This window comes from Cupressus sempervirens, chromosome 11, assembly GCF_028749045.1.
Source record: "Cupressus sempervirens isolate cs-2001-9-10 chromosome 11, ASM2874904v1, whole genome shotgun sequence".
Classification (NCBI taxonomy): Eukaryota; Viridiplantae; Streptophyta; class Pinopsida; order Cupressales; family Cupressaceae; genus Cupressus; species Cupressus sempervirens.
The window spans coordinates 334,876,161-335,164,518 of NC_143128.1; the positions used below are offsets into that span (position 1 = coordinate 334,876,161).

At 36.0% G+C, this 288,358-nt stretch overlaps 2 protein-coding genes across 4 annotated transcripts; both read right to left on the bottom strand.

Annotated features, from left to right (window-relative positions):
* Window positions 1–3,141: 3,141 nt before the first annotated feature.
* On the bottom strand, window positions 3,142–206,933 carry MST1 (mercaptopyruvate sulfurtransferase 1). Of its 2 annotated transcripts, none has more exons than XM_089811480.1 (12): window positions 206,713–206,933; window positions 206,377–206,586; window positions 155,600–155,659; window positions 142,763–142,825; window positions 86,245–86,369; window positions 85,976–86,138; window positions 56,254–56,310; window positions 35,415–35,473; window positions 34,427–34,508; window positions 4,402–4,465; window positions 3,786–3,853; window positions 3,142–3,704 (listed from the first exon to the last, which is right to left on the bottom strand). In XM_089811480.1, the coding sequence occupies exons 1-12, from the start codon at window positions 206,863–206,865 to the stop codon at window positions 3,597–3,599; spliced, it is 1,212 nt and encodes a 403-aa protein (XP_089667606.1). In that variant the 5' UTR covers window positions 206,866–206,933; the 3' UTR covers window positions 3,142–3,596. The 2 variants fall into 2 exon arrangements, with proteins under 2 accessions (XP_089667606.1, XP_089667604.1); XM_089811478.1 differs by having other exon boundaries at window positions 206,377–206,619.
* Window positions 206,934–287,058: 80,125 nt separating this feature from the next.
* On the bottom strand, window positions 287,059–287,821 carry LOC149529452 (uncharacterized). Of its 2 annotated transcripts, none has more exons than XM_089810163.1 (2): window positions 287,446–287,821; window positions 287,059–287,352 (listed from the first exon to the last, which is right to left on the bottom strand). In XM_089810163.1, the coding sequence occupies exons 1-2, from the start codon at window positions 287,596–287,598 to the stop codon at window positions 287,080–287,082; spliced, it is 426 nt and encodes a 141-aa protein (XP_089666289.1). In that variant the 5' UTR covers window positions 287,599–287,821; the 3' UTR covers window positions 287,059–287,079. The 2 variants fall into 2 exon arrangements, with proteins under 2 accessions (XP_089666289.1, XP_089666290.1); XM_089810164.1 differs by having other exon boundaries at window positions 287,059–287,319; window positions 287,446–287,815.
* Between the last annotated feature and the right edge of the window lie 537 nt (window positions 287,822–288,358).

The following is a 288,358-nucleotide window of genomic DNA, read 5'->3' on the forward strand; positions in this document are numbered from 1 at the left end:
TGCAATTAAAGATGTCCTATCTAACAAATAGAGGACATGAAACATTATACATCTTGTAATGAAGCTACACCTATTGAATGCATTAGTGCACATGCTCCAAAGTTGGCATCACAGTTTCACAGAACTGTAGTGCGTAACACATCATCAATTGGTCCAAAAACTTAACTAATTGAATTTGATCAAAGTGGATCACAATAAGGGATAACATGATTTAAATGCCACTCAACACATTCTCTAAAACTTGTAAAAACTCCTTGAAATGAAAAACACAAGCATGAACAAGGACCTCTCCGACTAGACATCCACATGTAACCCTACAAATCAACTTTGGAGTTGATACAAAACCAAAACAAACAATCACTACCACACAAAATCCATAGAGACGTTTGAACATTGAATGACACTCCTAAATACATATGTCATGTTTCCAACTTAATCCAAGATGTGACAACCATTCATACAAACTTCTTCAAAATGAGGAAGCCAGAAAATATAGTTACAAAACACATCACTACAAGCACACTTATGGTACACATAGATACACTAAATTTCAATTGAAATACTACACAAACATTACAAGCCTTCCCTTCAATCCAGAACATTGAAAACACCAATGCAAGAAATGTGAAACATTTTGTTGATAATTTCTAATAGGCACTCAAATTGCCAAAAAACTACATAGATTAAAGACTTTTGCAACAGAGACTTGATAAGATGGGAGTGCAACATCCACAACATGTATGATATACATTCCAAACCACAATTACATTGCATTTGATGTAGAGGAATATAGACATCCTTCCAAGCAACCAATTAGACTCTTCTTTGCAAATTCAAACTTCCAACATTTTTCAATAACCAAAATACCTCACTAGCAACAATCACTCATCCATCAACAACATGAGAGATACTACAACTTGTAGCATCACACAACCATTAGCACCAAAGCTATGCTTCTAATCTTCATCTTAACACTTCTAGCCCTCATCTCAGAACTCCTTTTCTCAATGGTTCTAATCCTTCTCAAAGCTTCTAATCCCCATCTTGATATGAGACCATCATTATATCATCTCTATCACCAAACAAGAGACTTCTCCAACGTTGATTTTCAATAATTCATTGCAAAAGATAAAAAGGTTGACATCTAATGCTAGATCAACAACCCCCCTTGCACCACATTAACCCATAGAGCAAGACTGTTGAGGGAAAGACATTATACAACATACCAAAGCCACATCAGCAAAACATAACACCTTTACTACATCTCAACATACTTGAGCATAGACATCAAAACTCTGTAGGTGGACAACCACAATAGAGAATACCACCAACCATTAACCTTAGGCACAAGCTTCTTCCTTTTGCATCTTATGGCAACATATTAAAATACCATTGCATCTTGCCTTCAACAATCTCTCCATACTAACGATGACACAAATAAGAGGGTTGACAATACTAACAACACAACACATATTAGTACTTACACTACTATCACCATTAAACAGTTGACATCAATGACAACACCATCGACACATTTTTACTTGCATTCAAAATGAAGTGTAGATTAAAGACCAATATTTTTTTGGCCTTTAGTGACATCAGCTAGAATTAATTAATTTGATTAAATAAATGCATGTATACTATTTTATTGATTAGCTGGAGAAACCTTTGATTAAGGTCAACTAAGTCTATTTAATTATTACGGATTCGAAGGAGGTTGTTTGTGACATGAAATGATTGACTTAGTTGAACTAGTTATCTGCAAATTAAATATTCCATAATGAATGATAGTTTGTCTGAGAAAAAATAGCCAAATTAGCTATACAATTAGTTGATTTGAAAAGAAAATTGATGTGAAGAAAAGTGGATTTGGGGTTACTATAAGATATACCATTTTCCATGTCTACGATTCACCACCACACCAATTTTTAACACTTTGGCAAGAGGTACAACCCATGTGAGCTATTTTTCTATTAGATTTTATCGTCTCCTTATCTTATGAACCATCACATACCTCCTTGAGGTTGTTGTGACACTTATATTACAATGTGTCTTGATAGGTATATCGACACATTCCTTTGATTGCTTGAATAGTTTCGATTTGTTGTTGGGATATCCTCTTGTTTGTTGCACATTTTTTAGTTAGTCGTCGATGCACAAGACACCATCAATATGAATATGGTTATTATACCACGTTGTGTAACATTCAATACTATATCAAATCTATGCTACCACCATTTGCCAACATCCACTTCTATGACTCGAATCACAATCCTAACAAAATCCATGATCATTCTAATTCCATCCATCATGGTTATACTTGTGTTATTCACTTGCCAACATCATTTCTAACAAAAAATTATATTTGCTAGAATTCAATTCATTCATGTGAAATAATCAAAAGCATACAAATGAAACACACACATTTGTAACACATCAACCCCATGTCATACATCATCACACATTCATCCATTAATCAAATAAATATGTTAGCACAATTTTTCACCCTTTAGTGGCCTTGTTGAAGGCCCAATTGAAGCAACCATGTAATTTGAACACCAAATAGTTTATGCATGCACATCAATTCAACCACCTTTTTTCCCCTTGTGACCATGCCCTTTTACACAATCCATTGTAAGCAGTTTTTTTTTTTTTTTTTTTTTTCCCTTTTTTTCCTGTTGCTTAAAGAAATTCAAGAAATAGGTAAAAGCCTACAACTCAATGGTAAATTGTGGGTCTCTTATATCATAGATCTTGGGTTCGAATCTACTAGAACTTAATAAATAATAATAATTAATCACAACACATAATTACCAATCTTGAATTTTCCAATGTGTGTATTAATATCAGAGTTCCCCTTAGATTCAAGAAGGCCAACTTAGACTTAGCAATAGCAAAATAATAATAAACTCTTAAAATTATTTACATTTATAATTATATGTATGGAAATTATATATCATATTCCATGACTAGGGTTGACTCATAAAAACTCACAAGGTCTGCTCGGACTTTTCTATTAATTAATTTATTTTTAACTCTAACAATGTTAATGAATTCTATGCGTTCAAAAGAACTGATATAACAAACTCGAAATACATTCAAACTTTATCTGAATGCAATTGTTCATCCTTGCTTCTACACTTGTTTTAAAAGAACTATGCTGAGATAATATAACCATAATTAGGTGCCGTTTAAGCAATGTTTTCACTACAATTTTTTTGTATGTTAACTATTCAAGTGTTAGATCAATTGTAAATTCTTTGTGAGGAATATAGATTTACCAAAAAAAAAAGTCTCAATTTTGTTTAGTTGTTTTGACTTATGATCCCCAGACAGATTTGATTCGATGTCATTTCCACTGCCTTTCTTCATAAATTAAGGAAAACAAAAGCGGTATTGCCATCCGACTGACCTGGGGAGGTTAGCAATCTCTTGAAGAATGATGAAAATTGATGAAGATATGAACAATGTTGGACCCAGATGAAATCAATCACTAATTTATGTTTCCGTCACTCAAATTATTATTTTGTGACTTCAAGTTGAACTGTACAATTTCTCATAGCCAAAGCATATTGTAAACTATTTTTCAATCAGCACTAAGTTTTAGATTCAGCAGTCTCCACTGGAGTGTCAGGATGTGCACCCCATTCTGTCCAAGAGCCATCATAGACAGCAACATCGGCTTTGCCAAGGCGATGAAGACCCTACAAAACCCAATCAAAATGAGTTATGCATAAACTCATGAAAATAAGATTTTCACATTATTCTCAAGATGAATGATTTACCAGTGCAAGGACACAAGCAGTAACGCCAGTTCCACATGATGCAACTATTGGACTATCGAGTGAAACACCTGCACATATGACCACGAACTTGAAATATTAAAATCAAGTGGCTATTAAAATAAAATTTTAAGATATTAAAACATGACTATCAAGTGTGTTAGAATGGTAAATTAATCGTTAGGTCCAATAACAACTGGTCGGCACAGACCAACAGATCAACTGACTACCACAACACACTCAGCCGTCTTCTGCCACCCATCTCAACTGTCCACCGTTAATTCTCCAGCTAACATTATACTGTAGTCTAAGTCGAATTTATTATCTATTTTCTTTTAAATAGAATAAGCTGGGCCTGTGATGAGCAAAGCCCATATTTGGGTTTCTCCTTGGTTTCTCTTTATCTCTCAGCCTGGTTATCAACTTGGTATCAGAGCAATTGCTGTATTTTTTCCTACTAAGTGAAGCACCTTCATGGGTAAATATGACCTTATTGATATTTTTCAATATTACAAGATTAAAATATATCATGCTTGCCACCTTAAGTTATGCTTTTCATACAATTGTGTGTTGTGACAAAAAGCTCGATATAAAATAGAGAGAGTAATGAAACAATTACCTTCTTTCTCAAATCTTTTCGCAAGGTCAGTTGATTCCAAAAGTTCCTGCTTATCATTCAAGACCTAAGAAGAATCAACAACAATCATGTAAGTCCAAAATAAGTAAGGGCATTGTTTGTTCAGAAATCGTAACATCGTATTACAAACATAAGCATTAGTAACAATATATATTTTCTTTCTATAAATATCTTTGTTCCTTGATGATAATGATGATTTTTTTCTAAGCCCCTTAGGTCAACGTAGTCAATGACCAAAAGCATCATCTATGTTAAGATACAAATGGAATCTCAAAAATGATACTTAGAAAGACAAGAAACAACTTAAGAAACGATTATATCATTATAGCATGTAAATTATCTTATGTTAAAATTTAATAAATGTGCCAATAAATGTTAGTCTCACCTTAAGAGTCTACAATATCATTATGAATGAAATGCTGATAAGCAAATAATCCACCGATTTGAGATAAAAAAGCCTCTTGCAAAGAGATGCAATTTTGAACTAAAAGAAAACAGCTAACGTAATTAAATCTAGCATAGTATTTATCAATCATAATTTATAACCATGCAGGGAATGTGTTCCGTTTACCCAGTGAAGATTGTTTCACAACAATCTCTCTTATAGTCCTGAATGGACCTTTACTTCATCAGGAAGCCCCACAAATAGATCTTCCAAAACCAAGTATATGTGCAGGCAAATGCTAGGAGGAAAAACAGGCTGAAGTGGAGAAACCTCTGAAACCTCGTGATATCATTATCATAGGATATTTATATCATTGCAGCAAAAAATGTTTGGGAAAAAAACAGAAAACCAAAAGTATAAGATTTTTTTTGGAAAAATGGGGAAGCTCTGGAAAAACTTGGATTCAATAAACATGTAAAAGAGACCAGACCAGAACTCTTTTTAAAAGTTTAGGGCACTTCCATAGCATAGAGATATAGAGAGAGAAAATGAAATAGTGCTTGACCCATGAACTGCATAAAATAGATTTTTGTTCATATTTATATTTGTTATTACATAGGCAAATATTGAGTTAAAATTTGAAGAGGGCAGTCGCCAAATACACCAAATAGTTTCTGATTGAGAAAACAGGTTTTGAAGGGGCCCTGAAACCCTATAAAAAAAGATCTAGAGATTAAACATCACAGCCCAAAAAACTACAACCTTCAAACAACAGAGCCAGCAACAAAAGGTCAGGAAACAAAAGACGGCACCAAAAAAGCAGCAAACAAAAAAGTCACAGGAAGAGCCAGGAGCCAGCAGGACATTAACCCATTCTTTTCATCATTTCCGCTGCTTGTTCCTACAGCACATCCATCTTCTCAGTGGCAGCTTTGATTTGTTTGATCTCAGAGGAAGCCCCAGCCGTCATCTTCTTAGTAGTAGCCCTGGCCCTTCTACCCATTCTTTACTTGTTGTCAGCAGCCGGTCCAACATCCTCAGTCACAGCAACAATAACTTTCTCCCCCAGACTTCCCTCAAGCTTATTAATAAATACACCAAATAATTGTCTCTATGATGTAAATGAGATCAAATTTTACTAGACATTGATCTAGCTACTTAAGGAATTCAGTAGAAGTGCAAGCCGTTTTGAGGTGATTCAAGTCTTTCATTGTGATTGAAACAAAGTTTTGTAGGGTAGTTCAATATTTGAGAAAGCTTATCAAATCATACTCCATAATTGCAATGCTTTATAATCCATACTGGTAATTGGTGGGTCCTTTATATGGGGTAGAATTGGGTATGGGGTAGAATTCAATAAAAGGCATTTGTTTAGCTGAAATAAAAGATTAGGAAGTCACTGGTTTTGGCAATTCCTAGCATGCAACCACTATTTTAGGAGACAAATGTTAATGATGAGTGTTAGATGCGGTTAACATGTAAGCTTGTTTGTTGTCATTCAAATTTATTTTATGGAGCACTTTCAATATGTTGCTCACATAATGAGTTGTATGTCTGTCTGAACAAAAATTATATATATATATATTAAATATAAAAATTAAATGCATACATTATATATTTTACATTATATGTAATTTATTGCATAACTAATAATATAAATTAATAGTCAATAATAGTTTAAATTTTAAAAACTACTTTATAATATTTATCATAAACTATAGGGGCTCACTCCTTCCTGTACTAAGTGACATCTATTCAATATAACATAGTAGTTAATAATTTTAAAAATAGTTTTCAAAATAAAAAATTATATACTTGTTCTTCTCATAAGAATCCATGGGGTGGGCTGTATAGAGAGCTCAGGTCATATCAAAGCTGCAATTGGAGCAGATTCATCTACTGATTTGACACTATCTCACATGCCCCCCAAAATTGAGGATGATTGAGGTCCTTTCAAATTTAGTTGATGATTGTCATTGCTCCTACAACTATTTAGGGTTTTTGAAAGGTCAGAAATAAAACTAAGAGACAAAATAACAATTTGTTTCCATGTCGACTCAACACTGACTTTGATTTGGTTCCCAAATGAACTTCTATTTCTAAGTGTTTTGGTGATTTCGTGAAATTTTCTAGGGTGTTCTGGGTTTCTACAACAATTTCTTTATTATTTTATCATTTTTAGGGATTTTAACAGTGTTTGAACATAAAAATAATTGAAAATTGGGTCAACGATTTTTTCATGTCAGCATTTCCTCAGGAAAAAAATGGCCGATTCCATAATTTACAATTAACTGTATATGATTTGCTTGTTTTGTTTTGTAATGTCCCCTTTTTGGGACATTAGGAACCCTAAAGTGAAATTCATAAAATATTAAACATGACGTTTGCGAGCTTAAGGCAATTTATAAAATGGGTCAATTTAATACTAAAAGGGTGTTAAAAAGTGAAAAAGAAGGAAAAGATGAAAGGAGACGAAGGAAGCGCAAGAGTTACATGTTGGGCTCTAAAAAGGAGTTTATTTCAGCTATGCTTGGATTTGAGATTTATTTTCTAGTTTCTCTTTGGAGAACTTTGGGAAGCTGCTAGCTTTCTCTTGTTGAGACCTTGAGGACGGAAACCTTCGGGCTCTTCTTGGGTGGATTGGACGTAGCCCCTATTCATCTTTGTAGTGGATTGATATTAAAATTCACACTTGGGATTACAGGTACTTTTTATTGTTATTTCCAATTTGATTGTATTTTATGTATTTAAGATTGGACCTAATATCTGGTTATTGTATTGCTGATGTATAATGCAATAACATATTCTGAGACATTTTAATGAGAATTTACTGGTTATATTGCTGGTTTACATTACGTCATTTATCTATTCATGTTATAAAATTTATTTTGAGAAAATTTGGAGATAATATCTAACTGGGATATTACAATGGTATCAGAGCAGTGTATCCCGCTAACCTATAGGGTTATCAATTTGTGTAAATTAAATATTTCAGGTGTGAGATAAATTCTCCGTGAATCATGGAAATATTTAATTTTTGAAAAACAATCTATGAATATCAAAACCTTGAAAGTAAATACTGTTGGTAAAGATTTGAGAGTAAGAAGGCTTTTGTGTTAGAATCTGATAAGATTAATAACCCAGAAAACTAGTGCAAAGAGAAAATATCTAAACTATGAATGCAAATGATACAAAATCAAAATAGTATCATAGAGTTAGTCTCCAAGAGAGTAATGCAAATGCTGGAAGCAAAATAGCATTAAGAGGATGCAAATACAAGCCAGGTAGCATGCTTATATAGGCTAGGAAGAGGGAGGAGGTGGCAACACCAACCAATGAGGAGCAACCATCTATCGGACTAAAGATAGCAAAGTATCTTCCCAAGATAGCTAATGGATGCTCACATGCTTTATTAACCTAAGCGAGATTATTAAAAGTGTAGGAAAAACCTAGCAAAATAGGAAAAATAAAAAACTACACTAACACCCTCCCATAAGCGAAGCTTAGGTGGATGTAGAAATGGGTCCCGGCAAGTCAAGCCTGATGAGGTACCCATGTACATAAAATTCCCCCAAAAGAGAGAGAAAAGGGACTCCCCAAAGAAAATTAGGACTCCAAGTGAGAGGAAGAGGCCCCCCCAAAAGATGAAGCATCCCACACCCCCAGCAAAGCTTGCAAATTTTGTCCGGTAGATCCACTTACATCGAACAAGTTTTCTTCCCTTAGGAAAATGGACAACATCCCAAGTGTGGTTCCTCATCAAGGAACTATACTCTTCCTGCATAGCTATATCCCACTCAGAAATACCAGAAGCCTCATGAAAGGATTGTGGATTTGAGGCAGTAGCAATGAAGATATGTAGAGCATCCTTGAATTGTGAACGAGTCTGCTTGGTGTTTGATGGATCCCCAACCCAATCACCTACAAACTGCAAGGTCTGTCTAAACTATACTCTCCCTGCATAGCTATATCCCACTCAGAAATACCAGAAGCCTCATGAAAGGATTGTGGATTTGAGGCAGTAGCAATGAAGATATGTAGAGCATCCTTGAATTGTGAACGAGTCTGCTTGGTGTTTGATGGATCCCCAACCCAATCACCTGCAAACTGCAAGGTCTGTCTAGCCCAAAGTGGACCAGAAGATGGAGAATCTAGAGGAGAATCATCAACCTGTAAATGATGACTAGGAGAGGAAGGAGGTGAGTCCTCTGAATCACTCTCTGCATCAAAAGTGGAGGTAGAAGACTGCTCAAGTGAATCTGACCCATCAGAAGATCTATCATGTATTCCAAGTGACTCCAATGTCAAAGTAGAAGGCAACCCTGTGACCATGCTCTGCTGGTTAAGCTGATGCAAGTAGTGGAAGTTAAGATGGCCAAACCGCTCATGCCATAATCTGCTCACATCATTAAAGTGAGTGAGTGAAACAGTCAAAGGAGGATTAGGAACAAAGTGAGAAAACATATAGAGTCGTGACTGATGATCTGCTCTCCCAACTGCAACTATAGAATCATTGTGCAACTCACATATCTCCACTGAACTAGGAGTGAACTCAACCCGCTTGCCTAAACCTATGTGAGTGATCTGGTGTACCGATTGGAGATTAGTTGATAATGAGGGTACATAAGGAACATCATGGAATGTACCATCCCCCACATCAACAGACCCTCTCCCACACACCTCAACAAGAGTGTTATCACCCATCAAAATAGAAGGCATAGTACACAGCTCCAAGGATGCAAGTTCTTCCTTAGATGAAGCCATTTGGTGTAAAGCACCCAAATCAAGAACCCAAGTGGATGGTGAGGAAGCAACTACAAAAAGGGCTTTGCCCTTTCCTTTCCCCTTGCCGTTTTATTTTTCCTTGTTAGACCCTTCATTAGAACTTTGTTTGATAGACTCAGGAACACTGATATTATTCTTCTCAAGAATGTATGTCAAGTGATCAAGTTGTTTCTGCAAACATTTATGTTCATCATGACCAGGTCTTTTACAATAAGCACATTTGACCTTTTCTTTCTTAGGCTTATCGCCCTTGGAAGATGGTGTATCAATAGTTGCTTTTGAAAAAACCGGCATTTGATCCTTCTTCTCCTCGCTATTCTTTTGTTTCTTGTCCTTACTATTGTTGTTACTACTTTGTCCTTGTTGTTCTTTTGTGCCTTGGTTGGCAGCCAAGGCATGTGACTTAGAGGACTTAAGAATGCCCATCTGGATTAGCTTGTCCTGTTCTCGAGTGAGATTGACAGCAAAATCATCTAAAGATGGCATGGTGAATTGAGTACCAAGTGCACCCCTAGTAGCATAGAAGGTAGAGACAAACACAGAATATTCTGAACTTAGCTTAGAGAGAATACTAAGAATCAGTTGTTCATCTTTCTTTTCAATTCCACATTGTTTTAACTGCAGCCTTGTGATTTCAATTTGGTGAAGAAATCTTGGATTGTGTTGAAATTGCCTGGACTCAAACTAATTAATTCATTTTCCAACATATGACCCCTCATTGAATCTTGTGTGCCAAATAGTGTTTCTAGCTTTGTCCATACTTCATTTGGTGTATCCAAAGACTCAATGTGAAATAGCAAGTCAGGAGAAACAAACAAACACAATGTTCCAAATGCCTCATCACATTTGTTAAATCACTTAGGCTTATCTTCATCTTTAGTAGGTTCAGTTTCAAGTCCCATAGTTATCCTATTTAATCCAGCTTTCCTTAAGTGAATTATCATGCATGATTTCCACTCAAAGTAATTGTATGGAGTTAGGATGGGCATATTTGTTTGATCCATGATGAAGAAATGCAAAGAAATGCTAAAAAGAAGAGAACCCAGCCACGACAATGCCCCCCCCCCCCCTTTTTACTCAATTAAAGAACCCCCTCCCAAAGAAATATGATTTGGCACTTTATTTTAGTGCATTTACAACTACCACTAGAAAGAGATACTTAGTGGTCTTGATTTCAATGCATTACAAACCCTCATGAAGAGCATATGCTAAAAGTGAAACTTGGGCACAATAATCAAGGAAACAAATAGCACCACTGCGATCTACTCAAAAAATCATGCACTTTCAAAAAAAGAATCGCCTCGATACAAGGTCGTATGAGAAAGTTATGATCCTTCGAAGTTTCCAAAACGAGAACTGTGCACAATCACGGCTGAGAATCTGCAATTTCTGAAGAATTCATGCATGAAAATCAAAAAACAACTCCACCAGTGGATAGAGCACAAAAAAATAGCCAATTTTATAACAAGAATCATCAAAATCGGAGTCCGTATGAGCAAGAACGAGACATTTGAAAACTGCATTCAAATCTGCGACTGCCAACGGAGAGGGGTATGGCTGTAGCTTTGCATGCTCGATTCTGAAAAATATACAGCTTGCATGCAAAATCTAAAAGATACCCAGATGGTTTTTCGGGGCTGCGAACAAAACCCAGAAAGCGTTTTTCTTGCTGATGTACAGAAGATGTTGCTGTAGTGTAAATCAGACGCCTTTAACAGTAAAAAACGGCTCCAAAAATCAAAAAACGACCCCAGCAACCAAAATATGACATGCAAATGCTGGATCAGCTTCTTAAGTCCATCAATGGCATGCTGGAACCTGCAAAACTGATTGAAAACTCCAAATATGCAAGTTGGTTGTCAGATTTGAGATTGAAACCCCAGAAAAAAACTGTTTTTGTCAAAACTTTTCTGATTCTCAGGATCATCCAAAGATGCAAGAGAAGAGCATATTTCGTTTTTCAAAAAACTACAATAAAGTTTATTTGCCCCCCCCGAATCTCTCCAATAAGGAAACTAAAATCTACTCTTGCACATAGAAAAGCTCTGATACCATGTTAGAATCTGATAAGATTAATAACCCAGAAAACTAGTGCAAAGAGTAAATATCTAAACTATGAATGCAAATGATACAAAATCAAAATAGCATCATAGAGTTAGTCTCCAAGAGAGTAATGCAAATGCTGGAAGCAAAATAGCATTAAGAGGATGCAAAAACAAGAGATGCAAATACAAGCCAGGTAGCATGCTTATATAGGCTAGGAAGAGGGAGGAGGTGGCAACACCAACCAATGAGGAGCAACCATCTATCGGACTAAAGATAGCAAAGTATCTTCCCAAGATAGTTAATGGATGCTCACATGTAGGAAGGTGACACCTCACAACCATTCACCTAATAAGACATGCTTTATTAACCTAAGCGAGATTATTAAAAGTGTAGGAAAAACCTATCAAAATAGGAAAAATAAAAAACTACACTAACATTTTGCTGGTGAATTAAAGATTATTTTAAGCTATGGAGCATTGGGACATTGGTGGACATGGAAAAGATGTAATCACAGAAAAGATTTTTTATCGATGGTAGGTGGAAATATTTAAGGAACAATATTTCTTGAATGCTGTTATAGTGATGGTCTAAAGAACCTTATATCCAATATGTGAAATCTCAAAAAAATATTGTTAAAGGGCATTTCATGGGTTTCGATTGTATTAGGGAAGCATATATATCTAAGGGATAGTGTTGTGAATATATTGGAAATTATAAAGCTGGCCAATGACGATTCCTTGTTGCTGAAGTATCTTCAAAAATTATTAGAGGAGATTCATATTTGTAATGGGTCTGTGGCTGAGAAAAAAAAACCATGTCAACTTTGTGGAAGATTTTGGTGAATTATATTTTGAAAAAGACAGAGGACAAGGGGCAAATATTTATAAAACCAAACACTCTAATTCGTTGGTTTTTGGCCATCAAAGAAATCTTATAGGCTTGTTTGGTGATTAGATATTTGCTTGCCCACCATGTTGAAGCTTAGAAAAAGACGAGCTTCATTCTTGGTAGACAAATTCAATACTGAAGAGATTGTACGCATTCATTAATCGGGGTATTCATATTGTTCGTGAATGAGTATAATCATCCCAGCTTTGTCATCTGTGTAGAACATTGTGGGGCTGTTCACCTTTAGTGTGAGAAGCATAACCGAAGGTTAAAAATTTGTCGATTTGAGTGTATTAAATTGTAATTGGGACTCTTGAAACAATTATATTTTATTAGAGCTACCAATTGAATATGAGAATTTAAACGCTAAATATTGCTTTGATCTGAGGCAAATAATCAAAAAAAGTCTGGCGCCTAAGATTGGACAATACATTAACAAGACAACTATAGCTTTTGTGATGATCTATGAATGTTGAGTCGTGGGTTTTGGTCTGAGAAGGAGCACCTATTCTATGGTACACAGTAGTTGACAAAACTTCAAATTCCTACAGTTGTTGTTCTATCTCCTTCTCAGTCATTCCAAGCCATTGTTGTGAGGTAACAAGAACAATGTCTAGGATTTGTGGAGTAAAAATGGAGTGGTACTTATCGTATACGAGAGTGTTGCCGCGTACTTGAGTGTTGGGTGTAATACTTGACAATTGAGCTTTCATCTAGGAAGCCAAACAACATTGTGGAAACAAGTAACGCAATAGAGAATATTTGGAAGCCATTTCTGGAGAAAATATGCAAGAGTTACGTTATAGGGTAATGAATGTGTGAAGAACGTTATCAAGCTATGGATAACAACAAAGATAATATTGTCTTAGCTGGAGTTACATGACATGTTATACAAGAAAACATCTAGAGTCGTGTTTTGTCATTGAGGAAGCCTTGATATTAAAATTTTGGCTATTGGGCACTATATTTCATACCAAAGAAGACAAGAAGCTTATGTAGAAAAGTGACGGGCTTGTACTAAGATTACTGTCTGCCTTTTGTAACATACAATGAGTTTCCATGGAAAGCACTTGATATACATATGAACAAGTGTACCAAATGGTGAACGGTTATATTCTAAGCTAGAACACTACAGCCGCAATCATTAGTGGGAAATGTTGGTGCAAGTGGCAATCAAGACCATGAAGGAAGTATTTGCTTGTTGTTTAGTAATATTGGCATGTGAAATATTTACGGAGGCAGAAGAAGTGTTCATTGTGTGAATTGATTATGACTATGAGAGTTATGCTAGCTAGAAGATTGCAGTTTGAAGTAATTCTTCCAAGAGCCCATAAGTGTTAAGGATAGTTTTGGTGCGAGATGCCGCAAGTCAATCCGCAATATAATGTAAGCTCATTTGTTTTCAGAGTGGTTGTTCGAGAAGTTGTGGTAGATAATACAGTTGTTCGTGGAAAATATTACTTGAGTTTATGAAGAGGGCTCCACCGTATTTACAACAGAAATTACTTGTCATGAAAGATAGACAAGGGGGCATTCCTATGCAAGCTACTCTGAGTTTGGCATTTTAAGCCAACTGTTGTGTTGTATTGGATGGTACACATATTGAGTGCCAAAATTTATATAGGTCATTCTTGTGCATTGATGTATATCCACTTTGACAGAAATCTTGTCATGGTCTAGCAATATCTCCAATTCAATTAAGCAAATCTATCAATGATTTTGGATAGCTAAGCCAACCTACAAATAGTGTCTTTTTCCATCTGGAAAGGTTCTGAATATTTTGTGCATCATTATCAGTATTTTTGGGTCCAAGGAACAATATTGTCAATAAAAAATCATACATTAGATTGTATACAAATTGTTTGACATAATCGCCTACAAATTTAGAAGTTAGAATAGTGTGACCGTTTGGGTTTAGATACAAAATAGTACGGGCTGCTAGATCAGGTTTCAATTTGTTGTTCACCATTGTTGTAATTAAGTATTACTGGACTTAGTATACAGCAAGTGATCAAGGAAGGAGCAAAGGTTAGTTATTGAGTTTTAGTTGAAATGGCATCAAAGGACATGTCAAAATTGGCCAAAATGCTTAATGAGATAGGTAGCAAAATCAAGTTGAAATCACTGAATAACGAAAAGGCTCTTGTCACCTTACTTAGTTTAGTTGGAAGGATGCTTGACCATTGTAGAGCAAACACCCAATGACTTGCTACAAATTGCTCTTGTTCCTATAATAACAACTTTGAATCAACACAGGTGGCTGAAACATTCAAATAGCGAGATTAAACTGTTGATTGCTTCTTGTTTGATGGAGGTCATAAGAATTTTAGCACCACAAGAACCTTATGAAGAAGATATCATGAAGGAGGTAGTACAACTTATTGTTTATAGTTTCCAAAACCTTGGGGAGAGCAGTAGTTGTCATTTCCCTAAAGGGGCTGCTATACTAAAATTATTCACAAATATCAAGTTGTCCTGCCTACTACTTGACTTGAGATTGTATGATATAATACATACAATGTTTCAAAATCTCTTAGGCACAGTCAGGGAAGAACACAATGCAGAGGTTATTGCAGCCATAGAAAACATCATGGTTATCACAATAAATGAGAGTGATGCTCATTTCCAGCAACTTCTACAAATGTTGTTAGCAGTTTCAAACAGAGAACAAAGGCTTCACAAAGTGTTTATAAGCTGGTCAACAAGGTGCTCAAACAATGTGAACCAAAAACTGAGAAGTACAAACAACAAAGGGCTAAACAAGAACCAAAGGCAAAGGAATTACAGGTTGTAGAATCTCATAAAATGAGCAAGGATAAAATGAGGAATGAGCAGCTCTGTTTTAATTGCAAGCAATCTTGGTCTCATGGTCACTCTTGCAAGGATAACAAGGAGGAAGAGTCAGCTCAAGAAGTACAAATCAACGTTGAGGAAGTTGAGGATTCATTAGTCCAGTCTCTACATGATGAAGACCATGAGAGGGAACCCACCATGGATGATGGTAAGGATTATGCAAGTATCTTATTCAGTTATTTGATGAATTGGAGGTTATAATTGACAAACATTATGGTGATCACAAGGTTGAAAACGAATCTCTCCTTGAGGATGGAATAAGTGAAAACAATGATGTCATAGTTGATGAAGTAAAACATTTTGAGATGGAGGAAAATCATAAAATGAGCACAGTTGAAAATGATGTCAATCTAGGGGCTGGTTTGAAGAACCAATCAGAAATTCTATTTCTAGTTGATGAATTCAGAGCATATAATTTGAAGGATAAGCTGAATGTATCAGATCATATGGTTATTGCAGCCTTAGTACACCTTGATAACACCCATAAGAGCATTGAAGAGGTGTTGTGGGAACTTTAAAAGGAGGAAAGGAGAAAGAGATAGTGAATAGAATTATTAGTGGTTTTTTGCATACACTTAAAAGGCATTGGAAATGACCAAATCAGATCACTTGAAGGTGCTGAAAGACAAGGGCATGGCTATCAATCATGTTGAAGATAAAGAGAAGGAGATAGATGAGTTATGTCTCCAAGTATGACACATCACTCTTTATTCCAAGCTGAAAATCAGATTTCTATGCCAGCTACTCCCATGGAAGATGATCATAGAACCAAGTATATCTTAGAAGGGATCAATATCCTTGGTAAGAATGAAGGTGAACATAGTACCCCCACATCACCGTACCTACATGAGGCTTATTATGATGAACAAAGCTTGAAGGACCGACAAGAAGTCAATCACATGGGTTTTGATTTTTACAACAGCAGTTACATGATCTCACCATATCATGAGGAAGAAGATGAGCCTAGTGATTTTACTTCAAAAACTGTGTGTGATGGTGATCATTTCATTGATGGGGATGTCGAGTTGAGTGATAATACTCATCGTGATGCTGAAAATTCAAAATTGTCCTTATTGTATTCTAATAGTTGCAACCGATTATCTAGAGACATATCGCTAAGTCTTCATTAGATGGCAGCTATTTATTTGTTAGTTGGTGATTTTATCTTTAGGCATACTCCAACTATTAGTGGTTGTTATGTTGGGTCTACTATTATTTTTTCAGATTTGGTCTAGCCTCTTGAGGTTAGCGAGTTGCAATTTGATTCATGGAGATTCACCATCTTAAGACACAAACCTTATGAGATGGTTACCCTTCTATTATAGGGGCATAGCAAAAACATCGTCATCTTCCATATTGTTGGTCCGGTTTATAACACTGATATGTGGTGGACTTATAAGACGAACTTCATGCATTTTTGTGGTTTTGGTGGGGTGATTTGTTGGTTCAGATGGTTCATGCATTTTTGTGGTTTTGGTGGGTTGATTTGTTGGTTCTGAGATGAGAGGTTGTTAGACATCCATTCCTCCTAGGATTGTATTGATAGAATGATTTGGGATCCAGGTGTTGATCAAATGTATGCGTGGCATTTTGAGGATTTTGTTGTAATACTATACAGTTTGAAATTTGATGCATTTCTAATTAGAGTCGTGCCTCCCACAGACACAACAATACTTCACAAAGTGACATGGGATCCAAGGATCTAGTTGAGAGATGAGTTGCATTTGAACAAGCTTCGCAATATGATAGGATGTGTTTTCCAATTGGGCTATAAAGCTACTTGAAGATTCATTTGGGATTCTGGCACTATAGTTGGGAAACTCGCCAAGCCCCCCAAAAGTTTAATCGAGAAAAACTCAACCATTTTTTTAAAAAACTCAGGAAAACTCGGGAACTTAAAAAAACTGCTAAAATTTAATTCAAAATACATTTTTTTGCAGATTTCAATGAGAAGATGCACCTAATGAGTTCATTATAGAGAACGCAAAAAAACAAGCAGGAGTTTTATATATATATATATATATATATATATATATATATATATATATATATATATATAGTGGGTACAAAATAAATACATAGTGGGTACAAAATAGCATTCTCATGCCGAATGCTGATGGCGGGAAGCATAATAGTAAATAGTTTGTGTCAAACTAGAAGTACAAACATCATTATAATCACATTTTCCTCTTCCTAGCTCTATTAGCATACTGTAACTCTCTATCTTACATAATATATATAGGCTTTTTGCCTTTTTTTTTTAACAAAAAATAAAATAAAAATAAATTTAAATTTTTAAAAAAAAAAAAAAAATTGTAAAAAGAGATTTTTTGAAAAACTTGCCGATTTTTTGCAAAAACTCGACGATTAATCAGCAATTTTTTCTCACGATTAAATTTGGAAAAAACTCGGCAATTAGTAGAAACTCGCCGATTATTTGGCAATTATGCCAACTATGCCTAGCACTGATTGCTTGAGGACAAGCAATCTTGAGGAGGGACTGTAATGTCCCCTTGTTGAGACATTAGGAATCCTAAAGTTAAATTCATAAAATATTAAACTTGACTTATGAGAGTTCAAAGCAATTTATAAAATGGGTCAAATTAATATTATAAGGGTGTTAAAAAGCAAGGTTGCATGGGCATTGGGATACTTGGGGTACTTAGGGCACGGGTACAATATTTTTGAAAATAGGGGACGGGGGCGCTTGGGTATGTCAAACTTTACTTTTAATTATACTTTTATATTTATAGAGAATCTGAAATTATGAGTCATGACAAAAGATTTTTCAAAACAAGAACACTGATAAAGGTTGCAAATGTAATGTATTGTTTTGAGGAAACAAAATTTCTATATGTTTGTAATATGTGATAGATGTTTATATACACAACAAAGAGGCGGATTTTAAACATGAACAAGAAGATCATAAATCATATGACAATGACATATTGCAAATGATAAGCTTTTGATTTGAATAGTGATAAAGTTATTGTTAATCAATATCGTATCAAAGTTTCAAACTGATTAGGTATTGAATTAAGCTTGATAACAACAAGCTGATACACAAACAAAAAACTGAAAAAAAAACCAGAAATCTTAATCAAGGTCCTTAGCTATGAAGCTATCCACCGGGTACTCGATACTTGGGATATGTGTACTTGGCACTCGGGTAAGTGGTTACGTGTACCAAGGGTGTGGGTACAAGTACCCATGCGGCCTTGTTAAAAAGTGATAAAGAAGGAAAATACGAAAGGAGATGAAGGAAGCTCAAGAGTCACATGTTGGGCTCTAAAAAGGAGTTTATTTCAGCTATGCTTGGATTTGAGACTTATTTTCTGGTTTCTCTTTGGAAAACTTTGGGAAGCTGCTAGCTTTCTCTTGTTGACGATCCTGAGGATGGAAACCTTCGGGCTCTTCCTGGGTGGATTGGATGTAAACCCTATTCATTTGTGTGGTGGATTCATATCAAAATTCACACTTGGGATTACAGGTATTGTTATTTCCAATCTGACTATATTTTCTGTATTTAAGATTGGACATGATATCTAGTTATTGTATTGCTGATATATAATGCAATAACATAGTCTAAGGCATTTTAATGAGAATTTACTGGTTATATTGCTGGTTTACATTATAGCATTTATCTATTTATGTTCTGAAATTTATTTTTGAGAAAATTTGGAGATAATATCCGTCTAGGATATTACATGTTTATATCATCATCCTACATATTGTTTTCTTGCCATGATACTATGTTAAAGATTGTGTTGTCGGCAAAAGTGTGTTATGCCATCAGGATTAGTAAAACATGTGTTAAGGGTGTTAGCAACCAAAGGGTATTTTGTTATGACACGATGGTTCAGTCGCACCCCTTTGGGATCTATACGTATACTTTCTGTTGGGAGAGAGGATTCACTCAATATTGGTCATTGATATCTATCTTGTGTTCTAGCATACGATGTACTTGAAGCATTACATATTTTTGTGTTACATTTTATATCTTGTTATTGTAGCATGTGTTAATCCAGTTTACCCTAACCGGTAAACATTTAGCGTTGTTGCCCACTTGAATCCGAAAAGAGCAACACAGTGAACGACATATGTAGAATAAATGGGAATACCTATACCGGAGAATGTTGAAACTATTGAGGATGGAGTGACTGAGTTGTTCGAACACGAGCATGCCCTCACAGAAAACTTCCAAATATTTTTTCAAGCAACGATTGAAACATTCATGCAGAGAGAAGCCATTCGTGCAGAAGTTCTAGAGGACATCATTTGGGACATCTTGATGTAAGTGTTGCGACAAACTAGCTTTTGCACTAGTTTCCTTGACTCTTTGTGCAGGCATTCTTTGGACATACAAGGCGAAGGGAGGAAACTGAGAGGGAGCAATGTCAACAATAAACTCTGAGAAACTTTGCCGAACATAACCATCGGGAAGAAGAGGAATGAGATGAGACCCGACGAAGGTCCAACCCATGAGCCTTAGGCCTTGGGAATATTGAAGGAAAAGAGCACTTTTAACTCTATAACGCTCACATAGAGGACGCATGATGTATGGAGATTATAGATAAATAAAATGTGTTCTTTGTTATTTATGATGTTTTGAATCAATGCCAAACCAATTAAAAAAGGATAGAGAGAGAAAAGTGCTAAATGATGGTGTATACATTGCACATTAGGCTTTAATCCTCACACAACAAGCCGAACAAATGAAAAGGCTTAGGCAACTTGTCGAAGGGGACCACATTGGTGTCATAGAGGGTGACCATGGTGCCATGAGAGGTGCATTGATTGATGGAGAACATGGTTCGCTTGACCGTCGATGGGTGAGAAGTAGTGAGGAGTTAGTAGAAAAGACACAACAAAGACTATGTTGGATCAAGGAAATGAGGGAGGATTTCATCAACTTGTCTCACACACCACGGGTGGAGCAAAGAGGGGAGCAGCGCAGTTAGAGGTGTCGAAGCAGCATGAGCGCAGGTCAACCGAGACACTCCATTTGTTCCTCATACACTGAGCGAACAAGTACAGTTTGGTAACTGAACCCTATTTTCAGAACCTATTACACCACAATGCAACGAGGGTGTGCAAGCATAGGCACAAATACAGACCTTGCATGGAATACAACAAAACAACCAACACAACCATCTATAACAACATAGTAGCCACCAGCTATGGCAAGACAAAAGCAAAAACTGCCTAAATTCACGGATGGTGATATAGAAGACCCGTTGCGACACTGTAAAACATGCGAGACCATATGGATGGTCTATGACGTAATGGATCAAGATGATTGGGTGCAACAGTTTCCGACCACTCTAAGGGGAGTACCGATCAATTGGTTCTTTGATATCAATTGGGCGAAGGTAGCAAAATGGTCGGACCCAAAGGAGTTTGGGGTAGAGTTTTGGCTATTAAGAGATAATAATGAAATTGCAGTGAAAATCTACAACACCAAACAAACAAAGGATGAGACTGTTTGTGGATATGGGGGGAGACTAAAGGAGTTGGTGGGGAAGATGGAAAGCCCACCAGCCAACGACTTGAAGAAATGTTGGTTTATCGAAGGATTAAAGCCAACACTTTAGAGAAAAGTGAAAATGGTACCCCTGACATCATACCTTGATGCTTATAACAAAGCAATGAACCTCGAAAGAGAAAGCAAGATGGGGAAGAATAGATCATTTGACAAGGAAGACGATTTTTTTGGAGAGAACAGCGATGAAGAATCAAATAGGAAGATCTAGTCACTACAAAAAGACATGTTGCGCATGGAATTTAAGAACATGAAGAAAAACCCTGGCCAAAGCACCGATGGGGACCTATAGTGTACGAATTGTAAAGAGGAAGGCCACACGAAGGGCTCTTGCCCCAAAAATTAGTTCTGTGACATTTGCCAAATAATTGGGCATTCTACTAAAGAATGTTCATTCAACATGAAAACTAAAGGCCATTATGAAGTTTTAATGACACAAGAAGTAGCTACCTCAAGCACTGCGAGAATGAGGAATGCAAACACCAATGCGGCATCGTCAGGAGGATATAGGAATAACCGACGAAGAAGAGGCAGAAACAACAACAGAAGTCCTAGCCACATACAGTATGACCCAAGTGGGCAGCCAATGATACAATGTCACGCCTATAATCAATGGGGCCACTTTGCTAGAGACTGTATGAAGAGTAAAGCACTACAGTTTCTATGCAGATGGTGTGGTCCTAGAGACCATAACAAGTCAAAATGCCTGAAGCCAGGGGTGAACCTACTAAACACCAACGGGAACGATGAAGACGTGTTAGCGATCAGCTGAGCACAAGGGAAGAAAGTCGTGTACCCAAATCTTGAAGAAGAAAAACGAAGGGTGCGTAAAGAAAAAGTTGAAATAGAGAAGGAAATGATGACAAACAGAAGGGAAACAAATGATATTGTGGGTACCTCAATGAGGACTTAGGCGCAACAAACTATCATAAGGCAGGTGATGCAAGCTAAGATCCCTATAAAACTAAATGACCTTCTTGTAATGCCACAACTAAGAACAACTATATTAAACATGACACCATCCTTGAAGACATTGGATGGGCCAGTGAATAGTACTGATGGTGAAAGGGAAAACTCCATTGGAAAGAATATTCCTCTCAGGATGGAAAAGGACCCAATGTTGTGGTCAATACGGGAAGACACCCTGTAGTGGTGGAGATGGGCATCCTTGGGACCATCCTGTTGGAGACCATTATAGATGGAGGTTATGGTGTTTGTTGGGTGAATATTTTGCAACCGACAGTTTTGGGTAAAAATCTAGTCACAAAATAGGATGACCAGCCACAGCGTGTGAGACAGAGTCTCTCCTACCTTAAAGGGAAGGCTCCCCCTTCTCATGGTTCTTTGGATCAACTCAAGGTAAGTAAGAAGTCGAGAGATTTCATAAACAGGGTGTTACTAATATCCTTTCTTCTTAACTTTCAAGAAAGGATCCACTTACTCGTAGAGTGAATAATGGGCAAGGTAAATCTCTAACTACACTTCTATCAAGAGCTGGAAACAGTGATACTAATAAACCTTCACTAACTCAAAGGCTAGCTGAAAATGTACCGATTTGGCTCTAAGTCCGATTGTACTTCTATATGGAATAACTTTACAATTAGGGCCCAAAGACTCCTAAAAGTAAAAATACTACTATTTTGCGAATTAAGAAGAAAATATAAGCTATAGACAAAGCTTCTAGCTATACGCTTTCACATTGCTCCTGCTCAAAGCTCTGGCTTCAATTGTTTCTTAACTCTTTTCAATTCAATTTACTAAAACAATTACCAATAACACAAGACAATATGAATCAAAGACAACTTGGATGAATCATAGACAAAGCTTAAACCTCACTCAAATAACAATTTCACTTAATCAAAGTTAAGTCTCAAATGCTCCTTTGTATTCACTTTTTCTCAAAATAGTGTTTACATGAACAAAGTTCTGTTGGCACAATTTCTCTAGAGTTCTCTTGCATAAAAGATAATGATAATTTTACAATGAGGGGGCACTCCTTTATACAGGCACAGAAGTTGAGAAAAAGGTGGAGGAAAAAGTGGGAGCAACTCAACCAACTTTGACCTAGTCTAACTACAGGAGAAAATATAGGGTTACATGCAACTTGCATTACATCTTTTACATAGACATGTAACTCGCATTACATGTAATTACACATCTTCATGCAATGCATCCTCTCCAACTACAATCATGAAAGAAGAAGACAGAAGAGAAGGAAACAATCCTAAAGGGCCTTGTACTTGACGATGCAATCTTGAATGATCACCGAATTAGAAGTTTCTGTACTTTGTACCGCTACATTCACCTTGATAACCATCGTGTTGCATCTTTTGATAACCTCTAACTCTCTTTGATGAATTGTCCATTGTCATGTGGAAACTTGATGTGATCTAGCTTTTCTCGCTCAAGTTGTCATGAATTCTCCTTTGTAGATCAGCACAAACTAGATTCTTTGACACTTTGAAAACCTTCTTGACGATGTCCGGATGTACACTCGGAACAACTTTCCATTAGAACCTTTAATTTTTATTTTTTATTTTTTTTGAGGTAAAGGGTTTGACGCATGGGAATGCGTGCAAATGGAGATTGCTGATTTCAAAAGTGACTTAGGCTTTCAAGATGTCATTGCACAGAAAATGGATTACATGTAAATGCAACATATAATGAGGAATAAAAAGTGAGATGACATGCAAATGTGGATGGTGGACGAGCTTTTACATGTAAGTGCAAATGGAAGAGATGCAAAGCATGTAATAACATGGGAAGTGGAAAAACATGTATTTTCTCATGTAAACGCAAATGCATATCAAGAGATAGAAATGAAAAATGGAGATGAGAAAATGAGTTTTATAGTCACTTTTGATGTAGTTACATGTAAAACATTTCGTGTATGTGAAAATGGAAGAAGAAAATGGGATTACATGTATGTGTTAATGGCGAATGAGATGGAAAACATGTAATTGCATTTTGTTGAGTGAAAGATGACGATCTTTCGCATGAAATGAAACGAAAACAAGTTTTTGGAAAAAAACTTGTAACTTCTCCAAGTGGAGAAAAACCGGCAAGCAAGCACAAAAAACAAAATGCAAAAGAAACAACGTACCTTTGGAAAATAACTAAACATGCGAAGATGCAATGCACTTCAAAGCTCAAATTCGAAATTGGGACTTGGGAAAGAACCAAAAACATGAAAATGAAAGAAAACTTCATATTTAAAGAGAAAATGCACTTTCCATGGCAAAGATCTTCACAAATGGCAACCATCTAATAATTTCATGCATAAAATTAGCAAGGATAAGCATGAATTAAATTACAAGAAGGAAAAAATCCACTTACATGCCAAACATGAAGGAAAAAGATGCTCTTTGTTTGAAAAATTCTTCAAAAATGGTGAGACCTTTTCCAATCTTACAAATTTGAATGAGAGAGGGCAGCAAACAAGGAGAATAAGTTGCAAGAAGCCAAAACGTGCCCTAAAACCTCTCCAACTTCCAACATTTTTGAAAATTGATGCTCATGAGACATTTTTAGAAAAAACATGTTTCACCATGGATTGCAAGTAAAATGTTTTGGTGTTTAAACACCAAAATATGAATAAAAATGCAATGTGATCATTCAATAAGGGCAAAATGATTCATCTCCATGCAAAAACATTGGGTAAAAATGAAGATTTTTGGAGTTTTTCACAAAAACGTGCCCTAGATTTGGACTCCCAAAAACGGTTTTCAGCACATTAAACTCATTTTTGATGGAAGCAAAATGATCACCAAACAAAAACACCTTGAATGCAAAAGATTTCATTCAAATCCATGAAGAAAATCTTGAGTTATGGCCAAAATCGGATTCTTGGAGAGTAAGAACACATTTTCTTCTTAAATCGGACTTTTCAATGAGCATAACACATTTTTAAAAATGTCTCTCTCCAAAATTGGACCTTTTGAGGTCACTTACACATTTAAAATGTCTCCATGCAAAATCGCACTTTTTGGAGTGCATTACATGTTTTAAGACATGCTCATGGAAAAATCTTTTGAGGTCATATGCATGTTTTAAAATGTGTGTCACCTTTTTGATGCTTAAGTACAAAAACTCTATTTTTCATGTCATTGAATCAAAAAGGTCCACTTTCATGAGCTTTTGATGTAATGACATGAAAAGTATCCTCAAAAATGAGTTTTATATGTAATGACATGAAAAGTTTCCACTTTTCATAGTTTTTACATGCAATTGCACATAAAAAGTCCACTTTTGAAGCCTTTTAGTCATGTATTTCACTTAAAATTATAAAAATGTCATTAAATGGGTCAAAAATAATATTCATTTATCATATTATTCAATATAAGACATACACATCACTTTAAAGTGACATTTAAATAAGTATTTGATTTTAAAACCAAAAATTTAAAATGTAACTATATAGTTATATAGTTACTTTAAGTGAAAAATTTAAAAGTAACTCAACTTAAAATTATAACATAAAGTGCACTATAGTCACTTTGAGTTATAAATTTAAAGTAAAAGTAACTCAAAAACATAACAAAAAGTGAATATAATGTTATATTTTCAAAAAGTGAATGTCAAAATGAAAATATAATGTCATATTTTTAATTCATGATGTTGCACCTAAAATGTCCACTTTTGAGGCACTAAAACGGGCATAACTCTTGAGTGGCAACTCCAATTGACCTCTAGGTTAGACTGAATCGAAGGGAAAATCGAAAAACATGACATGAGCAAAACCAAAGGACTAAAAACAAACAAACACAAACTCATAAGCAAAGAACGGACTGTGAAGGATTCAAAAATCAAGCAAAGACTTGACAGAAAGCAAAACGAAAAGGACTTGATGATGGCCTTCAGTAAAACAATTCATTATATCAATTGGTACTGATTGGTTGATCAATACTAACCAATTAAAAAATGAACTAAACTTAGAGAAATGTGAAACTAAGCTTGAAAATGTTTCGTATTGTTACCTATATTTTGTGGTGACAAAATGCAGGACAACAGTGTTAACGACGAACGTATTGCCGGAGGAAACATGGAGGAAATTAGGACGGCCAACACTGTAGCTGCCGACATTTCAACTGCTAGGTGCTAACCAACATGGTATTAAACCTATTGGGACTCTAATGGCACAAAGAATGATGATCAAGACGCAACCCTTCGTCCTAGACTTCGTAGTGATCCTACAGAAGAGGAAAGGATATGACGCGATCCTCAGAAGGGGTTGGTTAGTGCAAGAAAAAGTGAAGCACAATTGAAAGAGGAATACTCTTTTGATGAAGAGAGGGGGCTGCAAGTTCACAATCAACCTACGAACGCATCCTGCAGTGGTGATGGGTATCCTTGAGACCATCTTGATGGACATCATTGTAGATGGAGGTTATGGTGCTAACATATTGCTAGAGTAAACATGGACGAAATTAGGACAACATTGTGGCTGTCGACATTTCAACTGTTAGGCATTGACAAACATAGTATTAAACCTATTGGGACTCTAATGGCACAGAGAGTGATGATCGAGATGCAACCCTTCATCCTGGACTTCGTAGTGATCCTACAGAAGAGGAAAGGATATGACGTGATCCTCAGAAGGGGTTGGTTAGTGCAAGCACAAGTGAAGCACGATTGAAAGAGGAATACTCTTTTGATGGAGAGAGGGGAGCATAATTTCACAATCGACCTACGAACGTAGATGGTGAGTGAAGATCTGGCATCCTCGTCCAATTTTGAAGTTGAGGATGAAGGAAAGAGAAGCATGGAACCTAATGGAGAGGGAATTGTAGAAATGGAGGGATGTTTTGATGATGACCTCGATTCATTAAATGAATACTTCCATTGGAAAATGTAAGACTTTGAGCTATTTTGGAGTTGCAACATATTAGGGGTAGATGAAGGGGATGAAAAGAACTCATTCCCAACGAAATTTGGGGAATATAAACAAGAGGAGATGCAGATGGACGAAATACTAGCACATGCATTCGACAAGGAAAAACACACCAAATACGAAGAACCTTTGGTGAAGGCAATGAACCTAGGAGATGAAGCCAACCGGAAGAACATTTTTGTTAGCGATGACTAGAACCCTATGTTGAAAGCAACAACATTCAAGATATTTATGGAGTATAAGGATGTATTCGACTGGACTTATAAGGTTCCAAAAGGGGTCTTGCCTGAACTGTGTGTCCATCAGATTTCGCTTATGCAAGGGGTTGTACCTATGAGGAAGCGACCGTACCAAATGAACAAAAATTATGTGGCACGAGTTAATGACGAGATTGAAAGAATGATTGATGTAGGTATCATATTTTGTGTACAAATAAGGAAATGGGTGCCTTCAATAGTAATTGTACTGAAGGAGGCCAACCAGATAAGGTTATGTTTGGACTTTCGCTGCCTGAATGCAGTAACCATTAATTTCCCATTCCTAATACCATTCACAAATAGCATTCTAGAGTCAGTTGTTGGACATGAGATCTACTCATTCATGGAGGAATTCTCTCGCTACAACTAGATATCCATTGTAGAAGACAAGTAAAAAAGAACTTTGGTAGTAGAAGATGGAGTCTATGCATACAACTACATCCTTTGGACTCTACAACGCTCCAACAACATTCTAGAGAATAATTTTGAACATCTTCGACAAGATGTTAGTTGGGAACTTTAAGGCTTTCCCGAACGATTAGACAATTTTCAATGCAGAGGACACACACTTGGTAGCCTTCAGGGAGTATATGGAGAGATGCCAATAGGCGAGATCAATATTAAACCCCAAAAGGTGCAGATTTATGGTACTCCAAGGGAAACTACTAGGACAGATTGTGTGCAAAATAGGCTTGAAGATAGACCCAAGCCACATCTGCATAATAGTGGAGATGCAACCTCCCACAGACTTGACCGAAGTGAAGTCATTTTCAGGACACAACGGGTACTATAGAAGATTTATTAAAAAATTTGTTCAAGTGTCCTACCCACTAGATAGGATGACTTGGAAGGGAAAGCCCTACACATGGGGAACAAAACAAGATGAGGCATTCGGAGAACTGAAGACAAGATTGGTAGGAGCACCTATCCTCACATACCCAAATTGGGATAAGTAGTTTCATGTGCACGTGGATACATCAAACTTTGCAATCAGGGGCAACACTAGCACAAACAGGTGACCATAAATTAGATCACCCTGTTTATTTTGAAAGCAGATTGTTGTCAAAAGCCAAAAAGAACTATAGTACAACAAAGAGGGAAGCCCTAGGCATGGAGTATGGCGTACAAAGATTTCGGTTTTACTTATTGGCAACTCTGTTCATAGTCTATGTGGATCACCAAGCTTTGATATACCTGGTGAATAAACCGATTATCCAAGGGTGAGTGAGTAGATGTTTGCTCCTCCTACAAGAGTTTACATTTAGTATTGTTCTACGTCCCAGAAAAAAGTCACGTGAGTGTAGACTACCTGTGAAGGATCAAGTCAGGGGAACCACTTTGAAGGAGTGAATGATGACTTTCTAGATGCACACTTGTTTTGGATTGTTGTACTCCCATCTTGGTATACAAGCATTGGAGAATAGCTTTAAATAGGGCAGTTTCTGAGGGAAATGCAACCGAGCAAGAGGAGGAAGGTCATGCTCAGGAGCCAAACATTTCAATTGATTAACGAGTTGCTATATAAGATGGGACCCGACCAAGTCCTTTGATGATGTGTTATGGAAGAGGAAGTATAGAGTGTACTAAGAGAAGCACATGAAGGTCCGGCGAGCAGAGACATGGGGCCTGAAACAATAGCATAGAAGATACTTTTGGCAGGGTTGTGGTGGCTTACCTTGTATAACAACGCTAGGGAATGGGTTGTGGGCTGTGATACTTGCCAGAGGGAGGGAAAGCCTCTAAAGAGAGACTTTATGCTGCTTAACCCCTTGTACGCACAAGAACTTTTTGAATGATGGGGGCTAGAATTTGTTGGACCCCTGAAGGCAAGTAGAGCTCGACGGTGTTGATATATCATCGTAGCCACAAAAAATATCAAGAAGTGGGTAGAGGCACGAGCCCTACTTGACAACTCAACAATTAGTACAGCAAGGTTTATTTATGAACAAATCATGACTAGGTATGGCATTCCAATACAGCTAACAAGTGACCGGGGAGGACACTTTGTAAATCATGTCATCCGACTGCTCACAACGGAGTTCAAAATCTGTCATTCCTTTTCGAGCCCGTACTACACAAGAGCAAATGGGTAGGCTAAATCAACGAATAATATATTGGTTTCACTGATCTATAAGTCCTACGTTGTCGAAGGAGAGGACTGGGAGGAAAAGTTGCCATCTGCGTTATGGGCCTACTGCACCACTTATAAGGTTACAACAGGACAAACTCCATTCCAATTAATGTATGATCAGGAATTTGTGGTGCCGGTCGAGTTCATGGTACTGAGCTTGAGGATAGCAGTCGAGAATAGGTTGGGTGACATGGAGAGTCTTGGAGAAAGGCTATACAATCTGAACAAGCTTGACGGATAGAGATTAATGGTGCAGTGGGCAACTTAAGTATTTCAGCTCAAGCTTAAGGCATGGCATGATAAACACTTGAAGCTCACTAAGTTCACACTAGGTCAACTTGTGCTAAAGTATAGCAGGCGCAATGAGATTAAACTAGGTAAGTTCAAGGTGAAGTGGGTTGGATTGTACAAGGTACGCAAAGGCGGTGATAATGGAGCAATGAAGTTGTGGACCTTGGATGGGAAAGAGATAGATGACCTGCTTAATGGCTCAAAACTCAAGATTTACCATCAAAGGCATGAAGGATGGAGGGATGATTGCAAGGTAGATGAATAATTTAAACTAAGGAAATAAATTTAAAAATAAAAATAAAATAAATTGAAAAAGTAAAATGAAAAAATAAATAAATAAACAAAGCAGAGGTTGTATGGCCATTTTGCCAAGGGGACCAATATCGTACAACCAAGGGAAAACATTGCATGAGAAAACCAGCACTAAAGTACCATACGGAAAGAGAAAAACCGAGGACCATACAACAATATCAAAAAAAAAAACCGAGGTCATATAGTACCGTATGATCGTCTAGAGGAGGCCATTCGGGGAACACAATAACTCTAAGAAATCGGGGAAGAACCAAGAGGCCAAGACACGGGTAGTATCGTATGGCCTATGGTACCATGCATTACCTAAACTGTACGAGCTATTGGTGTGGAAAATCACCATACATAATCAGTATAAAGAAGGAAGTCAGATGATTCAGTACCATGCATTGTACGGTAAAAAGCCAAAGACACCGATTGTTGTCATATGACTTCAAAAACAAAACAAAAAAAGCACTTGCACACCACACCGTACGGTGTTTATCACAAGACAACTTCTGAAGCCCATAAATATCATGCGATCTATGAAAACAAATGGAGGGGATAGTGTACGGGTATTGTGTCCTACAAATAAATCGAGTTAACTACCATACGAATGGTTGGAAATGCAATACAAGTGCGTAAGACAAAATCCATCATATGTGGAAGAGATAGAAGGGTTCTATAAGAAGAGGCATAAAGTAGGAAAGAAGCAATGAGAAAGGGAACACTACAACAATCAGAGGGATAAGACCACCATCGGACAACCAAGGCAAGACCACCAAAACATTGCGCAATAAAGGGTATGGAGCATAAGTGACATACTGTAGTTTGATTGATTGGGAGCGGTCTAAGGGCATCACATGGCCACAGAGGGTATCAATACACGTTTCCTCACGGCAATAATTCCGCAATTAAGAACAAATTGGAGTCGTATGGCTTAGGGAAACGGGCATAGGAGGACAAGATCAGACCCACATGTTGGGAAAAGCCCTAACTATTTCTCTTCATTGGAAAGCCAAGAAGTCATTATGGACAAATGACCTTGGAGAGCAAAACTGCAGACACAAGCCGGTGGTTCAAGTTTGAACAACACCACATCCAAGAATACCCAAGTACTACCTTCAAGAGTGAATGTTGCAGGATGGATAGACATAGGAAAAAAGAAGGTACGACCAAAAGTGCCTATGCCTGCAAGATCTCATGTAATTCCTCAGAACATAAAGTTTGAAGGGTCGAATGGCTTAGAGTGCTGGAAATGGTGGCAAGAAACTCCAGACAATGATCTAGTGAAGGGAAGCATATGGAGAGCGCAGGTAGAATGGGCGATAAAAGATTTTGAGGGTTCCTTAAGGATAATGATAGATACCTATGACAGGCACTCGAAAACAAGCACCTTCTCCTATCTTGACCAGGATGTAGAAATCTCCTTCAAGGCGCAAGATTTTACCACAGTATTTGGCATACTAGGATATGTGGAAGGGGGCAAAAAGATAGTTTTAAAAGAAAAGAAAATGAAATAGGAGGCAAATGAGCAACTCGTAACCATGGTGTGCAGAGATCTATCTGATGCAAAAAAAAAACTCTGATGCGGACTTCCAAAGGAAAAGGGCTGAGGAAATCAGACATTAGAGAGGGATCGTGGCGTTGCATTATGGACTTGGTGAAGAGCATATTTACAGGGTCGAGTCGTGCTTCAGACATCTCATTCCCGTAGGTGGCATTGATGAAAAAGATTATGACAGGAAGGGTATATGATTGGGAGGCTCTACTTTCAGACAATATGTATGAATTTATGATGTTGCAACATAAAACAATCTATATGTCGCACTATGCTATTGGACTATTTATGGATGCCACTACGAGATTAATCCCAGTTGATAGGCTTGAGATCAAGCCAGGACCCTTAGCTCTAGGAGAACCTTCCATTATGCAATGGTGCCATTAGGACACAACAAGTTGCTCCCTTCCCTCTTAGTTTCCTCAGTTTCCTCCCTTCGCCTCACCTAAGAGAGAAATGCTTGTGCAAAAAGATGGGGAAACTGATGCAGAAGTTGATTTGCTGCGAGATTCATGTTCAAGGCATCCCAAACAGTGTCCTTAGGAATTTCTGCGCATATGGCTTCTCTCCATAAGAATGTTTTAATTGTCACTCAAAATAGTATTTGGAAGTTTTCCATGAGATCGTGCTCGCCTTCAAACAACTCAGTCACTCCATCTTCATTAGTTCTGACACTCTCCAGTATTGGTATTCCCATTTATTCTGCGTGTGCCATTCACTGTGTCGCCCTTCCCAGATTAAGTTGGCAGCGACACCAAATTTTTCCACCTACAATAAACTAGATTAATGCATACTACAATAACAAGATATGAGACATAACATGGAAAGACATGTAATGCTTTAGGAACCAAATATATATTTCATTAATGCTTCAATGCTTCTAGTACATCATACTTGACACACAAGATAGATAGCAACGATTAACACTAAATGAATCCTATCTCTGAACGGAGAGTGTACATAAAGATCTGGAAGGGGTGTGACCCAACTGTCACGTCATAACAGAACGACCTTCATCACTAACACCCTTAACACATGTTTTACTAATCGCGAAGGCATAACATACTTTTGCCGACAACAACCATTGATAATCAAAGTTATTGATAAGCTCATAATGATGGCAGAAATTAACTAATCTTTAGACTTTTATCCATCGCAAATCAATAAACAAGGAATTGTATAAGTGTCAGCAATTTAGACAAATGACAGTAGTTTGTAATATCAGTGATTACAAAATCGTAAGATACAATGTGATTAAGTAAACTAATGGTTACGAAGAGAATGATCAAGAAAATGGCTCATCAAACTCAAGGGCTGCCATTTTTTTGGTTTGGGAGGGGTATAAGGGAGAGTTCAAAATTTCAAACACAATCCATCAATTATCATTGGAAACTCGTCTCATAGCACCATCATTGCAAGGGTTAATTGATAACTCAACGGATGCCATCTTTTTGGTTTGGGAGGGGGATAAGAGAAAATTCAAACACAGTCCATCAATTATCATTGAAAACTTGTCTCTTCTGCTTATCCATTCTTGGTCTGCTGGATTGAGCATCTGCTATTCATTATTAACCAGTCGCATACATACAAAGCAAGATCAGAGATAGCAGCATTGTTGCAATGGTTAATTGATTATATCAGACATAGCAGCTTATTCAGAATTGCACAAGCATATCAACATATCAGAGACAACTAGTGCTGCTATAAGCAATGAGAGGAAATCAATTGCATAATTTGAAAGATAACAGATTGTACCAGAGACAGAAATTCAATCACTATAGATTACAGGACAAGGTCATAGCATATCTCCCCATTGTCAAACAGTGAAATCTATTGAACATCAATATAATCTCACATATTCAATCAGTCGCATCAGATAATAGCAGAAATCATCTTATTGCACTAAGTGCAAATATATAAGATCAATTCCCTTGGAATATATCTAGCTGACCAATCAGAGATAGCAGCGATAGTGATAAGAACAACCATACTGAGTATAGAGCAGTATAGAGTAGTTTTGAAGAATGATTTTCACATTTGGTGCAAACTGCAACTGCACAGAAGAGAGCCCTGAGTATCAATGAAAAACACCTTTTCAAAGCAAGAATAATGAGGTAGACAGGCAGTATTGCTGGTGATAAGATGTTTTTCTGCAAGCATTCATGTTCATGATGTTATACAGATATTTTTTCATACCAATAGCTCAAACTGTCAGTTTGAAAGATTGGGCAAGAGAGGTGGGCAGTAGGCCGGTTATTGACAACAACTGGCCTCCAGCACCTAATGCTTTGGATGAGATTAATTTGGGAGTTATATCAGGATTCTTAGGAGCCACATTTAACATGAAAAAAAGGGGTAAGAATGGAAAAGGAGGCTTGGTCTACCTTCAAGCATTGTGTCAAGTATGATGATTTTGCACCCATCAATGTGCTTCACCCAACAAATCTAGATGTATTCACTGATGCTGAGACAACATATCTATGATATTGGTGCAGGAATCTGCTTCTTCCTGCATTATTTTAACTAATGTAATATTTTTTATATTCAATGAAAGAGAGTCACCCCCATACTGATAACACTAATCTATCAAATAAAAACCATCAAATAAAGTTAGCATGGGTATATCATTTATCTCATGTTAAGTCACAATTATAAAACTTTGTTGTTAGATGAACTTATGAAAGGAAAGCTGCGACTTCGATAATCTCAAGAATCCCAAAGCATTAATGGTATGCATGTAGTTTTTTCTCCTTAAGATTTTCACTGTACAAATGTTTTACTTTCTCACTTCACTATTTTCATTTACCTTTGAATGCACGTGAGATAAAAAAAAAACATAAATAGGAATGTTTGGTCTCTCTTGTAATATCATTTGAACATTGATCTATGGAAATATTATTTTATATCATTGTATGTTTTCATTTTGCACATTACTTTTTAGTAGTGGGTAAACAATTAAGATGGAATAATGAGCCATACGAATACGTTTATGATACAAAACCCTTATCATCTTACAAGTATTCCTTAATGCCCCCATTACTCATTTACAATTCCTTACAGTACACTTGAGAAGAAGAAAAAGTTTCTTACATCAGTGAAAGGTATGCATTTACTTCCTGGCACATGACCACTTCTGATGCCTTTGCGAGGCTCCGCAGCTATGCCATCAAATCTGAATCAAGTTCACAATTAAATTGAGGCAAATCATCACCCCCCTAACAATCTAACATGGTGATGTGAATATCAGGATTTAACATGGTGATAAAGGTGAATAAAAATTATACATATCAGTAAATCTGTTCCAAACTTATATCATCCATGTCATTCTCATATACCAAGGCAAATGATAGACTAAGAAATTGATAAATCTGTCTCTATGATGATTATGGACATGATTGAAACGATAGAATAGTGACTGTTTCAGATGTTCCAAACATGCATGTTTCTGATGGTGTGCTTTTGGGACAGCTGTGAGAATTTAAACTTACAAATAGAACTTCTCAAAGTACATCATCAACATAATGCATTAGATATTAGTCTAAATTTTCTAATAATCATATGACATTTTTTAAAAACATATCCTAAAATTTCAAATTTGGCATTCAATTACAACACAATGTGCCTATCTTTATCCAAAGAACTCTAAGAGGGCATTCCACGACATCTATTACAATTTCTATTAGGCTTTTGAAGATTGTTTAAAATCACCTTATTAACATCATAGAATCACATAATACCCTCAACGAAGCCATGATCATGCATGCCAAGCATGATTCTAAAATTCCCTTTTCATTTGTTCTTACTCCAAATAACTTGAGAAGAAAAATAAATAGTACAAAGAATAAAGGAATTTCCAGGAATAATGCTTCAACTATCCCATGTCATGAATGCTCTTATTCAGAAAATGAACCTTGTATCTCCTAACTCAAACAACTGTAGGGAAGAAACAACAGGGAGATGTTGACATCTGAGATTATTAATTAGTCCAACACGATAAACATTGAAGATGATAGTCACTCTATTATCTCGAGGAAGCAAAATATGCCAGAGAATACATACCAAGGATAAAAAATAGTACCTGGGTTTGCCACGTGCATCAATGTGTTGGTATTTTCTTTCTTCTATATTCTGTCTTACCTATATTTAATTATGAATTGTTAGATTTAATGCACGAGGAACCAAACAACAAATATAGGCAAATATACAACACTCATAGCTAATAGCAGCTAAATTAGTTTACTAAATGAAAATCCACAGGTATGTATCTCAAATATTTAAACCAACTAGGATTCCACCATCTTTTTAATTGATTGAAAATAAATATGCATGGTGCAATAGTTTCCACAGAACTAAATAAATTAGAATCCAAATCAGTAATTTATTTGCTCTTATAATTTGAGGCATTTAAGGTGACCATAGACAATTCCTTACTACATAAATTTGCTTTAAATTAAAATAGTAGAGTATAATACATCTCAAGGAAGGATTGATTAAATCCTAACAACTTAACAGGAGTCAGATTAAAATATTTTCTCTCTCAAATCTCATGTTCGTCTTTCACATGTTTGGGCACATGCCCACACATATATTGTCACATACAGATATAAAGGTACAAACCAATCACTTTTAAAACACAGAATAATGCAACGAAAAGGAAGTGCAAGGAGGGAGAACGATGAGGTCTGATTTACAAACAACCATTTGTAAAACATGGAAAAATAAAATTAACCCTATTGAGGAAGGTGAGAAAGTGCAAGGAGATGGAACGGTCAGCCCTCACTAGGTACACCACCTCATGAGGTCGGTTAAGGACTGCATGAGGCCAAGTGGGATGAGATTCTACATTTGGGCCTATGGTGAAGGGCACCTGGCTGTAATCTTCCCTCAAGACCTTTACAGGTTAGTTAATGAGGCAACTAAGGGATCTTCAAGAGTAGAGAATAGGGGAGAAGGATAGCATGATGGAGGGGAATAGTATATAGGCCTCGCTAGGCACACCAGCTCATGAGTATGATTATGGCCACATTAGGCCAAGTGGGCCACAGTTTTTGTCCTTGGGCCTAGAGCCAAGTATAATTAGGGCACCTCACCATGTCCTTACCATCTAACTAGGATCTTTTTGTGAGCTTTTTGCACCATTGCTCCATTGCAAATGAGGACCCCCTCTTTTTGCTTGGCAGTAGGGTAATTATTCAAGGTAGTCTTAGTTTAGTGGCAATTTATAGGTCTCCAAACTTAAGAGATGAGTTTGAGAAACTTTAACCTGCTAGGGAGCCAAGCTAATCAAAAAGGTGGAATTGGAGTCAAGAAATTTCTGATGAAGTTAATTTGAATTCTTTAAAAATCTTTGTTCCAGTATCAAATTTATTATGGAAAGTCAAGAGAAGCTGTAACAGATAAGATTGATGGAGGTGTGTTGGTGTTGAGAGAAACAATCTCTGCAAATGTAATAACACTTCCTATTATTTCTCTTTGTTCCAAGTGCATATTTGAATGTATATAAATATGAGTAGAGGAGACATGTCTCTTGAAGATATATATATATTGAAGTTTGTTTAATTGAGTTTGAAGATATTTAAAGTTTCATTTATCAAAAGTATTAGTGTTTAGTGAAAAAAACGAAAGTTGGGTCTGCAACTAGGGTGCATTGGCAACATTGTACCCTTCTTTCAGGCCCTATTTGCAAGATCCCAAGTGGCTGGTGTACTATCTAGCATTATATGATTTGTATTTCCCTTGTTGGTCATGTGTGATTTTGGTTTTCGAGTAGCCTTGTTTCTTGCTTGCTTTTGGGTCATTATTTTTTGAATGGTTTCTTCTGGTTATGTTTTTCTCCTTTTCGTTGTCATGGTAAGGGGTTCGCATGTTTGTGCCCTTTTTGCTCTTTCGTACTTTACAGTCTATTGTTGTCGTTCCTTGCCCTAGATCGGATTGATTATGGAAGTCAATTGAGAAAATGATGATTCGGTGAAGGAGAGTACAAAAGGTGAGGGTTTATCTTCGCATGATGAGGGAAAATCTGCTCTAAATGATGAGTTGGTCAAGGAGAACAAGAATGTTGAGGGTTCAGATACTCATGTCGTAAATAAAATTTATGAAGGAAATAAACCTTCATATAGTTATGTGGTGGCAGATTCTTCTATTTCGGCCTTACTAGCTTTTGCATTGATTACTGGAACCTTTTCTTGTAGAGACAAGGAGAATGGAGGAGGATGGACCAACCCCAATGAAGATTGACGAGGAGATGAAAGAAATGGAGATAGGAACCATAGGGATGGCAACGAAGGTAAGGTCTCGTTTCCCTCAGTGAAGACACTCAATTTGGAGCCGAATGATGACATGGTAAAAGCCTTAGGGATGAGCAAACTAGATTAAAAAACATTGCTATTTTCCTTGTTTGCATGGATGAAAAGTCATTACCAGCTAGAAAAATTTTAGATGACTAGATTAATAATGCATTGGGAAAAAAACTTGGAATTGCGGTTAGTGTCAGTAGAATGATTCAAAGAGGTATATTTGTTATTTTCCTTAAGACTCATGCCATGCAGGAAAAAGTTTTAAAAGAGGTTCGTGGAATGTTGGGTAAACACTATTTCAGGCTATTCCCTAGGCTCCAAGTAGTAAGCCAGACCAAATTCCCTCCAATTCATCTCTGTTTTGGGTGGAATTATAGAATATTAAACCACAGTTTTGGCTTTTCTTCCTCATATGTTAAAACCATTGGGTTCAGTTATCCAAATTGAAGATTCTAAGATCGCTCTTGTACATTTGAAATGCCCATACCCTAATTTCTCTTAACCCTAATATTACCTTTCCCGAAGAAATTTCAGTTGAAATTGAAGATGAAACTTTTTGTTGGAAAATTCATAAACTTAGTGATGTGGGTGCTTGCTTTCATTGTAAGTTAAATGGGCATAATCGAAAAGATTTTCCTTTGGTAAAAAACATTCAAAGAGATTTTAATCCCCCATCTCAGAGTGATGTGGCTACTCAAGGAAGTAAGGATAAACTAGACTATAGAAAACAACCTAACAATGTTAGTTCGAATGGTAAAGATGATAATCAAGACAAATCTAGTAAACCCTCAAATGGGAATTCTATATATGGCAGTTTTATTACTTTGAATAATCCCTTGTATGGTGATGATTAGGTGGTTTTTCATGTTACTACAAATAAGAAGATGGATTCTAACAGCCCATTCGATTCTAAACCTCAATATATTCTTGTTATCAGAGAAAAGGTTAGTGAAGTAATGCGCAACAAGTAACATTAATATGGATTTGGTATCGAAGCAACCTCCCTTGGATAAGATCAATGGTTCCCCTGGGTCATATAGTCTAGTGCATAGTGAGCCACCCTCTACCCTTGATACCCCATGTTTCACCACTCCTAATGGTCATATTGATGAAGGATTTACAAAAATTACTAGTAAAAGAAAGAGGAAAACTTATGAAAGGACCAATAGTGCTAAACTAAGTGAAAGAAATCATAAAGCCAAGAGCAGTGAGACTACAGATTGTTTTAATAGGCTATTTAAAAATTCCAAAAATCTCAATTGTTAACCATGAATTTACACATCTATAGTTGGAATATTAGAGGACTGGAAATGCCTGATAGAAAGTAAATGGTGAGAAACTGGTGCAATAAACTTCACAATAAGGATATCACTTGCCTTCAAGAGATTAAAGTCTCAGGGTATCATGCCTTTAACACCCTAAATATAGTTGGAATATTAGAGGACTGGAAATGCCTAATAGAAAGTAAATGGTGAGAAACTAGTGCAAGAAACTTCACAATAAGGATATCATTTGCCTTCAAGTGATTAAAGTCTCAAGGTATCATGCTTTTAACACCCTAAAATTTATTTAGGATAAGGCAAAATGCCTTTTTTCTAGCCACCAAAGAGGGAAAGGTGGTGTTGCTCTGCTGATTGGTCCTCAGTGGTGCAAAATCTTCTCTCATTGTGTAATGTTCCCAATTTTAATTAATTTGGGCCCAAGTTATTTAATGTTTGTATTTAGGGGTTCCGATTGATTTAGTATATCTTGGACCTATTTTTATTTTATTGTTTTGTAGGTGTTGGTCGTCGGCTATTTTTGTAAACCCTTGGGATGTTTATCCAAAGGGTATTTAGGCATAGCTTGTAGGTAGTCGTAGGTATGCTTTTGGATTATTTTCTATGTACTGCAAATTCCTGTTGGGATTCTTTGTTGTTTGCCATTTCGGAAGTGAAAGATCTTCCCTATTTGGCTTATTTGCGGTTTCAGTGGGAATCAACCCTCATCCTATTCTGCCTGTGTATTACTCAGCTCAGAGCTAGCAAATTGGAGTGCCATTATTGTTTGCAAATATTTACATCTATATCAATCGGTAATTCCTATTCTATACATTTACTGGTTTTATTGATATCTTTGGCAAAGGCGATCACTTGTATTCTGTTGTGTATGGCTTAACTTGGGATCTAGCAAATTGGAGCAACATCTTTCGACACATATTAATTAAAGGATTGCTCGTGTTCAAGTTTTCTATTATCGTGTCTGAATCTATTTATGCAGGAATAAGTTCGCATCCTTCGTGTGGCGTAGTTAAGTCATCATTTGGTGTTTGGACATTTCCATACGACCTCCTCATCACCCATACGATATTCATTCTGACCATCTCCCACACACCACCGTACTTTCCCTCATCCACCATATGGCCAACTTAGCACTCACATCATACAATTAAACTTCCATCACTATCGTATGTCATCATTAGCCACCGTACGGCCTCACCCTTCTACCATACGACTATCTTGCTCCCCACCGTACAGTCACTACTTTCTACCGTACGACCAGCTGACATACTGTACAGCGTCTCTATTGCTATTGTACAGCCACTCAGTCTCTCAAGTCTCTCACTCTCAGTCTCTTGGCCTCTCAGATCGATTACCTTCAGGTCAAGATCCCCTTCGGACCGAGATTGCCTTCAGGTCGAGATCCTCTTTAGGCTGAGATTACCTTTGGGTCAAGATCCCCTTCGGGCCGAGATTACCTTTGGGTCAAGGTCCCCTTCGGGCCAAGTTTGCCTTCGAAACATTACAGAAATAGGTTCGAGATATACTAAATCAATCGGAACCCCTAAATACAAACATTAAATAACTTGGGCCCAAATGAATTAAAATTGGGAACATTACACATTGCTCTTCCCCTTGCCATAGGGCTATTCAGGCAATTTTTAACATTAACAACAACATTGTGGGGATTTGTAATATCTATGCTCTGAATGACTATAGAGAAAGAGCAATCCTCTAGGACTAGTTGGCAAAAAAAATACTAGAATCCAATTGGATTTTCATAGGGGATTTCAACATGATTGAGAATATGTAGGATAAAGTGGGGGGCTTGTAATATTACCTGCTGTTCTGATTTTTAAATTTTTAGTATTAGATTCAATGGTATTATGTCAAACAGTCAATGCACCAAATCTGATTTAAGTTGTTGAGGCACAATGCCTAATGTAATCCCAATTCGATGCCAAAGTTTCAAACCATGTATTCAAGATTTCAAATGTTTTGACAAAAACATGAAACAATATATATATTCGGGAATGTAATTCAAATACCACAACCATACATCCAAATGCTCAAGCTATAATAGCTCAAGACCATGCTACCAACTGATTGACTAAACTAATTAGAGTTTATGCAAGGGCAAATTACAGACAACTCCACGGAAAATAGAGGGAACCTATTATTTTCACTAAGACTCCTGCGATTTCCAACCCATATGGACTTTACAATAACCTTGCAATAACATTGGAGAAGAGGTGTTGTCCAAGGTGTTCTCCCTTGCCATGAATGACTAGATCTTTGGAATAGCTTACTGTGCAGCTTCCTTCATCTGTTACGTGGTCGTGTTTGACTGCTACCGTAACCACCCACACTCTCCAAAACTATGATTGGTTCAAGTCACAACCCACAATATCCGCAATGCTCCCTACGAATGATAAGAGTCACTATGTGACTGCACACAGATTTGTTTGTCCCACACACGTTTCCAACTAACTCAGTCACCGTGGTGAGAGGAAATGGAAATTTTAGAGTCACTTAGACATACGGCACGTCTTTGCCGAGACTAGAGCATTCAATGCCCACGTTTCCCAACAAGGAACTTTATTGAAAAAAATACTCATTCAAATGTCCATTATCCTTCCTAACCTGTCTATAGTAATTTGATGTAAACAACAATCAGAATGTTCTCCCATTGTTTGAACATTCAACTACTTGCATCAACACTTATTATTTTTCCAGCTAAATAAATGGAGAACTTACTTCAGACATAAAGTGTGATTCTAGATATGCTCCAACATGCTAACTCCAGTTCTAAATCTGAATGTAGTATAAATGAGGTGTTGGGGATACGTCCAACCTCTCAACTCTTCTCAAGGGGTTTTGTCCTTAACAAAACCAATCACATTTAAGCAACCAATGTCAATTTCTGAATAATATTATATCTCATGGTCCAAATCCCAAGAAGGTCTATTGCTTTTATAACCTCGATATGAGGGAGAGCACAAACAACTAAGCAATGTGGGATCAAAACCATTTTCGTCTTTCAATCACTTAAGTTACTTTTGTTGTAAAATGACTTTAAGTCATAAAGTAACTTTATAAATCCACTTTATAAAATAAAGTGACTAACCTATAGAAAAGCTCCCCAAAATTTAATATTTCCCCAAACGAAACCAAATAAATTCATGTAACTAGTTAGCATCCTCTAGATTAATGTCGTTAGCCTATTCAAATGGAAAGATAGACCAACAAGGCATTAGAAAGACCTAGCATGGAGAAGGGGACATTACAGTCCTCCCTTTCCAGGATTGTTTGCCCTCAACCAATCTTAGTGTCAGAAACTGCAGGATTGATTCACCCTCATAGATGGCATCCTCATATGGAAAATCCTTCCAGCAAACCAAATACTCCCTGATGGATTTGTTACGCAGCTTCCTCTCTTTGATCTCAATGACCTCGGATGGGACTAAAACCAATTTCCCTTCCACATCAAGCGGGGGCAATCCAACTAAAGGCACTATATGCTGACCAATCGCCTTCTTGAGGCACAATACCTAAAAAGCATTATGTATCTTGCTATCACCTGACAATTCCAGCTCATAAGCAACCTCACCAATCCTTGTAGTTATGCAATAGAGACCATAAAATCTAGGCTGAAGGTTTTCAAATCCACTCTTCTTCAAGAAGTTCTACTTGTAAGGTTGGAGGAGAAGATAAACCATGTCTCCTAACTCAAAGCTCCACACTGTCTAGTGGTGATCAGCGTACATCTTCTGTTGATTCTGAGCCTGTAGGATGTTTTCCCTAAGAGATCTGAGAATGTCCTATTGGTCTTGTATCCAATCTGTAGCTAGTGATGCCCTATTGTCCTACAAGGCCAAATCTATGAATGCTAGTGGATTGCTGCCATAGAGAGCTCGAAATGGTGTCATCTGAATGGACATGTGATAGAAGAAGTTGTAGCAATACTCCCCTTAATTCAACCATTAAACATAGGCTCTCTATTGCCCCATTAAATTGTTCCGGAGATAACCCTCCACCCATTTATTTACTATCTCAGTCTGCCCATCCGTCTGAGGGTGGTAACTCGTGTTGGGTGTCAACTCAGTACATGCCAATCTGAATAATTCCTACCAAAAGATGCTGAGAAATTTTCTATCCCTGTCCCTCACAATGGTCCGAGGTAGGCCATGTAGATAAAAAACCTCTCCGAAAAAAAACTCGGCTACTTGAGAGGCCGACCAGTCTATTGCTATAGCATAGAAATGAGAAAACTTAGTCAATTTGTCCACAACCACAAATATGGAATCCCTACCCTGAACCCTCAGCAACCTTGTAATAAAGTCCATAGAGATACCCTCCCATTTCTGTGCTGTAATAATCCAGCTAGAAACTTGTTCTTCTAACAAGTCTAGCACTCTCTTATATGCTGAAGGACATTGTCCTTGAGGCCCTTCCATGAAAACCTTTCTTTGACCTGTCTATAGGTTTTGAAAAAACCTGGGTGTCCGACTGATGGCACATCATGAAGGGCATTCATAATTTTTATCTTGAGCTTAGACTCGGGCACGAGGTAGATCCTATCCTTATAAAAAATCATATCATTGATCACCTTCTACAAGCTGTCCTAGAGTTTCCTATCCACGATTTGACAAGCTTGAGTATTCTTAGAATACTCAACCAATAACTGGAACTTCCAATCTATTGATATTTCTGAAATGGCACAACACTCTACTACTGGAGGTCTTGGAAAGTGCATCAGCAACTATATTGTTCTTACCCTTGACATACTCGATGTCAAAATCATATACCTAAATCTCACTAACCCACTTTTGTTGTCTTTCATTTAGATCCTTTTGTTCTAAGAAATATCGCAAGCTGTTGTGGTCCATCTTAATCGTGAATTTGCCACCCACCAAGTACTGTCTAAACTTGGTTAAGGCGTGCATAATGGCTAGCATCTCCTTGTCATAGGAGTATAAAACCTCACTGTCCTTGAGCTTCCAATTCTCATAAGCTATTGGATGCCTGTCTTGCATTAGAACTGTGCCAATTTTGTTTTTTGAAGCATCGTACTCTAAGATTAAGGGGCCAGAGAAGTCGGAAAGTGTCAAAACCGGGCATGTGCTCATCACCTTCTTGAGCCTATCAAAGACTACCTCTACATCATTTGTCCACTTGAATGCCCCTTTCTGCATGAGATCGGTGAGGGCAGCTATTGTCTAAGAGAAGCCTCTAACGAACCTCCTATAATAAGAACAAAGACCGAGGAAACCTCTCAAATCTAATACATTCCTCAAAGGCGACCAATCTAGGATTGCTTGTATCTTTTCCTAGTGTACCTTTACCCCATCTACACCAATCACGTGTCCAAGGTAAAGAATCTCAGTCAATCTAAACTCACACTTTGATTCCTTTACAAACAATGAACGCTCCCCCATAATGCTAAGTACCTCATCTAATTGCTGCAAATGTTCCTTCCAAGTCCTGCTAAAAATTAGGATATCATCAAAGAATACCAACACGCTCTTGCATAACTGCTTTTTAAAAATATGGTTCATGCATGATTAAAATGTGGCAAGCGCATTAGTGAGCCCAAATGGCATTACCAAAAACTCATAGTCTCTGTAGTGGCATTTGAAAGCTGTCTTATGCACGTCTTCCTCACGAACTTGTATTTGATGGTATCTAGATTGAAGATCTATCTTCGAGAAATAGATTGGCCCATGTAGCTCATCTAATAACTCATCAATGCGAGGAATAGGGTACCTATTCTTAATGGTCTTCTTGTTGAAAGCATAGTAATCAATACACATGCGAAGAGTCTCGTCCTTCTTCACCAAAACTATCGAAGAGGTAAAGGGGCTCGAGCTGGGTCTGATGTGTCCCATGTCTAAAAGTTCCTTAATCGTCCTTTCTATTTCCTCTTTATAGTGCCTAGGGTGACGATAAGGGGTAGTAATGATGGGCCTGGTGCCCTCCTCTATCTTGATGATATGCTTAAACCTTCTATCTAGGGGAATACCCGGGGGTATGTCCTCAAAAACCCTCTTGTGCTTATCAAGCACAAGCTGAATGTCACAGTGAAACTGTTGTCCTAAGCCTTATATAGCCTTAGAGAAGATGATACAATGTATCACCCACTTAGTGTCATCATGCCTCATAATAGCCTCCATCTAATGAGCTGAAATCACTCTGGGTTCACCCTCTGGCATGGCCTTGAGAATCATCTGCTGACCCTCCTATAAGAGTTCTAGCTACATCTTACCATGATCAACTGTCTACCTACTGATGGTCTATAACCACTTTCTTCTCAACATGGCATCTAACCCATCCAAATCAACAACATAAAAACATGCCTCTAGAAGGTAGTCATCAAAGTGAATCGAAAACCTGGCACTTTTCCAGTGCACCTCAATCTATCACCCCCTGCTACCTTAACTTCAAACTCCAGTATATCATCAACTTGTACCCTTCTCTTTGATACCCATCGTGTGCTTATGAAATTATGTGACGTACCTGTATCCAAGAGACACACAATACACTACCCTCTAACTACACCCTTCAAACAAAAGGGATGACTAGTGAGATCACTAGAAAGGGAAGCTATAATAGGGGGCAATCTAGTAGTGGATTTCTTCTTCCTCTCTTTAAGAGGTTGCTCTTCACTTCTTTCCTCATCGCTGCCATCAATATCGCTGCCTCCCTACTGCTCATCCTCCTCTTCCGAAAGTACTTTGACATAATGTATCTTACCCTTGCCAAGGCACTTGTGATCCAATGTCCATGGCTCCCTACAAATGAAGCATAGCTTCTTCCTCAACTCATTTCGTGTCTCAAAGTTCAACCTTAGGGGGAAAGTCTTATTCTGATTCTTGTTCTTCTGGATCGAAGTAGACCCCTTCTAAGGTATCTTAGGTGGTTGTAGCATAGAAGAAGGTGAGTCGAGATCATGTGCAACCTTAATAACATCATCCAATGTGTCTGGTTTAAGGACCTTGACCAAACCCCTAAATCTGTCCTATAAGCCCTCTATGAACAACATTACCTTACGCTTTTCTGACATATCCAGAACCATAACAGAGATCTGTTGAAACTTATCAATGAAGTCATCTAAAGATCCACCTTCTTACAACTGCGCCAAATCCTTGTAGTAGACCTCAATGTCCTTCTTGTCAAAATGGGTGATCAGCTTAGAGCTGAAAGTCTTGTAAGATGTAATTAGACCATGATCCTGGGTGACTAGCCCATGATGCCACCAATCATATGCTACTCCCACTAAATACATTGTGGCAAATTTAATAGCTTATGTTTCAGACATGGGTTTAAGTGTCAGGTAAGTGTCTAACTTGTGAATCCAATCTCTAGCAGACGTCTTACTACTGCCATCAAAAATGAGGAGGGATAACTTGTTCATAGTGTGCCTCAAGTCCCTATTTTGTGCCTTAGGCCTCCTGTCTTACTGTGTACTCTCTGACTCCCTTTTTTTATTCATGTATTAAATAAAGGTTAGATTTTGCTTAACCATTTCAGGAAATAGATCCCACTCATCGTACATAGCCATAACATTATCTAGGAGTAAGCCTATTGCCGTAGGTAGGGCAACCTCTTCCTCAGTATTCCATGTGGGGGCACTAGCAGCCAAGGGGATCATGCCACACTACCACCTCCACTATATGACTCGGTGCTTTCCTAGGTATCAGGGCTAGCTGCTGCATATTACCTGTAAGTTGTTGAAGTGTGTTAGCGATATTATTTTGTCCATCTCTAATAGCACACAAGGTTTCCCTCACTTCTTGTTCCTGATCATCAGCCTCTCGAGCCATTTGAGTGACCTGTACCTGTTCAACCTATTCAACCTCGTATGTTTGGCTCAAGGATTAGCTCCTCATCAACTGTATAACTGCCCTCAACATCAATCTAGTCTTAAGATCCTGTCTATTCAGGTCGGATGTGTCTAAAATTATAGGGCTCCCTATTCATGCCTAGTCAGACATTTTTTTGTTTTATCTAGCCTGAAATCCCAACTGTTACCCACGAGCTTGGCAAGTCTTGTGGCTCTAATACCACTATAATATTCCTTGCTGTTCTGATTTTTAAATTTTCAGTATTGGATTCAATGGTATTATGTCAAACAGTGGGTGCACCAAATCTGATTTAAGTTGTTGAGGTACAATGACTAACATAATCCCAATTCAATGCCAAAGTTTCAAACCATGTATTCAAGCTTTCAAAGATTTTGACAACAGAAACATGCAACAATATATATGTTCAGAAATGTAATTCAACTACCACAACAATACATCCAAATGCTCAAGTTATATTGCTCAAGACCATGCTACCAACTGATTTACTAAACTAATTAGAGTTTATGTAAGGGCAGATTATAGATGACCACAGAAAATAGAGGGAACTTGTTATTTTCGTTGAGACTCCCGTGATTTGCAACCCACATGGACTTCACAATAATCTTGCAATAACATTGGAGAAGATGTGTCGTCCAAGGTGTTCTTGCTTTCCATGAATGATCAAATCTTTGGAATAGCTTATGGAGCTCCTTCCTTCAATTGTTACGTGGTCGTGTCTGACTACTACCATTACCACCCACACTCTCCACAACTATGACTAGTTCCAATCACACCCGCAATATCCGCTATGCTCCTCGTGGATGCTAAGAGTCACTACATGACTGCACAAAGATTTGTTTCTCCCACACGCACCTCCAACTGACTCAGTCACCGTGGTGAGAGGATATGGAAATTTCAGAGTCACTTAGACATCCATTTCTACCGAGAACAAAGTATTTGATGCCCACGTTTCATAAGGAACTTAATTTTAAAAAGTACTCATTTGAATGTCCATTATCCTTCCTGACTTGCTTGTAGTAATCTGATGTAAATAACAATCACAATGTTCTCCCACTGTTTGAACATTCAACTGCTTGGAATGATGTGTTTGCAACAACACTTATAATATTATTTTTTCAGCTAAATAAATGCAGAACTTACTTCAGACGTAAAGTGTGATTCCAGATATGCTCCAACATGCTAACTCCAATTCTAAATCTGAATGTAGTATAAATGAGGTGTTGGGGCTATGTCCAACCTCTCAACTCTTCTCAAGGGGTTTCGTCCTTAACAAAACCAGTCACATTTAAGAAACCAATGTCATTTTTTATTTAATGGTCCAAATCCCAAGAATGCCTATTGCTTTTATAACCTTGATATGAGGGAGAGCACAAACAACTAAGCAATGTGGATTCAAAACCTTTTTTGTCTTTTAGTCACTTAAGTTACTTTTGTTATAAAATGACTTTTAAGTCATAAAGTAACTTTATAAATCCACTTTATAAAATAAAGTGACTTAACTATAGAAAAGCTCCCCAAACTTTTAATATTTTCCCAAACAAAACCAAATAAATTCTTGTGACTAGCTGGCATTCTCTAGATTAATGTCGTTAGCCTATCCGGATGGAAAGATACAACAACAAGGCGCTAGAAAGGCCTAGACAGAGAAGGTTAAGAAATTATATTTCTGGTCTAAATTCAAAAGAAGGTTTAAAGTTAAAGACCCAATTGATAAGAACAAGAATGATTTTGATGGTATCTGGTTTACCTAGTGTAATAATCAAGCCAATAATAGGAGGATCTATTGTAGGCTTGATAGAGTTTATTTGAGTCCCTTCTTTTTTGAGTTGAAGCGTCAGGCTAATATTTCTCTTGTAGTGGTTACTCCAACTAGCATGTTTGACAACTCTCCTATCGACTTCTAGGAATGATACCCGCATTAGAAAAGGTCTTTTCAAGCTCAATGTTTCTTTACTCCAAGAGGAGGATTTTGATAATACCATGAACATGGTCTCTATTATGAAAAACTTTTGTAAAAATGATATTTCAGTGAGGGCAAGATGGAAGCTCAAGGTGGAAAATTGGAGGAAGGTCTTCCAAATCATGGGGAGTAAGGAAGCTGAAGATGGAAGAAAAGAAGAAAATTTGTATCAAAAGAAGCTTAATAGAATTGAGAAGGATTTGCAAGACAAAGGTAGGGACTTGAATTTAGAAAAAGAGTTGATTAATACTAGTATGCAACTTAGAAGAATTCAGAATTTCAATATTCAAGGTCAAAAAATTAGAGCCAAAGTTAATTGGCTTAAGGATGGGGATAGGGGTTCCAAGTATTTCTTCAATTTGATTAGAGCAAAACAAAATAGAGAGAATATTGAAGGTATACTTACCAATGGGGGATTCTCTAATGATAGTAAGGATATCTTGATGCCTTGTATCAATTCTATAAACATCTTTTCAATTTTGAATAGGGGGCTTGTAATATTGAAGCACTTAATAAGTGTGTTAAATTTGTTCCTAAAAAAGTGTCCAAGGAGCAAGCCAAGATCTTGAGTCTTCCCATTAGCATTCAAGAAATTGATGGCACTATCACCTCCCTTTCCAATGGAAAATCCCCAGGGGTGGATGGGCTCCCTACTGAAGTTTACAAGAACAACGAATGGATCTCAGAGGAACAATATTTGGTTTATAAGGAGGCTTTTGAATTTGGTACCCTTGGTGATGATATTAATAAAGGTATTATTAAGTTGCTCCCTAAAGGAGGTGATAGATCCCAGGTCAAAAACTAGAGGCTTGTTACTCTTTTAAATCTGTCTTGCAGAATCATTGCCAAATTGTTGGCTAGAAGGATTGTAAGGATGCTTGATAGCATTGTCTCTATCACCCAAACAAGCTTCATTAGAGAAAGATACATTTTCAAAAACCTTGTCACTAGTTGGGAGGCTATGCAGTGGGCCAAAGATAGTGGGCAGAATGTTGGCATGGTTCTCTTAGATTTTGAGAAAACATATCATAGAATTGAGTGGAAATTTGTGATTGAAGTCTTGAGAAGGCTAGGGTTCCCTCCCTCCTTTTGCAAATGGGTTGACATCTTGTTCAAAGATACCTCCACAGTTATTGATGTTAATGGGGAATTATTTGAGACTATCCCTTTGGGCAGATCCATCAGGCAAGGATGCCCTTTGGCCCCTTCTCTATTTGTTCTTGTTATTGATGCCTTGACTTATATTCTCAATGCCAATGATTTGGGCCCCTCAGTTAAAGGTATCTCCTTACCTAATTATGAAGAGCTTCTCCTTGAGCAGTTTGCAGATGATACAGCCCTCTTTGTAGAATTGTCTTAATCTAATTTTGGTAATTTGATGGACAGGTTATAGTTGTTTTATAAAGCCTTTAGGGCTAAGATCTCCCCTATGAAATCTTTTATTATTGGATGGGATAGTTCCTCTCTTGATTGGACAAAAAATCAAGAGCGGCAATGGGTTGGTCCTACAAGCATTGTGAGGTATCTTGGTATTCCCTTCTCTATTGCTATTGAGCCCTCTCTGAAGGATAAGTGGACTTGGTTCTACAGTAAAATTGAAAATAAACATTTGAAGTGGCAAACCCACATGAAATCTTTTATTAATTGTCTTAATCTAATTTTGGTAATTTGATGGACAGGTTATAGTTGTTTTATAAAGCCTTTAGGGCTAAGATCTCCCCTATGAAATCTTTTATTATTGGATGGGATAGTTCCTCTCTTGATTGGACAAAAAATCAAGAGCGGCAATGGGTTGGTCCTACAAGCATTGTGAGGTATCTTGGTATTCCCTTCTCTATTGCTATTGAGCCCTCTCTGAAGGATAAGTGGACTTGGTTCTACAGTAAAATTGAAAATAAACATTTGAAGTGGCAAACCCACATGCTTTCACTTGTTGGGAGAGCCCAAGCTGCTCAAAAGATCCTCTCCTCCCATATTGCTTATTATGCTTTGGCTTGGTTGTTTGCTAAGTATCAAAGTAATAGAATTGAGAAAACTTTGAGTAATTTTCTTTGGTTTGATGGTATGGGGAATCATATGAGGCACTGTGTAAAATGGGAGTGGTGTTGTTAACCTAAAGATTTGGGGAGATTGGGCACGAGAGATATCAAGAAGCAAGGAATTGCTCTTGCCTCTAAATGGATCCTCAATTCTCTTGTTGGCAATGAACCATGGAAATTTTTAGCATGAAAAATTCTGGTCAGGTCTATAATCAAGAAAGACAAACAACGGGCTGATATTCCACTAGTGGACCTTGTCCTTGGGGACGTTGATGTTAGAGTGGCACACTAAAAAATCTTCCCGTCCATTTGGAAAGCCTGGAACCAAGTGAGGCATTTGATTTATCCAAGGTATGATGTGGGTAAGGATCTATACTACTATTCTATTAAGGATAGATCTATTTGGTGGGGCATGCATCTTAGTAATAAACCTTTAGCCTTAATTCAATGCCACTCAACCAAAATTTGGAACATGAAACACATATCTCTACTTCAGGATATTGATGTTGATAACCGAATGGGTACTTGTGATGATATTAGGTGCAAATTCAATATTCCTAATTCTCAAAAGAAGACTTATTCCTTAATTAGTAAGGCGCTTGGCTCTTTCCTTCCTCATAAAAGCTTCAATACTAAGCATTTTTTGGAGCAGATTTGAGGGAAAGATTGTAAGCCTCTTAGTGATTTTTCTAGCAGGCCAATTTATAAGCTTTTGAATCATGGTCTAGATATCATTGACATAATCAATCAGGTTTGGGATGTGGAATGGTCATATTCTAGGTGGCAAATTTTTTTTTATCTTTTTTTGGCATTCCCATGTTGAGCTAGAAAAAATCTTGTTTCAGGTGGCTTCCCATTCTTAAAATGCTTTTTGTTGGGTCTTTTCTTCCTAATTGGTAAACAGTTTCTCACTTGCTCTATTTGTTAGTGTAATGAGTCCTTTGAACACCTTTTTTTTAGTGTGAGTTTGCAAGCAAAGTCTAGTCAATTTCTTTGGTAACTCTTTAAAATGGAAAAAAAAAACTTGGTCTTTCTTGGCATGAAATTCTTGCTGGTTTTGTGGAGGTTTTTAACTTAAAGTTGAACACTCTTTGGTTTGCTCTTACTAATGAAATTTTGTGGTTCATTTGGAAGCAAAGGAATGAGGAGCTTTTTCAAGGAAGACAACAGGACTTTACTAGGTTATTTATGACACTCACCCAATCTCTTATCACCTCATAGGTCATTGCCATCATTGAAGTTCCAAGAGAAAGGTTTATGGAGATGCTTAGAGAAGGGCAACATGATGTTGTTTCAAGAAGACATCCAGATGTAAAATTGTGTACCCAATGAATAGGATGTTGCTAACTACAATCACAATACCGCCAATTTTCCACCTCTTCAGGATGATCACCACAGTTTGGTAGAACTTGAGGAAGTCTAGTAGGAGGCTACCCATTTCATTGAAAGCAACATTCACAAGTAAGATGCTAACAGTAATCAAGTTGAAGATGCTTTCTATGGAGATAGTTGGAATTTGAGCAACTAAGTTTCAAAAGCAATTTTAATGATGGATGGAATTGATCTATTTGGTCTAATTTTTAGTCTCTTTTTGAATAGAAGCTCGGGCCTATATATTTGATTGTTATGTCAAAGTACGTTGAATCAAAGTCCCATGTAATTGAAGCAATGTCTGTTGTAATTGGTATTTAGTATACTCAGCTTAGGATGCTACCACAGTAGTGGCAATACAATTCTGACATTTTTTGCTTTTGTATTCAGTTGATCAACTATCTCTAATAGAAAAGTTTGTTTAATTGATGACTAACCAAAAACTGTAAAAGGATTATCTCTAGGTCAATTCAATCCAACTAAAGCTACAACATTAACACTCCCTCTTAGCTAGGGAGGATTGTTATAGAACACATTATGCTCTCAAGCATATAGAGGGATATCATCTCAATATGATATTCTTGGAATCACATATTAAAAAATATCAACATATATCCATCAAAATAGATGTTATCTTTTGATATCATCCAACTATGATTAAACAAGGAATATCAACCATATGATATTCATCATACTTATATTCTCTTGGTATGTGCACTGGAATCATGTCCATGATGCCAACCAAGAGAATATGTCATATCCTAAAGGGATATGTGTTATCTAATCTCCAGGACAGCAACTTAATGTAATCTATCAGAATAACAAGTGGCTATCATGATCTGAGGGACAACAATTGAATATTAAATAGTAAATAGGTTGTTATGGCCTCTAGAACAACTTAATGTAGTCCATCATGACAAGTATTATGATCTCCAGGACAGCAACTGAATGTAGTCCATTATGAATAGCAAATAGGTTGTCATGACCTCTTGGATAACTTAATGTAGTCTATCATGACAAGTATCATGATCTTTGGGACAGAAACTTAATGTAGTCCACCATGATACGAATGTTATCATGACCTCCACGACAACATAATGTAGTCCATCATGATAACAGGTCAAGCCATTGTGATGATCACCACCTTGCAAAAACGGCCATAATCAAACATCGATGAAAGATCGTCGTCTCTCATGATATTTTTCAACAAATTCATGTAGTAATTCACATGATATCCACCATGACTCATGTTATAGGGTGGATCCACCATAGCTTCTCCTAGAGGGTGGAATAAGGATTTTCACCTCAAACTTATCTCTCATAGAGAAGAAAGTATTATGAGGGAATGCATTTGGAACTTCTTTTTTTCACAAAAAAACACTAACCTTTTGACCTCCTTGTCAAGGTTACTTCTAATCAAGTGTCAAAAATCCCTCTAAATTTGATATCAGCTTTTGAGCTTCTTGTTCAAAATTGCCTTTCAAGAAGTGTCAGATGTCAAAATCTCTCAAGTTAACTGGAACATGTCCTCTATCTGCTCCCTCTCTTTGCCCAAAGTTGCCTCTAATGAACTATCACACTCTCTCTTGATATCGAAAGATACTTCATAATCTCAACCATCAAAGATATTTGCTTCAAGAGTCTCACTCGATCAAAGCATGGTTAGTAGATTTCTAGTGAATTCTAGACCAAAACTTCTTTGGCGCCACTATATAAGATTGAGTTTTGCACAATATTTGGTAGCATGTGTAAAGTAACAACCTTCTTTTCCTGCAAGAAATACAATTCATAGAGAGAATACAAAGAGTAGATAAATGTAATACTTCTAGATAACAAATACTTATCTACACATGAATGGAACATCTCCCCTCTAGAGAATGGTTTTAAGTGGGAATGGAACATCGTTTATCATCCCCCCCCCCTCCCCAACACCCCCCCAACAATGTAAAATTCCAACTTATTAAAAAATATTTTGATTATAACACATTGGGATTATTTCCAAAGGATTTTAGTTATGAAGTGTTGTGACTTTTCGAAAAGATTAGAACTATGAGGTGTTGTGACATTTCAAAGGATTTGTATTATGAAAGGTTGCGACTCTTGGAAAACAAGAAACAAAAAAAGTATATTTTGTCCTTTCCTTATAATTAGAAAGGAAGAATTTTGGAAAGTAAATATAGAGTTGAGATAATCTAGAAGGAATAATTCATTGTAAAAGTCGACTAATGATAGAGCCACATGGACTAAGAAAAGAAGAAGGTAAGAAAGGTATGTTTATGGATTATATTTGTTTAATTATATTTATGAATTTATTTATATTGATGAATCATACTTGTGGATAATATTGTGTTAACCTATGGGGTTAGCACCATGGATATTAATGAGACTCAAAGCATGGAGCATGTGAGATATTAAGATCTCCATTGTCCACCATGGCCGAGAATCAATGTGCCAGAATATTCTGATGATGTTAACATATGCATATGTGATTGGCCTTGGATGGACGAGGCCTGTCCAAGAAGAATCTTAAGGGGTGAGATCCTAAGAAGACGGCGAGGTAACTATGAGCTAGGAAGCCTGATCTGGAGATGTCGTTAAGACTGGGGTTAAATTAGAGGGTAGAGTAATATAGTTAGTTTGTTATTGTTGTGATTTTAACCATTATTTTGCAAGTATTACTTGTCCCAAACTAACCCTAATAGTGGGGACGTTACATTGGTTGTGGATACAATCAAAAGTAAGGTAACGAGATCATTCTTCAATTAATTTACGATAACAAAAAGATTTTGCAATCCACAAGGTCCCAAAAGGCTTCCTTGGTAAATACTTCTATGTACTTGAAAAGATGATAGAACAAGGGTTGTAGTGGTAAGGACTACATAGTAGTTAAAAAAATACGGCTAATAGAAAGAAAAGTGAGGATGAATAGTGGAGAAAGACAAACAAAAGGTTAAGGAACTACTGAAATCCCTCAAACATGGTAAGATTTAGTAGCCAACAAGTCTCTATAGCTTGATGTCACTAAAACTTTAGGAGATCATGAAAGTAATTGAGTTGGTTAAGTGGGATGAAAGTACACCTACCCTAATTCTAGCAGAAAGGGTTATGATAAGCATCATGGAATGCTAATTGTGGTAGGCTTTTTGATGGTCAAACTCTAGATGATAGTTTGCATTCCCAAAATTAATTTGGGATTGGAAAACCCAAAATTTATAACTTCGCAAAATTTGATACTTTAAAAAGACAAATCAATTCCCAACTACTCACATACACAAAAGAAATAATCTCTCAACACATAAAAATCATAGGAATCAATAACATAACAAAGGAGACATCTAGTCAATGACTCGAATCAAACTATATGACTCAGTTGACTGCCACCAACTAATGATGGGATTTCATTCAGTAGAGCCTATTGAGGGTTGGTAATTTTTTCAACATATCTCCTAATTTTCAAAAACACCACAAGCTAGAACCAGAAAAGAAACCTTACAAAATAATGAATTCAAAAACAATAAGTGCTTTGAGTTATAGTCATCACACATCAATTTATAGTCATCTTGGGTCGATTTACAATCATCTTGTATTTAATTGTTAATTCACTCAATAAGATAAAATTCAATGTCAAAGGGTCCCACCCCTCACAAGTTGCAATTTAGAACTCAAGTTACCCATTTTGCAAAAAAAGCTTGAGTACTTAGCAAGTATGTAAATTATGCTTTGGACTGTTCCTAGCAAATCCAGAGGAAATTCCCTCCACATGTATCCAATCCCAATGAAGTTAGTAACATTATTGTTAATTTCTCTGTCCTATCAAATACTAATTGTATACATTTTTTTTGTTGTTGGTTGCAAAGATAAAGAAAGACAACCCATGTGATTATAAAACAAAAAATACACCCACAACCAATGAAAATAGTGAAATCTGCATATTATATCAATTTATTAGCAGTTATGAGCAGGCTATGAAAAAAACATTGCAGATTCCTAATCACCAAGCTGCATAACTTCATCATTAAATCAAAAGGAGCAAGAAAACAAAAGGTGATCTCTAAGATTCTAACTTGTAACACATGTATTATAAATACAAACTCCTTGAAAAGAAATGTAGGAAAGTTGAAACTAACCTCCTCTAAAGACAAAACTAGATGAGGTCGAAAATTTGTGATAAAACTTGGAGCAACCTGCATGCAGGATCAATATTTATGTCATTAACATTATGAAGCCATAACCATCGCTTGTAATTAGACACGATTTAATGACTCTTATCAACTTCCAACTACACATACAATATGTTAAGCATATTTTAAAAGTCATGCTCATGCTTGGGTAAAAAACTTATAAGAATTTGCCTAAATAAAAATAAAGTAAATGGTGGCTCCAAACACATTTGAACACATTAAAAAAAACATTGAGAGGGTTCAAATTATGATGTAAATCACTAAAGCCTACTATCACTTCACAATACAATTAGTCTAAGTATGACTTAGTGATTAAAAATGAGAGAGATCCTCTATGCTATTCTTCAAGACTATGATCACCGACACCATGTCATTCCTTACCCTTGCGATTTTCTTTTCAAACCTCCATATTGATCATTGTCTTCTATCCATTATTCGTCTTTATGTTTGATCTGATGTTCATATTGATGGAAATATTGTCACTAATGTCAAAGATCTGCGGGATGATATTGTTAGGATTTGTCATTGATGTCATAGAAGTTATACTTTTTTTTTAATGAGATACAATGAGAATGCTAGATATGGATGTTAAAAGAACCTCCCAAAATCCATGGGCTAGAAATATAAGTCAAGTTTATATTGTTGATTATGCACTCTTGAAGATTTAAAGATAGAGGGATCAACAACTAAGCGTGAATAAAGAAGAATGAATACACAACTCGATAACAGGAATTTATATTTGCAGATGGTACTATAAGTTGAATGTGACCAGTATTTGCAGAAAATATTTATCACAAGACTATGATCAACGTCTGTCAAAGATTGGCATCAAGAATATAAAATCAAGTTGAATATTGTAAAGATGATAGAAAAGTGTAGTTGGAATAAAGTAACTATTATGTTAGTACTTGTTAAAGCTAGTCGGGTTGAGTAGTTAGGTGGTGAGGAAATGCGTCAGTTGGTTTCCAACAAACTGACCCTTCTATAAATGTCCGGAACATTGGTATTGTACGGGTGTGGTTTTTTGGTATTAATAAAGAAATCATTTCCTTGCCTACTTGTAGCGTGGTATGAACGGTATGTTTAGTTTTTACTTCATATGCATCAATTGGACCATTCTATGTACCTGTGAAATAATATAATATTTCCACTCTACATTTTTGGCGTCGTTGCCTAAGTCCGAACCTAGAGGTTGGCAGGACGGAGTAATGGGAAGGCCTTTGTATCACTCATCCAAGTAATAAATAGTGACGGTAAGAGGAGGAAATAACTAGGGAAAATCAGTTGACATGTGATTTGATGTTGGCATGGGAAGTTGCGGTCGATCAGTACGTACGAAGGGAAGCCTAAGAGAACGGTCCCTAAAGGTACGGTACGTGACGAATTTTTGATGCCACCAACGGTATATGATCTCCTGGGAGAGATTCCTTGCCTATTAGCAAGTAGTTTGTTAGGAGTAAAAGAGAAAGACAATAAAATTGATTCATGCCCCTAATTCCAAATATATATCCCAAGGAGGTACAAGGAGAAGAAATTGAGGAAGAAGTCGCCTTGAGGGTACTACATCTCCAGCAACAGTAGGAGAGACATCATAACTTGAAGGGAGGACAAGGGGATTCCACAAGAATCCAAGAAGGATTGATCAAGCATACAATCAGAGGTATAGCAAATTTGGTCATCTTGGAGACACCAGCAAGGAAGTTGGAAGACAGAAATCCAAAGATGCCTACGGGGAAAGATCTCCAACAGGAGCAAAGTCAAGAAGAAGAAGATACTTTTTGTAGTTCCTCCGCGAGAGCGAACTTCTAGTCCGGAGGAAGTGTTCCATCCGGAGGAAGTGTTTCATCGAGAGGTGTCCCATTGGGAGAAAGTGTTGGGGGAAGTGTTCCATTAGGAGGAAGTGTTCAAAGAAGTGTTCCCACAAGAGGGAAAAAACCTCACATAATGGCTATAGACAAACAAAAATTGCCAAGGTTCACAGGGGACGACTCAGAGGATCCCGCTCGGCACTGTAAGACATGCATAATAATATGGCAAGCGAATGGAGAAAATGACCTAGCAGAATGGTTAAAAGCCTTCCCCGCCACACTAAGGGGTATTGCCATTGATTGGTATACTGACATGGACGTAGCAAAGAAAAACACCTGTAGTAATATCTGTACAACTTTTGAAGAGGAATTTAGACTGTTGAGAGACAACGATGAAATTGGAACAGAGATTTATAACACAAGACAAGGGAAAAGTGAATATGTCAAAGCCTATACTAGATGATTGAAAGAGCTCATAGGGAAACTGGACAACAAGCTAGCAGATGGACTAAAGAAACGATGGTTCATTAAAGGACTAACATCGTCCCATAGGAAAAAAATGAAGATAGTTCCACCATCAACCTTTGGGGATGTGTGTACTCACACCATGGACATAGAAAGTGAAAGTAAAACCTCTAAGGCGAGAAGGCATGGAAGCTCTAATGAAAGTTCGGAAGAGAGCGAAGAAGAATCCAAAACTATTCAAGCCTTAAGAAAAGATCTAAGACGATTGTGGCAGGGAGTAAAGAAGATAAGCAAGAAGGGAAAGAACTCTAGTGTACTGACTGTGAAAAGGAAGGGCATACAAAAGGATCTTGACTGAAGAAAGCATTTTGCAAGATTTGTCAAATAACAGGGCACATAATTAAAGATTGTCCTTACAATTTAAAAACACGGAGTGCTCAACTATTCCTAACCCAAGGGGAACAATCCACAACACCCTCTACTCCTTAGAAGAATACAAATACAGAAGCCTCATAGGAGGACATAGAAACAACAGGAGAAAAAGTAACAATAATAGCAATCACAATAGCATTAACAACACACCCCGGCATCCACTTTAGTATGATTCCAAAGGGAGACCAATGATCCAGTGTAGGAGATGCAATGAATGGGGACACTTTGCACGAGATTGCCAAAGCGAAGGAGGAAAAAATGGATGGATGCTATGTAAATGGTGTGGGCCAAGTAATCATGAAGATGCAAATTGCTCGAGACAAAAGGGAGTGACTATGTTAGACATTAAAGATGTAGAAGACGAAATTCTTGCGGTGACCAAGATGCAAGCTAGAAAATTAACCTACCCAGATGCTAGTACGAAGGCGGAAAGATTTCATGAAGCAAAGAAAGACATTCAAGATAGCATGGGGGAGCAAGGAAAGACAACAACGGAAAACCCTACTTCCAGTAGGGGTATAACAAATATTGTGAGGCAAGTACTAGAAACTGCTATCCCAGTAAAACTAGCTGATTTATTAGAAACTTTACCCTAATTGCAGGTGGCACTAACACAAGGGGCAAAACCGAGAGAGAATCTCAAAGAAAGAGAAGGAAGAAGAAGTACACATAGAAGACCGTACATTGTTCACCATAGGGATGGGGAGAACACCAGCGATAGTAGAGATGGAGATACTAGGGTGCAAACTCTCAAATACTATTGTGGATGGAGGTTCCAGTGTAAATGTCTTATCAGAAGAAACATGGAAGGAATTAGGGAAACATAAACTCTAGCCTCCAACATTTCAACTAGTACGAGTGGACCAACATGGAATCAAGAGTATAGGAACGCTGATGGGACAAAAAGTCATTGTTGGTATGCAACAATTTTTTATTGATTTTGTGGTTATCCCTTTAGAAAAGAAAGTGTACAATGCTTTAGTAGGCAAGGGATGGTTGGTCGCAGCAAAAGCTACCCATAATTGGAAATGGAAGACGCTATCTATTGAGACTGAAGGAAGAAAGTACATCATAGATCTCAGAAACCAATCAGTAAGTCAAGACTTGGCATCAAACTCTAAAGGAGAAAACTATGAAGGGATAGAACCAGATGAGGAAGGGGTGCTCAGACTAGGGGAATGCTCAGACGACAACACAAATTCCCTTAATGGATTATTCCACTAGCAAAATGGAATAATCCATTATGAAGTTTTCCATGCATAATGTAATATGTTACAAATACAGGACTCTCAATCGGAAGGAAGGTACTTGGAGGAGTACATGGAGTATGGGGCAGTAAAGTCATCTACTCTGGATAACAAACCTATCAAAGACCTAGTAAACGGGTCTAAGTTAAAAGCATTTAAGGATAGAAATAAATTAGCAAGTACCCATTTTTTGGGTACAGAAAAAGAACAAGTACACGAAACAAGGAGTACAAGTATTGAAGGAGAACGATTTGAACCAAGTCTATATGAAGAGGAATTACAGAACATACTTACCATAACAATGGAGAAAGCACGAGCCACAGGAACAAAGAAAGGAACAACTGTACGGACGTCTATACCGAAGGAGAGAAGCAGTGAAGGGCATACAGTGTTAGAAAGAAAGGTAGGGAAGCCCCTCATATGGAAACATCCCGTATGGCAAGATCCTGCAAGGAAAAATCTCGTACGGCAAGGTCCTTCCATACAGCAACATCCTCCAAGGCACATTTTCATACAGTAGCAACACCCTATACAACCACATCTTGCAAGGCAACCTCTCACATGACAAAAGCATCCCGTACGGTAATAGCTTGTTAGACAAAATTCCGTACGGCACCATCACTTCTAGCATCATTCTGTACTATAGCATAATCCCATACGGCAGCTTCTTGTACAATATCCTATATGGAAACATCACTTCCAGCAGCATCCTTACGTATGGCAGAATTTTGTACTATGACATCATTCCAAGCAAGAGACTATATAGTAGACTTTCGTACTGCAGACCTCTGTACAGCAGACTTCCGTACTAAAGAATTTTGTACTATAGAAACAAGTCGTACGTTAGAAGACGGTGCAAGCAATGGTACCTGTCAATTTGGAGAACAAGGAAGGGCTTTGTGGCAAACAGTTACATTGTAAGAATGGGTGGTACAGTTGGTACAGGTGGCATATACAACTAGTTAAAAAGATCTAAGAACTAAAACAACATCACACAATGGTGAACTTAAGCGTAGGAAACCCAAGCAGAGGGAGCATTAGTGACTCCAAAAAGTAGACGCCTGCGGCACTGAAAGAAAAGAAAGAGATAAAGGAGATGGCAAAGGGCAGCGGAAGCATTGGCGGGTTATGGCTGCCACCTCTCATTAGTGGGAAGCAAAAAAAGTGGCCACGGAGGAAGCCTAGAAGATAGAGAAAGCAAATCCGAGCATAGAGATGTCCTCCCATCCCTCTTCTTGAAGCCAAAGTTATTTTTATCATGTTGAGCAGTCGTCTCGAAGACATTTTTTTTGGGGGGGGGGGGGATAGATGTAATCAGAATAAAATAACTATTACGTTAGTACTTGTTAAAGCTAGTCAGGTTGGGCAGTTAGGTGGTGAGGAAATGCATTGGTTGGTTTCCAACCAACCAACCCTTCTATAAATGTTTGGAACATTGGTATTGTACGAGTGTGGTTTCTTGGTATTAATAAAGAAATCATTTCCTTGCCTACTTGTATCGTGGTATGAACGGTATGTTTAGTTTTTACTTCATATGCATCAATTGGACCATTCTGTGTACCTATGAAATTGTATGATATTTTCACTCTGCAAAAAGCTAATGATGAAGTTGCCAATAATATTAAGGAGACATGCCAACAGAATACAAAGGAAGAATATCCAATACATTACTGTGTGGGTGCATCGTTACTAAAATCTGTGATAAATTTACACAAGGAAGAATCAAACATGTTCGAACTGAAAAGAGAAACAGGGGAGCCATGACAAAGGCAATGCCCCTAAGGAAAAAATTATTAAAGCATCCAATAAAGTGCGAGGGGATTGACGATATCAAGAATAGACAGTGTAAGGAACAGTAATGACATTTTAAAGTAACAGTCTGCAGCGGCAAAACCAAAGCTGGAAAATAATACATGCAATTTTTAATATGAACAAAATTCATCTCTCCGTGAGTATTATGTAAAAACAATAGCATGAAAATATTGATCATAATTTCCTAACATCGGTTATATAAGCAAATAATCCTCAATACAATAACACTTGAAGCCCGACAATCCAAAAAGCATAAGAATGAGCAAACCAGTGATGTTGGATTAGAGTTTTGCAGACCACAGGAGAAGTGGTAAGAAACAGAAAGTACCGTCAAAGACTTATGTGTTTGTCATATATAGGTTGAAAGAAAGTGGAAAAGTAATACAACGATCAAATTGATTGAATATGTAAGGCAGTGCTAAGTATTAAACAGAGACAAACGATTGTCATAGCAATGTAAAAAGGATTCAAATAGAGACAAATTTGTAAACACATCTGTAATAAATTCTGATGAAGTTTATATCAACAGCAGCGAACAGTAGTAAAGACAATCACTGGCAGCATTCAAATTTTTGTTGAAGTTGATTCCCAAACATGGAAATCTCAGAATATTCAAAACGATGATATAAGATGGTGTCTTCAGGAATATTTAATAGCAGACAAAGCATACAGATATCCTCATCAAATAATGGTGAAATCAGTCTTATATGTTCAAACAAATATACGTATGATAATGCTTGGAGACTAATGTGTTTGGGATTCATACGGCAATGAAAAGAATATCAAAGGCACAATCAGGTATGTCAGCAAGAAAAAAAGCAATGGAAAATATGAAAATTAACAAACAGTGCTAAAATGAACATACATATCAATCTATAGTTATGAAGAAATAAAGTTGTGATAAAGTTCAGTGTGATAATATTTGACAAAATGATAACAGCGATGATATGAAGCAATTATATATATGCAAATATTAAAATAACATTGCCAGATATGTGCGAATGGGAGTCAGCCAGCAATAAGACAAATGAAATGGTCTGAGATGAATTAGAGATGGTCCCATGACAATTCAGAATAATATCTACTATGATAGTTATTATGGATATAATAAACTATCAAAACAACCGGTGGTTTCTAATTAATAAAGGGACATAAGTAAAACAAATCCAATTAGTTAATAAGGTATATGATATTGAGATATGACTTTTCACTTTGAAAAGTCACACCTTCAAATGAGAATATTATAAATAAAGACTTATTGTATTTGCAAAAAAAAGAAGAGAAGAATATTTCAAAGAGTGAAACAAAGGAGAGTGTGTGATAAGTGATGTGGAGTGATTAAAAAGAAAAATATATATGTAGACAAAAATATCAGAGTTGAGAAAAGCTATAAGGTAGTAAAAATATGAAGAATACTTCAAGTTCAATTTGAATATATATATATATAGTATGAGAATTTATGCAGAAATAAATGAAATATATATCAAACATATGCATATGAATGAAGGAAGGATATACAAGCTTAAATCAGGGGTAGAATAAAGGAGTGATTTAATTGCCCATCATCAGTTGAAGATAGCAACATTGCCAAGGTGGAAAAGGAGATTGTGTGTAGTGGGTTGGTGCTCACGAAGACAAGTAGTCAGGGTTGTTGCTTCTAGTAGGTCGAAGCTTGCAAAGAAAGAGAGTTAGAGCTTCCAGTGGGTCGGTGCTCATAAACATAGGGGTTGGAGCCTACAAAACATTGTAAAAGAACAAGTTTATACATATAAATCAATTATTTGTCATGGTTTTCTCCCCCATTGGGTTTCCACATAAGTCTCATGTCATTGTGTTCATGTGCATAATCATTGATTTCAGCATATAAAGTTATTAAGGCAATTGTTTAGATAAAAAGTTTTCAAATTGGGAAAGTTGTTATTGTATTGATTCACCCCCCCAACCTCTCAATATAATCATGTGTTCTTCACATATGTTTGTAATGTCCCCACTATTAAGGTTAGTTTGGGACAAGTAATACCTATTAGAATCACAACAATAACAAAACTAACTATATTATTCTAGCCTCTAATTTAACCCCAATCTTAAGGATGTCTCCAGATCAGGCTTCCTAGCTCATAGCTACCTTGTCGTCTTCCCGAGAGCACACCCCTTAAGATTCTTCTTGGACGGGCATCCTCTATCCAAGGCCAATCACATATGCATATGTTGACATCATCAAGATATTCTAGCACATTGATTCTCAGCCATGACGGACAATGGAGATCTTAATATCTCACATGCTCCATGCTTTGAGTCTCATTAATATCCATGGTGCTAACCCCATAGGTTAACACAATATTATCCACAAATATGATTCATTAATATAAATAAATTCATAAATATAATTAAACAAATATAATCCATAAACATACCTTTCTCATTGATGTAAGGAGGTAATAATTATGTTTCACTTACTAATTATGATTACTAGGCTTCTTCCAAGCCTACTAAGCATATCATATGGTATCCCTTAGGATTCTCCAAGGTTGGAGACCGAATGATTGCCCTATCCCTTATGCCACCTCACCTATTCCAAATGTCTCTACCTATACCTTCACCAAAACCCCAACAACTAACTCTCACACCTCACAACACCCCCACCACATTACTCTCCAGGATCTTTATCAACACTATATTACTATAAGCTTCCATAAGACTTAACTCATTGTCAACTAAGTGATTTCAAAACATTCACAAGGTTCTACACACCTTGGTGGGCTTCAAAACACCGATTCTCACAAACTCTTCCTACGTAGATTCTTCCTTCTAGCCCTACCTTAGGATTAGGGTAAGAAGTCCAACTCTTCTAAACACCTACCAAAACTAAAGGTAGATTCAAACATCCATTATTGAGATTAACTTAATTCCAAAATTATAGATTCCAACTTGTTCATTCAAACATATAACTTGAAGGCCCTAGTTAAGGCTATTAGGCATACAACTCTCACTCAAGCTATAACTCTCAACAATCTCAAATAACCTTACCAAATGAACTTGAATACTCCATTACCTTACTAAGACCTTTCAAACTACTGATGTTCAGGCTCCTAATGATCGAGGAGATCATTAAACTGTCAAACCCTTGTATTGTTGAGGGTTTCCTTGCCGACTACCATGATTGGTTCCTAAACTCCAATATCTCACCTTTTCTTCACTTCCAAATAGTTCTTCAGCCTCCTATGAATGAACACAATCTTCTAAACATGCATGCAGATCATACACCAACTTCTGTCACATTTTCTTTATTTTCAAATTGCTGATTCATTGTTAATGCATGCAGCAGCAACTTGCTGATTCATGGGCTTCTCCATTACAAGACACCAGGATATGGTTTTCGACTCATAAGATGGAAAACCAAACAATCAAAAGGAACCTCTCAATCTTCCCAACTTTCTACAATGAGAATATGCAGTGACTGTGATCAAATAACCTGAGAGTACATGAAGATTACTGTTCAAACAATATATGTGCAGATTTTTACCAAAATGCTGATTTATTATACAAAAACCATTCACATGCTCTTCACTTTTCTTCACCACATATCCTCTCCACATGAGATTACAATATTTTATACACAAACATGACCTTTCACCTCCTCTAAGAGATCATCCAAGATGGATGACTGCCCATCTTCTACAATTTGTCAATTTTGCAAGAAATTGCTGACAACTACTTTTTTTGGCAATTTTACACTTTTTGCATATTTTTGCATTTTATGGTTTAATATACTTTCTTGGCACCTTAAATAGGTCCAGAGGTTTATCATGACACCTTAACACTACAGTAGACTCCTATTTATACCCTTGCATGGTATTTTCCACATTTTGCCTTACTTTGACCCACATTTCCTAACATATGAACTTGGTCAACATGACCTTAATTGAACATCTAAATAACATAAAATGAAACAATTAATACCGTAATCTAACATGACTTAAACACATGCTAATTAAACTTCAAAATTCCATGGGTATGGTCAGGATGCTCCTGCACCACTCACCTTCTTCTTTTCTTGGTCCATGTGGCTCTATCCTTAGTTGGCCTTTTAATGAATTATTCCTTATAAAATTATCTCAACTCTATATTTACTTTCTAAAATTCTTCATTTTCTAAATATAAGGAAAGGACAAAATATATTTTTTGTTTCTTCTTTTCCAAGAGTCACAACCTTTCATAATACAAATCCTTTTGAAAGTCACGACACTTCATAGTTATAATCCTTTTGAAAAGTCACAACACTTTATAAATAAAATTCTTTGGAAAAGTCTCAATACTTTATAATCACAATATTTTTGAAGAGTTGCAACTATTCATAATTATGACCTTATCAAAGGTTCACATCCTTTCAATATCATTGATACCTTTTCAGAAAGTCACTTCCTTATTTTCTTCATGTTACTTTCCTCTTCTATTTTTCCTTCTTGAACTCCTCTTTTCTTTTCTTTTTCCCCCCCTCTAAAATAAACTCTCCTCCCTTTTATATCTTAATTTTAAGGAGTCATGTCTATTTGTTAAGCATATGTTGACTTTTAATTAGATTTAGTTAATTCATATTATTCTATTTTATATTATTTATTTACTTACTTATTTGTGTTTATTATTATTTGTTATTAAATTCTATTTAGAAAGTTAACATACTTTCTACAATATTGTCTCTTGTATTTTATTTTATTTCTTTATTTATTCATTGAAAATTTATTATTTATTAATTATTTAAAATATCATACTAAATATTATTTCATTGATAATATAGATTAAATAATCTGGGGGTTCCAGAAGCACCATAACTCAGTAAAGGGTTCATCTAGCTTTGGTCACAGAATAGTAGGGGCCTAGCCCTCCCCTTTACCCCCAGTCCCCTACATCTAATTGAGGTAGATTATTGTGGGGCCCTTACCTGGCCTGTAGGGGCCCCTAAAATAGATTATTGTAGGGGTCCCCTTCTATATTATTGGGCCTCCTACAATTTGGTCGGGGCACTACCCTAGTGTCTTATTTTTTATATTTTAGTATTAGTTTTAATATAACTTTATTATCATTATTTATTTAATAACATTGTATTATCTAATTATTATTATTAAAATTCTATCTTAAAATGGGGATATGAAAATGGTTGCATAGGAGTGTCAGATTTGTGTCTACCTCTAGGGATATCATGTATGCTTTGTATATCAGCGTCTTTAAGTATTAGCCGTCATTCCTCCAATTGGATGCAGTTTCCCCTTATGCTTGGTGATTCTTGCACACTCTATATGCACACTGGACTAAACTTGTTCTTGCTTTTTGTTCATCACCTTTGCCTAGTCAGATATATGTGATTTGTATGGCTACTAATGTCTCCAGATTCTAATGTTTATTTGTTGTGTCTATGTCAGCGATATCTTATTTCCAGTATCGGTAGTGTCAGTAAGGCTATATAAAATTAAATAGTGTATATCTCCATCCCTTCATCAATGGTTGCCTTCCTTCATTAGGCTAACAGGTTGCCTCTAAGAAACTAATATATGGAGTGTGAACATGTGGATATTGTGCTTTGTTAACATACGAATAGACTTTCAATCATCTCCATTCCACGATAAGATGATTCAGAAATTATTGTTGCCGGAAAATACTATAATTTTTTGTTTGATAGCAACACACTGGTGTCATCTTATCTTTATTCTTCCCATCAAAGTTTCTTTACTTGATTTCTTCCATTTTTCGTAGGAATCTCTTTCCGTATTCTCCTTCGTGTTTGCTTCCCTTACTCTCATTTGTTGATTATTATTTTTTCTTTCTGATTGATGTTATTCTCTAATATTGATTCCCCCTTATATCTGCTCGTATGTATTGTTGCCTTCTTAAATATGTTCTTGAGTGAAATGGGAAGGGTCGTGACCCAATCCTTGGGTTGCAACTATTAATAATAGTTGTTTATGTTAATTAAATCTTATTGTAATATTTTAAATATTATATTTAATATATTTTACAGATATATTTGAGGGTAATTGATGGTATTTTATATACTATTCATGAATAATATAATTATATGTTAAACATATATGACATATATTATTATTTATTATTGAATATATTTTAGATTCATGTAATAATGTTGGATGTATCAATATTACCTCTATACTAATGTATTAATATTTGATATTTTATTAATTAGCTCATATTCTAGCAATTAAAGATTATTTATTATTATGTTTTATTTTGAAATGAGGATGTTACATTAGATTATTATATATAATAGTATTCACAATATTTTCTTTTATTATAATCATAATTTGGACAATAAAATATTTTGGGATATTGTTATTATTTTTAAATTGAATTAACATAGTTATTAGTAAACTATAATTATATTTTATTTATTTAATCTTATATAACTCTGCTATTATTATATTCCTCCTTGAAAATGGGGACATTAGACTCAAGTAAAGAAGAACAAACATATTAAGAGACTCAATATTTAGAAAGCGGCTAGCTCATGAGAAGTAATGGCAGCAAGAATTTTTCAGCACAAAGTCCTCGGTAGACCATTTTGACACTATTCCATATTCTTGAACATCAGATCCAGAATTTAGGAGTCAAAATTGGACTAGGAGAACTTTAGTGAGTCTAAACAAAGACATAACCATTATGGAAGTCAACAGGAGATTGTGCCAATTGCCTATGAGGATGAGATGATGATTATTGTCTCTAAATTCTCAACATTTAAGAAAAAGAATCAAATTTATGCTATTATGGGTGAGTGTACATTTAATGCTAAAAGGAATATTTCCTCTATTATGGATCTACTTTAACCACTCCCTACTGAGTAGGTAGCCTTCTTATTAATCCTTGTGGACTTGCTTATTTATGATAGATTCTTTCCACATGCCCTAAACCATAATTAGGGTTGGGGTGGCCAAATTCAGGCCACTCATTCTAAATTGAGAAGCTATAGAAGGGGCTCGCCCCCTATATGTAACGAAGCTAACTTTGGAGATTGTTGCTAAGGGCTAGGGGAGAGGACCCAGTACCTAAGCAAGTTCCAATGGTTGTGATAGGAGTTGTTAACACCCACACTTGCTGATTTAATATCCAACATTTTTGATAAGATTGTACCAATAGTTGTGACTTCAAAACCATTCTTGCTAATGATGACTACCCATAATTGAATGAAATGTGTCCCTTTTCCCCAAAAAACAACCAATAGTGTGATGCCACATCAGCTGCATAAGTATGGGGTCTCTAGTGCACTATGATTGGTCTCACTTTTTTTTTGGGTTGTTTTGGACACCTAGGCAAAAAGCATGCTAATGTGGCATCGTATTTGATGGCATGGCTTTGAAACCTTAGTTATTAGTAGGGGACTTGCCAAGTAAGCTACTGTAAAAAAATGGGAGTGATTTGAAATTTCCACATAGGATTTTGAGAGGCGCGAAGTTAGGTTGCTCAACTACGGGGTCCTCTCCCCTACCACAATAATAGAATTTTCGTTGATGTTAAGTGATTACTTGAAGTGTTTTGGAGCAAGCATGGTTTCTTTGATCCTTTACATAGATTAGATTTTCTTTCAAGTTTTTAGATGAATGAGACTAGTAACCTTGTGATGGTGAAATCATTTGCTCATACCTTTCGCAATTAGATGAATTTTGTGTGCAATGTAAGGTCGGTCCAAAGCTTTTATGTGGATGCTTGATTAACTTCCATCATTGAATTTGCATTATTCCATGATGGTTTTATTTGTATTATCAAAATTTCTTGCATAACCCTTGAAGAGTGCAACATAGCATTGATGGTTTTATTTGTGTTACACATAGCATTCTTAGGTTTTTGTAGATTTGGTAAGCCTCTCACTCTTTTCTTTCTATTGACCTTCACTATGTTCTCAAAGTTTACATGACATGACCTTTTATGCCATAACCATACATCCTCAACTTTAGCAAACAAGCATGTCTCTACAGTAGGATCAAGATAAAATAAGTTACCTCTTGTTTGCATCCCAGTTCCAATAAGATTTCCTTCATCATCATAGATCTTGACTTTTCTATTTTTAAATTCCAATTCATGACCTGAATTATTCAACTAAGCAACACTCAAAAGATTATACTTTAGTCTTTGTACCCAATATGCGTCATCACATTTGATCTTATCATTCAACATTAGTAATCCTCTACGTTTCATTGGACATGGAACATCATTACCTAACTCAACAATTCCACCATCATTAATTTCTTCAAATTTATCAAACTTACTTAGATCACCAGTCACGTGATGTGAGCATTCACTATCTATTATCCATGAATCATTCTTGCTAACATGTCAAATAAGAGTAGTTTCACTTTCATACCTTTCTCCATTGGGATCTTCCTTTATTGCAACATATACCATCTCAACTACTTCCTTCTCTTAATCAAGATAGGACTCGATGTGCTCTTCTTCAGCAATGCAGCATAATTTCTTCCCTTTGTCTTTGTAATCCTTGTTCTTCCTAGACTTGTAATCTTTCTTGTCATTTTTGTCACTCTTACGTCTGTTAGGACACTTAGCAGCAAAATGACCAACTTCATTGCACTTGAAAGAAATCAGGGACAACTTACCTTTGTATCTACCTTCACCTCTTGATAACCTTCTTGCAAACAATGCTTCAAGTTCATCCAAATCATCTTCAGATTTAGATTCACTTTCTTCCCTACTTTTCTTTTCTTTCTCGAAACTTGCAATGGTTAGTGAAGATTTAAAAGCATTTCCAAGTGTAACCATACTGTTATCATAATAGCTCAATTCAAATGCAATCAACCGGCCAACTAAACTGTCAAGTGTCAAAACATAACCAGGCATAGCTCTCACTTCTTGAATTGTAGAAACTTTGATAGTATAAACAAGCAGAAGAGTTCTAAGAACTTTACTTACAATTTCAGTGTCATTGATAACTCCTCCAGCAACTTTAATTGCACTCACAACTTCTTTGATTCAGTTTACATATTGTATAGCATTTTCAGCGTCTTTCATTCTCATGTCATCATACTTGCCTCTAAGACTTTCATCTTTAGCTCTTCATACATTTGGATGTCCACCATGTACAAGCGCAAATTTGTGCCAAATTTGTTTAGCATTTGTGTGGTTTTTGATATCATCAAACTCGACATCAATAAGTATAGATGCATTCTCAATCATCAGGCTATTGTGATTCCTCTTTTCAGTCATTTGTTCCACTATTATAGGAGCATGGCGTGCAACATATTCATTGTCCAATTCTAGATAAATGTAACATTATTTTGTCTTGCCATGATGAGAAGTTTTCCTTGTTCCGCTTTGGTAGCTCTCTTATACATCTTGTGATCTTTAGCTCAAGTTCCTTTGAACTTCTTTCTCCAAGCACTGGGCTCTGATACCAATTGTTAGATAACTGATAGAGGGGGTGAATCAATTATGTTCAATTATCCTATAGTCCCTTCAAACAATTTCAGTACCAAACAAACTTCATATACATCATAAGCATTCACTTGGTATCCTCATTCAACTTGACAATTAACTGACATAATTGATTTACTCCAAAATTATATCTCATTACTCACTACTTGACCAACCATCAACAATAAAACTTAGTTATTACCAAACATTAACCTAGTTGTTACCGAGTTGCAGTAAAATGTAAATAACATGAAAACTAACATACAACATAACAACATTCACACATTTGACATCAAGATTTTTCAAGTTGAAACCCTGTAAAGGGAAACCCACCTGGGACTGACAACCCAAAATTTTCACTTTTCCAAAGTGAGCTCTGCTAAGAGCTCACCTTGTTAAAGGTTTGCATACACATTGTTAATGTGACATTGTTAGAGGATTTATATCAAAAGATCATCTAGACCTTATCACTCCTTGATCCTATCTAAAGAGTGGCCTTCTCTAAAGGATTTATAAACACCGCTAATTGATGTTACCATATAGGATTTCGCGGGCTTGTTAGGTGCACTCGTTTAAGAGAGTTTTTTTGCTACAATGATTAGATGTAATAGTACAAGTGATATGTTAGGTTTAGCACTACATTGCTTTATCAAATCTCTTTTCTACTTGGTCTCTTTTTTATCTCTATCCTCTCATCTTTTTACTGGCTTATTCACACCTTCACTCTTTCACTTATTTTCAACTCTGCTTGATCTTCACTCTTCTCTGCTTGGTTCACCTTTTCTTCTTTCAGCTTCAACAACTTCGCACTTTGATCTTCTCCTTTGATCACCTTAAGCATCCAACCAACAACCAAAAACTTGATTCGACTCCTCCTTAAATAGTAGTCTATGTGCTTCTAGATTCTTCCAATTATTGCCGCTTAATCACAATTATCGATCTCAGACTCATACCAAATACAATGAATCTAGACACTTGGGAAATAGAATTTTGTGGTCATCCTGATCCTTCTTCAATGGCCATCATCATATCTTCATTGTATTTTTCCAATCATTGATCTTGTCGCAAACTTTGACTCGTGTCTTTGAACATCTTGAACATTCTTTATTTCCACCAAGAGTCAACCTTAGATTCCGTCTTTACAATCTTGTTCTTCTTGTTGTTACTCGGTGAACATAACATTTCACTCAAGTAATATATCACTCAGTCAATCCTAAACTTACTTGGTTAATACTGAATTTCCAACTTTACTTTGCTAATTGTTCAGTGAACAATGTAGTCACTCGGCAAACATTGTATTCCTTCTTTAACCTTGTCACTCGGTGTAACTTGTGTAGCACATTGCATTACAATATTACATGATTGTAAAACAATCAAACCAACATTACATTATCACTTTCCAACTCATTTAAGTGCCCATTGAATACCATACTTATCAACTCTGTCACCAACATACTTTCTTCATATCCTCTTCATCAATCAAATGATATTGCACTCTACTAAATTAGCATAGTGTCTAGCCAACTAAGACTTGACATCAATGACAACATAACAACTCATATGACTCTTTTAAATACATTCATAGCATCATCAATTAGATTATCCTTTAGGGCTAACAATCAGTCCTATATTGTATAGCACGTTTCCTATAGTTGGAGAATGTGAACTCAAAGCCAACCTATGTGTCGAGATGGCCATATATGTAATCTAGATGAGTCCTATAGGGGATCGTGGTTGATATAGAGAAGGAAGTGGCAGCTAAGGCTCAAAGTATTGAAGTTTCTCTATAATCTGGAATGTATTGGCCGTAATTGGGAAGGCCTTACAGCCCAACATGCCTGTTGTTCGTTTGATGTAATTCAAGATCTGTTGTTAATAAAAAGAGGTTGGTTTCAATTGTATCTTGTACTTCTACTCTGTTATCTTGCTGGGGGTTTTGGTCATCTACTTTGGGGATACACCAACCTTGTATTTCATCATATCTCTTGACTTTTCATTAGATTTAGTTAATTTATATTATTCCATATTATATTATCTATTTACTTATTTCTTTTATGTTTATTATCATTTATTATTAAACCTTATTTAGGAAGGTAACATACTTTCTACAATATTCTCTCTTGTATTTAATTTTATTTATTTATGTATTCATTGTAATTTTATTGTTATTTAATTATTTTAAATCTTATTTTGAATATATATGATTTTATTATCATTATTTATTTAATATTGTACTATATAAAATTATCAAAAGCCTATCTTAAAATGGGAACATGACAAAGTTGACTTTAAGGAGTATCTTATTACAATGGTGTTCAATCTATTATGAAATCTATGGGTCATATTGTCGTCTCTAAAGTGATATTGGAGATGTTGTATCCACTTCTTTCATTCCTTGGTTAAAGATTCTTAGCATTATTTCTTGGTGAGATAACCACATTCAAAAATATATTTCTTTATGATGATTCAAGATTTCCCGAATTGATTGCTTTGTTGTTTCAACTCAACACAAATGATGGAGACATTCGCCTTTTGGATAATATTGATTTGAATTTAGTTTGAGATGAATGGGTGACACATTACACATCCCTCAAATCTACTATAGCTAAGACTCCTCAACCCCTTTGTTCTCATTCTACTATTATGGATAGGACCCTCTAACAACCCTCTCTCACAAAAGAGATCCCAAGGGTGGGCTCACATTACCAATCAATTTACTAACCCCAAAATTTATGACTTTGAGGGTTGAGAGAGATTCTGTGTTGCGACTATTATCTCCTAGAACATCTATTATAGCCCCCTTAGCCCTACACTTTGTTGCTGACCATTTTCAAACTCTACAATGGTACTCCTATAAATATCAATGATAGTATTGTTTAATCCTACAATGCATCCAAAAATATTAGTACCTAGGTTTTCAGTACCACACCTAGGTGATCATCATTTGCTTCAACTACTTTGTTGGATCAAATATTTGGAGCAAGGGTAGCAGGTGTATGAGACTCCAATCAATAGAAGACAACAATTTGACAAAAAATGAAGCACAAGGGAAAGAGAATGTCCAATAACTAGGATGATACACAAGGGGATTAATGCGTCCAATCTCCTCAACGAGTTGGCACTGGTTAAATAAAGTTTTTTGTTTCCCCAAAGTAAGGCCTAACACACTCCACGTCAAGCTTAATGCATATATTTTGGCTTAGCATACAAAGAGATAGCCTTGAGGCATCTTGTCTATAGTGGAATGCGAAGAGGGATTCCTGATAGCCATCGCATAAGAATAAGATTTTTCAGAGATATTAATATTTCATAAACACTTAATGTGGTACGGGAAAGTGGTTTTCTGTAGAAGAACCATACAATATCAATACAGGCATAGTAGCACAAGAATTCAAATAATTTTATAAAACAGTGATAGTGCTGGAATAAATACCAAGTGTAGAAATAAACAAATAAAGGGATACACACCTTGATTTGGCAAAACGGTGCTAATGACTCAAACTAAACATGCTAGAAAAGTCCTTGAAGAAACATAGTAAGGAGTTATGATCGACTATGGCAGTAGTTGGTCTCAAAAAGGATCAAATGTCAATACTTAAACAAGGCAGGTGCATTACAAAAGCCAGATAAGCAACCATGGTGTTATCAAAAGTTGGCACATAGCATGGCTGGCACGAGAACGGGAAATATATTACCTAAAGATCAACTTTGTAATCATTGTTGTAATATTGATGTCTCAAGTTTAATTAATATAAGCGATTCCTATTGTAGTTGGAGTTGGATTATTGTCATAAACGAAAGTTGATATTAAGCGTTAAGCACTATTGGGAGCCCTTATGGAGAATAAAATAAAAATCTAAAACACTGTAGTTATCATTGCAAAATATTTCCAATTGAGCGCGAGACCCCTCTATAATAAGGTTGAACAAATGATTATTGTAGGCGATGAATGTCAATTATAGCAATACTAAGGAACAACACTTAAATTTATCATCTTAGCACTAATATTCATATTTAATACTCAACGCAATTAAATATGGTAGAGGGAAACTTCGATTCGTAGGGCATTGCAAGGAATCAGATATAGAAAAGGATTCGACTATTGCAAAACTTTCTTGAGTTGTGGGGGATTTCTATTGACATACTCCAAGAATTACTTGAAGTCACTAAAAGATGGAAGTAAAACTTTCTTCCATTATGGAAGGTTGAAGGCATTTCTTAATTCAAGTCGACAATTGAGTATCGACTATCTATACAACTTGAGAAATAATTCCATGGTGGAGATGTTATATCATTGTCGACTTATGGAAATAAGTCAATTTCCAAAACGATGTCGTGCCAGAAGATCGTGGGAAAATTAAAGCTCACTGTACAACTTGAGACTCAAATTTAACTTGGTCCAAATTGCTTGGCTTTGAAATTGTTGACTTCGTTAATTCAAACTTCAAAGAACAAGCCTTGTGAGGACTTTAACAAGGCATTAAAATTGCATTTAGGTCATAGCATACCTATACTGATTTAAAAATATGTACGGAATACACAGACGCGAAGGATGCTGAAAATTTTGATTAGGGATGACCGGAAGATCACAATGAAATGCACAAATCATGAAGAGGAAATCCAAGGGTGGCAAGGAAGGGGGATAAATTCAAAGAGAGTAGCAGCAATGGAGGTTAGAAGGGGTGAAGTGAGGTGCATAGGTCATGAAGCATGAAGACAAAGCCATGCATCGATGCAGTGGACATGCAAGACGTGAAGACATTCAGGCAACATACACAAAATCTCTGATTGTTTATAATCACTCATGCAAATGGAGCACAAAGCGTCCTCAACAGGCAACCGCTTCTCTGAAAATGTCATAGCAGATACGAATTCAAGGTCACCTAATCGAGTCGTGCCACAGCCACCACCCTTGGTTCTCTCTGCACTGCCTCCAGCAAGCTAACAATTGTTATGAACCCAAACACAAACATACGAAGCCAACATTACAATTGATTACTATCAGTGGATTTTAAATAGATTATCGATAAATTGTTACATTAGAGAAAGGACACCCCATCATTAGAGTCAATATAAAATGGTTGGCCATGATATCTAGACCTTGGTGTCGAGATTATAAGTGTTGGAGGTTTATACTTTAGTGTCACTTTTAAAAGAGAATAGATATTAATTATTGTAGACCAGCGCATTGGGCATCTAATGTATGCAAATCCTTTGGTCTAGTAGAACTAGCGACTTGAAGTGAATTTGTCAAGTTATGACGTGTTTTACTCCAGCTACAAATACACTATTCCTTACACATGAGGTACTATAGCATGCACTCCCAAATTTTTTATGATATTCCATCCTTGCAGCAACCTATTATCGCTTACCTCTATATATTGAAGATATGGGTATGCAAATGACCTTTTGCTAGAGAAGAGTGGAATTTATCCTTTGTCAAATTTGGACATGTTGTTACGACTAATGGAGCTCAAAAATTTTGGCCTCCATTTGACAAAGAATGTTGGATGATCCTAAATTCATAAAAGCATCTCATATCTTTTCACTAGACCAACTACATCCCAGCCAAGCCTTTGGTACGTTTTCCCATTTAATCCTACATTTGTTTATTACACTTCCATCACTTATTTAATGTGCCTTTGTATCCTACATATCTCATCTCTTACATAATATGTGTACACTTTCTTTGTACGTTTTACATTATTCATTATTCCTCCCACCTTTGTTAAGAGACTTCTCATATTTCTACACTCTCTTTTCTACCTTCTACTACATATATATCATTGTACTACACCTGCAATGGGCATATTTCATTCCTTTGTTGATATGAATTTATTCTCAAATCTTTCTTAGGAACAGCAAGCTTGTAATCAACAAACACATCAGATACATAGCAGCATTAATGAGGAGTGATGCCTAATTTTGATGACCTGAGCAATGAGAAAAATATAGTGCATATGAAGTCATAATGGAATAACTGCTCGCAAACAATGAAGGTGCTAGTAAAAATAAATATTTCAGAAGCATCAAACATTTAGAACAGATTAAAAGCATCGGGTATATGCAATAATCAAAGCAGCAAACATTTGGAGTCAAAGCTCGATTTGACTATCTAAATAAAATCTGAATCGAAGAGTGGTGTTTTTGGGTCTCACAAAGTTAGAGGATGAGGCTCATCATTCATAATCAGAATAAAGATGCAGGGCGTAGACATTTAGCAAAGGACAAAACTAACTTTTTCAGTCACCCTTGACTCAGTGAAAGGAGTCATCGTGACTCATGTTATATGCAGTGAGAGGTGCGATTGATAAATTTGCAAAGAGAGAATTCGCCAAAGTTGAAGGCGGGGGCTCTTGAGCCTTATATTGGATGCCTATCCAAGTGTTCCCCAAAATCAAACTTGACCTTCAGCTACGCAAAAGAGACACAACACCTGTAGAAGTCATGAACAAAGATGAAGCAATATGTTTACTACATGAGAAACACGCAGTATGAAGCATTTTCGAAATTTAATTATCCAACAAGGGCAGAGAATTGGCGGGCATGTTATTCAAAGGCCTAAAGATTAAAGTGACGGCAAAGTATTATATCTAAGGTCTATCTCCCGCGATTAAATGAATGTCATGATGCATTGAAATACAATTAAAGATTAATTAAAAGGTGCGAACTATATTTGAATAATAATTAAGAGGCTGCAATTAAGATGAAGAAAGGTTATAAAGATTTGCATTAATACAAATAGTGATTTGTTAAAATCAAAGGTGTATTATTATTGAGAAGACAACTTTATAGTTGAAAAGTCATATCATCTCATGCAAAGATATAAATACAAGTTAGAAGTGGATGAAAGAGAAGACATCTTCGACAAAGAACATTCATATTCTCAAGGAGTATTTTATATTATTTTCTATGTAGGGATAAGGAGCTTAATATGACTTTATAATGTAAATGCAAATATTTTACTTTAATAATAAAATAAAAGGTCCTCTGTTTATTTTTAATGGCATAGAGATTTAAACTGAAGATGATTCGTCCTTTGTAACTATTTTTTGAATTATGTGTACAATTTAAATATCAGGTAAGTGGACATGGTCATTTAGCATCTTAAACTCGATCATCGCATATCTTGTGAACTATCAAATTTTTTCCATATCTATGTCCAGTTTGTCTCCCTACAGGAGGAGTTAAAGTTCAATTTGGACTAATTTAAGATTGCATATATATTTGATCTATTGCATCTTGATTATATAATTGTTGGTAGTATAAGTGCATAGAACATTATAAAGTTGTACATGAAAATCTTCACTGAAGTTGACTCTATTGCCCGAATGAGCAGAGGTACTGGTCTTTTTATTATTGAAGTCAAAAAATCTATAACTTCCTTCCTACAAGCATTAAATTCATTATAAACAAACCTTATACAATTCATACGATTCAAACACTCAACATTTACTTTCATATTAATCGAGTTCAAGGACCTTGCCAGTTGGAGAAGTCCAAAGCCTAAATTCACTTTAGAGAAGCTCTGAACCAAGTGATCAGGTTCAAGGAGAAGGTCTACCTGCCTAGGTATAGCAGAGCTTGAAGTGTAGGGGAATCAAGGTGATTCTCGTTCATTGGCCAAAACTGATTGAGAGATCCTATTGGAGAACTAGCGAATCTTCGATTTCCAATCTGCAGTTTTGGGAACCAACAGATTTGTGACTCTATGGGGAGAGTTGCTTGCAACAAGTGTTGTGCAGTTACCCAAGGTTTCAGATTTCATAAGACCATAATCAAAAAATAGTTATATCAATTTGCTTGGAAGCGTACTCTATTGGAAGTAAAGACCCCGGAAGATCACAAATCAGAACATTCCTCGAAAGAGGTGGTGACTCTATTCAATGCAATTTCAGTTGGTAGCTCTACTGAAGAAAGAGACTCAGAATGAAATAATTCAATTGCCTAACATGGAGAGTATGTACGATGACCAAGAAGCGGATCTATGTTTCACCATGGAGGAAGCACACATACACCCCTTAGATGCCTTTTCAATCTAGAAAGATATGAAGGCAAAACATCAGCACATTTGTTTATAGGGATGGTGAATATTTTTTGGGAGGTACCTTCAGAGATTATGCCTTCACACAAAGAACTGATAAGAAGATTTTGTGAGTTGGGAATCTAACCAGATGACCCTAATTTGAAGCTTCTCTTCCAAATATTGGATGAAATTCAAAATTATGTATCTCCTTTGGATGCATATTTGAACTTTGAAAAGCAAGAAGAAGAATCTATGGTACAATTCTTCATGATGATGTTTAATGCCTATCAAGAAATACCTTCGGAATGCAAACCTCCATCATCTGATCTTCTCAATAGTATGCAGAAATTAGGTCTCTTATATGATCATCAATTTCTTAACTTTTTTAAAACTTATGGATAATGAACTAATTGCAGAGGAGAATGAATGCAGGACTCAAATAACATATGAGTCAAGTGATGTTTCAGACTTGAAAGGAGAAGAAACTTATGGACATTCAGAGGAGGAATCCGATTCTGATGAAAACTCTATTATATCAAATGACAATAAATGTGAAAGTGAGGAAGAGGATTCTTTGAGTGTGGAGGAGATTTCAGCCTTGTTAGATCTAGAATTTCAGAAACATGTTGAAAGAAATGATCCAAATGTTTTCTCAATCCACCAAAATAAACAAGTTGATGGATTAGTGCATTCTAAAGGGATACTGGATGAAGGAGATAGTAATTCACAAGAATCATATAGTAAGGATGAAGTAGAACATCATACGGTGTATGAACAAGAGGAAATTTCATAACATAATGTTGATGAAGACATTAGTCTAGTTGATGACGCACTTGATGATCCAAATAAAAGCTCTCATGAGGATATGCTTGAATTATCTATGTTCCTAAATCCCTTGTTTGATAAGGAAACAAATGGAGATGTGCCTGAGTTTTCTATCTTCTCTAATCCATTATTTGAGGAAGATTTTATATGTAATCAAATCCATCAGCACCATGATGAAGATAGCAGGCCTAATGAAGTTGATAAAATTTGTGATATGCATTCAAAAGATGAGCCTTCTTTCAATTCATCCTATGAGCAGCAACTGTATCAAACATAAGGTGATGTGAAAGCATATGAGCATGGTTCTGAAAGTTTCCAAAGTGTACTAGCTGATAAAACTATTGGTGGAAGAAAGCTTGTATTTCTCGAAGCTAAGCTAATTCTCAAAACCGTTATGTGAGGAGAAACAATATCTACAATATGAAGATAGGGCAGATTGTGTGCAAATGGAAAATCAAACAAAGGAGACTCGTCCTGATGCTGATACCAAAATTTGCATTGATGAGGTAGCAGCAGTAAGTGCTATCAAAGAGACAGATACACCAAACGCAAGTTTGAAGTATGGGCAACAAACCAAGGAGATGAAAGAAAGGCACATGTCATATGATGGTAGTCTTTTGAAATTTGCTAATGGATCAGATTGTACTAAGGAACGATGTCATATCATACACAGGAGTTTGAAGAGTTACATGATCAGAATTAAGTGTTTGATAGGGGAAAGAGTTGATGTTCACTTTTTGGGGCACTTGGGGCCACCCTATTTCACCTTGCATCTAGTTAAGCATGGATGCTAGGTCTACTCCTCCATAGACAGCTGGAATCTCATTATGCCCATAGGGGGCATATGTCCCCAATAAGGGCCACTGATGGAGCTCAAAAAATTTGGCCTCCATTTGACAAAGAATGTTGGATGATCCTAAATTCATAAAAGCATCTCATATCTTTTCACTAGATCAACTACATCCCAGCCAAGCCTCTAGTTTTTTTTCCCATTAAATCCTACATTTATTTATTACACTTCCTTCACTTATTTAATGTGCCTCTGTATCCTACATATCTCATCTCTTACATAATATGTATACACTTTCCTTGTATGTTCTGCATATTCATTATTCCTCCCACCTCTGTCAAGAAACTTCTCATATGTCTACACTCGCTTTGCTACCTTCTACTACATATATATCATTGTACTACACCTGCAATGGGCATATTTCATTCCTTTGTTGATATGAATTTATTCTCAAAGCTTTCTCAGGAACAGCAAGCTTGTAATCACAAACACATTAGATACGTAGCAGCATTAATGAGGAGTGATGCCTGATTTTGATGACCTGAGTAATGAGCAAAATACAGTGCATATGAAGTCATACTGTAATAACTGCTCACAAACAATGGTCATTATCGTGCCAATAAAAATAAATATTTCAGGAATATCAAACATTTAGAACAGATTAAAAGCATCGGGTATATACAATAATCAAAGCAGCAAACATCTGGAGTCAAAGGTCAATTTGAATATCTAAATATAATCTGAATCGACGTGTGGTGTTGTCAAGTCTCACAAAGTCAAAGGATGAGTCTCATCATTCATCATCAGAATAAAGATGCACAGCGTAGACATTTAGCAAAGGACGGGACTAACTTTTTCAGTCACCCTCGACTTAGTGAAAGGAGCCATCATGACTCACGTTATATGCAGTGAGAGGTGCGATTGATAAATTTGCAAAGAGAGAATTCGCCAAAGTTGAAGGTGGGCGCTCTTGAGCCTTATGCTGGATGCCTATCCAAGTGTTCCCCAAAGTCAAACTTGACATTCACCTATGCAAAGGAGACACGACGCCTATAGAAGTCACAAACAAAGATGGGGCAATATGTTTACTACATGAGAAATGCGTAGTATGAAGCATTTTCGAAATTTAATTATCCAACCCAAGCAAACAATGGGCGGGCATGTTATTCAAAGGCCTGAAGATTAAAGTGACAACAAAATATTATATCTAAGGTCTATCTCCCATGGTTAAATGAATGCCATGATGCATTGAAATAAAATTAAAGATTAAAATTAAAAGGTGTGAACTACATTTGAATAGTAATTAAGAGGCTGCAATTAAGATGAAGAAAGGTTATAAAGATGTGCATTAATACAAATAGTGATTTGTTAAAATCAAAGGTGTATTATTATTGAGAAGACACAACTTTATATTTTGAAAAGTCATATCATCTCACGCAAAGATATAAATACAAGTTAGAAGTGGAAGAAAGAGAAGACATATTCGACAAAGAACATTCATATTCTCAAGGAGTATTTTATATTATTTTCTATGGAGGGATAAGGAGCTTGATATGACATTATAATGTAAATTCAAATATTTTATTTTAATAATAAAATAAAAGGTCCTTTGTTTATTTTTAATGGCATGGAGATTTAAACTGCAGATGATTCGTCCTTTGTAATTATTTTTTGAATTTTGTGTACAATTTAAATATCAGATAAGTGGACATGGTCATTTAGCATCTGAAACTCGATCATCACATATCTTGTGAAATATCAAATTGTTTCGATATCTATGTCCAGTTTGTCTCCCTACCAAAGCAGTTAAAGTTCAATCTGGACTAATTTAAGATTGCATATATATTTAATCTGTTGCATCTTGATTATTTAATTGTTGGCAGTATAAGTGCATAGAACATTATAAAGTTGTAAATGAAAATCTTCACTGAAGTTGACTCGATTGCTCGAATGAGCAGAGGCACTAGTCTTTTTATTATTGAAGTCAAAAAATCTATAACATCCTTCCTACAAGCATTAAATTCATTATAAACAAACCTTATACAATTCATACAATTCAAACACTCAACATTCAATTTCATTTTAATCGATTTCAAGGACATTGCCAATCAAAGAACTCCAAAGCTTAAATTCGCTTTAGAAAAGCTCTGAACCAAGTGATCAGGTTCAAGGAGAAGGTCTACCAGCCTAGGTGTAGCAGAGCCTGAAGTGTAGGGGAATCAAGGTGATTCTCGTTCGTTGGCCAAAACTGATTGAGAGATCTTATCGGAGAACTGACTAGCTCTTGGATTTCCAATCTACGGTTTTGGCAACCAACAACAACCATGATTGCTTAAAGCATCTCTTCTAGATGAAATTTTGGGTGTCAACATATTTGATGGTAGAGTAGTACCTTGTAATCAAAGTTCAAATTACACTTGGGTATCATGAAATGGAGGATACTACATTTAGAATTTCTTGTAGAAGAGAGGAGTGGACCTCTAAAGATCGTTGAAATACAATAGTTAATATTGGCAATGATTTGAAACATGGCAACGCTGCAATAGAAAATCCATATGATCATCATGGCATATGTGAGAAGGTCCAAACAAGAACTTGAACTCGAAAAGAAGAATGATACATTAAGAATGTTACCAAGGCATTTGTGTGGGTGATGGTAGCATCTGGAATTATGAATAGTGGTCGAGACAAAGGGGATCTTCCAATGAGAAGAAGAAAATTGCAAGGGGATTTTGTTCAATTCTCAAGATGGACATATAATTATCTAGTCTCAAACTTAATCTTACTACAGTAAGTCTAAGATCTAGCACCTTCAGTCGCATGTGAATCATATTATCTAATGAGAGTCTCTTGGAGTAAGACATCTTCCATGATTGGGACTATGTGAGCAGAGTATCCTTCCGTGACAAAGGGAACAACTAGAGGATTTTCTTAAATTGATTGTCTAGATCTTGATCATATTGATTTAGACAGGGCAAACCATGTCGAGTTGGTCTCTCAAGTGATTGGGAAATTGTAGAAGGAAAATACTATGATTCATGGGATGAAATTCCATTAATGTAGGCTGCAAGGCTTTTTATGTAGATATCTACACTATAACATTCCTAGATAGATGGATACTTGTTGAACCAAAGAGCAAGACATGAATTACTGCCAAAAGGTCAAAAGGTTGATATCGGATTTGGAGGGAGTACGACACTTCATTGGAGGCAACCTTGGACAAGGATGTCAATAGATTGATAATTGCTTAATACATTCTTTGATAATTGCTTAATACATTCTTTTCTATGAGAGAGAAGTTTGAGGTGAATATCATGTAAGCCTAGTTCATGGTGGATATCATGTGATTTACTACATGATTCTGTGGAAACATCATGAAATGTGACAATCTTAACAATAGTTGAACCTGCTATCATGATGGATATCATTTGGTTGATGTCCTTGGAGATCATGATAGTGCATATCTCATAGATAACATTAAGTTATTAAACTAAGATATGGCATGGTGTATACTACGAGAGATTGTATTGGAGACACCATGTGCATATATTTTCTTGGTAGGCATCATGAGACTTGATGCCAGTGCACATACCAAGAAAATATAAGTATGATGAATATCATGTGGTTTATATTCCTCATTGAACCATACTTCTAATGATATCGAAAGATAACATCTAATTGGCAGATATATCTTGGTATCCTTAAATATGCCATTTTTGAGGATCATATTGAGATGATATCTCTTTGTACTGATTGAGAGCATAGTGCATTTCTATAACAATCCTCCCTGGATAAGAGGGAGTCTTTAAGTTGTAGCTTCAGTCAGATTGAATTGATCCAGAGATAATCCTTCGATGGTTTTTATATATATATGTTTGTGTAATATTTTTAAATTGTCGGATAATTATTAAACCTGCAGTTACATAATAATCAATAACCAATGATTGATCAATATTAATCTGAATGAATCAAACACTATCAATATGTGCAATATAATTGTCGATTGCTTTGATGCAGATCACTTGTGTTAAGAGATTACCCTTGATGCAGAACACTTGTGTTAAGTAATTCATATTAATGCAAATCACTTGTGATTAAGAAAGTAACTAATGCAGATTGCACATGATAGGAACAGCAATCATATTGAAATGGTGTTTATTCATTTGTGTTAAGGATTGTAAAAGGACATGCCACATGTAGGGGCATGACCCTACGTGGCTTATATTGAAACGGTGTTTATTCATTTGTGTGAAGGATTGTAAAAGGACATGCCACATGTAGGGGCATGACCCTACGTGGCTTAAGCCACATAAAGACATGTCCCAACATGGGACATGTCTTTTCCACAACATATAATATATAAAGATTGCTGCTACTGGAAAACACAGATTTTGAAATACAGTGCCATTACATTACAGTGATTTTGTTCTCTTGCATAAAAATTACATTCCTTACCTTCTATTTACAGAAGTCACTATCATACTTGCCAATTACATTGGAAGGAGAAATTAAAAAAGGTACTAAATCCTATCCTATATTCCTCAACAACAATGCCAGAAATGTCATACCAATGAAGTACACAACAGTAATTATAGAATGACAAACATGGCTATCAAATTAAGGAATTGAGCCAATCACAATTTTCTTCATATTATGCTGTAAATTTCTACATTGCTTCTGGTGACCACAACAATTTTTTACTTAATCCACTTAAAATTGAAATCCAATACAAAGCTATGGACTTGCGTGAGTATGTCTAAAAGAATGTAAGTAACTTTGCTTGCATATGAAAATAAGAAGAAATTGAAAAGGCTATTTACAATTGTTACATTACCATCTGCCCTTGGTAAACTTTCTCAATAACTTCACAAGCTTCCATAACCTTCAAAATGGCATCACCAGAGGCACATGACTCCACTTCATATCCTGAATCACGCCATCTTGGTAAGCCTCCATCCAAAACCCAAACTCTATCATGACCAAACACTCTGAACATCCTGCAGAAGAAGACAGGAAGCTGCAGTAAACCCCACCTAAAACAACAAATAAGTTTAAATGCTAATGTTAAGAATCTTCTCACAAAATATTGTTGGTGCAACATACCACCACACACGAGCTGCACTGAAAATTCCCTTGCCATCATAAATAATTACTGAATCTTTGTTTTCAATTCCAAGTGCAGATACTACAGCAGCAAATGCTTTCTCTGATGGTAGCATATGTGGCAACTGAGAACAAAACATCTTCTTACATAAGTTGAATTGATGCAAAAATATTCATAGACAATGTTAAGCTTTGAAGTTTTCATGTCAAAACAAACATATTTATTGCAGATCACAAAAGATAACACATTGTCCATGTATAAATTATCATATCATCTTTGCAGAACCACAGTACTCTATTCCTAGATTACTTTGAATAAAGATTCATTATATTGTTTGTGCTCTCATTAGTTGTGTTCTGACACTAAACAATATAGTGTATGCTCATTTCTGTAGACCAATATGAGCAAAGCGTAAAAGTTGCTCCTTTGCAATTGGAGACAAAAATTTGAATATGTGAATTTGTGATGAATATTAATAAATTTCTCTCATATCTTAGTCAGCTATTCTGATCATTGACAAACTTGCACACTTCCTTCAACAAAATCATTTTTAAGCCCTGGTTCATCTTGTAAAAAATTACTTGAGACATCCTATGATATGGTGCAATCTTAAATTTTCACCATTTAACAATTTCTATTGCTTCAGTCCGACCTATAAGAAATAATGCTGTTACAATAAGCATGCAGTTATGGTTTGATAACTAAGTTCAATAGATCAAATGTAAAATAAGAAAAATATGAATTCTAATTTGTAAAGATGGCTTCACAGAGCGCTGGAAACATTTAATTTGATAGAATCTTTTCCCTGGATCAACTAATGCCAATAAAAAAGCATGTACCAAAGATGCCACTTTTATTTTCTCTACACTCTTTTGAACTACCTACACTTTTTAGAATTACCAAAGGTAAAGATGCACTTTCAAAAGATATCAATTGCATTTTCTATATATCCTTTTGAACTCTCCGCTTTTTAAAATTATCTAAAGGCAAGTACTCTTCTCAAAGAACTGATAATGTTGTAGGTAAGGTTTCATTTGCACTACTTACTGCTAATAAATGCCATTAAAGATGTCTGTGCCAAAGATTAAAATTGTCTTTTCTAGATATTCTTTCTAACTATCTCCACTTTTCATAATTTAAAGGCACTGACAATGCTGCAGCTAAGGTTTCATATGTAAAATATATTACTAACTACTGCCATTAAAGATGCCCATGCCAAAGATACCACTTGTATTTTCTAGACATTCTTTTGAACGGTCTCCAGTTTTTTAAAATTGCGTAAGGGCCCATTTGTTTGCTAGAATTAAACCAGAATTGGTAGGGAAAAATTCTAAAAAATTTAATCCTTGGTTTGGATGCGTCAAATCGGAATTGGAATGAGTTTCGAATTACCATTTTGGTCCAAAATGAGGATTTGTTAATTCCACCTCAAGAGGTGGAATTGATGTTGGAATTAAATCAAATTTTTATTTTTATTTTTCCCGCTCGACAAAACCCAATTCCAAATTACCAAAACCAGCATCTGACAAATTCCAGATATAAGACAAATGTAGCATTAGCTAATGCCAAAAGCCAAACAGGACCTTAACGTAATGGTTCTTTTCATTAGAACTCACAATGTTGCAGGTAGGGTTTCATCTGTGCTGTTTACTCCGGTATAAATTCTAGTAATAATATAGAATTGCTGTGTAGTGTTCCTCAACAACAAATACAAATACAGAAGTGCTAATTAAAATTTTAATATACTATTCATACTAAATTATTGAGAGAGTAACCGGCTATAAATTAAGTCTATGCAAAAGAAATGGCAACCCAACCCATAAGAAATATTTGAGCGTGGCCATCAACCATCCTATCATAAGTAGGCATTTCTTTACATGCACTAGAGTCAATAACTGCAACTCAGACTCAACAAATGGAACTCTAGCCATTTTTATTGTATACAACCACCCCCACTAATCTCAGCAATATACCAAGAAGTCACATATGATAGTGTGATATTCATGGAGTACTTCAATGCTAGCATCGGTGTATACCTGTGCCTGCAGAATATAAGAGATGCATTGCCAACAAATATGGGCATGTGCTTTGAGCAACTCATAACTGAAACATACGAATGCAGATGCAAAGAGACGAAGCTACATAACATAGTTATACAACTCAGCAAGGTCCTTCATTCAGGGGTTGCACTATCCATTGGAACCTTAACTCTAGATTTGTTTCAAGCAAAAGTAAGTTTTTAAGTGTTCCACTTGATCTGTAAATTATTGCAGTTATACTCAAAGCCATCACCAACTTACAAGTATGCAATGTTGACTCAGTACACCTTCTATAATAACCTTCTCTATAATAATTATGGAATTTAATACACACGTATATTTAATGTATCCATTTAGCATGGTATAGAGTCATACAAATAAGTAACAAGCAATAAAACAAGTATTAAACCCAAAGGGAAATGACTTTAAATGCACCATGTACAATGGGAACCCCAAACTAGGTAAAAGCTATTAGAACGTAGGTGTGCTATTCATTTACAAATAGTTCTTGAAAAGAATTTACTTCTGGACTCTCAAAATGTCTTTGTTGGTCTATACAGCAAGATGCAGTGAGTTTGAAGCATTGTTAGCTTGTGGTTCAACCTGGAGGCCTATCTCATGCAATGACATTGTGGTAGCAATTACAAGTGATTTGTAGAAGAACTCATTGTCATCAGGAAACAATTTATTGGGATGTTCTCGACGGGGTATCGGGAGGTTCCCAACGGTGTATCAGGATGTTTCCGACGGGGTATCGGGAGGTTCCCGATGGTGTATTAGGATGTTCCCGACGAGGTATCGGGAGGTTCCCGACGATGTATCGGGAGGTTTCTGTCAGTGTATCGGGATGAATGTCGTCAGGCCGACATGTATCGAGATGTATCCGGTTCTATTATTGTAGTAAACATGTTGTATGTGGCCGACGGATACCTTCGAGAAGGTTCCTCAGACAATATTTATATCTCCCTTCGGGATCATTGTAATGATCATCATATCAAAACCTAATGTAATATCTTGGTATATGTGAATATAATCAAAGGAGTTCTGCTATTCTTATCTGTTGTTCTGTTCTATTAGCTGTATGCATGATTTCTTTACCCAGTACGGTAAAAACTCACAACCACACATTGTTCTAAGTGTTGCTGGAAAAATGTAGGGATCTGCAGTGTACCTTTGGCAAATTTCGAGTACATGTGGCAACAGTTAAGAGCTTTATCATATCATAAAGTATGTTTTAAGATACCATAAACATGCAAGAACAATGAGGGATATGTCCTTGCTACAAGAACCTTAGTGCTTGTTGGGATTATTACATCATTCCCATAATTATTAGCTTAATATTTATCAATTGAGAGTGTTTGTTTGTCTACTTGTCTAGAGTTGTTAAAACAACTCAATATATTTGAGGAAGCGGTTATTAGAATTTAGAGGTATAACAATCCTGTATGTATGTAGTATATATTATTCAATGTTGAGAGAGAAATAGAATATTATTTGTGTGCTATATCTGCTCTTGAATTTCTCTCATGATATCAGAGCAGAAAATGTCTAAGGATCAACTCAAGCATTCATGTCTTCTTTTCAATCATGATTGATTAAATTATTTGCTAGGTATATGAACCTCAAGTTTGAGCATTTGATTTTAGTTTTGGGTGTGCAAAAGTTAAAAAAACAACCAGCCTGCAATTTGTGAGATCATAAATCATCAGAGGTTCATTGGACCAGCAACAAGAAGGCCACATGGGAAGGTCTATGGCGTTAATAAGGATCTTTCTGAGCGATGGATTCAGTTCGGGTGTTTCATACTTTTACCATTGCAAAAAATTGTCAAGCTTTTCTCTTAAAAGGGAGTATCCAATTCCAATCAGAGGTGATGGAGGCAGCAATAGATCAAATGCAAAGAATGTTGCACAGATGTCATCATGTGCTTGAATTTTTTGTAGCTCACCTCTCCACCTCTAAGCCGGCTTGAGAGATAATGAATATTCAGCATCTGTAACAATCTAGCACTTTGCAAAATAATGCCACTAAAAGGATCAGCCTTGGCCATTCTCCTTCTTCACCAATATATATGTCTGAAGAGTTTTTGGCTTATAGGTATTGGAATGATAATGCTGTTGATCATGGTGAAAAAGGTCTCTTCCATTGTTGGACCATCCATCGGCTTTGCCTCTAATCAAAGCACACATAGAATACGATGTGGATTAGAAAGCTTACATGGTCGTGATCGAAAGGTTTGTTAACTAATATTCTTATATTCAGCTTATAATGGTTATTTAAGTCATTTAGTTAGTTTTTAGTGTCTTTCTATTCTGTAAGTCGTTTGGTTAGTTTTAATTTCTTCTCTCATTAATTATCAATTGTTTCTATTATGGAAAAATCTTCCGCAATTTCTTATTTAAGTATTCATGATTGGGGTAGATAATTACCTTACACATCCATATGAAGTTTTCTGGTCAATTTTTTATAATTTAAAATCGTGGTCTTTTTACATAGAAATTTTTAAAAGATTATTATTGATATTTTTATAATAAAGGTCATGGGCTTTTATGGCAGAGTTTATTATTAATAAAGATTGTGGCTTCTCGTGAGAATTTCATGAGAAATTTCAGGATTTTTTTTGATCAATTAAAAAAACAACCATGGGATTTTTTCACTATTAAAATCATGTCGTTTTCTTTGTGGATTTGTATCAGAACAGTGGAACATCATGGCAATAGTTTTTCGAACGAATTTTTTAGCAAAAACCAAGTTTTTTTTCTGCTGGAGATAAAGGGCTTTTACCAAAAAGTTTTTGAACAATTATTTTTGATACAATATGTGGAAAGGTTCAAGGGCTTTTTGCAAATTGTTTTTGTTCTGAACTGCAGACTAAATTTCTGCAGGATTTTTTGACAAAATTGTGGGTTTTTTCTGTTTTTCTCCAAAGCAGTGGAAGGCTATTAACTTGCTTTCTTGGTATTTTTCTGCAAAATTATGGATTCTCAGAACTGTGAAGATTTCGAGCTTTTTTTTTTCAGAAAATTGTGGGTAGTCAATTTTTTTGCGCAATTTTCTTAAACAAATTGTGAGTTCCAATTTTTTTGCTGATTTTTCTCTCGTTTTTTGGTGGTGCAGGAGCACCCCATAAAGCACATGGAGATCCATTCAGACTAAACATTGGCTTTTAGTTGCTTGTGTTGCAATAAGGTCCAATGGACCATTTCATTTCATTTTGTAAGGTCTTGGGACCAAATTGAAAGGGGTAATATTCCACTAGGTTCTGAGTAGGCATGTAATGGTTAACATGATCAAACTTGGTCAAAGACCCAAGAAAAGTAGCAAAATGATAAATTTGGTGTTTTGTCATGTTGAGGGTCATGTTAACAAACAATGAAATTTGACAAGTAGATGAAGAAATGTTGTCAAAGTTGTCAAAATGTTGCAAATGCAACGTTTGAGCAACTTTTGCCAAAAAGTGCAACTCGCCTATCCAACAGCCATATGGCTCAAATTTCAGTTCAAGTATTCCTCAAGAGGTTGAGGCATCAAGATGATGTTGAAGATTTGGTGAAACAATAAAACTGCTCTATTTCCCTTTCAAATTTGGTCTTGTTTTGCATTTGTACAGTCTGTATGGATTGAATGAAGGTTCTTAAGTATATTGATATCTGAAGAATTGAGTTAACTCTTCATTGCAATTGGTTTAAGGTTGTTTCATTCTATTTTGTAGAAGTTATTGAAGATTTACTAAAGCTGGTTACAAACTCTCACCTAAACTAGGGTTTGAATCAAATATGCAAATAATTTGCCATTCTACCATAAGAAAATTGTGGCCCTTGGAGGAAAGTTAGGACATTATATGTACTTTAAGATGCATTTGGTTTTAGACTGAGAGATGGAGGCATTTGTGAGAAAGACCAACCCCTAGGCCTGACATTCACTATGTGACAGGTAGGAAAAAAGTGAAAATTGGTGAGCAGTGGTATCAAACGATTGAACAGACCCTAAAGTTGATTGATTTGATTTTTTCTACCATAGACAAGAATGTCCCAAGTGTTGATTGTGTAAAGAAAGTGCTAGTTTAGACGCTTAATTTGAAAATCAGACCTACGTAGCCCTTTTAGGTTCACTGTTCTGCAATCAGTCGTAGTTTACCAGTCAAAGAAGGAACCCAGATCTAATTGTAAGATATGCTTTGTATCCCCGAAAAGGGTATTTGAAAACTTAATTTGCTTATGTCCTTGTAAGGAAAGTTTGAGAGTGGAGTCAGACTTGTCTGAAAATAGGGCTACTAGAGTCGGGGCCCCTTTACCAAGCATCACATGAACTGGTTGTGGATTTGTTCAAAGTGTCGCTTTTGTGTTGTCTTGAGTGCAATAAGACATTTTTGGGGTTAAATAACCATTGTGCAAAGTTCTCCATAAACTATGTGTTGGTAACCCTGTATAGCAAGGTTGGAATAATGCATTGTCAAGTTGTCAATAATGGGTTATTGATGTAAGAAGTATCAACCATGGTTGATTGTTCTTGTATTATAAGAAGGTCAAATGTATTGCACAAAACACGTTCACATGTCTGTCAAGGGGTTGTGAAGTCCACATGAACTTGGGTTGCTAGGGGTATGTTTGTGTTAGGGTTTGATCAAAGGAGTTTAAGGAGTTTGTAGACCATTGGTGTACCTCTGCATCATTTGGTCTCCTCATAGCAGGACAAATGGCTTCAATACAACATCGTGTTGGAGGGCAACCAATGCATGCTCGCCATTTTTGTATCTTAAGATATTGCATTGGATGCAAAGAGTACATCTATCAATACTATATGGCACAAATTTGCAAAATTTTAGGACAAACATGGTTTAGAATGACCATTAAGGAAGGGCATTAAAGTAAAATTGTTGCATTTAGCTTATAATGGTCATTTGAGTCATTTAGTTAGTTTTTAGTAACTTTCAATCCTGTAAGCCATTCAATTAATTTTAGTAGCTTTCTATTCTGTCTTTAGTTCTCGATCATTTCCATTGTGGAAAGAACCTCTATAATCTCTTATTTATGGAGTATTCTTCTCCTTTATAATGAATCAATTATCTCAATCATTTCAAAGGCAACATTTTTAACAAGGGAGTCATCTCAACACGAATTTATATCAACTTGAAAAAATTCATTCCAGTTACTTTCTTTTCTTTTCCAAAAGCTATTTTAACTGCAGCAGCTTTAGAAACTTTCTACATGTTTAACAAGGGAGTCATCTCAACACAAATTTATATCGACTTCTTGAGAAAATTCATTCCAGTTACTTTCTTTTCTTTTCCAAAAGTTTTTTTTAACTGCAGCAGCTTTAGGAACTAATAGAAAGCAGGGGTTTACGAGCATTGCAAAGAAGGTAGATAGGTTCTTTGTGGCTAGAGCTAGGGATGCACCTGATGTTGTTTTTGAATCAGCAGTTGTTCCATTCATAGGATCGGATCATTACCCAATGGTTCTGAATATCGAAAGGGATGTTGTTCCTATTAGATGCCCGTTTAAAATGGAGATGTGGTTCAGATAGAAAGGTTTCATGCAAATGGTATCTGACTGGTGGAAGACTACTCCATAGTGAAGAGGTAATTAGAGTTTTAAATTTTTTTTTAAGTTACAGCATGTAAAGAATAATCTCAAGACCTAGAAGAGGCATCATTTTGAGGACCTTTGCAAGGAGAAGAAAGCCTTAGAAGGTCAGTTGGAAGTCCTTAGCAACGAGGTCATTAAGGATGGTATGGATTCGATCAATTTTGAAAATAAAAGAGATCTGCAGGCTAAATACACTAGATTTTATGAAGAGGAGAGATATTTTGGAAGCAAAAGTCCATGGAGAACTGGCCCAATGGTGGAGATCAAAATACCAAATTTTTTCATTCCTCAATGAAAACAAGAAGCTTTATTAACAGAATTTCAACAATTGTGGATGACCGAGCACAGAACCTTATAGCTTTGGAAGATATTAATAAGAAAGCAGTGCTTTTTCAGAACACTATAGTCTGCGGAACCAAGATCTGATTGGAAGGGGATAAGATACGAGATGTTATTCCGAGCCTTGTTTCTGATGAAGACAATATTCGATTAAAGGAACTAGTGAGCTTAAAAGAAATTAAAGCAGTTGTCTTTGGATTGGAAGATGTTAAAGTTTTTTTAACTGCAGCAGCTTTAGGAACTTTCTACATTTTTAACAAGGGAGTCATCTCAACACGAATTTCTATCGACTTCTTCAAAAAATTCATTCCAGTTACTTTGTTTTCTTTTCCAAAAGTTTTTTTAACTGCAGCAGCTTTAGGAACTAATAGAAAGCAGGGGTTTACGAGCATTGCAAAGAAGGTAGATAGGTTCTTTGTGGCTAGAGCTAGGGATGCACCTGATGTTGTTTTTGAATCAGTAGTTGTTCCATTCATAGGATCGGATCATTACCCAATGGTTCTGAATATCCAAAAGGATGTTGTTCCTATTAGATGCCCGTTTAAAATGGAGATGTGGTTCAGATATAAAGGTTTCATGCAAATGGTATCTGACTGGTGGAAGACTACTCCATAGTGAAGAGGTGATTAGAGTTCTAAATTTTATTTTAAGTTACAACATGTAAAGAATAATCTCAAGACCTAGAAGAGGCATCATTTTGAGGACATTTTCCAGGAGAAGAAAGCCTTAGAAGGTCAGTTGGAAGTCCTTAGCAACGAGGTCATTAAGGATGGTATGGGTTCGATCAATTTTGAAAATAAAAGAGATCTGCAGGCTAAATACACTAGATTTTATGAAGAGGGGAGATATTTTGGAAGCAAAAGTCCATGGAGAACTGGCTCAATGGTGGAGATCAAAATACCAAACTTTTTCATCCCTCAATGAAAACAAGAAGCTTTATTAACAGAATTTCAACAATTGTCGATGACCGAGCACAGAACCTTATGGCTTTGGAAGATATTAATAAGAAAGCAGTGCTTTTTCAGAACACTATAGTCTGCAGAACCAAGAGCAGATTGGAAGGCGATAAGATACTAGATGTTATTCCGAGCCTTGTTTCTAATGAAGACAATATTCGATTGAAAGGAACTAGTAAGCTTAAAAGAAATTAAAGCAGTTGTCTTTGGATTGGAAGATGTTAAAGTTTTTTTAACTGCAGCAGCTTTAGGAACTTTCTACATTTTTAACAAGGGAGTCATCTCAACACGAATTTATATCGACTTCTTGAAAAAATTCATTCCAGTTACTTTCTTTTCTTTTCCAAAAGTTTTTTTAACTGCAGCAGCTTTAGGAACTAATAGAAAGCAGGGGTTTACGAGCATTGCAAAGAAGGTAGATAGGTTCTTTGTGGCTAGAGCTAGGGATGCACCTGATGTTGTTTTTGAATCAGCAGTTGTTCCATTCATAGGATCGGATTATTACCCAATGGTTCTGAATATCCAAAAGGATGTTGTTCCTATTAGATGCCCGATTAAAATGGAGATGTGGTTCAGATAGAAAGGTTTCATGCAAATGGTATCTGACTGGTGGAAGACTACTCCATAGTGAAGAGGTAATTAGAGTTTTATATTTTTTTTAAAGTTACAACATTTAAAGAATAATCTCAAGACCTAGAAGAGGCATCATTTTGAGGACATTTTCCAGGAGAAGAAAGCCTTAGAAGGTCAGCTGGAAGTCCTTAGCAACAAGGTCATTAAGGATGGTATGGGTTCGATCAATTTTGAAAATAAAAGAGATCTGCAGGCTAAATACACTAGATTTTATGAAGAGGGGAGATATTTTGGAAGCAAAAGTCCATGGAGAACTGGCTCAATGGCGGAGATCAAAATACCAAATTTTTTCATCCCTCAATGAAAACAAGAAGCTTTATTAACAGAATTTCAACAATTGTGGATGACCGAGCACAGAACCTTATGGCTTTGGAAGATATTAATAAGAAAGCAGTGCTTTTTCAGAACACTATAGTCTGCGGAACCAAGATCTGATTGGAAGGGGATAAGATACTAGATGTTATTCCGAGCCTTGTTTCTGATGAAGACAATATTCGATTGAAAGGAACTAGTAAGCTTAAAAGAAATTAAAGCCGTTGTCTTTGGATTGGAAGATGAGAAGGCCATAGGCCCAGATAGGTTTAAGTCATTCTATTAGAAATTTTGGGTAGTTATTATACAGTAGCTATGGGAGGTTGTGAAGGAGACAAGACAACAAGGCTTTCTGCTCAAGGATTTCAATTTTCAATAATACATTGATTGCATTGGTGCCGAAGAAAGAGAATGTGGAATCCTTTTAAGACTATAGACCCAATTCTATGTGATTCTATATACAAGATTATTTCTAAAGTCATTGTCAATAGATTGAAGAGTGTATTGGGGAAAATTATTTCAGAGGAGCAAAGTGGGTCCACTCCTAAGAGGTCAATTTCCGGCACAGATTTCCCAAATGATATGACAGAAGGAACAAAACCCAAAGATCATTCGTCCAAAAAAGCCGTAAGGACTAGGTCGACTTGGAAGGACTAGTTTTCACAGTGTTGTTGGTCAATGACACTGTAACAAAGTTGAACTAACTTCTCCAAAAACTCCCGAGGAGTTATTTCCAGATATGCATGCAAAATTTTGCTATCCTGCCCCTACACACAGAAAATGAAGGGTTTTTGTCGTTTGTTGGATGAGGGCTTTCCTTGGTCAAGCACTAGATTGAAGAATCAACCTTGAATTGAAATGAAATTGATAAAGAAAATGCTTGCATGTAGTAAGATTTGAATAATATCAAATGAAAGATACAATTACCTTTGAAGATGCAAATGCATTTGATATGTGATTAAGTATGTAAGTGTAATAGCCTTGACTCAAAGAAACTGAAGAGGAAATCAAAGAAGCCAAAAACTTCATGTATGGAAATGTATGTAACATGCCATGCTGAATAATAGAAGAGCTTGAATGAATTAGAATGGTAGATCTTCTCCTTAGAGCCAAACTCCACTACCACCTTGAAGGAAGAAGCTTGATGCAAGGAGATGCCTAGACTTGAATGCTTGAAGATGCTTGCTTGAAGAAGAACGCCTTCATTGTTTGGTTTTGGATGCCTTAGCTTGTGAAGGTGAAATATGAAAATGAAGCCCACAAGCCTCCTTTTATACTAGTTTTCAAGTGGGAGAACAACTCAATCTGACAGGGGAGTAAATTAAGTTAATTGGAAAACTTGACACATTTTGGGCCTTGAACCTTGTAACCACTAAGGACAAGGTCGACCTTGACCTGAAGTAGGTTGACCAAGTCCCAAGGAAGGGGATAGGAAGGCCTTAGAAAGGCCCAGAAGGAGGTGCAAGTGAAGTTGGAAGATAAAAGGTTGATCAGTAGATATGGTCAAAAGTGTGACAAATCAACACTTAGAAGACCGTGTCGGAAGGCAAGAGATGATGAAGCATGAGATGGAAGAAGAGTGGAGAAAAAGAGACAGAAACCACAATAAGGAGGGCTAAAAGGCCTCAAAATAAAGTGCGTCCAGTTTAAGATGGTACAATGAAGGTGCTTGGGAGATTAATATCTAACTTAAAAGGTATCAGAAATTGTGTAGGGGCCAAATTGCTCAAGGGGTTACACCTTCTACTCATCAACAATAAACAGACTACACTTTCTTAATAGGGAAAGCTGCCTTAAGAGAAGCAGGGGTGATGAAAAAAGTCTTGGATAATATAAAGTCACTTTAGGACATGATTTAAACTGATGGAAGTCCAAAATCTTTTTCTTTAACACAAACGAATATGCGGAGGGAGATAACAAATATTAGTGGTGTTAAACTGGTTTTTTCTTGGGAAGTTTCTAGGCCTTCCACTTTGTTGTGAGATTTTCACACCATCGCCCCAAAATTTTTGGGGACCCCCTTTTTTCTAATCGCCTTGGCAAATTTTTGGATTGTCCAACAATTTTGAGTTTTGAAAATTTTGAGCCTTGGACACTTTCAGGCCAGTAGGAGAAAGGTTAGATTTATTTTCACCCGGTTTCAACTTGATTTTCTAGAGCTATCAATTTTATCCCTACGCCGAATAATTTTCTAAGTTAACTTCAACTTGGCAGGATAAAGTTGTGAATTTTGTACTTAGGCATTTTCTTTTGAAAATTTGGTCTTAACTCTGTAAATTTGGATAATTCTCAAAAGAGAAATTTTAATTAGACTTAAGTTTTTGGAAAATCTCAAATTTTTCTTTGGTGAAAATTTTTAATTTTGTTGAAATGAGGAAAAATGCAAAAAATCAATTTTTGGTTCTAAATGCAATTTTAATTTTTTAATTTTTAGCTTGCCAAAATTGATTTGGTAGAAAATTGCAAAAAATTGGCTTTAATTGGATTAATTGCCTTGAAAACTTTTAAGTTTTTAATGAATTTAGTAATTTAATATTGAAAAAATGACTTTTGGTTAGCCAAAATACAATTTTAATGATGTATTAATTACTAAATCCTCATTAAATGGAAATATTTAACACCCTCAAGGCCATTTAATTTCGTTTTGCAATTGGAGCTAATTGGTAAATTTAAAAGTGCAATTTTCTTTTAGCAAAATTAATTTTTTTAAGCTAAGTATTTAATTGTGGGCCTTAACTTGAATTTAATTTTTGTTCTAGACCATGTAGGCCAGCTTTATGGAGAAAGAAAATTGGCTCTAAAAGGAGTCTCCTCCCCATCTCATTTTCACAAATCATTTCTTCCTCTCCATGTCGGCGAATTTTGTGGAGCAGATTTTTTCCAGACTCGGGCGAATTTTGTGGAGGCAAATTTAGTGGAAGGCAGTTTTTTGCATGCTTGGGCAATTTTTGCTTGCATTTCTTCATATTCAGACCTTGGCAATTTTTTTGTGGGCAGAACTCTTGCATATTTTTGTGGTTTTTTCCTCCATTTGTGGGCTGCGATTTGTGCCCTAAGTAGATTTGTGGGCAGATTTCAGACTTCATGCTTGGGCAAATTTGAGACAAAGGCAAAATTTTCCATCTTTGGCATTTTATTGAGGCAGATTTGATTCTGATTTTTGAGCAATTCATGGTGAAGGTCTGATTTTTTCCTACTTAGGACTACATTTTTTATATCAGATTTTGGCAATTTTGTTGGGAGAAGAGATACATATGAAAATTTGATTTTTGCATAGAAGGCAAGTGTTGCATAGTTTTAGGAGTGTAAATTTCTAATTTGGAACGGGGTTTGAACTTCTTGAAAGTCATATCCTAGGTTCCGAAAAGTCGCTGTAAGTTTATCAGTTAAGGTGAATTTTCATCATCTAGAGTTGCAAGGAGTGCTTAAGCTGATATATCCATCTTTCGTTCTAGGCTAAAGATTGTTCCGTTTGGTTCTTTTTGCCTTTTGGTCCACCACTCTACCATCCCGTAATAGGGCGACGAGCATGGAGGATGATAGTGCAAGTAAGAATCCCAAGCGGGCGAACACTAAGAAAGACAAAGAGGATATGACACCCAATACTTCCTTCTTCTCGAAAATGAAGAGAATAACTGACACCAATATCTGTACAGTGGACATGATATGGATGAGGGACAGACTGAAGGAAGGACAATCCCCCTTGGCAAAAAGGATTTACAAGAGTGGAATTGTACACGCAGCGGCCTTTCCTCCCACATTGCCTTGTCCAGAATTGATTATGGAATGTGCATCCAGATTTGATCTAAACAGTAATTCCATCATTTTTGATGGAGGGAAGAGAGTGTTGGCCAGCATTGGCGAACAAGCGATTGAAGAAACATTTAACATTCCCCAGTACAAGGGCATGACAATTGTAATGATGGATCAAGCAACTAAGTCATTTCAAGATAACCAAGGGGCCTATTACACTCATCTAAAGCAGAATTGGATACGCAAGGGAAGGAAAGCAGTTAACAGATCATCGAGGTTTATAGTGGCACTTGATTTTAAGAATATTAGAGAAGAGGATGTCAATGAAACAGATTTTGGATCGAGGTTGGATGAGTTGGGATAGGTTGCCATCAGGAAAAAGCATTTGGGCACCCGTTTCCTCCAGCGCTTTTATTGGATTTGCAAAAGAATATGAGAAAGATCACGAAAAAAATACTACAAGCAGCGAACAGCGTGGCAAAGATAGCGGTACTCAAGGCGAAGCACACACCTTGTCCTCCTATGGAAGAAGTTAACGAAAGGCTAGCTAAGTTCATTTTCTTAGCTAAGAAAATGAAAGAAAAGGGAAGATTTATATTAGAAGATCATCTGATGTAAGCCCAAGTGGCAAATTTCCCCTTTCTTCTAGAATAGGACAAGTGTCTATTTCTGATTGGCCACCATTTTGGTGCCTTCTCATTGGTTGCCACTTTTTGCACTTTTTTCATTGGTCCATTGATGAGGTGGCAGCTTCTCATTGGCCGATGGGGTGGCAACCCTAATTAGGGTTTTGAGGATCCAATTTGGATCATTGATCTTGTCTTGATCTCCACCGTCCATTGTATTTTTGGCCTCTATAAAAGGCCATTTGCTCTCATTTATAAAGTGTCGGAGAAATTGTTGCGAAAATAATACCAAAATTGCTCTCTTTTTCATTGTTGCGATTGGCATGTTGATCAAGAACATTGGGTGTTATTGCATGTTTTCTACTTCCACTTAGTCAGATTTCCTTTCAAGTTGTTAAAGTTGGTTTTATTTCAAGTTGCTAAGTAGTAGTGAAGTAGACGGATAGTTGTATGGTAGCATTGGTAAATGTTTGATAGGGATCAATGCTAGACCACTAGCATCCTAGCGGCTGGTTGGGAAGCTTTGTGTGGTAAGCTAGTTTATTATTCCTTTGAATCATTGCACCTGTGGAAGTGAGGCCGCTGGTCAGCTCTCATTAGGTTCGATCCCCGTCCATTTGCTAACCTTCCATTCATAGGAGTAGGAGTAGAATAGTAAGTAGCTGGGTAGTCGAAGCTTAGAGAAGCAAGTTAGAGTAGATCAAGTGATAGAACTCATCCATTCACCTTCCACAACCATCGCTTTCCCATCAACATCATCATCGGCAAACACACCCTCCATCATCGTGACCATCAACATTATCTGCCTCCGCACATTTCACAAACCGAGTCACCATCACTTTCATTCCACCAAAGTCCAAGTCATCCTTGAATGAATAGTGTAAGGCCACCTACGTGATTACCAAAAAATCACATCGATAAAACTGAGCGAGTATCCAACGGTGTAAGGAACATTGGAGTTATACTCATGTCTCATGAGCATTAACTTTTCAAGAGAGGAGTTGTATGTTTGATATCCTGTATCAAATATTCAAATCCTAATATGTTATGTAAGTGTTACAAAACTCGCATCAACACACTTTTAGAGGGGCAAACAAATCAAAGCAATGACATGGGCCGATAGGTAATTGCTTCAACAAGTCGAAAGGCTAGAAAAGAAAGTAGCTTGATTTGGTAGGCAAAATTTTGTTGGTCAAAACTATAATCTCAACTATCGCGTTATTCTTTATGGCTTGCCTTAAGATAGCTCAGAAGGCCACTAGGTAATTAACAGAAGAGGTGAAGATTCACGTGGAATGGAAAGCAAGATTATGACAAAATCCCTCTATTGGCTTGGGAACATGTTTGTAAGCCAAAGGACTCATAAGGGGTGGGGCTTTGTGGATGGAAGTTTATGAAAGGAGCAATGGGTGCAAAATTGGTATGGATGATGGTTACTATCCCCAATCATAAAGAGGTTAAAATATTAAGCGCTAAGTATTTGGATGAAGACAATTTTTTGTATTTTGATGACTGAAGATCCTACAAGGGGCTCAGCTTTATGGAATTTCATTTTAGAATACAAGTCGGTGATCCTAAATCATATTTCATGTGATTGGCAATGGTAGCATAGCTAAGTTTTTGGTTGATCCATGGGATGGGAGAGAAGTATTGGGGGGAAGTGAGGAAATGGTAGAAATTAGAAGGATCACCAAACAATAATGGGACATTTCGGTTAGAAATTACATGGAGTGCAATGATGGATAGGGTTTGTGTTGGAAGTGAAAAGTGTAGATGGGCTGAAGATCAAAAAGAACCGAATACATGGGGTTTTTGCACCAAGACGATTGGTTGTAACAGGTGAGGAGGATGATATAATATAGTGTAGCTCAAAAATGGTGAGTACACATTGAAGTTGGGTTATAGTGTGATTGAAAGGGAAGAAAGACTAGACAATTGGCTAGGATAGATTTGCTGGAACAAACACACTCCCAAAAGCTAGAGCAACATCATGGTTGGCCCTTAGAGGTAGGGCATTAACAATTGACCAAATGATGAAGAATGGCTTTTTAGGGCCCTTCATATGTTGTTTATGCAATAAGGAGGAAACTATAGACCATCTTTTCTTAAATTGTGAATTTGCTTTAAAAAGTTGGAAGTTTGTGATGAGAAAACTAAGTTCCCAATGTTCGTTACCAAAAACATTAAGGGAATGGGGACAATCATGGCATTTTCCTAGAGTAAATCAGGTTCAGTGGCATATGTGCCCTTCCAAAATAATTTGGGAATTGTGGAAGGAGTGCAACAAGGGGATTTTTCAAGATAAGTATGAGGAAGAAGGCCAATCCTTGGTGAGATTAGAAAGAGCTATATCAGAATTGGTAAGGAATTTTGCAGCTCAATCAAATCCTACAAAGACTTTCTATACAATAGTGGACAAAGATTTATAGGTTAAATGGCCTTTCTTTTGTAGTACTCTTTCTTAAGAACTGAAGAAAAAGTAAACTTCTAACCCAGGAATTTTAACAAATGGTTGGCATGCATAATACTGTTGTTAGTTTAATTGGTTCCATAATACTAGGTTTAACACTCTTAATTCCCACTACTCAACAACTTAGATTTAATGGTTATAAGAGACATGATTTTGATACATAGGATCACTGAAAGTTGCATTTAAGATGATGAAATCACAGACTGAAAATAGAGTCGGCTCACTACATGTATGGACTATCCAAACATTTAGAAATATATATAATTTCAATCTGGTTTTACATTGAAATACAGTTTCCTTTCCTAAGTTTAGGAAAACAGAATACAATATGTAGGAGCGGCAAGAATAAGGAAGTTACAAACCCGTGATGAGACTGTCGATTATGGGAGTCAAGAATGCAGTGCAACCCATCCAATGTCCCACTCCAAATGCTATGTCAGAAGTTGTCTTCCCCTATATGAATGCAACATCTCACTATTGTCCACTACTCATTAGATAGTCGTATGTCTTCATGCAGTCATAACCTGACTAGCCACCACAGCCTGGAAATAATAAAACGTTTTTCTCTCCAGTTGGTGCAACCCGTGAGCTAACACCTATAACCGACTACCTGGGTGTCACGTTACAACTGTAGATACCACTGTCGATTGTATTATCCTAGCCTCTCCCACCTGTCATTTTGATGAGAATGTCCTCTGCTATTGTTCTCTAACTCCCATGCATAAATACAAGTCTGTGACGATTACTCAGGCCCAATAACCAATGTGTGTAGTCAGACTGTGCTCAAAAGAAAACCTGTGGAGTTCACTATCAATCACCAATTACTACTGTCTATCCAAGAAAATGAAGTCACTCACTGTTACTCCAAAATAACCTGTACTTGAATACTAGGTTGACATCTAGTATCCCACTTCTTAAGGGATTTCGTCCTTAAGAACAATCCAATCACACTTTTAAGCAACCATTAGGATTTAAAGAATTACCTTACATTCATTCATTGTGCTTTTCCCAAGATTGAGCCTCCTTTTTATAACCTTGAAGTGAGGAAAAAGTGTTGGAATAAGAGATGTGGGATAAAATTCCAATTTCGTCCTATAGTCACTTAAGTCACTTTATAAAGTAAATGACTTTTAAAACAAAAAGTAACTTTATTAAAGCACTTTAATACATTAAGTGACAACTTAAGATAAATCTCCTTTGTGACTGGTAGGCATCCTTACTGTTAATGCCGTTGATCTATCCGGATGTGGAGATAGATTAACTAGGCGCCAAAAGAACTAGTGCAAAAGAGGGGACATGACATCTTCAAATTTAGGCCTATTTAGGGGCTTGGGATGGATAATCTTCCTATGGTAGAAAAAGATGTGAAATGGGATCTACCTAAGTGAGGTTGGGTGAAGGCCAACTTCAATGAGACTTCAAAAGGGAACCCCAGATAGAGTGGAGCCAGATGTATTCTAAGGGATAGTGACGTAAATACCTTGACAATTGGAGCAAAGAGGCTTCAAGGAGGGACAAAAAATCAGGTGGAAGTGCCGGAAGCATCATAAACAATCCAAAAAGCAAGGCAGCTTGCAGTAACAAAGCTAGACTTAGAAGGTGATTTCTGATCATAGTCATGGAAATTGTTAAATGGTACATCCCAAGTGTGGTATTGTTTTAAATACATTAATATCATCCGTAATTTAAAAATAGGAGTTAGGTTGCTTGATGGGGACAAGGATGAAGTTGTGGAAGACTTTCAAAGTATTGTTCATGAATGATTAGATAGATAGAAAGTGGTGGGGCTAAGACAAAGCAATATAGTGATTAACAGTAGTTAAAGCTACAAAAGACACGAGATATATTACATTTGGCTAGTACTGGGCTTATTAATGTGCATTCATATAGCTGATCGAGGAATGATGAAAATGATAATGTGTCGGCATGGGATGTTTCCAACTTGATCAAATGGCATGTGTGCAAGTACCAATGTCATAATGGAATGGACAAGATAGGCAGATGAATTTTAAAACTAACAAAAAGCTAGTTGTATAATTTTCTAGATTGGAAACGCCATTGCAATTCAAAAAGAGTAGGAATAATGGAATAGGAAAGGGATTGCTAATGGAGGTGAACTTCTCTCTTAAGACTCTTAGAACCCAGCAGCCTTTCTGTGGGAAAAATCTCTAGGTGAAGGCTGAAAGACATTTTTCGATACAAGGAAACCAGGTTTATGAAGATAATGGAGTCGTTGTTAGGAGTCAAATTTCTAGAAACAGATTATAGATACAGAGTTAATGTTGATAAGCAGCAGTTATGGCTTGGGCAATGCAGTTGGGAAGCCTAGAGAAAACAATGTGGATCATGCGGGTTGGTTTCAGGGAAAAATGGATGGGGATATGGTTCCTGTACTTGCATATGCAAAGCCAGTGCTCATCTTCATGGTGGCCAAGGAGGATCGGCAACATCTCAAGGATTCTAGAGATACTCAGCAACCATTTCTTCTGTGGAGTATGTCTGGGTGTAAGGAGATCAGGATTGTTTCAACACAGACTGCATGGAAAGAAAGCTCGTAGGAGGGAGTTTGGTAGGAGAACTATGAGGAAGTCAGTGGGTGTGCGTACCACACTGCATTGTGGAAGGAAACACAATGTCAAAGGGGGGATGAAGGTACTAGAAGACTCGACCTTGAAGGCTGAGATCAGAAAGGAAAAGAAGGCGGAGACCCTGTGTGCTGAGGTACAGGGGTTTGTGTGACATCTTTCATTTTAATGCATATGTCTCAGTCTCTGTAATTTGGGTTATCTGTAGTTGTGTATGTCTGTTGATGGCCTACCCAAATTCTGTTAATTGGACATTTTGTGAAAATGTAAGTGTCATTTATAGCATAATAGGCAGGTAAGAGATGTCAATTATATGTATATTTTTAGGGGATGGAGTAGATAATGGTGTTTATGGTGCTGCCTGCAAGAGTATCTCTGCGAATATGAATTTTGAATGCAATATCAAAATTAATTAATAATAAAATATCTTTATTACTGATCAAAAAGATCATTCAAAGAATTAATAATAATTAACAAAAACCTTAAAGGGTAGAATTTCAATTTGAGTCAATCTTTTTCTAAATTGATGTGAAAATTCATAATACATGCACAATGTCATCTCTACAAGAGTTTACCAACATTAGGGCTTCCTATAGCTTTCATAACAAGTCATTTGAGGGGTGGTTCTCTTGGACAAATGGGCTGATGTCATCAGTTTCTCCTACAACATGACCTTCCCTTGAAATGTGGAAGAAATCATATGCTAAGATTTAATGTTCCCCCAGGTGCCATCTCAGCCATCAGTGCTTGCAGCTAGGGTTTCCCACTATGAATTTGCACACATGGCTTTTGGAGGCCTGTATGCTAAGCACCAACCTCCATTTTAGACAGAAATGGGCAAAAGAAGTGTTTGGCCTTCCTCTAGGCTGGTTGGGAAGGTTGTAAAGGAAGACATGGTGATAAATAGCATCCCTCATTCAATGGTCTTTGTGTCTCCTTTGGGACCTCAATCAATCCAATCTGATAGTGCCTCTGACATAGTGGAGATGGGTAAGGATATTATGAGCAATGTATCAGTAACAATGCCTTCTTTTGCAAAGCATGGCGTAATTGGTAGATCCAAAGGATATTGGCTGAGCCTTTTTAAACTTCACCAATGGATTTCAGGCACATGGCACCCAATTTTTTAAGGGGATTCAAATTTACCCGTGTGCACGGGTTTTATGGTAGCCTTTGACAACATCTGAAACTACTATTCTATTCTTTATGACTACCAATGGAATCGAGTGCAACATTTGCTAATGTTGAAACCTTAGACCCCTGCTTTGATCCAGCTACCAACTTTGCAATCCTAGGAGGTAAGACTCTTGAATCTTCCAGTTCCATTTTGGTTCGATTCATTTTTTGAAGTCATCAGCAAATTGTTAGGGAAACTTTTGGGGGTTAATGGGGGCTCCTTAAATTATCTACATACCACATATGCTTGCATGTTGGAGATAGACTTTGTTGGACAGAGGTGTCACTGATGTCAAGGATATTTGTAGAGATACTTTACTCAACATACCTGGGTCAAATGGCGATAGCATGTGATCAGCAGCCAGTGTTTTATCTTTGTATACAAGTTGCGTGATTCAAACACAATGAAGACTTTTTGAAATACAGCTTTTACTGATTTCAGTTTGGTGCTTGATCATTGTTCTTCATTAGACGTATTTGACAGAGATCATATTCTGATACACCAACCATCCTTCTGTATATTTTGATTCACATACCCCACAAGGAAAGTGGTGATCGTCGAGCAATGAGGAACTTGAAAACTTATATCATTTGTGAAGCATATTAACACAGTGAAAACAACGATGGCAGTTCATAGTTATCAGGTTTCAGATTAATTGATACTTATCAGAGGTTATCGGGCTTTATGAAAGACAGACATGCTAATATCCAGCCAATAACAAAGGTTCAAACATTTTATAGTCTGTTTGGTTGCCGAAGATCAATGAACACTGTATTGAAAAATAGATACTAATCGGGACTTTGATTTTGTTATCAACGTCAATATCGTACACAGAGTTGTCAGTGTGGGAAGACAAAATGGCATTTCATGGTGTTTGACGATGAAGCAACGAAACAATAAGAATTACTCCAGTGTCTATTTTTTAGTCATCTTAAGTTTGTGGAGGTATATTTTAATGTTTCACGACACATATTTGTTAGTCTGAATTGTAATTTCCTTTGTGTGCACTACAGAAACAAACCAAGTTTAAACATTTGCTCAGTTATAACTGATGATCATGAAGAAGTGTGATGGTCCATTGTTAGTTGAGTCACATGGTGGTTACATCTCTATCTGCCGATCATTGAGTATATAAGCATGTGATTTGGTGTTGTTGAAAACAGGTGTGTCAGCATATTCATATAAATCTGAAAAGTGAATGAAAAGACATATCTGGACAATGATCGTATGAGAACTGAAAACATTGTCTGTAGTATGAAAAATAAACTTATCTTCTGAGGCCACTAGACAATCTATCTCAATCTGTTATTAAAGAATCTCTGTTTAGTTAGAAATCTGTGCAAAGAAAATTGATTGGAAGAGGTGATATTGCAGAGCTGTAGAAGAGGCAGCAAGAATTTGTCAACGCAGTTGTCTTCAAGTTTGGAACAGGTATATTTGTTTTAAAGATTGCAAGTGTTTTTAATGTAAGTTCAGATTTGTTATACTTTGTCTTCAGATTGATACCAGTTGTCATTTCAATATCAGAGATCCTAAGAGATGTTCAGATTGATTATAATTTTGTTACATAATCAGAGACAGAGAAATATTAAGGTTGAATTGAATTTGCAGACAGATCTATGTTATTTGTGCTTGAATTTACAATTGAAAAATATTGAACTATGTCTATAGGTGGAAATCATTTTGTAGAGAGGTCTGCAGTTTTGTTCAGGCTCTCCATTCATCTATGTTTGGTCTAAAAGGAGGATTGTAAATGGCAAGTGAGTTGATGTAATGTTCTGAAATGTCGTAACTGAGTTGATCCTTAGTTTGGATGACTAGGTGCTCATATTGTGACAATGTTGAAGCTCTTAAGATTGAGAAGTTTGGTGATTCTTTGGGGTTAAAGCCCTTAAATTGTCATTAGACTGAAGATATATGAGACTGAATTAGGACAGTAGCTCCTACCAGTCATTATCTTGGTGGTTTTCTCCTGCACTAGGTTTTCACGTCATATTTTGTGTATTGCCTCTTATGTATTGTCTTCTCAATCTGCTGATATTGGTGTTGTGTTTAAATGAGATGCTCATGAAAAGATATTTGTCAGCAAATTGAAACTAGGGCTAAAAATTGTTCTACACTCCTAATTCACTCCCCCTCCCTCTTAGTAATGTAATTGTGTTCAACAGCTTTCCAAAGATCTCAATGCTGACATCTCCCTTAAAATCACAATTAGGTGCTATAATTAGATGATAGAATATTAGGACGTTCTCTTCTGTTGTCGCAGATGTTATCAAATTGGGCATTCGGTCGCTCATGTTAAATTTAAACAGAAGACTGATAGTCGAGCTACTTGGCAGATGGTAGCTTTCCCCACCACTATTCATTGGAGAAGCAAAAATCTTGACAGGATGGTGTACTTTTATTAATATGTCTAGTGAGGATGTGTTTCAAAACAACACAATAAGTTAAATGCAAGCCACGCCAAAGGCTACATTTGTATTCCATCTTGATGGGAGAGAGAGATTTGAGGCTACAAAGAATAAAAATATGGTGATTGGAGATCTGCCAAGGGGCTCAATAATTGTCAAATGAGGATGGGGGAAAATAAAGAAGAAGCAAGTGCAGAATCAGATTTTTGTAGATTTAGAGGAAAAATGGACAACGATGGAAAGCAAAAAGAAGAAAAATGAAGACGAGATCAACATGCTTCTTTCCTCTCACAACAAGGGCAGAGTGATGTTAACGATTTTAGCTTTGGTCGGATGATTCCAATCAATGAAATCAAATGTTCAAATGGCCTATCAGCCTTAAACATTCGATATCTATATTTTTCTATTATTATCATGGAACATTATTATTGATAATAAATTATTAAGTGTGAACATATATGTGTGTGTGTGTGTGTAGAAATATATATATATGTATGTATGTATATTATATATATGAGATTATTTTTTATAGATATATTCTATATATATAAATTATTATTATCATCATGATAATACATTGGGCAAATACCATTTGTCATAAGTAATATGAGTAAAGAAGAGACATATCTCTACAGAAGACATGCCTCTTCATATCATATACATATTCATTGAAAGAGTAACTTGAAACACACAGAAATAAAATAAGTGCTATTACAAGTTACAGCAGTGAATTAAAATATTCATAGAATGAGATCCTTTAGAATGGTACCAAAGCAAAGCTTGGGAAGAAGATCTCATTTTTTTAAAAAGCAAACAATATTATCGTTCGGAAATTTATGTCTTCCCTTATCAGCATCAATATACTTCCTCCTCTAAGTTTAACAAAGGTATTGATGAGAATCCTTGATGCTTCCTTGAAGCCGGAGGCATGATGAACCATCCATTCAAACATTGGATCCAAAAAAGGTTTTGGATCACCATACCTCAAACCTTCCTTACCACAATGATTGTTCTTTGGCTCAACTTGAAGGTCCGCATTGTTGACGTGAATTTCACTGGCACAATAGGCTCTGATTTATGCACCATTTAGATAGGCACCCCAAATGATGCCTCATTGTCAACTGGTTTTTGTAGCTAACCTGAATCATTTTACACTACAACTGATAAGCTATTGGCTTCAATAATCAGAGAATCACTTTGGTCTTAACCAAAGACATCAATCCTTCCAATCGACTAGAGATTCACTCAGACAGATGTACCTTAAGAGTGGATACAAATCCGAAGAGGCATCTTCAAATATGTTGTCAATGTAACACCAAGTGGTTTCCAATACAATGAAGATAGACATTTCTACTTCCCAGCTGAACTCCTGCATGCACAAGTGGTGGCTCGACTAGACCACTACCTTGTAAATGTTCAGGATACAACCTAGCAACAAGGGCAAAGCTTACGTGGCGGTGCTACTCCAATGGTTGTCGACACTCAACTTGTAAAGCATCCATGCATAGACCGTAGTGGAGCTTAGACTCAACAAGAACTATGCCCAACTCTGACTTCAAAAGTCCAAACTAGCTATGTTGGTTTTTACTGTGTTGCTATTGAAGACATCAATAAAGTGACTAGTTCACAAAATTGTTTAAGAGCCAACAACCGAATTTGGTGGCTCCATTTGGAATCAATACCAAACCCATTCAAATGCAATTTGTTGGCAAAAGAGTGACATTGAAGATATCAAGAGCTATTGTGATTGTTCTTGGTGTGATTTATTGTGTATTTGTTGCCAGTTGAATACAATGGCTATAACCAATAGGTGTTTGAGGAACACATTACCTCTTCTATGTGACAGGCTGAAGCAAAGTTAGGCAGAAAGAAGATGACATATTGAGACAAAGATTCTTTTCTCAAACAAGAAAAAAGCCGGATTGGGTCAACTACTAATGAATCAGTGTCCTACAATTTTCTATCTTCAATACTAGAAGCCACACTCAAGATAGTTACTCACCAACCAATAAACTTTAGTTTAGACTGTTTTTCTGGAAAAAAGACAACTCTTGGAGAAGGGAGAGTTCGTAGTTTAAATGCAAGAAATTGTTGGGAAGTGGTGGCCATGCATTACGGTGAACAATAGTTGTTCGGTGTTACCTAGAGGATTCCTTTTATCATGACTTTCAGCACTCTGGGACAACAACTTAATGAAGTTTGTCATGACAACAAGTCTACCATTTATAAGATCGTCACCTTACAATGGTTACCTTCTGTTTATATATGTCAATGAAAGATCGTCACCTTTCATTACATATCATATGCGAAATAGTAACCACCATGAACCAAGTCATAGGGTGGTACAAGATCTTTCACCTCAATTCTCTCTCAAAGAGAAGAATGCATTACAATGAATTTCACTTCGAACTTTTCCCTTATAGAGAAGAGATCACACTTCAATTTCTCCCTCTAAACAACAATCCTAGGAGGTCAAGTCCTCTAGTTACTCCCTTGGACCTCTCTTAGCCTAAAGATGCCTGTCGAACTCCCTCTCTTTGAATCTGATATCAATCTTCTTGACTTTTTGGTGATAAGTCATTACTTCCTCACGATGTACATAGGAGTAGGGTCATAATCTTTAACCAGCCACACACATGTACTTCTAGACTCCCTTTGAGTATCAATCTTCTAAGCTATTGCGTTGCCTTTATAGAAGTGTCATACTCCCTCTTAATGTAGAAGAATACTCATAATCTCAATCATCAAGAATATTCGCTTCAAGAGCCTCATATTATCCAATCTGGTCATCAAATGACTAATGAATTCTAGATCACAGCTTCTTTCAAGCTACTGTCAAAAGATTAAGTCTGACAATATTATGGTAGCATGTGTAAAGTACCAGCCTTCTTTTCCTGCAAGAACATCCTCAGACATAAGGGAAAAGATCAAGGCAAATAGCTCTTAATAGTATGTATAAAAACACAAATAGATAAATGTAATACTCAAAGATATGAAATACTTATCTGCACATGCATGAAACATCTCCCCTCTAAAGATGGTTCAAGTGGGAATGGAACATTGTTTCTCATTTTCCCTCCTCACAATGTAAAGTTCCCACTCTAGATTTCCATGTGGCTATAAGAATGTTTTCTTTTATGTTATGTGCCGAACAAATCTTATAATAATATCTATCCAGATTTTCTTGTGGAGTTTGATCAACAACAGCCCATGCAATATTATGGATCTATATAAGTGCTTTTCTTAATGATTATTGATTGTTTATTCCCTATGGCATATATTAACAAACCAGCTCCAATTTCTCAATCATGGCACTAGAATGGAGTTTCTTGATCAATCCATAAAAAGGCTTCATCCCAATAGGAATCCAAAATAGATTGTGAAATCTGGACTTCATCAAAGCTCTAATATGTTGACCAGATCCCTATTTACTATTGTTGATGATTGTATCCTATTGTTGCTTCTTATATCTAGAATTTACCTCCAATATTACTTATTAGAGTGGTGGTGTTTGTATGTCTGACCTGGACATAATAATATACAATGTATGTATTTCTCTTACAACAACTCTGAGTTGTATGTCCTTAATTTGTGGCCAGGGAGTAATTGTTTCCAGAGTATAATCCGAACTAAATTTTGTTTACTAAACTCCTCCTTTATTTGATATTTATATTAGTGCTAATGTATTTTGTTTCGCAGACCCATCCATTTCTTTACCGATATAAGTCCCAATGCTGCTGCTATTTTGTTTCAGGGATATATGTTTGCTTAATGCAGTTATAAATAGTTTTGGCAATAAGCATTTACTTCAATAAAGAATAGAGATGGCAAGCATTAATGCAGAGGTAAACAATATAGAATGACCTTAAACTGTAGGAATAGATTGCACCAGATTATGATAGATCTCAGGATACAATCTATATAGAAACCTTTAATGCCAACAGCTAAATAGCAAATAGTTTCCAGAGGTTGCACAGAGAGTACTTATATTTTACCACGGCTACAAGTTGGATCCACCATGCTCCTCATGCACATAAGATATATCTTTCAACATCAAAACAGAAACGATGACTGTTCTATGTTTTCCAATGAATCACACCCACCAAGTACAGAAGTGTTGAACATAGAAATCTTTGCTGATAATTGTAGACCCATCTGTAGATGATCCATTCCAATGTCTACATGCAACCCATCCTTTTGTCGATGAAGAAAATTTCTGCTTCCCCAAAGATACTTTTCTCAAAAATGTCAATATAGAGTGTTGGAGACAAGCGACATGTTCTATCAAATACTCTTTATACATGTTGAATGCCTAATCTTCTATCAAAATTCTCACTATGCATTCAATGATGTTTTATTCAGTCTGGCATACCATCAACATAGATTGGTGCTAGACACTCTCGCTTTGGACTCTGTATGTATGTGAATCTATCCTTTCGATATCTCCATGCGATGTTCCATCACATTACAGCTTATCCAGATTTTTTTATTTTGCACCTCTGTCCTAGTCTTTATACAGGTCATCTTACCCCATGATGCTCTTGTATCATATGAATTTATGTAATGTTCATACATTCATAGTTGGTATGCTCACCTTTATTACCAATCCTTATAGTGGTGGGTCCCTCTCCACGTGTCATATGTTGAAGTTAAGGTGGACTTCTTTAGTTTTGATGATGTCATCATATGTGGACATTCCTTTCCTTATTCAGTGGTCTTATTGACTTAACAATGCCCATTAATAATATAGCAGACCACATTGATCCACGTAGAATGTGTGTGACTCACTCTTTCATACATTTCGGGTTTTTATTTATTTATTTGTATTATGACCTCTTTGTGCTTCCTGTCAGTATGTATCCGCTATCATCGCTTTCCCAACAGTTTCGATATATGTGATTATTTCTTATCCACCTACATTCCTTGTCCCTCACTCACCAAGTACCTGTCATCCTTCTCTAATTCTACCTTGTTACCCATGTAAGAGGTGGCACTGCCCATGAGAGAATGCATGTTCAATCCTACTATGCTCTAAACAAGGTTGCATGGGTACTCGTACCCACACCCCTGGTACTCGTACCCACCGAGTACCCACGTACCCAAGTACCGGGTACACGTATCCCACGTACCGGGTACTCGGTGGAGAGCATCATAGCTAAGGACCTTGATTAAGATTCTGATTTTTTTTTTTGGTTTTTTATTTTTGCATTAGCTTGTTGTTTATCAAACTTAATTCAATACCAAATCAGTTTGAAACTTTGATACTCATTAAAAATAAACTTTATCACTGTTCAAGTCATAAGTTTATCATTTGCAATATGTCATTGTTATACGATTTAGGATCCTCTTGTTCATTTTTAAAGTCTGCCTTCTTTGTTATGCATCTAAGCATTTATCATGTATTATTATTTCAAACATATAGCAAATCTGAAACTGAAAATAATACATTACATTTGCAAACTTTATCACTGTTCTTGTTTTGAAAAACCATTGTCATGACTCATAATTTCAGATTTTTTATAAATATAAAGGTATAATTTTTAAATAAGTTTGACATACCCAAGTACCTCCGTCCCCTATTATGAAAAATACTTTAAACATTAAACATTCAGCAATAGCATATATATATATTTCAAATTTCTTGTTTTGAATGCTCAATGTCATGACTCATGACATATATTTTGATTTTTATATTTTCTATAAAATATTAATAATATAGAAAAAATAGGCATACACACGTACCCCCGTCCCCTATTTTGAAAAATATGCGTACCCGTACCCGTTCCCGTACCCGTCCCCGTTCCCGTACCCACGTACCCGTGCAACCTTGGCTCTAAAAGATATTGTTCCTACGTGGCATCTACCTTCTATCCACTTTGACATATGTTTTCTTTCATAATATTGATGTTGCCTTTTGACTTTTGCAGGAAAGAAGCAACAGAGAAATATATTTTCGAAGAAGAAACGAATTGCCAGAATTTAAAGGCCACTAATTGCACAATTCCTGATTGGAAGGAATGGAAACAAACAGCATATACTCTGTCACTCATGCATATCGCGTTGAATTGGTAAAGCATAAGCAGTGACTATATAGAAGATTCAAGAGGGAGAAAAACATCTCGGGCTCAAACACCACTACCAACATAATTTCTCTTTGGCTTACAAGATTTGACTGTGTTTCATTTTGATCATTGTTAGTAAGACATATCATTGTTCATAGACTTCGCAGACTAAATGCAGACTGAAAAATGGTTTTCATTTGCCAAGGTCTGAACTTTGATTTTCCCGCTTCCTAAGCAATGTAAATTAAGAAGGATGCCAAGATAGTTTATAGTTTATATTGTATTTCCTCACGTTCATTCTTTTCTCACATTTGCAACTTGGCTTTGATACCATGTTAATGTTTTTAAATCGTATTCTGCAAATGTACTGGCATTGCCATCATATTGATATGTTCCAAATGCAGAATTGAATCTCATATAAATATGAGAGGAGACATGTCTCTAAGGTTTAATCCTCACTTAATTAATATATTAAAAATAATAATTTGTATAATATATATATATATACTATAATATATATAATGATATATATTAATATAACATGAATAAGTATATATAGGAAATGATGATTTACCAATAACAACAATGTATCTCAGATCGAATTAATCTGACTGAAGCAACTTTAACATTGGTTAGATTTAGAGTTTTACATTTATTTATATTTGTTTTTCTTACTAAATGATTTATTACTATAGGGCATTGATCATCGCATTGTTGTCTAATATAAAAGAGAAGTGACAATAAGTGTATAGAAAAGCGAAAATCTCTTATGTAAAATCATGACACTATTCTTAAAATAACTCCAGGTGGTGGAAATTACAAATCGACATGTCATGAAAGCCTAAAGGACTTAAAGGTTCCTAGAATAAGGTTCATGGGAACCTTTGCCACTAAACAAAGATAGGGTGTGTTGCATGTCCCAATCCAAATGTTGATGGCTCACAAGAAATGAGGTTGTACTCAACAAAAGTTGTAAAATATCAAAAGAACAAGTTGAAGATAATAATGTTGTTAAGGTATGGAAACAAAATTAATACTAAATAGGCCCCCTTTGTGCCCACAATCAAGATTAGAGAAAACTACAAGTGATGAGCAATTTAGCACCTCTTGAGAAAACATTTAATTTGCTAAGTCAAGAGGATACGAATTACAATAGTGTCTATAGCTTATATAAAAATGTAAATGCATTTAATGTGGTGCACTCCCCATAATGGCAATAGATGAGTATATCAATCAATGAGACACCAAAGGATACAAATGCCCAAGATATGAGAAGGTCCATTCCACACTTCTGGAAAAGGAAACATACATTATTGACAAAGAATTGTAGGTGCTAAAAACTTACTAAAAAATTCTGAAGGTACCACAACTAAACAATTGCAAAGAATGGCTATCAAACCTCTATCAGAAGTTTAATGTTCTATGAATTATATTCCAATTTAAATAATTTTTTATTTTACTTTTCATATAATTCTTTTTTTTTATCAATAATGGGCCGAAGCCTAGATTAATTATCAGTTGTTGTAATTAATTATAATTATGTGTTATGTATTAAGCTCAAGTAGACTCGAACCCAAGACCTCCCACATGAGAGGCCCACAAATTACCATTGTATAGTCAGCCGCATCTTAGGACCACACCTCTGACCAGCTCATCACCACCTTTTTCTCCCCCTTGTCTCCATCACAAGGTGTGAAAAGGCCTTCCAGATTGGTCAGACGTTGTACTAGTCTTTCTAGGCAATGGCACTCCTTCAGTGGATCTCGGCAACGTTCTATGACTTTGAATCATCGACGGTTATATCCTTCTGTGACTAACTACTTTGTACCAAGGAAGGATTCTTAGTCCTTGCCTTGTTTTGGTCTTCTGTCTTGTTTTGTTTCTTTTCTGTCACCGTTTAGTGATCCTGTTGTTGCTGGCTCTTCCGTTTGTATGCTCAGTCCCATAAACCTTTTTGGTTTTCTGTTGGACATTAATATTATTATCTTATCTTATGTAGGCTCTTGCCTACTTTTCATATAATTTATTGCCTCTTTGTAAATTGTAATATGTGTTTTACCAATCAAAAAAAAAAATTAATGTTTTTTACAAGTTTCAATTTGTTTTGCCCCACATGCTTTTGTCCATTCTATCCAGCAAAGAAAAGGACCTTGAATATCTATTTGTGTGCAACATCTGAAAATCATATTTAGTTTCTTATCAATTAAAACACATAATTATACTACATATAAATATTTTTTCAAAGTTTAGGCAAAAGCCTACAACACGCCAGTAACTTGTGAGCCTCTCCTATGGGAATTCCTAGGTTTGACTTTACCCAAGCTTAACATATTATAATAATTAACCCCAACAAATAATAATGAATCTAGGCAAAACAAAATCTTTATATGTGAATTTTTCATGAAAAAAAGGTTTTTGCAAAGTTCTATATCTGATTTGAGTTCATTGTATTTTTTTGTGTAGAGCTCTAGAAATTGTGTCCATGTTATATTTTTGCAATAAAAATTTTGTCATTATATTTTGTTTCTTAAACAATGCAGATTTAAATTTTAAAACAATTATTTATTATTTAAAAAGTATTTACATTTATAAAATCTAACATATTTATTAATTATTATTTTTATAATTATTATTTATATATTAGTAATCTAATTTTTAAGCATATTTACCATAGAAGCAAAATCTGCAAAAAAATGTGATTATAGCCGATTAATCAAGGATTGCCAATGGTGCCAATTTATTTGCCAAAAAATTACAATTTTTCGGTCAACAATTTTTTCATATTTTTTGGGTGATTTATTGACAAAAAAATAGGGGCATCCAACATTATGGTCAAGAAAGGGAGCACATTAAAGGTAGGGTACCATGCATATTCATAAAACCGTACTCTACAAGGATACTTTTCAGTCTCCTCTGTAATGTCCCCTTTTTGACAGGCACCAGCTACTTATTTTATTTTAGCCTTTATTTTCCTCGGAGGCTAAAAAGGAAGAAATAAGGGGGAAAAGATATATTAAATTAATTACTTATAAGATTACTAAACAATGAAATATTTAAAAGTAACTTTATATTTAATTGATTTAATATTAAAGTGACTAACATAATAAAATATCAAAAAGTCACTTAAAAGAATAAAGTGTTGGATTCCTCTAGAAGCTTCTTGGAATTGCTTGTGAAATCTTTATAAGGAGCCTTTGGGAGGTCATTTTACACATCTTGAGTTGCATATTCATCTATTGTGCTGAGAGCCTTAGTGCTTGCATACTTGCCAGAGGGTTTGAAGACTCTAAGGTGCCAATTTCGGTTGTGAGATATCAACCTTAGTTGGGAGTGGAGGGATTGGTATTCAGCCAATTCATTTGTGATTAATTGGGAGATAATATTCAGTCATTTTTGTTTAGCCCGTGCATCTAACTTTTGACATCAGTTGGCAAAGAGAAAGGTTTCAGTTTTCGCAACGGATCCAAAAAAGAAAAGCGAAAAAGCAGATCCGAAAAAGCAAAGCAAAAAAAGCAAAGCCGAAAAAGCAGTCTGAAAAAAGCAAAGCCAAAAAGCATGTAATCTCAATTACTTATTCCAGGTTCTTTTGGTATTTACATTTGGCAATTGTAGATGGATACATTTGACAAGTAATATATGTCTTTTTGTTACCAAAGTATTCAGTCATTGTGAACATTGAAGTATTGAAGGGAAATCAACTTAATTCAGCTGTTCAGTTTGTATGCCAAATGTTTGTAAAAATGTCTCATTGCATAGTCAAAGGATGCATACCAAGTGTTTGTGAAAATACCTCTTGGCTGTAGGTGTGCATTTTACATCAGAATTTCATGTACTTGCATTTGGAAAATAACAAAAAGAAGTTGCATATCACTTTGATTTCCAATTAGTTATTTTGCAATCATTTGTATTCATCAATTTTATTGGCATTCAAAAATCATAGCAAAACAACAAACATCAGCAAATTGAGGCTGCAAGGGAAGTGTTTGACAAAATTCCTAAGGCGGAAAAACAGGGATAAAACTTCAAAAATTGTCAAGGCACTTTACAGTGCTATCAGAGCTAAAGTTCCTGCCATCCTGTATGGGTTATGAGTGAAGAGTTTCCAAATGTTCCATTCATAAATCCTTTGGATAAATTCTATAACAGGGCAAGAAAGGGCTTAAGTCCTTTAAAACTCATGGAAGAAAGCAGTACCCAGCAAATGCTTAATGCTCTTGCAAGACGGCAACAGGGGTTGAGAGATGAAATGGCAAGAGGAAGAGAAGAACTGTCACTTATCCTTGGACAGTAGATAACAGAAACAATGGAAATGATAGGAACCATAACAGGACTAATGGGCAGAATGGACACAATGGGGTTCAAGAAAACAATGGCATAGCTCAAAGCAGTACTAGAACAGCAAGTAGAGCTACTCCTAGGCCTCTTATGCCTACATTTTTGAGAGAACAGGGTGCTGCAAATCACGACCAGCAAGTAAGAGAAGAGGGATATGGTGATTATTTGAGGGAGTACAACTCTCTAGGTGATGATTTCAAAGCTGCCATGTCACTAGTAGACTTTTGTGGTATTAAATTGAGAAATAGACCAAGAAACAATCAACGGGGATTGCAAAATCAAGACTTGCAGTGTAAGGTGGGAAAACTAACCTTACCATCATTTGATGGAAGTAACAAAGGTACAACTAGAGCTTGGGTTCAGAAGCTCGACACATATTTGCAGCTCAATCCTATGATGGAAACAGAGGCTATCCAGTACGCCACACTCCATTTGGAAGGTGAAGCACATGAATGGCGGTACCATGGACTTGTCACCTTGGGGCATGCCATCATTACTTCATATTTGGAATTCACCCAGAAGCTCATTGACAGGTTTGATCGTAAGGATCCTGAACTCCACTTTAGGGAGTTAGCACAACTCAGGCAGACTAATTCAGTGGATGCTTACATCACAGAGTTCCAACGGTTGGCAGTTATGGTGATAGATATTTCAGAATAGTGGTTGGTTATGCTCTTCATTGAGGGATTGACAAAGCCTCTTCGTGGTTGGGTTAAGGCTTTCAAACCAGATTCTCTCCAGGATGCTATCATGAAGACTAGAGACATGGAATATTCTACATCTGGCATTAGGGCTCCTAGCAAGCCTTTCACATCCCATAAGGATAAGGGGAAGAAGCCATTCCAAAAAAAAAGTAATAAGGAGAACTTTGATGAAGCCTATAGACAGGAGTGTCGGCTTAAGGGGATTTGCTATCACTGCAAGGAGAAATGGTCTAGTGGACACCGTTGCCTAGGGAAAGGCAAGGCTCACTTAATTGAGGTGATATCATATGATGAGAGCAGTTCTGAGGAAGAGGAACCTCAAAAGGAAGACAACAACGGTTCAGATGGGGAAAATCATGATGAGATCATTGCTTCTATCTCCAGTGCTCCTAACTTCAACTCTTTCAAAGTTCGTGGGGTCCTACAAGGTCATCAGATAGCAGTATTGATTGACAGTGGAGCTACTCATAACTTCATTGATGCATCATTGGTGAACGAGCGACAAATTTCTCTAGAGGATTTCGAGGGATTCAGTGTAATGGTGATTGATGGGCGTAAGATAGCTTGTACTCAGTGGATTCCACAATTGTCTATTATGATGGGCAACCACACAATTACAGATGATTTCTATGTGGTTGACTTGGGTGATATACATGCCATACTTGGGGTCCAATGGTTGCAATCATTAGGGAAGTACTCACAGAACTTCCAAACCATGGAACTCAAGTTCAGAGATGCTGATGGGCGTAGAGTGGTGCTTAGAGGTATGGCATCTAAAGCACCTAAGATTGTTTCAGCTAGACGTATGGAGAGTATTTTCAGGCATGATGACATAGTTTGGGCAGCAGAGTGTGTGATCACTCCTAAGGAATCTACAGATTCAGGACAGCCAGTCCACATTGACATCAAGGAGCTATTGGGAAAACATGACAAGGTTTTTGGTGAGATACCCCCAGGGAGGCCACCGGACAGAGGCTTCGAGCATACTATTGAGTTGGAAGAAGGGGCCAAGCTAGTGATTACTACCCCTTATTGCCATCCTAAGAAATTTAAGGATGAGATTGAGAAAGCAATCAAGGAATTGCTTGATATGGGACACATTCGTCCTAGCTCCAGCCCTTTCGCTTCTTTAGTGGTTCTGGTGAAGAAGAAAGATGGGACCATGAGAATGTGTATAGATTACCAAGCCCTCAATAAGAAAACAATCAAGAACAGGTACTCGATACCCAGGATCGATGAGTTATTGGATGAGTTACATGGGGCAGTATATTTTTCAAAGATTGATCTTCGATTGGGTTACCATCAGATTAGAGTAAGGGAACAAGATGTGCACAAGACTGCTTTCCGATGCCACTATGGGCATTATGAGTTCTTGGTGATGCCATTTGGATTAACTAACGCACTTGCCACATTCCAGTCTTGTATGAATCATATCTTCAACAAACAGTTACGTAAGTTCCTCTTGGTATTCTTTGCTGATTTGCTCATATACAGTAAAACTTGGAAAGAACACTTGCAGCAACTTGATGAGATCCTTACCATCATGGAGGAGCAGTCCTTGTATGCTAAGGCTTCGAAATGTGAGTTCGGCCTTAGAGAGATTCTTTATTTGGGTCACGTGATCAATGCAGAGGGTGTCCAAGTGCACCAAGAGAAAATACAGGCTATTCTAGATTGGCCCACACCACGGTCACTTACAGAGCTATGGGGCTTCTTCGAACTGTGTAGTTACTATAGGCATTTTGTTAAGGGGTTCTCACAGTTGGGGGCACCTTTGACAGATTTGACCAAGAAGGGTGCATTTTGTTGGACAGCTGAGGCGCAGCGAGCTCTTGATAAGCTCAACGAGGTGATGAGCAATTGTCCAATGTTGGCACTTCCTGATTTCACGCAACCTTTCATTCTAGAGTGTGATGCTTCAAGGGAAGATATTGGTGCAGTATTGATGTAGAATCAACACCCTATCGCCTTTGAGAGTCGTAAGTTGAGGGGAGCTGAGAGACTATACTCCATCTATGATAAGGAGATGCTCGTCATCATGCATGCCTTGGCGAAGTTCAGACAGTATCTAGTTGGGGGAAAATTTGTGGTGAGGACAGATCATAACAGTCTCAGATACTTCTTAGAGCAGAAGGACTTGAACGAGAGACAGTAGAAGTGGGTTAGCAGGATACAGGCATATGATTTCAACATAGAGTATGTTAAGGGGAAGAAGAACATTGTTGTAGATGTCCTCTCCAGGAGGCCTTCAGCTTGCTCACTCTCTGAGATTTCGGCAAGTTGGAAATCCATCTTACTGGTGGAGTACTCCAAGAATACATTTGCTTGTGAGTTGATGGACGGATTGATTCGGGATGACAGGTACAGGATAGTTGATGATGTGATTTACTACAAGGATAAGATCTACCTGGTACCAGAATCAAAATTGAAGGAGAAAATACTACAATCTTGCCATGATACACCCCTAGCAAGCCATCAGGGCTACTTCAAAACTTATAGACAGATTAGAGAGAGGTTTTCATGGAAAGGCCTCAAGGATGATGTGTTGAAGCATGTGAAGGAGTGCGTGACTTGCCAGTAAAATAAGTCTAAGCATACACATCCAGTTAGGTTACTTCAGCCTTTGCCCATTCTTGAGCGGAAGTGGGAGAGCATTTCAATGGACTTCATCACAAGCCTACCCAAGGTACAGGGGAGAGATAGCATCTTTGTTATGGTAGACCGGCTCACAAAATACGCACATTTCTTTGCTATTCCGATAGAGTACAAGGCTTCACAGGTGGCTGAGCTATTTTTCAAGGAGATCTTTAGATTGCATGGGCTACCTAAGAACATAGTCAGCGACAGGGATAGCAAGTTTATGAGTGCTTTTTGGCAGGAGTTGTTTAGACTAACAGGTACTGATTTGACACCCAGTACCAGTTATCACCCTCAAACTGATGGGCAAACAGAAATTGTTAATAAGTGGGTTGAGGGGTACTTGCATAATTATGTGGCAGGACAACAGCGGGCTTGGATCAAGTGGTTACATTTAGGAGAGTATTGTTACAATACCACACACCATATTTCCATTGGAATGAGTCCTTTCAGAGCCTTGTACGAGTATGATGCACCTTCATTCATGGAGATAGCTTTTGGTGAGAGTAGGGCACCTAAAGCAAAAGATTGGATTTAGGAAAGCCAAGATATATTGAAGGCACTCAAGGATAATCTGGTAATGGCACAAAATCAACAAAAGACTTATGCAGATAAACACAGGGTTGAGCGTAGCTTTGAGATTGGTGATATGGTATATCTACGATTGCAGTCCTATAGACAGTCCTCTCTTAAAAAGAGTGGAGCAAAGAAACTAAGACCAAGGTTCTACGGTCCATACAGGGTTACCAGGAGGATTGGGGAGGTAGCATATGAGTTAGAGCTGCCTGCGAGCAACAAGATTCATAATGTATTTCATGTTTCATGCCTCAAGAAGGCATTAGGTCAATAGGTTATCTCTTCCAAGATCTTCCACCACTTGATGAGGAGGGACATTTGGTCTTGGTGCCTGAAGAGATCATTGATGTCAGAGAGAGGAAATTGCGGAACAGAGTGATTAAGGAATACTTGGTGAGATGGAAGGATCTGCCTGCAGAGGACGCCACATGGGAGAATGAGCAGATTTTACAGAACCCAAGTTTGCAATTGCTTGAGGACAAGCAATTTCAGGAAGGGAGGACTGTAGTGTCCCCTTTTTGACAGGCACCAGCTACTTATTTTATTTTAGCCTTTATTTTCCCCGTAGGCTAAAAAGGAAGAAATAAGGGGGAAAAGATATATTAAATTAATTACTTATAATGTTACTAAACAATAAAATATTAAAAAGTAACTTTATATTTAATTGATTTAATATTAAAGTGACTAACATAATAAAATATCAAAAAGTCACTTAAAAGAATAAAGTGTTGGATTCCTCTAGAAGCTTCTTGGAGTTGCTTGTGAAATCTTTATAAGGAGCCTTTGGGGGGTCATTTTACACATCTTGAGTTGCATATTCATCTATTGTGCTGAGAGCCTTAGTGCTTGCATACTTGCCTGAGGGTTTGAAGACTCTAAGGTGCCAATTTCAGTTGTGAGATATCAACCCTAGTTGGGAGTGGAGGAATTGGTATTCAGCCAATTCATTTGTAATTAATTGGGAGATAATATTTAGTGATTTTTGTTCAGCCCGTGCATCTAATTTTTAACATCAGTTGGCAAGGAGAAAGGTTTCAGTTTTCGTAGCGGATCCGAAAAAGCAAAGCGAAAAAGCAGAGCTGAAAAAGCAGTCCGAAAAAGCAAATCCGAAAAAAGCAAAGCCAAAAAGCATGTCATCTCAACTACTTATTCCAGGTTCTTCTGATATTTACATTTGGCAATTGTAGATAGATACATACATTTGACAAGTAATATATGTCTTTTTGTTACCAAAGTATTCAGTCATTGTGAACATTGAAGTATTGAAGGGAAATCAACTTAATTCAGCTGTTCAGTTTGTATACCAAATGTTTGTAAAAATGTCTCATTGCATAGTCATAGGATGCATACCAAGTGTTTGTGAAAATACCTCTTGGCTGTAGGTGTGCATTTTACATCAGAATTTCATGTACTTGCATTTGGAAAATAATAAAAAGAAGTTGCACATCACTTTGATTTCCAATTAGTTATTTTGCAATCATTTGTATTCATCAATATCATTGGCATTCAAAAATCATAGCAAAACAACAAACATCAGCAAACTGAGGCTGCAAGGGAAGTGTTTGACAAAATTCCTAAGGCAGAAAAACAGGGATAAAACTTCAAAAATTGTCAAGGCACTTTACATCCTCACTCAAGATTTGTGAGAGAAAATTCACATTGAATACGACATGTCTTCCAATGTTTGAAAGGTTCCACAATTTCTTTAAAGCATTGATGAAATCAAAGAACAGTGAAGGGGTTTTCTTTTATGTGTTTGTTGCATTTGATTAGGCATTGAAAATGCTCTTAGATTGATGGGGCAGATCCATTCACTGATTCTTGAGGGCCAGAGATGTCACAGTTCTATTCATACAGAGTATCCACTATTTTAAAAGTTTATTACACCGCTATAGATAACGTTTTCATGCTTCTTTCAAAGTTTTCATACTCTGTTTCGAGAGATATTTATGTGTTGAAGGTCTATCATATCAATGATCAAATGATTGTTTTTAAGATCAAAAGACTGTCCCATAGTTGAATGATTGTTCTATGAAAAGAGTGTTTAACTGTACAAAACGAGGTATTAATTGTTCTTGAAGAGGTTTTCTCCTTGTTTGAAGGTAATATTCACCGTCAAGAGATAAGATGTATTCACCGTTAGAAGAAAATAGAGATTTGAACATATATTAGCAAAGAATAGACATAGTCATTAGAGTTCCTTTAGCAATATGCAGAAAAATACATGTTATCATGAAAAAAAAGAAGCGAATATGCAAGACAGTTGTAATATCCCAAATGGACATTTTCCTGAATTTATCTCAAACAGATTTTGAAAAGAGCAGATGTTCATATAATTTAAAATCAGCAAATGACCAGTCAAATACTCATTTAAAATGCCATAAAATCCGTTATTGCCTTGTAAAACAGCAATACAATAACATGCAAAGAAATCCAATCTTACAAACAGCATTAACAGTCAGATTGGAAATACATAGAAAAGAACTTGTAACTCGAATTTGAATTCTGATGTGAATTCACCACCAATGCTGAACTGGCTTGACATTTGAACTGGCAAGAAGACCCTGAAGGCTTCTGTCCTCAAGTCCTAAAACTGAAAGCCAAGCTTTCCCTTTTCTCAGAGAAATCTGAAAATAACTCCAAAATCTAGGCATACTAAAAGTGGACTAGCTTCCTCCTTTTAAAGCTTAACAATGTGACAATTCTACTTCCCTCACCTGTCTTTCTTCTTATTCCCCTTTTGTCACCTTTTTAGCTCACTTTAATAATATTAAATTTGCCCTTTTAAATTCTACATTAAGAAATCAAAAACCGAATTTAATATTACATATGTTTTGTCTTATTTTTCTCAATGTTTCATAAAGGGGATTGCTTCCCCTCAAGCAATCATGAGTCCATAACCCAATACCAGGATCCCATATCCATCTATTGTTGTGGTGCCAAAAATGAGGATGTGACCCAACTATCATTATGATCCCTAGATCCCATGTCAATCTTTCAATCTCTAATGCAACTGTGGGTTCCACGACTCTGATCATAAATCTCCAAATGTGTAGCATCACAACATAATTGACAAAATGCAAAATATACCCAAAGCAATTTGTTAGAATGATCTTGGGTATAGAAATAGATGATCGGTTAATCTTCAACCTCTTGAACCAGCCAGCCAAATAAATAGATGCCCAACACACTGCTGATATGTAAAGAAACCAACTCGCCATGGCTCAAGATGTCGTTGCCATAACTCGGATCAGCATCAAGAATGCCAACATTTACCAATATATTGAATATACTGCAACATGTGTGGTTCTCACTCATCTGCATACAACTCACTAACCTTGTAGGCCAAGTGAAATCAAAAAATGTACTAATAGTCCAAGTAGAGAAGCCACGGATAACTAGCGTATGCAGAAAGATAAAATCACCAACCAATAAGTATGTAGCTGCCATATCATAAGGACTTGATGATAAATCTTTAGATAACCTATCGTAACTATCAGTACATCTTAATGACAATTCTAAATTTTTAATTCCACCATCAGTATCATCACCCGAATCAACATCTCCATCAACAAAATGATAATCATCACACATAGTTTCAAAGTAAAATCACTTGGTTCATCTTCTACCTCATGATATGGTGAGATCATATAACTGTTGTTGTATAAATCAGAACTCATTTGCTGTCCCTTGAAGCTTTCTTCAGCATAATGAGCCTCATCTAGATACAGTGAAGTGGGGAAACTAAGTTCGCCTTCATTCTCACCACGGGTATTGATCCCTTCTACAATGTGTATGATATCCTTGGTTCTATGATCATGCTCATCATCTATGCGAGTGGTTGTTATAGAATTCTGGTATTTCACTTGATATAAGGAATAGTGTGTCATACTTAGCTAAAGACAAAGTTCAACTGCTTCTTTTTCCATGTCTTCACCAAATTTGATAGCCAACTCCCTATCCACTAAGAGCTGCAAGTAATCTAATTTCATCACTTCAAATGCTTCTTTGATTGTTTGTAGATGTACACTAGTTAATGCTCATACTAGCTTTTCTTTTGAACTAGTCATCTGTCCAAATCTTGTAGCAATACGGGCTTGTGTTCAATTTCACCTATGGAGTAAGGGTTGTCTGTGACACATTTTTTGATTTATCCTCAGCTGTAGGAGCAATATCATCATCATGCTTAAATGTTTCTACAATGGATGTCAAGCACTCATCTTCAGGTGTTAATGGAATAGCATAGTGTCCATCTATGAATTCATCACAGCAGTTTTCCTCTTCACTGGTTTTGTCAATAGCAATCAGCACTTCATCAATTAAGAGGTGACTATACCTCTCATTAGTAGCAGTGGGTTCTTTCCTAATTTCATTCTCAGCTCGTTGGAAGTCAGCTTCTAATTCGTTTTCAGATGTATTTGTTTCAGCTTGTACCTCAGGAATCAAGTTTCCACTTATATGTGTATGTGTCCTTATCAATGTGGGGCTGCATTAGTTCTTCTTTATCCTACTGTTGTTTGTATTTCTTAGCTTTTAGCTCACGTTGTTTGAGCACCTTGTTGACCAATTTATAAGCACTTTGTGAAGCCTTTTGTTCTTTATTTGAAATTGCTAACAACATTTGTAGAAGTGGCTGGAAATTAGCATCTCTCATTAATTGTAATAATCATAATGTTTTCTATGGCTGCAATAACATCTGCATCATGTTCTTCCTTGACTATGCCTAATAAACTGTGAAACGTGGTATGTATCACATCATACAATCCCAAGTCAAGTAGGAGGTTGCACAATCTGATATCTGGAAATGATTTTAGTATAGCAACCCTTCTAGGGAAATGATGACTACTGCTCTCCCCAAGGTTTTGAAAACTATCAACAATAAGTTGTACTACCTCTTTTAGTTTGTCTTCTTCATAAGGTCCTTGTGGTGCTAAAATTATGATGATCTCCATCAAACAAAAAGCAACCAACAGTTTAACCTCAACCTGTGTTGATTCAATGTTGTAATTATTGGGACAAGCAATCTACAGCAAGTCATGGGGTGATTTCTCTACAATGGTCAAGCATCCTTCCAATTGGATCAATATATTGAGGACCCTTTTCTCTATTTTTAAATTCTATCCTGAGTTTGCTACCTATTTCATAAAGCACAGTAGCTAAACTCTTGTTATTTGTCGCCATTTTGAAGCTAAAAATCTTTTGGTCTATCCCACTCCTCTTCCAAGGATTTGGTCAAAATTTTTAAAAAGTTCTTAATATGAAAGCCCAAAAGAACTGCAATCACACATAAGTACTTTTTGCACCTCCCACTCTCTTAATTTCTCTATGAAGAAATGTTGCAATTTCATCTAAAACTCATTTAATAACACTATAGTGACTTTCCCTTCTTGTGGTTCTAATTCAAATGAACATTTGTTATTGTGTTCGCACAGCTATCTCGGAATAAACAAGATCTGTCCAATTAATGAGTCGTCAACATTCTTCCCTTAAACTCTACAGAGTAGATGAACCTATATTCTGGGAAATGGAGCTATTGAGTTTTTCCTTCAAAAACTGATAATGATGGGATTCTTCCACAGATTACTCCCAACATAGGCCTGAGATGATGTCTCCTCCTTTGGACAATACTCAATAACCACCTGCAACTTCTACCTGTCTCTAACGATTAGTGTGACTATCACCGCGATGGAGGAGAGCTCGAGTTGCAACTTTAATCAGTATGATAACAGGAGCATGTCAGTTCCTCAGTTATCTTTCCCACACACCTCACTGCTATAAGAGGATGCATTTGTAAATACCGTTCACTTTTCTTAACAATCCAACTGACTATTGCCCACTTCATGAACTCCTGAAGTTGGCGGCTATTGTTCTTCCTCTAGAGCTACTGGATTCCTCCGAGGTTGTATGCTGCCTTATTGAAACAATTAACTCCAAATATGATTCATGTTCCTCTTCCTGATTACTTCTTCATGTTCATCTTGCTGCGGTTCCAATGATGGATGTATGCCTTCAACCGGTGCTATGTCCAGTCTCAAACTCTCACAAGGATTATCGTCCCCTTAGTTGCATCAGAATGAACTTATTCTCTACAAAAATTCTCATATATTTTCATTCATGCTAACAACACCACACCAGAAAATTTGACAACTCGATGTGTGAATACCAACAAGGAAGAATCAACAATGATGCTAACTGCTTCAGATAGTTTCTTGTTTCATTGTTTCTCTAAAGCACATTCAAATCGTGACTAGACAATCTCTTTTTTTGTGACCGATGATTATCATCCTCTGTAATCGTTTTGTTATTACTACTATTTCTAGTTGACATTCTCAGTCCTTCCAAAGGAGAATATTGAGCACTACAAAGTGCAGAAATTCACACCATCGTTGTAGTTATGCACCCAAGTGATACAAGATATTGTAATTTTTTCACGACAAGATTTGCTTCCAATGAATATTTCCCTAACCTCAACAAATTTCATGTGTTACTTCAGTGCCACATTGGCCCAACTGCACTAAATGAAACGGAAACCAAGGAATTGACAGCTAATGGTTTTCGATCATTAATTTTAGAACTTCCCCAATAATGCTCAGTATATCAAGAACAATTAAGGAAATTTGCTTCTATGTTTGATGCATACACCAAATGGTTTGAAGCTTTCCACTATCGCTTCGGAAGATAATTAATCAAACTCATTCAAGATATACTAATATCTGAGTTACAAACTTAGGCCATTATCAGGGCCCATTTTTGACATTACAAACAGTCCCTTCGCAAATTAATTTCCTCCTTTCTCGCTGCAAATATTCTTTCCCAACCATGTATTGGCAAATTCCACACTTAAGAATGTAGTCAATTTTATTACATTTTCAGACTCCGATCATGTGTTCACACTAATCTCCTCATCATTTATAACATATGCATGCCACAAGTTCTTTTTCTATGAGTACTCTGCAATTACTTTCATAACTTGCCCAAAAAAATGACCCTTCCAACCTGCAGTCAATTCTTGGTATCTATAGTTCTTTAGTTCATGAGAAATGTTGAATCACAGAACCTTCCTTTGGACATCAATACTGAACAACAACCAATAAATATTCTTCTCCAATCTTACACATTCACAGGTTCCACAGTCTACACCCTGTTTTGGCAATGTTGTAGGACCATGTTGTGTTAGCTATGAAGCCTAAATTCTAGAACCATTTGTACCTAGCTCTATAAATGTCATTATGCCTAAACCTCAAGGATGAACCGCATAGACCATTTGATAGATCAAATCATTCATACCATGCTCGGTTATAGAGGGTTGCATCAAGCCATAATTCTTAGACTAGCCGCTACCTTTGAAGGGACCCACATCAAATGTAATATACATGACATAGTATGAACAAGTGTAAATCTTCCCACATCCATGACACCACTTTTCCTTGGTGATACTTGAATAATATAGTTCAAAAATAATAAACAGGGGCCCACCAAAGGACATATTAACCAATTCCAAAATTCAATTTCCAGCTTTCAATATTTCAAACTAAAACTATATATATATATATATATATATATATATATATATATATATATATATATATATATATATATATATATATATATATATATATATATATATAATGGTTCACATTGTTGGCAGTAAAATCTATATTGTAGCCGACGAGTAGAATAGTATTCAAACGGGCACATGATGGTTGAGTCACTCTTTCGGGAAGGTATATGTACACTGTCCAGAATGGACTTTGTATTCATTATAATCATATCAAATATTGTAGTATCTTCTGCATACATGCGAATAATAAAAGGAATACTTCTGTGTTACATGTTCTTGTCTAGTGTCTGAATGCAGTAATAAACCGTTCACCCTGTACGGTAAACATTTGGCGTCGTTGCCTATAAGGATCGAGTGCTATGAATCCCGAACACATTGAATAAAGATAGAAATAAGAATCTAGAAGATGATAGCATAAGGGTGGCATGGGAAGTATTAAACCACACACAGCAAAACAATCGGAGGCACAAACTCCAACAACTCGCCAAAGGGTACAGCAGTGGTGTCACAGGAGGTGACCACAGTACCATGGGAGCAGTGACGAACGGAGTGCAGTCGCCAAATCGATCAAGGGAAAGGTTGATAGAAGAAGCCCAAGAAAGGCAAAGGGTGATCAAAGGAACAACGGAAGAATTGGCAAACTGGTGTATGCCGAAGGGGAATCCGGACGGAAGGGAAAGGACCAGCGCAGCTCGGAGTGTCGAAAGAACTCGAGTGTGGGGTTAACTCTTCGTCCCTGATACACTTGATGAGCAAATACAATTTGGTCGAAACAACCAAGTCCTTGAGGAAGCCTTCACACCACTTGAGAATGTAGGTGTCCATAACGTGGGTGTTTAGAGTGGTACGGAAATACAGAACAACGCGGGTACCGACAGCAACGCACAACAAAAGAAAGAGAGGGTACCAATGGCCAGTCCAAATGAAAAGTTACCAAAGTTCGATGGGGATCGCACGGCTGACCCAATCAGACACTGCAAAACTTGCGAGACGATTTGGATAGTGAATGGAGAAAATGACTAGGACGAATGGGCAAAACTATTTCCAGCCACTTTACGAGGTGTAGCAATCAATCGGTTTTCTGACACCGATTCAGTAAAGCTAACGACATGGGAAAACATAAAGAAGGAATTTATTATAGAGTTTCAACTGCTATGAGACGACAATGAGATAGTAGCAAAAATCTACACCACAAAACAATGGAAAAATGAAACTGTCTGTGTATATGCTAGAAAGTTAAAAGAATTAGTAAATAAGATGGAAAGTAAGCCAACAAATAGGTTGAAAAAAAGATGGTTCATAGAAAGACTACACCCAAAGTTAAAAAGGAAAATGAAGATTGTATCGCCATTGTCGTATACTAAAGCATACAATCGAGCAATGGACTTAGAAAGTGAACAGAAAACAAAAAAGAAGAAGAAAAGCAGATCATCCGACTTGGATGAATCCTCTTCTGAAGATAGCAGTGGTGATGAAAAGGACAGTAAGAAGGTTCGTGCTCTCTAGAAGGATATGATCAGGATGATGAAAGAGTTTAAGAATATGCAGAAAGGGAATAGCTAGACCAAAGAAAATGAGCTATGGTGCACAAAATGCAAGACGGAAGGTCGCACTAAGGGATCCTGTCTGAAGAATCAATTCTGTGACAATTGCCAAATCACGAGACATTCCACAAAGGAATGCCCGTTCAATATGAAAACAAGAGGGCATTAGTAAGTGCTCCTGACATAGGAAGCATCCATGTCGGGAGGAAACAGAAACACAAACAATGATGGTGCCACCTCGGGTGGGTACAGAAATAGTATGATGCGAACAGCCGACCGATGGTTCAGTGTCAAGCATGCAACTTATGGGGCCACTTTGCACGAAATTGTACAACAACGAACACACTGAAGTTGTTATGCAGATGGTGTGGTCCCGGAGATCATGAAGACACCAAGCGCCCGAAATCGAAATCCGGAGTGAATTTGATCAGCATCAAAGCAGGAACAAACGAAGAGGAAGTTCTGGCAATCACACGTAAACAGGCAAAGCTGTACCAGACCCAGTAGAAGAAAAGAAGAGACTGGAAGAAGCTCGGGCAGAAATTGAGAAAGGGATGCAGTTAGAGAAATCACAAACAAAGAAGAGGGATACTGTGGGTATCTCAATGAGGAACTACGCAAAACAGAACATCATAAGACAGATATTACAAACTGAAGTGCTAGTAAAATTAAATGATTTGATCCTCACAATGCCCCAACTACGAACGGCACTCACAAACATGGCTCTAGCTGCTAAACAACCAGAAGAACCTAGGGAGGAGACGGAAAGTGGAACAAGTGTAGCAAACCCAATGCTGCTAGCCCTCACCTCAGGAAGGCATCTGGCAGTCGTAGAAATGGGTATATTGGGAACAATCCTCTCAGCCACAATTGTGGATGGAGGTTTAGATGTAAATGTCCTACCAGAAGATACCAAGAAGAAGTTGGGACAGCCGACGTTGTGGTCACCTATGTTCCAATTGCTAACTGCAGACTAACATGGCATTAAGCCTCCAGGGATCCTAATGGCACAACCAATGACTATTGGAACACAATCGTTCCTGCTCAACTTTGTAGTCATTCCACTAAAAAGAAGGGGATATGATGCCATTTTTGGATGAGGATGGCTCGTATAGGCAAAGGTTAAACATGACTGGAAGAAGAATACACTATCAATAGAGAGCAAAGGATGGAGATTCATTATTGATTTACACACACAAATGGTGGGAGAAGAAGCCGGATCATCCGATTCAGAAGGAGAGGATGAAGGTAAGAAGCAAATGGAACCAAATGAGGAAGGAGTCCTACGATTGGAAGGTGGATCGAAGGACGACGATCTGGATTCGGTAAATGGTCTATTTCACTAGCAAATGGAGGATTATGAACTCTTCCAAAGCTACAACATACTAATGATAGAGGAAGAATGCAATGGGGATGGATTTTCAAAAGAATTTAGGGAAATAAAAGAAGGGAACACATAGCTGGATGAAACCCCTGCACATGTATTCAATAAGGAAAAGCTAATAAAATATGAAGAGGCCACAGTACAAACCATGAATCTGGGAGATGATATCGAACCAAAGAACATACTGGTGGGAGATAACTGGAATCCAATACTAAAAGCAACTGCACTTAAAATAGTACGGCATTTTAGGAGAGCAAGGCAAGTACACCGTACGTACAAGCGTCAAAAGGAATCTTGGTCGTACGGGCACACGTGGAGGAGAGTAGAAGGAAGTACATTTGCCATAAAACAAGGCCGTATGGCCTATTAGGAGCATAAGCAAGAAAGGAAGGCAATGAAGAAAAACAAAACGTTGTACGACCTAGGAAGGAAGTCGTACGGCCAGGCAAAAGATGGCAAGAAATCACAAGTGATCCACCAGATAGCCAGACAGGAGAAGATATTGTACATGACACACCGTACAGCTCAAGAGAGGAATAAGTATCACCGTACGGGTAATAACCAGCTAGTAAATTGGACCATACGGACTCAAGGAGAACACAAGTTAATGCATTGTACAGCCTTAAGGAAATCACAAAGACCGTACAGCAATTTGCATGTTCAGGAAAGATTGTACCAAAATCCAGAGAGAGCTTTGACCCACGCGGAGAAGAGAAGAATACACCGTACAGCTGAAAATTTGCATGAAGAGACCTGGAGGTGCATTGTACGGTTGAAGAGAGTAACACAATTGACATACAGAAGTTCGTACGGCTTGGGAAGAGCACAGTACGACTAACTATAAAAGACAAACATTGTCATATGGCTTGGTACGGTGAGCATAAACCAAGCGTGAGCATATTGTATGGCTTGTATGGACAAGCAAGAAGAAAAGGTCAATTTGAAGGAGAGGTTAATAGTGTTGTATGGTCTGGTAGGATATTGTACACCATACAACATAAAAGCAGGGCAAGAGGATAAGCAGGTAAGCCGTACGGCCAGCAGAGGAAAAGGTATGGCCATCAATCGAAGGTTGAAGTCACCATACGGACATACGGACGTGAGGCAATAGAGTGTACCGTACGGCCTTGAGGAAAGCACAAATCGAACAACCACACCGTACGGTACGGTCGAGTAGGAAGTGGAAAGCAAATTAGGTCGTACGGCCAAAGGAGAACACATACAGAGGTGTCATACGGATGTACGGGTTTAAGGAGTGAATCGTACAGCCAAGAAAAGGAGTACAAATCAAACAACTAGTGCATTGACATACCGTACAGCACAAGGACAGTGACATACTTTGTTGTATGGAAGACACTACAGAAGCATTGCATCATGTAGCCGTATGTCGTACGGAGTTAAGTGGTGATATAATAAAAGGGATCAAAGAAGAACAGAGGTACAGTGATAAAGTTACCCTTCGGAGGCCGTACCAGAGCATTCAAGGAGGAAGGAGCCGTACTCTTTAGGAAGCAAGAGGTTCTAAAAAGAAACGACAACAAATCAAAACAGTTCAGAATGAGTAATGTATGATACCGAAGGGAAGGGAAAGGCATAAAAAGGTAGTAAAACATAAGCCGTTGATAGAAAGAGTATCAGATCGGAAGAAAATCACAAAGAAGGTGTGTTCCATGGAGTTTTGTGTGGGTTTGAGAGTGCTAATTTGGTCTTGATGGCGGGGGCGATGCCCCCTACACCCCCAGTCAGTTCAGTTATCAATCGTGGGAAGTGTGACCAATTAATTAGACCTGGAGCTGCTACAAGCATGGCGTGTCTGTGTGCAAAGGCTACAGATGCAACGTGTTTTGAAGACCAGTTTGGTGCAAGTACAGGATGATTGTGAAAGTGGTGTGACAGAAACAAATTTATCTTGTTATAGTTAGTCAATTAATGTATTTCATTTTGTTAATCTATTTCAGATATTTTGTAATTGTCATCTAGAGACGACTTTTCTTTTTGGGGGGGATATGTTGGCAGTAAAATCTATATTGTAGCCTACAGGTAGAATAGTATCGGAACGGGCGCATGACAGTTGAGTCACCCTTTCAGGAAGGTATATGTACATCGTCTAGAATAGACTTTGTATTCATTGTAATCATCATTGTAATCAATCATATCAAATATTGTAGTATCTTCTGCATACATGCGAATAATAAAAGGAACACTTCCATGTTACATGTTCTTGTCTACTGTCCGAATGCATTAATAAACCATTTACCCTGTACGATAAACACACACACATCATTTTTTCAGCTTCAACAGAAATCTCATGAAACCTTTGAAGAACTAATATTATCAATGATGCACAGATAAGCTCACATTCCTTTGCAAATAGTCTGAACTTTCATCCAAGATAATAAGTCACTATAAATTAAGCTTCCACACTTTTGCTGACAATTTTGAAATCTGTTTGATGTTACTTTTGTAATTTTTCAAAAAAACTTCACAATTAGCTCTAATACCACTGTAATATCCCAAATCGATATCCTCACAAATTTATCTCATAAACAGATTTTGAATATAGCAGATGATTCATATAATTCAAAACCAGAATATAACCAGTAAAGTACTAATTTAAAATGCCACAAAATCTGTTATTGCATTATAAACAGCAATACAATAACATGCAAAGAAATTCAATCTTACAAACAACATTGACTTTCACATTGGAAATACATAGAAAAGAACATGTAAATCCAAGGTGAATTCTGATGTGAATTCACCACCAATGCTAAACCAAGTTGACATCCAATCTAGTGAGAAGACCCTGAAGCTTTTTGTCCTTGGGTTCTGAAACTGAAAGCCAAGCTTTCCTTTTTCCCAAAGAGAAATCTGAAAATAACTCCAAAATCCAAGCATACTGAAAGTGGACTAGCTTCCTCCTTTCAAAGGTCAACAATGTGACTCTTCAACTTCCCTCTCGTCTTTCGTCTTATTTCCCTTTTATCACCTTCTTAGCTCACTTTAATAATATTAAGCTCTCAAAAACTGAATTTAATATTATATATGTTTGGTCTTACTTTTCTCAATGTCCCATAAAGGGGACATTACAACAGTCCTATTGATAGTCATAAAACAGTGAAAGGAAGCCTTACTACCTATGTTATTGTAGAATTTGCTTTTGGATTCATTTGTGTTTTATTTTTTGCATCAATATTAAAAGGTCACACTCTGTGATCCATCATTAGGTAAAGACAAATATGCAATCTAAGGAGTATAAGTGATACAAGATCAATGAGCTTCAAAGAGAAGTGATGGGGAAACTAAATGACCAGAAAATTTGTAGTCAAGAGAAGAAATATCCAATCAAATGCATAATGATGCAACGATACACAATATTCCAATACAACATAAGGTAAAGACAAATGTACAATCTGAGTATTAGTAATACAAGATCAATGAAGCTTCCAAGAACAGTGATGAGAAAATTAAATGACTGGCAAGTTTTTATTCAAGAGAAGAGTATCCAATCAAATGCATGATGATGCAATGATACACAATAACTCCAGTAAAACAAAAGCTTGTGTGACCAATAATATTTTGGAAAGATGGCTGATAAATCTCAGCATTAGAGAGCAGCCATCCCTTCACAAAAAGACTCTCAGCTTAGAAAGATCAGAGAAAGGAGAACATGTATAACACCAAGATCCAAGATTTTCTAGTACATGCTTTTATGCTTTCATGCAGTGAGAAACCAGTCAATGGCAGTTTAGACCTTATATAAAATTTTAAGTTCCTCCAATTGGATTGTGATGATCAGAGAGGGTTACAAGGCCACCTAGGAAATGCACTAAGTGCAGGTTTAGAGCTACTGCTACAAGGAAATAGCAAAACCATTATGGAGAATTCAATGGCTTTTGTAAATCCTTTTATTTTCTACAATTAATGGGTTGAACTCTATATTTTATTCTCAGGCAGCGACAGTCCTACAGTGGTTCTTCACGGCATTCTAAGACTATGGATTGTTCACAGGTTTATAATCCCTCTATTACCGATTTCTTTGTCGCAAGGAAGGACTCTTAGTCTTTAGCTTGTCTTCTTTCTTGTTTTGTCTCTTGTTTTTATATCTTCTCAGTCACTGTTTGGTGCTTTTGCTTTGGCCGGCTCTTCTGTTTGTATGCTCAGTCCCATAAACCATGTTAGTTTTTCGTGAACATTAATAATATTATCTTATCTTATCTTATCTCTCAATATATCTAGGAATGGAAATGCCCATTAATTTTTAAGAAAGTGGTTTTAAATTGTTTTGCTCTCAGCTTAGGAAGATCAGAGAAAAAAGAATATGTAATACACCAAGATCCAAGATTTTCTAGTACATGATTTTATGCTTTCATGCAGTAAGAAACCAGTCAATGGCAGTTTAGATCTTATAAGAAAGTTTAGGTTCCTCCAATTGGATTGTGATGGTCAGAGAGCCACAAGGTCGCCTAGGAAATGCATTTAGTGCAGGTTTAGAGCGACTGCTGCAAGGAAATAGTAAAACCATTATAGAGAATTCAATGGCTTTTGTACAATCCCTTTTATTTTCTACAATTAATGGGTTGAACTGTATATTTTATTTTCTCTCAATATATCTATGTATGGAAACGCCCTTTAATTTTTAAGAAAGTAGTTTTAAATCGTTTTCTCCAACTTTTTAATTTTTGTTGTAAATTTGATTTTTCACCAAAATTCTTTCAAAAAAACCTACACTTATGGATTGCCAATTAATTCCCCAAACAATTATGGTTTGCCAATTTATTCCCCAAACTATTAGAGCTTCTATGATATTTGTGTTGTAATGTTTATTTTATATGCCATGGTCCATAATGTATTCAGTATAAAACAATTTTTTTTGCGGATCTATTACTTAGACATTTTTTAAATTAAATTTATATAAGGGAAATGTAATGAAAAAAAAAATCAGTTAATTTCTTTTGTATATTAATTCAAACAAGAGCTCTAGAGGATAATGAATAACTGGAAAAATCTGAGAAATCTTTTTTAAATTAATTTTATAACCGAAATTCAAAGTCTAAAAAAGTGCTCAAAGCATTTTTGTGATTGAGGTTTAGATTCATGAAATAATGTTTTATTTGTTTTCCAACATTGTCTTGAGCTGCAAAGGGAAATGACAAATAATACAGATGCAAACTTTGGGTTGAAAAGCCATTTGCAATGATCATGAACTTTCTGAACATTTGACTTAGACTTCAAACTTTAGAATCCATTTGCAAACCGCAAATGGAAATCAATAGCACAAGGATAGTAAGGCATAAGGCTTTTCAATCCAAACTTTATCATTAATGTGAGAGTTGCAAACAAAAAAACAATATGTAAAAATGATGCACATGATAGATCTTACAAACCAGGATTGCTCCCAGAATGCAAATTACATATAAAATTACAACGTATGAAAATATAGTCTGCAAACAGAATGGTAAATGATAGGGCAACACTGGGACAAATAATAAGAAAGAATAAACAATTTTTTATGAAATTCAGTTTGGTCTATACGTGTCAATCCGGGGACGTAAGCTTGTGAGAAGTGTTGTGGTTGTATGCCAATCGAAGGGATGAAAGTCATGAGATGAGTGGGGAAGAATGCAGCTATGAAAACAAACCTATTCGAAATTGAAATAAAACTAGCGACAGGAATTGTCACTTCCTGATAGCAGGATCTGCACACAACAAATTCTAAAACAGAACACAAATTACCAAATTCATAAAACACCAAAGAAAAAGAATAGAACTCGAATCAATAACATATTTAAACAAATAATTTAATCTAAATTAATAGATAGCTAAGAATTAATTAAAATTATTTATACAAATTAAGTACAGAAAAATGAAAAACTAGAATAATGAATAATGCAAAATAGAATTGAAAACATACACCTTATAAAATCAACAATATATATATGTCTATTCAAATAATGCAAATAGAATTGAAATCACTCACTTTGCAAGAGTAAATAAAATATATACATTCCTTAGACTAATTCAAATAGAATTGAAATTACACACCTTACAAACTAAATAAAATATATACATTCAATCGGTAGTTGCATAGTGGGAGCCCTTCCTCCCAGCAAACCAATTGAAGAAAGAATTACAGGGTTCTCACAACTAAATCAAATGATAGTATTATATATGATACCAAGTTTCATTGATAAGAATAATAATGTCAATCTTCTCACAACTCATATTTATAATAGATATGAGTGCAAGTATTTCCTATCTTTATGCCACGTTACTATTTTATGGCTTACATTAGGTTGTTTTATTTTTTGAATACAAACATTGAGTTGTTTTATTTGTTTTAAAACAACCCACCTTAAAATATACAAACTTTAATAGCTCACCCTAAAATATAGGAGCTTAAATAGCTCACCCTAAAGTGTAGGAACTTAAAAAGCTCACCCTAAATTGTAGGAGCTTAAATTGCTCATAAGTACAAGAAATATAAATATTTTTGTTGACGTGAGGACATATCCTCCATTAAATTCGAACTAAAAATAAAATGATTATAACTAGATAACCATAATATTTCGTGAGCAAATAAATTAATGGTTGGAATTGATTTTACAATTGAATAAATTTGTCAACAAACTTAAATCAAGAAATGTTTTCTTTGAAAAACCACCCATATCTTTTTGCTCCTTCATTTGTTGAGGATTTTTCCCTAAGGAAATTGAAATGGGCCCATTCTGGACAAAACCCATTTCATAGATTTTTTATTTTCATTATCATTTGCCCACAATATTGGCTATTCTTGAAGCTGCATGTGAGAGATTTATTTTGTTGACATAATGAAAGATACATTAAGAAACACAATCTAATATTATTTATTCACATATTTTATCTAAAAACTACAAATAATATCACTTATATGTATATTGAATCACATGCAACAAGAAATGATAAAATCAAATACAAATGATATGGAAATGGAATGTTGGAATGGTTATGATATGAAATTGGATAAAATATGACATAAAATAGAACATTATTATCTCTCATCAGTAACTACCTAAGTTATTGATGTTGGTTCTGATGTCGATGCGGATGCGGATGCGGGTGCGGGGTGCTGATGTGTGGATGTGCAGATTTTCTTTTTTGGGGGATTTTGAATGCATTTGGGTGCATCCATATATAAATATATATTTGTTTTTTAATATATATATATATATGTATGTATGTATGTATGTATGTATGTATGTATGTATGTATGTACTATATTTAACTTAATATACAAACATTATGATGATCCCACTGATTGAGAGTTGTTGATGTGTGGGACACGACATGAGGAATCTAGTAACCTGCCCTATGAAATTAGTCAAATGCATTGGAGGCAAAAGGCCCCACGTTAACATAAATCGTTTTCAATGACAATTTCAACACTAATGGGTGTGTTAGCCAAGACTTATACAAGCTCTTCCCTGTCGACTGATCAATTTAAATTAGTGGGGTATATCCCTTTTTTCTGCAGAAGAAGCAATGATAACAGCACATAGCCTGATTGCTTGTATTGCATGGATTTTGTTAAGTTTGAGTAAAGTGAAGGGGCAGCTCGATTCGACCTTTTACGATAGTACATGTGTCCAAACGTATCATTGACAGTCCAAGCTACAATGCAAGCCACAGTAACCAATGAATCAAGAATGGGTGCCTCTTTATTCCGTCTTCACTTCCACTACTGTTGCGTTAATATATTATTTCTAATTTAAACAGCACCCTCATTTTTATTTAACTTCAGTTGAATCCGTTTTCAAATGATGATTGCCAGCACCTGTGCAGCTTCTTAACACATCTGTGCATCAGAAAGCATCCACACCCACATCCGGCCTTTTCCCAAGTGCATCAGTATCTTAGATAAATACCATGCAAAGATGTGTATAATTCATGGGTAAACCATTAATCTTAGTAGCACTATATGTCTCTATGCCATGTAAATGCTTTTAAATTTGAAAAACCCATGAAGTTTATGTCTGATTTTCTCGAGTTTTTTTACCCTTTTTTTTGAAATTCTACTTTTCTTCCTTTTCCCATTTAAACACTGATTTATTCATAAAATATTATACTTTTGGATAGCCAATTTTTTCCCCAATATTTTGATGCTATAATTCGCACTTTGGAGGAAGCCTTAACAGATTCAAAACATTTTTAATTACTTTTAAAATTATAATGCTACGCCTTGACAGGTGGCAACCAGACATGAATCCATGGACATTTTGTGTTAAGAATTTTTCATGATGGTTGTGGATGTGGTCTCCTATCTAAACTCATTTGGAAATTGTTTGCCTCAATATATGGAAAGGGTTCTTGGACCAAATTTTCTGTAAAGTACAAGAAGATGATCAAGATATATTAAACAATTCAAGGAGATTTTCAAATATGATGTTCTCTGACTTTCCAATCAATAGCATTCTAAAACATTGCTTGAAAGCATCATTTACTAAATATCGTGCCAGGCTCCAGAAAAATGACAAAAAATGCAATGGATCAAACAAGACAACAAAAAAGAAAGAACTACTGCCATATTAATGTCAGAAGAAGCCATTCTGAAAGACTCAAAAGCATCCGGAATAGAAAAATTAGTGACAATGAATATAGGATTATTAATTACAATATTTCACAATCCCTCACACTTCTTCTTAAGTCAAGTTTTTTGTCATCCAAGATAGAAACATAACTTATTTAAGGCATCAATGGGGAACATTGAAATACTAAAGACCTGGGAAAAAAGAAATTTAGCAAAAAGTAAGGATTAACAAGTAGAAAGTAGAAAGAGTTCAACTTACATTTGAAGTCTGGTCAGATATTTTGTCCACATCAAAGAAGACTGCACCAGGGATATGGGCACTCTATAAAACCATCAGAAAACCCACATATTCATATCATACTAATTATATTAATCCTACCAGAATCGTAACTTGTGCAAAAATACCAGATTCATAGCATGCAACTGTTGACTCCTGTTAGAATTTTCAAGTGAATAATTGCAAAAAAATAATATATAGCTGATTAAGAAAGCAAAAAATATAGAGTGCAACTGTGAATACTGCAATGATCAATACCTCTGCATGGGCTAAGAAATCACAGATCAAAAAGTTAACATGGAAAGGCATGGATTTCTGTTTATGCTTGTGTTGCATGAAGTGACTGTCCACTTATCTAATGATGGCATGGCCTTGGGTTCCTCCTCAGATCAATTCATTAATCTGAAATCTGATGTGACCAATAACAGTGAAAACAGCTTCAGAAAGTCTGAATCTTGACTGATTAGACAGCAGAAGTCTCCAGTTATATATCTGCCCCCTCACTGTCCAGTTCAAGAAACTTATCTAAGGCTATTAGATTTTTCCCAACCTGGAAGATTTAATAGCAATATGACTGATTTTCACAAGTTTGAATTTAGAAAAACTTGGAGGTCAAAGGTAATGGCCCCTATCAGAATTCACTCCTACAGAAAGGGGATTTACTTTCCTCCCTCTTCAATTCGGACAAGAAAATGATAGTTTTAAGAGCAGATCCCATTTAGCTAGACATCTCTAAAGACTTTAAGGTTTGATCTCTTAATGAATTAATCCCACCACTAATCCAGCTCGAGATCATTTTCCTTAAACTGGGCAATTTTCAAAATTGAAAACTAAACAGATCCCTTGGAATAATTCTTTTACAAAGATTTCTTAAGTAGATCTAGATAGAAAGCTTCCATGAGCAATTACAATCAAATTGTGTGTCAATATCCAGTTTTGCCTCATTATTAACAAGGTAGGAGTCAAGCAGGTAGCTAGGGAGCAAGCTTGATGAACTAAACCACCTACTGATATCCTCATATTAAAATTTCATGGTAATTTGAAAGGGACTCCTGGTTCAGCAATTGCAGGTGTAGTTTTGAGAAATGACCAAAGGTGTTTTGCTGAAGGTGGCTATTATTTTTGTAGGTGTCCATTCTAATATTTCTAGTTCATAAAGTAACTTTTGCATAGGTTTGATGTGATTTTGAAAAGCAGTTCAAGTGCTTCACTTATTCTATTTCATATTTTACTTTTAACTTTTTAAGGATTACAGTGGAAGTCTTTTATTTAACTCCTCAAGTATAGATAAACATCAATGATTCGACTTTATCTTCCAACTCATCTAAGGGTGCTTATTGGAAGACTTAATTTTAATAAATAGTACAAAGATAGGAGTAAGAAAGAAGAATATCATATACAATGAATTCCAATGTAGCTATGAGTTGAACAGCTTGTTGAGGTTTGCTTATAAATTTTCCTAAGCAGTGAAAAGACTGTGTGATAATCTGTTTATATGCTCTAAGATTCTGCATTTAAGGCTCAAAATTTTTTAAAAATTTGTTTAATAAACATCAAGATCGCATCCACATGTTTGAAGATTTACATGGTAGCAAAGCTTGAAGTTGGAAGAAATTCACATGTCAGTTTTGGAAGAAATCCTGTAGGGTTTTGAAGGAAAATCACAAGTTAATTTTTATATATGTTGACTAACATTTTGTATAAAATTGCACAAGTGGTTTTTTCTTTAAAATCTCAGATTCTTTTAAAGGTGAAAACCGCAACAAGCTAAGAATTGCATTGAGTTTTCCTGCTGAAACAATGGGAGCTTTTTTTTGATAAATCATGTCATATGTTTTAAATTCATGCTAGGGTTTTTTTTTAAGTTGACATCAAATTTCTCACATTTTGCGAAGTGTTAAGCCATTTTTTTGCTCTACAGTGACTTTTTGTAGACCTAAAAGGCAAACAGCCACACACCTAAGTGCAGATTTTCAAGGGAAAACTATTCCAAGTTTGACGATATTTTATGCAAATCTAAGTGCGATTACTTGCAGACCTGTGAGCAGAACTGTGAAGGGCTTCAGATCTGATAAGAGAATCGGGTCTAACATTCACCATTTCATTATTTTGGAGGTTGGTGCCTCATTTGCAAAAAGATTGGTGTCTCTTAAGTTGGTGCTCAGTTGTAAAGTTGTAGGGATTGGTGTCTCTAGTGGGTTGGTGCTCGTGAAATCATCTGAAGGGGATTGTCTCCTAAGGGTACATTAATGCCTATGAAATTTGTATGAGGTTTTTATACAAAAGCAATATTTTGCAGTGGTTTACTCCCACAAGGGTTTCCACAGAAAATCATGTGTGCATCTTGCATTCCTTTTGTTAGATCTTAATTGTGTGGATGCTTTGTTCATTGCTTTAAGATTTCTAAAATTATAAAATTATAAATTTGAATTATGTTGATTCACCCCCTCCCTCCACACCCCACCCCTTAATATAAAATTGTGTGCTTTCTTCATCACAATAATGAGGATGAACAGATACCTATAGTTGCACTCATCTACAAAGCTCCATAGTTAGGTTGCCAAATGTTGCATATAGAAAGAGGCTCTTCAATTGTCATTCAAGCTTTTTGACTGAATGAGTCATCCTGTCTTAAGGAAAAATCACATCTAGCTCAAGTTATTGGGATTTGTTGGAATGCTCATGTTTTTTCCACCCTCATTGTTATAGTGAACATAACAAACTGATGGATTTTATAACTAATACAAGCATCCACCTATCTGCATTTCAAGTTTGGTGTCAAAGCATGTAGAGGCTTGGAATGATTTGGCTGATATTATTAAATTAGACCACCCTCTGTGAGCCTTCTGTTTTCTCTAGAGGGTATGTTTTATGAGGACCCCCATCTCCACCTATGTTATGACATCATTACCTTTGTGTCCTTATTTAATGGTCTTGCATTCCCATGCTCTCAAGCTTATGTGATGATTGTTTAAATATGCACGAAACTTATTACTATTTGACATAAGAGGGGAAGGCTATGATGTTTCCAAGGACGGACTTTTATAAATCCAAACAATGAAACTGTTCCAAGATAGGGTAGGGTCAATGTTTTGGAAGCCTTGAGGGCAAGACCCAATATGGGATATGGACTTGGACCTATCAACTTTGAAGGAATCCATTGCAAGTTGGTATCTAGGCAACTTGGATAACACCTACACCTTCCATCATTAAGCTGAATAGTAATATGATTGGATATGTGGGAATTAATAGATAATTTATCCTAATTAAACTATTATTGTTTATGAATACTTTAGATTGATATTATTGTATCTTAGGACATACAATGCAAGTATTTGAATTAAATATGTAATAATTAGGCCTAACCTAGCACAAGAAATTACAAATGGTATCAAAGCATGATCCTGCCATCATGCACGGTAAAAGATAATTAATGAATCTAAACATATGTATACACGTTAAATAATAATGACTATAAACAAGTTGTTGTGATTGCATTGCTTATGTATGGAATAACTAGGAGTGAACAAAGTAATAGGAATTTATTAAGTCATTCAATCCCAACAATTTGATAACCTTGAGTTTTGCCTCTAAAGAAATGAGAGAAAACTTGTTACCAAAGATTACAATCAAATAATAGGGAGAAAATTGTAAGTGCTTAAGGGCAAGCAATTTTGGGAAGGCGGGATTGTAATATCCCCCTCTAGTAATAAAATTTAATATTACATCACAATAGAATTGAAATACAAATTAAATAAGTAATAAATAAATAACAGATATTAAAATATATATTGAGCAATTACTATCACATTCACCCTTTTAACAAATACAATTATGAATTTGCTGAGCATGACAGAGCCTCTTGACAGAAATAGGGAATAATATGGGTCAGATGTACCCTAGGTCTAAATTAGATTGATCTATAGAAATCATCATATAGATGTTTCACACCCCGGAAAATAGTAAGCTCGTGTAACCATACACACTGACAATAATATATGAAACATTTGTTACGTAGCAGATGTTCATTGATTCTTATTTATATCACTATCAATAGATTTACAGTCCAATCCAACATGCAGATCAAATTCCATGTCATGGCAAGAATGACGCTAAGTAGCAAGGATATTTATTGAAATATCAAATCCAGTAAAAACATTGACATAGTAAGACTACGAGATGGAATCCATATTGGAGAATTCAAATGTCTCTTAAACCCAACATTCAGAGATCTCAATATCGAGAATTAAGTCAAAGGTCAGCAACCGGGTAAGACATGACCACGTTACCAAAATCAAAGGATGATAATATAGAAGATTACTTGTATGGAGTCATGTGATGGTTTAAGTGGGATAAATGACATGAATATTTAATTGAGAGTGATTAATATGAAGCGATGTGTGTAATAATTAAGAAGATTACAAAAGAATCAATAGACACGGTTTGTTATGAAGGGACATCTCTCTATTTTATGCAAGAGCTGAAGTCATTCAGTTGGCCAGATATAAGAAAATCTCAGATATCAGTCAATCAAAAAAAAAGGGAACATAAGTATAGGAAATGATAAAATATATCTGTCACTCTTCATAAGAAAGAGATAAGGAAAACAATAAATTATTTGCAATTCTGATAATCATCAGATTGTGTGCAAACAATGCTGTAACACATCTATGAGTTAATATTGATTTACAGAAGGATATAATCGTATATCTTAATCCTAATCATGATAAGGGAACCGTTAGAGGGTCTAGTATATAGCATACATATCCATTAATAAGAACAATATTTGAATTATATATCAGTTATATTACACATACATCCAAGGAGGGCTTTTATAAATCCAAGCAATGGCTATCTGTCCAAAGATAGGGTAGGGATCAGCATCCTTCAGTGCCTTGCGGGCATAGTCCCAAGATAGGTTAAGGGCTTGGATCTGTAAATATTGAGAGAGCCCATTGCAGCTGGTCTCTAGGAACCTTAGATAATGTCTAATCCCTCCTTCATGGAGTTAAAATAGTAATAAGATTAGGGGTCTTATTGTTCCAATGTAGAATTTGAATTAGATAACCAAGTCTAAACCCTAATAGGGGACATTACAGATTTTCAATGTTTTCTGCAACATCTCTTGATTACTCATTTTAAGGGAAGACTTACGTCACCAAGCTGTCACTTCTCCATTGCTGGTTGGAACCCTTTCCTGTTTAGTTCAAAATAAGGAGGTTACTCGTGGAATTTGTTTCTCTCAATTGGCAGATTATGGTTCTCTAGATTTAAAAGGTAAAATGTCCTAATTTTTATTAGAATATTCTAATGTTTCTTTAATGGTCATCTTAGTTAAGTCTTTAGTTTATTAAGTAGTTTCTACTTTTGTCTTTAGTTCACAATTGTTTCTTTTAGAAACATAATCTTTGTAAATCTATATATAAGGAGTTTGCATCTCCTTTGTTTAATAAAGCTACAACAACATTGATTTACCATAAAATGGCATCAAAGCAGGTCAATGGGATTTCATAAAATTTGGCCACTTTTTTAAAAAAAATTCAAGCCTCTTTTGATCTAGAATTTTTTTTCAAAAATTTGTTTTTCGATTTTTAAAAATAAAAATTGTTAGAGGTATTTCATGAAACATTTGTGGTTCTTCTTCGAGAATTTTTGTTGGACGAAGCAAGTCTGGTTAAGGGTTTTGATCCCACGATTTCTTGGTTGTAGCAAAAGTTTCTACTTTTTTAGGGTTGCATGTACTTGCATGTGTTGGTTTACCATGCGAAACCTCATGTTATGCCACCCTTAAAAAAATTTGATGGGTTTTCACAATTTTTTCCTTTAAAAGAATTTCTGATGGGTTTCTATAATTTTCCCTTAAAGAATTTTGATTCTGTAATTCGCAAAGTTGTGTGGGATTCCTTGGCGGGTTTATAATTTTTTCTTAAAATTATTTGTTGGGTTTTACCATTTTCCCTCAAAAACGAAGCTTTGTATTGTCTGGTTTTTATTGATTTTTTCCCTCAAAAATCATGTTGGGTTTTGATCAAGTTTTCACCTCAAAATTTGTGTTGGGTTTTCATCAATTTTTCTCCTAAAAAATCATGGCTTTTTACAATTTTCTAGGGCATCATGCTCATCTGCAAAGTTTGGAGGGTTAGTCGAATTTTCCTCAAAATTGTACTAGTTCTCAGTGTTTGTCTCTATCTCCAAGGAAGAGCAACTTCGCTATCCAACATCAGGTTGGATGTTTTGTGATGATTTTTGGTTAGATGTCTTGCTGATTCTAGGAGGGGTAGTGGTGGACTCATCTCAATGGTAGAGTCAATGGCAGGCTCTTGTCTCATTTTGGAGAGCATTCTAAAGAAGGGGGCACCCTTCTCTGTTATATTTTGGACAGATTTTGGCTTTTTGGCCATTAACATTTTGCAGATCTAGGTAGGGTCTCAGCAGCAGCAAAATGATTTGAAGAATTTTGTGACCAAAAGACATCAATTAAACAATGACCATTAAGGGAGGGTATTAGAACATTCTAATGTTTCTTTAATGGTCATCTTAGTTAAGTCTTTAGTTTAGTAAGTAGTTTCTATTTCTGTCTTTAGTTCATGATTGTTTCTTTTAAAAACATCGACTTTGTAAATCTATATAAGGAGTTTGCCTCTCCTCTATTTAATACAACTACAACAGCATTGATTTACCATAACGATTTTATCGGTTCCCTGAATGAGTTCTTTTGCAAATAGAAGTGAAGGTGTAGATGGGTGGGGTGCTTCATCCCTGCCATAAGCTCCTGTTCTTGATAGTCTTCCTAGGTGCTTCGTCTTTTTTTCTTGTTGAGGATCATGAATTGTTTGCTAGGGTGAAGGCCTTGGTAATGGTTTTTTCTTTTTATATGTTCAATGGCCTTATTCCCCTCTTCTACTAGGATTTTGAACTTAAATCATTTTGCAACAGCAAGAGGGCCCTTATTTATTCCCTCCATAAAATACCAAAAAAAAAATTTAAGAAATACCTAAACACAGCTATTGATATAAAGACTAATACGAAATGGAATCAGATTCATTATTTTGAAAAGAATTGTGTCTAGCCTAGGACACAGAGAACTCCGCAAAAGATGGAGGCACATCCTCAACAAATGAGAATGAAAGCCCTCCCACGAGTGATAAAAATTGTGCAACTATAGTTTGAAGAGAAAAGAAAACCAAAAAATTAGAAATTAATTTGTTTTACATAGTGGAAAATCCCCTCTGCAAGGAGCCAACTTCACCTTGTGAAGAAATAGAAGAATTAAATCAAAACCAGCAAATCACAGGGCAATCAAAAGAAGTCGAAGGTACTCTACAACAAGACAGATGTTGAAGAGGAAGAGATCTATGGCAGTTCCTTGCCATTTCTCTTCAAGAACTTTTATGGTCCATATGATAAAAACACACTTAAATATACTCTATTGCACTCACACTCTAAATGATAAAGACTTAAAAGAACACAAAACCACTGTGTCACAGGTTTAACATGGTACAATGAAGTCCTAAGGAGGAAACACCTTGAGGATGGTCTGAAACCTTCGAGGCAGATTCATCCCTTCCCATTCTGAAAAGATGGGAAACAAAACTAAAAAAGTGATTTTTTGGCTTAAGCAAAATATTTCAATTGTGCATTAAGTGGCCAATTCTAGTTCGAAACTTGGTTTGGGTTCACGGATTTGGTTTGTGGATCCAGAAGTCTTTTGGGGGGTTGGGTTCGTTTTGGGTTCATCTGGTTTGTTTTGGGCTCATCCACCAAAAACATATTCAAATTGTAACATAAGCTTTTTAACCAATAAACAGGGATAAGAACATAACATGCATTTAATAAATAAAACAACCATAAAATAGTAAAGTTTCATAAATTAATAGGTGGCTTAAATGAAAAGCTTAAGCCTTAAACCCATTTGTGTGGACTTTCAAGGAGAACACAAAAATTTAAAAAATCAACTTAATAATTAATATGGACACTTAAAAACTAAAAGCTGTAAAAAGTATGCATGCATTGTATTTAATAATGTGAAGCCACCGATACTCCAAAAAAAATCCTAGAGAAGCTCAAACAACTGCTGTACGAATTTAGAACAGTGACAACACCAGAAAATAACAAAACCTCCAAGACTTCATCATTCTTACGAACATTCATCCACCTTCATTAGACTGATGAATATATGAAAGAGAAGATTGGAGAACAATGTTGTTATTCACAAAGAAACTGTCTATATTCTCACAACTTTTTTCTTGGATTCTTTGCTTCAATGGTGCCATTTGTACAAGTCTCCAGCCATTAATTGAGAAATGGCATGGCCCAAAAGGGTGCCTGAAAATCTGATAAAAAAAGAATGATTGGTATAAAAATAAAATAGTAAGGTGGCTAAAAACGCAATGGGTTCACTCCAGGTTTATCATGGTTCTGTCTAAGCATACAGGGTTCATCAGGGATGAACCCACAGTTAATATCACACCCTCAGTCCAAATCTGAACACAGACTGACCTGGATTGCAAACCAGGTATGAGTAGACCCAGATCCAGGGTAACCCTAGCGAACCAGAAACATAGGATGTAAACAAGTTGAAACTGGCAAATTCAACCCCATATATTATATATGCTACTGCAAACATTCTCCAATACAACATAGTTCAGGAACTACTTCCAAGATCAGAAGATGAAGCAATAATAAATAGTAAATACTGATAAGGGGAGCGAGCTGTTGGATTAAATTGTGACTGCTAGGAACGTCAAGTGGTCACAAATATGTCCATTGCACTCTTCCAATGGCATCAATGGGCACATGTAATCCAGCTGACTCTAATGGATAGTATGAAGAATAGAAGCAAAAATTTCTCAGGAATAACTCAGCAAGCTAATAGATAAACAATTTTCAGTTATCAAGAAAAACTCTACAGGCATTGATGTGAACCCAGAGTGTTTTTTATTATTCCAGAGAACACCTCTGGCTTATAACATTGCTGATTTCAGTTGACATAGAAAAGCATAACACTATGTTGCTTAAGTTTTTCCACACCGGTTGTTTCCAGGGCATATCATGTGCCCCTCCTCTTCCACGTTGTTCTTTTGTGCTGCTTGATCAGTTATCTACTTCCTCTGTGTGGTTTTCATTACAGCACTTTAAGCAAACTTAATAATTGTAACCAAAGATGATTATAATTTTCAAAAATAATTTTGAGTTTACAACTGCAATTGGAAGTTAAATTCAGAGACACAAGAAAAGGCACTGGAATTGTCATATCCCACCAGATCACTCATATTTTGATACTCTGGTTATGTTGATGCCCTAAGCAGTACCTAGCTTCTTTTAAACATTGCTTTTCTATGAATTAATGCCCTAGATATTTTTCGGTATATGCTAACCATGGTTTTGTTTAATTTTTCCCCGACATGGTTTCAGATGTTAGAAACAACAGTTTTAAATTAAATTATGCCCTAGATGGTAGCTGCTTTTATTCACATTTTCATGATGGATTAGATTCAGATAGCATATATGAAATGTTATGATGATTTTCAATCCTATCTAGATTAAATGTAATAGTTTATCTTACATTTATGCATACTTAATAATATTAGAATGCCATGGTTTTGGAATAACTACTTTTGTTTTGGAAAAATGGATGTAGGAGCATTTTGGTCTCCGTGGAAGGGGGGAAGGAGATATTACCGAGAAACAGGGGATGAAATATAACATGATCAGTGGATGCAAGATTTCAGGGAACTTGTAAGAACTGACTAGCATAGGGCAAGTATAACCTTGAAGGCTTAGGAACCGACTAGGGTCTTAGGGAAGTATTATTCAATGTCTCTTTGTCATAAGATTATAGTAGTACTGACTTGCACCTTGCTCAACTACCCTTTCTACAACACTCTAAGTGCTAACTTTAGTGCCGCATCCTTTTGAATTCTTGGATTATAACTTACTTTTGATATGTGTGTGTGTGAGTGTTGTTATATAAATTTATATATTTAAGTGCACGTTTACATACAAGTTATTAATTGTGGGCAAGGTACCTTGGCCATAATTACTCACAAGTATTTAAGTGCATACTGTGTGTTAGATATTACACATACATATATGTACAGCTATAATAATATGTACACCTTAATGATGATAAGGGTCTTGAGCCTTTGTTAAAAATAATATTAGTCATTCATTATTGTAATTATTATAAAAATAATTGATTTATTCATCAAATTAAGTTGGCTTGACCACCTCCTCAGCTTTGATCGAGCATTGATACTCCCACGACTATGAACATTGGAAATTGAAATTAATTCAATGGTTCAAAATGTGAACACCAACTTATGAATATGGTTACCATAGAAACTTTGGTAACTTATAAAATTTTGTTTAATACTTGGCAAGAACATTACTGGAAACTCATTATTGCATCCACAGCAATTTAAACAAAACATTTTGGATGTACTTTAGAACTCCCATCATCCACAATGGATGAGTGGTGAGTTTCTAGAGCCACCTTATGGACGCATAGTGGGAAGCATTTGCGGAAGTTTATAGGCGAATGGTTTCTCAAACACGTGCATTTTTTTTATATATTCATTTATTTTCTTGGCTTGCTCAAAAGCTCTAGACAGAGCTCATTTCTTAGCTTGTACTGGAAAGAAACACACGGAATTTTCCTTAGCTCTGAGTTGCATCGAGGAACATATACTATTTTGAGTTGCATAGGAAGATAGACTTCTGAGATTATAGTAGGAGATAAATTGCATCTCTGAGTTGCTTGGGGAGAGTTCAGGGAGCTTAATCTGGTGTGGGTCTTTGTTGTTGAGAGCAGCTTTTAAACAAGGCCACCTTTAGCTAGTTCTATCTTCAACCTCTTTTGGGACTCAAAGGCACGCGAAGATCCTTTTTGTACCCTTTTTCTTTGTTTATTGAGTAAAACATATGCTGAAATAGCTTGTGTAGCACTTCATCATTCTGAAAGAAATAAGAAAGTTTTATTCTTCAAGAACTAGATGGTAGTTATCACATGCAAGAGGAGTTTATTCCTCTTGATTCTTTAGGATTTGTTTAAACAAAGAAACTTCTCTTCTTGCTGTTTTGTAAACTCCATCTTAACCTGTATAAAGAAAATCTCATCTCTTTGTTAAGCAAAGTTAAGGTTCAAATTGTGTTATTCTGTGACAAGCATTATTGCAAACTGCCGAAACTAAAGGTACATGTTCAGACTTAGAATTTTGTGAGGTTGCTATGTTTAATTGAGTCTGTTTTGGAAGAAAGGTTTCATTTCTGCCAAGCTAAAACTCTATCTTAAGTCCCAAGTTCTGAGACAGTATTCTTGCAACCTAGGCAACAAAGGTGCATGTGCATACCTTGAATTTCTTTAGAAGCTTCAAGATTTTATCAAACTCGTGCTACTTAAGTTCTAAGGAATCTCTATAAGCCCATTAAAATGGTTCAAGCACAACATGTGCAAGCAGCTCAAGCACATGTATTCTTTAGGTTCAGATGAGGATCCTGAATGAGTACATAGGCTAGAGAGAGAGCACATTGTACAGCAGCAAACCGTATGGGATCACATGTAAACAATTGGATTAATGTAGACAAAAACAAATTAATTAAAAGAACCAAAACAGATGGTCAAAAAGTTCATATGCTAGACAAGTGTGTCAGGTCATATAGAGAACTAAAGAAAGAAAACCCTTTTACCCTTGCGCTTACCATTAGCCTATTATGATCATAAAGGTGCATGTTGGATAGTGTAAGTACTTGATAGCATGTAAAGTGAATCATTGGCCAAGCTGCACTAATCACATGTTAGTGTTTGTCAGTTCTAAGATTCCGGATACAGTCCTAGTCAAGAGTAAACCAAAATAGCAGTAGCTATCGGGTGTGTCCGACTATAATTATAGGATCTTACACTAGATTACACATGACTTGTCATGACTCATAACCATTTTTCATCCCTTGCAGAGGGCCAGGCCCACTTCAAGCAGGAAGTGAGCAAGGGGGATCAGGAATCAATCCATGGTTGGGTGGATAAATGCCCCGGTGATATATCTTTCCCCATGTGGCAGAATTGGAACAAAGAAAGCTAAATGAAATCCTAGATGCTAATGTAAACAGTAAGATTCTTTCCTTCCTTGTAATTTATATATAATGATAATTGTAGTTGCAAAACTGGTTTACTCTCAAAATGTAGCTTTAATTTTTTTGGAAAATTGTTAGGTTTTTTTTTCAAAAGAAAAAAAAATTACTATTAGCACACTACAAGCATACTTCTTCTGTTACACCACTAAATTTGTGCAGGGTAAGAATAACGTGTACGCAGTAGCATATGAAGCTTAACATCCGATTCATGGCATTTTATGTATGGGCAATTACAAGTTGCAAATTGAATAAAAGATATAAATGATAACTCATAGCCATGTAACACATCCATTTTCGGCCTTTTGTGTATTTGTTTCAGTAGCAATTTTTATTAGATCAACATTCTAAATCTGTTCTGATTCTTTGAAGAGATTGGAATATTGTGTGTGAGGCTTAATAGCAATTCTAAGTTTGACTGTTATATGAATTATTCCATCTTATGAACCAGTTATTCATGTTATTGGTATATCCAGGAATTTGTAAGGCCTTCTCTGTATCAAAAAACGCATTTTTTCAGTTTAAGAAATGAATCATTGATTAAAAGATAATATTTTAAGAATATGAAGAGTTGGAACATAAAAATTTGGATATATTTGATAGCATGAGTTTTGACTGGAATCCCTAGCATGCTCATGGTAAACAATTTAGCATCATTTAACAAAAAGACACATTCTTGACAAGAAATTAAACCTGAAATTCTTGCAGTGGATTTCTCTGCTCATTTGGCATGTACCAAGATGCATCTACAACCTGCAAACCTTACAGAGGTCAGGAAAAGGTTTAAAATACAAAATAAATGTAAATACAACCAGATATTCACATTTCTATGAATTGACTTCTCTATCTTCATGTTATCACCTATAGAGTTCACATTTACATCCCTTCTCAAAAATCATGTCATGAGCCCAAATTAATGTATAAACATATTTCTTAAATGCATATATAATGTCTTATCCTTAGAAATATTTCAATTATAATGATAAGTATCTCATTTAAATACATAGATAAGTCCAGTGTAAAGTAAATGCATTACTAATATTCAAATAAACAATATTATAATTCCTTCTAATCATATCTCTAGCCTAAATAAAACTAATATTCATATTAACATTGATCACAACACTACATTAAGTAATTTTCACCCCTATATGTATCAAAATTACTAATAATAATAATAAATTGAAAAGAGTTATATTAATGAGAAACCAAGGGTCGTGACACACAGCGTATGGAAATAAATGATATAAAAATCGGGGCAGATAAAAGATAATGGAGATACGGACCATTGTGAAATGTGCAAAGGAAGTAGTGCATGAGAAGTCAAACATTGATTTGGCGTAGATAGCAAAAGGGAACATTAAGAAAACAAAAGGAAAAGTTTCGAATACATACTCCGCCGATACCAGATACCAAGACTTTGGGGGGAGGGGGGTGAATTTGGAGAGTACGAAGAGAATAAAGGGCAGGCACTACCAAAGTACATCCACATGGATAGACACTGTGAAATACAGACGAGATTTGGAAGGAGCACAATCATTACCAAGTGAAAAATGTACCCAAGGCTACGTGAATAGGAGCGAAAATATCCCTACCAACCATTGTACATCCACCGCAAAGATCGAGGTAATAATCATGTGACATAGACATGATAGGGATGACATAAATTGGTCCCATACGATTGAGGAGTATGTAGATAGCTTGAAGGAAAATCGCCGACATGGCCAAGGTAAAGACCGCACCACCATAAGGCAAAGGTATATTATGGGAAAGGTACTTGTATAAGTATTATTGTTGTTATCATAAATATTGTGGTTATTTTACATGTATTAGTGAATCTCTCTCTCTCTCTCTCTCTCTCTCTCTCTCTCTCTCTCTCTCTCTCTATATATATATATATATATATATATATATATAAATGAAATAGCATTAATAAGAATGACATTATGAGTTGTTGTGTAATATAATAATGAATATTTAATCTCTTATGGAAAATAATCGATCCAAGTATAAACTTGGTGGACGTTCATTTTGAATGTCAAATATGATCCAAGCATAGCTTGTTGGAGGATGTTCATTATGAATGTCATGATATGATCCAAGTGCACTTGGTGGTGAATGATCCAAGTACGACTTGGTGGAGGACATTCATTGTGAATGTCGTGGAATGATCCAAGCATAGCTTGGTGGAGAGCATTCTTTACAAATATTAATTATTTCAATTTAAACAAATTATCAAATATGTTAAATATTTAGTTAGAATTATTATCAATTCCTTACAATTATTATGTCTCAAACTAACCCTAATAGTGGGGACATTACAAATCAAGTATTAGAAGTCAATAGAATCACTAATTCTCATGAAGTATTTATTTGGAGTTTAAAATATGTTTTATTGAAAAAAATGTATTGAATGAGCAAAAAAAATCCTTGTAGGTTTTCTACCTAAACTAGACATAGAGCCATGATAAATTTTTCCCCTTTCTTTATTACAGATATCCAGTATCGACAACTATGAGACAATCATTGCCACAACTGTGAAAGGAATGATTGTCACAACTAGTCAACACAATCTTAGCCAATTCTTCATTGTTAGCCGTATGTTCATAAAGACTATCCCTAGTGTTGGATTAATAACTTCATAGCCTAACGTATGTCATCCTTGTCCATGAGCTCATAAAACTCTTTAGATTCCACTAACCAAATTTTGTTATCTAATTCATAAAGCCTGATGTGGACTGAGAAGAGAATCCTTAATAGATTTCCCTTTGTGTTTACCATAAGCCTGGATTTTTGGACTGACAACCAACTTTCCCCTTCGAGATTCGTGACATGGCTTAACTGCCTCTTGTGATCTATAAGTCTAGTGGTTGTATCAGGCATTAGCGGGTTGATCTTTTGGTGCAATGGCAACCCTAGCTTGTAACAAGTGGTATCAAAGCTTGGTCATAGATTTGAGTCTATAAGTCTAGTGGTTGTATCAGGCATTGGCAGGTTGATCTTTTGGTGCAATGGCAACCCTAGCTTGTAACAAGTGGTATCAAAGCTTGGTCATAGGTTCGAGTCTCCTCGGGTAATGCTAAGGGGGGAATTGTTGGACCAACAACCAACATTCCTCTTTGGGATTCGTTGCATGGCTTTACCGCCTCCTATTTTCTATAAGTCTTGTGGTTGTATCGGGCATTGACAAGTCAATCTTTTGGTGCAACAATAACCCTAGTTTGTAACATAGGAACTAATCACTAAAGGCCTATTAGATTTTTGCTTGATTGAAAGTATCAAGAGTTGTTTGGGCCATAGTTGAAAAATTCAAACTTGGCAATAACTGGCCAACCCAAAACAAGTGAAAAACTTCAAAAAAATCGGCAATAAAATAGCATTTTTACAAAACTTGTGTCTTTTCTTAAAATATTCTTGAAAACACAAACATATACACCAAATTTGTAGAACATATACTGATTTGACATTTCCATCATATATTAATCAAAGTTTTGAGTTAAAAACGTAGCAATTACTTGCAGCCTCACCATTGAGGACAAAAGCAAAGAATGGAAAACGAATGAGAAAACCCTATTTCACGTATTTAAAGTTATTCATGAGTTGACTTCTTGATTGACCACTTTTTCAGAGAAAAACATGTAAGTTTAACAATTTTTTACCCTAAACATCATTACATGACAATAAAAAACTTTGCTGCGGATTTTTGGGTGATTATATCATTTCCTATAGTGATGTGCAAGCTATCACCAGTTTAGTGATATATCGCAAATATTTTCAACCATGGTTGGGGCTTCTTCGATTAACTGTTATATTCCACAAAGTGGACCATAAGTCGTTGATCCTGCAAAAGTCAATCGGAAGGCATAGCCGAATCCAAAGGCAAAGGCACCCTTCCTCCCACCCTAGTATGCAGAGGTTCAAGCGATGGAGAGATAAGTAAGTGTTCCTAGCTGGTCCAAAACTTCTCCATTGGAAATACATACAACCATAAATATTGGAAGACACAGAAAATTTGAAAAATACCCTACTAGAAACTTCTATGAAGTATAGAGTTCAATTTGAAATTAGAGAAAACTAAATAAAACTCATATTTATAAAACAATAAAGAAGCACATCTCTTGTATTTTAGAAAATAGATATGAACCGTACATAGAAAATAAGAAAAGTTTCTTGAGAAGGCATAAATGACAGGTGTCAATATATGCCTAAACTAAAAGTAGTATGTCTTCTGCACTTGGATACAAATAGTCTTCAGATCTCTATGGTTTGGGGTCTATCTCTCGTTGGTTCTGATTGGGCTTCGATAGAACGGGTTCAAACTTTGCTCTTACGGCGCATCATTAGATGCCATAGGTTCACTCCTCATAGTATCATTCTTGCTGAGTTCGGTGCTCATCCCTTCAGTCTTGTAGCCATATTTGATCTGATTTGGTTCCTTCATCGTCTGCGTGGTTTTGCAGATTCAGATGGTGAACGCGATAGATATTCCTACTTGGCATATTGTTTTTCTATTGATATTGCAAGTTCTGAAACTTGCTCTCAAGCTCATTGCTAGTATGCCTAGGCATCTTCAATACTAAGATCAATTGGGATTGATATCAACCATCTCCCTCCTTACCAGTTCTTGTTGAATGCCCCCGCTCATCTTCTCCCGTCAAGACAAGAATTAAAAGAGCATGTCAGACTAGATATTTACAGACACTACATTATCACTACCTAGACTAGCCTGCCTAATGGCTTACGTCCAAGGATGGCCTTCTATGCGGAGCACTTTCTAGAGATTTGTAATGGGATTATTGTTCACCCTAGTTATCCATCACGACGGTGGTCTCATGCCCTACGTATCTCCCTAGGGTCCTTCAGAGTTGGTTCTCAATGTCTTCAGGCTCAAACTAATCATCATATTGACAGCGGAGAGCGGATTTGTAAGCTATGCACTTTAGCCAAGGTCGAGATGGAGACTCACTTTATCTTTCGTTGCCCTATCTATTATGAGATTAGAGGGAGATTTTACTATTTGTTCTGGGATTGTTTTTGTCCTTCAACATTCTTCAATTATTGTGACCAGCAGTGTCTCGCACTCTATCTTTCAGGAGGCCACCCTGCTCCGTAATTTACAGTCACTACTTCCTCATCAGCATACATCTGCTCAGCTCATTACTGCCTTTTTCACACCCTTATCTCCTTTGCGTGGTGTGAAAAGGCCATCTAGTTCTACCAGTTCTTTTGGTCATTCCACGTCTATCAAACCCTGTACCGGCTTTTTACATCAGCAGCACTCCTCTACGAGTTCGCAGAGACAAATTAGAGCTCCTATCCATTTGTAGTCATATCCTTCTGTGACTGATTTCTTTTTTCCAAGAAAGGACTCCTAGTCTTTGTCTTGGCCTCTCTCTGCGCCTCTCTCTCTCTCTCTCTCTCTCTCTCTCTCTCTCTCTTCTTTTTCTTGTTTTGGTTGTACGCTTTTTTTCGGACACCATTTGGTGCTCCTATTGTTGTCAACTGTCTTGTTCAGTCCCATAGACCTTTTGGTGGTCTTTCGTTGGGCATTAATATCATTATCTTATCTTATCAAACTCTGCAAAATTATTTCCCTCGCAAAATGCTCCTCCACTATCTAATAATGTATCTGTACTGTTTTCTACTAGAACTCCTCTTGCTCTTGTTCATGGCATTATTCCTACTGGAGACCACAAGACTGACCCTAATGTAACCACAAAAAGGTCACAATTAACCAAAACGATATGTCTAATACAAACAAATCACAATGCGCCCTGTTAAATGAGTGCACAATTAAAAATATCAAAATACTGAGTAAAAATCTTTTCAAAAAAATTAACTAAAAGATTTTGAATCAATATTTTAAACTACACTCCATGATCCATACATTTTCACCCTGATAATGGTTTCATTGAGTGTGATCTGAAACATTGATACCAAAACTTCCCCTGCAACTTTTGTGAAGGGCTTTATACTCATATTTTGTGGACCGTGAAATTTTTTTTATTAATTTTATTATGCTTACAAAAGAGTTCAAAACATCTGTGCAGGTGGTCAAATAATAACTTAGTTGGTTTATGGCAGAATATGAAGGTCGCAGAAAAGAAGGTTAGTTATATTAATGCATATCAACATCAATGATGCCCATCTAGAGAGGTGAAGTTGCTACAAGTGCTTAAAGTTCTGGAGAAACTGGCCAACAGATCAGTTTAATACTCTCTCCTTGTTTCCGGCCCATGTTTTTGTTGTTGGTAGTATTTTGGCAGAGTTGGTCTACTGTCATTTGAACAGAGAAAATATTGAGCTAGTATTATCCAATGGACTGATTTCTTGTTAAATTTTCAAAACTTATGTTCACCAGCTGGCAAAGCACTTTAAAAATATTAACTAGTTACTAATTTCCTCTGTAAAATACACAAATTTATTGGATTCACGAAATTTATTGCATTAATGATTAGAGTATATTTTTTTCATTTTCAAAATAGAATTACTAGCCAACTATTCTATAACTACTAGAACTATCCCCTTCCTTTTAACTCCCCCTTCCTCCCAACCCCTGGTTGACCATTGTCATATAATTGTAGCTTTGTTGTAACATCCTTGACAAATATTTATGCTAGTATGCCTTAATCCCTTGCAAGATATATAATTTAAGTAATGTGCTTTGATACCACTAAATTGTCCCAAGCTAAGATAAATACAAATTCTTCAGTAAAATCTTCTGCAAATATTGTTTTTCAGAAGCTACCTGATCTTACAATATAGTGAATATTAAACAGGTTTGATAATATTTAAGTCAGCACCAAACAAACTCCATAATTTACACCAAAGTTAAATAGCGACATTGACAACTAAAGAGTATGCTTCAAAATCCGCACTTCAAAATATTCCCCTAAATGAATTAATGTTTACACACAGCAATGTTTACAATTCAGGATTATAAGTTTCAAATTTCAACATTTTACTTAAAATGAAAACCCTAATTGATTTCTGCTCAACTCTAGCAAACCCAAAAAGTTTGCCTTACTTCCATGCAAATAACATAAAACCCTAAACTATTGCACAATAAAAAAGATGTGGCAAACTTGGAGCAGATGTCCCCAAAGGAGATGTCCTAGCCCCCAACAAATAACCACGCAGTGGAAACACAATAACAAGGAACAATAAAGCAAGATCTGATACCAAATTACAATACTTGATTTATAAAATATAACTGATTACATGCAATGTGCCCAGCTATAAGGCCTTTTGGGTTAGGACCAAATACAAATAGCAATTACAATAATCAGTTCTGCAAGATCCAACAAGATCCAATCCAAACACTAGCTAGTCCAGATCCACACTTTGGTAGAAACCCCCCCCCCCCCAAGGAAGATCTCAACTTGTGCTCGCAAGCCCACCAAGCAATCTCCTTGTTTTCCAAGCCGCAGCTACTAGCTCTTCTCCAAGATCCAAGATCCAAGTGTAAATTGTCTCACATTCGGCGCTCTATTCACAGACTTAGGAAAACTCGCTCTTCGGCTACTCCTCTTCTCCACGATGGATGAATAATGACTAGAGACTTCCCCACAACCCCTACTTATACCAATCTAAGCCACAAGTCAGCCTACAACAGCAATTAAATGCCCAAAATCGATGTCTAAGAAAAATTTTGATATCTCCTAGCTCTGATTAAATTAGAACTTAGACTTCGAACCGTAGTTAGTACTCTAGGCCCTTTTCAATCCCTGAAATTTTCATCCTGTAACTCATTCTAGAAAATTAGTTACACGGCCTACAATAGGCACCAGAAAACATATCTCCAGAAGCAAGGTAACCAAATCATGTCGAGCAACCAAAGACCTTGCCGAGCAACCATAGACCATGCCAAGTCCCATAGACCATGCTGAGCTCCATAGACCATGATGAACTCCAAAACCATGCCGAGCTCCATAGACCATGCCAAGCTCCTAGAGCATGCCAAGCACAAATTCTTCTTCGACCAAGTACCAATCCACGCACCCACCAAAGCAACTACCGAGCCTCCTCCCATGAACTCCAAAGTAGTCACCAAGTAAACCCAAGATGCTCCTGCATCAGACTCCCCAAGTAAATAGAAAAGTGTGTCCCACACTTTGATGCCCAAAGAAAGATTAACAACCATCTTCATCTTCACCAAAGCCTTCCACTCCAACAGGGACAAGAAAACCAATCTGCACATCATCCACATCTGCATCATTATGTCAAACACCAGAATCTCAACCACCCAATCAACATGCTCACTCCCAGGAACAAACTGAACATAATGCTTCATTAGAAAATCCTCAACCACATCAACAACTAGTGAATCCACACTAGTAGCAACCAACTCCACATCAACAACAATATGAAGATCTCCATCAACACATGCCAAACTCACAACCCCAACAATCTCATTGCTCACAACAAGATGCTCTGCACTACACAACTCACCACCAACAGCAACCGGATCATCCATGACCAAGCGCTCTACAATTTCCATGTCAAACCCAACCAACTGATCATGAAAACCAACCTCTATCCCAGCATCAACAAGGTTTGGAATATCCTCAACAACAACCTCTAGCTGGTCTGCAAGTTCTATATCAGACTCCACAATCTGATCAACAAAACCAAACTCAACCTTGCTATGCCATCTTCTCTCACAAACAAGTCTCTTAACCGGCCAAACAACTCTCTTCTGGATGGGTAAACTCCAGCTACACAAATAGCTATGGAATTCCTTCCTCACCCCATCCTTAACTCGATCAACCAAGCTAGCTTCAAACCGAGCAAACATCTCAAAAAACCTTCTCTCCACCACATCACGGAGATTCACAATCATCTCAGGGTCCAATCCTCTCGGAGCCATCTCCTAAGATCTTCGTAAACCCTCTGCAACAGATCCTTCCCGCGCTCCTTGTGACAATCTTGAATTTTTTTGCAAGTCAGATCGCAACCTGCCACCTCGCATCAACAATCAGGAACCACATCACAAGTCTAGGACCACGGATCTGCAATCCACAACTCTCTACGATCATGCCTCAACAAGATCAGTCTTCCATCTTCGCATCCATCAATCCATCTATAAGCCCTCTGCAATTGCAAGTTAGAACCATGATCTGCCGCCTTGCAACCAAGAGATCTAGGACTCCAAAAAGAAAATCCACCACTAGATTAAGATCAAATCAAATCTACTTCTCCACCCAAGTCCTAGTGCAAACTCAGGAACAACCTTCGCTCTGATACCATCTGACACAACTCAAGGCAAGAGTATCCCCAAAGGAGATGTCCTAGCCCCCAGCAAATAACCACGCAGCGAAAACACAATAACAAGGAACAATAAAGCAAGATCTAATACCAAATTACAATACTTGATTTATAAAATATAACTAATTACATGCAATGTGCCCAGCTGTAAGGCCTTCCGAGTTAGGGCCAAATACAAATACCAATTACAATAATTAGTTCTACAAGATCCAACAAGATCCAATCCAAACACTAGCTAGTCCAGATCCACACTCTAGTAGAAACCCCCCAAGGAAGATCTCAACTTGTGCTCACAAGCCCACCAAGCAATCTCCTTGTTTTCCAAGCCGTAGCTACTAGCTCTTCTCCAAGATCCAAGATCCAAGTGTAAACTACCTCACATTCGGCACTCTGTCCACACATTCACAACTCCATTACAATCCTACTGTAAACTACCTCACATTCGGCGCTCTATTCACAGACTTAGGAAAACTTGCATTTCGGCTACTCCTCTTCTCCACAATGGATAAATAATGACTAAAGACTTCCCCACAACCCCTACTTATACCAATCTAAGCCACAAGTCGGCCCAGAACACATTAAATACAAATACATAAATTAAATGCCACAAGTCGGCTGCAATAGCAATTAAATGCCCAAAATCAATGTCTGAGAAAAATTGTGATATCTCCTAGCTCCGATTGAATTAGAACTCGCGCTTCGAACAATACTTAGTACTCTAGGCCCTCTTCAATCCCTAAAATTTTCATCCTCTAACTCATTTTGGAAAATTAGTTACACGGCCTACAACAGGCACCACAAAACATATCTCCAGAAGCAAGGTAACCAAACCATGCCGAGCAACCAAAGACCATGTCGAGCAACCAAAGACCATGCTGAGTCCCATAGACCATGCCAAGCTCCAAAGACCATGCTAAGCTCCCAAAGCATGTCGAGCACCAATCCTTCTTTGACCGAGTACCAATCCACGCACCCACCAAAGCAACTACCAAGCCTCCTCCCATGAACTCCAAAGTAGTCACCAAGAAAACGCAAGATGCTCCTGCATCAATGTCAAACAACTATCACTGATCAGCAAAGCACGTGGCATGATTACTTCATTTAGAAAGGTATTTGTTTAAAGGAATTCAATTGTGCATACCTAGAGGTTCAATGAGAGATAACTTGATATGGGAAAAACATAGTGGTGGATTAGCAAGAAGGGCATTAACAAGACCTTGAGTTTGCTAAAGGAGAAGTACTTTTGGCCGCACTTGTATGAGGATGTTCAGAAATTTGTAAGGAGTTGTAGAGTTTGCCAAGTTGCAAAAGGAGTAAGTCAAAACGCTGGATTGTATGTACTATTACATGTTCCTAGTAGACCTTGGGTGTTGATGTTTTAGCATCAGTAAAGTAAACAATGGTTATCTGATATACTAATCTGTGTTTATGGTTAACAAATAAGTTGTTACTGCTGATTATTAAACCTACAAATATGTACACACACACACGCACATATATGTATATCCGGCTCTGTGTCTTTAACAAGATATTCATCGGCAGATAACATATCGGCTGTCATAATTTTATCAACACATTATTGGGCTTATTGTGTTCAAGCGCACTTGTGCTTTGACTGTCTTAATTAAGACTTGTTATGTGTTATTAGTCATGCCTCCGAAGAGTCATGACTCTATGTGGCCTTTCTCCGAAGAGGCATGACCCTACGTGGCCAAAGGCCATGTAGAGTCATGACTCTTCGGGGTCATGACTCTCCATATTATATATATTGGCAGAGCAGATCGCTGAGGGAAGACATCAATCCATCAGCATCTCAGACCCAACGATCTGTTCTTTAGCAACATTAATATTGTGATGTGAATATCAGGATTTAACTGTGTGATTTTGAGTCAAACTCGATGACCCATGTTTCATGAGTAGTGATTCAACATGAATCCATCTCTCATGAGAATAAATGGAACACTTAGCACTCATTGGATCTAGGTGATGCTCACAGGGGTGAAGCACCGGGACTTCCCGGGAGGTCACCCATCCCAGTACTACTCCAGCCTAAGCGCGCTTAACTATGGAGTTTCCTCCACAGTTAAACCCAAAGCTTGCAACCCCATTTGCAAAACCTTCACCAAGTGTTGTGCCTTATGAACCATTCATTAGAAAGCCCCTTAAGCTCATCAATTGATAAGTAGGAGATGAAGGTTTTGCAAATGGGGTTGCAAGCTTTGGGTTTAACTGTGGAGGAAACTCCATAGTTAAGCGCGCTCAGGCTGGAGTAGTACTGGGATGGGTGACCTCCCGGGAAGTCCCGGTGCTTCACCCCTGTGAGCATCACCTAGATCCAATGAGTGCTAAGTGTTCCATTTATTCTCATGAGAGATGGATTCATGTTGAATCACTACTCATGAAACATGGGTCATCGAGTTTGACTCAAAATCACACAGTTAAATCCTGATATTCACATCACAATTTGACTAGCTGTGGAAATCATCTCCTACTTATCAACATTAATATTATTCAAAGTATCATCACTGAATCTAATTTACAGGATCATTAGCATACATATCTGACTCTCCAAATTATCAGCGATCAAAAGGAAGAGAAGACTGGTCTCGAGCTATCTACAGATCACTGTTACAAAAGTAACATTCAGTACTGCTGCCATACAAGTAAGAGCATTCGCTGTTATTGTTATATTCACTGTAATTGTTTTATCTATCAGAGATCCATAATATTAACATTGGGAAGATATCAGCATGGATTTTGTTCTTAGTTTACCTAAGACACGAAGGGGTAATGATTCTATATTTGTTGTGGTGGATAGACTTTGAAAAATGTCAGATTTTATTCCTTGTAAGAAGACATCAAATGTAGTTCATGTCACAGATCTTTTCTTTAAGGAAATTGTGAGATTGCATGGGTTGCCTAAGTAATATCTCAGAACGGTATAACACGTTTGTTGGCTACTTTTGGAAGGCACTTTGGAAGAAGTTTGTGATAGCCCCAATTACAATAAATATCAATAAAATGATCTAAATGATTGTAATGAATAGTTGTAATAAAATAATTATTTAATTATTATCCTAACTATTTATTAAATGATTTGATAGAATATATATTAGTAAATTGAATAATTACTAAAAGATAAATAATCAATTAATATATATTAACATTTAACCAAACTATAAATATATATATATATATATATATATATATCAAACACTATACTAAATTTCAAATATATAGTAAACTGTATACTAACTTCTATAATGCTCCTAACTAAACTAAATACAAGGCTCCTAAAAGATGTGATGATTCATAGGGGCTGGACCCATTTACTATAAATAGAATTAAGTGTCTGGACAAATAAGGCACCAAAAAGGTCTAAAAATATTGAACTTGCAAATATAATCCACATGGACTCATCAATCGGGAAGGATATTTGAAACAAGATGTATAAACAAATCATAAATATAAAGGGCAACCCTTTTTCCCAATTGGCCTAACCCACCAATGAGAAAACACTTTTTACAAACCCTGCTGACATCGGCAAAGTTGGCAGTCACTTGCCACGTCAACAAGGTGTCACCGCATATCAGAATCTGCAAGGGAAATGTTATGAAAAGCACACATTTAATAGCCGACTTCCCTCATTGAACAACCAAGGCTCCATGTGCATCAAAATTCATCCTCTATGGACTTCCATCAGCTATCTCAAGAAAGAATCGGTCTTGGTATAGTCTTTAACTAAAGGGTCACATGCTCTATTATGAAATCTATGTAAATTATATTATTCAATTATATAGTATCCCCAAACTTGAATAGTACGTGGATAAGAAATAGATTTATAAATACAAGCTTTCATAATTAGTACATTGAAATATAAATATATATATATATATAAAGCCATACCTTATGAATCAATATTTAAGATTGATAAGAATAATTAGGACTACCTAATATTGTCACAATAATATTTAGCATTGATATAAACAAGATTGGATATTATATCATGACAAATAGAATTGATCTTCTAATCATTATGTATAATCAATTATTAGTTTATGATCTAAAGGGTTCAATGTTACCAAGGAGGGGCTTGTCTAAGTCCAAGCAATTGGGTCTTGGTCCCAAGATAGGGTAGGGGTCAGCAATCCATGATCCATCGAGATACGGACTTGGGCCTATAAACTTGAGGGAATCCATTTGCGCATTTCACATCTGGGCAACTTGGATAACATCTATATCTTTGGATCCAAAATTCAAATAATATCATCATTTAATAACACAAATAACTATTAATAAAAGAAAAATTCAATTAAATATGATCTATAATAATGGACCCGAAATGGGGATGTTACGAAGTTCGGTACAGATTTGACATTCAGTTCTACCTTTCACCCACAAACAGATGGACAAACAAAAGTTGTGAATAAAAGCTTAGGTAATTTGCTGAGATGCTTAGTTGGAGACAAACCTGGTAATTGGGACTTGATATTGGCACAAGCAGAGTTTGCATTTAACAATTTAGTAAATAGGAGAATAGGTAAAACACCGTTTTAGATTGTTACAGGGATGCATCCTAAAGGTATATCAGATTTGAGGACACTTGGTTCAAAAGAGAAAAGTATTGTAGGGGAAGATTATGCAGATTTCATTAAAGCTTTGCATGATAAAGTGAAACATAGTTTGGAGTAGAGTAATCAGAAATACAAGGAAATAGAAGATAGGTCTAGATGACATAAATTATTTAACGTTGGTGATGATGTAATGGTTCATTTGAAAAAAGGTAGGTCTCGTGTTGGACCATATAGTAAATTGAGGATGAGGGAGTTTGGACCTTGCAAGATATTGAAGAGGTTTGACAGTGGGAATGCATGTAAAGTTGAGTTACCATATGATATGGATATATCACCTATCCTTAACATTTCAGATTTGTATGAGTATCATGAGTCAAAAGAAGAGGTAGATGTGCAGCAAGAATATCCTAAGAAACAGACAAAAGGAATTGAACAAGTTCTAGACAAAAGGATTGGCAGAAGTACCCTAGGTAAGATTACATAGAATATTTGGTGAAGTGGAAGGACAAACCAGTTGAGGACTCTTCATGGATTTCTCCATCTTGGGTCATTTTGATTCAACTTGGGTTTCACAGCATCCTTGATTCAAAAAAATGAGTTCTTATTTACCCTAGGTGTCTGATGCAAGCGCCTCTTGGGTTCGTGGCACTCTTGCATAAACCAAAAACATTTGTTCCTGTTTGAGATACTCTTGCAACAGTCATACATCTTTGAGAGGTTTTGGTTGCTTTCTTGGAATCAAGTCAAGGACTCTGTAGTTCATATCTTTCTGATCGCACCTCATTATGGTTCAGTTATGTTCACCAATTTGGTTGGTTGTGATCTCACTGGTTTAACTATTCAATATGTTCACCTTTTCACTTGGTCATGTGTTCACCAATCATTCTTCTTATCACCAGTTCAGTGTATTGTCACCAGTTGTTCTTCATGTCACTGGTTTGCTGGTTGCATTCATTGATTTGCCGATTGTGGATTACACTAGAAGTCTTCGATCGATGAAGTTGTTCACTATGGATCTCGAGTTGAAACAGTGTGTGACTGACATGGTGGTTGGATCGTTTCTAGAAGTTTTTTTAATTGATGTAATTATTTGTAATCCAAGGCTGACTGGTGTAACATGTTTGCATAGGGATATGTAACATCTTACATGTCAACCTATGGGGCATTGTGTTTAAATCTAGGATTTTTGATTGTTAATAGGTAGCAAAAGAGATAGAGATCAAGCTAGGGACATCTTGCAAGGTGATAGCTTGTAGCAGAAGGATCTAATTGGATCTATGTTGTTCTTGTTTGTATTGGTTGTTACCAGGAAGGCCTTACAACCCGACATTTATGAAGTACCCGTTTGAATAAAGTTTTGATTCTACATTGTATATCTCTCAATTTCATGTTATTGCCTCCATGTACTTAGCTGCAAGGTTCGACATCTCATATTTAGGATTTCTCCACCTTGGTACTGTGTTAGTTAAGCAAAGCCATGGACATTTGTGAATGTTGACTGATGACACTCCATTTTTTAGTCTATGCATCAAACCATTGTTTAGGTTTGAGTAAAACCTTGATTACCTTGTATCTCGGTATCTTCAATTTGAGTGATTGCACTAAAAAATTTATGTCATCCCCTAATTGTTGCACTTGTATGGCATGTATGAGCCTACTTCATGTGTGTGCATTATGTTTGCTTGGGTTGTGTAACTATCTCTGCAAGCACGACGGGGTGGGCTTGACGGTCCACATGGTCGGCGGCATTGTTGGATTATGAGGTTAATGGTTGTCATTGATGTCAACATTAGCCTCTAGTTTATCAGTTGTTGTGCTTTGATGTATTGGTAGTTGTGTACCAATAGGTCTAATGTATCAATTACACACAATTATTTCTATATCAAAAACCTTTGCTTCATGTGTTGAGTTTACCATTAGCAATGCATTAAATGCTTTATCATTCTAGAACTTGGTGGTAGATCTTCTTGATGCTAGCAAATCTATGTGGCATGCAACATTTGTTGGATCTTGATTTTTGGGTCAATCCTTTCTATCATGTGATTTATCTTTCAGATCCAATAGCTCTTTGTAACGTGTTGATAATTACAATTAGCACCAAAGTTTGTGACATTGTTGTAGTGTATTGACTTGCTTGAGGAATGTTGACACCTATTTCACATTTCTCTTGGCTGACAAGTTTGAGGGTGGCACTAGTATAAATAAGGCAGCATTTCAAGTGGTGGATGTGTGTAACTTGTAATAAGAACTTGTGTTGTAAAGCAAGTATTGTAGTTCCTTATGTGCGATCTATATGTGGTGTAAGTGTGAGTTTACTTAGACAGCTGATTCGAGGACATGCAAGCAGTAGCAGATTGTGTTGCAATGTATTGGTGACTGTATCCTATGGTGGAATCTTCTTTCTTCTTCCATATATTGGCTATAAACTCTTTGTATTGGCAGTGAGCCCTCTATTGTAATTTTGGGCAGTAACCACATCAACAATGAAGCCTACCAGCAATAACCCTCTCCATATTGCAGTAAACATTTCCAATAGTTAGCCCTTGATGTAAAAATCACCTTAACCGACATTTTAAATTTCATGAGAATTAGCTTCTTGATGGTTTTTCCCAATCTGAGTTTTAACATAAAATCCTGGAGTTGATTTTGTTAGTGTCTCTATGCTTTTTTATGGTTTTTCCCAATTTGAGTTTCCACATAAAATCCTAGTGTTGATTTTGTCAATGTCTCTATGCTTTAATGCTTATCTATGCTTTGATTATTTCTTGTGCTTCAACTGACAAATCTTAAGTGGTGGTTAATATTTGTTAAATATTTACCGACAGTTGAAAAGTTCTATATTGTGTGTGGATATAACTAATTTACCCCCATTTCAATTATTCGGCCTGCTCAACAAGCACGTGACTACTAGGGACTGGCATATAGGTGGTGGACTCAATTCAATGGCATAGATTGAGCATGATGTACTCATTCTTATCCTCGTGCTTTTACTTTCAGTATTTTCACTTTATGATATCATGTTTAGATGGTTAGTGCATTTCTTTAGTACTTTCATTACATTGATCTCATCGAGTAAATTTACCTCAATTTTATGTATTCAATACATCCTTGAGGTGGAAGCGATTTTTCTTTCAAGAAACTAGACTCATCACCATTTTTTAGGCTAAATGGATGCGGACTTCTAGTAATTTACATTGAATTTGAAAATGGTCGGTTGTAACTTTGTGCTTATTATTTAAATGCATTGGCAAATAAGGAGGCTTCTAGATTAGGTTCAGTCTCAAACTCAGTCCAATCAACATCCCTTACAAGAACTTATTGTCATAACCCTATATTTACATATAATGAATCTTGTGAATAATTTAGTCAATGATATTTATCAAATATTACAAATAACTATGCTCAATAAATAATAATAATATAGAATATAAAACAAATGTTTCATAAAGAAGGTGATCATTAGCATCAAGTATCAAAAGAACCTCTATCCACAACATCTGTGATTAATGAAGATATTGACTAATATTAGATAATAGTCAATGATAACTTATAATCAATAATATAAAGAAATACGAGAGTAGTTAATATTAATAAAATTTCATAAAGAATTATATATATAAAATTGTTATAAGAATACTTAAATAATATTATAAATAAATAGATTTTTATTAAAACAATAAATAGATTCAAGAAATGATAACCTGATTAAGGATATTAATAAGTATAATATCAAATACAATCACTAATGAGGAGGCATGACTATATGAGAAGGAATCATCCAAAAGTATATTAATTGGGGGAGAAAAGAATAAGGATGGGGATTACGTAAGCTGTGAGAGCACCTGAAACATTACCAAGTATAGAATAGACCAATGTTGGAAGGACATGGGCAGAAACGACAAAGTCACCAGCCGAACCAGACGTAGAACACCACTCTTAAGGTTACAAGGAATTACTCGCATGGGAAGGAAGCTGATAAGAAGACAAGAATCGATCAGGACAAAATGCCCACACCGTGTCGCTTTGGAAGATTGAGATAAAACGACATTTTGATCATCTTCAAATAACATAAACATACAGGGCCATAGAACCCAATACCTACTAGACAGCCAACACGTCAGTAAATGACAAAGAATTAGTGGATAAATATGGGGGTTGATCAAACAATTATTGAAGGACCACCGACCAAGTCAAATAGGGGATTATTGGAACAATTCATCCACAGGCTAGAACAAGTAGTGGTCCAAGAGGAAGATATTGAAGACTAGAAGGGCTAAGATTACAATAAATAATGAAATACGGAGATATCATAATGTATATATTGAGACTAGGGAAGTAGGATTGCTATTAGAGATGGACAATTGAGAGTTAAAATAATGAAAAGTTTTCATAAAGTATGAAATTAAAATAACTAGAGATATAAATGAATAAGAATTTTTAGTTCAAAGAGGGGATGATTATTATAAGATCAAGCTCTCTTAAAGAGAAATCAAAGACTAGAGGGCATTCATTTAGAATGTCAAGTTTCTCTAAAGGAGAACTCAAGACCCAGAAGGCATTCTAAGTCGAATGTCGGATTTCCAAAATGGAATCCAAAGAGGGATCTATAGAGGATCCATTAGAGCCAATATATATTGTAGTGGTCAAACATATGCATATGTCAGAGATAAGAGACTTGGTACAGGTGAGATCTCTACCAAGTAGTGTTACTAGAGATCCCAAAGAGGCCTAAAGGGAAAACTCTTTCTATGACAATTACCTAATCGAGACATAGTTCTCACCAAAGGGTTAGGTGATTGGAGAAAGGATTTCTCCCAAAGGATTAGGAAGGGTAGCTTGGGTAGTATTTAAATTAGTATTTACTTAAATCCAATATTGCTAATATGTTTTACATACAATTTTTGATATTGTACTGACAAATGGTTGCAGGTTATAGCATTCGAACCTAAGCGGAAAACGGGCACATTACACTTATATCTTGCTGGAACTAGAGACCTTTCTTGAAAACATTCATACAAGGACCAAAACCTAGAACAATTGTTTGCATAAGATCTCAAAACCTATATCATGGATGCATATATTGCCTCAAATACCATCTTGCAAGCAGTGCCCATTGTGATGCCAAGCATTGTATCAACACCACAGAAGTGATAGAAAGAGAGATGAATGCCTAGATTGTATTGATAGACGAGAAAAAGTTACAAAGAGAGAGGATAGGGGCAACCATAGCAGCCTCCATACCATTGGTCATGGCCCTCAAATGCAAGTAGAAACAATTTACAAATGAAGATACAGCATAAGAAGACATAGTGGACTCCCCTCATGTCCATCAATGCAAAGCACACAAACTTCCACTTGATCTACTTTGCGTAGAGCAGCAAGACCTACATGCACACCACATAGCTTTTTTGTACCTGGAAACATACATGGAGTTCAACCTGATTGGAAGATACATATTCATGTATCATACATACATAAGATATCAAAGGAAAAAAATGGCAACTCTGCCTAAATTCGCACACATTCGAAGTGAACAAGCCACTTTACATAGATGTAATAGACCCCGTGGAAGAGGATATTCGAAAGTTGGAGCAAACAGCTATCATCGCTACTATACTGGGATCACATTGCAGCCAAGAAGAGATATGCTCTTGGGTGCACAAAAATTAAGGAAACGACAATTTGGGACTCTTCTTTCGACCAAAGCAATTCTTTGTGGTAAATTTGAATAATAAAAATGACACAGATGAGAAGTATATCCATTGGAAATTTTGCAATCGATCAATATACATACAGAAGTGTGCCCAGGCTTTAACCCAAAGACTATCGATCCATATGATAGCCCAAACTGGATTCATATGTATAACCTTCCTATTGAATTTTGGCAAGAACGAATCTGGTATCGTGTAGGCAGTGCCCTAGGGCAGATAATTGAAGAAGACATGGGGGAAGGCGGCTCATTTAGATTCAAGCATAAAAAGATTTTATCCATTAGACAAATCCCAAAAGAAATACACTTAATGTCCCCATACGGCATCTGGACCCAGAAATAGAGAAACATAAATTTTTCTACCTTCAATGCAAGAGTTGCAAACATTTTTAAGATATATGCCCAGTACCTATTGCCAAACAGTGAACTCTAAAGAAAAACCCCTTGTCAAGCAAGGAGAAGGAAACAAGTCCGCCCAAAGAAGACAAGAAGCCCCAAATGGGTCAAGGCCCTCCAATGCAAATGAATTCCATTGAGAAGATAAAGCAAACCTTGATATTATTTCATACTATAAACAAAACACTTGGGATGGGCTAATAGAGGATATACCCTAGGATTTGGTGGATGATGATTTGGATATTATGGACAATAGGCCAATCTCACAAACAGCAGCAAACCTAATCAAGACAAACCCAATAAGAAAACACACAAGCAGGAAAATAGTAAGCAAAAAAGAGAGGAGGCTCAAGAAATGGGGATAATCCTCAATCAAGGTTTATCCGACTAAATCCAAGGGTGCAGCCTCCTTTGGAGGTGATGAAGACACTCAAATGGAATTTTGGGGGCTTTAATGCTCCTGACAGGAAAGGTATGTTTCAGCATCAACTCTACTCCCTGTCATGTGATATTTTTATGCTCCAAGAAACGAATTACCTTGGTAATGATGTAGTTTCCTTTATGAAATACTACAAAGGGTGGGAAATTGCTTTTAGCGAAGCAATGAGGGCCTCAAGCAAATTGGAATCATGTGGAAAAGAAATAAGGTGAAGATGGAAAACATTCAGAAGGACCGAATCGCATGACTAATTTAGTTACCAATCGAATCTCCAATTTGATTTTCAGGGTCTTTAATGAGTAGGGACCTATTAAAATGGAAGACAAGAAAGTCGTCAGGGAGGCCTTGCCTGGAAACTTACTAGGTGAAGATGAAAAATTTACCATTGTTGGTGATTCCAATGCCATCCTAATAAACTCAGAAAAATCAAGAGAATAACAGAACCACTCAAGCACAAATTGATTTTCAGCATTTACATCAAATGGAACTTTTACTTTTGCATCAAATAACAAACATACGAGTTTTACCAACATATCAAAGAAACTCAATTGCTTCTTCATTTCAGAAAATTGGATGGAGACAACTTCAATGTCAACATCACATAAATGCCTGATCCCAGTTTCCAATCACTTCCCAATAGAAATGGTAATCGATGAAGCATTTGCGCCAACAAGTGCCTATTTTGTTTTGAAAGAATATGGGTGTGAGCTCCAGAGACAATGGTGGGAAGATTCTGATTGTTTTAATGGTACAGAAGTGTCCAAATTGAACATAAGATTAGAAGATATGAAAGAGAAACTAAGAGAATGGACCAAAATGTAAAGGACCCCAACCGGTTCCAACTTCAATTCTAGTGGTTTGACATTTTGTCAAACACTTATGTAGGCTCTGATACTACTGTTGAAGCCATGTTGGCTCACTCTGTAGCTATGCTGAAGAATGCAGTTTTTTTGTTTTTGAATGATTTGCAATTTTTTTTGGTTTTTGGAATATATAGCTTTTTTTGTATTTTTGAAAAATATATAGATGCTGAAATCAAAAGCTAGTAAACAACTACTAATAAAGCCAGGACAATTATTGTTCAGATTGATTGTTTTGCAATAATAACAATTGCAAAATATTGCAATAACTTTTCCTAAATAAGAGAATTCAATAAGGAACATGAACATTTAGTTGGCGTCCAATTATGCATGATGCATGTGGCTGCCAGGACTCTTTAACTCCACACCACTCCCAAGGAAATTCTTCCATGTTGCTTGCAGATGCAACTTCAGTCACAGCATGCCCAAATGCTGCCTCTATATAACCTTTTATCAACTCCTATAAGTGGCCACCCAAGTCATGAAATTGTTTGCAGGCTAACAATGCCTATTTGCAGATTCTTATACACCTTCTACCCACAGTAATTACAGTAATGAAGGCAAGCCAACTGACGTCCAAACGGAATATGAATCGCAGCACTAAGAGATTCCAGTAATGGTGTTGATTTGCAGCAAATAAAGGACAAGTCCAAGGCCCAACAGTTCCTTGAATACACAACAGAAACAATATCTCACAAAGCCTCCAATCTTAGTGCCCAAAATGAGGATTAAAATTAATCAAATTGATATACAGCAGCACCAATTTGATTCTCATAAGAATTCAGAAAATTATCACAATTCATTGTGTGTTGCGACAGCTCAAAGTGCAAATCAAATTTGGAGGAATCGGTCCTCACAAACCCATGATCAAAACCCTCAAGAAACTTCACAAATAAAAAAAATGCAATAGCCAAGAATGAATCCATTTCCTTCACGGAATCTCTTTTATAATAAAAAATGCAATTTGGCTTCTCCAATACACTTTTCGTTAAAGATGCTTCATCAATACACCTTTTAATTAGAAGCTTTCATTTAATAATTTTGAATAAATAACTCCCAAACTAAAAGCTTCATGAAGACACCTTTCACTTAAAAGGTTTCTTCAACACACCATCAAATTATAACAATATAATGATAAAGTCATTTATTCAGATAGTCTTAATAAAATACATATAACACGAAGCTCCATTAATTGACCCAATCCAAGACTAATGATGCCAACACCACATGCCTCAATTGCACTGCCAAAAATAGTAATCACCCACAATTGACTTACTATAAATAACAAGTCAATCAACAAAAATCATCAAATCACACTATCAACTCACAAGGGTCGCAATGATGAACTGACCAAGCCAGCTATAGGAACTTGGTAAAATGGGGACATTACTGTCCTCCCTCCTCAAGATTGCTTGTCCTCAAGCAATCGCAATCCAATAACACATCGAACCCCAACCTCCACCAAGATCCCATTGAAAAATGTGTCCCTGTCATCACCAAAAAATCCCCATATATGCAACACCATCAGTGTAATCAACATAGTTTGTAGAACTAAACGCTGGTGTTGATGATGTAGAAACTGGAACATCACAAGGAAGCATCTCAATAGGAAGTCTAGATTTGTCTCCTTTCTCTGCTCCAACAAAGCTATCATGTCAAACATCAAACTTAAGCACAAACAAACTCTGTACCCGGTAAATATCATGCACATGGAGGTCAAATGTAAAACTGTACACACTATTCACTATATATACCTGAGTAAACTGATCATCATCATCTAAACCAATTGACTATTGTGAAGATTCAGCCTCAATCTCATCATAGTACACACACATAGACAGTTTGCCACTACGTTCAATAAAGATTTCATCAAGGGCTACATTATTTTCTTCAACCATTTTCCATGCCCATAGTGGTCTTTTCTTGTTGTTAGGAATTTCTACATTTCCATGATTAGATGATAAAGGTTCATGACCTTCTGAACAATTCTCCCTCTGAATCTCAACAATAGAGTTTTCATCTAATTTTGTAGTTGGTTCATCATTTGATTCTTCAATATTTTTAGCAAGTTTATATGCAACATCTTTTTCAAATTTAACATCTCTGCTGATTTCAACAGTTATTTGTCCTAGGATATAAACTTTGTAAGCTTTAGAGGATTCACTATAACCAACAAACATGTCTTTCTTCCCGAAGGAATCTAGTTTGGAACTCTTTTCTCTAGGAACATGAACATACACTGGACAGCCAAAAATTCTTAGGTGACCTAAATCTGGTTTGTTCCTGTGAAGGCTTCTTTAGGTGTTATATTTTCTAGGATTGAATAAGGACATCTGTTTTGAATATATACTATCATATTTGAGGCTTCGACCCAAATGGAGTGTGAAGATTTTGATCATGCATAATGGCTTTAGCAGCTTCAATGGTGGTTATGTTTTCCTTTCTGCCACTCCATTATGTTGAGGATTATAAAGTATTGTGTACTCCCTCTTAATACCAACAAAAATGTAAAATAGTTTAAAGTTTTTAGAAATGTATTCGCCCCCATCGTCTAATCTTAGAGTCTTAATTTTCTTCCCAGATTGATTTTCAACTAATGCTTTAAACTCTTTAGAATTTTAATAGTACTTCATTTGATTCTTTAAGTTTTAGAAAATAAATCCAAGTTTTTCTAGGGTAGCCATCAGTAAAGATTGCGTGGTATAAGAATCCCCCTAATAACGGTACTGACATTGGGCCATTCGACAAAAGAGTGCCCCTTTAACATGAAGACTGGATGGTCCCGATGGTGTTTCTGTAGCTGACGGAATGATTGTCATCGGTGTTTTGTATTTTGTAGCCGACGGGTAAATAGTTTGTAGCGGACATAATGTTTGTGGCCGACGGACTCCTTCGAGAAGGTTCGGTGGATAGTATTTATATCCCGTCTGGGATCATTGTAAATCATCTTCTATCTTCTATCATTCATCTTATGAAGCATAATGTATGTCTAGCATATGCAAATATAGTTCTGCTATTCTGTTCCATTGTTTGTATGCGTTGATTTCTTTACCAGTACGGTAAACATTTGGCGCTGTTGCCTTATGAACCTGGAAGGTGGGAGGAATGAAGATCAATGCCAAATCAACTTAACAAGGATCGGAATAAGGTCAAGCGAAAAGATGGAATCCATACTGCGCAAGAGAATTTAATTCTGGCACAGCAAGCCGAATGCCGACGGAGATTTCAGAAGAGTGCCGACGGAAACCAGAGCACGGAAGAATTGTTGGAGGAAACTCGGCAGCGGGTGGAATTGGTGGAAGAAGCACGGGAGTAGTTTTTGAATTTGTGTTCGCCGAGGGAAAAGAATCCAGACGGAAGAGCATCGACTCGCACGGCTCGAAGTGTCGACAGAGCAAGAGCATGGAGTGAACTCTTCGTCCGGGATATACTTCCGCAGGGAACAACTTCAGAACACCCTTCTTCACCAAGGTTCGCAGTTGTTGAGTCTGATGATGTGGGAGAGCAGTCTGCCAGTGTGGGAGTGCAAACCGCCGGTGTGGGAGTGCAGTCCGCCGGTGTGGGAGAGCAATCCGCCGGTGTAGGAGTACAGTCCGCCAGTGTGGGAGAGCAGTCCACCGGTGTGGGAGTGCAGTCCGCCAGCATGGGAGAGCAATCCGCCAGTGTGGGAGTGCAGTTCGCCAGTGTGGGAGAGCAGTCCGCCGGTGCGGGACTGCAGACTGTCGGTGTGTGAGTGCAGATCACCGGTGTGGAGACCAGACCGCCGGTGTGGGAGACCAGTCCGCCGGTGTGGGAGTACAGACTGTCGGTGTGGGAGTGCAGACCGCCGGTGTGGGAGTGAAGAGCGCCAGTGTTGCAGGACCGAGCAACGCCTGTTTACAAAAACCAATTGTGATGGCAGGACCAAAAGAGAAACTGCCGAAGTTCAATGGCGATGGTACGGCCGATCCCATTCGACATTGCAAAACATGTGAAAAAATTTGGAAGGCAAATGGGATAACTGATGAAGACGACTGGATGAGGCAATTTCCGGCCACCCTACGAGGCCTAGCAATTGATTTGTTCACTGATGCAGATCCACAAAAGCTAAACAGTTGGGATAACATTAAAAAGGAGTTTCTGGCAGAATTTAAACTGTTGCGAGATGATAATGAAATTGTAGCAGAGATCTTCAATACTAAGCAGGGGAAGAACGAAACCATTCGCGTTAACGCCAGGAAATTAAAAGACTTGATAAACAAAATGGAAAGTAAGCCGACGAACGGACTTCAAAAAAGATGGTTCACGGAAGGCCTACGCTCGAAGTTGCAGAGGAAAATGAAAATTGTGCCACCGTCGTCATACACAGAAGCTTATAACAGAGCATTGGACCTCGAAAGTGAGCAGAAAACAAAGAAGAAGAAGAACACTAGCTCATCTGATTTTGATGACAACGAGCCTACCGGAGAAGATAGCAGCGACGATGAAGGCAGTAGCAAGAAGGTCCACGCCTTATAGAAGGACATGATCCGCATGATGAAGGAGTTTAAAAACATGTAGAAGGAGACAAAGAGCAGTGAGCTCTGGTGCATGAAGTGTAAGACCGACAGTCATACTAAAGGATCGTGTCCAAAGAACCAATTCTGCAACATTTGTTAGATCATGGGCCATTCGACAAAAGAGTGCCCCTTTAACATGAAGACAAGAGGATCTCCGCAGGTGCTTCTTACACAGGAGGCTTCCCCGTCGGGCAGTAGCGAAAATACGAATAGCGCAGGTGCCACATCCGGAGGGTACAGGAATAATAACAGAGGGCAAAATAACAACAATGCGAACAATAACAATAATAATGGGAGCTGAAGTCGAACCTAGTATGATGCAAACAGACGGCTGATTGTTCAATGCCGAGCATGTAATTTATGGGGTCATTTTGCGCAAGATTGTACAACGGCAAACACATTGAAATTATTATGCAGATGGTGCGGACACGACGACTATGAAGATGCCAAGTGCCCAAAGTCTGGAGTAAACTTGATCACTGTCGGCACGGATGAAGAGGAGGTTCTGACAATTACGCGGAGGCAAGCAAAACTGCCGATGGAGGAAAAAAGAAAATTGGGGGAAGCACAGGCGGAAATTGGAAAGGCATCGTCGATAGGGACATCTCAGTTGAAGGACATCACTGGCACCTTGGCAAGGAACTTCGTAGAACAAAACATTGTACAGCAGATCTTACAAACGAAGATACCGGTCAAGATAAGTGACCTCCTTCTCACAATGCCCCAGTTACGGACGGCCATTTTGAATCATACACTGTTTTCGAAAGCAACGGAAGAGACAGGAAGGGACAGTAGGGAAGCGACGGCAACAGACCCAATGTTTTTGGCGCTCACGACAGGAAGACATCCGGCGGTCGTCGAGATGGGGATCTTGGAAAATGTTTTGACAGACACAATTGTTGACGGAGGGTTCGGCATGAATGTCTTGCTGGAGGATACCTGGAAGAAGTTGGGAAAGCCGACGTTGTGGCCACTTGCATTTCAGTTGCTCATGGCAGACCAACATGGAATCAAACCGTTGGGAATCTTGAAAGCGCAACCGGTAACTATTGGAACGCAACCATTTTTATTGGATTTCCTAGTCATTCCATTGAAAAGAAAAGGATATGATGCTATTTTGGGACAGAATTGGTTGGTGCAAGCAAAAGTAAAACATGATTGGAAATGAAATACTCTATCAATGGAGCGCGGAGGCAAAAGATTCATAATTGACCTGCACACACAAATGGTAGGTGAGGAGGCAGCATCGTCAGACTCAAAAGGTGAAGGCGACAGTGACAACGAAAGAAATAACGATGAAGGAAAGATGAGAATGGAACCGGACGAAGGAGTATTGACACTAGGAGGATCGAATGACGACGACTTGGACTCGGTGAATGGTCTTTACCATTGGCAAATAGAAGACTACGAACTCTTTCCGAGTTGTAATATGCTAAGGGTCGACGAAGGTGAGAAAAAAGAGGAAAATGAGTGTCCGAAAGAATACAGAGAAGCAGACAACACAAAGGAGGTTACGACTGAAGAAAGGAAGGACATACAATACAAACCCAGAAAAAAGAAAAATTCCACCGTCCGGTACACGGTGAATGGACCGCACATGAAGAAAAGAATGCATCGCACCATAAAATTACTTGAAGGGTACCGACAGCAAGGAAATAAGCTAGATGCGCGACGACCGCAGGCACAGTGGGCGACGAAGGTGACACAGAACAGACATAAGGCATGGCATGACAAACTCAACAGGTTTCAACCAGGGCAATTGGTACTCAAGTATGACGGGCAAAATGAAATCAAGCCGACAAAGTTCAAAGTCAAATGGGTCGGACCATACCAGATCCGAGAAGTCGGCGACAATGGAGCAATTAAATTGTCAACCTTGGATGGGGAAGAGATCCCTCAGGCGGTCAACGGGTCCAAATTGAAAACATACTACGCCCGAAAGATTTCATCACCGTCACTGTCACCGTTGAAGAAATTGTTGTAGAATGATCCGACGCTATCGCCGTCGTTGAAGAAGTCGTCGCCGAATGCTCTGAGGGCTCCTTCGTCATTGTCGTTGCAGAATGGCGACGCCTAGAGGCAAAATTGAGGTACCTCTGTATTTTTCTATATTTTTATTTTTTGAAAAAAAAAAAAAAGGAAAAAAAATTTGGAAAAAAAAATAATAAATTTGGAAAAAAAAAAAAAAAATTTAAATTGAAAAGGCGCCTACGGAAGGTGCTCCGCGAGCACCTGTCCGCGGGCGGTGCTCTACGAGCATCTATCCGCAGGAGATGCTCTGCGAGCACCTATCCACAGAAGGTGCTCCGTGGGCATCTGTCCACGGAAGGTGCTCCGCGAGCACCGGTCCGCAGGAGATGCTCCACAGGCATCTGTCCACGAGCACCTGTCCGTGGAAGGTGCTCCGCGGGCACCTGCCCGCGGCAGCTCGTCCACGGGGTTTTCCTAGTCAAGCGGAGATTCTTTTCAATGCAGCAGTGCCACAGCCAGCATAACCAACTCCGCGGATGTCAAAATCCCTATCTACAGCACAATGGTAAGTTTCCGCGAATTAGGAAGCCGCCCACAGGTGTAAAACAATATTCCCGCGGTGATTTTTTTGTTCAATTGTAAACCAATCCGAAGATTGAATCCTCGGAAGTGTCGAGTTTGATTCCCTTTGTCCGCCGGGTGGTTCTAAAAGCCGCGGGATTCTTTTTGCCGGAAGATGTAACATGCCCATGGAAAATACTGGAGATGCCCTCATGGAGGCCTGCGGAAATGAATCTCTTGTTCATGTCAATCCGTCAAAATGTCATGGCCAGCGTATATAGATGACCACTTGATGTGCAATCTGGGGCGGGGTAATCGTCTGACTGCAGCTGCAATTATCGGCCATGATGGTGGTATTTGGGCTCAAAGTGACGTGCCGGTGGTTTAAAAAAAAAAGCGATGACAGATTCAAGTTGTTCGGAATGAGTAGCAGATGATGCCAAAGGGAAGGGGAAGCATCAATGGTTGCCAAAAAGAGTGTAGAATCGGCAGAAAATGACAGAAATGGTGTGTTCTATGCAGTTTTGTGTGAGTTTCGGAGTGCTAATTTGGTCTTGGCGGTGAGGGGCGCTGCCCCTTCACCCCGCCTTGTACTATGACAAGGAGCGCACCCCGCGGGGGCGTTGCCCCCTGGACCCTCAGTCATGGGAGTTTGACTAGTTGAGAAGAGTTGAAGTTGCTGCAGGCATGGACTTTCTGTGTACCAAAGGCACTAGGAGTAGGTGTTGGTCGGGAGGCTGTCTTAGTGGATGCGTAGAGAGCTCAGGAGGAGCTAATCATCCAGTTGGAGGCAATGCAGCAACACTTGGCTCAAGGTACCGAGGAATTGAAAAAAAAGAAAGCAGCACAGGTGGCTATCAAGGTCAGCTTCATTAAGGAGGCAGTATTGTGTTAGCAGAGGCTACAGATGTAACGGGATGAATGTGGAAGTGATGTGACAGAAGCAGATTTCTCTTGTTGTAGTCACTCCGTTAATGTATGTTGGTTGTTAATTTATCTCAGATATTTTGTAATTGTCGTCCGGAGACGACTTTTTCTTTTGGAGGGGATGATGTCGTCGGTAGAAATTATGTCAGCCGACGGAGTGATTGTCATCGGTGTTTCTGTAGCCGACGGGGTAATTGTCGTCGGTGTTTCTGTGTTCTATAGCCGACGGGTAAATAGTTTGTAGCGGACATAATGTTTGTGGCCGATGGACTCCTTTGGTAAGGTTCGGCGAATAGTATTTATATCCCGTCTGGGACCATTGTAAAGCATCTTCTACTAATTTATTTGATGAAGCATAATGTATGTCTGGCATATACAAATATAATTCTGCTGTTATAATTCTGTTGTTTGTGTTCCATTGTCTGTATGCGTTGATTTCTTTACCAGTACGGTAAACAGACTCCAACAAATTAGGTCCACAAGCCCTTTTAGATGCCCTTTCTATAATAAGGCCGAAGAAACATTAGATCACATCTTCATGTAATGTGAGTATGCTAATGAGGTTTAGAGGAGATTACAACAGAAGCTAGGAATGGAAGGCCCCTTATCCAATTTGGTTGAAGGTCTCATTTGTTGATGGCAAACTATGGGTGTGGGATCACTGTAGAGTGGACTATGGACATCATCCCTGACCATGGCATTATGGCACACTTATGGAATGAGAGAAGCGCTTAAATCCTCAAAAAATATGAAATATTGTTAGAAGCAGTTTCAATAAAGTTGGAGATAGGCATAAATGAGTTCCAAAATATTACGGTCCAGAACAAAAAATGCAAACACTACTCAACATGGGACAATTGGGTATCAAAAGAATGGAGGCACCTCATCATCCCTTAGGGCGACATCATAAGGCATAAACAAGACAGAAAAAAGGCAAAATGGAAATTGCAGATTGAAGCTAAAACAAGGAAGCTTGGAATATTTCAGCATGCTTCGATGTTGTATTTGATTTCAGTTTTCTCTTGGGGAAACTTAGAACCATTCAGCTTTCATTTGTAGAGCTTAAGGATGAAACCTTCAGGCTCATTGATGGATTAGACACAAACTTGGTTCATAAGCTGTGGTGAATTCACATATGGATTTACAAGTTCTTTTCTAGTGCCCACCAATCTGACAATTGTTGTTGTTTTTAAGATTGGAGTTTATGAAGCTATTGTATTGTTGGTTTTATAATACAAAGACGATTCTGAGACTATTGATATGAGCATTTGTTGGTTCAATTAGTGGTTAGTCTGAAATTTGTTGCATAAGTTTTACTGTTTACTTTTTTGAAAGTTATTTGAGAGTTTTTTGGGAGAATATCCAATTCAGGATATTACATATATATATATACATATATATATATACACACACACTCAAGACCTATTACTATTTGGCTAAGAAGAGAAGGTTGTGATACTTCCAAAGAGGGGCTTGTATAAATCCAAGAAATGGCTATCTATCTCAAGATAGGGTGGGAATCAGCAACCCTGAGCGCCTTACAGGCAAAGTCCCAAGAAAGGCTTTAGGGCTTGGATCTATAAACTTTGAGAGAGCTCATTGGAATTGGTATCTAGGCAACTTTGATAACGACTACTCCTTTTTCCTTTGAGTTAGAATAGTAATAAGGTTGGATATGAGAGTAAACAAATATACAAATAACTTAAACTGGTAAAAAAAAAAAAAGTTCTTTTAAACTTCAAATACCTTATATCCCTTAGCTTGGGACATAATTATCAAATGTGTGTTAATTTGATAATAACTGAGACTAAACCCAATTATGGGACATCAAAAAGAGTCAGAACCCTCCATCACTATTGCCCTTTTGAAAGAGGCACAACCTTACACAATTACCACCCTTGGACGAGTCACAACCCTTCATCATTTCCACTATTTTTAAGGACTTAGTTTCTTATCTCCTTTGTATTACTCTTTCCTTTCCATTAATTGAAATTCTTTCTTAATTCTCCTCATTTGTTTTCTCCCTTCCTCTAAATTCTCTCTCAAATGAACTCCTCCCTTCTATTCTCCATTGCATGTCTCTTGACCTTTCATTAAACTTAAATTATAATCCTATTCTATTATATTTTATTAATATTGATTTATTTTTGTTATATTTCAATTTTTCTTATTATTTATAATTTAATTCTATGGCAGCAAAAAGGGGCATGATAGGGCCCTAAATTGATATCTTGTGAGTCTACGACTAGACTCAAATTGAAATAGGTAACAAGATTATGCTCTAGTATGTGTGATCTACAACAAATAGATGTTCCTCAATAAATAGTCCAAGTTGAATTTTCCAGTTCTCATACTTGGTTAGTTTAAATGCACCCTTAGATCCTAAGGTGGGTCTTGTATGTATCATGGCACACATTTATTTTTTGGCATTATCTTCCTTGGAAGTGATTCATTCTTAAAGTGCCTCCAAACATCATTGTAGTTGTATCTTCAAGGTCCATTTGCTCTTCCAATCTATCAACATTTCTTTGAACAAGTTTCTTGTTTTAAAGTACACCTCGTCAAATTCCAAGGAAAATGGTGGTCAATCAAACTATAAAATTTATGGTCCCCAAAAATTTCCAAGACAAGGAAAATGGGATGTGTTTCCAGTATAGGGACTTCTCCTGGCAATGTTTTAGGGTACAACAAGGGACAACTACAAACCAAATAAGAATTATTTTGAGATATAAGGAAACTTAACCATTTGTATGATAACATGGATGAACCTTTATCATAGACATCATAGAACCTTTGTAAGCATGGGTAATTGAAAAAAAATTATGAGTTTTTGTTTTGGTCAGTAATATTAGTTTTTATTAGAAATTATAAAAAGAATAAATCAGTCCCTTCATGAGTGAAGGCTAACACATACTTCTAAAACATATAAAGTCCATAACCCCCTATACACATAAACATGTTAAAACGCAGCCATCCTAATACACATAAACCTTAATCAAGCAAAAGCTACTGTAATTCCATGGCTGCCATCTATCCTTTTCAAAAACCACTCATAACCACCTGGTCAAAACCATGAATCGACTTAGTCCACTTTAGTTTGCATTTCCACCATCACATGTTGTCCCTAGCGTTCCTCCTTTGATCATCTTCATCTTCCGTCCTTGCTCCACTCGAAACGACATCCAAAAAAAAACTATTGCTTCCCATGCCTATAGAAACAGCACCATAGCCATCATTCTTTCAGACCGTTTATGTCAGGGATGAGTCCTTGGAAATTCATTTCCCTGTCTTGCCTACATCACCTTCAAGAGGCGGAATTGCTTCTTCCATTTTCACCACTTCATAGCCCCATTCTTGGGTTACCTAATCACCTACAGGTAAGTGACAAAAAAAACCTCCTTTTTGTTATTCCTTCTTTGCTTTTTCATAAACATCATTTCAAAAATGGAGGTCATCAACTCCCCCTACAAGCCGCTCTTTTATCTTTCTTGTTATCGCTTCAAAAAACCCAAAAAAGTATAGGAAAAACCTACACTTACTTCTACGGGTAGAAAACCCTAACACTCATCCTTCAGCGACGAGGGATTGCAGAGCGTCAACCTCTGGGAAAAGCCATTGAAAAGCCAAAAACTTGCTTACCCTTGGCTTCTTGAAAGTGCCTTATCTCCCTCTTCAGCTTTCCCTATGCCACGGCTATTCTCTCCTTATAAGTTTGCTGATCAAACCATGCTGACCACCATAGAAAATAGTCACGCCCAATCTCCATCCCTCTTCCACATTTGCAAAGCACTTACTGTAATCAAAACCAAACCCTGGGGCAGCCCATTCTATCAATGATTCCACCCCAAAAAATAATTCTCTAGGGAAAAGCGAGTCCATCACCCGTAACACTTCTGCCTCTTTCTCATTTAATTCCAATCCCCAAGCCAGAATCATCGCCACTATGTCGACATTAACTTTCCAATGATGTTTTGATTCTTAGAAAAGAGGCCCCAGCGTCTTCTTTACTGCCTCCATTACTCTCTGGGAAGGACATTTTAACAACAGTTTAAGTCTATGATCCGTCACTGGCCCGAAAAGGGCTTTCTATTGCTTTTTTGTTTGAAAGGTGAAGGTAGGCTCCATCTCTACAATTTGAAACTCGGAAAGCTATAACTATATTTGTCCTTCGCACAATAAATCCATCCTCAAATCTAGCTTCATTCCCAATTTAAGCTCATTTGCACGCTTGAGTTGTCTTGTGTGCAATTATAGCTTTGTCAATTCCTACAAAAGCTCGTCGGCACCCTAGGAAAAATCATAACACTATCCTCATTCAACGTCCACCTTTTTAATAAATCACTTATCATCATAAATTTTGAGGATGCCTTATGTAGCTATTAACCATCTACTTCATAAATCAAAACGTTTGAACTCCCAATTTCCTATGTTTTCAAAATGTGTTGCCTCTTTAGATAGGACATCCACTTCTTTATTAATATCCCTACGGACATGGCTCACTTTAAAATCTACAAAACTATCTAAAACTTCCCTCACCTTTTGCAAGAGATTAACCAGGTGTCATGCATGAATCTGATTTAGTCTAATTGCCTCTATCACTATCATAGAATCACCTTTTCAAAAGCTCCTTTTGTAGAATTGGAAGTTCAACTCCCTCAAAATTCTTCCAATTCCATTCTACCCCAAAAGGTCCTTCCACTTCTTGCATATAGTCTGCCACTTTTGCTCCCCAAAGACGGTTTAAAACCCCCCTTATCTCTTCATATAGTGGATTATCAGCCAAGATAGGATATTCATTCCACGAATCCTCCCAAAACTTAGACTTCTCCCCATCACCTACCTTCCAGGACACATTTTGTTGTGACAAGTCTACAAGAAATCATAAAATTCCATATAGCTGATCCTCCAGGAGGGTTCCTAATGGTTAGAATTCTCTCTGGTTCAAGTGAGTCTAGATACTTTGCTTGAAAGATCTTTACCTAGAGTTGATCTGAGTATTTATAAATACTCCAAACTAACTTTGCTCCCAAAGCATTGTTCATCATTTGCCAATCTCGCAACCCTTGTTACAAGATTCAAGAATTGGCAAATCAACGGATTTCCGGATGATTGATTGATTAACAGAGGAACAAATGTGTTCCTTATAAAGAATTACAAGGACATTGTTTCTAAAAGAAACAACGTAGACTGAAGACGAAATTAGAAACAAAACTGAAGATAGAATAGGAAACATTCCTATCTGGACTGAAGACAAAAGAGATAGGATAGGAAACATTCCTATCTAGACTGAAAGATGTACTACAGACAAGTAGTTGACCATTATAGAAAGTATTTAATTAAGGAGATAATATATTAATAAAGATATTAAAGATATTAGCTTAATACCCTCCCTTAATGGTCAATGTATGGATGTTGGAACATTCTGTGATAACTGAGACCCTCCCTAGATCTACAGAATGATGAAACCAAGAAGCTTTGCCAAAAGAGTGCTATGACTCAAAACAGATTGCAATTACAAAACTCCGTTTTTGCGGAAAAAATGGTAAAACCCAGAATCTAACGCAACCTTGCGTACTACAGACAACATAAAATGATTTTTAAGGAGAAAATCAACAAACCCAGAAAAACAGAAATAGATTCAAAAGGCGAAAAATGCAGCTTCGCCTTGATCAGAACCCAGAGAAGTCGGACACTTCGTAACACCCAGAACAAGTTGATCGGTGTTCCGATATTCAAAAATTGCAATGATGCATTGCTTCCAAGTTCCATAATTGTGACCATTGAATTTTGAATTATGCTTGAGCAGAATATTTGTTAGAGATGCCATGGCACGTGTTTCAATGAAAAACTGTGAAAATCTGTGAAGGCATGTTCTTCAAGGCAAAAATACGGAAGATCCAAAAGAATCAAGGGGTGAACCAGAAGAGAGCTCGAAAAACCCAAAAGGAATTTGTTGTCGGTTTTTGGATCTGCTAGCTTGAAAATTGAGGCATGAAAAATGAGGCACCCAGAAAAAATGGACGACAACCCAGTTGAGCTCTCGAAAAACCCACCAAGACTTTGCAATAAAAGAAAATTCCAACCCCAAAAATTAGGGTTTTGAGTATAAATTCAGTCAGCGGCCATGGAGATCAAATCTACAAAAAAGAAATGTTGATTTTCTGGAAAAAATGGTCGATTTGGCAATGGTTGGTATTTGATTTTATTAGAAAACACAGAGCCATTTGAAAATGACTATGTTTGACCTCAAACAATGGCGGATTTGACAAGTGCAAAGGTTTGTAAAAAAACACAAAGCCGAGAGTCAAAAAGCCGCAAATTTCTAGTCGCAAGTGGAAACAATGACCAAAGCCAAGAGTCAATAAAAACAATTGATACCACACAAGCTTGCTGAAAAAAAATGCAATTTTCAGAGAAAAACCAGATGCCAAAACCTGTGTTTTTCAAAAAACTGATGCTCTAATACCATGTTACAAGATTCAAGAATTGGCAGATTAACGGATTTTTGGATAATTGATTGATTAACAGAGGAACAAATGTGTTCCTTATAAAGAATTACAAGGACGTTGTTTCTAAAAGAAACAACATAGACTAAAGACAAAATTAGAAACAAAACTGAAGACAGGATAGGAAACATTCCTATCTACACTGAAAGATGAACTACAGACAAGTAGTTGACCATTATAGAAAGTATTTAATTAAGGAGATAATATATTAATAAAGATATTAAAGATATTATCTTAATAACCCTACCCCTCCATACCTTTTTGCCTGACAAATTGTTTACCATGCCAATAATGGATGCTTCTCTTCCTCCCTTGCTCCACTCCAAAAGAATTTCCTCATTTTTTAACCTATAATTTTTGTCACCTTTTTTGGGATATTCAAACACATCATAGAAAAAAATGGCAGTGCGGAAACTACAGATTTCAACATAAAAATGCACCCTACAAGGGAAAGCCACCTACCTTTCCAGCCCTCCATCTTTTTAAAACACTTTTCAACTAAATTCTTCCACAAGTCCGTGTTATTCCGTCCTTGGAAGAGGGGGATGCCCAAATATTTTCCTAGAAGAGAGCCACACTTTATATTAAGGATTCTTCCAATGGTTCATTGCTTGTGTATAGGGGCATTGAAAAAGAAAATTTCTGACTTGTTCCAGCTAATCTTTTGTCCAAAGACTCGCCCATAAAGATCTAGAGTTTTCCCCATAACTCTAGCTTCTCTTTCTGAAGCATCCCAACTAAAAAATTGTCATCAACAAACTGTAAATGTGAAACTGCTTGCACTCCTTCAGCAACCTTTACTCCAATCCAGGACCCAGACAACATTTGGTTCGTAATAAATCTTCCTAGCACTTCAACCATGATAATAAATAGAAAAGGGGATAGAGGATCCCCTTGTCGAATACCTTTATGCATTTCAAAGAAACCTTGAGGACTTCCATTAACCAAAACTGAGAAGTGGGGTGTGTAAATACATCTCCTCACCCATGCCACCTGTTTCTCATCAAAACCAAATCTCAGAAGAACATTCAATAAGAAATCTCTATCTACCTCGTCATAAGCTTTATTAATATCTAGCTTTACCCATCATCTTTTCCAGCTTTCCCAGCCTTATTGAGTGAATCATTTTATGGGCTATAATCACTCCTTCATAGATAGATCTCCCAGGAGAAAACCCACTTTGTTCAAGGGAGATCACAAAGTCTAGAACCTTTTTCAACCTATTTGCCATAACCTTAGAGATAATCTTATAAACATTGTTACACAAAGCAATCAGTCTGAAATCCTCAAAAGTGGCTACTGCCTCCTGTTTGGGGATCAAAGCAATGAAAGTGTTATTTAGATCCTTTAAAACAAAATCCTCCTAACGGAATTCCTCCACCACTTCCCACACCTCAAAGCCTACTACATTCCAAAATTCTTGGAAAAAAAGGGCTGAGAAGCCATTAGGTCCTGGGGCTTTATCCCTTCCCAAACCCCAAAGAGCCTTTTTAACCTCCGTCTCTGACACCTTCTCTAGGAGCCTTGCATTTTGACTGTCAAAAACTTGCTTTTGAATAACCCCTAGAACATCCTCCAAATCAGCTCATTGAACCTCGTTCCTTTGTCCTAGACTTCGAAAAAAAGTAATAGCTTCCCTATTTATATCCTCTAGAGTAGTTAACAATTGTCCCTCACCTGAATTTATAAAATAAATCTTATTTAAAGCCCTTCTCATCTTTACTAAGTTAAGAAAAAAAATTGTGTTCCTATCTCCTTCATTAAGCCAAGTTTCTCAAGATTTTGCCTCCAGAAGAACTCTTCCCTTGCTAAAACCTCTACATAATCCTTAGAAGTTTTCCCTCTTCAAAATCCTCCACTTGCATCCCCAAGCAGATGATCTTTTCATTTAAATCTTTTAAAGAAGCCTCTAAAGATAGCTTCTTATCAAAAATATTATGGTAGTGTTCTCTGTTCCAAAATTTCAATTGCTCCTTCAAATATTGCAGTTTCTTGAAAATTCTGAAAGCTTAATTACCTTCAAACAAAGGGGCCTTTAACCACCAATGTTCCACTAAATCTTTAAAACCTTCCCCTAGATTCACACCAATAGGGAAATGATCTGACCCAAAAAGTGGTAGGATCTCTGCCTCGCATGACCATTTGTTAGCTAACCAATCCCCATATAATAGAAAGTGGTCAAGTTTCTCTACAATATTCACAAAGCCCTACCTTCTACTTGTCCAAGTGAACTCTCCCTTCTTAAAAGGAATGTTGAAGAACCCATTATCTGTTAACAAATTGCTAAAATTTATTTGACTATTTGATATCCATCCTCTTCCACTTCTCTTCTCCATAGGACTTTGGATGGCATTAAAGTCCCCTCCAAGGATAGTCATTTCTTCCTCCACTAATTGAAGCACTCCTAACAAAGTTCTCCATAGTACTTTTTTTGTCTGTCTTGGGTGGGACCATAAACATTTATAAGATTAAAACCCACATTAAGTTGTTTGTAAAAAACTCTAAACCATTGCCAATGCTGATATTCTAAACAAGTTCTACATTCACTGATTCCTCTTTCCATAAGAGTCCCATACCCCCCAAAGCTCCCTGAGCTTCAGTCCAAAAACTCTTCCATCTACCAAAGCATCGCCTAATAAAAGAAAAATCTTCCTTTTTATCTTTGTTTCTTGCATGAGAATGACGTCCGATTTCACTTGATCAAGTCCCCTCTTGATCAAGCAAGTTTGTCAAGGCATTGCAACCTCTAACATTCCACAAAAAGGAGCTTCATTGCTTCCGGAAAGAGGGATAGCCTCTTCCCAATCTTAATTTGCTCTGTCTCGTTGCACTGCCAGCTTCAATGAGCAAAGTCTTCTTACTTTTCCTACATCTTTTCTTCTTTTCCCCAACTTTAACTTTAGAGTTAGTCGCATCTCACTAGGATAATGATCTTTTTCTATTAAAACACAAATCTCATCTAGACCAAGAACATCATCTTCTTCCTCACCAAACTGTTCCTCCAAATCAGAATCCATAATCAGCCCACTAGAATCCCTTACCGAGTCAAAGTAGCTCTCCAAGTTCCTCATGGGTGAGATATGGATATCTTTATACCTGTTACATCCCAATTTTTTGACCCAATTTAAAATATTCATATCGCCGTTGAGGTTCACATGTAGTTGGTTGACAATTAAATTTGTTATAATCCTTTGAAATGTTAAGATGGTTAATCGTCATAATTTCATATGAAGATAACATGCTAGTTGATTATTTATCATGAATTCATGGAATTGAAAAGGCGGTTAGCCGTTATGATTATTTATGATTAATAACTTATTATGGTAATATGATTTAACCACGGAGAATTTCCTTGTAGGGAGCACATCAAAGGGGTGGAAGCATTGTGAGAAAAGAATTGGGCACAGGAGCATCACCATCACTGGGCAAATGGGTATGAATCTTGAATCACCATGGTCGAGGACCTAGCGACTGCATAATAGGATACACACATTAGACACGCATAAGCTATTAGATAAACATTAAAAACATTAATGATCTTAACTTAATTAAAGTACATACCTTTAATGGCTTATGATCGACATTCTCATCACTTCTATATAATACATATATATGTACATGCACCTAGATATAAAAATAAGGTGACACCATAGTATTATTTTATACAAAATTATATCTATTAAAATACATACATTTAAATGCGTGTACACCAAGAGTGGATAAGAGGACAAACTAATCTTCAAGGTGAAACATGTATTTAGATATACATAATTAAAAGGTACAACCTTGGATAAACATTAAATATGATGCCATCTTAATAAAAAATATATATATAAGTGCAAGTAAATATATATGTTTATAAATTATCTTTTTTGATTAGTAACCTTCGAGTTCTCTTCCATATTTATTTTATTCCCTTATAAGAGGCCGAAATGTAAACTTGGCATATGTTATCGATAATGCAAGAAGACAATTCTTCTTCTTTTAACTACTCACGAGTTATGGCTTCTTGGAAGCCTTTGTTATTTTTGAATGCCTCTTTATTTATAGAAGTTGGGAGAAGCCAAAGAGATTATTCATTTCCCACAATTTTACCTCTGCTCTCCTACGTTATTTCCCTTTTGTTGCAAGTGATTTCAGACCAAACATAAGTCATATCTTCTCTGAGATTTGCATTCGAATTGCTCACGTCAAAGGAATCAGTTGCTTAAAGTCAAGCACAAACTCACGTCTTTATTTCAGACCAGGTTATGTGGGTAGCCTTCCATTTTTAGTTTGCTATATGTTCATTTTAACTGCTTTCGAATTTACAGCAGAAAGGAATGTGTCCATGAAATTCCGTACATTACTTTTAAATTGCACAATCAAATGGCTATTCAATGAATCTAATCTTTCTATGTTGAGTCAAGACTGTTGGATGGATATTTTGCAACGGACAGTTTTGAGTAAAATCCAGTTGAAAAATAGGATGACCAGCCACAACGTGTGAGACAGAGTCTCTCCTACCTTAAAGGGAAGGCTCCCCCTTCTCACCGTTCCTTGGATCAACTCAAGGTAAGCAAGAAATCATAAAATGGGTGTTACCAATATCCTTTCTTCTTCTCTTTCAAGAAAGAATCCACTTACTCGTAGAGTGAGTAATGGGTAGGGTGAATCTCTAACTACACTTCTATCAAGAGCTAGAAACAGTGATACCGATAAACCTTCACTAACTCAAAGGCTAGCTGAAAATGTACCGGTTTGGCTCTAAGTTTGGTCATACTTCTATATGAAGAAGCTTTACAATTAGGACACAAAGACTCTTAAAAGTAAGAATAACTTAACTATTTTGAGAATTTAAGAAAGAAGTATAAGCTACAGACAAAGCTTCTAGTTATATATTTCCACAACTGCCCCCAGTCAAAGCTTCGGCTCCAATTGCTTCTTAAATCACTATGCTCTTTTATTGAACACGCAATAATAACATGAATCAAGAAAATAAGCACAAATTATAGTCAAAGCTTAATCTGCTCTATCACAATTGCTCCCAGTCAAAGCTTCGAATCCAATTGCTTCTTTTATTCACTTTTCTCCCAAATTTGTACTACACAATCAAAGTTATGCTTGCACAAATGTGGCAAAGCTTTCTTGCATACAACAAAAGATGATTTTTACAATGAGGGGGCACTCCTTTATATAGGCACAGGAGTTGAAAAAAAGGTGGAGGAAAAAGTGGGAGCAACTCAACCAACTTTGACCTAGTCTAACTAAAAGAGATAATATAGGGTTACATGCAATTGCATGTGCAACACACATTACATCTTTTTATGTACATGCAACTCGTATTACATGTAATTACACATGTAAGTTGTATTACATGTAATTACACATTTTCATGTAATACATTCTCCTCAATTACAAACATGAAAGAAGAAGAAAGAAGATGGAAGAGAATTGAAACAATCCTAGGGATTGTCCTGAAAGGCCTTGTACTTGACGATGCAATCCCGGATAATCACAGGATCGGAAGTTCTTGTATTTTGTACCACTACATTCACGTTGATAACCATGGTGTCACGTCTTTTGATAACCTTTAACTCTCTTTGATAAATTGTCCGTTGTCATTTGAAAACTTGATGTGATCAAGTTTTTCTCGCTCAAGTTGTCGTGAATTCTCCTTTGTAGATTGACACATTCTGGATTCTCTGACACTTTGAAAACCTTGTTGATGATGTCCGGATATAAACTCGAATCAACTTTCTAACAAGCATCTACAACCTCCTTCTTTTTTTCTTTTTTGAAGTAAAGTGCTTGGCGCATGAGAATATGTGCAAATGAGCACTTTTGACTTTTAAAAAGTGACTTGGGCTTTCAAGATGTCATTGCACGAAAATGGATTACATGTAAATGCAACATGTAATGAGGAATGGAAACTGAGATGATATGTAAATGCGGATGGAGGATGCGCTTTACATGTAAGTGCGGGTGATGGGATGAGGTGCAAAATATGAAAAGATACGAAAAATGGAAAAGCGTGTATTTGCTCATGGAGGCGCGAAAGCATATAGAGAGATGGAAAAGGAAAATAGATGAGGAATAATGAACTTTATAGTCATCTTTGGTGAAAAGATGAAGTCAAAGTACATGGGAAAATGAAAATAACATCTTTTTGACTTCTCAAAAAGTGACTTTTAATCAAAATCGGACCTTTGAGATGCAATTACATGTAAGGCGTTTCGTATAATCATGTTGTGTGAATGGATGCGGAAAGTGAGATGAGTGAAAATCAAAGCGAAAAATGGGATTACATGCATGTGCGGATGGTGAATGAGATAGAAAACATGTAATCGCATTTGTTAGATGAGATGCGAAGTGTCGTGACATGGAAGATGGAAGTGAAATGTCATGATGCTTTCGGATGAAGCAATAAGTTCTTGGGAAAGAACTTGCAATTTCTTCCAAAATGGTGAAAAAACCAAAATGCAAACAAGCAAAACACAAAAAAAAGCACAAAACAAACACATGCCTTTGGAAAGTGACTCAAACATGTCAAGAACCAAAGCACTTCAACATGCAAATTCGAATTTGGAATCTGGGAAAATTTCAAAAGTGTGAAAATGAGATTTCTCATCATTTTTAAAGGCAAAATGCAGTTTTCATGGCATATATATGGAGAAGTGTGCAATAACAAGCCATAATATGCATGGAAATAGCAAGATAAGCTTGAATTGATGAGCAAGTTTGAAAATGTCCACTTACTTGGCGGTTAAAGAGCCAAAATAGAAAGTTTTATAGACTTGAAAACCAATTATCCCTCAAATCCGGATTTTCAAACAACTTTTTGACTTTTTTCGTACTTGCATTTAACAAATATTAATGAGCAATGAAGGGTTGAATTTGACATGAAAATGCCAAATACATGGTCTCCAAAGACAATAGCATGCATTAAAACTCAAAAACGACCCCTCTTGATCCAAATGTATGGACTGAAAGTCATTTTTTATGTTTTTTTGAACAAAACATGAGTTTTTAATGCAAAAATCTGGGCCGTTTTTTGCAAAAACGTGGCCAAAAAATGCATGTTTTTTAGTGATTTTTGACTTGTGAATGCAAAAACAACTTCCCCAAATGTATATACATGGATCAAAATGCAAAAACATGACTCTAAAATGCAAAAAAGTGGATAAAAACCCCAATTTTCTAGGCTTTTTAACAAAAACGTGATTCATAAAAGGCATGAAATGAATTCGTTTTTTGCTTCTAAGTGAAAAAATGTGAGCCAAGATGTATTGCAAATGATTAAAGATGCAAAAATGCCTCTTTTCCTTGCAAAAATGTGATTTAAACCACTCAAAATGGATTTATTTAAAGATTTTTCCAAAAATGTAACCTTGGAAAGAGTTTTAAAAATGTTTTTTTAGCAAGATAAATCCATTTTTGATGTTAGAAAATTCATTGCCAAGCAAAAACGACCCTATTGAACAAGATCTCATGAAAAACTATCAAGTAAATCTCTCACAATCTCCAAAATCGGGTTCTTGGAGGCCAAATGCATGCATTTCTTCAAAATCAGACTTTTTGGAGGTCAAGACACATTTTAAAACATGCTTTTAGTTAAAATCGGACCTTTTTGGGTGCATAACATGTTTTAAAATCTTTCAAGAAGGCAAATTGGACCTTTTTTTGTCAATAGCATATTTTAAAATGTGCAAGCAATCAAAATCGGACCTTTTAGAAGGGACTGCACATTTTAAGTTACATCTCACATTTTAGATGCAAAGACATAAAAACTTACCTTTTGACATAGTGACATCAAAAAGGTCCACTTTTGGTAACCTTTTGATGAAATTACATCAAAAAGGTCCACGAAGTTGAACTTTATATGCAGTGACATGTAAAATGACCACTTTTGATAACTTAAAGTCATTTAATTCACTTAAATTTATAAAAATGTTACTAAATGGGTCATAAACAATATTTATCTATCATATTTAAAATATAACATATAGAAATCATTTAAAAAGTAACATTTAAATGAATAATTGATTTTAAAATAAAAAATTAAAGTAGAACTATATAGTTACATAGTCAATTTAAGTGAAAAATTAAAAAGTAACTCAACTTAAATTATAACATAAAGTGCACTATAGTTACTTTAAGTGAAAATTTAAAAGATAAAGTAACTTAAAAACATAACATAAAGTGAATTTAAGTTATATTTTTCAAAAATTGAAAGTCAAATTACAAATATAACATGATATTTTTAATTCATGTTGTTGCACCAAAAAGGAACTTTTTGGGCACTAAAATGGTCATATCTCTTGACTGACAACTCTGATTATGCTCTAGGTTAGACCAAATCGAAGGGAAAACCGAATAGCCCCCATCTGTCTCACCATATTTGAAACTATTATGCCTCCTAAAGGGACCTCTGTCATTTCGTTGATGCCACATATAGTCCCTGTCCGATGACTGCCATTGATCTCTATGATGAAACCCTAGCCTCCTTCGCGGTTGTCCTTCTACCATCTCTTTCTCCTATAAAAATTATGAGTTTATTTATATATACATGTGAGCATGAATTAATGATATGAATATTCAAATGAGAGATTTATTTTTAACATTTGCCTAATGCCTCAAGACTACATGTTTTGTTGTCAAACTCATTAACAAAGAGAAGAGGTCAAGTGAAAAGAACTTGTTATGTTCCAAATTCACCTTAGATGGGATTGTTTTATGAGTTGTTATTGTGAATATATTTTTGCATTATGAAAAAGGCATATCTTGCCAACCATGACTTAACTCCTATTTAGTTGTATAATGACTATAGCTTTCCAACTTTGTTTATCGCAATACTTGTTGCCAAACAAGTTGTAGAATGTATAAAAATAATAATCCTTAATTATGGCTTTGACTATGAAGATGTAGAGATTTGCAATAGAGGATGTGTAATTTGTAGATTTTGTGATCACAATTTTTCATTGGTCTATTACATGGCTATAGTTTAATGGGAATTTGGGGCCAATACCCAAATAGGGTTGAGGCACAAGGGGGTCTAGGGCCAGCACCTCCAACAAGGTCAAGGGGAATTCCCTTGTTGTGACCTTTTCATACATCGCCCTATAGAACATAGGGACCCACTACTTCTTAGTCTACTTGATCTTTCTGGCTTTTGTTCCTGGTAATTTGGCATTACTCTCTTGAAGTTCCTAGTGTTTTGAGTGAGCTTTGAGCCCTTCTTGCTAAGTATAGAAGTAAAATAGTACATACCTTGGTTCTTAAAGCAAAAATCTTATAAAAACAATGAATTTGGTCGAGTACAAAAAGTAATTGATCTTTCAAAGGGATTCAAAAGGATTCCAATAAAATTTTGAGCATTTTAATGAGCTTTCAATTTTTGGAAATTTCTACATTTTAGTAAGTCTATTTTTGGTAAGTTTCATTGCATCCCAAAATGACCTATTTTTTAGTTTGGAACAACTTGCTATTTTTAGCAATGTCTATTTTTAGTAAGTTTCACTATGTCCCAGTTTTCCTTAAATTTATGTTTAAACAAACTTACTATTAATAGGAAGTCTATTTTCATGTATTTTAATATCTAAAAATTAAACATATTTAATCCTGAATTTCATTGCCAAATATTTAATCACAAATTTTATTATCTGCAGGCATGTCTTCAAATTTTGAACCTTATGGTCTCCCACATTGTCAATTTGGCAAAAAGAATTTTTTACAGAGTTTTTATGTAATTTTTAATGACAAAAACCATCTGAACATTTTGGGGACACTTTTTTACTTTGAGCATGGATTGGGAACATAACGGGTGTTCCCTAGGTGTTTCAGGGAGGGATCACCATCCCCAAATGTCAAGGCTCATTTCATATGGTTTCATATTCTTTGAAATTAGGAATGGCAAGGGGATATTCCCTTTTCGTCCCAATATACCCGGAACGATTCGGGGGCAGAAACAAGTTCCCTAAGAAGAAAAAACATATGCTTGTGTAACATAGATCTTGATCTATGGTGTGCCCCGTGACTTCTTTGAAATGCCAATACTTATAGACCCTATATCTCTAACTCTTGATGACATATACCTCAAACTCAACATCGACACGTTATATCAATCCATATCTATGTAAATAGAAAGCAACATCGAAAGCTCATTGGTGCTCGAATCAGAATTGTAAGTCTAATCGTTTGACCAATGACGGGGTAGGAGGAGCCTTAACCACCCACCCAACCCCTGAGAAGGGCCCATGCAAGAGGACGGGCCTCCCACCCACCCCAACTATCTCCTCCCACATGAAGGGAAAATGGATTAGGCCAAGGTGACCCATTGTCACCCTTCCTCTTCATTATCACAGTTGATGTACTCAGTTATATGATTTGAAATGCAGTGCTAAAAGGAAGTCGGAAAGGGATAAAAATCGTACAAGGACTAGATTCAATCATGCACCAATTATTTGTTGATGACACCCTACTAATAGAAAAGGAAACAAATGAAGAAGTAATAGCCATGAGGAAAGTCCTGTCAGATTGCACTATAGCCTCTAGTTAGATGGTGAATGAACAAAAATCTAGGATAAATTTCTTCAACACTCCAAACATCATCTGAAGAAGGATTACAGCAGCACTAAACTTTCATGTGGAAATGCTCCCAACAACATACTTGGAGATCCCACTTTTTGATGACGCAACGAGAGATGACCTATGAAAGGATGTAGTGGAAAGTGTGAGAAGAAAGCTATGTGTTGGAAAGGGAAATGGCTTACTTGGCTGGCAGGATATCCATGTTGAAATCGATAATTGCGACAATTCTAATTTAAATTTTATCATTCATTTAAGTAACAAGCAACATGGCCAAAAACTTGAGTGCTCAATAGAGGCCATTTCTATAGGAAGGTGCAAATGAAACTTACAGAATTCCTTTAGTGGCTTGGGAAGAAATCACAAAGGGCAAAGACGATGTAAGGCTTGTAGTGAGAGAGATTCAACTACAAGACCAAGCTCTAGGGCCAAAAATTAATTTGGCAAATGTCTATGTGTACAAACATTGTATGTTGTAAACTTCTACAACAAAAATACTTGGACTATGGAGATAGAGAAGGAATCCTAACTATAGCTAATCCCTCAAAAGTCTCTTCTATCTGGAACTTTATGCACAAGTGTAGACCAATAATCACAAACCACCTAACAACGAAAAATTGGTAATGGTCATAGAGATTGTGTTGGGACGATGACTCCTAGAACAATCGCTCGGTGTTATCTTCAATAGAAGGCTTTGAGGAAGCTAAGAGAGCAATTGAGGAGCTATACAACAAATTTGCCAAAAAATATCCAATTAAGTCCTCTAACCAAATGGGAATAAGTTTCATAGAGGAAATTCGAGATGCTAAATGAGAATTTGAGAAAGTTAGTTTTAGAAGAATTAAGAAAGAGATAGGCTATAACTAACAACAACAAAGATAGAGTGCATGGTGTGCTGCAAAGACTAGGAAGTATTTAGTTGGATTGGAATATATGGTATTGAGATTAGAAAAGGAAAAATGTCATTGGCCGATCAAACTAGTTTAGAACAAAGACATTATGCCAAAGGTCAAGGCCTTTACACGATTAGTTATGAGAAAGAGGATGCTTACAAGAGATCAACTCCGACGAATGAGGTTCACAGGCCCTCTTAGATGCCCTTTCTATAAGGTTGAAAAAACATTAGATCACATCTTCCTTCAATGCAAGTACGCTAACAAGTTTTGGAAGAGATTACAGCAAAAGCTAGGGATGGAAGGCCCCTTACCCAATACAGATGAAGGTCTTGTTTGTGGGTGGCCAATTATGGGGGCGAGATCATTATGAAGTGAACTATGCACATCATCCCTGACCATGGTATTATGGCACTTATGGAGTGAGAGGAGCTCCTGAATCCTCAAGAAATCTAAAAGACAATTAGAAGCAAATTCAATGAAGTTAGAGATAGGCTTAAGTGGGTTCCAAAATATTGTAGCCCTGAATAAAAAATGCAAATTCTACTCAAGACAGAGTGATTGGGTATCAAAAGAATTGAAGCACATCATCATTCCTAAGGGCGATATCATAAGGCATAAACAAGATAGATCAAAGGAAAAATGGAAATGAGAATTTCAAAAAGCGAGTTTCGGAAGAATTGGGAATGAGACAAGCCAGAGTAACGAGAATCGCGCTGAAATCGCGTGAATTGCCGATTCAGCGATCAGATTCATGCACCCCGATTTTTTCGGAGTCGGAAATCGTGATCGGCGATTTCATCGGGTGAATCGCCTGAATCGCATGTATTGGCGATTCACTCAAAAAATCACCTGAATCGCCATTAGAAATCACCAAAAATCGGCTGGCAACAGCATGCATGTTTAGTTGGAAATAATAAAAAAATCACTTATGTTTTTTGCTTTCTTTTTTACCTTTCCTCTTTGTTATAACCCTAAAGGGCCTTCTAATTGTTAAGCATGACTAGAAGAGAGGAGAAGAGAAAAGAAGAACCATAGGTTATAAAAAAAAAAAAAAAAAAACGACGACAAATAAAAAATGTTTAGAATGCATAATGGATGATGCCCAAGGGAAGGGAAAGACATAATCAGGTAGTAAAACATCAGCGGTTCCCAGAAAGAGTGTGGGATCAGAAGAAAATCACAAAAACACTATGTTCCATATAGTTTTGTGTGGGTTTCAGACTGCAAATTTGGTTTTGGCGACGGGGGCGCTGCCCCTCGACCCCACTGGGGGCGTTGCCCCCTAGACCCCCAGTCGCTGCGGTTATCAGTCGTGGGAAGTCTCACCAGTTGATGAGACCTGAAGCTGTTGCAGGCATGGAGTGTCTATGGTGGAGAGTACAATAGAGCAAGCCTTTCGAGAGGGGTGATATGCTTTGAAGTACTTGGAGTAGGTGTTGGATGTGAAGCTGTCTTATAAAAACTCTTTACCCCATGTGGTAAACACAAACTTCCATGTTTATATATGTTAAGTTTCAACTTCTATTTGATGATATTATAGTGTGTTTAAGTTATATTCAATAAAGGGTGCATGAAATAAGTCTTAAATTGTTAAAATCTCTACATTTAAAGGGTTTTTTCAAATTTGCCGATTCATCGCCAATTCACCGGCGATTCACCCCCGATTCACGATTCGATTCGACCGTGCCGATTCCGATACGATTCCGATTCTCGTTACTTTGAGACAAGCTATAACTAACAATAACATAAATACTATTATATGGTGACCTACAAACACTAGGGCTTATTTGGCTAGATTGGAATATATAGTTTGAAGATTGGAAAAGGAAAAATGTCATTGGCTGAACAAACCAATTTGGAGCAAAGATATTCTGCCAAAAGACAGGGCCCTTGCAAGGTTAGTTATGAGAAAGAGGATGCTTGTCGAAGATTGACTACAACAAATGAAGTTCACAAGCCCTTTTAGATGCCCTACCTATAGGAAGGCCAAAGGAAAAAAAGATCACATCTTCCTGCCATGTCAGTATACTAACGAGGTTTGGAAGAGATTATAGTCAAAGCTAGGGATGGAAGGCCCCTTGCCCAATATGTTTGAAGGTCTCATTTGTGGGTAACCAACAATTAGGGTGGGATCACTATGGAGTAGATTGTGGACATCATCCCCAACCATGGTGTTATGGCATTTATGGCATAAGAGAAGCACCTGAATCCTCAAGAAATCTGAAATAGAGCTAATAGCGGTTTCAATGAAGTTGGAGATAGGCATAAGTGAGCTCCAAGATATTGCAGTCCAGAATAAAAAATGCAAATTCAACTCAACATGGGACAGTTGGGTATCAAAAGAATGGAGGCACCTTATCATCCCTAAGGGCGATAACATAAGAGATAAACAAGACAGATCAGAGGCAAAATGGAAACAAGAATTTGAGAAAGCGAGTTTTGGAAGAATTAAGAAAGAGAAGCTATGACTAACAACAACAAAGATATACTTATAAGAAGGCCGAAGAGACATTAGATCACATCTTCCTGCAATGTGATCATGCTAAAGAGGTTTGGAGGAGATTACAGCAGAAGCTAGGGTTGGAAGGCCCCTTACCCAAATGGTTGAAGGTCTTGTTTGTGGGTGGCCAACTATAGGTGTAAGATTACTGTGGAGTGGACTGTGGACGTCATCCCCAACCATGGTATTATGGCACTTATGGCATGAGAGAAGTGCCTAGATCCTCAAGAAATCTGAAACAAAGTTAGAAGCGATTTCAACAAAGTTTGAGATAGGCATAAGTGAGTTCCAAAGTATTGTGGTCCAAAATAAAAAAGTGCAAATTCTACTCGACATGGGACAAGTGGGTATCAAAAGAATGGAGGCACCTTGTCATCCCTGAGGGTGATATTTAAGGCTACATGACAGATCAAAGGCTAAATTCAATGCTTGTCATCAACGTGATCGCTTCCAATCCATTGTCTAATTGGAAGTTTGATATTTGCATCAAAGCAATAAGGGAAGACCGCCAAGTATTATCCACACAAATCTATCACCTCCAAGAGATGGTGGAGGCCATGGCCATTCGAATCCTGCAGCATACATTAAGTACTTGATCTTAATTAATACAAAGGGTGCAACGCCCATCGTAGTAGTTTGCCAATATATATATATATATATATATATATATATATAGAGAGAGAGAGAGAGAGAGAGAGAGAGATGCACATATTCCTATATATACAAATTCATAATACTTCTTTCCAAACTCCTCAATAACCAATAAATATTTTATTTCAGCTTGTGATGTTCAATTTGTAGCAACGAATTCTCAAATATTGCTCTTTCTCTGCTAACACTAGGTTTATATGTTTTATTTCTTCACGTGATGTTCAATTTGTAGCAAAGTATCCTCAAAGACTGCTCTCTTTCTACTAGCACCAGATTTATATGTTTTTACTCTTCATTTGATGTTCAATCTGTACCATAATATTTTATTTCTTCATGTGTCATCGATTTGTAGCAAGATATTCTTAAAGAATGCTCTTTCTCTAGTAGCACGATGTTTGAATATTTATTCCTTTATTTGTAGAAAAATGTTCTCACAGCTTCCTCTTTCTCTACAAGCAGTAGGTTTATATTTATGTGCTTTATTTCTTCGTGTGATTAGCAGAGTACTGCCAAAGATTAATCTTTATCGACAAGCTTTTCGTCCATTAAGACTCACTCGATACGAAGCCCGGCCCTAAAGGAAGAGAAAGAATAAGCGTGATACAGATATAAGATCGGTGAGGCCCTGCGGATCTTTCTGCTAACAGCCTACCTTCGGCACTAGCTTGCGTTTCAGAGAATCAAATCAAATCACTACACCCTGGATTTGGATTCCGTCGATATAAGTTTCCTTTTTAACCCTCAGCGACTGTTTTAATCACTTTCTAAAATAACCTCCGAGTTGGTCAAGCACTTCAATTCGACCAGCATATATCCATAATCAAACTAAACCTAATTTAAGCATAACAAGTTACCACAAAAGGCAGCATGTAACGTCGCCCAAAGATTCGCCAAAAAAAAAAAAACTGAAGCGCCGAAGGAATGAAAATGAGCAGAGAATTTACTAAAATAAGATCTAACAAATACGTATTAGCTGGTTTGTCATAGTTTCTACAAGAAAAAGATGACATCGAGAATTCGTTCGAGACGAGAAAATCCAGAGATCGAATCCAACCTCAAAACAATTAAATTTTTATCCTTATTCTACAAAAAGGGAAACGAAATGCACCTTTATATGGGGCTGCCTAAGATTTTGATGAAGCCAGTCAGCAGAAATAACACAGTCATCAGTAGCATCACTCGATGATGACGACGACATTGCACAATGAGAAATGGATAAACCCACAACGGAACATGCGGGAACGTGGGGAAACTGCAAGGCAGTCTTTGAAATAGAACTCCGGTCCACCGTGAAGCTTCCAGAAACGCTCTGCGAATTCTGGAATAATAATAATAATAGTGCAGCGAGCATCTGTTAGATTAAAATTATAAACAAATTTAAGCATCGCTCCTCTTGCAATCAAAGCTTCTTTGCATTTGTAATCGAAAGAAACGGAAAAGGAACCTGCACAAGAAGACAAGCAGCCGGCATCGTGTAGCGTATCCGGCGGGTCCATGTTGCTCCTCTGGTTAATACTCTGGTTGCTAACCTCTTTGTCGCCATGGACGCCATCTCTTCTGTATGAATTTTAAGAACTGGTAAGGCCGCCGATTTCATGTAGACCGTACCGTTTCTGCTTATTCGATTCGCCGTATAGTTATTCTTTCAGTGTACATCTATTTCTTCAGGCTTCTTATTGATTTCTGACTATTTGTTCTGGCATAAAGGTACAGATGAGTCTGTATTCCTGTTTCCGCCCTCGAAAATGATGGCAATTGGTTTTCCTTCTGAAAATTTGTCGATTTTGACTAATAAAGGACAAATCAAGCCGCCCCTTAAATTTTTTGTTCATCTCATATGTTAAATGTTAAAACGTTTCAGTTTCTCGCTATTCATTAAGTTAAATGTTAAAATGTTTCAGTTTCTTGCTATTCATTAATTAATGTGCAAAGAGGGAATTTCAAATAGTTTTTAAAAATTAAAAAATGGTTGTTTGTGGTCAAATTTCTTCATAAATGATATATAAATAAGTCTAATAGTGGTACCCAAATAACGCATTAGAGGTCCACAAATCTTCATAGTGGTGTACAAATGGGCCAATCATGAAAACTAAAAAATATCAACTTATGATAAATAAAGTGTGAGTGGTTATTGGAACATGTATGATTAATTAAGGGGATAAAAAGTAAACAATTATTGGACTCACTATGGCAAAAACTTGAACAATTATTAGACCTCGTGTCATGTATTGGGTCTCTTCCCCTAGGTACTATTGTTTTTAAATATGAAAGTGAATATAGTTTAAACATTTACAAATATATGGGTTGCCCTCAACTAGAAAGTTGAAGGAAGTGTCTCCACATCGGCAATGTCGGAGGACAATTTATAGTCATAGAAGATATATCTTTTGTTCTCTCAGGCTCCTAGCTCTATGGGAAGCATTACCTCACCTTGGCAAAGTGGAAGTCAGGTTTTGATCCCTCTAAGCTGACCCAAAAGACCCCTATTTGGGTATGTCTTCCTAGTCTCCCACAAGAGTTTAGGATGAATAGGTGTTCAAATGTATAGGTAATTCCTTTGGCAACTATATTTATGTTGATCTGGTTACTCTAGCGAAGTCAAGGCTTGTCTTGGCCAAGTTTTGTGTCAATGTCTCCATCAACTCTTCCCTCCCCAACATCATTAAGATCAAGTCCAAGCAGGGCTATTGGTCCCAAGTCATGGAGTATGAAGGTGCCTCCTTTTTCTCCTAGACCTACAACACTAAGGGGCACTCTTGCATAGACTACAAGCTTCCCAAGGCCAAGGAAGGAAAGCTCAAAGACAATATGGAGGCTGATAATCCTGAGCACACCTTGATTTTGGAGGGAGTAGTGGATTATTTCCCTATTGCCCTACTGGAAGCCAAGTCTACCTCTGCCTCCAAATGGCCCCTATGGAAGAGAACTTGTTAGAAAAAGGAGAAATCCCCCTAGTTGTTGTGGATGGTGACAAGCTTGTGCCTCCTTCTTGGACAAGGGCATCCTGGGAAGCCACCCTTTGGCTTCAAGGATAGAGGAGAACTTCTACTGGCAAGGAAGAAGGAAACTCACCACCCAAGATGCTCAATATGTTGAATGGGGAGGAAGAATGGTAGACTCATAAGAAGAAGATTAGAGGAAAGAAGATGGATGTAGGAAATGACACTAAGGTGGGAAGACCCTCTGGAAGGGCATCATGACACAAGCAAGTTTCTCGAGTGATTACTGCAGGGAAACAACTCACCTTGGACCTCAACATCAAAGGTAAGAAATGATTTTACTCTCTTGGAATATAAGGGGTATGAATAGCACCCTCAAGAAGATCGTTGTAAATATATATATCACTGACTATTAAGTGGACATTTTTCTCCTCTGAGAAGTTAAAATGACTTTTGAGAACTTCTCTACCCTTATCAGAAAAATGTGGCCCAATGTTATGTTTTGTTACTCAAAGCCTAATGGGGCCTCTAGGGGAATTGCCACCATTTGAAACCCAGCTTCTATTAAGGGGGATATGTTTGCCTCTTCTCAACACTTTTTGGATGTCACCTTCTTCACGCCAGTTGTACAATGACAAAGTTTCAATGTGTATGATCCAAACACTAAACAAGATAGATCAGTGTTATGGGGAGACGTTTCCACTTGCTTCCACAACTTCACATATGATCAGATCATGGTTTCTAGAGATTTTAACTCCCCATGTTCCCCTTAGAAAAGTTAGGTGGCTTGGTGGACTACACTGACAACATGGGAGACCTTGCCCATTTCCTTGCTTCCAATGGCCTATTTGACTTGGAACTCTTTGGCTCCACCTTTACTTCGTCCAACAACAAAAAAGTACTCACCTTATTCAAGTCAGGTTGGATAGATTCCTCACTTCCTCTGCTTGGAATCTTAGACATACTTCCACCATCTTCTCTTTTCCTAGAATGACTTCTGACTACAACCCCCTCCTCTTCAACTAGAAACCTGTTAAACCCTCAGGCTTATCCCTTTAGGTTCAAGAGTGCTTGGACTATCCACAAAGATTTTAGAGATATTATTGTGGAATGTTGGTCTTCCCTGGTCCAAGGCTCTGCTATGATTAGAACTATTCACAATTGGAACTTATTAGAAACATAGTGAAAGGCTGGAACAAAACTAGTTTTGGGATTATCTTTAATAAAAAGGAGTTGGATGATAAACTCGATAAATTACAAAAATATATTGTGAGAGGGGACTCATCCATCAATGTGCATATTGAGGAAGAAAATGTGAGGAAAGATTGGAGGGACACCTTTGCCAAAATTGATTTTTTTTCAAAGTAGCAGTCTCGTATCAATTGGCTAAAGGAGGGACCACAATTTGATTTTCTTCCATAGATTGGCATGTAAATATAAAAAAATAAATACTATCAAAGTTCTTAAGGACCCTAATGGTAACATGATCAATGACCTAGATAAACTAGAAGACATAGCTTCTGACTATTTATGATAACTCTTTGACAACAATGGGGATAATAACATGGATCAACTGCAAGATCAACTCTTCTCCAACCTGCCCAGGGCTATCTTTGTTAAGGATAATGAAGTGTTTCTCTCTAAGGTCTTTGACGATGAGGTGAAAAAAGAAATCTTCTTTATGGATGCCTACAAGCCTCCTGGTTTGGATGACTTCCCCTTGACCTTTTTTCAAATCTATTGGGACATTGTGGGGACTAATGTCTACATGACTACTAGGGACATTATCAAATTTGGTAAGTTGTTGAGATAGATAAATGACACCTGATGAGGGTTAAAATGCCTTAGTTTGTGATTACATTTCCTTCATTTTTCATGTCCACCTAATTCTCAAGTTGCCAATTAATTAGTAGAAATACATGAAATATGCCTAGATTATTATTAGTTGGAAAGAATGTGCTTTTTGTGTTTTTGGCACTTATGTGACACATGTTTGAATGTTGCAGGTGATCAGCCTTAAGAATGCTACTGGACAAGATTGGTGAGGAAATAGAAGATATAGATTTTGATGGATCATCATTTTGATCATTGCCTTAATGCAATTGATTTATATTCTAAGGATAGTATTTAGTTTGTTTATGGCTTTTGGCCTATGGCCAAAGCCATGATCTTAATTTGTTAAAGACTATCAACAGGTTGGAAGCGATTCTTTGTTTTGAATTTTTATTTTGTTGACAGAAAATATTTCAAACACACACACACACACATATAATATTTGTGTGTATTAGCTTGAAACATAAATGATAGAATATAAGTGTGATTAAAAACCTTATAGAAAAGTTCATATTGTCGAGCATATGCATTTGTGATTATGTGCTAAAGTAATTTGACGGGTTTAAGCTTACTCTCATTATGAGGACTAGAGTAAGGGCTCCCTCTCAGAACCCAGGTTAGATTATTTCAATTGTTTTTTTTTTTTCCTTTTATGTTTTGAAATTCTTATTTGTAATAGATGCTCTATATGAAGTAGTCTATATGAAATAGGTTTCACTTATAATTCATATAATGTACAATGTGATTTGATTGTTTATAACTCAACAATAATATATTTTTGAGGATTGGGATTCATACTGCAACTGTTTACAATGGAATTAATCTCACTGGCTTAATCCATGACATTTTACAGATTTCGTTACTCTCTGTCGCGTTGCACACACCCTTCTACAGCTACATCAAATCCCCTCCCTTTATTAAAATTTTGCTATAACCTCCTATTACACTTGCAGGTCTCTTGTCACTTCTTATTATCTTACTCACAACCATCACTCAAGTTCCTTGTCACAATCAAGTCTCCTATCGCAAATTGAATCCATCCAAATTATTATTGCTATTTCAAAATATTTGATTTAATTTATGTAAATGTATAATTATCTAGGTATTTGATTCTCATAATGTTGTGTCAATTAATGCTAGTTAATTAGATTTAAACGAGTTTACTTTACAAGTGTGTGTATTATTTTTTAGAGAGAGAGCAATTTCTTTGAAGCTAAACATTAAACTCATTACAATGCTTTCAATTGTGTGTAAACTAGACTACATCCATAACCACTTGTCTATTTATGGAAAGTATGATGGGTCATGAAGAGAATGTCTTGGTTCATTTCTCAAGTCCTGGAAAGATAGAAAGGTCACATCAAGAGGGCTTACTTTTGAGATAGATTAAGAGGTCATGGCTCAAGCTACTAGCCTGGACACTACTAGGTGTAAGTGGAAGAAGACGAGTAGGTCTTCTGATGCGATGGGTTGGACCAATTTTTCAAACACTTCGAGGAGAAGCTTGTTAAGAAATATGATGGCTATAGCTCTGAGCACCTCCCAGACATAGGATCTGGACTAAAATTTTCAAAATCATCATCAAGTATTTTACCCTAGAAGGAAGGTATGGGGTTTTCTACTACTATCACCTCTCTTTTTTCAACCACATTTAGAACAAGGATCTCATTTGCATCTTGTTCTTCATTTTTCACTCTCTGGAAAATATTGTGTTGGATTCGTTAGAGGCCTTTAACCTTGGGAAAAAGTCATTTATCCTTCACCAAGGTATACTTTTCCATCTATTCCAATTGCATCTTACTCTCACCCCCCTCACCCCACCCTAATTTTCTTCTCATTGCTAAAAAGCCCAATACTGCCCTTTTAACCTCTAGTCATGTCATGATTTCTAGCTCAGTCTCCTTGGTGGAATGTCTAGAAACCCCAGTGTTAAAAGGAAAAGGGAAGAGCTTGAAAACCTTGCTGGGAGTTCAGGGTAAAAAATATAAAAAGATCACCCTTAACATTATTGAGAGTGATGATGAAAATGTTCGACATACCTGATGCTCATCTAGAATTGCTAAGGAAAAAGGGAAGCAAGCCATTAGGAATATGGTTATTGTTAAGTTTTTATAGCAAATTGGAAAAATTCTCCTTAGAAATTATGTAGTTCCACATTTTATGAATATGTATATGGGTGTGTGTGTGTGTGTGTGTGTGTGTGTGTGTGTGTGTGTGTGTGTGTGTGTGTGTGTGTGTGTGTGTGTGTGTGTGTGTGTGTGTGTGTGTGTTAATATCATATTTAAAATGTAAATTGGCATATTCACCAATGGTTTATCGACCTATGAATTTATAGTGACTTATTGTGACTACCTGATGGTACGTAGTGACTCATAAGTCATGACCTGATGATCATGACTATAAATCACCACTATCAGGTGACAACAATTTTGGTCAAACATTACCCATGTTCTTAATTGCCTTTGCGCGTACACGCGCATGCTCATGTGCACACATACATAACATTGAATGATCTAAAATAGGGAGATATCAAATGCAATATACATTAACATTGACAATTTGTGATTACAACAGTGAATCCAATAGTTGAGATTCATAGGAAGATTAACATCACAGCAAAGGAAGTATCCATTTTTATTACTTTGATCTTAAAGTAGTATAACATTGAGACTTATAATCAAATGATATAGTCTAAAAAAGTAACATGGTATTAGAGCTTTGTTGAGAAATGATCTTGTTCAGACATATCTTATAGCACAATCAATTAATTCTATCTATAAGCATCATCATGGCTAATGGTTTGAGACTAAAGGATAGACTTGAAGGAGACTCAAATTTTATTGGATAGAAACTACAAATGAAATTAACTCTAAAACATAATGGCCTAAAGAAATTCATTGAAGACTCAAATCCTGCACCTAAGGGAGGTGACACATTGGAAAAAAGGAAGATAGATAACACCTAGAGCCATGAAACTGAATGTGGATTGTGTTAACACTCATTTACTTCCAATCATTTATGAATAAGACACTACACATCAAATGCTCAAAGCTCTAAAATAAATATTTCAAATCAACATTACCACTAGGATAATTACTCTAAGAGATGATCTCTCCAATATCAAAATTAACAAAGGAGAAACCATCTCTTTATATTTCATGAGAATCATTGAACTAAGAAATCAACTACCTACAACTAGACACATATGTGAAGACAAAGAACTTTCCATAATGACTTTAAAAGGACTACCAAAATCATGGGGAACTTTCAGACAAGGATTGTGTTCTCAATACAGACTTCCCAAACTTAGCAAAATAAAATTTGATTGTTTACAAGAAGAATGTATGTTAAAAGCTTGAAATTATGATACTTCTTCTTCAAAAGAGGACATTCAAATATTTACAACTCAAGTAGACAAGAGAAGGAAATCAAAATTCAAAAAGAAACCACAAGACTACTATGAAATGAAATGATATAGATGTGATAAGTATGGTCACCCTACTACCAATGTCCTGACAGACTTAAGCAACATGCCTCTTTTACCAAAGCAAGTAGTTCTACTTCACAGTCAGAAAACAATTCTTTTTATTCAAACTATCTAGTGAAGTGTCACATAGATCAAAAACACGGGTAGTAGATTGTGGAGTATTGAGACATTTTACTTGATCTAGAGAGCAATTAGACACAATAAATGAAGACTATGTTGATGATGTAATAATTGGAGATGACTCTAAATAACCTATGAGAGGGATTGGACATGTACCATCAATCTTAAATCCAAAATCACACTCAAACTCACCAAAGTACTATATGTTTTTGGCCTAAAGGATTTTGGTTTCAATATCTACACTTAAAGATGAAGGTTATAGGGTCACATTTATGGAAGGAAAAGATTAGCTTGGCTTAAGAAATCCAACATTAAAAATGCTCATAAAATATGCTCAAGACATGGATATCTTTACAAAAAAAACTTATGTTCTCTGTCAACACTAATAAATGATTCCACTAAAGAAAATGAAATCTTGCAGAGAAGATTAGGTCATCTTCATTTTTGAGGATTACTGTCTTTAGGGAAGATTATAACCGGTTTACCTAAATTAGAGTTCAAGGATGAAAGAACTTGCAAAGGGTGTGCATTAGGAAAGATATTAAGACCACCTTCCAAACTAGTATAAACAAAACCAAAGTTATCTTAGAGCTTGTCCACTCAGACTTATGTAGGCCAATGCATGTTTCTTCCTTAGGAGGATTTCTCTACTTCATTATCTTTGTTGATGATTTTTCTAGGAAAACATGGATCTACTATATTAAGTGTAAAGAGTTTGAAGAAATCTTGTCAAAACTTAAAGAATTCAAAGCTCTTGTAGAAAACCAATTAGGAAAAAATATCAAAATATTAAGAATGGACAATGAAAAATTATATATATATATATACATGTATATATATATATATATACATGTATATGTATATATATATATATATATATATATATACATGTACATATACATGTATATATATATATACATATACATGTATATGTATATGTATACATGTATATATCTATATATATGTATATACATATACATTTATATCTATATATATATATACATGTATATATATATATATACATGTACATATACATATACATGTATATGTATATATATATATATATATACATGTGTATGTACATGTATATATATATATATACATATACATGTATATACATGTATATATATATACACATACATATACATGTATACGTATATATACATACATGTATATATATACATATACATGTATATGTATATATACATACATGTATATGTATATATACATGTATGTATATATATACATATACATGTATATGTATGTGTATATACATGTATATGTATATACATATACATGTATGTATATATACATATACATGTATGTATATATATACATACACATGTATATATATATATGTATATGTATATATATACATACATGTATATGTACATATATATATATATACATATACATGTATGTAGATATATACATATACATGTGTATGTATATATATATACATGTATATGTATATATATATACATGTATATGTATATATATATATACATGTATATATATATATATACATGTATATGTATATATATATATATGTATATATATATACATGTATATATATATACATGTATATATATATACATGTATATATATATATATATATATATATATATATATATATATATATATATATATATATATATATATATATGAAACCTTTCAAAAAAACTATATAAGTGTTGGAATTAAGAGGGAGCTAATAGTTCCTTACAATCCCCAATGGAATGGGATAGCTAAAAGGAAAAATAGATCCATAACTGCATCTACCAAATCTATGTTACATGATCAAAATCTGGGAAACTTTCTTTGGGGAGAAGTCTCTGACACTATTGGATACATTCAGAATAGATGTTCACACTCTCATATTGAACATAAGACTCCTGAAGAAGCCTTCTCTAGAAAGAAACCAAACCTTAGTCATTTAAGAATATTTGGGTGTCCTATATACATTCACATTCCTAAAGAGAAGCAATCAAAATTAGAACCTTCTAGAAAAAGGGGAATCTTTGTGGTATATAGTGAAACATCTAAAGCATATCGGATATACATTCCTAATCAAGGAAATGTTGAGTTAAGTCAACATGTAATCTTTGATGAAGATAATGCCTTCAAAAGATCCAAAGTAGAAGACAAGACAAATTCTAAAGAACCTATTAAAGACTTTTTTCATGAGATTTAGAGGGATAATAAAATAGAAAAATAAATCTCGTTGGAATCTATGGATACTTCTGAAGTATCTAAAGAATGTAATTAGAAAAGATCTTTATAGGCTCAAAATTTAATGGAAGAAGCTAAAACCATCTCTGCCCCTTAAGGATACATTAGAGAAAGGAAAAGGCCAAATATATTATCTAACTATGTTGCTCTTATGAGTGAACTATCAAATTTAGAACCTATGAACATGGAAGAAGCCATGAAACATCAAAATTGGAAAGAAGCTATGACATAGGAATATAACTCCATCCTAAAGAATGAAGATTGGGACATTGTTCCTAGACACAAATAAATTAGTTGTCACTTCAAAATGGTTGTTTAAAATTAAACATACTTCAGATGGGAGCATTGACAAATTCAAAGCTAGATTTGTAGTAAGAGGTTTCTCTCAAAAGGAAGGAATCAACTATGAAGAAATTTTTTCTCTAGTTTCTAGATACACATCAGTCAAAACTGTAATATATATTGCTGCTTCCAATGGATGGAGATACATCAAATGGATGTTAAAATTGCCTTTCTAAATGGGGTAATATAAGAAGAAGTTTACCTCGAGCAACCTGAAGGATTTTTGGTACATGATAAACAACCACATGTATGAAAATTAAAGCAAGCCTTGTATGGTTCAAAGAAAGAACATAGACCTTGGTATGAACAAATAGATCTTCATCGATCCAAACTTGGGTTCTCCAAAAATTGTGTAGATCCAGATTTATATTTCATAATTCAAAATGAGGATATGGTGATCTTGGTACTTTATGTTGATGACTTATAGATTATAGGGGAAGAATATCTTATAGAAAAGTGTAAACAAGACTTAGAATATGAATTTGACATGAAGGATTTAGGTTTATTACACTACTTCTTGGGATAAGAAGTCTGGCAACTTACTGATGAGATTCTTCTAAATCAAGGGAAGTATACATTGGACATGTTAAAATGATTTGGAATGATGGAATGTAAATCTATGAAAATTCCCATGGGATCAAACTTATTAAAACTAAGAGAAGCATCTAAAGAATGTGATCATGTTGATCCTACTCTTTATCATCAAATCATTGTGTCATTAATGTATTTGGTAAATAGTAGACCTAATATATGTTACGTTGTAAACACCCTAATTCAGTTCATGAATGACCCCAAGCAAATTCATCTAGCAGAAACAACACGCATTTTAAGATATATTTATGGAACTATTGGATATTGTCTAAAATATAAAAAGTTAGATCTAATTTCAAGAGGTTATATTGATTTTGAGTAGACAGGAAACTCGATCGATCAAAAAAGTACTTTCAGATGTTGTTTTTCCTTGGGATAAGCCATGATATCATGGTTTAGTAGAAATAAATCCTTAGTGGCTTAGAGTTCTGTTGAAGCAGAGGACATTGTAGCTTCAATGGGAACCGAGGAGGCAGTATGGCTAAGGAAAATTAATTTTTTTAATGTATTTGGAAAATCATTGGAACCTACTATCATCTATTGTGATAATCAGAGTTGTATTAGACTCTCTCTAATTCCAATCTTCCATAATAGATCAAAACACATTGAGATTATATACCTTTATGTATGCAATATGGTTAAGAAGGATGTGATTGATTTGAGATACATCAATACAAAGAACTAGATTGCATATAATTTTAAGAACTAGATTGCATATGATTTTACCAAACCAATGTCTAAATCAAAAGTGGAACACTTTAGAAGAGAACTTGGTATGAGTGAAAAATCTAAGGATGAGTCTCAGAAAAATTGATCACTACTTTGTAATTATCTAATAGATGTGTGTACCTTGTATGAAAGTGATGACCTTTAAAATGTTCATTGTGAAAGTTATTTAAGGTGATACTTTTAAATATCAAATTTATAGTATAGATTTTGTGCAAGTGTTGTACTTAAATGATTAAAATATATATTTTTGTGAGACTTACAACTATGAGCTTAGATATCATTAAAGTGACTATCTTTGACTTGTTTCTATAAATATATATTAAATATATTGGTAAGTCTGCATTTTGTGAGGCTTACGACTAAAGATCTTAGACATTAAAGTTAATGTCTTTGAGTTGTTTGTATAATTGCATACCAGGTATTTTAATCAACTAAGAGCCTACACATCATTAGGATGAATGTCTTTGGGTTGACTAAAATACTGGTAGTCCATTATCTATGATCATCAAATTTTATTTATCCTTCTTGACTAAGAGGGAGTGTTAAGTGTTTATATTCAATTGAAAAAATTCTCCCTCAAAATTATGCATTTCCATATTCTTATGAGTATATATATATATATATATGTATGTATGTATGTATGTATGTATGTATGTATGTATGTATGTATGTATGTATGTATGTATGTATGTATGTATGTATAGATATATACATATACATATAGATACACATATACACACACACATATATCTATATGTATATATCTATGTGTATTTATATATATGTAATATACATATATATATATATATATATATATATATATATATATATATATATATATATATATATATATATATATATATATATATATATATATATATATATATATATGTATGTATGTATGTATGTATGTATGTATGTATGTATATATATATGTATGTATGTATGTATGTATATATATATATATATGTATGTATGTATATATATATATATGTATATATATATATATGTATGTATATATATATATGTATGTATATATATATATATGTATGTATATATATATATATATATATGTATGTATATATATATATATATATGTATGTATATATATATATATGTGTATGTATATATATATATATATGTATGTATATATATATATGTATGTATATATATATATATATGTATATATGTATGTATAGATATATTTACATATATATGTATATGTATAGATATATTTACATATATATTTACATATATATATATATATATATACACACGTATGTATGTATGTATGTAATGTGTGTGTATATGTATATATGTTAATATCATATTTAAAATGTAAATTGGCATATTTATTGATGATTTATTGGGCTATTAATGTTAGTTATTTTTTGTCACTACCCGATGGTCGTGACTATGAATCACCACCATTGAGTGGAAATGATTCTAGTCAAATATCACCCATGTTCTTAACTGCCTTCGTAGACATATATATATATATATATATATATATATATATATATATATATATATATATATATATATATATATATATATATATATATATATATATATATATAACATTGAATGATCTAAAATGGGGAGATATCAAATGCAATATGCATTGAAATTGATTTTTGATGATTACAATAGTGAATCTACTAGTTGAGATTCACAGGAAGATTACCATCACAACAAAGGAAATATCCATTTTAATTACTTTGATCTTAAAGTAGTATAACCTTAAGAATTATAATCAAAAGATGTCATAAAAACTAAGAGTTATTGAATAGTCCTCTGAAGACATTATTGTTAAAGAAACCCCATATTTTGACTCTAACTCTTCTTCTAAGGATACTAAAACCTTGGAGAATGACTTATAGGACTAGGCTAGGGTAATGTAGATAGTGGATGAACACCCCTAGATATCCTCTACTTACATAAGTAATCCCTAATCCACTAGGAACAACTCTTCCCTTATCTTAACCTACCCATTCAGGCTTGCTCATGAACTAGGAACTTCATTCCAGGCCTCCCTACTAAGTAACTTATTCTTGTATGCATTGGAGGCTCCACCTAGGGTGTAGTATACTTCTTTACAACCGTTTCCCATAATCCAAACATTTGGCTTCTATATGATCCCCTCAAATTCATTCAAATCCTATATTAGGCTTAGTAGCCCTCAATTAGCCCTCCTAATAAACTAAATTGGGATTTGTGCAGAATTTTCCTTTATGAGTCTCCAAAAAAAACTCTAGATGCTGATACCATTTTCCAAGTCCCTCAATATTCTTGAGGTTTCAGGTACTCAACTCCTACCTGGTGCCCTAACCCTATTTTTAAGGGTTTGTTAAGGTTTAATGGCCTTTTAGACTACTCAACAATAAGAACACTCTTGCTCCTTTCCTAGAGATATTGGAGACTTTCCCTTCCACATGTAGTGACTCTATTTAATGCTTTACTAGGTCATAACACCCATTCAACCCAAATAGCTCTGCCCTTGCAAGTATATCACTTTCCTTGGCTCAATTTCTAGACGAGTACCTCAAGGTCTTGCCTAGGACTCTCATGGAATTGGCTTGGCCAATCATTTCTAACTCCATGTTTTTTTGTACATAATATAAAGGATTTCTATGAGAATTCCTCAAGGTTTCATGAGGTTTCAACCATGGGGAATGCTGGTAGACATCATTTTTCCTAGACTACCCAATACAAGCCAGCAAGCAATATGTTTAAGAAATCATTTATTATGCACCAAAAATGGATTGAAAAAAACTTATAACCAAACAAAAAAAATTATTTAAAAAAATTAGAAACTATAATACAAAATAAAATAATGATTTAAATCGAGTAGCAATACAAACTTCAACTGTCACTCCATTTGTCATTAACTTGTTGATCTGTTGTAGGATGTTTTATAGTCACAAACTTCTAAACCATACAAAAATGCCTTCCAAGGCCTTAGATACTCATTAGACACCTAACTCAACCAACTTCCTTTTATTGGTAACCTCCAAGAAACCATTAACCAATTTTACAACTTTTCTTGTCAAAATTGTCAAAATGCATTTTTTGCAAAATTCACAATTTTTGCATTTTAGCCTCTTAGACTTGGTAAGACCCTACCTTATGACCAAAAAAAATACATGGAAGAAAATTAGGCCATATTTATACCATTCCCATGTCTACATATCCTATTTTTATTATTTGGCTCTTTAAATCCACTCTTTGCACTTTTCAACTAATTGACATTGCAACATTTTACCAACTTTGTTCATCTTCTGCATACATTAGTGTTTGGTGTTTCACATGCATGAATTATGAATCTTTATTTCTAAATACTAGGTCTCAAGTATATCTAGACTCCTAGACCCTTATTTATTAGCTAAGAGACCTAACCTTGGTGCTCCTTCACTATACTCCCCCAATGAGCTGAAAAGTCTTTCTAGGGCTTTAAGAGGGAATGAGAGAAAGGTTAATGTCCTTCTTCTTCTTGAAATCTCCTTATGCAACCCAAATAGCCTCACTATCTAGTTTTCCTTACCACTTGAAAAGATGCTTCATGTAGGTTTTGTTCCTAGTCACCTTGTGCACTTTGGAACTTAGAATCTTTTCAGCTTGCAACTTGTTGGTAGATGGCTTGGGTAGGGTTGCTATAATGTACTATAGGTCTAAATCCTCTGTTGGAGTGGAAGATAGAGTGGGACCCTTGTATGCTACAAGATTTGCAATATTGAAAGTAGTGGGGATGACCATATCTACTTGTGCAAGGATGTGGTCTCAACTTTGATCGTACTCTTTAGTCAAACACCTTAAGAGGTTCTACAAGCTCCTATTCACCACTTATGTCTGCCCATCCATTTGAGGATGATAGGTAGATCCAAATGAAAGATAAGTGCCCAATTTATGCCACAGACTCTTCCAAAAATGATTCATAAATTTTGTATCCCTACCAAACACTATGCTAAGAAGCAATCCATGCATCATTACTACCTCTTTGAAAAACATATTACCAATAACACATGCATCATGTATGGTCTTACATGGCACAAAATGAGCCATCTTGCCGAATCTTTCCATAATGACATAGACACTATCATAGCCCTACTTTGTCTTAGGTAGCCCCACCATAAAATCCATGCTCAAACATTCCCAAGGCCTTTGAGCAATGGGCAATATTTGGTATAACCTTGCATTGGTGCCAACTCCCTTGGATTTTTGACAAACAATGCAACACACCACATATTTCTTCACATCCTTTCTCAATGTAGGCTAGTACTAGAACCTTTGTACCAAATCTACTATTTTGTGAATGCCAAAATGTCCACTCAAAGAACCATTATGCTTCTCTTAGATGAGGTTTTCCCTTATAGGGCCCCTTGGCACACATAGTTGATTTCCCTTGAACAAGAGGCCCTCCTACAAGGTAAAATCAAAGTATTCATGATGAAAATGGTTAGCATAATTCATACACACCTTATAAGGTTTAGCAAAGTTTGGATCGCCAAGATACATCTCCTTGAAGTTCTCAATCCCCACACTCCTAATTTGCACTTCTTGTATAATCAACAACCTATGGCTAAGTGCATCTACAACCCTATTTGCAATGCTTTTTTGTGTTTTATGGTGAAGTTGTATACTTGAATGTACTCCACCCACTTTATGTTCTTATGAATCAACTTGTCTTGGGGATTGAGAAAGCTTAAGGCCTAATTATTAGAATATACCACAAATTCTTTAGGCAATAGATAATGCCTCCACTTCCTTAAGGCTTGAACCAAGGCATATAATACAAGGTCATAGGAAGAATACTTCCTCTTAGCTTCATTCAAATTTTCACTATGAAATGCAACTGGCTTACCCTCCTGGCTAAGTACTACTCCAATGGTAAGGCTACTAGTGTCACACTCAATAGTGAATAACTTCTCAAAACTAGGTAGAACCAAAATAGGTTGGGTGGCTATTTGATGTTTCTACTCCTCAAAGTTCCTAGTGGCTTCATCAACCCATTTAAACTTGGTTCTACTCCCACCTTTTATAATCTCTAGCAATTGTGCACAAATATGGCTAAAATGTTTAATGAACTTCCTATAGAACTGTGTTAAGCCATGGAAGCTTCTTACCTGTGATGTAGACTTGGGTGTTGGCCAACTAAGTATAGCCTCCACCTTGCTAGGACTCATCTTGAGTTGTCCCTATGAGATGAAAAAACCTAAGTAGACCAACTCCTTCATAAAATCAAACTTTTCCAAATTGATGGTGAGTTGAGCATCATATAAGCTTTTTAAAACTAGACTCAAATGCCTTAATGTTCTTCCTTTGTACTACTGAAAATCAAGATATCATCAAGGTAAAATACAACAAATTTACCCAAGTAATCAATAAACACTTCATTCATGAGCCTCATGAATGTGGAGGGGGCATTTGACACAGTAAAGGGCATCACCAACAACTCGTACAATCCTTCTATAGTCTTAAAATCTATCTTCCACTCATCTCTCTCTTTAATCCTTATTTGATGATACCCATTCTTCATGTCAGTTTTAGTGAAGTACTTTGCATTGCCCAAATAGTCAAGTAAGTATTCAATTGTTGGGATTGGGAATTTGTATGTAATTGTTATCTTGTTGATTTCTCTTGAATCCGTACATATCCTCCAAGTACCTCCCTTTTTTGTTACCAAAATAGTTGGTATTGCACATGGGCTTACACTTTTCCTTATTAAGCCATGGTCTAACAACTCCTGCACTTGCTTTGCAATCTCCCCATGTTGGCTAGGTGTTATTTTATAAGCTACTTTATTAGGCAAGGCTTATCTAAGAATGAAGTTTATCTAATGGATAATAGATCTCTGAGGTGGAATTGTATGCTCTCCATCACCTACAACGTCATCAAATTGATTCAATAGTTCTTGCACTCCTTTAGGTAACTAAGATCTGATTGTGTTTTTTGCATTTTGGGGCTTGACAACAATGGCATACCATGTGTCTTCACCTTCCTTAATGGTTTTAAGGAACTCCTTCTCACCTACCATGAGTCCATTAAGTTCCATCATTGTTCTTCTCTCCCCTTCTAACAAAGATTGTATAGTGTAGGACTCTTCACCTTTCTTAAATTTGTATATATTCTTCCTGCCATCACATTGTGCCTCCTTGTCATATTGCCATTGTCTCCCTAAAAGGAGATGACATGCATCCATGGGCAGCATATCAAAGAGCACTCTGTCTTTATACCTTATAATATTAAATTCTACCCATGCTTTCTCTTTTACCTCTACATTCTGAACCTTATTTAGCCATGTGACCCTAGAAGGATTGTTATGAGGAAGCATTTTAAGTTTCAATTTATCTATTGCCTCTTCTGACACTATGTTATCAGTAGAACTAGTGTCAATGATAAAGTTACATACCTTTTTTTGTACCTCTCATTTGACCCTAAATAGTGTTATTCTTTGACTTGGCTCCTCCTTCGTGAGTGCCATGATTAGTGTCCTCCTAAACATCATATTTTCTCCTTCTTCTGAATCCAATGGGAGATCTATTGCCTTCTTACCTCCACCATCTTCTTGAGCATAATACACCTTTCTTTCCCCTGATGAAGAAGACTTCTTTGGACACCTATAAGAGGGATGCCCCAATTGGTTGCAGGTATAGCACTTCATGGTGGCAAAATATGAAGGTCCCTAGTCTTGACTATTGCCTCTGCCCCTAAAATTATTAATGCCTCTACCTCTTTGATTGAATCCTCCTCTTGGACTATTTGAACCACTTGCTTCATTTTTTTACTATCCCCTTGGGGTCTAGTTTCTTGGCCTCTTCCACCACCAAAGTTCCCTCTTTGATTGCCTTGTTCTCTGCCTTTACCTCTGCTTCTACTGCTGAAGTCTTGTTTCTTCTTTAGCATTTGCTCAACCTTAAGTGCTAAGTGATAGGAATTTTGCACTTTATTAGGAGTCCACAATTGAATCTCCTATTGAATATTCCACTTTAAGCCATTGACATACCTTGCTACCTTGATGCTTTCAACTTCTTACACCTTGGATATAAGGCATAACTCTTAGAATTCTTTAGTATATCTTGCCACATCATTATCTCTTTTCTTGATATTTCACCTTTGAGTATGCATCTACACTTCAAAGTCTTCTAGAAGGTAGGTTTGTTGTATTTGGCTCACCATACTCTTCCAATTTGCATAGGGCTTCTTAACCTCTTTCACTCTTTCATCTTGGACAAAATTCCACGATGTGAGAGCTTCTCCTATCATTCTTGCCTTTTCCACTTTCACTTTTTTGCTTAGTCACATTCTCACTTTCAAAGTAATTCTCCATGCCTTCCAACCATTCCAATACATGATCTATGTCCAACTTGTTGGGCTATCATTTTGCATGATGCTTAATGGTAGGAATCCTTTCGAACTCCTCTCTTGAAAAGTTGATATGGGATCAACTCCAAGGTTTTAGGTAATCTTGCAACCGACTAGAATCCACTTAGTAGAAGATAAATGTGAGTGTTCACAAGGAGGCCTTTGTTGATTTGAACCAATTTCAAATAAGATGATCAATTTGCTTGCTATTTCAAAATTAATCATAGAAAAAAGATATGTTTTTGGTATTTTCTATTTTTAAATAATTGCAACCTAACAATGCAACTATATGAATTCCTAATTTAACCAAGGGTTAGAAAAGAAAATAACAAAGATAAAGTAACAAGAGATGAAAGCAAATAACATGGAAGGGAAATTGCTAACGAACATAAACAATGTAACAACACATCTATGAGTTAAATTGTTGAAAATATCAAGTAGGAAACTAATGAAAGTAGGAGCAATGCTTCCTAAAATCCATTGATGCAATATTCGTCAATGGAAAATTATTAAAATTGAAAGATGTTTCACTTCTTATCAAATTGCAAGGCCATGGAAAGTTTGCTCATGCGAGATGAGAAGCTGTGTAGGAATGATAAGGCAATCTCTTCTCCAACTTTGTACGTCAGCAAAATTCGTCAACATGTGACAAACACTAGAACCAAAATATTGTACAATCAAATCAACACAACAAAACTATTGGCTCCATTATTATCATGAACAAGAATCCACAAAATAACATACTCTGACAAGAATAACTATACTCAGAATGAGAGCACCAATAGCATATATTATTACATCAAAATAATGGCCTGAAATACATGTTACATTCCTAAATTTATAAGAAATCATCTCCTCAATTTGTGTTGAGAGTGAGAGATCCCTTCACGCAAATATATGATTCTAAACCAATAAAACAAATCTAATTATATACAAACTAACTCTCTAAATAGTGTTAAGTAGGTCTCCACCCTCGTTTATATCAATTAATGGGTGCATGAGCCTTTACATGACTTAAAAACAAATAAAGAAGAAGTACATAAGAAGAAGGAAGCTACAAGAGGATCTAAGAGTCACTAGAAGCTATAAAAATGGAAGCTTGGCCTTCTTTGAATGTTTCTGGGAGTTAAACTACCATCATAATTTGTTTCTAGAGCATGGAAAGCTCTAAACTTGAAACTGGCAGTTAACTATCGGTGCACCTCTAACTTTTTCAAAATTTCTAGTGCACCCTTGGAGTAGCGCACCTTTGGAGTAGCACACCTTTGGAGTGGCACACCTTGTACACCTTTAGAAAATTTGTTCAAGGTGCTCAATTCACCAAAAATCAAAGTTCTCAGTTTTGAAAATGGTTTCTGGGTTTTTTTTAGATGAGGTCTAGGAGCACTCTAGTGTGCTTATTTTGCCCTTTTTTAATGATTTATACCCTCTTTATAGCCAAAATTTTTAATATATTCAAACTCTTGCGTCTATCTGAAATCCCAAGGCACCTTTGTTGAATCTTATCATTAATAATTTCATGAACTTGTTCTAGTTCATGTGTCCAACCTCTGTATCTTTAATCTTCAGTGTAAATTCATAAATCATAACTTACATGTGACTCCTTTGAAGGTGAAGGTTACCAGCTTAGGTGAGATCTCTATTGCTATTGATAATGAAGATGATATGATGATCTGTGCACATGCGCATTATGTGCACTTGTGCACCTTTGTGTTATGTGCACTTGTGCACCTTTGTGTTATGCACATCTTTGTACACTATGATTTCCATTCCTTGAGTTTTTTCTTCGCTCTAACTGCTCAATCCCTCCCAGTTAGAGACTAGGTGATCTAGATTATCCATAATGATCAAATGTTTGAAACTTTTTCATATTTAAAAAAAAAAATCTAGGCATTTTTAACTAGCTTTTTTGGAGGTCTACTACTCAAATTTTCAATTTGAAACCTTCATTGGTCCCTAAAATTGGGTGGCTAAAGGCTCACTATTTTAGGGACTCAAATTAGATTTTATAGTTCTTCTTTCCAATAGTGTAAACAGTTTTGAATTCTTAGCTCTAGGTCAAAAGTTATGACCCTAACAAGTTAAGGATGTCTTTTTACCTATACAAAGATGAAAACATTAGTTCAAAAAGCTAAAAGAAAACCTTAACTGATTAAAAAAAAACTAGTCCAAATGCTCCAAAATAGTGAAAAAACAATTTAATCCCCCCTTTACCCCTGATATGCAAAATAGTGCACCTAGTGCACTTGCACACCTTGATAGGTGTGCTAGGTGCACTTAACGACCCTTAATTAGTCATTTTATGTGTAGTTGTGCACGTGAACATGTGCCACCCTTGTGGGGTGTGCACATGCACACATGCGAAGCAAGTACAAGGGGGACAAAGTCCTTCAATGTTTTGTGAAAGGGTGTGCACTTGCACACCTTAGTGGGGTGCGCATGTGTGTACCATTGTGTTTGAATTAAGTTGCTTTGAAGAAAGGTGCGCACATGCACACCTTTCCTTGGGCATTTCTTAGATTTTAGTTTAGGATTGAAAGAAAAGGTGTGCACATGGGCACCTTTTCTAGTTTTGATGCCTTAGTTTTTTAGTTTTTTGAATGAACAATCCACACCCTTTGGAGGAGCGCATGTGCACATCTTTAAAGGAAAAAAGAGTGCACACTTATACATTTAGTGTACTTGCACACCTATGATAGGTGTGCATGTGCACTAGTGCACTTTTTGCACAAAATCATTATTTTTCTCCAAATTTTCCTAGTTATGACACCACGGGGTTGTTTAGTTAGTGGAAAAGGCTAGACCCAGACTCTAGGGGGAGCTCCAAAATGACCCAAGCCCTGAACTAGGGGTTTGGGAAACAAAAGTATTTACTAGGGGGTCCCCAATTCTAGATGAAATGGGGCATGCATTGTGAAACCACAACACAACTTTCCACAAAAAAAGTGGTACTCTCTCCAATGCCTTTTGATTCAATGCTTTGATGCCCCTAATAAAAGGTTCCTTTATTATCTGAGGATCAGGTGCGGGTGCCTCCTCTTCGTCAGAAACCTACTCTTTTGCTTGCGACATTCCTTTTGTTGACTGACCTTATTGGTTATTGCTTGAATCTTGAGAGCTTCTCTCTCAAGAGTTGTCTCCAAGGCTATTATCTTAGCCTTCAAATCTACATTCTCCTCATCTTGCTCCTGAACCTTCTTAGCTAACTCTATATTTTTCACCATGGTGGATCCTATGGAGGTTTCTGCTTCACTGCTAGACATGCACTTCTAACCCCAAAATCAAAGGGCTCTGATACCAATTTGATAGGACTAGGCTAGGGTAATATAGATAGTGGATGAACACTCCTAGATATCCCCTACTTATACAAGTAATCCATACTCTACTAGGAAAAAATATTCCCTTATCCTAACCTACCCATTTAGGCTTGCTCATGAACTAGGAACTTCATTCTAGGCCTCCCTACTGAGTAACTTATTCTTGCAAGGGTTGGAGGCTTCTCCTAGGGTTTAGTGGTCTTTTAGACTAGTCAATAGTAAGAACACTCTTTCTCCTTTCCTAGGGATCTTGGAAGCTTTCCCTTCCACATGTAGTGACTTCATTCAATTATTTACCGGTCATAACACCCATTCAATCCTTTGCAAGTCTATCACTTTCCTTGGCTCAATTTCTAGCAGAGTACCTCAAGGTCTCACCTAGGGCTCCCAAAGAATTGGCTTATCCCATAATTTTTGACTCCATGCTTTTTTACACATTATAATTAGGATGTCAATGAGCATTCCTCAAGGTTTCAACCATGGGGAATGTTGATAGAGATCTTTTTGTTGAGACTGCTCAATACAAGCTAATAAGTAGTTTGTTTACCAAATCATTATTATGCACCAAAAATGGATTGAAAAAAAATTCTAACCAAACAAAAAACTTATTAAAAAAAAAATAGAAACTATACTACAAATGAAAACATTGATTCAAATCGTGTAGTAATACAAAACTTCAACTATCATTCCATTTGTCATTAACTTGCTGATTTGCTATAGGATGTCGTATAGTCACAAACTTTTGAACCATACAAAATTCCTTCTAGTGCCTTACATACTCATTCCATAACTAGATCAACCAAATTAATTTCATTGGTAACCTCCTAGAAACCATTAACCAATTTTGCAACTTTTCTTGTCAAAATTGCACTTTTTCCAAAATTGTCAACATGCAATTTTTCAAAATTGACAATTTTTACATTTTAGCTTCTTGGACTTGGTAAGACCCTACCTTATGACTCCAAAACATACATGGAAGAAATTTAGGCCATATTTAAACCATTCCCATGTCTACCTATCGTATTTTCTTATTTGGCCCTCTAAATCGACTTTTTTGCACTTTTCAACTAATTGACAACTAATGCAACATTTTACCAACTTTGCTCATCTTCTACATACATTAGTATTTGGTGCTTCACATGCATGAATCATGAATCTTTATTTATAAATACTAGGTCCCAATTCTATCCAGACCCCTAGAACCTTATTTACTAGCTTAGAGACCTAACCTAGGTGCTCCTGCACCAATGACCTACCATACACCAATCCATGTCTCCTATCTGACCCTTGTTTCCCATCTTTCCTCAAACTATCATCCCAAATTCCCCACTGGCCCCACTCACTAATTTTTTTTATGGCATATGAAAATGTTGATGTAGGGAGTCATTTTGGAGTTGTGCTCAACTCCCTCAAAACCTAGGTGGATCATCTTGACAAAACAGTGGCCTAACTGAAGGATGAGATTGTTAGCCTTGAAAAAAGTTTAAAGACATCAGCAAGTTTACTTTTAAGATCATACATGCTAGCACTACCACCTTTTATGCTCTATAGGGAAAGATTTTTGGTGTGGATGCTACTCAAGAAAAAGAGGCCAAGGAGCTCTTCCAGTTCCTTAATGAAGAATGGGTAGACATTTTGCTATCCAAGAGGTTTGGTGGTAGCTAGGTTTCTCTATGTTGTTTCTTTTTTGATTTGATAGCCCAAGGGGCTTTGATACTTTCAATATGTTGATTATGTTTAAAAATGCCATCCTTGTGTGGCTTAATAGTTTAGTTTACTATGATATGAAGAACTGTCATACTTTATTTTGGTTTTTGTTAACATTTAATGCTAGAACTCTGATGCTTAAATCCTTTCTTAAGATTGTTTTTTTATAGGGTAAATTTCTATGGGGCTCCATTTATTTCTACTCTTTGGAAGTTGTTAATCCTTTGTTAATGTACTTCTAAAGTGTTGCTTGTACCATGACCCATGACCCTCTTCTTATTGCTAATATAAAAGACATTAACAAATATATGGGACTTTTTAAATTATTGTCAAATTTAAGTATGATTAATGATTAGACAATTTGATATGTAGAACAACCAATCAAAGAGTCTTATTGCTAATAGAATTCTGCATTTGCAATTTTTTAGTCAATTTTATTGATCCATATTTTAGGAGCTATGGTTCACACCAACATGTCTCTCATGAGGATGAGTTGATAAAATTTGAAATAGAAAGTTAATTGGTTATGCCTACGTTGTTCTATTTGAGTCTTATTGTTTCAAAATCTAAAGTTCAAGTATTTTTTGCCAAGATCATCACTATAAAATTTGTGAGAAAATGTCTCACTTTTCTCCTTACCCAATTTTCTAACTTTTATTTTCTTCACAAGTTGGAAACAGGTAAATATCATTTCTAAATGTACAATCATACACATCAAATTTAGCAAATAATATGGACTTCTATTCTAACTATGTTTAATAGAAAATGAAGCTAGAAATCTCCATTGTTAGGGATGCATTGTTCTCAAAATATGATATCATAATTTTTTTATTAATGTAAATTTCTGTAATATTTTTTCACCTATAATGGTATTATGCATGCTTTATCCTCTAGTGTTATTTTGTAGCAATTATATCTTGCTAGATGTCATGCCCATAAAAAACAAGGGCAAAAACACTCACAATTTTTTAAAAAAATTTAATAATTAAGTTTACCAAGTTCGATAAGTTCATTACATAAGTTAAAATACATGAATAAAGTAAGATAGAACATGCTCTCCTATGGATAACTTTACATTCCATTACAAGTTCAAAGTCAATGTGTAAGAGCAGACCGATCAATTTGAACATTTGTTATTAGATTCATTCCGACGTTTGCTTCGTTATTCTCTAATCTTAAAGTGATCTATTATAATTTTAAAAAAATAAGTCAAATTATCTTAAACTCACAATATTAAGCAACTACTAACACTTAAAATTTGATCTAATAATCTAACTTAATTTTTTTGAACCTTTACTAATCTAATAATACAATAATACTAACTTCTATTTAAGAACAATATAATTACTTATAATAAATCCCAATTGATTTTAAGATGGATTAAATATGCTAGCTAACTATCCTAGACAATGTATCAACCGATAATAATACTAAGTTTTCTAAAACATAAATCTTTACAAAATATTCAATTAGCTTTATAACCTTTCTCCACAAACTAATATCAAAATGTGAGATCCACTCAATAGATTTAGATGTTTATTATTGTCCACTATAATGTAAACAAATCAAAATATTAATAAACAACATAATTGAATTCTTCTAATAACAATTTACAGAAACATAACTCTAATTATTTGAGACTTTAATTAAAGCACCCTCTAACTAAAATAATGTCCTACATACAAATAAATAAACTTTATTTCAATAATAATTTGCTTCAATCTACAACCTATTCAAGAAATAGAACATTTCAATTCGAATAATAATCCCACTAAAATTAAATTAAAATAAATAATTAATTAATTAAATAAATAAGATATAACAAATCTATAAATTGATAGATTACTAATTTTTAAAAGTATTAAAAAAAAATCAAGCTTCATGATAAAATACAATCTAAACTAACCTAAACATCGATTACTAACTATCATTATTTAGACTAACACTTTATCTAATGCAAAACAACTCAATATTTTATTAGTATCTTAATTTAAAAAGATACCAAATTTAATACTTATTCCATTGATTGATTTTAATATAAAACTTTATTAAATCTTAACATCATTAAGTACTAATACAACTTTACTAACTTATTTCCATAAAACATTTAATTAAAACATACTAAACTAAAACTAATTTAAATAAAACTAAATTCTTAAAAAAAAAAACAAATTACAATACCAATTAAATTACTAATAACACTTAATTTAAAACTACATTCCAAAATTAATCATTACTAACTAAGCTTAATTTAAAACTAAATTCTAAGTCAATCATTACTAACTACACTTGAAAGCAAAGTATTAATGTCTACTATATTTGATGAAAAACACATATTATGATTATCAAAATATCTAAAAAACTTTATGCAAATTTGCTACTAACCTAACCACTCCCTATACCTACTTAACTTAACTCTAATCCTACCCTATCACCCACTCCCCCCTAACCACTTGGCAAGTGGCTTCACCACCTACCATAGCCACCACCCTAAAAACCCTCTTCAAACAAGCTTGGGCTGATTCCAATAGATGCTCACGTGGATCAAAATCTGCACTAGGCCTGCAAAAAAAAGTACATGGACAACACATGGCTTGTAATCCAATCAAGCCTCCTTCCATTTTAATTGAGGAGGAAATAAGTTTAAATTAAAACAACTTTAATGCTTCCCTCCAAGCATGCAATGCCCATCATTTTAAGCCAAGGGAGGTGATGTCATAGGTACTTTTGCTGCAGCAGTCATGATTGGCTTCTTACCATGTGATGGAGACTTGAGGGTAAGTGAAAAGGGGTAGATGGAAGCTTTAGTGGATGAGGCTATTTATGTTAAAAAGTTTCTTTGGTGAAAATTTAGGATATTTTCTTTATGTATCAACATTAAATATATTATTTTGTTTTTTTTTTTTCCTTTTTTTTTTTATTCATTTAAATATTTAACATTAATTATGTTCAAAAGAATCTTAAAGGGATATACTCTATTTACAAGGGGAATTTGTTTATTTTCTCTCCATACAAAACACAGGATCCTGTAGGTGGATGTTTGAGCATTTTTTAAATTTTTTTTTTTTTGTGAGGTAACTTTTTAAATGATGGATTAATTTCTCTAGGCTGGGTCCTAACTTAAAAAAAAACACTATCAAGTTGATAATATTACTTGGAAGCTATAATCTCTATTATTTTGATAAGGCATACAAAACAAAATAATGCATCCATTAATCTATTAAATAAATTATGGTAGTATACTAAGAAGTTTGTCACATTTGATGCACTCAATCCAAAGGCTAAAATTCTCAATTTAAATGGCACTTGTTCTCTTATTGGACATTCACACTAAATATACTTAAGATCAATCATTTCGTTCTTTCGTCATTATACAATTTACAAGAGATTGATTTTACTTCTACTATAATATTGTAAATCACAAATTTAAATAGTCGCATCCTTTAATTTTATTCACTAACAATAACCATAATATATCTCATCATTCTATCGAATTAATCCAATACAAATCAATACGGTTATGAGACATACGAATGTTGTAGGAAGAGTGAACATCATCACCTCTATTTTTTTGAATAGCATATGCAAAAACTGAAGAGAAAGCTATAAGACTCAATGCAAGCATATATACTCAAACACCATTTTATTGGCAAACCTGATTCAAAGGCTCAGCCGGGAAAGAACCAGGAAGAAAACCCAATGTCGTTGCCATTACAACAAAGTGATAAATACAATTTTCATAGGATTTCAATCCCAAATTTTCAACAATCAAATAATTTCCTTCATGTCCCTCATCAAGGGATCCATATCATTTTGTGCAATACATTGCTAAGATCGTGGAGAGAACAGAATCTGATCAGGTGACAAACAAGCATGACCAAGAGACAAAACCAAACATGCATATTCATACTAGGTTTTAACAACAAGATTCACAATGAATCAAAACTAGGGAAAGGTGGATTTTTCCAACAGGAGATGTTAGACACAACACCAAACCAAGTGCCCAATCGGGGCTATAAATCAAGAACTTATGTTCTTCCATTCTTACATGCCAAAACTCATACGTGGTTTGTGCTGACAGGTAGGGGCCCATAACACCCTACCCTCTCTCCCTCTTCTCGTCTTGAGAAGAGACTCTACACTGTTGGAGTTCAACTAAAAGGACCTTTCCCAAAATTGGCCACCTCTGCCCTCTCCAAGGGTGAGTAATGCCAAAACACCCATACAAGAAAACTTTGAAAATCAAACAGAAACATGAAAAGAAATCATTCAAAAATATAGTTTTCAAATCTTCCCAACATACCCACAAACATACAAACATCCAAACAATAACAAGTAGCATAAGCATGAAATAAGCATGAAAATCTGAACAAGGGAGATGAAGAACTCCTACCTTCACAAAGAGGTAATGGCAAAAGAACAAGTTTGAGTAGAACCTTTCCCTTCCTTGCTTCAATCTTCCAAGACTCCTCTCTAAATGTAGAGATTGTGTAACAACCTAAACTACTCCAAGAAGGACCTCTAAATAAGACTCAAACTCAACCACCAAAAAGGCGATAACTTCTCCCACCCACCTACAAAGCTAGAAGTTTCTAACTCAACCCATACCAAGGTTAACCACTAAGTGGATTTGAGGTGATGCAACTCATGGTAGCCATAGTCAATTTTCGCACAAAGGCAAAAATGGACTTTTCGAGTGACCTCAAAAGTTAATAAAAGGGGCTTAGGGGTTGGAAAAGACCCCTAACCCATACCCATACCCCTTGGGTATAATTATTTCATGTTTTAAAGTCTTAGGAAAAGATTGGAACCAAACAAAAGCTAGGAAATAATTAGGACCCTCTAACAACTCTAAAAATGCAGATTAAGCACTAATCTAGATTAGGGGTGACTAAAATCGATTAAGAACAAATTAACAAAAGACACTAACTTAATCCAACTTAGGTCCAAAGGTTACACAGCTAACCCTAGCTAACATGCTAGAATGCATATGCAATTCACGAGTGTCAAGTGACACTATAAGAACACAATTACGAAACATTAACATTTACTGATCTCGGGAAGATACATTGATACATCTCACAATACAATTAAGTTACGAACAACAAGGTTTCCACGAATGGCACATAGGGATCAATTATGTTTCTCCGTTAGATCTCCCGGCTAAAATATTCTGCACACTCATTGGACACATCAGTAGCTCAAAAAAATCACATACATATATTCAAAACTTATCTGTATAGTTACATAATTCAAAACATGAACCTTTCATAAAATCAACTATTTAATTCATTTCTACCCACATTTAATCATCTGAATCACATATACAATACCACATAACTCATTCATTAATTCAGATTAAAGTACTAGAATAATCATCGTTAGGCACGCATACACCTAATCATCATAATAACACCAATTAAAGAATACTAAACTATTTGAAGCATAAAACTTAATCATCAAAATACCAAAAAAAATCAACACGCTTATCATTAGGTGAAAATGCCTCATACCATCATTAGTGAAATTTTAATGTTTTTAACAGTCAAGAAAATGTAGTAGTTCTTGAATCACTAAATATCTAAAACATGAATGAATCAGCTAATTTTAGTTTCTTTCAAGACATTCACATCATAACCCATTACTTCATTTTTGATACAATCTCCCATAACAATTTTAACAGAGGATTCATAATTAATAAGTACGCACGAGGAGGGTCCTTACACTAGATATGTGAAAGAGAAAATCAAGATCAAAATGGAGCTCAAGAGTCAATTAACTCAAATTTAATCTCAATTGATAGATATTGTCAAAGAACATATTGTATTTCCTCAAACAAATGGAAACATTATTATAAAGGAACTAGTACTCGATACTCTTAGAGAAAATTCAAATCCATCTTTTTGTAATACACATTTTGCACTTAGGGTTAACACCATAGTGCAATGACAAAGATTTTCATGGTAAATTCATGTTGATGAAATGTTTCATGTTCAAATCCCCTATCCAACTATTTACAACTAAAAATAAAGAAACATACATTCATGTTTATTCAAGTTTGCATAGCTTGAGGCCAATGTGGAGTGTGGGAGGTTGGAACTGCACACTTAGGTGTTGATGCACATGATCACGCAAGAGTTGATATTGGTAGTTATTTAGCTCCCAATCTAGAAACAATTTATAGAGTAATAAGTGAATTTGTTTTACATGTAAAAAAGTTGGACATATTGTTGTAAGGTGTCCTCATAGAGATGAGAAGGAGGATCAATATTGTTTTACATGTTACTAATTATTTTGAACGATAAGATCATATGTGACAATGCATATTAGGTTGATAGACTAAAATATAACTTGTTGAGTGTGGCATAGTTGAACAATTCAAGCTATCGAGTTGAATTCCTAAATAAGAAGGAAAAGATCTATAATGTTATTGGTGAACTAATTAGAAGTAGAAAGAAAACAAGAGGTAACTTGTTCTATCTAAACCTATCTAAAGATACATGTCTATTTACACAATTTGAAAATGTTTGGTTATGGCATAAGAGTCTATGTAATGTGAACTTTGATAATTTTATAAACATTAGTAATATGAAAAGAGTAAGAGGATTATCAATATTGAGAAAACTTGATAAAGTGATGTGCAAACAATGTCAAATGGGAAAAATGACAAAGTTTGGTTTCAAGAGAAGGACCTATTGTTTTGATTATATTTTGGAGTTAGCTCATACTGATTTATGTGGTCCTATAGGAGTGAAAAGCTATTATGGTGACAAATATTTTTTTCTATTTGTTGAAGACTTATCTAGAATGATGACTATGATGTTTCTTAAAGAAAAATATGATGCTTTTCAAATGTTTAAGTGGTATTTGGCTATAATTGAAAAGGAGAAAGGTAAGAGTCTGAAATGTCTGAGATCGAATAGAGGAGGTGAATTTATATAAGATGAGTTCAATATATTCTATAGTGACAAAGGAGTCAAAATACAAATGAGTGTAGCAATGACTTCACTATGGAATGGAATAGATGAAAAAAGAAATAGATCAATCATGGACTATGCAAGATCATTGATGATGGAAAATAATGTTTCACAAAATTATTGGAGAGAAGCTATAATTACTATTGTTTACACATTGAATTGAGTTCAAGTTAAGAAATGTACAAACACAACCCCTTCTGGACTTTGGTATGGTTATGCTTATAAATTTTATTTATCTCAAAGTTTTTGGAAGCAAGTGTTACATGTTGAAAGATGCAAGGAAAGGAAAACTAGATGCAAAGAGTGATGAAGGTATATTTGTAGGATATTCTACTAAAAGAAAGGCATACAAGTGTTTTAATTCTAACACTAACAAAATTGTGCAAAGTGAAAATGTTAAAGTTGATGAATTTGCAAAAATAAATGAAGAAGAATGTTAGAAAGAACTTGAAGATTATGGAAACTTTGTATACATCTATGAAGGAGAACCAAGTACACTAAGTTAACTAGAGAAAGAGGTTACTGAGCATTAGCAACTAGGAACTATCAAGGTTTAGCAAAAAATCTTTGTCAAGCATCAACATATTGTTGAACATTAGGCTATAGGAGATGAGTCAAAGAGAGAGGAGATCAAACACCATATAGACAATGTTGAGTTACAATAGGAAGCACCTAAAGAAGATGAGAAAGATGGACCAAGGAAAATAGAAAAAGAAGAAAGAAGACCTGGACCTATCTTAGAAAATATGTAAGAAGGAACCACACACTTGATGAAAAAACTGGAGATAAAGATTCAAGATTCATCACAAGAAGCAAGTTGAAGAATGATACATCTTTACTATGTGAGTTTGAGCCTAAATTGGTTAAAGATGCATTAGAGAACAAAGATTGGATAAAAGAAATGAATGAGTAAATTAATCACATAGAGAAGAACAAGACATGAACATTGGTACCTAGACCAAAGGATAAAAATATGATTGGAACCAAGTGGGTATTTAGAAACAACCTGAATGAGAAAGGTGAAGTCACACGGAACAAATCAAGACTAGTTTCTAAGGGGTACACACAAGAGGGAGGAATTGATTATGGAAAGACATTTTCTCTAGTTGCAAGATTAGAAGGAGTAAGAAAATTAATCACATATATTTCTTATAAAGTATTCAAGGTATATGAAATGGATGTCAAATCTACATTTTTTAATGGAATTTTGGAAGAAGTCTATATTGAACAACTTGAAGGATTTGTTCATCCTGGCAAGAAGAGCACAAATGTAAATTGCACAAAGCATTATATGGTCTAAAAAAATCTCCTAGAGCATGGCATGAAAGGTTACATACATATTTTGTGAGGATTGGATTTGCAAGAATTAATGACAATAGAAATATGTACTTGAAAAGTAAATTTGAGAACAAGATAATTGCTAGCTAAAATACTCGATGATGATATCATATTTCGAGGACATGAATTTTTGTGCAAATAATTTACTAATGAGATGAAGAAATAAGTTTAAATGTCAATTTTTGGAGAGATTAAATTATTTTTTGGTTTGCAAATCTATTAGATGAAGAGAGGTATATGCATTACACAATCAAAGTATATCAAGGACATAATGAAAACTTTTGGAATGGAAGATTCAAAACCAGTTGGAACACCTATGTTTACTGGACATAACATTTCAAGGAATGATGATTCTGCTCAAGTAAATTAGAAACTATATAGGTCAATGAATGGCAAGTTGCAATATTTTGTACATAGTGGACTTGACATTACATTAGCATTCGGTATTGTTACAAGTCTTTTTTCTAGTCCTAGGGAGAATCACTTTTGGAACTCTAATTGTTGAGAGATTAGTTGAAATAATTGCTATATTGTCATTGATGTCAAACCTATTGGTAATAAAAGTGTCAATCCTACTACAGAGACATTTACTAATAGTGTAGAGGTTCATATCTATTGATTGATAAAGAAGAGATCATGAGATGACCTAGTGAAAAGTTGAACTGAGATTTGTGCAAGTGAGATGAAATAAAATCCTTTAATTAAGGTGACATTCTAATGGAATATTCTTATTTACTCTAACAAGGCCACTTCTAATAGAGTGATTAAATACCTTAACAAGGTCATGCCTAACAATGTGTTTTGTAACCTTTAATGGGGTTGGCTCCTAATAAGCTCACTTCAAAAGAGTGAAAAATTGGTAGTACGTTACTGGTGGTTTTTCCCAAATTGAGTTCCATGTTAAATCCTAATATCAAACATTGTGTGGATGTTTTTTGTGTGTTTGTGCTACTTACTATTTTTAAAGTCCAAGTTTATTGTTGAGTATGATAAGTTTATGCAAGTCTGCCAACATAGGACAGAGAGCTATAATGGATTGAATAAGTTGGATTAGAGTGAATACATTTTTAATCAATGAATTATTGGTTTAAGTTTGTTGAAGTTTAAAATGTTTTATTTGTACATCTGGACTTGGGGATAATTGATTCAGCCCCCCTTCTCAGTTATTTCAAATATTCTAACAATTGGTATCAAAGCTCTTGTTGCTTGTGTAAATTTCTGAAGGACTTAAAGCTAAAGATCAAGATGTATAAGAGAGAGATACCCAAGCAGAGAAAGGAGAACTTTTTTGCATGGAAATTGATGAAATTGCATCTATTAGGTATTGGAGATGTTGCACTTTACTATCTTCAAAATGATTACATTTAATTTCCTAGACCTATTACTATTGGGAAGATGAAAGAGAAATATGAGCATAACCAAATGATGGTTGAGTTTGCATCCTCTCTAAGCTATTTTGAATTTGACAAAGTAAAAGACTCTATGAAAGAAAAGAATGTGTGGGAAAGGTTGACATTAGTTCATGGAGGATAAACAAATATGATGACAACTAAGGCATAAATTCTAAGAGGAAAGTTTGATGACATGAGAATGAATGATGGTGAGAATATAACATAGTCTGTTGCATGAATTAAAGAAGTTGTGAATGCTATTAGGAGTTCTAGAGGTGAAATATCTGAGGAGACAGTGATTTGCAAGGTACTGAGAACTTTACATCCTATTTATTCTATTAGAGTGTATGAAATACAAAAGTTGAGATGCACATTTGGTAATGATCTCACATTAGATAGTTTAGTTGGTAGACTCACAACTTTTGAGTTGGCTAATTTTGATAATTATTCCCTTACTAATGTTTTCAAAGAAAAACTAACTCTTGATGGTTCTAAAAATGAGAAGAAAATTAGACATGTGAATATTGACAATGAGTTAGATGAAGAACTTAATGAACTTGAGTTGTTACTAGATAAGAGGCTACTTAGAGGAAAAGGTAAATACAAAGATAAAATTCCTATTATATGTTTCACGTACAAAAAAAATTGGCCATATTGCTGCAAGGTGTCTTGATAGAGAAGATGAGGATGAGAGGAAGGATAACATATACCAAGACAAAATAGACAACAGAGATGGGAGAGGTAACAGAGACTACAAAGGAAAATGAAGAAATCTTGCTACATTGCTAAAGAAAGTTCTAGTAGTGGTACTAATGAGAATGATGAATAAGTTGTGTAAGTTTCTATGATAGATTATTCTAATGAAGATGAAAGATGTGAAAAGACTGGTCTAATTTCACATGTAAGATAAAATGATAGATGGATAATTGATAGTGGATGTTCACATCATATTATTGGTGATACAAGTAAGTTTGAAAGGTTGATTCAGTATAATGGTAATAGTGTTAAGTTTGGAAATGATGCACCATGTTATGTGAAAGGTAAAGGATCAATTATTATGAATGCCAAAATTAGATGTGATAATGCATAATGGGTTTATGGTCTTAAATATAACTTATTAAGTGTGGCATAGTTGATCAATTTTGGCTATAGGGTTTAATTTCAAAATAAGAAGGCAAAGATCTATGATGCTACTGGTGAACTGATTGAAAGTGGAGAGAAAAAAAGAGATAATTTTTTCTATCTAGAACTATCTAAAGATACATGCTTATTTGCACAATATGAAGATGTTTTGTTATGGTATAAGAGGTTGTGTCATGTAAATTTTGACAATTTGGTTGAGATCAACAATAAAAGAAGAGTAAGAGGATTTCCAATATTGAATAAATCAAATAAGGTGATGTGCAAATAATGTCAATTGGGAAAATGACTAAGAATAGTTTCAAGAGCTAATTTTTTTCTTTTGATGATATTTTTGAATTAGTTCATACTGATTTATGTGGTCCTATTGGAGTGCAAAGCTATTGTATACATAAAAAACCTACCTATCAGGAGTACGCTTAAACAAGAGAAACATTAGTTGTACATGTTCATATATCAAGATTCAAACAATAGAATTACTAAAACTACTTACATTTTACTAAGCTAAACAAACAATAGATATGAGTCCCGCACAACCTCATAGTAGCTCAACAAGGGCACTCGTGTGAACCTTGTTGGTGTGCCCTAGTTGGAGGGATGTGGATGTGTTCTCCCAAACAAAACTATGGATGAATCCCTTCAATGATGAAAGTATGAAAAATGAGATATGAACCTAAGATGAGTGATGAATGCTTCAAGAGGAGGCTATAGAAGAAGGCATTCTTAAAACATTCTAGGAAATGGAGATGAATGCAAGAAAGTAAATTAAATTATCAATGCAAGAAATTAAATCTAACAACTACCAAAGAGTTACTAGCAATGCATAAAACTACCAAGAGCTCTAGAATTATACTAGCATGATAACAATGCAAATGAGGGAGATGAAGAATGCTTGAGGCAAGGGCTCTATTTATAGGCTTGAGAGAGGCCTTGGGGAGGTGGCATCTATGTGGCATCTACATAAGTGCCACAAGGGAGATGCATGGGCTAAGGAGATAGGCCATGCAAAGGTCAACATAAGCCTTTTTTGTGATTGAGATGACTCAAAGTATGCTCACACATGTGTGAGTAACCTTGGAGGAAGGAAAGGGATAAGTGTTTAAGAGTGTAAGAGGCTTTTTGGAGGAATTAATGAAAGGGGGGCTTTCTTGGATTTTGAGTTTCTCACACATGTGTGGACAAACATTTAGGGGCTAAAAGGTGTTTAGGAGGGTATTTAGGATAATTAAGTGGGATTAACGAGTGGGTGGACTTAGAGGGATGAGAGTGATGGGTGGCAGGATAGGTTTTAAGTGGGATTCAGATTAAATTAAATATGATTTAATTTAATCATAGGATTATAGAATTTAATAAATTGGAGGGAATTAAATAAATTAGAATTTATTTAAAAGGGGATTTATGGAGTACTATGCATTAAATAAATTTAACACATTAGAGGGGGTGCATTTAAATTAAATTTAAATACTTTAGGGAGGTGAAACTATTTAATTAAATAAGTAGAAGAATATGATAAATATAATTAATTAATTAATAATCAATTATAAATTCAGGGAAAATATTAAATAAGTTAGTATAGTCTTTGGGACAATTTTAGGCCTCTACATTTTGCCCCTCTTTGATGTGATGTCGGGATGACATTATATAAAAGAAAAGAAAATATAGGTTGCCCCATAGAGGAGAGGAGTCATAGGAGTTGTGTTGTAGGGACAATAGGGGAGGAGGGTGCCCCATCGCAAAAATAGAGAAAGCAATAAAATTTGTGCAATTTTAGCGAAAAAAACTCAAGAAGAAAAGAAAGGGAAGGGAAAAGACATAAATGAATACTTTGCATGACTTGGGGATAAGCATGGGTAGATAGGGCCAAGGAATGGGCATGGGCTCAAAAGTTGACCTTGGAGGGCCTATATAAGTCTCCAAGGGGCTTTTGGAAGAATCATTTGCACACCTAGAGAGCAAAGAACTAGAGTGAAATATGGATCCGATCAAGAGGTTACAACTTGGAGAGTGCATTAGGTGCACCAGAGACCGACTGACATGGAACCACTAATAAGTTGACTATCCCAACTTGTCAAGTTTTTTATTAAACATTTAAAATATGCATTTTAGGATAAGAAACTAGAGAAAAATTGGGTCAGGGTGAAGATGATAGTTCCCCACTACGTCATCTTTATAGAAAATGAACTAGGGAAACTACCTCTATAAAGATGATAGGATACATCTTGTCATATTTGAAGATGACATGTTACATACTATTGTCTATTTAGATGAAGAAACAAGGTGGGGATTAGGTCGAAGACAACAATCTCCATGTTGTCATCTTTGAAGACGACAAAAAAATTGTTGACACAAAAATTAGCATCTGTAAAGCTGTCGGAGATGCCAGATTGATATCTTTGTGATTTGGCATCTCCACTAATCCATGCCTATATAGATTGGCATCTTCACTGATTTGGGAGAATCAATTGATTCAGGTGGCATGGATGATCAGGGGGTGGATAGAGAAAGATGCCCCATGCTTAGATAAAGAATAAGAGCATGGAAACAAAGGTAGACTAACTATTGCATGTTTGTGCTATAGTTGTCGACAGTGACATTTCAATCAAGGGAGCATTATCCAAAAACTATGGTCCTAGGGGAGAGGCTGACATAGGTAAAGTTGGGACATGTGTGGCTATGTGGACTCGAGCATGTCCATGAGTGGCCAAACTTGAGCACACATTCAATGCAGCTATCAACATTGCTGGATTGGTGGCATACACTAACTTTGAGCTTCCATCTACCTACAGAAGAGGCAACAGTGACTCTACTAGACATATGGTGGATACTACAAGTGTCGATCCATGGGAGATACCCAAATCATGTGCTAGAGGGAGAAAATCCGTATTTGTGGGAGTCCTTTGGATAGAGGAGACAATGATTACCAATTCAACAACTGTGGCTGACATGGAGGGAGGTGCTAGACCAAAGATTATATAGCTATTCACCATCTACTTCATAAATCAAAACGTTCGAACTCCCAATTTCCTATGTTTTCAAAATGTTCTGCCCATTTAGATAGGACATCCACCTCTTTATTACTATCCCTATAGATATGGCTCATTTTAAAATCTACAAAACTATCTAAAACTTCCCTCACCTTTTGCAAGAGATTATCCAGGTGTTATGCATGAATTTGATTTAGTCTAACTGCCTCTATCACTATCATAGAGTCTCCTTCTAAATGCACCTTTTGAAACCCATTATTTTTACACATTGCACTACCAATAACGTTGCTTTGAACTCAACCAAATTATGCGTTCCATGTTCAAGCTTCTTTGCACCATAGCCAAATTGTCCTCCCTCCAATCTTTGATAATCGCCCCTGCCCCCAAGGGCCCCAGATTACCAGTAGTTGCACCATCAAAATTCACTTTAAACCATCTTTTGTCTGGCACATCCAAGAAAGCATCCTTCTTCAAAGCCTTCCTTTTATTCTGCATTAAGCAACCTTCCTTTCTAATCTTAATCCCTAGCTAACTTTACTAAAAAAAACTATCCTCTTTTGAAAAACAAACATCCTTCCTCTTGTTTTTATAGGTGGCTCCAGTCATAACTTCCTCTATTGAATTATCAATCCTCCACAAAATGCACTACATTGATTCCTCTTTGCCCTAAAGAATGTGTTTGTTCCTTTCCTTCCATATTTCCCATACTACAATTGAAGGAATCACCATCCAAATATTTGACAAGATAGAGATAGAAGTTGGTCTTGGCCAACTTGCAAAGAAATCTTTCATTGAACTTAAACTTGGTCCCTACCAATTTAACTGTCCTTCACCCAATCCCAACCACCTTGAGTGACTAAGCATCTTAGCAGGAGGTGATCCACTGACTCCTCCTCAAGTTTACACATAACACACTTGCTCGGGCCCATGAAACCAAACTTCCTTCTTCGATCATCTATCAATATACATCCTTGCATTGCTAACCATGAAAAGGCACCTGCCTTTGGGAGGAAATCTTTGTTCAAACACAAGTTCCCCCCTTCAAATTCACTTCTCTATCCCTACGAGATTATACCATAACCTAGTTTAACAGAATAGTCCCCTTTAGAGGAGGCACACTAGAGAACCTTATCATCCCCTGTTATTTTACACACCTCCCTTTCTAAGAAAATGCTTTTCAAAAGCTCCTTTTGTAGAATTGAAAGTTCAACTCCCTCAAAATTCTTCCAATTCCACTATACCCCAAAAGGTTCTTCCACTTCTTGCATATAGCCTACCACTTTTACTCCCCAAAGATGATTTAAAACCCCCCTTATCTCTTCATATAGTGGATTATCAGCCAAGATAGGATATCCATTCCATGAATCCTCCCAAAACTTAGACTTCTCCCCATCACCTACCTTCCGAGACACATATTCTATTATGATAGGTCTACAGGAAATCATAAAATTCTATATAGCTGATCCTCCAGGAGGGTTCCTGATGGTTAGAATTCTCTCTAGTTCAAGTGAGTCTAGATACTTTGCTTGAAAGATCTTTACCCAGAGTTGATCTAAGTATTTATAAATACTCCAAAATAACTTTTCTCCCAAAGCATTGTTCATCATTTGCCAATCTCACAACCCTTGTTACAAGATTCAAGAATTGGCAAATTAACGAATTTCTGGATGATTGATTGATTAACAAAGGAACAAATGTGTTCCTTATAAAGAATTACAAGGGCATTGTTTCTAAAAGAAACAATGTAAACTGAAGATGAAATTAGAAACAAAACTAAAGACAGAATAGGAAACATTCCTATTTGGGCTGAAGAAAAAAGAGACAAGATAGGAACATTCCTATCTAGATTGAAAGATGGACTACAAACAAGTAGTTGACCATTATAGAAAGTATTTAATTAAGGAGATAATATATTAATAAAGATATTAAATATATTAGCTTAATACCCTCCCTTAATGGTCAACGTACGGATGTCAGAACATTCTGTGATAATTGAGACCCTCCCTAGATCTATAGAATACTGAAACCAAGAAGTTTTGCCAAAAGAGTGCTATGACTCAAAACATATTACAATTACAAAACTTCATTTTTGTGAAAAAAATGGTAAAACCCAGAATCTCATGCAACCTTGCATACTACAGACAACATAAAATATTTTTAAGGAGAAAATCAACAAACCCAAAAAAATAGAAACAGATTTAGAAGGTGAAAAATGCAGCTTCGCCTTGATCAAGACCTGGAGAAGTCGAATGCTTTATAACACCTAGAACAAGTTGATCGGTGTTCCAATATTCAAAAATTGCAATGATGCGCTGCTTCTAGGTTCCATAATTGCGACCATTGAATTTGGAATTACGCTAGAGTAGAATATTTGTCAGAGATGCCATGGCACGTGTTTCAATGAAAAATTGTCAAAATTTGTGAAGGAACATTCTTTAAGGCAAAAATATGGAAGACCTAGAAGAATCAGAGAGTGACCCAGAAGAGAGCTCGAAAAACCCACAAGGAATTTGTTGTCAATTTTTGGATCTGCTGGCTCAAAAATTGAAGCACAAAAAACAAGGTGCCTAGAAAAATGAATGATAACCCAGTTGAGCTCTCGAAAACCCCACCAAGAATTTGTAATCAAAAAATAATTCCAACCCCAAAAAGTAGGGTTTTGAGAAGAAATTCAGTCAGCGGTCATGGAGGTCAAATTTGCAAAAAAGAAATGTTGATTTTCTAGAAAAAAATGGTCGAATTGGCAATGGCTAGTCTTTTATTTTATTAAAAAACAAAGAGCTGTTTGAAAATGACTACGTTTGACCTCAAACAATGGCAAATTTGGCAAGTGCAAAGGTTCGTAAAAAAATGCAAAGTAGAAACAACGACCAAAGCTAAGAGTCAATAAAAATGACTGATAACATGCAAGCTTGTTGAAGAAAAAATGTGATTTTTAGAGAAAAACTAGATGCCAAAACCTGTGTTTTTCAAAAAATTGATGCTCTAATACCATGTTACAAGATTCAAGAATTGGAAAATTAATGGATTTCCAGATGATTGATTGATTAACAGAGGAACAAATGTGTTCCTTATAAAGAATTACAAGGATATTGTTTCTAAAAGAAACAACGTAGATTGAAGACAAAATTAGAAACAAAACTGAAGATAGGATAGGAAATGTTCCTATCTAGACTGAAAGATGGACTATAGACAAGTAGTTGACCATTATAGAAAGTATTTAATTAAGGAGATAATATATTAATAAAGATATTAAAGATATTATCTTAATAACCCTGCCCCTCCATATCTTTTTGCCTTACAAATTGTTTACCATGCCAATAATGGATGCTTCTCCTCCTCCCTTGCTCCAATCCAAAAGAATTTCCTCTTTTTTTGACCTAGAATTTTTGTCAAATTTTTTTAGGTATTCAAACACATCATAGAAAAAAATGGCAGTGCGAAAACTACGGATTTTAGCATAAAAATGTGCCCTACAAGGGAAAGCCACCTACCTTTCTAGCCCTCCATCTTTTTAAAACACTTTTCAACTAAATTCTTCCACAAGTCAGTGTTATTCTGTCCTTGGAAGAGGGGGTTGCCGAAATATTTTCCTAGAAGAGAGCCACACTTTATATTAAGGATTCTTCCAATGGTTCATTGCTTGTGTATAGGGACATTGAAAAAGAATTTTTTTGACTTGTTCCAGCTAATCTTTTGTCCAAAGACTCGCTCATAAAGATCCAAAGTTTTCCTCATAACTCTAGCTTCTCTTTCTGAAGCATCCCAACTAAAAAAAGTCATCAACAAATTGTAAATGTGAAACTACTTCCACTCCTTCAACAACCTTTACTCCAATCCAGGACCCAAACAATCTTTGCTTCGTAATTAATCTTCCTAGCACTTCAACTATGATAATAAATAGAAAAGGGGATAGAGGATCCCCTTGTCAAATACCTTTATGCCTTTCAAAGAAACCTTCAGGACTTCCATTAACCAAAACTGAGAAGCGGGGTGTGTAAATACATCTCCTCACCCATGCCACCCGTTTCTCATCAAAACCAAATCTCAAAAGAACATTCAATAAGAAATCTCTATTTACCTCGTCATAAGCTTTATTAATATCTAGCTTTACCCATCATCTTTTCTAGCTTTCCTAGCCTTATTGAGTGAATCATTTCATGGGCTATAATCACTCCTTCATAGACAGATCTCCCAGGACAAAACCCACTTTGTTCAAGGGAGATCACAAAGTCTAGAACCTTTTTCAACCTATTTTCCATAACCTTAGAGATAATCTTATAAACATTATTACACAAAGCAATCAATCTGAAATCCTCAAAAGTGGCTATTGCCTCCTGCTTGGGGATCAAAGCAATGAAAGTGTTATTTAGATCCTTTAAAACAAAATCCTCCTAACTGAATTCCTCCACCACTTCCCACACCTCAAAGCCTACTACATTCCAAAATTCTTGGAAAAAAAGGGATGAGAAGCCATCAGGTCCTGGGGCTTTCTCCCTTCCCAAACCCCAAAGAGCCTTTTTAACTTCCGTCTCTGACACCTTCTCTACGAGCCTTGCATTTTTACTATCAAAAACTTGCTTTTGAATAATCCCTAGAACATCCTCCAAATTAGCTTGTTGAACCTCATTCCTTTGTCCTAGACTTCGAAAAAAAGTAATAGCTTCCCTATTTATATCCTCTAGAGTAGTTAACAATTGTCCTTCACCTGAATTTATAGAATAAATCTTCTTTAAAGCCCTTCTCATCCTTACTAAGTCAAGAAAAAAAATTGTTTTCCTATCTCCTTCATTAAGCCAAGTTTCTCAAGATTTTTGCCTCCAGAAGAACTCTTCCCTTGCTAAAACCTCTACATACTCCTTAGAAGTTTGTCCTCTTCAAAATCCTCCACTTGCATCCCTGAGGAGATGATCTTTTCATTTAAATATTTCAAAGAAGCCTCTAAAGATAGCTTCTTATCAAAAATATTATGGTAGTGTTCTCTATTCCAAAATTTCAATTGCTCTTTCAAATATTGTAGTTTCTTGAAAATTATGAAAGCTTTATTACCTTCAAACAATTGGGCCTTTAACCACCAATGTTCCACTAAATCTTTAAAACCTTCCCCTAGATTCACACCAATAGGGAAATGATCCGACGCAAAAATTGGTAGGATCTCTGCCTCACATGACCATTTGCTAGCTAACCAATCCCCATATAACAAAAAGTGGCCAAGTTTCTCTACAATATTCACAAAACCCTGCCTTCTATTTGTCCAAGTGAACTCTCCCTTCTTAAAAGGAATGTTGAAGAACCCATTATCTGTTAACAAATTGCTAAAATTTATTTGACTACTTGATATCTATCCTCTTCCACTTCTCTTCTCCATAGGACTTTGGATGGCATTAAAGTCCCCTCCAAGGATAGTCATTTCTTCCTCCACTAATTGAAGCACTCCTAATAGAGTTCTCCATAGATCTTTTTTTGTCTGTCTTGGGTGGGACCATAAACATTTATAAGATTAAAACCCACATTAAGTTGTTTGTAAAAAACTCTAAACTATTGCCAATGTTGATATTCTAAACAAGTTCTACATTCACTGGTTCCTCTTTCCATAAGAGTCCCATACCCCCCAAAGCTCCTTGAGCTTCAGTCCAAAAACTCTTCCATCTACCAAAGCATCGCCTAAAAAAAGAAAAATCTTCCTTTTTATCTTTGTTTCTTGCATGAGAATGACGTCTGATTTCACTTGATCAAGTCCCCTCTTGATCAAGCAAGTTTGTCAAGGCATTGCAACCTCTAACATTCCACGAAAAGGAGCTTCATTGCTTCCAGGAATAGGGATAGCCTCTTCCCAATCTTAATTTGCTCTATCTCGCTGCACTACCAACTTCAATGAGCAAAGTCTTCTTACTTTTCTACCTCTTTTCTTCTTTTCCCCAACTTTAACTTTGGAGTTAGTCGCATCTCACTAGGATAATGATCTTTTTCTATTTAAACAAAAATCTCATTCAGACCAAGAACACCATATTCTTCCTCACCAAACTGTTCCTCCAAATCAAATTTGATAATCAGCCCACTAGAATCCCTTACTGAGTCAAAGTAGCTCTCCAAGTTCCTCATGGGTGAGATATGGATATCTTTATACTTGTTACATCCCAATTTTTTGACCCAATTTTAAATATTCATATAGCTGTTGAGGTTCACATGTAGTCAATTGACAATTAAATTTGTTATAATACTTTGAAATGGTAAGATGGTTAGTTATCATAATTTCTTATAAAGATAACATGCTAGTTGATTATTTATCATGAATTAATGGAATTGAAAAGGTGGTTAGCCGTTATGATTATTTATAATTAATAACTTATTATAGTAATATGATTTAACTACAAAGAATTTCCTTGTAGGGAGCACATCAAAGGGGCAGAAGCATTGTCAAAAAAGAATTGGGCATAGGAGCATCACCATCGCTGGGCAAATGGGTATGAATTTTGAATCACCATGGTTGAGGACCTAGAGACTGTATAATAGGATACACACATTAGCTATTAGATAAATATTAAAAACATTAATGATCTTAACTTAATTAATTTACATACCTTTAATGGCTTATGATCGACATTCTCATCACTTCTATATAATACACATATATGTACATGAACCTAGATATAAAAACAAGGTGACACCATAATATTATTTTATACAAGATTATATCTTTTAAAATACGTACATTTAAATGCATGTACACCAAGAGTGGATAAGAAGACAAACTAATCTTCAAGGTGAAACATGTATTTAGATATACATACTTAAAAGATACAACCTTGGATAAATATTAAATACAATGCCATCTTAATAAATAAATATGTATATATATATATATATATATATATATATATATATATATATATATATGTATATATATATATATATGTATATATATATATATATATGTATATATATATATATATATATATGTATATATATATATATATATATGTATATATATATATGTATGTATATGTATATATATATGTATGTATATGTATATATATATGTATGTATATGTATATATATATAAGTGCAAGTAAATATATATGTTTATAATTTATCCTTTTTGATTAGAACTTTCTAGTTCTCTTCGATATTTATTTTATTCCTTTATAAGAGGCCGAAATGTACACTTGGCGTATGTTATTGATAATGCAAGAAGACAATTCTTCTTCTTTTAACTGCTCACAAGTTACGGCTTCTTGGAGGCCTTTGTTATTTTCGAATGCCTCTTTACTTATAGAAGTTGGGAGAAGCCAAAGAGATTATTCATTTCCCATGATTTTACCTTTGCTCTCCTATGTTTTTTTCCCTTTTGTTGCAAGTGATTTCAGACTAGATGTAAGTCATATCTTCTCTGAGATTTGCATTTGAGTTGCTGAAGTCAAAGGAATTAGTTTCTTAAAGTCAAGCCCAGACTTACATCTTTATTTCAGACTAGGTTATGTGGGTAGCCTTCCATTTTTAGTTTGCTATATGTTCATTTTAACTGCTTTCGAATTTATAACAGAAAGGAATTTGTCCATGAAATTGCATACATTACTTTTAAATTGCACAATTGAATGGATATTCGATGAATCTAATCTTTCTATGTTGATTCAAGACTGTTGGGTGGATGTTTTGCAATGGACAGTTTTGGATAAAATCTAGTCAAAAAATAAGATGACTGGCCACAGCGTGTGAGACAGAGTCTCTCCTACCTTAAAGGGAAGGTTCCCCCTTCTCACCGTACCTCGAATCAACTCAAGGTAATCAAGAAATCAAGAGATTTTATAAAATGGGTGTTACCAATATCCTTTCTTCTTCTCTTTCAAGAAAGAATCCACTGACTTGTGGAGTGAGTAATGGGTAGGGTGAATCTCTAACTACACTTCTATCAAGAGCTAGAAACAGTGATACCGATAAACCTTCAGTAACTCAAAGGCTAGTTGAAAATGTACCGGTTTGGCTCTAAGTTTGGTCATACTTCTATATGAAAAAAGCTTTACAATTAGGACACAAAGACTCCTAAAAGTAAGAATAACTTAACTATTTTTGAGAATTTAAGAATGAAGTATAAGCTACAGACAAAGCTTCTAGTTATGTATTTCCACAACTGCCCCCAATCAAAGCTTTGGCTCCAATTGCTTCTTAAATCACTATGCTCTTTTATTGAACATGCAATAATAACATGAATCAAGAAAATATGCACAAATTATAGTCAAAGCTTAATTTTCTCTATCACAATTTCTCCCAGTCAAACCTTCGAATCCAATTGCTTCTTTTATACACTTTTCCCACAAATTTGTACTACACAATGAAAGTTATGCGTGCACAAATGTGGTAGAGCTTTCTTGCATAGAACAAAAGATAATTTTTACAATGAGGGGGCACTCCTTTATATAGGCATAGGATTTGAGAAAAAGGTTGAGAAAAAAGTGAGAGTAACTCAACCAACTTTGACCTAGTCCAACTAAAAGAGAAAATATAGGGTTACATGCAATTGCATGTTCAACTCAAATTATATCTTTTCATGTACATGCAACTCGTATTACATGTAATTACATATTTTCGTGTAATACATTCTCCTCAATTACAAACATGAAAGAAGAAGAAAGAAAATGGAAGAGAATTGAAACAATTCTAGGGATTGGCCTGAAAGGCCTTGTACTTGATGATGCAATCCCAGATGATTACATGATCAAAAGTTCTTTTATTTTGTACCATTGAATTCACCTTGATAACCATGGTGTAATGTCTTTTGATAGCCTCTACCTTTCTTTGATAAATTGTCCGCTGTTATTTGAAAATTTGATGTGATCAAGCTTTTCTTTCTCAAGTTGTCATGAATACTCCTTTGTAGATTGACACATTTTGGATTCTCTAACACTTTGAAAACCTTCTTGACGATGTCTGGATATAAACTCAAATCAACTTTCTAACAAGCATCTACAACTTCCTTCTTTTTTTCTTTTTTGAAGTAAAGTGCTTGGCGCATGAGAATATGTGCAAATGAGCACTTTTGACTTTTAAAAAGTGACTTGGGCTTTCAAGATGTCATTGCACAAAAATGGATTACATGTAAATGCAACATGTAATATGGAATGGAAAGTGATATGATATGCAAATGTGGATGGAGGATGCACTTTACATGTAAGTGCGGGTGATGGGATGAGGTGCAAAATATGGAAAGATGCAAAAAATGGAAAAGTGTGTATTTGCTCATGGAGGCACGAATGCATATGGAGAGATGGAAATAGAAAATAGAAGAGGAATACTAAACTTTATAGTCATCTTTGGTGAAAAGATGAAGTCAAATTACATGAAAAAATGAAAATGACATCTTTTTAACTTCTCAAAAAGTGACTTTCAATCAAAAACAGACCTTTGAGATGCAATTACATGTAAGCCATTTCGTGTAATCGTGTCGTGTTAATGGATGTGAAAAGTGAGATGAGTGAAAATCGAAGCGAAAAATGGGATTACATGGATGTGCGAATGGTGAATGAGATGGAAAACATGTAATCACATTTGTCAGATGACATGCGAAGTGTTGTGACATGGAAGATGGAAGTGAAACGTCATGATGCTTTCAGATGAAGCAATAAGTTCTTGGGAAAGAACTTGCAATTTCTTTCAAAATGGAGAAAAAACCAAAATGCAAATAAGCAAAACACAAAAACAAGCACAAAACAAACACATGCCTTTGGAAAGTGACTCAAACATGTCAAGAACCAAAGCACTTCAACATGCAAATTCGAATTTGAAATCTGAAAAAATTCCAAAAGTGTGAAAATGAGAGTTCTCATCATTTTTTAAGGCAAAATGCAGTTTTCATGGCATATATATGGAGAAGTGTGCAATAACAAGCCATAATATGCATGAAAATAGCAAGATAAGCTTGAATTGATGAGCAAGTTTTAAAATGTCCACTTAATTGGCAATTAAAGAGCCAAAATAGCAAGTTTTATAGATTTGAAGACCAATTCTCCCTCAAATCCAAATTTTCAAACAACTTTTTGACTTTTTTCGTATTTGCATTTAACAAATATTAATGAGCAATGAAGGGTTGAATTTGACATGAAAATGCCAAATACATGGTCTCCAAAGACAATAGCATGCATTAAAACTCACAAACAACCCCTCTTTATCCAAATGTATGGATTGAAAAGTCATTTAAAAAGTTTTTTCAACAAAACATGAGTTTTTAATGCAAAAATCTGGGCCTTTTTTTGCAAAAACATGGCCAAAAAATGTATGTTTAAAAGTCATTTTTTGACTTGTGAATGGAAAAACAACTTCCCCAAATGTATATACATGGATCAAAATGCAAAAACATGACTCTAAAATGCAAAAAAGTGGATAAAAACACCAATTTTCTGAGTGTTTTTAGCAAAAACATGATTCATAAAAGGCATGGAATGAATTCGTTTTTGGCTTCTAAGTGCAAAAATGTGAGCCAAGATGTATTGCAAATGATTGAAGATGCCAAAACGCCTCTCTTCCTTGCAAAAGCGTGATTTAAATCACTCAAAATTGATTTATTTAAAGATTTTTCCAAAAATGTAACATTGGAAGGAGTTTAAAAAATGTTTTTTTTAGCAAGATAAATTCATTTTTGTTGTTAGAAAATTCATTGCCAAGCAAATACGACCCTATTGAAGAAGATCTCATGAAAAACTATCAAGTAAATCTCTCACAATCTCCAAAATCGGGTTCTTGGAGGCCAAATGCATGCATTTCTTCAAAATCAAACTTTTTGGAGGTCAAGACACATTTTAAAACATGCTTTTAGTTAAAATTGGACCTTTTTGGGTGCATAACATGTTTAAAAATCTTTCAAAAAGGCAAATCGGACCTTTTTTGGTCAATAGCATATTTTAAAATGTGCAAGCAATAAAAATTAGACTTTTTAGAAGGGAATGCACATTTAAGTTACATTTGACATTTTAGATGCAAAGACATAAAAACTTACCTTTTGATGCAGTGACATAAAAAAGGTCCACTTTTGATAACCTTTTGATGTAATGACATCAAAAAGGTCCACCAAGTTGAACTTTATATGCAGTGATATGTAAAATGTCCACTTTTGATAACTTAAAGTCATTTAATTCACTTAAATTTATAAAAATGTTACTAAATGGGTCATAAACAATATTTATCTATCATATTTAAAATATAACATATAAAAATAATTTAAAAAGTAACATTTAAAAGAGTAATTGATTTAAAAATTAAAAATTAAAGTAGAATCATATAGTTATATAGTCAATTTAAGTGAAAAATTAAAAAGTAACTCAACTTAAAATTATAACATAAAGTGCACTATAGTTACTTTAAGTGAAAATTTAAAATATAAAGTAACTTAAAAACATAACATAAAGTGAATATAAGTTATATTTTTCAAAAAGTGAAAGTCAAATTAAAAATATAACATAATATTTTTAATTTGTGTTGCCGCATCAAAAAGTTCCACTTTTTGGGCACTAAAATGGTGATATCTCTTGACTGATAACTCCAATTATGCTCTAGGTTAGACCAAATCGAAGAGAAAATCGAAAGTCATGGCTTGAGCAAGAGCAAAGGACTAAAAACTAACAAACACACACTCAAGAGCAAAGAAAATGATGATGAAAGCCTCATAAATCCAGCAAAGGCTCGATAGAAAGAAAAATGAAAAAGACTTGACAAAAGCCTTTAGTAAAATAATTTGATATAGAATTGAAATTGATCGATCAATCAATATTAAGCAATTGAATATCAAATTCAAACTTAGAGATACACGAAAGTAGCTTGAAAAAGTTTCATGTTGTTACCAATATTTTGTGGTGACAAAATGCAGGACAACAAAGACCAAATGTATATAATATATTCATACATCCTTGTTTTACTGAAGTACATTAGAATTGAATTATATTTCTTGCAAGCCATTAAGATTATTTCTCAAGTCATAAAGACTATGATACGACATACAGAAATATGTCATATTCTTACACCAATTGAGGTTCAGTAGAAAGAGTTGGTTTACTATATGATTTAAACACCTGACACTCACCCAACTGTATGGCCAAGGACGAGGTGCAGAGGTGAGAAAGATAAATCTTCAATAACATGAAACAAAATCAAATGTGACATAACAAATATATATAATTTTTAAAAAGAAATCATTTAATAGCTCATGCATGTCCAATTCATTTTTTGTTGTCAATTCAAGTGGTGTGATTAAGTATTAGGATGCTTAGTGGTTGACAAGGTGTTCCATGTCTATTCTGAGTAGGAAGGGCTTTTCTAGTTAGAAAAATGTGTGGATAAGTTTAAGGTCTGTGGTTGGGAGGTTAAGCCCTTGACAATGTTTCCCCTCTCCATAAGATGTCAAGACGTGCATCAGGCAAAGACAAGTTAAGCATTCAAACATTTATTAGTAACAACTAATTTATTTTTATGATGTTTATTCAAGTAAGAAGATATGATGGATTAATTTATATTGTTAAATTCAATTATTTTCTTTAATGAAAGCAATCTTTCTCGTCAATGTAACTGGTAAACAATTAGATTAGTTGATTTTCCAACTAAACATGGAATATATTTATTTGCAAGAGATAGGTTTATTTGATGTATTGTTATTTCAGTATTTCATTTATAAGAATATTGATTATAACATATCTTCTAATCTTATGTTATTGCCACAACTAACAATAGAAAGAAAAGGAAAGATACAATGGTATTTGATGCCCTAAATGATATAGTGGTATTTGATGCCCTAAATGATATAGTGGTATTTGATGCTCTAAATGATGTAGTGGTAATTGATGCCCTAAATGATATAGTGGTATCTAATGTGCTAAATGATACAGTGGTAATTGATGCCCTAAATGATAGAGCGGTATTTGATGCCCTAGATGATTTATTGGTATTTGTAACTATGATAAAGTAGTATAACTATTTGTTTCTTAAGAGGTATTTTATGGACTACCTTGGGTTTTGTAAAAGCATCCCTAGATAGGTTTTGGTTTGAATACTACAGTATGTAGATTTTAAATTCTTGGATAAATTCATTGATGGTATCTTCAGTTGTTAGTTATGAGTTTTCAGTTTAAGTAATTGTAATTGTTAATCTCATTAACATGAACATAACTATCTTCCTATGAATATGAAGTAATACCTGTGTATCTTTGATATGTTAGTTGTTAGTTAAGACCTGGAAAAAGAGCTTGTTACAATACCCTTCATCACCTTGACCTCCTTTAGTCCCTTCCTCAATACCAGGTTCCACGAAGTCTTGACAGATGAGCTTTTGAACAACTTCCTCTGGTTTCTCTAATCTGTTAAAGAGATCATTCCTATGTTCACCTTCTTTTGAAAGATGAACTTCCCTCTTTGATTTTGGGGATGAACCATTGTCAATGGGAAAGTCTTCAATAGTGGTCCTGCAATCTCGAGTCAGTTTCCTAGCTATAGTTGCCACTCCTCTTCCCTTGTCTCCCTTCCAGCGTATACAATCTCCTTATTAGCTTAAGTCCCACTTGCATGCTCCAGACAAGTTTCTTCCATTAAAGTTGCCCTTTCACTCGAGCTCCCTATATCTTGCATATATAGTCCACTACCACCCCATCTGTAGGGATCACTAATCTGTCCATTCCCATCCTTATCTTTATTAAGAAGCTCACATTCCCATTGTGTTGCTCTCCCAAGTCATTCACTACATGATATCCCTATAGTTCTTTGAGCGATGGAAAGAGTGATCACACATTGTAATAATTTCTCTTCTTCTAGACCTTTCCCACTTCTTGAAACAAAGCATCCCTCATCTTCATGATCTTCACTCAAACACTACATACATACCATTAAATTTTCTTCTATAGACATAGGTTGTCACCGCACCCCTTCTCTAGTGTGAAGCTCTAATAGTTCTGGTAATGGATGACACACATTCCATTGGATACATACTCAGGGAAACATTTGTAGGGTCACCTTATCCACCATCTCTATAGATTTAATGTAATTTCCCAGCTTCTCTCCAATCATCCTGTAAAAGGTTTCATTCTAGTATTCTTGTGGAAGATTTCTCAAACCTATCTACATTGAGAAAGTTTGAATAACCTCCTTTGTGGTGTCAAAGTTTGCTTCCTTGGTTTTCATGTAAAAAATTTTCCATTCTAACATATAAGGGCCACTATTTCGAATCCATTCTCTATCATGCTCATAATCTATTGTTACCATATAGAAGTTGTATTGTCAAAGTTTCAAAACCCTTAACCTATCCTCATTGGTTATCACACCAGCTCTTGACCTTTTCAACTGCAGGCCTGTCTCCACCCCATTTCATAAAAAAAGCATGACCTTTTATAAAGGTAACTGAATCTTCTCATACCTCATTGTTTAAATTTAGGCCAACTACCATGCATTTAGTTTGTGTTGGGTCAACCATCACTACTTTCTCTTATTGCTTTTCTAATTTCCACCTCCAAAACTTCTAAGCCACTATACCAAAATCTACTTTCCCACCTAAACTTGTTGAAACAAATCTTTTCACTGGGTGCCCTAGTTGGACCTATTTTCTAATTCCATTTCCACTTTCTACTTGATTCTTCACGAAAAAATCTTCCTTTATTTTCCCCTATGGCTCCAAGTTAAAAGATCTCTTGCCCTGATAAGCCCTTCAATCTAGGTCTGTATATGGCCAATAGCCCCCATCTATCTCACCATATTTCAAACCATTATGCCTCTTAAAGGGACCTCTTCCATTTCATTGATGCCACATATAGTCCCTGTCTGTTGACTTCCATTGATCTTTGTGATGAAACCCTAGCCTCCTTCATGGTCGTCCTTTCGCCATCTCTTTCTCCTATAAAAATTTGAGGTTATTTATATATACATGTGAGCATGAATTAATGATATGAATATTCAAATAAGAGATTTATTTTTAACATTTGCCTAATGCCTCAAGACTACATGTTTTGTTGTCAAACTCATTAACAAAGAGAAGAGGTCAAGTGAAAAAAGAACTGGTTATGTCCCAATTTCACCTCAGATGGGATTGTTTTATGAGATGTTATTGTGAATATATTTTTTCATTATGAAAAAGGCATATCTTGCCAACCATGACTTAACTCCTATTTAGTTGTATAATGACTATAGCTTTACAACTTTGTTTATCGCAATACTTGTTGCTAAACAAGTTGTAGAATGTATAAAAATAATAATCCCTAATTACGGCTTTGACTATGAAGATGTAGAGATTTGCAATAGAGGATGTGTAATTTGTAGATTTTGTGATCACAATTTTTCATTGGTCTATGACTTGGCTATAGTTTAATGGGAATTTGGGGCCAATACCCCAATATGGAAGAGGCACAAGGGGGTCTAGGCCCAACAACTCCAACAAGGTCAAGGGGAATTCCCTTGTTGTGACCTTTTCATACATTGCCCTATAGAACATAGGGACCCACTACTTCTTAGCCTACTTGATCTTTCTGGCTTTTGTTCATGGTAATTTAGTGTTACTCTCTTGAAGTTCCTAGTGTTCTGAGTGAGCTTTGAGCCCTTCTTGCTAAGTATAGAAGTAAAATAGTACATACCTTGGTTCTTAAAGCACAAATCTTATAAAAACAATGAATTTGGTCAAGTATGAAAAGTAGTTAATCTTTCAAAGGGATTCAAAGGGATTCCAATAAAATTTTGAGCATTTTAACAAGCTTTCAATTTTTGGAAATTTCTACATTTTAGTAAGTCTATTTTTGGTAAGTTTCATTGCATCCCAAAATGACCTATTTTTTAGTTTGGAATAACTTGTTATTTTTAGCAATGTCTATTTTTAGTAAGTTTCACTATGTCCCAGTTTTCCTTAAATTTATGTTTAAAGAAACTTACTATTAATAGGAAATCTATTTTGGGTAGGCCTAATGAGCACTTGAGCAGTGACAAAAAATGAGCAAAAAGGTGTCTAGTTCTAAATCTCAAAAGCTCAACAAGTGAAGAAATTGATCCAAAACACACTAAGGCAAAAGGTAACCTTGAAAAACATCGAAAAGAGGAAAGGGCATGAAATTTCACTAAATGTGGGAAAAATCCTTGATTTCATCCCATCAATGCCAAAAAGTTGAAAAGGGTGAAAAATTGGCAAAGTGTTGATTAAAAAAAGGTAAAAACGACAAAAATGGTTGTCATAAAAATTTCCATGACATCTCTGAAGTGCACCCAAATTATAAAAGTAGAAATTGAGGGAAAATGCAAGAAACGATTAAGTGTTGATCCAAGCGTATTAAAGGATGTAACAAATGGTTAAGTAAATGAAAAAACCCCATTAAGCCCAATGTGCACACTATAGTGCTAATCTATGGCAATCATAGATTTCTCCCCAAAGTGTGAATTCCTCCACACATGCTAAATGGTGCCCTTGGGTGCAAATTCTCCTAAGGTAAGGAATGTGGTGCAAGTGTTAAAATATACCTCCATTATGAATATGCAATTTAGAGCACTAATCATAAATGCTCATGGAGTTCCACTCCAAGTCATAAAATCCTCCAATCTTACCGATATGTGCCCAAGAGCACTAGTTTAAATAAGTAATATAAATTATTTCAAGTGCAAAACTCCTCCACATAGTCTAATGTGCAACCTAGAGCACTACATCCAAGTGGAAAAGAAATTTGTTATCCATCACATGGTCTCATATGTGCCAATGGGCACAAATCCTCCATAGGCGAGGAATTTTTCAAAAGCATGAAAATTCTCAACCTTGCCTAACTAGCACCCATGAGTGCTAATACTTGAGTTGTAATGTCCCCCACTTTTAGCATGTTCCTACAGTTGGCCAAGTCAATTCACCATCGCAACCCTCATGAGCTTACAATAGGATTTGAGGGTCTCGGTTGTGTGGTTATAGGCTTTCAAGCAGCCTATGGTGTATTTTGGCTCTGTTTCAGGGACTTACTGTTTAAAGAAATTCAATCTGTTGGTTCCAATGAGCTCAGTTGAGTCAGAGGAGTTGGGTGATGCTCTCAATTTTTATATTTAGCTTTTGGTTTGGGCTCCAAGAATCTTGGAGGGAGCATCTATATATAGTAAGTCACCCCGTCAGGTTCATTCATCGTCTTTCATCATCAAGATCACTTTGGTGTTATTAGATTTCAATTTTTATACTTCTTTAGTTGTTTTTGCAAGACGGGTGAATTATTATTATTATTCATCTAAATATGTTGAGGTTGTTATTTTTGTTGGTGTTGTTTGTTTATCACCTCAATATCATAGCTCATTGGAATTGGGACAAAAAGTTTTAAATCATCCAAAGAAGAAAGAGTGACCTTGTGTGTCAAACTATTAAATTATGGTGGTCATTTTTGGAGCAAAAAGCAATTAATAAATTAGATTATAATGGCACTTTTTATATTTTAATGTTGTGTGTGGGAAGCTTCTTAAGTGAAGTTCATTTGGCGATTGTGCTGAGGTATACAATTGGTCAACATCTCCTACTGTATTTGTTGTAGCTAAGGAGAATAATCTTGAATAATATATCTTTTATGATTATTTGGTCGAGGATTTTTGAGAAATTTATGAGAATTTGAACTTTTTGTGTTTGCAAATTATGTTGAGATATATAATTTGCAATTCTCTTGTACTGTAAATGTTGTGACTAAGGAGATTAGATCATTGCTTGTCACATTTGAAATTGGAAAAGGGTTCCATTATATTATTTTTGCAAATTATGGAATCATCTAGAGGGTGTGATTTCTGCAATTAATAATCAATGAGCTCCTAGTAATGCACGTGGGGGTCTGAGGGTATTTTTGGTGTGGAAGAAGCAAGGTGTTTCATCTCCCAACATGTACAATTGCATATTGAGAGGTACTTGGCATATATTTTGACCCATAGCTACATTGTCAGCTCAACGATTAATATTTATAGGTTTGTGTTTCATTAACTAAGGTCTGCGTTTGAAATTAGATCAACATTTTCTTTGTCTAGAAGGGGTGGTAACCAATTTGGAGGTTGACAAGGGAAAATACAACAGGTTCTTGTTTTTGTGAAATTGTATTTAATTAGTGGAAGCAATTTAATAATCAAACTTTTGTAATTAGAATACATAATTCTAGAAATTCTAAAAGTAGTGTTTTCTTGGCAAAGTTATTTCTTGTTTCCCTTATGTATCTATTTGCATAAAAACAAATATACAAAAAGTATATTTTTGAAAAAATTAGAAACAAGGAAAAAATTTCTCATTTTCAAACCAGCAAATTCGTGAAAGGGAAGTAATCTTTTTTTAGAGTGGTATTAGAGCTTGCTCACAAAGTGTTTGATGAAATGTCAAACAACTGAATTATAAAAGAATTTGGTGTTTGTTGAAGTTATAACTGACTGGGGGTTATTACATGGGTAGCAAGGAAATGGTTTAAAATATTAAAATCCCCCAACCATGCTCAAGAGTTCTCTAGAATGACATTTTATTATTAAAATGATTTTCTTACAAATTTCAAAATCCACTACCTAGTCTCGTCAGCGCCCATGAAGAAAAATTTGTCAATGCTAAGTATTTTTTTTCTAAGTGTTCAAAATCCACCTAGCCATCCAATATGCACACAAGGAAGAAGTGACATGGAGTAGATATGATTTACCATAGTATGTATTTTTCCTTTATTTCAAGTGCATCTAAACCACAACATTAGAAGTATTAAAATTTGGCTTGAGTATGAAATCCTCCTACCTACCTGATTTCTGCCCAAGAAGTAAAGTTGCAAATTATAATTGAAATTGACTACATTTGAAGAATCTTTTCAAGTATCTCATTTATATCCTGAATGTATGAATTTCAAATGGTAGTTATATTCTAACAACGTACTGGGTCCACAAAAGTGACAACTCAAGATTCCACACTCAAGAATAGAAACTTATAAGATTTATGGAGAGCAATTAATGCATCTACTAAAATTAAGACATTTCCAACTTAGCAAGTGGGAGAGTTTTCTATATAAGAGGAATTTCATTTCATTCTCAAAAAATGAGAACTGGAGAAATCGAAGCCATGAGAATTTGGAGAAAAAAGTTTATAGTGAATTTTAGAAAATCAAAAGGTTTTCCTCTACAAGTTTTCTTTAATTGTTTCATGGTTGGAATGATAAGTATATAAGATTTTTTACATGCATTTTAAATTTGTTGTATTATTTTGTTATGTAGGGAGAAGATAGCAAAATTCAAGGCATCTGAATTGACGAAACACACATTCATCAAGAACGAGATGAATGGATTTCTTTAGAAATCCAAGCTCATATTGAAATGCAAAGTTTTCAACACAAATTTGGGGCACCTCAACATAAATGAGATCAACAAAAGGACCTTCAACAACAAGGAATATTCTCCAACATCCTTGGCAAAGCAGATAGATAGAAGTGGAATTGTAGTAGCAGTTGGATGTCTCTATGCCATCTAGCATTCGAACATGATTGTGGAGTGTGCATTGCATTACAAACTGGAGGAAAGAGTGATCCAATCGCAAATCTCAGTCCACCAGCAATTGTTGCAGCCCTTGGAAACCCAATATATCATTCAATGGTGCAAAAATCAGAGTAGAGGGAATTGAGAGTTTATAGAGTTGAAGCCAAAATCTAAGTTGTCGATTCAGATTCTAGTAGGGATGCGGGTTTGAGATTTGGGTTTGAAATTCGTTCAATTTTTTTGGGGGCTGGGTTCGGATTCATTTTGGGTTCATCCACACAAAAACGTGTTTAAAAAAAATATGTGTGTGTTTATATCTACACCAACAAATAAGTCCATACATCACTATGCTAATAGTTAAGCAACATTACAAAGTACACCACCATATCTCTGTTTCAATTCAATAGGATATTAATTGCATCATTTAGCCATACATACAACACGATACACTCGCTTGGTCACATGCATGGAACATATTTCCATATCAAGGGGACAGTTTGAGAATGAAAGGAATTTTCAAAAGATAAGTGTGGCTATCTAAATTTTTATTTTGTATTGGTTAGAAGATTTCTAACCAAGCTAGATCAAAAGTTGAGATTCAAATTTTAGTCCCTAGATTCAAAGATATCGTCTCTTTTTTAAAGAAATTCCTCTATAACCATCAATTTGAATGTCACCTATTGTCAATTTGGATTTCCTCTATAAGCAACTTTTCATTTTCATTTACAAATGCATAAATGACATATAAACCATCTTTTTTGGTCCATTTAGTGATCACTTTGGGGTTCAAAGGATCTAATAGACCAAATTAGCCCAAAAAAAAACACTTTTGAAAAGTCTAAAAAAATAATTCGAGACCAAATTCAACCCAAGTTTGGCTGCTAAGTAGTGAATTCATCAAAATTTGCTGCAAATTCTACCCGAGTTCCTCTAACAGAATTTGCAACAAATTTGTAGCTTTACAGGAGAATTTGACAAGGACTAAACTTTGTATACAATCAAACCATTGCTAGAGAGAAGCTGGTAACTTAGGCCAAAATGAGTTCAACAAAAGGACATTCAACAACAAGAAATATTCTCTAGCATCCTTGGCAAAGTAGATAGATAGAAGTGGAACTATAGTGGTAGTTGGATTTCTTTATGCCATCTATCATTTGAAGATCATCATGGAGTGTGTGAGGCATCAAAAACTAGAGGAAGGATTCATCTGCTATCTAAATGGCAAGCTACCAATAATTGTTGAGGCCCTTGGAATCCCAATATATCATTCAATATTGCAAAAATCCAAGTAGAGGGCATTGAGAGCTTATAGTGTTGGAACAAACACATGTGATGAAATTATCAACAAAAAGAAGTTGTCGAATCCTAAGGCTCATATTCAAAATTACCCAAACACATTGTTTGGTTAGAACTCAAACAAGACTATAGCAACCCCATGATGATGTTGAGCAGTATATTTAGATACCTGCAATCCTGCATTTTCAATCCTTGGAAGTGGCACTTTAGTAAAGGAGTGATTGATGGAGTCAAAGTTGTGGAATGGTTGAGGAATATCGATGACAACCTAGATGAGTAGTTCACAAATTCATAGTAGCCTAGAACATTGTATATGAGTTCTTATGTTATATACATGTTGGCCAAGATGACCAAACATGAAGGCTAAGGTGCAAACGACCAATGGAATGTGGTCCAAACCACTTAAAAGTGCATAAATGTTATCCTCTATGACACCTATCAGTAAGATTGGCTTCTATATATTGTCAATGAAGCCGTTTCTATATGTATTGTCAAATATTTGCAAGGCAAATTTTTGACATGGTTGTCATTTGAAGCAATGAAGTTGGTTCAAAAATATTGCTCCTAATCTATCCAATTCCCAACATTCTCCTATATTATGCTTCAAGGATTCTCTACAAAGCCATACATGCTTCCAAGATATCCAACTGACAAAATGGTACTACTGAAAGTAGAGGGCATATTTTGTAAGTCTTTCTCTCATCTCCATACATATTCTTCCAAACAAAAAAATATGTTGTGCCCTTTACTAGGCCATCACAATCTATACTAAAACCACAACCAATAAGTTGATAATTCATCTCCACAAATTAGTGATTTATCGCAGATAATTTCAAAAAATATCAGTGATATTTTAAAACTTCTCTACGAGAGAACTTGACACAATTTGATGGCACACGAAGCTTCTCGCAATAAGTTGAAATATCGCAAATAAGGTGGTGGAAGAGTTGATCAAATCTATCAATTTAACTTTATAATTATAATATATTTTTATTTAATATAAAAAATTGAACATATGTTTATTACAATGAGTATTAATAAATTTAAATTAAATATTAGATTTAATATTTTCAATTATTTTAATATCTAAAAATTAAACATATTTAATCCTGAATTTCATTGCCAACTATTTAATCACAAATTTTATTATCTGTAGGCATGTCTTTGAATTTTGAACCTAATGGTCCCCCACATTGTCAATTTGGCAAAAAGAATTTTTTATAGAGTTTTTATGTAATTTTTAATGACAAAAACCATCTGAACATTTTGGGGACACTTTTTTACTTTGAGCATGGGTTGGGAACATAACGAGTGTTCCCTAGGTGTTTCAGGGAGGGATCACCGTCCCAAAATGTCAAGGGTCATTTCGTATGGTTTCATATTCTTTGAAATTAGGAATGGCGAGGGGATATTCACTTTTCATTGGAATATACTTGAAACGTTTTGGGGACGGAAACAAGTTCCCTAAGAAGAAAAAACATATGCTTGTGTAACATAGATCTTGATCTATGGTGTGCCCTATGACTTCTTTGAAATGCCAATACTTATAGACCCTATATCTCTAACTCTTGATGACATATACCTCTAACTCAACATCAACACGTTATTCTAATGCATATCTATGTAAATAGAAAGAAACATCGAAAGCTCATTGGTGCTCGAATCAAAATTGTAAGTCTGATCGTTTGACCAATGAAGGAGTAGGAGGTGCCTTAACCACCCACCCAACCCCTCCGTCCAATGTTGGAGAGAAGGGCCCATGCAAGAGGATGAACCTCCCACCCACCCCAACTATCTCCTCCCGCATGAAGGGAAAATGGATTAGGCCAAGGTGACCCATTGTCACCCTTCCTCTTCATTATCGCAGTCAATGTACTGAGTTATATGATTTGAAATGCAGTGATAAAAGGAAGTTGAAAGGGGATCAAAATCATACAAGGACTAGATTCAATCATGCACCAATTATTTGTTGATGACACCTTGCTAATATAAAAGGAAAAAAATGAAGAAGTAATAGCCATAAGGAAAGTCTTGTCAAATTGCACTTTAGCCTTTAGTTAGATGGTGAATGAACAAAAATCTAGGATAAATTTCTTCAACACTCCAAACATCATTCGAAGAAGGATTACAACAACACTAAAATTTCATGTGGAAATGCTCCCAACAACATACTTTGGGATCCCACTTTTTGATGATGCAAAGAGAGATGACCTATGAAAGGATGTAGTGGAAAGTGTGAGAAGAAAGCTATGTGTTGGATAGGGAAATGGCTTACTTGGCTGGCAAGATAACCATGTTGAAATTGATAATTGCAACAATTCCAATTTAAATTTTATCATTTGTTTACATAACAAGCCACATGGCCAAAAAGTTGAGTGCTCAATAGAGGCCATTTCTATGGGAAGGTGCAAATGAAACTTGCAGAATTCCTTTAGTGGCTTGGGAAGAGATCACAAAGGGAAAAGATGATGTAATTCTTGTAGTGAGAGAGATTTGACTACAAGATCAAGCTCTGGGGCCAAAAATTAATTTGGTAGATGTCTACGTGTACAGACATTGTATGTTGTAAACTTCTACTACACAAATACTTGGACTATGGAGAGAGAGAAGGAATCCTAACTATAGCTAATCCCTCAAAAGTCTCTTCTATCTGGAACTTTATGCACAAGTGTAGACCAATAATCACAAACCACCTAACAACAAATAATTGGTTATGTTCATAGAGACTTGTGTTGGGCCGATGACTCCTAGAATAATCACTCAATGTTATCTTCAATAGAAGGCTTTGAGGAAGCTAAGAGAGCAATTGAGGAGCTATATGATAGATTTGTTGAAAAATATCCAATTAAGTCCTCTAACCAAATGGGAATAAGTTTCATGGAGGAAATTCGAGATGCTAAATGAGAATTTAAGAAAGTTAGTTTTAGAAGAATTAAGAAAGAGAGAGGCTATAACTAATAGCAACAAAGATACAATATATGATGTACTGCAAAGACTAGGAAGTATTTAGTTGGATTGGAATATATGGTATTGAGATTAGAAAAGAAAAAATGTTATTGGCCGATAAAACTAGTTTGGAACAAAGACATTATGCCAAAGGTCAAGGCCTTTACACGATTAGTTATGAGAAAGAGGATGCTTACGAGAGATCAACTCTGACAATTGAGGTTCACAGGCCTTTTTAGATGCCCTTTCTATAAGAAGGTTGAAAAAACATTAGATCACATCTTCCTTCAGTGCAAGTACACTAACAAGTTTTGGAGGAGATTACAACAAAAGTTAGGGATGGAAGGCTCCTTATCCAATACAGATGAAGGTCTTGTTTGTGGGTGGCCAACTATGGGGGCGAGATCATTATGGAGTGAACTATGGACATCATCCCTAACCATGGTATTATGGCACTTATGTAGTGAGAGGAGCGCCTAAATCCTCAAGAAATCTAAAAGAAAATAAGAAGAAAATTCAATGAAGTTGGAGATAGGCTTAAGTGGGTTCCAAAATATTGTAGCCTTGAATAAAAAATGCAAATTCTACTCAAGATAGGATGATTGGGTATCAAAAGAATTGAAGCACATCATCATTCCTAAGGGTGATATCATAAGGCATAAACAAGATAGATCAAAGGAAAAATGGAAATGAGAATTTCAAAAAGCAAGTTTCTGAAGAATTGTGAATGAGACAAGCTATAACTAACAATAACATAAATACTATTATATGGTGACCTACAAACACTAGGGATTATTTGGCTAGATTGGAATATATAGTTTGAAGATTGGAAAAGGAGAAATGTCATTGGCTGAAGAAACCAGTTTGGAGGAAAGATATTCTGCCAAAAGATAGGGCCCTTGCAAGGTTAGTTATGAGAAAGAGGATTCTTATCGGAGATCGACTAAAATGAATGAAGTTCACAAGCCCTTTTAGATGCCCTATCTATAGGAAGGCCAAAGAAAAAAAAGATCACATCTTGCTGCAATGTCAGTATACTAATGAGTTTTGGAAGAGATTATAGTCAAAGCTAGGGATGGAAGGCCCCTTGCCCAATATGGTTGAAGGTCTCATTTGTGGGTAGCCAATAATTAGGGCGGTGTCACTATGGAGTAGATTGTGGACATCATCCCCAATCATGGTGTTATGGCATTTATGGCATAAGAGAAGCACTTGAATCCTCAAGAAATCTTAAATAAAGCTAATAGCAGTTTCAATGAAGTTGGTGATAGGCATAAGTGAGCTCCAAGATATTGTGGTCCAAAATAAAAAATGAAAATTCTACTCAACATGGGACAGCTGGGTATCAAAAGAATGGAGGCACCTTATCATCCCTAAGGGCGATAACATAAGAGATAAACAAGGTAGATCAGAGGCAAAATGGAAATAAGAATTTGTGAAAGCAAGTTTTGGAAGAATTAAGAAAGAGAAGCTATAACTAACAACAACAAAGATACACTTATAAGAAGGCCGAAGAGACATTAGATCACATATTCCTGCAATGTGATCATGCTAAAGAGGTTTAGAGGGGATTACAGCAAAAGCTAGGGTTGGAAGGCCCCTTACCCAAATGGTTGAAGGTCTTGTTTGTGGGTGGCCAACTATGGGTGTAAGATTACTGTGGAGTAGACTGTGGATGTCATCCCTAACCATGGTATTATGACACTTATGGCATGAGAGAAGTGCTTGGATCCTCAAGAAATCTAAAACAAATTTAGAAGCAGTTTCAATAAAGTTCGAGATAGGCATAAGTGAGTTCCAAAGTATTGTGGTCCAGAATAAAAAATGCAAATTCTACTCAACATGGGACGAGTCGGTATAAAAAGAATGAAGGCACCTCATCATCCTTTAGGGCCATATTTAGGGCTACATGACAAATAAAAGGCTAAATTCAATGCTTGTCATCAACGTGATCGCTTCCAATCCATTATCTAATTGGAAGTTTGATATTTGCATTAAAGAAATAAGGGAAGACCTCCAAGTATTATCCACAAAAATTGATCACCTCCAAGAGATGGTGTAGGACATGGCCATTTGAATCCTCCAACATACATTAAGTACTTGATCCTAATTAATACAAAGGGTGCAACCCCAATTGTACAAGTTTTGCTAGATCTTGCATAGTAAAGCCTTTGGTAGTGTTAGACCTTGTAACCTTGGTCGTACCCTAATAGGTTTTGGTCCCAGGTCTTCCCATTGAAGTTGAACTTGAAGTAGTAATTTACTTCAACTTCAGGTTCAAAGTCTTGTTGGTATGCCATGTGATAAGCACACTAGTTTTATCGAGTCAACCTTTGTAAACTTGAAGTCCAAGTTGATGTTGAAGCTCGATCACTCAAAACTTCAACTTCAATTTCAATGTTGATTTTGTCCGCTAACGATTTTTGTATGCAAATTAAAGATTACCGAGGCATTCCAAGGTGGGTCCCAGCGTAATATTTTCCCAAAGCACCTGAAATCATATGCGAAGAAATTTAAGGCAACACGTATTCAACTAGGAAATACTTAATGGAGTATTAACAATGTCATTCCATGATTACTTGTTATGGGAGGGTACGTGCAAATTTGACAAGGTATTTAAAACAAGAACACCCGCGGCGCCTTTTTCGATGAATGTCACACGAATGATTACTAATGATTTTTACTTGCTAAATCTATCCCGTGATTCTCTGTCCATGTCATTTCTTAAATGCATGCAATTACCCTTTCCCACTCATCTCATTTTCTCCAAAAAAATCTCGACGTTTCTGGGTAAGAAAGACGAATTTTGGGCTGTGTCTTTGTCAAACTGTAATTGCATCTCCATTCCCCTTTGCATTTTGGTTGTGCTTTGCTTCATTTTAAAAGTATTTTAAAACCTGGTCCTGTATATTTGTTGTCATAATAATCATGACACTTTTTCGGCCAAAAAGCCCAAATTAGAGAAGCCGCCATTACTCAGTTCCTTGCCTGAAATCCGTGATACGTTTTTGGTTCATAGAAATTTATCTAAAGTTGTTGAAAGAACCAAAACTACTCTGTCACGTCCCATTTACCAGAGGCTAGTTGATAATGGTTTATTAGAAGTTGTCGCTTTTCCCGCCGCAATCCTATGCCCAGAGCTCATCCTCGAATGTGCAAACCATTATGACCCTATTTCAAGATGCGTTAAGAAAACCTCAGGGGAAGTAGTTGTCAAAATTAACAGGACCAGTGTGAATTCTGCCCTTAGGATTCCTCATAAAGAACCCTATGAGCCATGGACGTTTGAAGAAGCTAAACACCTGTATGCCGCAAAAAAAACCAGCTACGAAACCAAGATTTCTCAGTCCTTGCTCTTGAAGCCTGCAGAGGGAGGTTCTAGGTTGCCTAAACCATTGACCATCAAAAACTTCATCAAGGAGATTGCAGATATTGTATTCTTGCTGAATAGAATTAAGGGAAATGAACATGCTTTTCATTGGGAGTCTTGGATGTACTTCTTCATACAGAAGATAGTTGAAGGTGTCAAATTCATCGATTGGTCAAACCTAATGGCAGAGAACTTACATAAGGGCTTGATAGATGTTACCAATTGCGGTCCATTTTTCTTGTCCTCTTACTTGATTTATACCCTAGCCACGTCCAAAGATTGGGATTATCTTCCACATATACCTTGGGTAGATGACATGCCTATCTACCAATAATACAGAGATCTCCAGGAAGATATATCATGCAAAGAGTTTAAGAAGGTCAATGATGTTTTTCTAGGGAAGCTGGTTTTTGAACTACAGGGTCGAGAAAATGATAGGATGTCAGAGGAGGCCATGTAGGTTGTGCAAATGTATGTTTATTATTTCATCCAATTTCCTAGATTTACCTATATTAGAGTGGGTGGTTTTCCTGGTGAACCTTTGAAATTACCACGCTATTGTTCAGATTCTATAGTGTTGTCAGAAATGTGTCGGCAGTTTGCTTCCCTTGTTGAGTCCTTTCAAATTTCCAAAAAATCCTCTTCAATATTCTTCCTAATTGAAATTGGACATTATATATGCCCCAGTTTGAAAGAAGCCATATTGTCAGCCAAATCTTTAACCTGCTTATGTCTTAAATCTTTCACCTCTCGGTTAGATTTTGACTGCACCAACTTTATTAGAAACAATGTCAAAAATATAGCTTCTCTCTTTCATTCCCCACAACTAGAGGATTTTTGGGTGAACTATCATGATGAATTTGAAGTAAGGAAGAGGCTATGGTCCCACTTGACCATTAAACAAGTCCCCATGTTCAATGTGGAGTTAGATACCTATGGGCTGAAAGATGATGATTCTGAAGGTGTGCTTGATCAATTTTACATGGATCAGATTGAATGCATGCCTATCCCTGAAATGGATTGGGAGAAAAGGGAAGAAAATGATGTATATGCCCGTACCAAGGATGTAATAGTAAGAACTGGCAAATGGATAAAGTCAAAAACAATGACTACTCCAAGCTTTTCTGAGAAGCCTTCAAGAAGCAAGGGTAAAAGGACTACTCATAAGAAAACTAATCGAAGTGTCCCTAATTCTATTGCAGGTCTAGTTGAAGTTAAACTTGAAGCCGTTCCAGAAACACTTCAACTTCAAGTTCAAGAAGAAACTCCAAAAGGAAGGAGAGTAACCCGCTCAAGCACGAAGAAGGCATTAGCCATCAAAAGTAAAAGCACTATAATGGTGGACTTGGAGACAAAAGAAGACCTATCTATGGTAGATAATGTACCTAAATCCCAGAATTCCCCAATGGATATAGGAAATCAAGAAAGTAATCTCCCCTTAGTTAAATGTTCCCCTGCTGCTGCAAAGGATCAAACTACTCCTAAATGGCTTGAGAAATTAATGGAGAAGAAGAGAAATATGGTCCCAATATCTATACCTATTGACGACCTGGTCAGCAAATGCCTTGATAAAGCACCCAAGGTAAAAAAAGCAAGGACCGAAGCAAGAATCAATTTTGACAAAAGTTCAGGTCGATGGGCAGCAGAGATAGCAACACCACTTGATGGGAGTTCTCGTGATTTTTTAGTGCCTCAAGATTTCCAAATAACAAAGGTTGATTTGGGAAAAGGAAACCCTGAAGTTGATATGAGATTCTTTGAGGTATCCAATAAGAAGATTGCGGAGAGAGTGTGGAAAGATGGGCAAGACAAGCAAGAAATGAAGGAGACAATAAAGAACATGGCACAGTACATTAATGCTATCTTGCATCCTGAAGCAAAGCCGATCTGTGAGATGTCAGCCATTGTTGATGTATCCTCTGCAACCAATCAACAATCGTTGGAGAATCTACACAAGTGCAAAGCAGTAGCCAAAGTAGCAGGTGAATGGGTACAAGATGTTCTGCTTAACACTGTAAAACACATTGGACATTTAGATCACACCTCAAAGGAGATATCAAAAATTACTAAAAAGGTGGAGGTAAGTAATGATGGATATGAAAAAGAGAAGAATAACTGGGCAAAAGTGGTAATATCGCTAGAAGATGTGCAAGAATTTGGGTTGCAGAAATTTTGAGCTGAATGTCCTGTAGCGGGTCTTGATGAAAAAACTCTGTACATCATAAAAGATTGCATTGAATGGCGAAATGAAGCACTGGCACAAGGGGTATCTGAAATCAAAGAAGCATTACAAGAACTTAAGGTTATACATCAGATTATTCAGAATGACCTTAAGTGGTTTGTAAAACAGTACATGGAAAGAGAAGATGACTCTGTTGCCCAATCAGATGAAATAATCAAAGAAGTCCAAAAGAAATTTCAAGAATGGCAGGACAAGAGGACACCAGCCAAGTAGGATTTCTCTAACATGGCTCACACTGAAGCTATGTTGATTATCAATCTGAAGCACTTGGAGATGCACGAGGAAAAGGTTGTTGAACTGAAGAAGATGAAGGAAATTTGGAAGCAACGGCTTGCCTACATTGGTCTTCCACATCAGTCCGTTGTTTTTTCCTTTTCAACTACCTACGAAATGTGGAAGTTGGCAAGAGGAGCGGTTGGTGGTGATAGTGCAACCTGATCAAAAACCGTTTAGTTGTAGTTTCTTTACTGTTTGGTTTTCTTGCAATTTCAGTTATCAGTTATTTCCAAAAGAAAATTAACTCCTGGCGGGGTAATTTTGGCTTAAGTCAAGCCCCATGCCTATAAATGTAATAATTAGTATTGTTTAAGGGGTTCAAATTTCTCCAGTAGACCAGTAGACATAACTACTTTTGTTTATGGTTTTATTTCCAGTTTAGAAGCAACATTTCAGAACTTTAGCAGATATATGAAACTTTATAGTTTGATTTTGGGTTGAAAGCTTTGTAAGTGGATACTATTGTCTACTTATTTTGGTATTTCTATAGATACTATTTAAGCTTTAGCTGCACCTGTTATTGATTTTGAAATCGTGAACTTTGAATTTGGAAATTCTGTGGGACATTAGTTCATGAAATTTGCTTACTCGATAATTTAATTATTCAGCTATGTGGATCATTTTGATAATTAAAATCGAGTGGTTCTTTCACATTAAAGTTTGTTTCATATTCATGAGATGAAATAAGTTGTTTCAATACCTCCAGCAGATTGCATTCTTGGAAAGTTTTCTGTTGAGTTTATTTGGTTAAAACTTTTAATGCAATAAAGGTAGCTGCACCTATTTGAATTAAAGAAATTTCAAGTAGAGAATTCCTAGGTTCTTCGAATAGGAATTCATTTGTTAGTTTACATTCTTTTCTCTGTTTTGATATATGAACATTCATGGGAAAAATTGTTCACTAACAATTTTTGGCGACTCCGCTAGGGAATTGATAAAATGGTGTTACCGCATCATGAAGTTTTCATAGTACTTCAACCAGGCTTAGGGTTTGATAACACACAAGAAGATATCATTTTTGACTTAAGTGCATTAGCCTAGAAACTTAGAACAAGTGTAGAGCAATTTACATAGGTTAATCAAGTGCTTGAAAGGGAAGAAGAAAGGACCGAACTCATTAGGGGTATACCTATCACTAATGAGGAGGCAATAGTGGATAGACTGGTCCCAAGGCCATTCTGAGTATTGCATATTAATCTATATAGTGATAAGCTGGCTAACAAAAGGTATACTCAAAGTGAAGAAAGGAAGGGATTCATTGATGAGTCTTATGAGTTTGTAAAAAGCCTCAATTTTTCCCTTGATCTCTACCAGAAGTGAAAGAAGTCTGTCAAGAGTAAAAGTAGGCCAACTTCTCCTAGGAAATCTACTCCTGTAGCTGTAAACCTTCAAGCACTAATTCTACCAGGCACATTAATACCTTCTCATTTAAACATCCATCCTTTGAACCTCATTTTCCCTACGATGGCTGCTAACCCTTGGGGCGCACAAGTGGGCCCATTAGCTCTTGGAGGTAACTTACATCCACTTCCTAAAGGTGCGAAAGATGTTTTGCTTAAATTTTATGGTGATGGAAAGAGATCAACTGACGAGCACCTTAATGCCTTTAATACCTCGTGTGTTGTCCTTATTGTGGCTCATGAAGATGTAGCTATGAGATTATTTGTGCAGACTCTGATTGATGATGCGGCAGACTAGTTTCATCATCTACCTCAAGGTTCTATTACTGACTGGAATCATATGCGTACTGCTTTTGAAGATAGATTTAAATCCTCTGAAGATGAACATACCTTGCTACTTCAGCTAACTCAATTAAAAAAGGAGGTACAAGAACCCATGAGAGATTTTGTAGCAAAATTCAATAAGATAATTCATAAAATTCCTACTACCAAGAGGCCCAACGATGAAAACCGTAAAGGATTCTTTGTTAATGCAATGCCTCCAGACATCAGTTTTCATTTGAGGAGAAATAGAGTAGTAGATGTTGAGGTAGCTCAAAGACTAGCCGTTGAACTAGAAGATGATCTTTTAGCTGCAGGAAAATGGAAGAAAGAAATGCAAAGTTCTAAAACTCAATCACCTTCCTCAGAAAAGTCAGACCCATTAGTTCAAAAGTTAATCAATGATGTGATGACTCTCAAGAAACAACTTCCTAAAATGAACACCCCATACCAAGATATCCCAAGAAAATATCCAGGCCAAAGTAGTTTTTAGGGAAAACAACTTACTTTACCCCCAAGTCAAAAAAGATTACAGATTGAAGCTCCACCTAGCAAAAATAACATGTGTGTTTTCCATCTTACAAATGATCACGAGGGAACTTCTTTTCCTGAAAATATTAGATATCAGCAGCTTGAAGCAGAAAAAGTGGCTTGCACCAATGTGATAATTGAAGAAGAATCTTCTGAGGAACTTGGCGACTCCGTAAATTATTACCTTGAGTATGAATCTGACTCTGACAAAGGTAATGACATCTTATTAACCTTAGAAGAAGCTTCCTATTCAGTCTTAACCCGAGGGCAAAGGACTGGAGTAGCTGAAACTTAGGATAAGAACAAGTCAAATCCAACACTGGCCAAGGATCAAAGGGAGAAAAGAGAAAGTGAAAGTAATTCATCACCTATTGTAACTACTGTTCCTCAAATCCTTAGGAAGGTTGCTGATTCAGATTCCACATTTGACATTGTTGAGTTTTGTAAGACATCTAGGATACAAATTTCTCCTGCAGAATATCTAAGAATGAATCCAGGTGAACTTAATAAGCTAATTGAATATGTCAATCAGCCTTCTCCTGACAAGGCAGCCAAACAAATCCATGAAGTTAAAGTATCAGAAAGCCATGAAATAGTTGCTCAACAAAAGAAGGAATCCTCAAAAGGAAAGAAAATAGAAACACAAAAATCTCATAGTTAGGAAGAGATAGTCCAACCAGACCCAATCAGTCTTGGACCCTCTTATAATCACAAGCCTGATCCGTTTTATGTTTCTCTCTTCCTACATGGCTTTAAGTTGAGTAATTGCATCATAGATTCAGGGGCTTCTGATAATATAATGCCAGCAGTAGTAGCAAAAGCTCTAGATCTTCATTTAACCAAAACATTTGGCAAATGTTATTCCATGGATTCCAAACAGGTACCATTGGTGGGTCAAATTAAAGATGCCCAAGTGGCATTAGCTGCTTACCCAGAGAAAAGGATTAAACTCACCATTCTAGTTGTGGATATCCCCACAAGCTATGGCATGCTTCTTAGTCAAACTTTTTGTTGAGACCTAGGAGGGGAAGTTAAGATGGATTGGTCTCAAGCTGTGGTACCTATTCGGCAAGAGAAAGTAACCCTATTACTCGAAGCAAAATCCAAATATACAGTCTTCCCATCTGATGACCCCAAATCTCAAATCCTTTATCAAGAGACATATTTTGCTAACTATTTAATTCTGTTTGAAGATGAGAAAATAGGTGAGAAGCCATTAGGCGAAGATCTACTATGGACTCTCAAATTTGATGGAAGTTGTTGTTCGAATGGATCTGGAGCTGGTATAGTTCTCATATCCCCTGATGATCAGAAATTCCCTTTTTCTTATAAGCTTGTGTTTGAAAATACTAACAATATAGCTAAGTATGAGGCCCTACTTCTAGGTATAGAGGAAGCAAAAAGAATGAACATCAAGCTATTAAAGGCGAGAGGAGATGCTGAGTTGATAGTGAAACAAGTTAAAGGCATATTTTCAGTTAAAAACCCAAGGCTCAAGCATTATAGAAATCAAGTATGGGATGAAATTGAAGATTTGGATGCTTTTGGAATTGAAGCAATTCCTTGGGAGCTAAATGATAGAGCAGACTCTTTAGCAGTATCAGCTTCTTTGTTGATCCCCCATCTTGATTTCATGAACAAGAAGTATTCAGTGGAAATCATTCATAGACCAAGTGTCCCTGATAATAATAATTATTGGCAAGTATTTAAAGATGATGCTCATATTAATGCTTTCTTGCAGAATGTTGAGAAGTTCTCTATGAACTATTTTGAAGGTTCAGATGTGGAATGCAGAGAGTTTTGTCTTGACCCACCTAAAGAAGGCGACATGTTGCAATTAAAAGGGAATGTTATACCTAAAGGCTTAGTCGAGCTTGAAAAGCTTTTCGATAGGAAAGATACCTTCCTAGCTCAGGATTTAACACCTAGAAAAGATCCAAATGCTGATTATGAAAAGGTGAATCTAGGTAATAAGCATAACCCCAAAATCATTAATTTGGGAACCTGTTGTGATGAAGGTGAGAAAGCTAGATTCATAAATCTCCTATCAAAATATATAGACATCTTTGCTTGGTCTTATGATGATTTGAAAACTTTTATAAATGGTAAATACAAACACCATATTACTCTGAAACCAGGAACTTCTCCTTTTAGGCAAAAATTGAGAACGTATAATCCAAAGGTTTCTGATGCAATATTCAGGGAAATAGATAAGATGCTTAAAGCTTGAATTATTTTTCCAATCCACCATTCCACATGGGTAGCAAACATAATGCCAGTCAGAAAGAAAAATGGAGAAATAAGGATTTGTGTTGATTTTAGAAATCTTAATCAAGCCAGTTTGAAAGATAACTTTGCTTTACCAATAATGGATCAAATTGTTCCAACAGTTGCTGGCTCAGAAATGATGTCTTTCCTAGATGGCTTCTAAGGTTATAACCAGATAGAAGTTGCTGAAGAAGATCAACACAAAACAATGTTTACAACACCATGGGGAACCTTTGCTTACAAAAGAATGCCTTTCGACTTAATAAATGCTGGTGCCACTTTCCAACGAGCTATGAGTTCAACCTTTGGTAATTTATTGGACAAATGTATCACAATATATCTTGATGATATGATAGTGTTTTCTAGGAGATGAAAGAAACACCTGAAAGACTTGAGGAAACTGCTCTAGAAATGCAGTGATCATGGAATCTCATTAAACCCCAAGAAATCAATTTTTGCTGATTGAAGGGAAGTTACTTGGACACATGGTCTCAAAAGAAGGAATCAAAATCATCCCAGAGAGAGTGAAAGCCAATCAACAATTATGCCTACCTGTCAATAGAAATGGTATAAAATCCTTCTACGAACAGATCAATTTTCTAAGGAAATTCGTGCCCGATTTTGCGGAAGTTGTCAAACCTATGGCTAAGTTACTCAGTGAGAAGCAAAATTTCAAATGGGATGAACGAGCGTCAAAAGAATTTAAAGAGGTAAAAGAAGCTATTGCTAAAGCTCCATCTTTATTCCATCCTGATTTCAAAAAAGACTTCATAATGTATTGCTATGCATTTGAGCATACCATGTCAGGCATACTGCTTCAAAAGAATGACCAAGGAGAAGAGATGCCTATCTCTTTTATGAGTGTACCTCTAAAAAAACATGAGCTCAACTATTCTCTATCTGAAAAACAAGCTTTCCCTATTGTAAAAGCAGTAAAATACATCAGGTACTCTATTGTGCACTCTCATTCTATAGTGTATGTACCATCCATGGCTGTTGAGAGTATTCTCACGCAACAAGATGTGGTAGTCAACAATCGAGCAACGTGGGTGGAAAAAGTTCAAGAATTTGACTTAGACATCCAACCGACTAAATTGATTCGACGGCAAGGCCTGTGTAAGCTTATTGCAGAAGGTGAAAAAGAAGAGTCAAATCCCTCTTGCCTGTTTGTAGGTCTCCAAGATGAATGGTATTCAAATATCACTTATTTCCTAACTTACGAAAGATGTCCTGATCACCTAAAAGGAAAGGACCGGTGGATGCTCCAACTCAAAGTAGCTAAGTTTGTCATAATTGATGATATCTTGTACAAAAGAGGCCTAGATGGTATGTTTTTGAGATGCGTTGATACCAATCAGCAGGATAAGTTATTGAGAACCTTCCATGATGGAGCTTGCGGGGGTCACTTTTCATCAACAGTGACAGCATTTAAAATCCTGAGAAGTGGTTACTATTGGCTAGGTATGTTTAAGGCTGCTTACCATTGGGTTAGAAATTGTGAAAAGTGTCAATTGTTTACTGGGAAACCATAGTTAGCTGCCTTGCCTTTGAAACCAGTAATCATAGAAGAACCATTTCAACAGTGGGGGTTGGATTTTATAGGACCCATTAATCCAGCTTCAAATGCGGGACATACACACATACTCACTGCTATCAATTATTTTACTAAATGGGTAGAAGCAGTTCCCGTTAAAGTGACAACCTCATAGGAAGTGTGTAGATTCTTGACAGAAAATATTTTGACCTGTTTTGGTACTCCAAGTAAAATAGTGACAGATAATGCACAAAATTTTTCATCCAGGGAGATTCAATTGTATTGTTACGATCATGGTGTACACTTGTCTCACTCTTCAAACTACTTCCCTCAAGGCAATGGGCATGTGGAATCCACAAATAAAAACTTGGTTAATATTATGAAAAAATTGGTGGATGAAAAAGGAAGGGATTGGCACAAGAGGTTGTATGAAGCTGTGTGGGCCGACAGAACTTCTCCCAAGAGAGCCATAGGTATGACACCTTTCGAGTTGGTATATGGAGTTGAGGCACAGTTGTCATTACCCTTAGAGTTGGCGACATTGAATTTGCAAAAAGCAATTGAAGATGAAGTGTTTCAATCTTCCATCAAAAAGAGAATATTGTATCTTAAAAGAATTGAGGAAGAAAGAAGGGAGTTAGTTGACCACATCACCCACCATCAGGCAAGAGTTAAAAAGATCTTCGATCAAAAGGCAAGGCCTCGAAAATTCATGAAAGGAGATCAAGTAGTGTTATGGGATAAGAGGATGGAACCCAAGGGAGCTCATTCTAAATTTGAAAGTTTATGGAAGGGTCCGTTTGTAATATCTAAAGAACTAGGTTCCAATGCCTTCAAGCTACAATATCTTAATGGAGATGAACTTCCCCTATCTTTCAATGGACAGGATCTCAAGCTGTACCATTTTTGAGCCTTTTCCTCGTCTCATTGTAAATACCACCCCCTTTTGGCTTTCCTTTCCTTCCTTGTTTTGTTCTGTGTGTTGTGTCGTCATCTTTGAGTTTGTCTGTAGTCCTTAGTCACTAGGTTCATTCATGATCCTTCCAGTCTCATTCCCCAATAGGAGTTGATTGTTAGAGCTTGTAACCTTGGTCGCACCCTAACAGATTTTGGTCCCAAGTCTTCCCATTGAAGTTGAACTTGAAGTAGTAATTTACTTCAACTTCAGGTTCAAAGTCTTGTTGGTCTGCCATGTGATAAGCACACTAGTTTTATCGAGTCGACCTTTGTAAAGTTGAAGTCCAAGTTGATGTTGAAGCCCGATCACTCAAAACTTCAACTTCAATTTTAGTGTTGATTTTGTCTGCTAATGATTTTTGTATGCAGATTAAAGATTGCCGAGCCATTCCAAGGTGGGTCCCATCATAATATTTTCCCAAAGCACCTGAAGTCATATGCAAAGAAATTTAAGGCAGCACGTATTCAGCTGGGCAATACTTAATGGAGTATTAATAATGTCATTCCATGATTACTTGTTATGGGAAGGTACGTGCGGATTTGACAGGGTATTTAAAACAAGAACACCCGCGACGCCTTTTCTGATGAATGTCACATGAATGAGTAATGATGATTTTTACTCACTAAATCTATCTCATGATTCTCTGTCCATGTCATATCTTAAATGCATGCAATTACCCTTTCCCACTCATCTCATTTTCTCCAAAAAAATCTCAGTGCTTCTAGGTAAGAAAGGCAAATTTCGGGCTATGTCTTTGTCAAACTGTAAGTGCATCTCCATTCCCCTTTGCATTTTGATTGTGCTTTGCTTCATTTTGAAAGTATTTTAAAACCTGGTCCTGTAGATTTGCTGTCATAATAATCATGACACTTTTTTAGCCAAAAATGCCCAAATTAGAGAAGCCGCCATTACTCAGTTCCTTGCCTAAAATTCGTGATACGTTTTTGGTTCATAGAAATTTATTTGAAGTTGTTGAAAGAACCAAAACTACTCTGTCAAGTCCCATTTACCAAAGTCTAGTTGATAGTGGTTTATTAGAAGCCGTTGCTTTTCCCACTGCAATCCCATGCCTAGAGCTCATCCTCGAATGTGCAAACCATTATGACCCTGTTTCAAGATGCATTAAGAAAACCTCAGGGGAAGTAGTTGTCAAAATTAACAAGACCATGTCAATTCCGCCCTCAGGATTCCTCATAAATAACCCTATGAGCCATGGACGTTCGAAGAAGCTGAACACCTGTATGCCGCAAACAAAACCAGCTATGACACCAAGATTGCTCAATCCTTGCTCTTGAAGCCTGCAGAGGGAGGTTCTAGGTTGCCTAAACCATTGACCATCAAACACTTCATCAAGGAGATTGCAGATATTGTATTCTTGCTGAATAGAATTAAGGGAAATGAACATGCTTTTCATTGGGAGTCTTGGATGTACTTCTTCATACAGAAGATAGTTGAAGGTGTCAAATTCATCGATTGGTCAAACCTAATGGCAGAGAACTTACATAAGGGTTTGATAGATGTTACCAATTGCGGTCCATTTTTCTTGTCCTCTTACTTGATTTATACCCTAGTCGTGTCCAAAGATTGGGATTATCTTCCACATATACCTTGGGTAGATGACATGCCTATCTACCAATATTACAGAGATCTCCAGGAAGATATATCATGCAAAGAGTTTAAGAAGGTCAATGATGTTTTTCTAGGGAAGCTGGTTTTTGAACTACAGGGTCGAGAAATCGATAGGATGTTAGAGGAGGCCATGCAGGTTGTGCAAATTTATGGTTGTTATTTCATCCAATTTCCTAGATTTACCTATATCAGAGTGGGTGGTTTTCCTGGTGAACCTTTGAAATGACCATGCTATTGTTCAGATTCTATAGTGTTGTTAGAAATGTGTCGGCAGTTTGCTTCCCTTGTTGAGTCCTTTCAAATTTCCAAAAAATCCTCTTTAGTATTCTTCTCGATTGAAATTGGACATTATAGATGCCCCAGTTTGAAAGAAGCCATATTGTCAGCCAAATCTTTAACCTGCTTATGTCTTAAATCTTTCACCTCTCGGTTAGATTTTGACTACACCGGCTTTATTAGAAACAATTTCAAAAATGGAGCTTCTCTCTTTCATTCCCCGCAACTAGAGGATTTTTGGGCAAATTGTCATGATGAATTTGAAGTAAGGAAGAGGGTATGGTCGCGCTTGACCATTAAAAAAGTCCCCATGTTCAATGTGGAGTTAGATACCTATGGGCTGAAAGATGATGATTCTGAAGGTGTGCTTGATCAATTTTACATGGATCAGATTGAATGCATGCCTATCCCTGAAATGGATTGGGAGAAAAGGGAAGAAAATGATGTATATGCCTGTACCAAGGATGTAATAGTAAGAACTGCCAAACTGATAAAGTCAAAAACAACGGCTACTCCAAGCTTTTCTGAGAAGCCTTCAAGAAGCAAGGGTAAAAGGACTGCTCATAAGCAAACTAATCGAAGTGTCCCTGATTCTGTTGCAGGTCTAGTTGAAGTTGAACTTGAAGCCGTTCCAGAAACACTTCAACTTCAAGTTCAAGAAGAAACTCCAAAAGGAAGGAGAGTAACCCGCTCAAGCACGAAGAAGGCATTAGCCGTCAAAAGTAAAAGCACCATAATGGTGGACTTGGAGATAGCAGAAGACCTATCTATGGTGAATAATGTACCTGAATCCCAGAATTCTCCAATGGATACAGGAAATCAGGAAAGTAATCTCCCCTTAGTTAAATGTTCCCCTGCTGCTGCAAAGGATCAAACTACTCCTAAATGGCTTAAGAAATCAATGGAGAAGAAGAGATGTATGGTCCCAATATCTATGCCTATTGACGACCTGGTTAGCAAATGCCTTGGTAAAGCACCCAAGGTAAAAAAAGCAAGGACCGAAGCAAGAATCAATTTTGACAAAAGTTTAGGTCGATGGGCAACAGAGATAGCTACACCACCTAATGGGAGTTCTTGTGATTTTGTAGTGCCTCAAGATTTCCAAATAACAAAGGTTGATTTGGGAAAAGGAAACCGTGAAGTTGATATGAGATTCTTTGATGTATCCAATAAGAAGATCATGGAGAGAGTGTGGAAAGATGGGCAAGACAAGCAAGAAATGAAGGAGACAATAAAGAACATGGCACAATACATTAATGCTATCTTGCATCTTGAAGCAAAGTTGATCCGTGAGATGTCAGCCATTGTTGACGTATCCTCTGCAACCAATCAACAATTGTTGGAGAATCTACACAAGTGCAAAGCAGTAGCCAAAGTAGCAGGTGAATAGGTACAAGATGTTCTGCTTAACACTGTAAAACACATTGGACATTTAGATCATGCCTCAAAGGAGATATCAAACATTACTAAAAAGGTGGAGGTAAGTAATGATGGATATGAAAAAGAGAAGAATAACTGGGCAAAAGTGGTAATATCGCTAGAAGATGTGCAAGAATTTGGGTTGCAGAAATTTCAAGCTGAATGTCCTGTAGCAGTTCTTGATGAAAAAACTCTGTACGCCATAAAAGATTGCATTGAATGGAAAAATGAAGCACTGGCACAAGGGGTATCTGAAATCAAAGAAGCATTACAAGAACTTAAGGTTATACATCAGATTATTCAGAATGACCTTAAGTGGTTTGTAAAACAGTTCATGGAAAGAGAAGATGACTCCTTTGCCCAATCACATGAAATAATCAAAGAAGTCCAAAAGAAATTTCAAGAATGGCAAGACAAGAGGACACCAGCCAAGTAGGATTTCTCCAACGTGGCTCACACTAAAGCTATGTTGATTATCAATCTGAAGCACTTGGAGATGCACGAGGAAAAGGTTGCTGAACTGAAGAAGATGAAGGAAATTTGGAAGCAACGACTTGCCTACATTGGTCTTCCACATCAATCCGTTATTTCTGCCTTTTTAGCTGCCTACGAATCGTGGAAGTTCGCAAGAGGAGCAGTTGGTGGTGGTAGTGCAACCTGATAAAAAACCGTTTAGTTGTAGTTTCTTTACCATTTGGTTTTCTTGCAATTTTAGTTATCAGTTATTTCCAAAAGAAAATTAACTCCTGGCGGGGTAATTTTGGCTTAAGTCAAGCCCCATGCCTATAAATGTAATAATTAGTATTGTTTAAGGGGTTCAAATTTCTCCAGTAGACCGGTAGACATAACTACTTTTGTTTATGGTTTTATTTCCAGTTTAGAAGCAACATTTCAGAACTTCAACAGGTACATGAAACTTTATAGTTTGATTTTGGGTTGAAAGCTTTGTAAGTGGATACTATTGTCTACTTATTTTGGTATTTCTATAGATACTATTTAAGCTTTTAGCTGCACCTGTTATTGATTTTGAAATTGTGAACTCTGAATTTGGAAATTCTGTGGGAAATTAGTTCATGAAATTTGCCTACTCGATAATTTAATTATTTAGCTATGTGGATCATTTTGATAATTAAAATTGAGTGGTTCTTTTGCATTAAAGTTTGTTTCATATTCATGAGATGAAATAAGTTGTTTCAACACCTCTAGCAGATTGCGTTGTTGGAAATTTTTCTGTTGAGTTTATTTGGTTAAAACTTTCAATGCAATAAAGGTAGCTGCACTTGTTTGAATTGAAGAAATTTCAAGTAGAGAATTCCTAAGTTCTTCGAATAGGAATTCATTTGTTAGTTTACATTCTTTTCTTTGTTTTGATATATGAACATTCATGGGAAAAACTATTCACTAACAGGTAGTTAATCCAAATTCATCATAGCAGTTCCATTGTTTTTTCAAGTAGAGCCCTTTGTTACGTAAGAGTAAATGAAATTCTTTTTCTCGATATGGGGCAGACAACTTTTTAGTATTGATAAATGTATCGAATCTTCGTTTACTATGAGGACTTATTAGAACTAGATCAATTTTTTTTGGAATATCAGTTGAGGCAATAACAACAATATTTTGTTTGATGGTGGTTTCTTTTTCACCATCAATTGGATTATATGGATCCCCAAGGAGTTCTACCAATAATGCAATAAGATAAAAGTAATGATTCAATTCATGAATGCTTGGAATCCATATGACGCAAGGAGACATCAATTTTACCAATTTGAGTGCAAATACGAATTGGATTACTCTTCTCGCAGAATAATTTGGAGGGTTAGGATTAAAAAATTGATCATACAAAAACAAAAACAAAAAGTTCTAAAAAAAACTAGTCAAAATAAAGAAAAAATCAAAACGAGTAGGAGCAGTAAAAAAGTAATTTATAAAGAAAGAAATCTAACAATTTGCTTTATTATATAAAAATAAATAAAAAATCAAATGAATACTTGTACCAAGTAGGCTACGACAAGCAATTTAACCCATTCCATTGGAATTTAGGTATTCTAGTTCATATTAAAAAGCAAAAAAAGAAAATGACGGAAAAAAATTGGAACATCAATTTGAAAGAAATGGTGTGAGTAGGAGTTCATTTTGGTCATGAGACAACAAAATGGAATCCTAAGATGGCACCTTACATTTTTAAAGAATGTCAAAATAGTCATATTATAAATTTGACTTATACCGCTCGTTTTTATCAGAAACCTATGATTTTGTGTTTGATTTAGCAAAAAGAGGAAAACAATTTATGATAGTTGGTACAAAACATCAAATAGCTGATGCAACTAAATTAGCTGCTTTAGCAGCTTGATGTCATTATGTATATATATATAGAGAGAAATGTGCACATATTCCTATATATATAAATTCATAATACTTCTTTACAAACTCCTCAATAACCAATAAATATTTTATTTCAGCTTGTGATGTTCAATTTGTAGCAACGAATTCTCAAATATTGCTCTTTCTCTGCCAACACTAGATTTATATGTTTTATTTCTTCATGTGATGTTCAATTTGTAGCAAAGTATCCTCAAAGATTGCTTTCTTTCTACTAGCACCAGATTTGTATGTTTTTACTCTTCATTTGATGGTCAATTTGTACCATAATATTTTAAGTGTTATTTCTTCACGTGTCATCGATTTGTAGCAAGATATTCTTAAAGAATGCTCTTTGTCTAGTAGCACAATGTTTGAATATTTATTCCTTCATTTGTAGAAAAATGTTCTCACAGCTTCCTCTTTCTCTACAAGCAGTAGGTTTATATTTACGTGCTTTATTTCTTCGTGTGATTAGCAGAGTACTGCCAAAGATTAATCTTTATCGACAAGCTTTTCGTCCATTAAGACTCACTCGGTACGAAGCCCGGCCCTAAAGGAAGAGAAAGAATAAGCGTGATACAGATATAAGATCGGTGAGGCCCTGCGGATCTTTCTGCTAACAGCCTACCTTCGGCACTAGCTTGCGTTTCAGAGAATCAAATCAAATCACTACACCCTGGATTTGGATTCCGTCGATATAAGTTTCCTTTTTAACCCTCAGCGACTGTTTTAATCATTTTCTAAAATAACCTCCGAGTTGGTCAAGCACTTCAATTCGACCAGCATATATCCATAATCAAACTAAACCTAATTTAAGCATAACAAGTTACCACAAAAGGCAGCATGTAACGTCGCCCAAAGATTCGCCAAAAAAAAAAAAAACTGAAGCGCCGAAGGAATGAAAATGAGCAGAGAATTTACTAAAATAAGATCTAACAAATACGTATTAGCTGGTTTGTCATAGTTTCTACAAGAAAAAGATGACATCGAGAATTCGTTCGAGACGAGAAAATCCAGAGATCGAATCCAACCTCAAAACAATTAAATTTTTATCCTTATTCTACAAAAAGGGAAACGAAATGCACCTTTATATGGGGCTGCCTAAGATTTTGATGAAGCCAGTCAGCAGAAATAACACAGTCATCAGTAGCATCACTCGATGATGACGACGACATTGCACAATGAGAAATGGATAAACCCACAACGGAACATGCGGGAAAGTGGGGAAACTGCAAGGCAGTCTTTGAAATAGAACTCCGGTCCACCGTGAAGCTTCCAGAAACGCTCTGCGAATTCTGGAATAATAATAATAATAGTGCAGCGAGCATCTGTTAGATTAAAATTATAAACAAATTTAAGCATCGCTCCTCTTGCAATCAAAGCTTCCTTGCATTTGTAATCGAAAGAAACGGAAAAGGAACCTGCACAAGAACACAAGCAGCCGGCATCGTGTAGCGTATCCGGCGGGTCCATGTTGCTCCTCTAGTTAATACTCTGGTTGCTAACCTCTTTGTCGCCATGGACGCCATCTCTTCTGTATGAATTTTAAGAACTGGTAAGGCCGCCGATTTCATGTAGACCGTACCGTTTCTGCTTATTCGATTCGCCGTATAGTTATTCTTTCAGTGTACAACTATTTCTTCAGGCTTCTTATTGATTTGTGACTATTTGTTCTGGCATAAAGGTACAGATGAGTCTGTATTCCTGTTTCCGCCCTCGAAAATGATGGCAATTGGTTTTCCTTCTCAAAATTTGTCGATTTTGACTAATAAAGGACAAATCAAGCCGCCCCTTAAATTTTTTGTTCATCTCATATGTTAAATGTTAAAACGTTTCAGTTTCTCGCTATTCATTAAGTTAAATGTTAAAATGTTTCAGTTTCTTGCTATTCATTAATTAATGTGTAAAGAGGGAATATCAAATAGTTAAAAAAAAAAAAAAAAATGGTTTTTGTGGTCAAATGTCTTCATAAATGATATATAAATAAGTCTAATAGTGGTACTCAAATAACTCATTAGAGGTCCACAAATCTTCATAGTGGTGTACAAATGGCCCAATCATGAAAACTAAAAAATATCAACTTATGATAAATAAAGTGTGAGTGGTTATTGGAACATGTATGATTAATTAAGGGGATAAAAAGTAAACAATTATTGGACTCACTATGGCAAAAACTTGAACAATTATTAGACCTCGTGTCATGTATTGGGTCTCTTCCCCTAGGTACTATTGTTTTTAAATATGAAAGTGAATATAGTTTAAACATTTACAAATATATGGGTTGCCCTCAACTGGAAAGTTGAAGGAAGTGTCTCCACATCGGCAATGCCAGGG

Coding starts and splice junctions, on each gene's coding strand:
- MST1 (XM_089811478.1), bottom strand. CDS start 206,865: ATGAAATCGGCGGCCTTACCAGTTCTTAAAATTCATACAGAAGAGATG. Junction 155,660..206,376: donor TTAGGCAGCCCCATATAAAG/GTGCATTTCGTT, acceptor TAAGGTTTGCAG/GTTGTAGATGCATCTTGGTA. Junction 34,509..35,414: donor GATGCACGTGGCAAACCCAG/GTACTATTTTTT, acceptor AACTTGATTCAG/ATTTGATGGCATAGCTGCGG.
- LOC149529452 (XM_089810163.1), bottom strand. CDS start 287,598: ATGAAATCGGCGGCCTTACCAGTTCTTAAAATTCATACAGAAGAGATG. Junction 287,353..287,445: donor CTGCTTGTGTTCTTGTGCAG/GTTCCTTTTCCG, acceptor TTAATCTAACAG/ATGCTCGCTGCACTATTATT.